The following is a 250,647-nucleotide window of genomic DNA, read 5'->3' as shown; positions in this document are numbered from 1 at the left end:
CTCGGTTGCCGCGTCATCCTTATCGGCGAAGGCTGCGCGCGACAAGTTTGAGGCTAGCCTGGTCTACAAAGGGAGTCAAAAACACCCAAGGCTACACAGAGAAATTGTCTCAAGAAGAAGAAAAGAAGAAGGAGAAGAAGAGAAGAGAAAGAAGAAAAAAGAAGAAAAAGAAGAAAAGAAGAAAAGAAGAAGAAGAAGAAGAAGAAGAAGAAGAAGAAGAAGAAGACGAAGACGACGAAGAAGAAGAAAAATTTCACTGTAGTACTATTTTTTCTTTTGGCCACCATGTATGAAAGCTATAAGATGTTAGTGTCAAATGCATTATTACATCATTGGCACAATTTCTAGTGTTTATGTATTTGCTTGTGGTTGTGGTTTAAGCTTTTTTTTGCAACACTCCCCTTGTTTACAATTAATTTTTGTGAGCTGGAGTTTTGCTCGGTGGGCTGGGCTAGCCTCCAACTTCCGGGCTTAGGCATTCCTTCTATCCTGAACTACAGGCGCTCACCACTGTACTGGGCTTGTTCACTTATTTTCTACTCTACAGACCTGACTTTTCAGGAACAGTTCATTCTTCGTTTAACATTTCCCCCCATTCTAGAACTCTATTATAACGTTTATTACTTTAGACGCCTTTGTATTCCAGCGCCATGACCCAGGAATCGATGCACTGAATGGTGATTGCTTAATCCTACTTTAATGTGTGTGCTTGTCCTCACTCAGTATTTAGACTTCGTAAGAATATTCATACAACTAAGCAAACAACTTCGGTTTCCATCTTAGGCTTTAAAAATTAATTAGCTTCACCTTTATTAACTACTGAGCAAGAAAATCATGCACAGATTCAATGTCTGGCTCCGGAAGGTATGGGCCGTGACCCTCGCCCCTTCCTCTAGACTCGGAGTGACGACGGCTAATGCACAGAAGACATAACCTCTCTCAAGAACCAGCCAATGCTCACCAGTTAGGTTTCAGGTGAGACTCGAAAACACAAGTCCTATGCATTTATGCTCTTCTTCCCACCCCGCCTTCAAAACCAAACCAAACCGTGAGGTGTAATAAAAACCCAATCCTCGTGCCAAACTGCCTCTGGGAGGCGTGGAGAAGCTCCAGACCCGGCACCAAACCCCACCCGCTGTGTCCTCCCCAGCGCAGGGGGAGGCGAGTACAGCTCGGACGCACGCGTCTCAACGCCGGACTGCCCTATTCGTCTCAAGCGCCGTGGGGACCACCACCAGGCCGAGGCCGAGGCGGCGACCTCCCTTCCGATAGGCCGCCTCAGCGCAGCCCCAGAGCGCCAACACCGCGGGTCGGCGCGCCTCACCGAATCTCCGCGTCCGCTCCTACAGGTACTGAGAGGGCGGCACCCGGGGGAGGAGTCTGCGCTCGCCCCGCCCCTCCACCCCGGGCGGAGTGCGCCAGGTGAGCACGCGTGCGCAGTCGGACCGTAGGTAAGCCCGCCCCCTTCGCTTGGGCCCGCCTTCTGGGACTGGCTTGCGAATGGGCGGGGCCGCGGGGAAGGGGGTGGGGAGTGGAGAGCGAGCCGCCGAGGACGGCGCCTGCGCGGTGGGCGTGATCCGGGCACTTAGGGCAGGATGAACGCTGCTTTCCAAGATGGCGACGGAGGGAGGAGGGAAGGAGATGAACGAGATTAAGACCCAATTCACCACCCGGGAAGGTCTGTACAAGCTGCTGCCGCACTCGGAGTACAGCCGGCCCAACCGGGTGCCCTTCAACTCGCAGGGATCCAACCCTGTCCGCGTCTCCTTCGTAAACCTCAACGACCAGTCTGGCAACGGCGACCGCCTCTGCTTCAATGTGGGCCGGGAGCTCTACTTCTATATCTACAAGGGGGTCCGCAAGGTACCGACCCGGGCGTCACCGGGGGCACGCCGGCGGCGCGGGCCGAGGCCGGGAGCTGGGCGGTGACAGCGAGGCCCGGGTGCCCGGTGGGGGCGGCCGGCGCTCGTACTTTTGAGTGGGCCGGTAACTCCGCCGGGGTACTCTGGAGGAGAGGGGGTTCAGGAGTGAGGCGGGTGGCGGCAGCGGTGCCTCCGGGGGGACGGAGCTCTGGAACCGGGTCGCGGAGATGCCCCGGGAGTAGCCGGCTGTCTCCCGGCGGCTGGGTCCGTCGGGTTCCGACGCCGCCGGGGAGCGGGCCTGCCAGTCCCCGGAAGAGGTGCGGCGGCCGTGTGAGGTTGCCTCGCTTCCCGGGAGGCTCGAGAGTCCTGCCCTGGGTGAGAGAACCGGGGCGCGAGGCGGCTTGGAAAGGTCCGTAAGGCGGAACCGGGACAGGGAGGCGGAGGACTTGGAGACTAGGTCAGAAAGGACCTGCTCGGCACGCAGGGCTACTCCACCTGCTGCCGCACTGACACTTCCTGGGAGCCTCTCGTGGGGTCAACACTGTTTCCAAAAACCTTCCCGGGAGGACGGCTGTCATTGTCTCCGCGGAGATTTTTGAAGAGGGTCATGCTGTTCCTTGCAGTGTGAGAGGGCCGAGTACTCACTTGGGAGTTGAAATAATGTTTTCAATGAGCTAAGTTGCTTTAGAGGTGTTCTGTGTGAGCGTGCCTAGATTTATCTTGTCTAACGAGTCAGGCTATGTCCCAAACAGGGAGGGATATGCCTTAAATGCTACTTTAAAGTAACCAACCAAGAACTTGACAGTAAATCTGTGACGTATGTCATGGTGTTTTAAAATGTCTCGTTAAACGCAGCAATTTATTGGCGCTTTTTTTTTTTTTTTTTTTTTGTCATTGGCAATGTAACTATGTTCTGCTTGTTTTAACTTTTGACTATTGAGAGAGTGAGGAAATTAATGCACTCCATAGCACCTTGGACGGAACGTGAGAAGGTGATGAAAGATTAACTTACAAATGTTCAGTTAGGGGGAAACTAAGTTGTCCATATTGAAGAGTACCTCTTACCAAGGATTAATATGTCCAAAGTCAGTTGTTTCTTTATGTTGTACTGTGTGGCTCTGAGAACAAGGAAAGAGGTAATGGTATGCAAATGTAGCTTGTTTCTTTGGACCAAGGTGAATCTTCTGATTAGTGTTTATTCTTGTCAGTGTCCTACCAAAGTTTTTTGAAAATAGGTGGTTTTCTCTGTTCTCTCTTTTGGGATTGGGAAAGTATGCAAAGGTTTGAGGTGAGGAGCTGAAGGTTTAGTGCTGCTCCTAACTTTGTTACTGACTCATTTGTGACCTTGGATACTTTGGAAACGTTTCTTTGCACTTCTTTAAGGAGGGAGAGTTGCAGTGCATATACTATAATTTGTAATATAATAGCTGTAATGGCCATTAGAGTCCTGTCACACTCAGTGGATGTAAATTATAGTTAGAGCAAGCATTCAGAGTAACTGTCAAAAAAGGAGCTGCCATCTCAACATTCCTGCTGTGATGGAAATACCAGGTTTTTCTCAGGAAATAAGTTTATGTTATTAAAACTTATACTTAGGGTCTGGAGTGATGGCATAGTGGTTAAAAAACTTGTGCTGTTCTTGCAGAGGACTCCAGTTCATTTCCCAAAACCCATGTCAGGCTACTCACAATTACCTGTAACTCCAGTTTCAGGGAATTTAATGCCCTTTTCTGGGTTCTGGGTACCCACTTACAGCTCACACACAGAAATTTAAAAAGTAAAACAAATCTTTAAAAAAGTATAATTACATCCTACCATGGTTATGCACACCTGCAATCCTAGCACTCATGTTGTGATTTCTGTGCTCAGCCAAGACTGTGGTCAGCAAGTTCGGGGCCATCCTGTGCTACAGTTAGCACATTTGAGGCAAGCATGGGCTATATGGTGACCCTATTAAAAAAAAAGAAATCCAAAGCCAGATGGGTGTGGTAACATGTACCTTGACAGGTGGAATTCTTTGAGCTAAAGGTCAGCCTGGCCTACAGAGCAAGTTCCAAGACAGCTAGGACTATGCAGAGAAACCCTGTGTAAAAACAAAACAAAACACAACACAAAAACAAAAAACCCAAAGCAAGTCTGAAATACATGCTCCCTTCACCCTGGTGCTTTGAGTTCTCTGGTACTTTGGGGGCGTGTGTATAAAATGTATCTTGTAGATACATTTGCATTTTGTGGCAGATATTTAAAGTCTTCTAGCTGGTGCAATTGAAGTTTTTCTTTCCATAAATAAATTTGCATTTGTTTACATTCTGAATAAAAGTGAATTTTTTTGTTTGTTTAATAAGGTCTCATATAGGCCAGGATGGCCTTGAACTTGGCAAGTAGCAGAGGATGATTTTGAACTTCTGATTCTCTTTGACTGTATCTTTCAAGTTCTAGCATTATAGGTGTGTGTCACCAGGGTGGCCTAATAATAGTAACTTTTTGTGTTTCTGGTCTCTGATTTTAAAATAGAGCTAATCATTTGCCCTGTATGGTGTCTTGGGGGTTGAGAATGAGAGGTCACCCTTTACCATATAACCATATAGTAAGACCCTGTCTCAGCAGAGCAAACAGACAAAATAGAGTCAGTAGTCATCTTTAGTCATCATTCTAGGAAAGCGGAATTTACTTTCAGGGGTAAGTAGAAAGAAGGTCTTTTACATTTTTGATAGTAGGCCATTTTGACATATTTTTGTTTTCTACTTTTTTCTTCAAGAAATATAGTGTGTGTGCACAGGTGTGTGTGCACACACGGGCACATGCAGGGGATAAAACCCAAGGCCTCATGACGCATGCTAAGCAAGTACTTTTCACTGAGTCACATTCCCCAGCCCAAGGCATATGAAGTTTCACAATTATTTGTATCACCAGAAGCCCGAATATAGGTGAGATTTAAAACCAGACTAAACACATGTGTGAAGTGAGTAGTAGTATTAGTTTGTTTTTGTTTGATAACGCTAAGAATTGAACCCAGGGCCTTAATGTACGGTGGGCACACACTGCCACCGAACTATCTATTGTCTTTGCCTCCCAAATTATTTTTGAGGCAAGCTGTTACTATATAGCCCGGCTGACCTTGACTTTGTGTTCTGCCTCTAAATTCTGGGATTACAGGCATTCATGAAGTATGTATAATGTGTTCTCTTTCTTTCCAAGAAATGTGCGGTCCTGAGGAGCCAAGTGTTAGGGAAGTTGTCTGTATTGAGTATAATATGCTTTAGCACTCAGTCCAGCAGTAGATGGGGCTGAGAGGATATGTAATTTCTTTCTTTCTTTCTTTTTCTTTTTTCCTTTGGGACAGGGTTTCTCTGTGTAGCCTTGGCTGTCTTGGACTTGTTTTGTAGACCAGACTGGCCTTGACCTCACAGAGATCTGCCTGCCTCTGCCTCCCAGTGCGCTGAGTTAACAGGCATGCACCACCTTGCCTGGCTCCAGTATATGTAATTTAATCCCCCTCAGAAAACCAAGAATAGAGAAAAGATGCAAATGTTATTAGTGTTTTTCATTATAAGGAAAATGAAGCAATTGTTATTAGTGTTTTTCATTATAAGGAGAATGAAGCACCATGTGTCCCTGAAGTGTACATTCTAGGCATTTCAGAACTTACCAGCTCTGGGGTATACATTGTCTCACTGGTTTTTGTTTTTTTGACATAGGCTCTTACTATGTAGCGCTGGCTGGCCTGGAACATACACAGAGATCCTCTTGCCTCTGCCTTCCTACCCCCCAAGTGTTGGGTTTAAAGTGTGTCCCACCATGCCCAGCCTTCACTGAATCCGTGTTAGCCATATGAGGGAGATGAAAGCGTCTTTTCACAATCTAGTTTGTGAATCTGTTTTGCTTAACTAAAGACAGTATGAACATCAGAATTACACTGCAGTAATCATTTCAACAAAGGTTTGAGTGACTACCTTAGTACTAATGATACTGAGCAGGATGCTATAAGAGATGAAAAAGACACCCCAGAACTTTGAACTTCTAGCTTTAAAATACTCTATTACATACTTTGTTATCATTTTTTAAAAAAAAAAAGGTGCTTAGCCTATCGTTGGTGGTGTATACCTTTAATCAGAGAGGGATCTCTGAGTTCAAGGCCAGCCTGGTCTACAGAGTGAGTAGACCAAAAATAAAATAAAGTAAAATAAAATAAAGGTTCTTTTAGGAAAACAGTGGCAAAGGTAGCTATTTTATTGGACCTATCCTTTTATTTTTTTGAAGACTGTTTTTATGTAAGTGTGAATGGTCTCCATTCAGATCTCAGTTTAACCATCACTTCCTCTGCAGATTCTTCTGTGAATTCACAGGTTAGATCAGTTCCCCTTTCCATGTTCTCACAGCATCCTGTTCTTTGCCTTCCTGACATTTTCTCAGTTTGTAATTCCCCGTGATAGTGTCTCTCTGTAGACAAAACTTCTTTACAATAGAGATTTGACTTTCCCTGCTGCCTTCTCTTGCCTGTTGCAGTGTTCATCATTGAGTCAGGAGCATACTGTCTCACCTGTAGAGTTGAATGACTCTATAAGCTGTGTCTACTCATGTTATACCTTAAAAACGATTCCCAAGAAGCTGAAAAATGTCCAAGTTTGTGTCTAAAAGTAACATGAGTAATTTTTAGTAGTTCATATCTTTAATTTTTTTTTTTGTTTGTTTTTTGAGACAGGGTTTCTCTGTGTAGCCTTGGCTGTCCTGTAACTTGCTCTGTAGACCAGGCTGGCCTCAAACTCAGAGATCTTTCTGCCTCTACCTTCTGAATGCTGGAATTAAAGGCATGTGTGACCACTGCCTGGGTTTCTTGCTTTCCTTGGGGTATTTGCAAAAGCAAGTGGGAAATACCGTGACTTGTAGGTCTTTATAACAAGATGAGGTTTACACCTAACACGCTTGAGTCGGGGCCAAAAGAACCAGGTATGACTGCGTAGTTTTATTAGAGGAAGGTGGGTAGTGGGTTGATTTGGAAGAGGATGAACATTTTGTCATATTCTCTGAAAAACTTGAGGACCGCCTGCTGGTCATGTTGGGAGAGTCCTTGCTTTGTGGCCGTGGACTAGATGCCACTCACACACTCCTCCACTGGCTGTAGATACTGGATGGCTTCAGCAGGTCACGCTCAGACCCGTGTGTTTCTCCCTCCCTCCCTCCCTCCCTCCCTTCTCTCCCTCAATGTTCTTCTTTATCTGTAAAGGGATTGAACCAAACCTTTGAGCATGTTGGTGAAGCATTCTGTCACTGAGCAGCCTTTTCTAAGTTTTGGATTAAAAAAATTTTTTTTTAAAAATGTATTGAGTGTTTTGCCAGCATATGTGTATGTGCACCGTGTGTGTGTCTGGTACCTGTGGGGGCTGTCAGCTCCGGGACTAGAATTACAGATGGGTGTGACCCACCATGTGGGTGCTAAGAATTGATCCTGGATCCTCTGCTAGAGCTCCTAACTGATGAGCCAACTCTTTATTCCTCCCCCCTCCCCCCCCCTTTTTTTTTTTTTTTGTAGGTTTTGAGTCAAGGTCTTAGTAACTTGTCCAAGCTGTTTGTTTTGTTTTTTTCCATACAGGGTTTCTCTGTGTAGTCCTGGCTGTCCTTGAACTTGCTCTATAGACCAGGCTGGCTTTGAACTCAGAAATCCACCTGCCTCTGCCTCGCAAGTGCCTGGCTTAATAATTTTTTTAATTAAATTCTGTGGTTATTGTTTGAGGCAGTAAAGGGAGAAGGTAGGAGAGGGACACAAGGTGTTGCTATGTAGCCCAGGCTGGCCTAGAGCTTCTGGTAGTTCTCCCACCTTAGCTTCCTGGTACAAGGATGATAGGTATGTACCATCACACTTGGCTTACTTTTAGAAATTTTGTACATGATCTAGCAGGCACGCATCAGGATTGCTGAATGTCAGGAAACCTTCCTTTCCTTCCATTAGGGACTGCTGACTGACCTTTCAACTCTCCTGAGTGGAAACACCTTAGTTCTTATCTAAAGTAGAACATGCTCAGCTCTCTAGTAGACACTGCATCTTGTGAATTCAAGAGAAGAGTAGTAGTGAATGGTCTATGGGTAGATTGGAGCAGCAGGAAAAAGCACACAGGGGGCTGGAGAGCTGCTCTGCTTAAGAGCACTGCAGTCATGCAGAGAGCCCAAGTTTGAGTCCCAGCACCCACATGGCAGCTCACAGCCATCTGTAGCTTCTAGGAGTTGGACACATGAAAAATTAAATCTAAAAAGTTAAGTCATACAGAGAACATGTCTGAAATCAGTAAAATAGTCATGAATGTCATATACACCCCCAGACAGTCCTGGCTGTCCTGGAACTTAGGCTGTAGACCAGGCTGGCCTTGAACTCACAAAGATCCGCCTTCCTCTGCCTCCCAAGTGCTGGGACTAAAGGCGTGCAGCACCATGCCCCACTATCATATTTTTAATTATGTGCTTGTGTGTGCAAGTATATGTGCATGCGTGTGCAATCGTGAATGCTGGTAGAGGCCAGAGGCATTGGGGCCTATGGAGCGGGTTTATTCCGGGAGCTGGAGTTTTATGGGTGGTTGTGAGACTCTTGAGGGGGTGCTGGCATTGGCGCGCAAAGTCCTTTGCAAGAGCAGTAAACACTCTTTAACTGATGTGTCATCTCTTCACCCCCTGAATGCTATACTGCAAGTGTTTGAGGCGTGCCTACCAGAAAGTGTCTTTGCAGTGTGTAGGTTCACCAAGTTCTGCCTTCAAGAAGTGACGGCTGCGGTTCCTGTCATGGAGTTGATGCTAGTGTCATAAGTGGTGCTGTGCTAGGAACAGCACTTGGACAAGGACCACAGCAGTAGACTTCTCACTAACTGCTTTGGCTGTAGAGCTAAAGAAACTTTAAAGTAGTTAGTAAAGCGCCTGCCATACAAGCAGGAGGACTTGTGCTTTGGATCCCAGAACCCCAGCAAGAAGCCGGGCCCAGTAGTGCTGTACCACAGCCACAGTACTAGGGTGGTAAGGGCAGGTGACTCGGCAGGCAGATCCGGACACGAGTCATCTCACTGAATCAAAGAGCCTCAGACTCACCAAAACCCTGTCAAAAAATGAAGGTGGTGAGTAGTTGAGGAAAGACCCCCCCAGAGTCCACCCCTGTCCCCGTAAACATGCACTAACAAATGAACACACTACCCACACGAATATAAATAAATCAGATTTTTATATGTGATGTTTTAGAGAGTATTTTTCTTTTTTGGTGAGGTTAGTTTGTACCATAATATGAACTCTGTTCCTATTTGATTATTCAATAGATGACATTAAAAAAATTAACTGAGATGTCACACAATGCTACACTCTTGTGACTCCAGTACTGGGGAGCTTGGGGCAGGAGGACCAAGAGAGTTTGACCCTAGTCTGATCTATAATGTGTTACTCTGTCCCCAAAACACCTCCAACAGGGCAGCGGGCCACAGTGGTACGTGCTCCTAATCCCAGAGCAGAGGAAGGAGGTTAGATCTCTTTGAGTTCTAGGCCAGCCAGCCTGGTCATTGTAGCAATTCTGAGTCAGCTAGAGCTACATAGTTAGGCCCAGCCTCCCAAAACTAAAAATAATAAATCCATCATTAGATTAACATTTTGTCTGTGTTCGCTTATTTCCCCTTAGCTTCCTGTTTGACTTCCATCTTTGCTTGTGGTGGGAACGACTCAGCAAAGGATTTTCTTACTTTGCAAAATTGTAAATTTTTTATACATCTTTATGATTTTGTGTATTAATATATGTGTATGTATTCGAGTATGTGTGTGCGCATGCATCTGTGTGGACCAGAGTTGAGCATCGGGTGTCTCCTTTGTTCCTTCTTTCGTTCCTTCATCTCTTTCTTTATGTTTTTGAGACAGGGTTTCTGTGGAGCCCTGGCTGTCCTGGAGTCACTCTGTAGACCAGGCTGTAACTGAACCATTTTTACAGTCCCTGTTTTTATAGAGTTTTAAGCCACAGTTAACCAGTTTAACTAGTTGCTGTTTTCCAAGGTTTATAGAAGAGGGAAATTATTTATATTTTAATAGTTAGTGAAGAAATTTAACAGGTGTTTTTGGAAATGAAAGATGAAAACTGAAGTATGCTACAAGAGTTTTTGGGCTAGTTCATTGGTGGTTTATGACTTATATACCTAAGTGTTTTGTAATGTTAGGAGGTTTCTGTAGTAATAAGTAACAGGAAACCCACTTAAAGGGATGAATTGGTTTATATATTGAATATTTGACTGGGGACCAGCTGTATTTGCTAAGATTTTCTTGGTTCTGTTTTCCATCATCCTGTCAGCCTAGCTGCTGTGGCCAAATGGTGAATGGTGGAGAGGTGTTGGGCTCTGATCTCTGGACCACATGGGCCAGGCATGAAACTAGTATTCAGCAGGAGACTCAGAAGAATGAGATTATTTCTTAGAAGCTTCTGGCAAATCTTTGATTTACTGACCCAACTTGGATTACTAACCCATTTCTGTTACCACTGGAAATGCCTATCATTTCAGTCTCTGCTAAGTCACTCCATTGGATTGTCCAATTCCCTGTTTGCTCTGAAGATCACTCTGGAACTGGGACATGCCAAACCAGGCAGGAAAATGGTTTACAGACAGATACTGAAGAAGCAACCAATAGAGACATGAGCTACACTGAGGGTCTTGTGCTGGTTTGGGGATCTAGAAACAGCAAACGCTTGGGAACAGTTGAAGAGATTCCCAGAATAGCTGAGTGCAGCACCCTGGATCTGGCGCAGTTGTTCCTTGCCTGCTTTGCAAACCTCTTGCTCCTTGGCTGCTCTGGCTTTGCCCCTCAGTGTTTTGTTTTAACCTATTAGAACCTTTTAGACTGATCTTGAGGGCTGAAATCATGTCTTATTTGTCTATATCCATTACATTACCAGTACACAGTAAGCATGTTGTTTTTACTTTATTTGTAAATTTTTATTTGTTTACGTATTTCTGTACTTTGAGACAGGATCTTAGTATGTACCCCAGGCTGGCCTCAGACTTGAGACAATTCTGGTGGCACCACCTTTAGTTCTAGGCACTGAGGAGGTGGTGGCAGGCCGATCTCTCTCTTTCTTTCTCTCTCTCTCTCTCTTTCTTTCTTTCTTTCTTAGTTCGTTCTTTCTTTCTTTCTTTCTTTCTTTCTTTCTTTCTTTCTTTCTTTCTTTCTTTCTTTCCTTCTTTCCTTGTTTGTTTCTTAGTTTCTTTCTCTCTTCTTTCTTAGTTTCTTTCTCTTTCTTTCTTAGTTTCTTTTTCTTTCTCCTTTCTTTCTTAGTTTCTTTCTCTCCTTCCTTCCTTCCTTCCTTCCTTCCTTCCTTCCTTCCTTCCTTCCTTCCTTCCTTCCTTCCTTCCTTCCTTCCTTCCTTCCTTTCTCATGGTTCTGCTCTGACTTCATGAGGTTGCCTTCTGCTTATTCTAGACTTCTTTTTTTTTTGTTTGTTTTCTGTTTTTCGAATCAGGGCTTCTTCTCTGTGTAATCCTGGCCGTCCTGGAAATCACTCTGTAGACCAGGCTGGCCTCGAACTCAGAGATCTGCCTGCCCCTGCCTCCCAAGTGCTGGAATTAAAGGAGTGTGGCACCAGTACCTGGCGTATTGCAGACTTCTTTGCCTATTTCCTGATGTCGCCAATCACTGTGGTCATTTGTACTGTGTGATTGTCAAGCACAACAACCGCCCGGTTCCTTGGCTTCTGTGGCTGCCCTCTAATCCCAGTCTACCTCTGGCATGCTCTACTGCAGTGATTCTCAGGCTCTTACATCAGCTGGAAGATTTCAGCTCAAAATCTGAATTTGCATAAAGCCATTACTTGTTTACTCTAGTGTGACTATGGCTCTCAGGGTCAAATTCAACATGGCGCTGACTGTTCAACTTCTGGCCATCAAATCCACTGGGTACCATTCACCTCAGCAGTCTTTGCCACCAGTGTGTTTACTTACTTATTAACTTTACTTTTGTATTTATTTTAATGTGTGCTTGGTGGGACGTGTGCATGCCACACATGCATGCTTGCGAGAGAACAATTTGGGACAGTTGGTACTTTCCATCAGGTAGATCCAGGGAACTAAACTCAGATCATTAGGCATGGCCGTAAATGCCCCTTTACCAGTTGAGCAGTTTCACCATGTGCTTGTTTGTTTGTTTATATTACTTTTAAGCTGGGCTCTTGCAATATAGCTCAGGCCAGTCTTGAACTTCCTATGTAGTTCAGGCTGTCCCTGAACTCTCTCTGTCCTCTTGCCTACCTCAGCCTCCTGTGGTACTGGGATTATAGGTGTAGTGTGTTTCCCCTTGGTTTGTCCTAACACTTTAAATGTGACCTTATTGTTGTCGTTGTTGGGTATGTGTGGGAGCACATGTGTGCCGTGTGTGTATATGGAGGTCAGAGGACAACTTTGTTTTCAGGAATTGCTTCTCTCTTTTCTCCACCCTGTGGGTTTCAGTCAGGAATAGCAAGTCAGGCCTGGGCAGCCAGCACCTGCTGATTCATCTCACTCACCTTGTCTTGACACTTCGATCCTGACTTTCTGGTCCACATCTCAGCCTTCTTTTTCTTGGTTCATTCTCTACTGCCTGGAGTTTAACTATTGGGTTTCCTCAGTGACTTAGTCTTAATTCCTTTCCCAATTCTGTTTATTGGCTGCATTTGAAATCATATTTTCTTTTGCTCCCGAAATAGTTTGTTTTATGCCTTGAAACCCCCAGGAAAAAGCATTTATTACATTAAATGAACCCAGTGGGTATTTCTGTGAGAGCACAAATCAGTTAGGGCAATTAAAACTTAAACTAACATATGCTCCAGCCAAGCTCTGCCTCAGTCACCTTCAGCTCTAGGTTTTCCTTCTTGATAGAGAGTGGCTGTGCCAATTCCTTCTCCAGCTCAAGCTGCCACCAGCTTTCTGGGCCATGTATCTTTCTAGTCCTAGATGTAGCCATCTCTGTGTCAGAACTGAGGCTTCCCTCCTGCTCTGCAGCATTTTGACCCACTCTAGTTCTGTCCTTTGGCTTAGGTAGCTGCTAGGCCTTGTCCCTGGCTTGAGCTTTACTCTCCTCATTCAGGTTTTCTTTTTTTCTCCCTAACAGTTTTATAAGATCTGCTCATTAAATGCTGGGCAGTGGTGGCACATGCCTTTAATCCCCGCACTTGGGAGGCAGAGGCAGGCTAGGGTTTGAATTTAAGGACAGCCAGTCTTCACAGAGAAACCCTGTCTTCACAGGAAACAGCGCGGTAACTCATGCTTCTAAACTCAAACCCAGGAGACCAAGACTGAGGCAGGAAGATTGCTGCATGTTAGATTCTAGTTTGAGTCACGTAGTGAGGCCCTGTTGACTGCTCCCACTCCAGCCCAGCTTCCTTTTCTGTTTTCTGCTTGTTTGTTCTCTTTATTCCTTTAGTTTTCTTTAGGTTTACTCTCTGTTCTTTTTCTAGTTTACTGAATAAAAACACGTTTACAATCTTGTTTTTAAACGATATGCTCAAAGCTCCTGTTAAGTATTACATGTAACACGTATTGGCATCTGAGTAGTTTGTTATTTAAAATTTTTATTTCCTCCTCAACTCTTAATTGTAAGCAAGCAGTTTTAGTTCTGTTACTTTTTCTTTTAAAATCATTATTGGGTGAATGTGTGTGCATGGTGCATCTGTGTGTACTTGCATGCTATGGTATGTGTATAGAGGTCAGAGGACGCTTTGTGGACTTGGTTCCCCTTCCATTGTGGCTTCTAGAGATTGAATTCAGGTCATCGGAATTGTATACCGAGCTACTACTCATAGCCATCTCCCTAGCCCATACTTTTTCTCTAATTAGTAAGGTTTTCAAAAATTATATTTATTTGCTTGGTAGGGAGTGAGGAAAGGCACACACATTGCATGGCGTACTAGTGGAGATCTGAGGGTACCTTATGGGAGTTAGTTCTCTCCTTCTGTCATGTGGATCCCAGGACCAGAACTCAGTCTTCAGGTTCAATAGCAAGGACCTTTCCCTGCTGAGCCATCTTAATGACCCTTGCTGTGTCTTTGACCTCTACTAAACTTTTCGGATTCCGTGGTCATTGTGCTTCTTTCTCTCCCTGTCTCCTAGTTTCATGTTGATTCTTTCCTAAAGCATCTTGAATGTACCTACTGGGCATGCTCCGCTCTTGCTCATCACCCCTGAGTAGTTGCAGCCTCTGCCTCATGGCTGGGCTTTTCTTGTTTCCTCCTCTCCTGGCTCTTCACAGTTATTAGAATGATTGGTCTTTAAAAATATGAATGTGGTTTCATCACCAGGCTTAAAGCCTTTCAGTGATGTTTGTTTGTTAGTTTATTGAAGCAAGGTCTCATGTGGCCCAGGCTGGCCTCACACTGGCTATGTAGCCAAAAGTGGCCTTGAACTTTGATCCTCCTGCCTTCTCCCAAATACTGAGATTTTATGAATTTTCTGCCATGCTTAGAGTATTGATTCTTGTTGATTCTATCATGAAAAACCAAAATTATTTTTCTGGGAATACAGCTCAGTGCAGCCGCAGCAGCAGCAATAGCAGTAGGCTGCTTGCTTGGCATGCCTAGCATGCATGATTCCATCCCCAGCACTGCAGATGAACAGACAGACCCCAAAATGGGACCACTGTGCTTCATGAGTGAGCTCTCGCCTTCCTTATTTGCGGCTCTTCCATTCTCTTTCTAATTTATTGGCTTCCATTTAATCTCTCTGATGCCCACAAAGCTTCTTGACCCTTATTCTTCTGTGCTGCTTTCTTTGCCAGGAGTGTTGTTCTTTTATCCCTTTGGTTCTAGGGGAGCTTACCCACCATTTATTATCAGAACAATGACGTGTATTCCCTCTGTGACTAGATAATTTCCCCATGCAGTGATGAGGCTGGCTCCTGCATTTTTTCTAATTTCTTGCTGTGGTGGTTGGAATAAGAATGGCCTCCATGGGCTCATGCTTGTTTACTCGGGTGCCAGTTGAGGGAACTGTTGTGGAAGGATTGACAGATGTGACATTGTTGCAGGAGGCCAGTTTCTGTGCCTCCATCTTGTGGAGCAAGATGTAAGTCTCAGATAGGCTAGGGTCAGATGGAATGGGAGGAGAGGACCTCCCCTATCAGTGGTCTTGGAGAGGGACATGGGAGGAGATGAGGGAGGAAGAGTGGGATTGGGAGGCAGTGAGGAAGGGGACTATGGCTAGGTTACAAAGTGAATAAACTGTAATTAATATAAAAAAATAAAAAATAAAATAAAAAAAAGATGTCTCAGTTGTTCCTACCGCTATGCCTTTGCTCTGTTATAATGGGCTCTAACCCTCTGAAATCATAAGCCACAAATTAATGCTGTCTTTTATAAATCGCCTTGGTCAGTTAGTTTATCACAGCAATAGAAGAGTAAGTAAGACAATGCCTAAATGTGATTCTGCTATTCCTTTCCAGATAGGACTGCATCTTACCTTAATTTGGGGGCATGGGCTGGGAACAGCTTTCCCAGCAGGGTTTCATTCTGTATAAAGGCTTGGTTGTCCTAGAGCTCATTCTATAGCTCAAGATGGTTTTGAACTCATGGTAGTCCTTCCATATCAGCTGAGATTATGGACATAAGCACCATGCACAGCTTGACTGACTTTTCTTCATAGTTCTTGTTGCTAGTTGATTCTCATTCAACTTGTTTGTCCCCCTGACTGCACACAAAGATCATCTTTACTCCTCAGACCTAAGTGTCTAAAGGAGTGCCCGGCACCTAGAGTAGAACTTCCTGACTACTGGTTGAGTGGACTGGGAAAGAACTTATCGAAGGTTGATTAGTAAGGAAGTCTCTATGTAGGACACAGGCATTATGGCTTCTTGTCAGGCTTGCTTGGTTGTTAAATAGTCCGTACATTTACATGGGTCACAATTTAAACGATGTGCAATGGAAAGTCTCTTGCACTCTGGCCTCAGGCATTGTGTTCTCCTTACAGACGACCAGTATTGGAGCTGGGGTGTGGCCATGTGCCTCAATGGATAGAACAATTAATTGCTTATTGTGTACAAGGACCTGCGTTCTGCCCAAAAGAAAACCAGAAATAACCAACATTAAGTTTACATATTTTTTTCCTTTTTTTCTCCTTTGGAGATAGCCTATAATACAAGACATAAAATTCTAGGTATATTTCCATCTTCACCAAAATGCAAATTTTAGCATCTGCATGTTTATGGTTCAACATTGGGTGAAAACAAATTTTGTGAATTTTCGGTTTGTAAATGAAGCTGCAAAGTTCAAAAGTGTAGTGATGGCTAAATAGCATTATGTACCACATCTAAGGCTCGTACATAAAAACTGAGGAAATAAGCATCGGGGTGGGTACCATTTGAGCTCCCTCTGCTAATGCTTGGTTACGTCAGGTTAGCTGCTGTTGTTAGGATAAGGCTTGATTGTCTTTACCTGTTGTGTAATAGTTTCCTGGGCGATGGAAACATCCCATGCTGCAGGGAAGCTTATAGCTGGGCCTTTTGGCTACTTTATTGGGTTTCTATATTTATCACCCTTCTTCACCCCAATCCCTTCCAAACCCCCAACACTAGGTAGGTGAGAAGAATGTTAGAAGAGAAAGGGGGCCTAGACCTCTTTAGACTACTTCCTGCTGATCAGGAACACCGGGTTCCTCTGGACAAGTTTGACCTTTGCTGCCAGGATATTCAATTTCTTCTCGTCTTTTTGTACACTACTACTTGACAAACCACAAGCAACAGCAACAAACTGCAGCCAGCCAACAGCAGCAATACCCGCCCTGCCTCTTGGTCCCTAGCATTAAATCCTCTGAGAAGTTCCCAGAATTCCAAAGGTCATGCCCTGGCCGAAACTATCTGCAGATGGCAAAACCACACCCCTACAGGAGATCAGGAGGCAGATCATAGTCACCTGCTGTGACGCAGTGTGGACAGTCTGAAGCAGCCCCATATCCCACACCTGGGATTAAAGCAAAAACATTCACCTAACCTTTTTTTTTTTTTTTTTTAATTTATTATATTTATAATATTGTCTGCATGTACACTCACATGCCAGAAGAGGGCACCAGATCTCATTATAGATGGTTGTAAGCCACCATGTGGTTGCTGGGAATTGAACTCAGGACCTCTGAAAGAGCAGCCAGTGCTCTTAACCTCTGAGCCATCTCTCCAGCCCCCCTAACTCGGTTTTTAAAGAAACCAAAATTCTCTCTACAGAAGCTCTTTCAGCGGGAAGAGAAACAATTCAAAATAGCTTCAGAAAGTCCCTGAAACTGACCAGATTCACTAGGCCCCACCTTCCCTGATTAAACAATAAAGCTTCAGAGACGACTCTGAGATCAAACCAGGTGCCCGGGGAGAAGAGGACATCAGACAGCTGCTTGGAAAAGGATTAAGCTACCTAAGGCACCTGGAAAGGACACTCTGCAACCTGCTGAGCTGTGCAGTGTGCTCCAGGTTCCCAGCTTTTGTGAGCTGTCACTCGTGCTGGGGTGGACTTTGGTGATGCAGCTGTCTTTGGGTCATTTCTGTTTATATAAGTACCCTCTCACCCGTACTCCTGTAAATAACCCTGGTAAAACTCACTGGTTCACCAAGTTGGTGGTTGGTGGTGTCTGTACTTTGGTCTGTCGTGGCCTCTTATCTGGGGTGAATAGGTAGATGTGTTGTATCTCTCTGGGCAAGTGTTGTCACCCAGTTAGCGCCTCTATTCTCATATGTTGTCAGCAGGGACTTCCCCTGGTAGCATGAAGTCCAGTGTGACTGTAGTGCTGAGGCCATGTTTTGTGGCACCGGCATCAGAGTTAGTGATGATTCTTTCCAGCTTTGCTCGTTGCTTCCTGTTTCCATGTCACTTGGCCTGGCCTTAACCATTGTCCAATCTGTTCTCAGTCATCATTTTTACCAATTTGCCTATGATAGTTTACTATTCTGATCACATCAAATCCAAGCTAAGCCTACTAAATAAGCTCACCTGCGAGATTGTCTCACAAAGGTTAGGCTGGGTGTGCTGAGTTCACACTGTTGCTTTTATATGCTTGTCTCAGCTCTCTCTGAGGTGCTTCACCATACCTTTCTGCTTGCCTGTAATACTGTCTAAATAGTTACTTTTTACACATATAAAAGCTTACAGTCTGGGTGTAGAGAGATGGCTCAGCCATTAAAAGCACTTTCTCCTCTTGCAGAAGATCCAAGTTTGGTTCCCAGCACCTACCCTCATGACAGCTCACAACTCCAGTTCCAGGTGTTCTCTACCCCCTTCTGCCCTCCGAGGGCAACAAGGCATGCGCATGGTGCACATACATACCATCTAGGCAAACAGCCGTACACCTATTTTGTTTTTTTTAATGTATTTATTGTTTTATTAATTACAGTTTATTCACTTTGTTTTTTTTAAAGATTTACTTATTAATTATGTATACATTATTCTGCCTGCGTGTACACCTGCACACCAGAAGTAAGCACCAGATTTTATTATAGATGGTTGTGAGCCACCGTGTGGTTGCTGGGAATTGAACTCAGGACCTTTGGAAGAGCAGTCAGTGCTCTTAACCTCTGAGCCATCTCTCCAGCCCCACATATTTTGTTTTGAGAAAGGTTCTCACTGTGTATCTCTAGTTCTGGAACTAGACCAGGCTGGTCTTGAATTCATAGAGATACATCGGCCTCTGCCTCCTGACTGCAGGGATTAAAGGTACACACCACCATGTCTGGCTTTGTACACATTTGCTTAAAAAAACTGCCAGACTGTAAGAACTGTGAACCATATCAGTGTCTTCACACCCTAGCATTCAGCTTTTTTTAAAGATTTATTTATTTATTTTATGTAGATGAGTACACGTACATGCCAGAAGAGGGCATCAGATCTCTCTATAGATGGTTGATGAGCCACCATGTGGTTGCTGGGAATTGAATTGAGGACCTCTGGAAGAACAGACAGTGCTCTTAACCTCTGAGCCATCTCTCCAGCCCTAGCATCAAGTTCTTAATAAGAATTTGTAATCTATTTTGATAGCACGTACCTGTGAAGCCCACACTTGGGAAGCTGAAGTAGAAGGATCAAGAATTTAGTCATCAAAGGCTGTGTAAAGTCTGAGATATCTTGGATTGCACTGTAAGACCCTGCCTCAAAAAATCAAAACAGAAAACCATTTGGTGTGGTGGCATGTGCCCTTAATTTCTGGAGGCAGAGGTAGGCAGGTCTGTGTTAGTTCAAGGCCAGCCAGGACTACATAGTAAAGCCTTTATCTCAAATAAAGGAAAAATAAAAAAGAATTTGTGCTTTTATCCTTTCTTTTTTCCCTCTCTCCCTCCCTCCCTCCCTCCTTCCCTGTCTCCCTCTGCTCCTCCCTCCCTTCCCTCCTTTCCTTCCTTCCCTCCTTTCTTCCCTTCCTTCCTGTCTCCTTCCCTCCCTCCCTTCTTTCCTTCCTTCCTTCTTTCCCTCTCTCCCTCCTAAGTTTGGCAGGCTTTTGGGGCTCCGTGGCCTTAAATTGTTTGATTGTATGCCTGGCACTCTTCCATAAGTTTCTACAGTATAGGAGCAGTTGGTATTTTTGGTGTTCTTTCTCTGAGTGTGGTCCCTGACCAGCAGCAACAATCTTGTTGGAACTTGTGAAATGAAGTGTCTGGGGCCTCATTTTCTGAGGGAGTAGTCTAAGTCTTACAAGATTTAGTCCAGAGCTCTCCACACAGTCTCAGTAACAGTTGATTATCTGTGTATCTTTTAAAAGAGAGGGCCGCACGCTGTGACCCAGCTCGGCTTGGGTAGTTCGTGCTGGCTTGGGCTAATGGCAGCCCTCTGAGTGCCAGTATTACAGGCATGGTTGCCATGACTGCTTCCTCATTGGCTATTTAATTTGTTTGTATTAGTATCCACTGCCTAATTTGTACGTTTTCTAGTTCCCATTTACCGAATGCCTCCTTTGGCTAGTCACTGCGGTAAAGGATTTTGTATGTCTTGTGTTAGAGCACCTCGTAGCGCTTTGCAGGGTTCACTACTTCTTTAGGTGGAAAAGAGAAGGAGAAGCTGGGGGAATGTATGATATTTTTAATAGTGCTACACATCTGGTAAGTGCCAGCATGAAACTTCACCAAGTTCTGTTACTTCTCAGTCTTGAATTGGTTCTAGCACACCATACCGCTTTTCATATAAACTTTTGCTCCCAAAGGGTGTGACTGTGGCTGTTACATGCTCATGTAAAAAATTATTATAATACTCACGTTCTATATTTTCCTGTAACTACAACTTCCAGCTTCTTCACACACAGACTGACTTCTTCCTGCCATAGCCTACCGAGTGTGTGTGTGTGTGTGTTGTATGTACTGGAGGTTGAACCTAAGGTCCTTGTGTATGCCAGACAAGCCCTCTACTGCTGAGCTACATCCCTAACACTCTTTACTTTTTATTTTAAGACAGGGTCTTACTAAGTTGCATAGAATGTCCTTCAACTCAGAGTAGGCCATGGAGGCCTTTAACTAGAAGTCCTTCTGCTGGAGACTATTGGTTAGCTAGAATTCCAAATTCCAGGTCTGTGTGCACCAGACTTCCCATATAGCTTTTCTTTTTTCTTTCTTTCTTTTTTTTTTTTTTTTTTTACACTTAATTCACTTTATTTTTCTTGTATAAAAACCTTTATGTGGTAGCCATAGCTGGAGCCTAGGTCCTCTGAACAGAGGCTCTGGTGTGGGTTTTCACAAGATGGTCAGTGAATTCCTGATTAGGAGACTTGGTGAACACAGTCTCTTTCCAGAGGTCGGGAGTCAGGTAACTGCAAGTCTTGGAGATGGCATCAAGGGTGGCGTTGGCAAAGTTGCCCAGGGTGGCAGTGCAGCCCCTGGCTGATGTGTAGCAGTCATCAATACTGGCCATCATCAGTAGCTTCTTGGGCACAGGAGCAGAGACAGTGCCTCTAGAGACAGGGATGAGATGCACCAAAACAGAGCCACAGTGGCCTGTCACCTTGCATGGACAGTGTGGGCCTTTCCAATCTTGTTCCCCAGTAGCCTCACCACACAGAGATGATGGAAAGCTTGGCCAAGATGATGGCCCCTCGGATGGCAGTGGCTACCTCCTTGGATCACTTAACACCAAGACCAACCTGACCGTTGTAGTCCCCAATAGTGACAAAAGCCTTGAACCTGCTCCCCTGGCCAGCCCGTGTCTGCTTCTGCACTGACATGATCGTTAGAACCTCATCCTCTAGGGATGCACTCAGGAAAAAGTCGATAATTTAGGATTCCTTAATGGGCAGGGAGAACAGGTAGATCGCCAAGGACTCGATCTTCATGTCCTTAACCAGGTGGCCCAGCTTGGTCATGGGGATCCACTCCTTGTCTTTGGGCCCCCAGGATCTCTGGGCCCTCCAGCGTCATCCTGTCCTGCATCATCTGCCATTTGGTGTTTTCCTGCAAAATAAGAAGTGAGACTCCTTTTCTTAATATTCACTTACTTAGTGTGTGTCAACATTTGGAAGTAAGATGCTGCATTTTCACATATACGACATCACAATACAGGCTGCTGTGCTTAGAAACACTATGTCTTTCTTGTTCTCAAACCATAGTAGTCAATGCAGAAGACTTCTGTAACTGCAAAAAGTATGTTTTCTACCAAGAAGCAGTTCTGCAGGAGTGGACACAGAGCTGCTAGATGTCCTTAAGTCTAGTTGTTTTCATACCATCTAAGTGGAGCTAGCGTTAGCTCTTCCAAGGGTTGAAGGCTCAGCCCTTTATGACTTAACCCACTTAAAACACAGTTGCAAGTCAGTCGGAACTTTGGCTGGATTGGCTGCAGGGTGAGATTTCTGTAACTCTCCCCTAGGTTGGGTTTATTCTCAAAGTGGTTCACAGAATTTAGGAAAACACTGAAGGTACTCAACATTTGCCCATCCTTTTGTTTATTTTTGTTTTTCGAAACAGGGCTTCCCTGTGTAGCCTTGGCTGCCCTGGACTTGCTTTGTAGACCAGGCTGGGCTGCGAACCCACAGAGATCCGCCTGCATCTGCCTTCCTAAGTGCTGGGAGCAAAGGCATCTGCCACCATGCCCTGCTTGCCAATCATTTTTAAAGGATTAAAAAGTCCTCTTTATTATTTACATGTGTTTGTTTGGTATTTTTTGGTGTTTACGTGCCCTAAGAAGCATGTGGAGGTCAGATCACTTGTGGGTCACTTCTCTCTACCATGTGTCTGGGGTTTGAACTCAGGTTGTCAGGCTTAGCAGTGAGTGCTGCCTGCTGAGTTGCCTCACTGGCCCTGCAAAAGGTATTTTAAAGGATAGAAGTAAGCCGATGGAGGAGGTACACAGGGCAAAGTCTGGAGGAGGGCTAAGCCCAGGGGCTTTTGTGTCAGTGGAGCTGGGATGTAGCACCCGCCCCACCCACGGGCAAGCTCTTGTTCTCCTGTAAACCTGCATGTGTTCAGTTGTCCAGATGCTCTCCGAACCCTGTCCTTTGGGATTTGGGTTTTTTTTTTTTTTTTGCCATCTGTATGTATTATTGTTATGCTTGTTGATTTTTGTTGTAGCTGCTGCTCTTTTTGAGATAGTGTCTCGCTCTGTAGCCCACCTGGTTGAGGAATTTAATATGTAGCCCAAGCTGGCCTTTAATCCCCAGTTACCCTTCTACCTTAGCCTCTTGAATGTTGGGATTACTAGGCAAGACACTCATTTGTAGTTTTTCAAGACAGAGTCTTACTGTGTAGCCTAGGTTGCCCTGGTCCTTCTCGTTCTTCTGTTTCAGTTTCCCTAGTGCTGGACTTCCTGACCTGGCCTGCCTGCCTGGATTTCACTTTCCCTGTTTTCCAGATTGCTCTTGACCTTGTGGACTCAGTGATCCTGTCATTTCATCCTCCAAGCAGCTGGGCCTGTACATGTATACACCTCTGTATCTAGCTCCTTTGAGTCTGTGGAGACTGTATTGTGTTAGGCGTGGGGCTGTTAGTGGACTAGCTAGGAAACCCACTGAGGCCTGTCTGGTGATATTCTTCAGCAGTCTTTCCCCCAGAATGTGGTGATACATGGTAATCCCAACACTTGGGAGGTAGAGATAAGGATCTGAAGTTCAGGGTCATTCTCAGCCACATAGTAAGACCAGCCTGACTACATGAGACCATGTTTGAAACAAACAAACCAGAAATCGGGGCCTTGTCATCTGCTGCCAGGTGAGGTGGGTCATGGAATTAAGGCTAGACTTTCTTAGGACCTCCTGGAGGGTAGGTAGGTAGATAAAGGCACACATGGGAATATATTTTTGTCTCATAAATTAACTTGCATCTTCATTGATAGGGAAACTCATGTATGATACAGACCTGACTTTTGAATTTACTGTATGTGCTTAAAATTATACTATAGTGACTTCAGTAAATCATAATTTACTGGAAAAAGCCATTCTGCTTACTCTGATTGTCTTCTTTTTAGTTCCAAATCCCACATTTTTATTACGTACACATTTTGTTTGTTTCTATGCTGGCTACACTGTAGTTCTTGGTTGAAAGCATTAACAAATCCAGATCTGCATTATTTACTTAGAATGGTATATAGGTTTGGAGCTTCTGGGCATGGCCTGCCGTACCTGGATTTTACAAAATTTGAACATGCTTCAAAACAGTAATGTCAAGAACTGTCACATTTTGGAGTATTTCAGATTTTGGATATTTGGGTTGAGGGTGCTCGACTAATAGTCTCTGAAAACGTCAAACTTAGACCACCTCTGAACCTGGGTCATTTGGGATAAAGGATTGTCAATCCCTGCTTGCTAACACCTACGTAGCACTTACTTCATGCTAGGCTTCTCGTCATTTTACAATATCTAAGTCCTGCACACCCCCCCCCCCCCATGGCTGCAGGCTGCACCTGCTACACTGGCACTTTACTTCCACTTTTTTGTTTTGTGCAGTCGTGATTTGGAAGGCAGGTAGCTTGTCCAAGCTCACAGGACAGAACCGAGTAGATATCTGTGCCACCTCTGTTACTCACTCTCCAGTGTGTACTGTTGGATGTCACTGGCATGGCAACTCTGAAATAGGGAGTATTGTTCAGTTTTGAAGTTTCCTCAGGTTAGGGTCTGTGCAGAGAATGCATCTGAATTCCCTTGGAGTAGCCGATCAGTTCATTTAAAAGTGTGTGGATAATGTTTGCCAGGGAGTCAGGCACAGCCGTGTGTCTGGCTGTCAAGGCATGTAGCTTCTAGAACGCGGTAGTGTGTGGATGCCAGTCTCCTAGTGCCTTTCTCTGTTTGATGTGCACTGATGAAGTCCCGGCTCACTTTGTCCTCCTTTGCTTTCATCATCATCATCCAAATGGTGTAAAGGCTCAGAAGTTTGTGAAAACAGCACAAGCACTCAGACTTGCTGTTCACAACAGGAGAAACAGAGGACATTGTTATGTGTCTTCACATTGAAAGCTAATCTGTTACAGTACCCTGTGTAAGGGACAGGTCAGGCCTCCGAGCCCACTGTAAAGACCGCCTTCTTGGTAGTAGGCTGTTAGCTGGAAGCATCTGCATGCTCCATCAACAAGCTCAGCTGCTTAGCTTTGCATAGTTATGCAGCAGGTCGTGGTGGTGCACACGTTTAAGCCCAGAGCTGAGGAGGCAGAGGCCTGTGAGTTTGAGGCCCTACATGGTGAGTTCCACAATAACAGAGCTACATGGTAAGACCCTGTCTCAAAAAAACATAAAAAAAGAAAAAAGAAAGAAAAAAGAGGAACATATTTCTGCCATCCTTCTTACATTTGCATACAGAGTCTTATTTTTTTTTTTCTTTCTGGTTTTCAAGACAGGGTTTCTTTGTGTAGCCTTGGCTATTCTGGACTCACTTTGTAGACCAGGCTGTCCTTGAACTCACAGAGATCCTCCTGACTCTGCCTCCCTGAGTGCTGGGATTACAGGCGTGTGCCACCACGTCCAGCTCTGCCAGAATCTTATTACTGAACATATGCCTGAATTGTGGAAGTGTAGAGCTCCAGAAGGCTGTCGAGAGCTGTGGGAGCAGGTTCTGGCCATAATTGATCAGAGCATAGGCAGCTTGAATGTCAAAAGGTAAATAACTTGCTTCTGCCTACTCTGCTGTGTGCTAATGAAGACAGGCTATGGTCAGAACACACCTACCCAAGTGAATGCCATGTGCAGACCTAGACTTCATGAGTTTTGCCAAGCTTCTGTATGTCTTTACTGTATATTACAAACAGTACACGTGTAGGTTCTAACAGCTAGTTGTTGCTGTCTGATGTAGCAACAAGAAAATCACAATAAAAGGCAAGGATATTGAGAAGTGAATGCTTTTGATTTGTTTGTTTTCTGAGCTAGGTCTCAATGTAGCCTAGGCTTGCTTCCTCCTGCTGTAGTCTACAGTGAGGGAGGGAGAGGAGGAGGGAGGGAATGAATAAGCATGAAAGTAAGAGGTTTCTGTGTGTAGTACGTTTACAGTGAACAAAATCAGAGTTCTGTTATCCTCAGTGAGAAATGGTTGTTTGATTGGTTGCAGTTTATTTCTTTTGTTGAATTGCTGTATCTTGAGAGCAAATGTTAATTTTTTATTTATTTGCAAGTCCTGTTCTGGCTCAGCTTCCTGAGTACTTTCCTCTGACTCCTTTTTCTAGCATGTAGCTTTGGTTAACCGTAAAGTCACATATGTAGCCAGGGATAACTCTAAACTTCTGATTCTGCTCCCTGAGTGCTGGGATTATAGGTGTGGGCTACCATACCTGGTTCATGCTAGGCAGCTACTCTGTTACCTGAGCCATGGCATGTATTCACGCTTGGATTTTGGTTGATGTGGGCCCTCAGTGTGGAGTTTGTGTGCCCCCCCCCCCCAAAAAAAAGAAAGCTCTCTCTGCTTTCTAGGTAGTTACTGAACTTGTGACACCCTTCTGACAGTTGGGGTTTTGGGTGCACACTGCTGAATCAACCTATGGAGCTTCCTTGTCGTTTCAAGATGGTTTGGTCTGCTCATCTACATCTACGCAGCACTGTCTCCCTGGAGTCCACAGTATACATGCCACCCTCTGCTCAGCCCACCATCTCCCTTTCAGACATCTGCCTCTTTAACTTTTCAATGTGAAAGTGTTTAAAAGTAGTTGTAGGGGGCTGGAGAGATGGCTCAGTGATTAAGAGCACTGTCTGCTCTTCCAGAGGTCCCGAGTTCAATTTCCAGCAACCACATGGTGGCTCACAACCATCTCTAATGGGATCTGATGCTCTCTCCTGTCATGAAGGCATACATGCAAATAGAGTGCTCATATGTATAAATAAATAAATTAAAAAAAAAAGTAGTTGTAGGATGAAACTCTGCTATTCTGGTTTGTTAGGGTTTAGCCCTTCCGTCCTGTCCTGTCCTTTCCTTTCCTTTCCTTTCCTTTCCTTTCCCTTTTTCCCTTTTTCCCTTTTTCCCTTTTTCCCTTTTTCCCTTTTTCCCTTTTTCCCTTTTTCCCTTTTTCCCTTTTTCCCTTTTTCCCTTTTTCCCTTTTTCCCCTTTTCCCCTTTTCCCCTTTTCCCCCTTTTCCCCTTTTCCCCTTTTCTCTTTCCTTCCTTTTTGGTTTTTCAAGACAGGGTTTCTCTGTGCAGTTTTGACTGTCCTGGAGCTTGCTCCGTAGACGAGACTGGCTTTGAACCCACAGAGACCTGCCCTCTGAGTGCTGGGACTAAGGATGTACGTGTCCCGCCGCTGCCACCTGGCTTGGCTGGCTTTTTTAAAGCCTGTAGCAGAGTAAGGTTAATGTGCGGCCACAGTCCAGTGGTAGCATGTGAGGGCCTGGATTCAGCCTTAGGTACCCCCAAATACAAGAAGTTCTCAGTACATCCTGACTGAAGTTTCCCTTCCCTCCATTGCTCCCAATTCTCCTCATCCTCCTCCCCTCTCCTCCAGATCTACTCCTTCCTTCTCCATTTTTCTTCAGGAAAGAACAGGCCTCCCAGGAATATCCACCAAACCAAAACCAACCAACCAACCAACAGCAACCAAAGAAAACAAAACTTTTAAAACGATTTATTTATTTTTTACTTTGCGTGCATTGGTGTTTTGCCTGCATATATGTCTGAGAGTGTTGGATCCCCTAGAACTGGAGTTGCAGACACTTGTGAGCTGTCATGTTGGTGCTAGAAATTGAGCAGCTGGTACTCTTAACGGCTGAGCCATCTCTCCAGTGCCCTCTCCCCATTTTTTTTTTTTTTTTTTTTTTAATGGTAAATGTTCAGTTTAGCTCTTTGAAGATTTGGGATCATAGCTTATATCAGTATTAGAAGAAAAAAAATCAAGAAGTAAACCCAGAACAGTTGGACTCCAAAAGGGCCCTTTGGGATCACTTGCCTCTGTAGCCAGGGAGGAGTACACTGGCCCCCACACACTGTCCCAGGGACCAACCCTTGCCTCTTTGTCTGTTGCCTGGGTGATGTCAGACTTCTATAACCTCATTTACATACTGTGCATATGGGGAAGCCCGGTGACACCACGGCTGTTGCAGCATGAAGAAGACTCAAGTGGCCCTTGTCAGTGTGAACCCGGAATCCTTGGTGGTCATAGCCATCCCCACTTACGCATTTGGCTGAGCTGACAGGAAGCTCTGCTCTGTGGTCAGCTTTACTATTTATCAAAGCACATACTTTTTCTGAGACCCTATGCTAGGACCTGATACACTTTTTTAAAAAAGTATTTTTATGTCACGTATAACTGTCTGCATATGTGTTTGTGCACCATGTACATGCCTGAAGATCGTGTCCAATTCCTCGGGAACAGGGCTTCCAGATGGTTGTGAGCTACGTAATGTGTTTGCTGGGAGCCCAACCTAGGTCCTCTGCAAGAGCATCAAGTGCTCTTAACTGCTGGGCTGTGTCCCCAACCCCCGCAACTTGCTTTTAAGTCGTTTAATGGCAGGAATCAGTTCTGAGAAATGAGTCATTGGGAATTTTGTTGCTGTGTGAACATTGGTAGGATTTAGTTTGCACAAACTAAGGCAGCTGTGAGGTCAGTCAAGAGTCATTGTATAGATGCCACAGAGTAGAATAAAATGGAATGTGTGTGATGCTACTAGAAACATTTTGAATTAGAGTTAGTATCTTTTTTTTGTAAATAATTTTTCTTTCCCAGTGTATTTATTTGGGAGGGTTATGTGTGGAGGTCAGAGGGCAACTTGAGTTGTGCTAGCTGACACCACTTTCAGTGATTCAGTTCTTGAAGCCTGCAGTTTGCTCTGTCCACTGTTGGGTTACTAGGACTGTAGCCAGGCCTAATAAAGTTAATGTGGTAGGGAAACAGAGATGTCAGAGTGGCTGCTACTGAGTTGGCCTGTGAAGGGAGTCATGCCCTCTCCCCCAAATTAGAGTAGTTGAGGAGATAAGCTATACAAGACAAATGATGAATATCACAAGTGCCCAGGGAGTAGTACCAGTGATGAGGGGATGGTGTGGGGCTTTAGATAGCAGATCCCACAGCTATCCTGCCTCACGCTGTGTGGAGGAACATCTGTCTTCTGTCGAGGCCTGGCTGGATCAGGTGATGAATTACAGATCCAAAATTGAGTGTATTTGGCCACTTATTTTTCTAGCTGCTCTCCATTAATATGTGCAGTATATTCAGTGGCCTTTCCTTACTAGCCTCTTGCTTCCACTTTGACAACACAGTAATATACTAAGTCCAAAAATACCATCATTTAATATAAAACTACTCATGTACATTTGTGTTATTTATTTATCTTTGAGACAGGATCTTACTATGTAGCTTTGACTAGACTAGAATTCAGTATTTAGACCAGGCTGGCCTTGAACTCAGAGTGGTCATCTGCCTCTCCTTTCCAAGCACTGGATTAAACCAAACCTCAGGGCACCGCTGTGCCCAGTCTCTGTGCGCCTTGCAGCATACTCAGACATGATTTTTTTAAAAAAGGCAGGAGCTAACCAGATCCTGCACAACCTTCTCTAGGGCCTAGCCTGATAAGTGTAGTCCTCACCCTGGAGCAAGGAAACTTGTCTTTGCAGCAGATGGAGATCTGTAACTAATAAAAATGCAGAGTTGTAGAGCCCAGTCTCAATAGACACATTTACAACACAGCTCCTGAACCTGAGGCTCAGAGGTCATTGCAGGAGAGCCGGTGGGAAGAGTGTAGAGCCAGGGGAACAGGGAGTTTGCTGTGAGGTTGTGTTTCCTAGGACCGTCAGAAGCTACACCCATAAGTTCTCACCAGAGTGGCTGTCTGAACATGAGCTAAACAAGGCCACCAGTAGACCTGCACCAGTAACTGCAGCAGCTGAGGGGTGCTGAGAGCAGGAGAAAGTCTCCTTTGGGGAGGAGCATACCAGTTGATTATCCAGTACCAGTGGTCAGCCCTGAAAACATACATACGTACATACATACAGATAGGTAAAAGTTTTAGACTGCTGCAGGTGGCATTTATGTTTTTAGGAACAAATACATATTACATATATGCTTTAGAGTTAAATCTAGAGTGATAGAAAGTCTAGCTAGCTGAGAATGGTGGCACACTCCTTTAATAATCCCAACACTCAGGGAGGCAGAGGCAGATGGATCTCTGTGAGCTCGAAGCCAGCCTAGTCTACAGTGCTAGATCCAGGACAGCTAAGGCTACACAGAGAAACCCTTTCTCAAAAAACAAAACAAAACAACAAAAATACCATACTCAGAAGGCTGAGGCATGAGGATTGCTTTGCGTTCAAGACTAGTTGGGCCTATGTAGCAAGACACTCTCAACAACCTGAAAGAGAAGGCCAAATGTGATGGCACATGCTTTAATCTCAGCACTTGCAACGCAGAGGCAGGGGGAGCTCTGTGAGTTGAAGTCCAGCCAGCCAGGGTTACACAGAAAGAACTTCACCTAGAAGAGACCCTGTCTTGAACAAACAAAGAAACACACACACACACACACACACACACACATACACACACATACACACACACACATACACACACACACACACCCTGAAAGAGAAAAAGAAAACGTGTGAAGAGCTCACCTCTAAGCCTGACGGGTCCTGCAACACCGGAAGGACATTCGCTCCCCAGGCTTTCCTCTGATTTCCACAGCTGCACCACGACACAAAGTGTACCCTCCTGTAGAGAAATTAATGAATGTAATAATTTTTAAAAAAGTACACAGTGAAACCCCAGGCTGGTCACTACCCATTCCTGGGCCTTCATTTCTTGTAGGATAAGGAATTGCTTATCTGAAAGGCTGCTGCATAATTAGGGATTTGAGGATTGCTTTGTGTTACTCAGAAATTTGAATTGGAAAATAAAACATCTTGTATGTGCTTTGTGGAATGTAATAATTCTCAGGATTGTTTAAAGGTCAGAAAAATAATAGCATGACACTTAAGCAGCATGTAGAAACTATTGCCTGGGGCTTGTTTGCCACTGAATCTTACTGTGTAGACCAGGTTGGCCTAGAGTTCACAGAGATTCGCCAGCACTGAGATTAAAGGCTTGTGCCACCATGCCCAGCCTACTCCCTGAGTTTTAATATCTTTAATGTATCAGTGCTGTCTCAGCACCTGTAGAAAGGCATAGGCTTTTGTGCCCACACCTAACTGTGTTACTGACTTATTGCAATTGTGTTGTCGGTCCCTGATTTGCTGCTGGAGGCAGGGTTTCACTGTATAACCCTGGCTGCCTGCACTGGCTGCAGCACTCCTGCCTTTGCCTCCTGGGCGCTGGGGTGGCGCCAGAGTGCCCAGCTTCCTCAGAGGGAGCCTTAAAAATTCTTCTCCAACATACAGTCTTCTAGCCAAGGATGACCTTGAACTTCTGATCCTCTTGCCTCCTAAGTGCTAGGATTTTAAGGATGTTATCAATCCCTGTTTTGGGCTCAGACCTGAGCTTTGGGCACATTCTCATCTCCATCCCACTTGGTTGGTTTAGTTTGTTCGTGTGAAACAGTCTCATACTGTAGCCCAGGCTGGCCTGGAACTCATTATGTAGTCTGGGGTGGCCTGAATTTGTGGCAGTCTTTGTGCTTCAACCTCCAAAACACTAGGATTATGATGATCTTTTCAAAAATAAAAGCATTTTTCTTTCCTTCCATTTGAGATATTGGCAATCCTTTTTGGAATAGAACTGCATATCTCTATGCATATTTAACAGAAGGGCCTATTAAAAATAGGTCATTTGAATATGACAGCATTTTAATGTGATGAAATCTGGTGTTAGAATGTGTGCAAATTGAATTTATCTTATGTTTATTCATAGTTTTTCTTTAATGAAGAAATTAGTATTTCATTAGCCTAAGTGAGACAGCAGGACAGCAGTTTGTAGTGAGTGACTCTTTGTGATGAGCAGGCGTCTGTACACAAAGTGCCACAGGCTGAAGAGGTGGTAGAGATGCAGTTTAGCAGCTCATTACAGTCATTGCGAAACCTGCTCTGTACCCGGGCAAGACGGCACATACATGCCCGTAGTACTCCCGGCATCTGGGAGGCAGAGGCAGAACAAGCTTGGACTACATACAGAGACTTATCAAAAATAAGAAGGGCTGAGGGGGTCGGGTGGACAAAAGAACTTGGGGGGGGGGACTATTTTGAGAAAAGGAGGAGTAAATTTTATATTAACGGGTTTTTATTTTTATTTATTTTTATTTATTTTTTTTTAGTGACAAGCTGCCTTGTCACTAAAATGACATATGATAACAACAGAAGCTTGTCATCCTAGCAGACAGTTGCTAATAGTGTGGGGCCTGGGAGAAGATAGTGCTTTGCTCTCCTGGCCCTCAGCTTCTTCCCCTGCTGTCACCTGTTCTCCTTATGAAGCCAGACTGGACACATTGCTGTGAACTGCTGTGGCTTTTTTGACTCTGTCCCTCTTCCCGTTAGAGGCTGACAGGTGATGCGCTCACACCTGAGTCTCATTAATAGCCTGTGTTCTGCTTTCATCTGGTTCCCTGCCCCACCTCTCACAGCCTTGCTGCTGCTGCTGCTGCTGCATGTTGGAAACACCTCTGGCACGGGGGTGCCACTCACTCCAGGTCAGCTCAGCAGAGCGTGTTAGTAGGCACCTTGCCAAGAGTTTGTTTTGGGGGAATGTGAATGGATCTGGAATGCCAGGCAAATGTGGGCTGTGTGCTTGTATGAACAAGAACAAAAGAGGGACAAAAACTAAAAAGGGAAGCCACTGTCATAGTCTGGAAATTCCTACTAGAAGGAAAACATGACAGAAATGTAGGGCAATAAAAATTATCCCGGTTTTCCTCATTTATGTTTTTCCCCAAGCCTGTAAGATGAGCAGTTGATCTCTATGTGTTCAGAAGAGGAGTGAATTTTTCTCCGGTGCCTTTTAAGTGCCAGGAATTACAGTGGGAATCACACCCTTACCACCCATGTTAGTGATCTGGAATGTGGGCAAACTGAACAATGGTGGAACAGGATTCCCACAGACAGAAGTTTAGAGCTAAATGCCACCTTCGGGTCCACAGCTTCCTACTGTGGTAGTGTGATCCTGTAGAAGGAACAGGGGGACAGTTGAGCCTGCCACTTGTTTCTCACTTGGTTCCCCTGCGCCTAATGCTGTTCTCTGCGGAGGCACAGGAGCTGCAGCAGTAGCTGTTAAAGAAGGTTAGGATGCTGGGTCAGGGACTGGTGTGCAGACTCTAGAGTATTTACTGGTGGAGTTTCAAGGTTTTTGTTGATTTGTTCAGTTTTGTTTTCTGTTTTTACAGATGGATACTCAAGAAGGCAGTTAGTTGTTAGCATTTTAGTCAGCAAATGGATTGTGTTTGTGTCTGTGTGGGTCTCTTTTCTCCTTTCCTTTTATCTTTTCTGTTACAAACATTTAGTAACACTTTCTGTATGCCAGGCCCACTATTAGGAGATAGAGTGCTCAGTAATGTAGACAAGATCCTGACCCTTAACACATTGAAACTCTACAACTCTACTGAAACACACACACACACACACACACACACACACACACACACACACACACACACACACACACACTATAGTCTGGAACTCACTCTGTAGACCAGGCTGGCCTCGAACTCACAGAGATTCACCTGCCTCTGCCTCCCTGAGTGCTGGGATATTGCTTTGACTCTTTACATAGTGGCTTTTCTTTTCTTTCTTTCGAAATAGGGTTTTACTGTGTGCCTTTGGATCTGGAACTCACTTTGTAGATCAAGCTGGCTTTGAACTCAGAGAGATTATCCACTTGCTTCTGCCTCCCAAATTCTTTACATAGTGTTAATGTTACTTGTGCAGATATTTGGATGTGACTATTGAACTGAAGGGACTGTGAGAAAAGTGAATTGTGTGGGTATTTTACAAGATTAAACTAGTTTTGTTTGTCTCAAGGGCAGGTAGAGGGAGGTTGGACTTCTGACATCTGAATGTGCTCTGCAACTTTGCATGTTACCTGTGTGCTTCTGTATATTATGAGGGGAGAATGTGTGGTGTGTTTGTCGCTAGGTACTTAGCCCTCTCAGCTCTGCAATCTCAGTGTCTCCTGTGGCAGGACAGCTTTAGTGTCTCCACTTTGAGAAGGTGTGGACCAGTGGGCCAGCCCCAGGCATTAGACTGTGGACTAATTCCTGATAGGCACTGGAAGCCTCCCGTCTAACTAAGTCAGAACAATAGAGCAGTCTTTATAATGTGGGTTAGTTTGAATCTCAGGTTTTAAGATAATGTTCCTATAGTTCACCTTTTCCTCCCAACTAGGTATTTTTTGTGATCTTGGAAAGAAAATGTTTATCCTTCTTGTCTGAGATATGATCAAGAGGAATGATAGCGGAGGCCGGTGGGTGACAGTGCTTGCAGTGCAAGCCTGAAACCTGAGAGGAATCCTGGGAGCTACATAAAGGTGGGAAGGGGAGAACCCACCTCATGGAGTTGTCTTCTGACCTCAGCACATGTGCCGTGACATTGTCTCTCCTCCTCTACATCATGAAAACACACACATGATCATAAAAGCACAGTTCAGATTTTCAAAATGGTGAAACAGGTGACCTGTGATGCCACTTGACTGTCCCTGCTGTTGTTTCTGAGATCTGCTCAGGTTGCCAGCGATTGGGCTGCTTCCCAGCCCTTCCCTTGATTTTTAAAAGGACTCAGACTTTGATAATGCACGGAGCATTGTTAAACCACTACCACTAATAATGTGGCCCATAGTGAGGGGTACTCTGAAGGCCAGCACAAGGACAGCCAAGGTGGGATCTGTGTGCAAACTGCAGTGAGGAAAGTTTTTTAGGTAAAAGTTGGAATATAAGGCCAGGCTGGCAGGCACAGAAGCATAGGCAGTGCCTTTGGGGTATAGAGGAATGGGGTGGCACTAAAGCCCATGAGGGGGCTGGGCTGGCTGAGTTGTCCTGGCTTGCAGAAAGAGCTTGGAGGGTTGGTATGCGTGACCTAGGGCTTCCTCCAGATGAATCTGGCAGTTTGTATGGGATAAATTGGACAGGATAGAAGTGGGTGGGAAGAGACTGGTACAGAGCCAGGGCAGCTGAGCTGAGCCATGCTGGGCCAGAATGGGATGGGCAAGCCTTAGCCCTGAAGCTGTCATTTGGTCAGGGAGTCCTGGAGAAGAGCATTTCAAAAGGAGTGGGATTAGGTGTGAGAAAAATGATTGCAGGCAAAGAATACAAAGAACTCTCCCTCTCTGTTTGAGTATTTTAATTGTTACACTTGCCAGTGAAAGGACATTTTATTTTTTTCCAGCAAAAAGACTGGTTTGTCCTGAGATAGTTTTCAAATGTGGTTGGGGAAGGAGAATAAAATTCACCTTTATCACTTACACACTGCTTCCCTAACACATTTAGGATCTGTCATTTGACACATTTTTCAAAAGAAGTCACTTGTTTTTCATAGCATGTCAAATGCTCTGGACACCCTAGAGGGCCAAGTAGCAAGTTCCCACAGAGAGCTCAACACGGGCCCATGTGATGTGGCATGGTTCTACTCATGATGCACAGGCTCAAGTGGGGTACCCACAGAACCCCAGGAGCCAGGCTGCCCCTGACCAACACTTCTGTTGCCTCAGCAGCATTCCCCAGGCAGGTGGGTTAGAAGTATGAGCTGAAAGAGAAATTCCTCACCTACCATTTTTCAGCAAAATCCATCTTGGAAAAGAACCCACAGAGAATCTGTGGCCCAAGAAAGAGAGAATTGGGATTATTTAAGAATCCTTACTGACTTTGGCAGTTGTCTCTGATTCTCTAGTGGGAATCTGCAAATCTGCCTCAGCCTGAGTAGAGAGATGTTGATTTGGATTTGGGTTTTCTGTAGTTTGAGACAGGCCAGACCTCATCCGGTGTACGTTAGCCTCTAGCTTTCATTTAGTTACTGTCTTGTGACAGGATCTCATTTTGCCTCACCTTCCACCTCACTTTAGAGCTGAGGATAACCTTGAATCTTTGGTCCTCCACTCCCAAGTACTAGGATCTCTGGTCTGGCTTGTGCCACCATGCCTGGCAAATATGTAATCTTAAAGCATTACTTAAATTTAAAAAAATTCTTTTTAATATATTTATTTATTTCTTAATTATACACTGTTCTGTCTGCATGTGTGCCTGTGCACCAGAAGAGGGCACCAGATCTCATTATAGATGGCTGTGAGCCACCATGTGGTTGCTGGGAATTGAACTCAGGACCTCTGGAAGAGCAGCCAGTGTTCTTAACCTCTGAGCCATCTCTCCAGCCCTACTTAAAACTTTTACTAAGCTGAGAACTAGTGAGTATGATGAGACACTGACATATTAGTAACTCCATATGCAGAACTCATATGCACTCTTAACGTTGAAAACAATCAAGAGTAACTGTAGTTCCTTCAGTAAAGACTGTTTGTGATATGTTGGATGCTCTTTTGAGGCTGGAAACCAAATATGACGATTCTTAAAGCTGCTAAGTTTTAAGAAATTGGTTCTGCACTGGATGATGTGGCGCATGCCTAATCTCAGCACTCAGGATGCAGAGGCGGGCGGATCTCTGAGTTTGAGATCAGCCTGTTTTACAGAGCGAGTCCAGGACAGCCAGGGCTACACAGAGAAACCCTGTCTCAGAAAAACATAAAAAAAGGAAATTGTTTATTGGCAATAATTATGATGCAAAGCATGTAGAAGCCACTGGGAGGATGAATTTATAGACTAGTACAGTGAACCTTTACTACAGAAGTTCTACTCCTTAAGGGAGTAGTTACTGTAGTTTTGTTATAACTGATGACCTATAAAAATAATTCTTCAATCAACCTGGGCGCAGAGGGTCCAGTGGAGTCTGAAGTACCAACTAAGGACAGTGCATGGTCTGAACCTAGGTCCTCTAAGTTCTTAAAAGTAGCCGATGGGCATCTCAGGCTTCATGTGGGTCCACTAGTTAGGGGAATAGGGGATTTCTCTGACATGGACTAAATTGCCTACTTTTTATCACTTTCCCCCGATGGGACTGCTGTACCAGGCCACAGGGGAGGAAGACAAACTCAGCCCTCATGTAAATAGAAGAAGAGCTGGGGTGTGCGGGTAGAGGGGCTCCCCTCTTCTATTCCTTAGAATAGGGGAGGGGGGACTCAGGAGGGAGGGTGGGACTGGGAGGAGAGGAAAGAGGAGCCTGTGACTGAGATGTACATTGAAGTATTTAAAAAAAATAAAGAAAAAGGAAAAAAAAATTCTGAGGGCTGGAGAGATGGCTCAGCGGTTGAGAATATTTGTTGCCCTTCCAGAGGACCTAGGTTTGACTCTGTGGTGCTCACAGTGATCTGCACCTCCAGTCTGAGTGGATCTGATGCCCTCTTCTGCCTCCATGAGGCACAGGTGTTCATACAGCAAAACACCCATACACATAAAATAAAAACAAGTAAATCTGAAAGAAAGTACAAGTGATTAAGCTTTTAGACCTTGTGGGGTTATGTACATGCTTGGGAAGGGATGGACTGAGGAGCACAGAGTAGGAGGCAGAACAGGTGGCTCTTGAAAGTGACTGGTGGACTCCTGAAGCTGGCTCAGGAGACTGACTGCCCAGCCAAGGACATGGCACATGAAAGTCGCAGAGACCTCAGCTGGGGCTTGGTATGGAGAGTAACTGAAGGTAGAGAGGAATATCGGGCCTTGATCCCTGCATCCCTCCATAGTTTTTTCATCAGAGACAGGTAGGGTAATGGGTTCCTAGTGTGGGCCTGGTCTGTGGAAAGTGCTCAGTGTAGACACAGCTGTTGTTTTGTGAGGGGTGGGGAGTGGCAACAGGAGAGGTCTTCATGCTTTGATAAATGGAAATGAGGGAGTGAGCAAAGCTTTTCCCCTGAGGTAGGCTATGGCTAGGATGATGGTGGTTGCTGTCTGAGAGCCTCTGTTGGCTCTGTGTGTTCCATTACCTGCCACCTTTTCCACTGAGGTGGGCCTTAGTGACAGAAGAAAGCTAGCTGTCAGGATGGTAGGTTGGGTTTGAATCTAAGCTTGTGAAGTTGTAAGGTCTAGATTTTCCCTTTCTTGCCAGATGGCTTCAAGCTGGGAAGCCATCTAGTAGGGAGTCATGGCCCTTTGAAGAGGGACAGAGGCTGGCTCAGATAGTGACTGCTGCTGTTAAAAGGGGGGTGTGAGCTCCAAGTAGTGTCACACACAAAGTGGAGAGGAAATAGCACAGATAAACAGAGCTGGTGATTGGCTGTTGAGAGAAGATAGGCTGGGAAACACCCGTACAGTTTGAAGTGAGAGAGTGTGTGTTGGCCTCCTCCCTGGGCTAGACTCCAGAGACCTGGAGCACCAAAAGTAGATCCATAAAAGTGATTTTTGTGTGGGGAGTCGGGGAGCAAGTTCCTGTTGGTCACTTCAGGCTTCCCAGTAACTATTTGAGCAGGTAACATTGAACATTGCCTGGTGTGCCATTAGAGAGGAGCTTGGACGGAAGAGTAGCCCGAGGTAGGAGAGAGTAAGTATCCTAGGGTCCACCTGTGCTTCTATGTGTGTCCCAAGAGTGGTGGAGGACCAACTTTTTAAAACTTTTTCATACATCTTCCTTGCTCATTTTGGGGGAGGGGAGTATGGCTTTGGTTTTGAGTCAGAGGTCTTAAAATGTAACCTTAGCTGTCCTGGGGCTCTGCAGACCAGGCTGGTCTCAAACTCAGAGATATGCCTGCCTCTGCCTACCGAGTGCTGGGACTAAAAAGCATATGTTACCACTGCCTGACTCCAATTTTAATTTTTATTTTAAATAAGAATTACTAGGAATAGAAACTGAGACGAGCTGGAGAAATGTCTCAGAGGTTAAAAGCACTTGCTGCTCTTCCAGAAGTCCTTGGTTTGAGTCCCAGCACCCACACTGGGGCACACAACTATCTGTAACTCCAGTTTCAAGGGATATAATGCTTGCTTCTGGCTTTCTCAGGCATGCATGTAATACACACATGAAGCAAACTCTTACACACATACAATATTTGTAAAAATAATAATTAGTGGTTTAAGTTTCAAGAAGAAGAGTTTTACTCTGTAGCTGCAGGTTTTCTTATTTTACCTATTTTTCCTTGTGCACTATCTTCATTGTTCTGGGGTGGCTTCTCACACTGTTTCCTCAGCCTGGGATGTTCTTGCCCAGCCTTTGGGGCCCAGCAGGAACTGTCTTCCCTCAAGCCTCGTGGGTCCCTCAGGTGCTGCTGATCTTCAGACCCGCCCAGCCACTTCTCCACAGAGTAGATAACCTCATCGGTCCTCCCCACAGCCAGGTCAACACCCCTTTGTTTGACTCAGTCTTACACTGCGGTGCTGTTTCGTGTGTGCGCTTGGTTGTTTCATTCTTCATACAGCCCCACAGTCTGTAGAACAGTCTCCTCTGTGTTTTTGGGTTTTTAGTTTGCTTGTTTGCTGAGATGGGATCACACTGGTGACCCTGAACCCACCAATCCTGCTTGCCTTTGCCTTTGCCTTTGCCTCTCAAGGGCTGGGATTAAAGGTATATGCACCTCACCCTGCCTTAATAGAGGTGAAGCTGGGAGGATAGCCTGCCTCTTTTGTGCTGGGCTCCCAAGACCACATGGTCCTCTCAGGTCCTAATTGTGGAATCCTCAGTTTCCTCAAAGTCTCTCACAAATTTGAAGTCTCTTTTTTTACTAAGTTTGTTATTTGGGAACCAAACAGAATAAGTCATATAGCATCACAGACCCCTTTGGAAGAAAGGAGGGAACTAGGGTCTGTGGGTTTGCATTGATGCCTGGGGTGAAGGGAACGTTGTAAAGAACACACAGGCAGACAGACACGCTTAGGAGTGACGGTGTCTCCACCTGTGCGTCTGTCTTTCCCTTTTGAGTTACTTATTTGAAGCATGTCTGTGCCTGTGTAGGTGTGTGAATGTGTGGTCCTTAGGCTTGGTAGTGAGAACCTGCACCCACTGAGTCATCTCACTGGCCCTCCACTGATGGTTTTAAAACGCAGGGGTATGGCTTGCTGGTTCAAGAGAAACCATCCAGCAGACATGGAACATTTTTCCTTTAAGAAAATAGGTTTCTTGAAAAGAAAGGAAGGAAGAAAGAAAGAAGAGAAAAGAGAGAAACCTGACGGTCTGAGTTCAGCTCCTGTGACCCACACGGTGAAGCAGAGTGTTGACTTTGACAACTTGTCCACGGACCCAGCACTCCACGTCACCTGTGTGTGCATACATATAGGAAGTGTTTAAAAAAGCAAAAAACGGTGCATCTTTAGTCCCAGCACTTGGGAGGCAGAGGCAGGCAAATCTCTTGAGTTCAAAGCTAGCCTGGTCTACAGCGTGAGTTCAGGACAGCCAGGGCTACACGGAGAAACCCCGCCCTGAAAATAAAAAAATAAATAAAAAATTAATGGGAGAACTTGAGAACACATTGAAAAAGTCACTTTTAACTCAAGCCAGGAACTATTTGCTTTTTCCCTTGGAGTATAGTATGTTGAATGTCTTTTCTTCCTGTCTGCTTATGGTCAACAGAGCTGCCTTCCAAATCCAACTCTGACATTAGCAGGGCAGAACAGTGACTTAAGGGGTGGCGGCACAGCAAGCTTTCCTTGGTGGACTCCAGCGCTGGTCTTCAGATGCTGCAGCATCCGATCACCTGAGAGGCTTGTAAAGCTGCAACATGTGGCGACTCCCATCGTTTCTAACGCACAGGGTCTGGAGTAGGGCTTGAGAGTGTGCATTCTGAACTGCGTGGCAGTTTGTGGACCACACTTGAGTACCATAAGTTCCAGGTCCTGAGCAGTGGGCAGTTAGCTACAGTAGACATGCCCACACTTATGTGGATAGATGTACCTCTTAGAATTCTTGGAGTGCATTTGGAAAAGTGGAATTTAGCATCAAAGAGGTTTTCCTTTTGAAGCTTGGGAGTCCTTGTTCCATGTATTTGAAGGAGGAGATGTTGTGGAAAATGACAGTAACAAATGAATATTTTATAGTTAGTCTAACAGTATCTAATTGGCTACAAATGTGAATTTGCTTTTATAAAATATGAGGTGAATGTTAAGTCACAATTGAAGCAGTATTTTAAATAACTTTGTTTTTAAAATTTAGGTTCATAATGGAATATAAAGTAGTTTAACTTAGCTTTCTCATCTCAATGTGCTGTTTACTGTATTTATTTTTCTCTTTTTCCTCCAGGCTGCTGACTTGAGTAAACCAATAGATAAAAGGATATACAAAGGAACACAGCCTACTTGTCATGACTTCAACCATCTGACAGCCACAGCAGAGAGTGTGTCTCTCCTAGTGGGCTTTTCTGCAGGCCAAGTCCAGCTTATAGATCCAATCAAAAAAGAAACTAGCAAGCTATTTAATGAGGAAGTAAGTAGCACTCCGCCTTAGCTGTTAAGAATCCCTGTAAGAGTTTCTGTGTTCTTACTCAAAGGTAGTGGTGCCGTATTTTACACTTTGAGCTAAGCCCATTTTTTTGTTTGCTCAGCTCTCTTTACCTAGTATTATGCAAGTTTAAATGTGGTAGATTAATGTTCTGAACTTTTATTTCTTCGAGGTAACTAACTTTTGTGCATTTGTACAGAGAATGACCAGCTATCCACAGCAGGTACTTTGAAACCCTTCTGCATGGGGGGGCTGGGGAGATGCCTCAGTGGGCAAAGTGTTACTTTGGATTTCCAGCACCCACATAAAAAGCCAGGCATGGTCATGTGTGGAGACCGAAGGATCCCAGGGACGTCAGCACTCAAAGAGCTCCAAGTTTAGTGAGAGACCCTGTTTAAAAAGAAACAAAGCAATAGAGGAAGCTGCAGTGTGCTGACCTCTGGTCTCCATAGGTGTGTGTGCACATGCCTGTGGACACACATCGCTTCTATAATGGGGATAAGCATATTAATAACTTGAGGTGGGATGTTAGGTGTTTTGTTTTGTTTTTTTGAGAAAAGGTCTTGCTGTGTACCCTGGTTGTCCTGGAACTCACAGAGATCCTTCTGCCTCTGCCTTTTCAGTACTGGGATTAAAGGCATGCACCACCAGGCCTAGCTCTTGATATGTATATTTTAAACAAGAAAATACAGAATTCCAAACATTGTTCACATCACTGAACAATTTCATACAGATGGCATGACTTGGGGACATGCCCTAAGGCTGCTCAAAATGCCGATGACGCTTTTGTGTGTGTTTGACAGACATTTGGCTAGGGGCTAGCTCTCATGCTCTTGAAAATATTTTTTGTAAAATTACCTTTGATGTGCTTAGGAATCCTGGACCTAAAACTGAATCACAAGACACAGGTTTTGCCAGTATTGTGTGCAATGGGGTTTCTTATGCATTTTCAGTCCTGTTCAGGTAGGAGCTTGAGCTGTCTTGTTAGTCTTCTAGGGTCTGACTGCCAAAGTCTCTCTCTGATTTGGCAAGGTTCCAGGGTTTAGGGTAGGCTCTGGGACGGTATGCGGAGTTTCCCCGTTCACTTTATCTCTTGGGTCAGAGCCTACCTGATGGCTCAGGCAACTGATCACAAAAGACATTGAAAGAAAAAGAAATAGGGGAGGGAGCCCAGGATTCCTTCTCTAGGTCTAGGGACTGGCTACGCTGCTGTTAAGGAGGAAAATTCAACTGATTACCTTTTTTTGCTGCAGCCAGGACTGTAAAACAGCTTCTAGGCAAATCTGCAAGGTGTTGTAAAAGGGGGCTCTTTGATTTGAGATTAGCTCCTGCTCAGGGGCAGGCTGCTTGTGGAGGCCTCCGCAGGCTAAAGTAAACTTTTTCCTGCTTGTCCTAGGCTGATAGTTAGATCCTGAATTGCTGTTAACTTGTTTGTAAATTAGTAAGAAAAAGAAAAAGGGGGAGAAAGTCAGCAAAGGCTATTCACACACACATGCTCAAGAAAAAAGGTGGATGAAGTTACGAACTTTAACTTCAACGAATTCCTACAAGCTGACATATGACAAAGATGCTGATTTCTGCCAGCATCCCCTCTGCAGAAACTGCAGCAAGTTCAGGCTGCCGGTTCCATAGTGTCAGCCCATACATACACATAGACAAACAATCAGACATACAGACCTGTACATACTCTTGCACACATTCAGTGGACAATGCAAAACGAGCTCCTTATATACTTACAGACAGTTGACATACACTTATGTAACATATGTACAAAAACCAGACAGATGAACATATTTACATGTAAACGTACCTACATACATATTTACAGCCCATGAATGAAGCAAATTCCAGCTGGCTTTCATTCAATGGGCTTCTACCATCAGGCTTCTGCCAATGGTGTGTGTGTGTGTGTGTGTGTGTGTGTGTGTTTGTTTTTGCTACCATTTATTGTATAGCCTTTCTCCCTCTGAGAGAAAGCTCGCAGAAATAGAATTATCTCATAGTCAAAAAGGCAATTAATCATAAAAACAGATGAATTCTAAAATACAACAGGTTACATGTTTTAAAACTAAACATTTTTTTAAGATTTATTTATTTATTATGTATACAGTGTTCTGTGTGCATGTACAGAAGAGGGTACCAGATCATATTATAGGCAGTTTTGAGCCACCATGTGGTTGCTGGAAATTGAGCTCAGGATCTCTGAAAGAGCAGCTAGTGCTCTTAATCTCTGAGCCATCTGTCCAGCCCAAAATTATTTACTTTTATTTTATGAGCATTGGTGTTTTGCCTGCATGTATGTCAATGTAACGTGTCAGATCTTGGACTTAAAAACAGTTGTGAGCTGCCATGTGGGTGCTGGGATTTGAACCCAAGTTGTCTGGAATCTCATCAGTGCCCTTAGCCACTGAGACATCTCTCCAGCCCCAACATTTCTTATCTATGCATCCATTACATAAGTTCATAGTGAGTTCAGAGTGACAAAGGTTGACAAGGTCTAAAGGTTAACAGGGTCTAAAAGTTAAAAGAATATATGTCTTTTCAATTAAGACTGATCTGGCTACACATTTTCAGCTGTCTCTAAGTTTATAGTGAGTTCAGGACAATAATTTTATCTGTCGTTCATTCTAAGAAACAAAGTAAATTTAAAATGACAGTATATAATGTCATAAGGTAACATATACAAACAGAATAGTTTGTATATAATGACATCAAGGTTTGTACTTAATTAGACATTGCTTGGTAGTCTCACAATTTGGGTTCATGGAAAGTTTAAACCAAATTGCCATATTTATGGTATATACCAGGATTCGTAATGAAGGCTTATCTTGAAGAAACAAATCTGTCTCAAACCTGTCTCCTAGTGAGTCATCTGGAGGTACACAAAGGTATTTTTTGCAGCCATAAGCTTTAGTTTTTAAAATTGTTTGAATCAAATCAGGAATTCCATAATCAGGAATTAATTCATTTGAACAGCAGTATATCTTTATTTAGATCCCGTAGGAAGTTTGTTTAATCAGAGTGTGTAAATATCCAGAAAGCGATGATTCACGTCATACCAGAGTATGTAGAGAGATATAGATAGCAGTACACAAAGAATGAGTGTCAGAGACTGGAAGTAATTCTGGGGTGTACCATGGTACAGACCTTCCAGAAGGCCCACCTGCCTAGTGAGAGCTCTTTAACAGAATGGCTCCTGACACTGTCTGTCACCTGTTCAGGAATATGTCAGGACTTTGACATAGCAGACAGAAGTTGCCAAATAGATTGTGCTTATTCAAGCCATTGCAGTGGCTTTTTAGTTCCACGTATTACCACATATTTGATACTTTTTCTCTCCTGTTTCAGTATGACTTTCCAAGAAAATGGCAGAGATGCAGTAGACTTGCTGAGGGGGACACTCTGGCTGTCAGTCTCCATCTTGATACTCAGCTGTTTATGAAGGGTTGTATTACATGCGCTTCATGTCAGAAGGATGTGTGGTTTGCTCTGCTGCTTGGCTTTAATACCGTGTGTATGGAGCAGGGGCGTGCTCTCAGGTCTAGTTTGTAAGTAATTTTGGGAAGGGGAAGAATAGCTCAGACACACAGCTTGACACACAGCGGCCGTAGTTCTGATTCTCTGTAGTCCTATGGCATATGCTGTCTGCATGTCCAGTATCATCCTGGGTCCTTCTGGGTTGACTTGCCCTCTGAGTCAGCCACTGAAGAGAAAAACTCTTTAACCCCATTGTCCCTTTAAAATATTAATCAGAAAACAATCTGTTTGCCCAGCCATTTTACTAATGCCATCTGGGGAAGTGATTTGTAAGTAGCTGGGCAAGCTCTCTCTCTCTCAATCAATCAGTCAATCAATCATCTATCTAATTTATCTATCTATCTGGAACTGGGGAAGACAGCCAGGTAGGAGGCACAAAATTGCTCTTCTCTGCACTGTTAAATGGAAACTGGAGTTGGAGTCATTGTGGGACCTTGTTTGTGTTTGGGTAGAAAAGCGTGTGATGGACTGGGACTGGATTGAACCTCGTGCCAAGCTGTTGGTAAACAAGACGCAGGGCAGTTGACTGAGGATGGCACAGATTGCCACTTAGAGAACAAGAAAGGTTTGTGTTTTGTGCTGGGGGAGGGTCAGGGATGGAGCCTACATGGCTCTGAGAATACTCTGGCCGCCTCAGCCAGCCCCCTTCCGCCCCGGTGATGGAGCTGCAGGGTAGAGAGCAGCTCCTCCCTCTTCATGATGTAAGCACGAGGTCTTGCCTACAGTTCAGAGTGGCTGTTCAGAATGCTAGGACTACTGTGCATGCTTTAATGCCAGATTGGCATTTGGAACGCAAGATTGAAATTGTGTGCTCTTCACAAGTCTTTGGTAGTGTGAATCCATTTCTTAGGCAAGAGGGCTGTGTTTCTCAGAGTGCCAGAAATGATGTAGAAATATGTCAGCGTGACTTAGGTTTCTGATACTTGTACATTGAAGGCTGGAAGGTTGGTTTTCACTTTGCAGATGAAGAAATCTGCAAAGAGATGCTATGTGCCTTATTCACATCAGGTAGCAAGTTCATAGAGCTATCATGATAGAGCTGGAACTAGAAATCAATTCCAGAAACTCTGGTTGTAGGCTGTAAGCCTCACCAGGTATGGTTGCCAGCCTAACCTTGCCGTCTCAGCAGCTTGCTCAGTAAGGATGGACAGGTACAGTCTAGGCATGTGTTGTCACATATCAGTGAGGTATTGCTGGGATAAGTACTATATGTGTTCTTTTGGTTGTTTCATGTGGATCAGACTGGCCTGGAACTCACAATATGTAGACCAGGCTAGCTTTGAATTCATAGAGATCCACCTGCCTCTGCTTCCCAAGTCCTGGTATCAAACATGTGTTCACCACACCCAACACACGTGTTCTTTAATATGTGTCAAATAAAGAATGTTTTTAAACTCATTTATTTATGTCTGGGTGTTTTGCCTACGTCTGTGTCTATGCAACACATTCATGCCTAGTGCAGAAGAGGCCAGAGGACAGTGTCAGATCCCCTGGAGCTGAGGTGACAGATGTTTATTAGCCACCATATGGAGGCTGGGAATTGAACTGGTCCTTTATAAGCTCTTAGCCTCTGAGGTATCTCCCCCCACCCCTTTTGACTTTCTTAAAAGTCAGACTAGGTGGTAACATGGGGTAGCTTATTGGGAGGCTGAGGCAGGAGGATCACTAGTTTGAAGCCAGTTTGGGCTGCACAGAGATCCTGTATCAAGAGAAAAAGAGTGATTGAGGAACAAAACTGTTAGATTCCGTGAAGAGGCCTGAGAAGTACTTCCAGAGTACTGATCTGGGCCTTGAGACTCTTGTGAGGGCGGGAGGGGGCCAAGGACACTCCGAACTTGGGAAGCCAGCCTGGGTTCAGAACAAGACCCTGTGTAAAAAAAAAAAAAAAAAAAACAGATCAGAACAAAAAGTTGGAAAGCAAACAAGTTGGTGGTTTCTGGAACATCAAGTGACAACATTGTCAAGCCACTGGGTGGAGCTGGTAGTTGTAGAAACCATCACCAGAAAGAGGAGTCACAACCAAATTATTCATGCCTTACCGTGGAGGTGGGGCTTTGGGCTTTTGATCAAGGCTCAGATGTGTGTTTTTAGAACTCTTGTCACTTTCAGAAGGTGTACTGGAATGAAGGAAGAGAGTATGACTAATGAGAAGGCTCTAGTAAATATCCAGGTGAGAGGTGAGGGCTTGAACTTGACTTTTGACAATTCTTTTACTCATTCAGCAGACCTTGCCACCTGCAGCACTGGGGCCTGCAGCAGCAGATAACACCTGCCCTATGTGACCCTCTTAGAGCTGACATGTATAAATAGCAGCACCCGCACATACATGATGACCTGCTGCTTTAAGCTGGCATGTGGGAAGTATCAGATGAAGTGGTGTGCTTCAAGGTGAGCCTTCAGGATGAGGCGGCCACCAACATATGGAGCTAGCGAGAGGCCATTTCTACACCAGGGTTGGAAAACAACACAGGAACAGGGAGCCAAAGGACAGTTCCAAGGCAGGGCAGTGTGAGGTAAGGAGTGAGCATGGAAAGCCTGGATTGTAGGATCCTATGAAGGGAAGGAAAGCACAGTCAGGCTGTCCTGGGTTACTTTTAAATGTTTCTTTTTCTTTCCTTTCTTTTTTTTTTTTTTTTTTTAAGTATGTTTATGTCTTTGTCTCTGTGCATGTGAGTGCAGTGCCTGAGGAGGCCAGAAGAGGGCATCAATTTCCCTGGAGATGGAGTTACAGGCAGTTGAGAGCTACCTGGCATGGGTGCTGGGAACTGAGTTTAGGTCCTCTGCAAGAGCAGTGGGCCACTTAACACTGAGCTTACTCCCAGCTCCCAGATAGGTGGTTGGGGAACTTATTATGCTAACTTATGAGGAACTGAATTGGAGGGAGGTATTAACAAGTATGAAGGTTCTGGCTGTCACTGCATTGAGTGAGATTGGAAAAGGAGCAGGAGATGGAAGGAAAGATGAAGGTTGCATTTTGTTTTTGGCTTGTTTAAGAAACCTGCAGATACTTCAAGTGTGGATCTGAAGGGCAGCTTTTTGTTTGTTAAGTAGGGCTACAGATGGACAAGATGACTCAGAAAGTTACAGGGACAGTTGCCACGCTGGTTGAGGGCCATTTCCAGAACACACGTAGAAGGGGAACCAGCTCACACTCTGACTTCCTCACGTGCGCCATGGCATGCATGTATGTCATGCACACATGTGTTTGCACACACTCTCTCTAAACAAATAAATATATAAATTATAAAACATTTAAGGAGGAATAAATTTTTGTTTTATTTTTTCGAGACAGAATTTCTCTGTGTAGCCTGGCTGTCCTGGACTCACTTTGTAGACCAGGCTAGCCTCAAACAACTCAAGAGATTCACCTGCCTATGTACTCTCTGAGTGCTGGGATCACAGGCATGCGCCACCGCACCAGTCTAGGAGGGATAAAAATTTGAGAATTGCAAGCATGTGATCACAGCCCTGAGATTGCATGCAAGAGTCTGTGGGGAGACTTGTTCCGCTGAGAACAATCTGAGTGTGTGCCACGATTGTGGCCCTCGTGTCCCATCCCTCAAAACACCCAACAACCAGTTAATGCTCCAATCCAACAGAATTTAGTAGCACTTAAGAACACAGACCTTCCCTAGAACGCTCAGGTTTGGAGCAGCGCCCCCGTGCATGTTGGGGGTCTCTACCCGCCTCTTGCGGGTAGATGGGAGCTTGAGTAGATGGGCATGGAGAGGGAATGGTGAGTAAGTTCATGGGTGAGCAGTGAAGGAAGTGCATGAGTAGTAAGACAGAGAGTGGGCCTGCCTGCCAAAGGCATGTAGTGTCCTTCTGTCTTCCTCACTAGACCCCTTCCCTTACCCACCTTCTCCATTCATGTGCACATAATTGCATGCCCCATTTCTGATGCCTGGTGCTGGTACATGAAACTTTCAGATGTGTGAAGAAAATGGAATTGTAAGTTCTTCATATGCACTGAAAATAAAAATAGATAAAAATTTTTATATCTGAAAGTAAGTTTATTTTCAACAGTGATTTTTTTTTTGCCTACAAATTAAAATTATAGGACTTTTAAGTGCTTGCTTATAGAAAAAATGGCCAAGAAAACATCATGTATAAATCCTAGTGCTTACTGTTAACCATCACAGTCTCCCTGCCTCCCTCGCTTCCTGTCTGCTTGTCTCTTTCTCTCTCTGTTTCTATCTCTGTCTCTCTGTCTTTCTCTCCCTCTCTTTTTTCTAGCAGAACTTGACAGTGGCAGAATAAAGACACTTAGTTGGGTATGGTGGCACACGCCTTTAATCGCAGCATTCAGGGAGGCAGAGGTAGACAGATCACTGTGAGTTGGAGGTCAGCCTGTTCTGCTTAGTTCCAGGACAGCCAGAGCTGCTATGCAGAGAAACCCTGTCTTGATCCCCCCCCCCCATAAAAAAAAGAGAGCCACGGAGACTTAACTATTTTTTATTTTGGTTTAGCCACTTAGAGCTGGACAGATTCTCAGCTGTTCTAACTCCGTGAACCCTAGCCCGCATCCTGCTGCCCTTTACCTCTCTTTCAGCCCATACACCTGTCATTCCCTTGACTCATTGCCTAACCCCTGCCTCTGATCTCCCAGAGACCCTCCTTATGCCTTTTCTCTCCTGCCTAACTATTGGCCATCAGATCTTTATTAAGCCAGTAAAAAGGTGAGGGAAGACGACTTCACAAAATATGATGCAAGTGCTGAGCCACAGTAGTGACAATACCAGAATCCAGTCAGGGCTTGGCCCTGCCAGTTAGCAGTCAGTCATCAGTGTACAGAGACAGCCTGACACAGTGCATGAAAGTACCCTGGTGTTTGTTTACTTCTTTCCTCTTCCCTCCCTTCCTCCCTCCCTTTCTCCCTCTCTCCCTTTCTTTCTCCCTCTCTCTCCTTTCTGTATGGGGCAAAAATTGAAGGATCAGTCCAGGTCTGTCCCTGGCACTGTCTTGTTCCTGGTCTCAGGCCTGTTCCCAGGCACTGCAGTTTTGCCTGCTTCTGACCAGAAGGAAGAGGAAATGCCCAGTCTTTCTAGACGGTTCTGGAAAGTGAAGTCCTCAGCTCCCTTCTGTCTCTGCCTTTTCTGGTCCTTCAGAGAGGATCTGAGGTGTCTGTTTGTTGTGTCCTGTGTGTATTTTGCCACACATTTCATCAACAAGATAGTGGAGCCCATCTGGACATTGTAATCAGTGTTTCTGACTTGCTGGGGCACCCACAAGTTTGTTTGTGTAACTACTGATTATTTATTTGAGGAAGAAGTGTTACAAAGGGACAAGGAACACTTGCTATATTATAATAATCAAAACCTTTCTTTGTAAAAGTTCTGATTTGGGGTTGTATGCACAGGATAGTGACATAAAGAAATTTTGAAAGTGTTTTTGTTCGGTTGATTAGTTTTGGTTATTTTGAGACAGAGTGTCTCTGTGTAGCTCAGGCTGTTCTGGAACTCGCCATAGACCAGTTTGGCCTCGAACTCAAAGATTCGCCTGCCACTGCCTCCCCAATGCTTGGATTAAAGGTGTGCACCAACTTTGAAAATGATTTTTTTAATTGTCATATATTAACAATATAGAGTAATGAGTTTCATTATGACTTTTTTTTAAAGATCTATTTATTTATGTGTCTGTGTGCATGTAAGAGCCTGTAATCTGACCTCTTGGAGCTGAAGGTATGGGTGTGTGTGGTGGTGAGCTTCTGGGCGTGGTGCTGTGAGAGGCCATCAGAAAGAAGCTCTAACTCTTTCTCCTCACTCTGGAGAGAGAGCATAGTGATTAAGAGCACTTGTTGCTCTCTAGAGAACCCAGATTCCTGTCTTCCATGGGTGCTTGCAAGCAGATACGTATACACACTTAATAACAATCACAGTCTTTAAGGAAGCAAAGTTTGGGGTGGACCAATGGTGGCATATGCCCAGTTCTCAGCACTCTCATTGAGCAACTCATAGCAGCCTGTATGTCCAACTTGAGGAGGCCCAAAACCATCTTCTGGCCTTAGGGCAGCTACACTCGTGCACATAAGCACACACCCACACACATATTATTAGAAATAAAGTCAGTCTTTGGGAACAAGAAAAAGCGAAGTGCAAGCCCGGAAGTCAGTATCCCACAGCTCCTCTTACGTCCTGTGGTTCTTAGCACTCTCCCAGCCTTCTTATTTATTTATTTTTTTAATGTGTTTGGGTGTTTCGCTTACACATGAGTGCACCATGTCTTTAGAGGTCAGAAGAGGGCATTAGATCTTCTGGAACTGTGAGCCCTCACGTGGGTGCTGGGAATTGAACCCTGGATCTCTAGAAGAACAGTCAGTGCTCTTAACTGCTGAGCCATTGCTCCAGTCCTTCTGCGCCCTTCTTCCACTGTGTTCCCCGAGCCTGGGAAGAGATGATAAAGATGTTCTCTTATGACTGGGCGTTGAGCATCATTTCTCCTCTGTACTTCGACCAGTCACAAGGGAATGTTAAGTTGTGATAAGCTATAAAATAGAACAGCTTGTCATCTTGGCTGCTTTTGTTACTGATATTTAGTAGGACCCTCTGTTCTGAACTCTGCGGCCAAAGCAAGCCCGTGTGTCTGTGTTTAACCAGGGATACATTGGGGAGGAGATGGGTCATTAGAGGGGCTGGTGCCTCCCAGCTCAGGCTCCCCCTGTACCAGGACTCCAGCAGAACCCACTTTGTAATATTTTGGCTAGTTCTGATTTTTTTTTTTTTTTTTTTTTAAGAGTAGGACGTGCATTATGTTAGTTTGGGTTTTGTTGCTTTTTTTTTTTTTTTAATTGAAGAAAGGAAATGAGCAGACATTAATCTATTTCATAAAGTTTTAATATTGGTAAAAATGACATCTGGTCCTTTCTTGGTGGCTTTAAATACCCTTTTCTAATACTTTCCTGGGAGAGCATCAGCATTCTCTGATTACCTTTATGTCACCTTTTTTTTTTTAATGTTCTTATATTATGGCTTTTCTAACAGCTGTTATGTTTTTTAAATTTAGTATTTTTATTATAAATTAATATCTTTGTCATAAAATGCAAACCCACCTCCAAATATTTTCTGCTTGTGTTGTTGGTAGAAGTAAGAAAAATAAAAATAAAATGCTTCAGAAAGTGTCAGTTCACATTAATTTGTCATTGACACTGGATATGGCTGCAGATTTGTTTTCTTGTTTCCTTCTAACTAGTATAATGGATGCAGAGACTCTCCTGCAAATGCAGTGGGCAGATGCTTGTTCTTATTTCGTGTGATTTTCCCTTGAGTTACTCTCTGAAGTGGCCTTGCTGATTGGTCTCTGGGGGTAGGAAGAGCGTGAACTCTGGCTGAGTGTTCAGGACCCATGTGGACTCTAGAGCCTGCAGCTCCATACCTGAACTCCGACCCGGGCACACCATGTCGGGGCTCTGTGGTGGTGTGGGCCTGAGTGGCTCTAGAGATGGGCTCTGGGTCTTTTTGCAGCTGGCTCTTTCATGGAGAGCCCTGTGCTCACCATAGTGAAAATGACAAGATGGCTTGCTGTGCGCCCTCTGGGTAGACTTTCCCAGAGTTGTACACTCCTCCTTGCTGCTCCGCTCCTTAGGCCATCCTAGGATGTCAGGGTTTGTGCCGCTCTCCATATTGCCCTACTCAACTTTCCTGCTCATTTTCAGTGGCTGCAGACTGACCTTTGCAGCTGTCTCCTGGCTGAACTTAGAGCTTTTATGTGCTTGTCCCCCTGTCCTGTGCCCGCCCACACTGCTGCTACCACACTCCCTTTACTAGGCCTGGCATAGTACCCCTGCCCAGCTTGAGAGCCTCTGCTCATGGCCTCCTGACCAGGGTATTTGCCACTTGACCTTCCATTCTGTTGTTTCTGCTAGGCGTTTCCTCTCCGCTCTGCCACTTCCCTTTGCAGAGCCTTTGATGCCCGAGGCCTGCAGTGGCACTGCCGAGCGAAGTGAGCGAGCTGCAGCGTGCGCTCCCATCTTCAAAGGAGGAAAGTCAGGCGCAATTAATCTTACGAAAACTTTGTTTATCTCATACACCCAGTATAAAAGCAAGGAATAAGGTCACCATACACTATGAAAACAAGGAGTAAGATCATTGACAGCCTTTTTTCCATACCACAGCTGTGGAACCCAGTGTGTACTTCGAGTTTACAGTGTCTCTCTTGAGGCCAGTAACATGGAAGGGACAGTAGAGGGCTCCAGGGCCATAGCCTGGCCCCACCCTAGGGCTTCACAGCCCTGCGTGTCAGCTCATAGTTCTGTTCCAGGTGCTCCAGCCTTTTCCATGTCTCTGACTGCTCTGTGAGGGCCTTGGCCCTTTGCTCCTGCCTCCCCCTGCCCATATCTTTGCAGTCTGCTATCTTTTCAAAATGCTTATCTAGATGAGGGTTTGCCCCAGTGAGAGCTCAGAACCAATGAAGAGGTTCTGGCTAACTAACAGGACCCTCCCGCTTAGCACTGGCTCACTAACAGGACTCTGCTGCCTAGCACTGGCTCACTAACAGGAATCTGTCTTTTTTTTTTTTCAGCAGATGTTTTGTGAAATAATAACGTAACCTTCTTGGTGTAGAGGCTAAGCTGTGTAAAGTTTATTTTGTTTGGTTTTGACACAGTCTTACCAGGTATCCCTACCTGGCCTGGAGCTCGCTAGGTAAGCCAGCCACCGTGCCCCCCTTCTGTCTGTGAAAATTTTATTCTTGTGTTTATTGAGTAAAATAGTTCAGGTGGTTTTTTTTTTTTTTTTGAGAGATAGGCAAGGACACTTTCTGTTCTCTTTCTTTATTACGCTCAAACTAGTAATAACGTAGAACAACTGGGCACGGTTCTCTGGTAATGGGCTTGTGTTTCCCACTGGGCTGTGACATCTGAGCTAGACTGCCACTCTGTTGAGGGAAGCTTTGCCAGTGGCCATGTTGGGCTGCTCTTTTCAGGCCTTGCTATGTGTGCACAGGCCAGGGGATGCCTGCCCGTTTTGGAGCCTCTCAGGAGCACCATGCTACTGTCATGGGCTCCTGAGCTCCTGAATCTGTTCCCTCAGAGCTGTTCCCATGTCTTCTCAGCGAGCTCTGTGCCAGCCTCCCAGCCTTGCCCGCTGGCTTCTACCAGGTTAAGAGGCTTTTCTTCGCCATCCTCTGGGAGACTGACATGGCTAGGACATCCCATTTCCAGCACTTTGTTTTCCTTTCCTGGAGCACTTTTTCTACAGGTATTTTCATCATCACGTGTCTACCATGTAGAAAGAGGTGGCAGTTTTGACGCTGTGTGAATTGTGACATGGGTTGCGTTCAGTGCTGAGTGAGTATATGAATGGATACAACTTCAGATAAGTTAGGTAACCTTTGAACTTCTCTTTCTTGATGGGCCATACTTTCTGATAGGAAAAATTGACCCTGGTGGACTAATTCGTTACAGTGTCCGTGGGAGGCAGTTAGGCTGTACCTCCAAAAAGCTTGCGAAGCTTGTATCCCTTTGACCTGTATGTGTACTACACATACTTGTGGAAACTGCCTGGGGCTCAGGGGCGCTCGTCGCCACATCAATACTTTAGTGGGGGCCTTCTAGCACCAGCTCTCTGTCCGTGTGATCCAGTTCTTGTAACTTTATAGAGAAGACTTTCTGAAATCCAGTTACATCATTGACCGGGAAAGCAGAGGTGAGAGCTGATGCTTGCGCTCTGTCTGGCCGTTGATACAGGCAGGCATTCTGGATAGATGAGGTAATCCCAGTGACCGGGAGGCAGCGGGTTCTGAGTGCGGGAGAGAGTCCAAGTGAGGCTTTCTGCCGTCGCCTGCACAGGAATTGTGAGTGCCCTGACTGTTGACGGGTTGTTCGGAGCATTAGAGAGCGGGTGTAAAGCCTCCTGCCAATGCCTGGCACCCAGAAGAGTTCCTCAGGTTGCAAGTGAGGCTTGCCTCTTGTTAGGCCACACTCCTTTGGGGTTTGGTCTGTCATGGCTCACACTGATGAGCCCGGCACCCAGGGCCAGAGGGTAACGGAAGACCTGTGCACTGTGGTAGTTCTGCACGTGTGCAGCTTCTCTGTCGGCTCCAGCACTAATTGGCTGAGGGTGGTTGTAGTGCCCTGTCAGTGAGTGAGGGAGACCGCTCTGCGCTGTGTCTGCTCACCGCGGGAGCAGCTACACTGAGCGTGCTGTTGCTGCTGTCTGTACTTCACCACCGCACAGCAGCGCTTTCTTTCCTGCCAGGATTACATTTTTTTGAGTTACAGTGGAATTTTTCTGTTGTAGGTAAAAATTTACTCCTAATCATTCTGCTAGAAGCTTTCATGACTTTGAAATTTTCCACATGTAATGCAGTAATAGTGATTGGGAAAAACTGGACTAGGATCATCCAGCAGTCTGGCTCAACCCTGAGTTACCTGATAAAGCCCTTGACAGGACACCCCTAGAACATGGCCACCTGCCATAGTCATGTCCCTGTGCTCAGAGGGAGGGAGCGCTGGGGCAGCCTGGACTCGGAGGACACGGAGTCCTTAGCACTGAGCCTTCCATGAAGGCTGGGGGTCTCTTCATTTCTGTCCTCTCCTAACACCCTTCCTCCAGAGGCTGTGATCTAGCTGTGAGAATTAGCTGATCTGCTAAGAAAGTATGATGGTCTAATGGAAGTCCTGCCGAACCGTGCTGTGCGTTTAGGCAACTGACCTTAGCATAAGGCCTTTGCTAAGTCACCAAGCAGGAAATGAGAGTCAGTGACAGTGTCCCCAAGGGCAGTACTTACTGGTCTAAGGTGCCAGTCATGTTTTTCTGTGCCAGTGAGCAGTGGTAGCTGGTGCTCTTTTCCCAAATCCAAGAACTTGAACCTCCCGGCATCCGTGCTGTGAGCCATTGAGGCGTCCATGTTTCCCTGTCAGTAATTTGTTAGCAGTCCATTTCTTGCGAGGTCTAATTTTTTTGCTTTTCCGTCCTGTCCTTTGTTATTGTTACTTCTGTTGTTGCCAGTGCTGTATATGAAACCCAGATCCCCAGGCAGGCTACACCATTTCATTTCTATCATTTCCTATGGAAGAACCACCTGTTGCTGATACATGGCCACCAGACCAGTTGGGCAGATGGCTGTTGCCCAAGTCCATACCAGTGTGCCCTGATTGCTCTCAGAGGTTCATGTTGGGGCACTCCAACCAGTTCGGTAAAGTGGTAGCGCTTACGCCCTTGGGGCTGTCCAGGTAAAGAGTGTAGTGTAACAGAAGTATTTGTCAGAAGGAGTTCTGAGGCAGGAGCAGGAACTTGTGATTTCTGGTATGTAACTTGAAGAGTACAGCCTGTGGAGGATGTGTGCCCTGGCAAGGCCCATAGTGGGGTCTGCACAGGGAAGGGCACCCCTCCCCTCTTCTTCCTGTCTGAGTGGCGCTCATGTCTTGCTTTATCCATTTGGTCTTAAAGACAAGACACTGACACAAGTAGTTAAAGAGGCAGCTAGGCCAGTGGACAGAGGTGAGCATGGAGCAGCATGAAAGCGCTGGAGCGCAGACTCCCGCGCCAGCACCACCTCGGTCCAGAGAAAACTGGAGGAGACGTGGGTTAAGATACCCCCCAGGCCAGTGTGTGGTGTGAGTGAAGCCACGGTGAACCAGGGCTGCATCCTGCCTGCCCAGGAAGTATGTTTTCACGTCCTATGTTCTGCTGGTCACAGGCTGCAGGTGACTCCCTGCCCGGGAACAGCCACAAAAGGGGCAGTGTAGTCAGCCATGGCCTGCAGTGCCAAAGGCAGAGAAGGCTGTGAGGACCAAAACTTGTCCTGGGAGTCCTCGTAGAGAGGAAGCCGCCCACACTGGGACCTGGCAGCTATTTTATCAAACGACTGACACCCTCAGGAAAAGACAGTGGCCTGGCACCCAAGTGCAATCCTAGAATGGGGCCACATGCTCTCTGCTGGCCTGGCTGACACAGGATAAATGTGGAGTGCCTGGATGGATTTCTTGTCTTCTTGCCGAGAAGCAGACAATTTTTCTTTGTTTTCTTTTCTGGATAAGTAGACCTTAACTGCTCCGTTGTGATAACTTGTTCTCCTTTGTCTTCACAGAGACTAATAGACAAGTCACGCGTAACCTGTGTCAAATGGGTTCCTGGTTCGGAAAGCCTTTTCCTAGTAGCCCATTCAAGTGGGAACATGTACTTATATAATGTGGAGCACACTTGTGGCACCACAGCCCCCCACTACCAGCTCCTGAAGCAGGGAGAGAGCTTTGCCGTGCACACTTGCAAAAGCAAATCCACGAGGAACCCTCTCCTTAAGTGGACGGTTGGCGAGGGGGCCCTCAACGAGTTTGCTTTCTCCCCAGATGGCAAGTTCTTAGCGTGTGTGAGCCAGGACGGGTTTCTGCGCGTGTTCAACTTTGACTCAGTGGAGCTGCACGGTACAATGAAAAGCTACTTTGGGGGCTTGCTGTGTGTGTGCTGGAGCCCAGATGGCAAGTACCTTGTGACAGGTGGAGAGGACGACTTGGTGACAGTCTGGTCCTTTCTAGACTGCCGAGTAATAGCTAGAGGCCATGGGCACAGGTCCTGGGTCAGTGTTGTAGCATTTGACCCCTATACTACTAGCGTAGAGGAAAGTGACCCTATGGAGTTCAGCGGCAGTGACGAGGACTTCCAGGACCTTCTTCATTTTGGCAGAGATCGCGCGAACAGTACACAGTCTAGGCTGTCCAAACGGAACTCTACAGACAGCCGCCCTGTAAGTGTTACGTATCGGTTTGGTTCCGTGGGCCAGGACACACAGCTGTGTTTATGGGACCTTACAGAAGACATCCTTTTCCCCCACCAACCCCTCTCAAGAGCAAGGACACATACAAATGTTATGAATGCCACAAGTCCGCCTGCCGGAAGCAATGGGAACAGTGTCACTACGCCTGGAAACTCTGTTCCCCCTCCATTGCCACGGTCCAATAGCCTTCCACATTCAGCAGTCTCCAATGCTGGTAGCAAAAGCAGCGTCATGGACGGGGCCATAGCCTCTGGGGTCAGCAAGTTTGCAACTCTGTCGCTACATGACCGGAAGGAGAGACACCACGAGAAAGACCATAAACGAAATCATAGTATGGGACACATTTCCAGCAAGAGCAGTGACAAACTGAATCTAGTTACTAAAGCCAAAACGGACCCTGCTAAAACTCTGGGAACATCCCTGTGTCCGAGGATGGAAGATGTTCCCTTGTTAGAGCCGCTGATCTGTAAAAAGATAGCTCATGAAAGACTGACTGTATTGGTTTTTCTCGAAGACTGTATAGTCACTGCTTGTCAGGAGGGATTTATTTGCACATGGGCAAGGCCTGGTAAAGTGGTAAGTTTTAATCCTTAATGCTGCACCAGATCTAGAACTTAACTAGGTAGTGCTTTTTTTCTTGTGGGAGGGGGGATGTACAATGAATGTGAATGACACTTCTTAATGTAAATCTAAATGCATCAGAGCCATAATTTTGGATACTGCATGCCATGTAATTCTGAATCATTTGATAATTCACCTTAGCGCATTTAAAAATATATAATCAGACTAATTGCCAGCCACGCCAGTCATCCCTCTGGGAATGCAGAGTCCTGAAGTTAGCGTTCCTGTGTCAGACTAGTTCAGTTTTAGGGAAATCATGGGAGTGTGCAGAAATAATGACATTAAAATGCTAAAGTCAAAATTCATTCTTTAACTGGGATATTTTTACGTAGCGACTCAGCTAGATTGTCGTACACCTGGTCAGTGTATGTTCAGTGCAGATGGCCGCTAATTATTATTTATAGTCCAACTTTTTATCTTAAATCATAAAATGTTTAGGAATCTATGAAATTTAACTTAGGAACAAAGCGTTCATCAGGGTTGATTGATATTATTTTTACATTGTCTGGCAATCCACAGAAAGAGAAGAGCCTTAATTTTTAAAACCCATTTTAGTCATTTTATGACAATTAAAATTGTTTAATAAACATCTTTTTTCAAAGAAGCAGTTTGTAGAACTCTGATTGAAATTGTGCACTAAAATTTCATCCCAGAGCCTGGGCAGTTAAGATGCTGTGGCCAAGGACGCCGCGGCTTTCAGAAGGGCCTCTTGCCACATCAGCTAAGACTTGTGTGTTAGACGCGCAGAGCTTACGGGGTTTTTTTCCCCCAACAGAGGAAAGGAGGTTGTATCTGTTTTGCTGTATTGTGGGGTGGTGTGCTTTGTTTGGGTTAGGAAGGTGTGGCTGGGAGTCAAGGAAAGGCCCCTTGGTGTGCTTTGTGTGGACTGTTAGGTGTCCAGGCTGCAGGGTTCCTCCTGACATGGCGCTCGCGTGGGTTCAGTTCCCCAGAGAGAAAGCACCAAGGCACAGGTTCACACGCACAGACAGACAGTCACACACACACACACACACACACACACACACACACACACACACACACCCTTTCGTTTTTGTATGGTAGCCATGAGTCCAGGAGGATTCTTGGAGACAGCGCCCCAAGTGCCATCCCTCCCTTGGCCTGTGTCCCCTCAGGAGCCATGCTGTGTGGACTGCCCCTGTGGCCGGAAGGGTGGGGGACTGCGCTGTTCTTCCAACTCCTTCGGTCCTGCTCAGCTGCTCAAGGAGTTTCTTTTCAAACTCTAGTTTTCACAGTGGGAGATAATTCTTTGAACTGGGTATTTTGTGTCAAAATGATAGTTAATTGTTAATTTATTTAGAATATTTAGGATTATTTTTCGGTCTTGTGCGCATTTGTAATTAAATACAGCAACAGTGATCATTTGTATTGGCTGAGCAGTGACTATGGCTCAATGACCAAGACTTGGCAAGGCTTTTGTGTCTCCGAAGTGTCGAGACTCTGGCAGACAGTAGCCAGCTACCTGGCTTCCCTCTCCAGAAAGCCAGGCCAACGTGTTCATGGCTGGGTCCATGCCCTGTCCCTACCCTGCTCCTTCTCAAAAGGGGCTGCTGTTTAATGTGATAGCCACAGCAATGTGCTGCCCATGAGATATGACCCGGGGCCAGGCCTTCCGTGTCCCCGAGCAGCTCTTCATAAGGGTGCTCACGCCCCATCTGCCGCAGACAACGCTCCTTTGTTGGTAGGGTCAGCTGATCTGAGGCAGCAAAGGCTGCTGCCCTGTGGCCAGGTTAGAAGTGAACGCTCCATGTACAGTTTCCAAAATTCACTTTCAAATGCTTCCGAGACATTGAGTATGCAGTTTCCAAATTCAACACTTTGTGTCTGGCCTGAATACAGGGTGGCCAGTCACAGGTAAGTAAGGGTTACGGTGACGCTTACGGCGACCTCTCCGTTTGAGGGTGTCTTCTCTGGCAGGACCACTGCATGTGCGCTTGTGGACTCAGCGCAGACCATGGGCGCTTACACACCCCAGCCCATCTGCTGGCGGCAAAGGGAATTGCTGGGGTGCTGGGAATGGTGGGGGCCAGAACAAGGGTGGATGCTATTGTTTCCTTTGAAGGGAAAAAAAAAGATGAAGACCTGTGAATTCTTGTCTGCTTCCCCATAATAATGACACAATTTGTGATTTGGGGTTTGATCATAATCTCTTCCAACTTCTGCTAAGTGTTGGGTCCTTAATGTTTAACTGGAACCCTGTTGGGGCCCTTGCGGTGTCTCTTGCCCTCCCTCCTGGCTCCTCTGCCAGGTTCAGGACTGGGAAGAGCCCAGGTCAGCTCTAGAGGGCTGTTTTAACTGCATGGCCTGGCCCAGGCTGGCCCCTGCATGCAGGCCGATGCTGTTCCAGGCCCACTCTGCCCCCCTGACTGACTCCTGCCCCCCTTTCTTTGACAGCCGGCAGAGCAGTTCTGCAGGCAGGAGGACAGAGTGCAAGGTGTTCTCCAAGACCAGAACTAAAGGTGCGGCAGCTCCAGAAGAGGGTTCTGGAGGGTGGGGACTCCCTTCCTCCCTGTGCCCTGCAGGCAGAGGTGCTGGGGTGTCATGGGATTGTAGCAGTGTGTCATGGGGGTTCCTAATCGTCAAAGGATTCGGGATAGAACCGTTGGGCTTCCACAGTAGCCACCCAGAGAAATTTGGGGCACATGTTTTTAGTGTTCTCAACAAACTTTGAGCTTCCTCATCAAAAGCTCCCAGAGCCTTTTCATGAGCAAGAATGTCTTTAGTAGCTAGCCCTGAAATAAAACAGCTTTTGGCAAGAAGAGGCTGTTACAGGCAGATGTCTAGTCTACATGGTGTAGCCCAGAGTCCTGCCGGAGTCTGGTGAGGGCACCGCTGGACAGGTGGAGGCTGCTGCCTGTCCTGCTTACCCACCACAGGCCACCAGAAGCCAGCTGCCCTGGAGCTATGGTGAATCAGCCCCCGAGCCCTTCCCCACCTTTCTCTTTCTGTGCATGTGGTGCCAGGGATTGAGCCAAAGGACTCGACGCTTGCAGGCAGACACTGCACTTCTGAGCCACATCCCAGCCCTCTGCAGAGGCTTAGAAGCTGTGCCCTTCTTTTAAAAGCAATGCCCAGAGAGGTTGGGCAGCACCCGCATCCAGGACCTGTGGACTCCAAATGAACCCACACAGGGTAAAGAGCGTTAAGTTTTTCTGTTGTGATGATTGAGTTTGGGAGTGTTTTGAGACCCACTAAGGGCAGGGTGAAGGGAGAGTGCCGTTAGAAAGGCCCAGAGGTGGAGAGGAAAAGAAGCCTCAGCGTGTCATTCTGCATTAGGTGTGACAAGGCCTGCAACACCCCAGTTTCTGTGAGGTGTACCCACACACACCCAGGTGGTGGCCAGTAGTCACCTCCAGTGTTTTTCTTAAACTGCCTACAGCACGGCCGCCCCTCCATGTCCTGTGATGCATTCTGAATTTTTAATAAGCCCTAACAATCTCAGTTTGTGCTAAAATTAGTGAGCCGGCCTTGGCACATGTGTGCACCTGTGTGCAAGGCCCTCTCACTCTGCTGGAGGGAGATGTCTGTCTTTATTGAGCAAGCTCAAAGTGTGAGGAGCAAGACAGAAGACACAGAGGGCCAGAAAAGGATGCTGTGGAAACCCAAATGTCACTGTCAAACTGTCTGACTCTCTACCTGCGAGACTAGGAGCAGGGTTGAGTGGCTGATCTTGAATGTGGGCTGTGCTGTGGCAGTCATGGCTGAAAGGGTCCACGGCCCCTTATGCCTCTTGGCTCAGGGCCAGTTGTACTACTGAGGCGTGTGTGCCCACTCTTGAGGTCCCCTCCCCCACCCATGGAGCCCCATGCGCTTCTCTGGGCAGGCCTGATAGTGATTTGAAATCAGAGCCTCTGGTTGCAGTTTGGTTGCTAAGGCTGAACTGCCCACTCTCCTGGAAAAGCATGGGGAGCCACCACACCCACCAGGCCCTGTTTCTGTCAGAGCATGCTGTTTGCCTTGGGCTGACTGGACCACCACAACCTGGCTTAGGTTAACAAGGTGCTCATCAAAGTGCTATGTGGTGTCTGTCCAAGGGAGAGGAGATGTCAGTGTGGCATTGGTGAAGCCTGTGGCTCGTTGTGGAAAAGCACTTGTATTCAACTGTTACCTTGAGACTCAGATCCCAGGTTCAATTGTAAGAGCCCGCTCTTCTCGTGGAGCAACTGTCCCCACCGATGCCGAGTTTTCCATTCATGCTGCAATTGTTACATTATCCTTATGTCATGGTTCAATTCCTGACTATTGAGTTAAAAGTGTGAAAATCCTGCATTTTAACTTCTGTGTACGTGGGTTTTAAAGATTGTTATGAGGTGACTTTGTATAAAGTTGTATGGGTATTTCTCTCCAGTGAAAGTCAAGGTAAAACATGTGTTCCTTTCTTACATTTTCATCTGCTCTCTTCACAACTTGAATAAATTTCATGAAGAGCCCTCCTGCTGTGAAATGCCAGGCAACTGAGCTCCTAATGTTGCAATAACTAATGAAGCTTGAATATCAGTATTGTTACTTGATTCTCAGAACCATGTTTGTGTTTCATTGCTTTGGTTTTAGCTGTCCCCTTGTCACTGTCGCAGCAAAGGACCGCAGACTTGACATTCTGAAGCGCTGGAGGCTGTCCTCTGTATATTGACATTGAATAAACGTGTGAATGCATCGCAAGTGCAGATAGTTTTCAGTAGTCATTTTCACATTCAGCTTTATGAAAAAGGGTCTCAGTGAGCCAAAAAAGAAAAGCTGTCAAGTACGGCAAAATTAAGAACCTTGTTAATGTTTATAAAATAACCTTGGAGACTCTCCCGACTGTGCGCCTCAGTCAGCTTACTACATGAAATGCTGACTGAACACGAGAGGCTGCTCTGAAAGAGGCCCTGGCACTCTGCATGCAAAAAGGTTTCAGTGTGATATGAATGTTAACTCTCTGAAGGTAGCTGGGCCACCAGCTGGCTCTGCAGCCACCTAGCCAGCCTAGCGGGCCGAGGGCACTGCGGGCCTCGGTAGGAGCTCTTTCCCCTCAGCCAGCTTCCCACCTCACCCTGCTGAGCTTCTGCGCCACTGGGCTGGGAGGATCTGCCATGCAGATTGCCCTGCTCTGAGCACAACTGCGCTGGTCACCTCTGGCTGCAAATGCTTCCATGCAAGCACTGCGATGGAGAGTGTAAACCTACGGGGCCCTGCCAGAGCGACAAGGTCAGAGTGAGCCGGCCCAGGCTGCCCCTCCTCAGGCCTATGGTGCTCCCACTCACCTGTCGTCAGCTCCTTTCCTGAGACACTGGTCTCTTGCTTAGCCGCCTCTCCTCCAGGCTGGCGGTCTGCCAGCCCTATGCTCTGCCTCTCAGCCCTCATAGACAGAGCCAGGGTGTTTCCTTACTGCGTGGCTTAGTGGGTACAGGTTGGGTTGGCTGTGAGTGCTGCAAAGCAGGAGAGATGTTCAAACCTGTAGCTCAAAGTGACCTCCTAACCTCCTGCCATGAGAGCAGCATGGGGCTTTTTGAAGTCCTAAAAGACAGGTTAACAGCATTTTCAATGTTGTTTAAAGAAAACCATAATTTGACTTTTGGAGAAAAATAGTTATGTCACCCTTGTCCCTCCATGTGGGGCTACTGCATTTTAGTTAGTGGGTCTGTAGCAGCAGCTCTGTCTCCGGTGGGGCTGCACCTCTGCAACCAGCCTCTCCTTTAGGGTGGGCTCTGGGCAGCTTCTTGGATGAGCTGGATTTAGGACCATCTTTTCCACTGAGGCAGACCTCAAGGTCCAGCAGGTCACAGGATAAGGGCCTTAGCTGACAAATATTTCTGTTAGTGCACAACCTCGGAGAAGCTTTCAGCTGCTTGAACCTCTGTTTCTCGATCCTTCTCCAGATGTCTGTCTCCCCTTTTTCATCAGAGACCAGGTTGTGTAGCCCCTCTGTGTCACCTTCAAGGTGGCCTGTCAGTGGTAAGTTAAGGCTGGCCAAGTGACAAGGCCCACAACCCAGCAGGAGCCAGGTCCCAGGCTGCTGGACACAGACACTGTGAGCTTCCTAACCCCATATCACTGAGTCTGGGTACTCCGACCTCTTCCATGCCCCTTACACAGAACTGTGGCTTTCTGATCAGGTTTTCTCTGGTCTTTATATAGGTGTACATAATAAGAGGATGGATTCTTAAGCTCAGACAGATTAGAACACACCTAGGGCTAGGAGCATGTGTAGGTGTTAGATGATACTCATTGTCTGTGCCCCTTCTGAAGAGGCACTGCCCTCCACCTGAGTACAGCGACTGGTGCGACGTAGGGGCCTCAGGGCCAGCTGTCCCTCTAAGCTCAGACAGTGTAGAATACACTGGGTACCTTTCTCACAGCTCTTGGGGTGTATGTGTGGGGGGCTCAGTCTGCCTGGCTGGTCTGTGTTACTTTGTTTGGAGCTGAGGGACTGAATGGCTTTGAGCAGCGAGGTGGGTGAGAGGTGGCTTGCCATGCAGCCCCAGCTCAAGGTTTCCTTCACGCCCCAGGGCTGTTGGACTCAGATCCAGAAAGGGCAGCCTTCCCACAGCTCAGAGTTGGAGGCTGGTGTGGGCCCATGAGAACTACAGGACCTGTTCAACCTTGAATAATACAGCGTCTAGCTAATTATACTCCATCTCAGCAAGCATCCACCAGGGAAGGAAAAAAATGTTCTTTGGTTGTAGTGGCTTTACCTGAAGTGTTTTGTTGTGTAATTTTGAAATGAGATATCCAGCAATGTTGACAACTTTGGTGAGACCAGAAGAGCTCACTAACTGTTAGGTTCAAGAGTTGTTTCTGTCCAGGGGCTAGGGGACATTGTTCAGATTCTCTGCTGGAGAGACCTCTTGCTTGATTTTGTGGTGCCTGTAGGTACTATGCTGATTTTGGTGTGCACACCCGGCAGGCACACAGGTGTTCTTCTTGTGTGCTGGGTCTGAGCCCAGGTCCTAATCTTGACTCATCTGCCCCCAGTCGAAGGAATCGGGTTGCTGAAGTAAAACAGAAATGTCTCCTCACCCCCCCCCCCCCCCCCGAGGGAATTGGGTGGGGAGCTGCAGAGCCTCCATGCTTTAAGCATGGGCTAATTGTGACAGGCTAGGGTGTAGCTTGATGGAACTCAACTATACCCCTCAAGAGTATATTTTACATTGTCTTTCTTTAGGGGTACTGAGTTTTCATACAGGGTCTCCTAGAGCCCTGGCTGGCAGCCTGAGGGTGACCCTGAGGACTTGATCCTCCTGCCTCCACCTCTCTGGTGCTAGGATTAGAGGCCTGTACCACCACACCCAGCTGCACATTTCCTTTTGAATGTCATGCCCCCGATGTTCATTATGCGGAGCTGCATCTCTCAGTAAGCAAGTGTTTGGGGTCACTCTTCTAAGGTCTAGTGACAAAGCTAGGCAGTCTTCACCTGAGTGCTTCTGCTGGGCAGGTGCTGACCCAGTCTGACCCTGCTGAGGCCTTTCCTCTTCCACACATTTTTCAGTTTCTGGCCTGGGCTGGCTTCACACACTCTTCCAGGAATGTGAAACACCTGAGCATGCCAGATTCCTGCCAGCCTAGGGCCCCAGCAAGCCAGTGGACTCAGAAGCCTGTGGCCACAGGGCCAGCAACCCGGAGGCCAGATCCATTGGTCCTTATTTGAGCTGTTCCTCTACCTGGTGGAGGCCCCCAGACCACGGCCAGGCTGACATTGCAGAAGTGAACCCCTACGACCAGAGCCTGAGTCCCTAACATTTGCATGGGAATTACACAGTTGGAAGGATGGTAGATGGAACCTGTTGCTTCAGGAGACGGAAGTTTGTTCACCTTGGCTTAGTGGCAAGGACGGTGCACACGGTGGTGAGTCCTTAAGGACTAGCTCTCCTTGGCTCTTGACCACAGACAATTAGGACCATGAGCATTTGACTCGGGGCCGGGAGTTGTGGTGGCCTGTGGCCCACAGAGGGGTGACCTAACAAGACAGATTAAGTGAAAGCAGTGTGCATCCACTGTTACTAGCAGCCTGGAGTCCTGGTTGCCCATGTTTGGAAACTCCTCATCCTCAGAATTGTAAAGAAAGGACTGCAGAGGCCACCAGAGTGGGCACATCAAACAAGGGAGGTAGATGGGATCGACAGACTTGACTCCATGGCAGTTCTCAGTCACCTGGCCACAGAGGACCAAAGATGGGGCCTGTCCAAGCTGAAACATGCTCTGCTGAAAGAACCGCACCTCAGTGGCTTTCATACACTTGGCTTTAGAAAGAAAAGTCAGCATTCTGATTATACCCTGTAATAAGTTTGGATATGTTGAGTTAAAGTTTGCTCCCCCTGGTTTTGAAATCATTAATTACTGTTTGAAGATTGTGCATCTCCTCTGTGGCTGGCCATGGCCAGAGGCAGTACCCAGAGTGACAAGGCAGGCCACCCCTGTCTGCAGTGCTGCCTGGGCACAGAGGGTTGGTCAGGTGCCGAGGAGGCTGCTGCATGAGTGCTGTTGTGCCCTGTGCTTGCTTGCCTCGGCCCTCCCCCACTGGCTTGCGTTTGTAAAGGGTGAGGAACCTGGCTCTTTGCTGCACTGTCTGAACAGGGATCTGAGAGGATAAGAGCTCCTACAGATGCAAAGCAGGGGAAGCTGCCATAGTCCATCTGTTCTTGCCTGTTGGTTTTATCTAGACCAGTAAGTAGATTTCAGCTCTGAGGTCAGAAATTACAGGCCAAGTCGGGCGTGGTGGCGCAGGCCTTTAGTCCCAGCACTCAGGGAGGCAGAGGCAGGTGAATTGCGTTGAGTTTGAGGCTAGCCTAATCTACAAAGCAAGTCCAGGACACAGAAAAACCCTGTCTGGAACAACAACAAAATAAAACCACCACCACCAACAAAAAACACTACAGGCCAAATGCCTTGCAGTGGGCCAGCTGGTTCCTAGCTCCCTCCAACAAGGTGGGTGAAGCTGAGGACATTTAACAACTGTCTGCACTGAAAGTCTGTGAAAATGTAGCAGTGTTTATTTAGCGTTACATGTTGTCATTTGTAAATAATACTCAAGTACATGATTCTTTGGGACAGCTAAGGGGTGTTTGATTCTGTGGAGTCCAGGTTTTAGTTCTACTGCTTCAGTACTGTAACCTTAAGATTCCTGAGAAGTGAGTGCCAATCTGAAGTGACTGCCCACAGCCAGTAGCCAGTGCTAAGGAAGGCGCTCCCTTGGCCCTGAGGGCAGCCCTCAGGGCACCCGGAGCTCACCCAAGCTCACCTTCGCTCCGCTGGGGATAGGCGCTCTTGGGCTTGCTGTGGTAGACAGTGTGCCAGCACCTCCTCCCTTCCCTTTTGCAGCGGCAGGACATAGTCACTGGAGGTCACCAGAGCTAGGGGTGCTGCCTCAGCGCCCTCAACAAGCAGGCACACCCCAGGAGGAACCTGACAAACGTGAGGTGGAGCTGGTGACCCTGTCTGAAGCCACAGTGTCTGAGTCACACTGTCCTAAAGGCTGGGGTGTCCTCAGAAAACAGCTCCACCTTCCTGTAACTGGTGTTGAGGCAGGAGCTGCAGAAGCTCGCTCCAGGCCCGGTACAGTGCCCTGAGAGGTGTTAGGTAGGTGGACCAGGGGAGTGTGCTAGGCCTGGCTTCCAGCCCTTGGAAAGGCATGCGAGCCCGTGAGAATGCTGGCGAAGGGTGAGCCGGGCTCTGCGCTGCCCTGTGTCTTGCTGGATTAATGTAAACTGCTTTGTTTGCAGGGCTTGTTGTCATCCCCAAACCAAGCCAGTTCTCCAGGTGGGACTATAGTGTAGCAGCTGCAGTGCTGCTCCCAGACTCCCCCGACACGAGTGGACTGAGGGAGTGACAGACGACACCGGAGCCAGGAGCTGCGCTGGAGCCACAAGCAGGCGGCAGGCAGCCCGGCCTGCAGGGCTGTGTGGAGCTGCTAACCCAAAGAGTTGTTTCCATTTTTAAGTCAGTCTGCTGGGGCTGCAGTAAAAAATGAGGAATGGAGTTTTCTTGCTTTTTACTCTAAAATTCAATGTAACTAAATCCCATATAATATATATATATATACACACACACACACACACATATATACATAGTGTAAAGTAAATCGTTTCTTGGACAAGAGACCTTAATTCAGCTGTTTTAAATAGCACTTGGCTCTGGTTTTGCACTGATCTACTTTATACTTCAGGTGGTCATTAGCAGCCGGGGACACACTCATGAAGACGGCTGCCACCTTCTGACCTAAACACGTGATTCAGAAAGACAGATGCTGCAATCATAGATTTAAAAAAGTTGTTTGCACTTAAAATAGTTTAATGCTAATAGAAAATGGCGTTGACTAGGGTAGCGGACGCCCAGCCACCGCAGTGTGGAGTGGAGGCGCCCTTCTTATCTGTTAACATTTATTTTATACTGTTGTTTCCAATGCAATCAGTCTGTATTATATGTGTAAATAATGTAATTCTGAAATGGGAGAAATAGTTACTTCACTAGTAATTTTCATCATTTAAGAGTGCTATTTCTAATTCACAAAGATATTAATATTAAAATTATCTTGAATATACTATTTGTTTACCTTTTTTAACTTAAATTTTGTGTGGTTTTTGGTTTGGCCTCATTCATTGGTCAGCACAGAATTACTTCATTCTTGGATATCATGCGCCTTGATCCCTGTGTAAGGCTGACTGTTAGAAACATGTCTTGGTTGATAATTCTTGGGTCTGGGCCAGTCCTCACACTCCAAAAGAGCGTGGGAACTGCCGAGGCCTGGAGATTCTGGGTAGGCCCATGGCCTTTTCCTTACGGCTGATAGTCCACCCGCTGCCCTTGAAAGCCGAGAGCACACACCGAAAGTTGCCACAGCTCCTGCAGCAGCTCCGTGTCGGAGGTGGCGCAGACATGAGCGCGGCTTCGGGGTTTTGTCCACACGCGTGCATCTTTGTGCTCAGCTTGAATTCTTCGCCCACCTGGAGCTGCTGTAGGAGCTACTTAGAGACAAAGCCTGAATGTCCAAGCAGAAGGGCCCTTCTTAGCTCTTGAAGACTCACCCAGCTGGGCCCTGAAGGCTTTGAGACTAAGCCACCAGGTATCTGCAGCACTTCTCCGAATGAGTCCATTAAACTGGGGGCATGTGGAAGGAGGGCAGGGCTTTGCTGGGTTGGCCGACTTTTTAACAGCTGTGGCTGCAGCAGGGTGACGCTACTGCAGAGTTCACAGCCACGCGAGCCCACGTTCGTGGGAAGCCACTGGCGTCTGCTGCTGCCTGGGAGGCCTCTAGATTCCTCAGCCTTTGGTAGGTGCAACACAGGATGCTAAGACTCGCGATTTCTTCTTTCTTGTTTTGCTTTGTTGGTTTCTGTGTTGACAAGCCTCGGCTAGCCTGGAACTCAGTGTAGCTTAGATCATTATCTCGAACTGGAAGCCGTCTTGCTCTTTCAGCCTTCCAAGTCCCAAGTCCATGGATGACAGACATGCCACTGCCTCGTGGAAGACTCAGTGTAAGGGTCATGCTGTGTGTATAGAAGTTGGAGGACACTTGAGAGTCATTTCTTTTCCTTCTACCATCCACCTTAGGTCATGAGGGCGGGAGGCACCGCACCATCTCACTGTGTAAGTAAAATAACTTATAAATCATATACTCAGATCACATCACAAGAAAGTGCTAGCGTATTTTAGACGTTTCGCACTCCTGTCAGAGTGCTGAGCACACAGGAAAGTGCAGCCCTTTGAAAACACCCGTGAAAGTGGTGGGGAACCGCTCTCGAAATCAAGCTGCAGCATGGCAGCCAGTGATCGCCCCAAACAGATCTGTTCTAGCTCCTCCGACTGCAGGCAGTGACAGGTGGACATGAGGTCAGTGCCAGGGTAGGGGTGCTTGTGTGAGAACTGAAGCGCTGTCTGAAGAGATATTCCAGTTGTACTCCACAGCTCTCAGCACTCAGGGTCCTCAGTCCTTTCCCGGTCTCAGCCCAGCCTGTGTCATCCTTGTCTTCATTTGATCAGCTGTGTCCCAGTTTACCTTGGATAACTCTGCCAGTAAGTAACAACATTTTCTGGCTCTGTTCCTAAGATCAGTCCCTAGACACATGGTCTAAGATGCCTTCCAAATGGTTCAGTAACTGCCCCAAGGCTACAGACACCGCATACAGCGGGTCCTGGAGCCACAGCAAGTGACAGTCAGCATACTTACCTGGGGCTGGGTGAGTGCTGTTCCATGGGTGGGGCTAAGTAGAGGGAAGATTGCGTCATTGCGTCTGTGAGCAGGTTAGGTGGAAGTTAGCATGGTGAAGCTTCTTTGCCTTGCTGTCGCAGAATGCTGTGGTGACAAGTCAAAAATGGGGAGAGGTTGCTGTTCAAATCCTACTGCGTGGGAGAACCCACGGAGAACTGGGCGGCTATGCTAGGCCCACAGGAGGCAGAGACAGCCAAGAGCTTTCCCTCCAGTCCTTTCTGCAGCCTTCTAAGGACGGCTTCTCTGCCCTAACACCTAACCAGGCTCAGGCCAGCTTGCTAGCCTTGCAGCTCCTACAGGCCATCCTGTCATACTGAACTAGCTTCCATCTCTGGGTCCCTTCTGCTGGCCTGGCTAAGGCCTACTGGACTGAGGCTCCTAAAGCATCGGAGAGGCAGGACAGGCCTTCCCTGCTAGGTGCTCTCCTCCATGCCAGGGACACCCGCTGTCCCTGGCTCTGTCCACTCTAACCCTCATATCCAGTCTCCATGCCTGTGCTGGACAGCCATACCTACAGTGCTCCATGCCCACACTGCCCTCTGCTGTCCCACACCTTCCTACAGCGTCACTGCCCTTTGGCTCCTGGCACTGCCCCCTCACACCCACCTGTGGCCTGAGGCTTGGGTCAGTAGCGTCCTGAAGGAAGCAGGTCAGAGATCTGAGAACACTTTCCTGGGAAGTTTCGCTTTTTAAATGGCATAAATTTGAAAAGATAAAACAAGGCAAACTCGATTCCTTTGTTCCACAGGGCTGAGTAGAGGTGAGGCTGCTGCCAAGAGTGCTACAGAGCACACGAGCCCTGGGTTCCAGCCCCCAACACAGCAAAAGCCGAAACAAAAGCTAACAGGTTTAGGAAGGTCTTGTCCAGCTGTCTGACGGTGCTTTTGCTCTGAGTGCACTCAGTACAGTCCTGTACAGGGTTTCCATCCTCCTCCCATAGGCTGTGTACTTGCGTGTTAGCCCAAGGAGGACACCCGGTGTGCCAGGTGCCATTTACTGTCTGCGCCACTCATTCCCCTGAGAGAGAGGCTCTCACTGAAGCTGGAGCTTGCAGTTTGGTTTGGGTCCATCATTGGCCGGAAGGCCCCAGAGACCCTCCTGTCTTTGCCCCATTTGGCACTCTTCCCTCCTCCAGCGATAGGCTACAGGGGTGTAACAGTACCCAGCTTTTTATGTGGACACTATGGATCTGAATTCTGGTGCCCTTCTCACGCTGCAAGCACCCTTACCCGCTCCCCATCTCCCTAGCCCCTCTTCATTTTTCCAGGCACAAGGTGCCCAACTTTCCTACCTGCTCCAAGCGACGCCGGCAACCTGACAACTGGCTGTGCATCTCTCAGGGAGCCTAGCGACTGGCAGCCAACACACATCACTCCAAGCTGGCACTGGGAGGACACCAGAGGCCTGCCCTGCCGGGGGTGGGGTGGGGGCTGTCAGCCCAGCCACCTGCAGCTCTGGAAAGCTGTCACAGAGGAGTAGCTCAAAACACATTTACGTGGAGAACACTGTGATAAGATACTGCATCAGCACCTTACTTAGTGACAGTCTCCAGCATTCCCGTGAGGTACCACGGCCACACCTGCCAGTCCAGGCGGGAGACCCTGAGGTGCACGGTGCACAGCCGCCTCTCAACCAAGCCTAAGTCAGTCATCACAGAGATATTGGTCTTTTATTTGTTTTTTGAGGCAGAGATAATATGAAGGGCTCTTCCTCCTCCACCTCCCCAGGGCGGAATTGCAGGCATGAGCTACCACGCTCTTCTCTGTGGATTCATAGAAGGTCACTTCAAACCCTGACATTATGCAAATGAAATAAACCCTGGAGTGTGGTGGTGGTTTCACAAATATATTAAACTGGAATACTGAGTACAGCTGCTTTGGGGTTGTACACACAAGGCTCCAGGACGTCTTATAGACAGCTGCAAACACAGCACGTCCTGGGCCACCACACAGGGTGAGGAGCACCAGCACACGGTGTCCTCTGGCCCTCCACTCAGCCGCCGAGGCCTAAGCCTGCTTTGGTGCCTGCTCTTGCTCTCCAAGAGGGTCAGCAGGTGGTGTGCTGGTCAGTATTCGCCCCCTTTCCTGTTGATCGTGGGTAGATGATACTGTTTCAGGTGAGGTTTCATGTCCTTCTGCGTGTCTGTCTGGTAAAGAAGAACCACAGACACTGAGTGGAGGCCAGGGCCGGGCCCCCGTGCAGCCCCGCAGAGAAGCTAGAGACACACTACCTTCTTGTTCACACCAGCACACTTCAAGGGCCTCAACACAGGGACTCTTCCGTTTGTGCCAGTGCCCAGCACTGAGCGCAGCGTTGGGCTGGAGCACGAGGACAGTTTGGCCACTCCAGACAGCCTCAGTTTGGGCAGCTCCATCAAGCTGGCTTGCCTTTGTCTTCTGGTATGGCCCTCCTCTTGCCTCAGGGGCTGCTTCTTGAAACAGAACACTGATCAATTCCCGCTCAGGAATCAGGTCAAGGAAAGGACGCTCTTTTGCCTGATCAAACTTCCTAGCCGGGGCGGGGTAGAAACTAGGATGAACAGATGCCCTTGAGCGCGGCGGCGGCAGCCTCCCCGTACCCCACAGGCAAAGGCAGGCCTCAGACCCCATCAAGCACTGGCCCTCAACGCAGCCAGACAGCTAAGCTCTGGCCAACTTGCCGTGAGCTGATGGCGGAGTGCGGGCATAAAGCAGTGCGCCGGGCTGCGGTCCCCTGCAGCGGTCCCCTGCAGCTCTAACTCTGGGCTGCCCTGTTGACCCCAGCAGGCTTTTGTTGGGCTTCAGGGTAAAAATGGTTTCTGCATCTGTTTGTTTGTGATAAGGTCTCACTAAGTAGCCCTGGCTGGCCTGAAACTCAGCCACCAAGATTGAGCTGGGATAAGAGGCGTGTCCCGCCATGCCCAGTAGTTTCTGCATTTTTTAAAGTATTAAAAAAAAATTCCTCCACCTCCCTAGCATGTGAGAGAATGTGCAATACATAGTTGGTGTGCAGCTCCCTGGAACAAGGCTCTGCCACCTTAGGTGCCCTCATCAAAAGCGTGGCTCAGGCCACAGCCAGGAGACCGGCCCCCCCTGCATGTGACTGCACTTTGTGGGTGGGGTGCCATGGAGGGTACCAGCAGACACAGTTTGAGGGCAGAAGGAGGTGCAGCTGAGAGGGCAGTTTGAAGGCCATTTGTGATCATGGGAGCTGAGGGAGCGGAGGCCACCACGTGGGAGGGGAAGCCATGGAGGAGAAAAGGAGGGGGAAAGTAGGAGAAAGTGCAGTGCCCAAGTGCACCTGCCTCCTGGCCTGCAGGGGCAGCTGCCCATAGCACTGGACACAGCAGCCAAAGCTCACACAGACACTGGCTGCTGTGGCCCATGTGATCAGCCATGAACAGACTCAGTAAAGATGGGGGGAGCAAGTGACTGTTAAGAAAGAGGCAGCTAAGAAAAAAAAGAACAATGTTCAGGCAGAGTTACGGTGCTAGCCCCAAACTGTACAGCTGGCAGAACTGAGCAAATGGGTGCTGCCAGTCAGGATGCACCAGGATAGGTGCAGAGAAAGGTGGAAAGCCTGCACAGTGAAGCCGTCATGCCCACAGGAAGAAGGCAGACAACCCCTGCCGGCCAGGCTGCTGCTCCTTTCAGCCCACCACGTTCACCAGCTGTGGCTAGGGGCTACTTTGACTTCTCAGGACCTCCCTGCCAGGGACAGTCTCAGGGTACACAAGGTGTGACCACAAAGGGCTTTGGCCCAGAACAGGTACCTGCACGTGGCCATCAAGTCAGGCACACATGGGAGGGTCCCCTCTCCGGGGTTGCTCACGTATGATGTCAGCCATGGGTCTATAGCTAGTGAGGCAGAAAGGGCCTGGGTAGTTAGGTCCAGGAACTACAGGGCATTCAGAATATTCCTAACACAAGACCACAGTGGCGTGATGTTCAAGCCTTGGTGATGCGATGCCCTGTCGGACAAGCATGTCTCTACCCTCCACAACCTTATGGTGGCCTCCTCAGACACGAGCTGTACAGGAAGGCTTCCAGTCTGGCCCAGCTCATACCTGCTTTCTGCACTCCTTTGAGAATGGCCAGTTGTGACTGGGTGACTCTGGCACCACGGGGTGCTTGGGGAAGCAAGCTTTTCTGTGGCTGGCCAGGGTCTGTGTCTCAGCTGCCCTACAGGGGAGAAGAAGAAAGTGGTCACCTCCGCTAATGGCTCCAGCACTTGGCTGCCTCCGTCTACAACTCTGCCATTATTCAGAGGCTCATCCAGGCTTCTTTCCACATGAGCTGGAAGAGGCCTTTTCTTCCCTTCCTGTCAGTTCAGCCTGGCCTGGGCTGGGAGCAAGGGCTATCTTAACCATGTAGTACTTCATGTGGCCTTTAGGAGTGTGCAGAGGTGTGCAGTTGTGTGCCGGTGTAAGCCCCTCCCACTGAACACTCCACACCTACTTGCAGAGCTAGGTGGCAGACAGTGCCTGTACGCTGTTCATCCTGGATGCATGCCAGGCTCGTCTAAGGGGCTTACCTAGAGCCTTGACGCTGAGCCCAAAGCAGCCACACAGGCCTCTCTCCCCGGGCTAAGAAGCTGCTAACTGCCTCATCTGAGGAAGGACACATCACGGAGACAGTCCCAGGAGGCAATGACCACTGTCAGAATAAAGCTCTTCCCAGGTCAGATCCTTGTCCCATAGGTCTCATGAATTAAGGTTTCCCACTCATCACTAGGCAATCTACCAGAATTCCTACCTTTGCATCTGGAAATAGGGGTGCTGAAGGGCTTGGTGAGCCGCAATTCGTTCATCAGGGTCGTAAGCCACCATTGCACACAGCAGGGAGAGGCATTGCGGGGACAGATTGGCTGACAGTGGAGGTATTCCTGATCCCTTTTTAAAAGGAAAATCAAAACTCATAGCTCTCGACCTGCATTGAAAGCCCAATGATAATAAATCATCACGCCATTATTAGAGTATGGTGGTCACCCCCTGACTCTAAGGGACCCACACTGAAGGTAAGAGCTCACCACCCTCAAAGGGAGGAAGTCAGGTTGGGGGTGCTGCTGCATGCTTATAGTCCTAGCACTTGCGATGTAGAGGGAAGAGTCAGGTGTGCAAGGCCAGCCTCAGCTACATACACTCTGAGGCAACCTGGGCTTTAAAGGGGGGACAGGACAAGAGAACAAGCAATTCTTGACTCCAGGAGAGGACCCTACTGTGCCAATGGCTCTGGGAGATGCTAGTGAGGAGCGCAGGTTCAACTACTAGTTAAAACCTACTGCTCTGAGCCAAAGGGGAGGCTGGGCGGGGGTGGGTTTCTGCATTTCCTGTTCAATTTCACTGTGAACTAAAACTACTCCAAAAATTAATCTAGTAAACAGGGATGTGCATACTATGACTATACAGATTCCCTTGCCTGTAAAAGCAGAAACCTCACCTAGCTGTGTGACTAGAATTAACGGCGAATAGGAGAAAACAAGGTGTGTGGCTTCTCTACTGACCTTCCTTGGAGCAGGGGCTTCTGGGAAATCTCTCCTAGCAAGTCCCCCACTCACTGAAGGCCTCACACAGCTTAATCTATCATCAGAACAAAACTGCAGTGTGGCTGCAGGGGCTGGGCATCACTGTCACCCTCTGACTGAGAACTGGCAGGGCAGGAAGTCATCACAGACAGCCTTTCCGACCCAAGCAACAGTTCTCAGCCAAGCAGACCCAAGTCCCATGAAGTGCTCAGGGGAGAAGCCAAACACAGGCCTTCCAAGAGAGCATGAGGGCTGTCTGCGACTCCAGGGAGAGTGCAGCCCTCTAAGCTCCACAAAGAGATGGCTGGCTCCCCCTTTCACAGCAGAACCCCAAATGGGTGGCTGGCCCAGAAAATGTCATGAGGTCATGGAACTAGCTCTCTGCCCTAGCCCTGCCCTGCTGTAGAAAGGCTGAGCCCAAGCCAGGGAGTCCACCCCAGTCACCCAGGGCATATCACACTTACTGTTTGAACTTGGTGAGGGTCTTCTGACAAGGGGTACCAATGACATCATGGATTTTTGAGATCTGGTCCAGTTCATTTACACCAGGGAAGAGTGGCTGCAGGCTGTAAGGGCACAAGGGATGTCACAGTAAGGCCAGGATGGGCTGCCTTCCGGGCAGGCCTCCCTCCACACGCTCAGTCCATGGAAACAAGCCTAACACACACGCAGGCCCCTAGGCCTGGAGACTGCTACTCTTCCTGTGGCCTGGGCTTTCTCTATGGCCCCAAGTATTTCTCTCTCCATCTCACTCTTTCTTTCTTTCCTTCCTTCCTTCCTTTTAAACAAACAAACAAACAAACAAACAAAACAAAACATGTTTAGGGGGCTGGAGAGATGGCTCAGCATCGAAGAGCACTGTCTATTCTTCTAAAGGTCCTGAGTTCAATTCCCAGCAATCACATAGTGGCTCACAACCATCTATAATGAGGTCTGGTGCCCTCTTCTGTTGTGCAGGCACACATGAAGGCAGAACACTGTATAAATAATAATAATAAAAATTAAAGACTTAAGGTTTTTTTTATTATGTTTATGGGTATTTTGCCTGCATGTGTGTCCGTGCACCGTATGCCCGTCAGGTGCCCAGGGATGTCCAGAAGAGGACATCAGGTCCCTTGGAACTATAATTATGGATGGTTGTAAGCTACCATATGAGAGCTAGGAACTGAACTCAGGTCCTTTGAGGGAGTAGCCTGTGCTCTTAACCTCTGAGCCATCTCTCCATTTCTTGAGAGGCAATCAACAGTCTCACTTCTCAGCCCAACGCCCCGCTGTCTCTACTGCAAATGCCATAAGCCACATAGAGCCTTCTACCAGCTCAGAAGAGTTTGGTGAGAAATTCCAGGTGGCCAAAGTCTTGTCTTGTCGGCAAATGAGTTTCAAGAAGCCTTTCAGCTCAGAGCTGTTCTCATTTGGGAATATGGGTAAAAAAATGAGACCTAAACTGGGCATGGTGGTGCATGCCTTTAATCCCAGAACTCCAGCGGTACAAGCAAGTGGATCTCTGAGTTCAAGGCCAGCCTGGTCAGAGACCTGAGCTAGCCAGGGCTACTCAGAGAAACCCTGTCTTGAAAAAAATTTTTAGACCTGTATGAATAACCCAATCTGTGTTCCATGCCACAAACAAACAAACAAACAAACAAACAAACAAAAAACACAACTCTGGCTGTAGGACTCATTAGCTTTGTGACCAAAGAGGATGTTGTGTGAGAGGATAAGAACAGCTCTGAGGCAGAAGGCAGAAGACAATGTGTCAAAGCCCAGCGGCTTACTAATGGTTCACTCAAGGCTGTCTGGCCTTCTGCGCTCTTGACTGGACATCCTCTAATACCTTTCCAAACTAACTGAAGATGTTAGCACATGACAAAGAATTACCTGTTGGCACTTATGGTCTCAGTAAGGTCCCTCACTGGGCTTTCCAAGTGACATCACTAGTCCATACGCCCGAGTGCCACAGAGTGCCTGAAGTGCATGTCCACACCATGAGTCCACAGCAGTCAGAGGGGCAGGTGGGAATGGTGACCCCGGGGCCCCTGCCTGTGCTGATACTTCACTTAAGATCCATCATGAGCAAAGGCTGTCACCCTGTCCCTTCCCCTCCTGTGTCCTGTTAAGGGGGACAGCACTCACCCCAGGCTGTCCCCAGACACTGTCCTTCTCAGGGATGGGTGTCAAAAGGTTAGAGGAAGAGCAAGCTGGGGCTTTCTAGAAAAGTCCAGTTAGGCCAGCAGGAGCCTCATGCTCACATTGTGGCCGGCCACTTACTCTCATTCCCCATGGTAGGATCAAAGGTGGTGGTACCCTGCCTCTCTTGCTTGTACTCACCTCATGATCAAGCCCCACACCCCAATCCTACCCTGCCATGGAGTCTGCGGGTGCTGCTGCCCAGGCCATGCAAGCAAGGGCAAGTACTTGGTAAAAAGTGAGATGAAATCCTAGTTAGCTGGCTGCTGAAGGAAAGCCCAGGGCAGTAGAAACCAAGCAGAAACTAAAATGACTGCAGCCCAGAGCTTAAAGGAAGGAGCTGGCAAGTGCCTCGCCCAGCTTCAGTGTGTGACCTGGCCACATCACCCTGTGAGGTACCTCAGGCTCAGGCGCTGGCCTTGCTCTCTACCTGGCAATCTCGTAGAACACGCAGCCAGCGCTCCACAGGTCCATCTTGTATGTGTAGAACCCGTCAGTGAGGAGACACTCTGGGGCCCGGTACCACCGGGTAGAGATGTACTCTGTGTAGGGCTGCTTGGAATAGACACTGCGGCACGACCCAAAGTCCCCTAGTTTCAGGACATCCTGCTGCAAGGGAGAGAGAGCAGGATTGGCTCCTTCTCAATCTATAGCCAGGATCACACAGACCATTTCAAACATAAAAACTATGTGGAAATCCCAGCATCTGAGCAGCTCAGAACACACAACGTGCAAGTGTGTCTGGGGGAGAATGAAAAACATTTACAAACTTCCATGTGCTGAGAAGGTGGCTCAGCGCAGGCCAGTCACACCCTCTCTCCCAGCAGCCCCCAAGCATGTGCCCCAGGTGGTACAGGTCTAGCCTTACTGCACGAAGGCTTCTTGCAGCCACGTGGCTCAAGGGGACTCTTCTGATCCAAGTCAATACATGTAGAGAATCCATACCTGGTACTCTTTAAACCTGGGTAGCACAGGAGACTTCAGAAGAAACCTCAAGTTTCAGAAATCTCAAATTTGAAGGGCCTCCAAATGCTCCCTCTCCGAACTGACATTCAGCAAGGAGAATGGCTATTTGTGAGGGATAGCTGTCTGTTGAGCAAAATGGCTCCTCATACTGCATTCTTGCAGGGAAAGTTGATAATGTTGACAGCATTTGCTAAAGCAAGCCTTCTTTTACAAACACGGAGAACAAACCCAGGCCAGGGACTTACCCAGTGAATTAGATTTTTATATTCTGAGTCTGGAGAGATGGCTCTATGGTTAAGAGTATGTATTGCTCTTGCCAAGGACCCAGGTTCAGTTCCCAGCACCCACACGGCAGCTCACAACCAGCTGTAACTCCAGCTCCAAGGGTCTCACAAATCTTGCCTCTTCTCTGAGTACCTACACTTTTGTGCCTACCCACACCCAGACAAACATGTACAATTAATTAAAAATAAAAAACAAACCTAGAACAAATCAAACATTTAAAGCTTTATATTCTACCTTTATTTTGATATTGCTTCTATATAAAAGTTGTTACCTTTACTAGGATATTTTCTGGTTTTACATCTCTGTGAAATATCCCGTTTCTGCATTGAACATTAAAGAAAGAATGAAGAGAATGACTTGCACCTCAGTAATCCAAAGTCTCTGCCTAGAGTCTGCACGCTGCTGGGGAGGCACCCCCTCCCAGCTACCTGTGCATGTGGTCGAGCGATTTGCATAATTGGTACATATAATGCATGATCTTTTTCTCTGATAATGGATGTCTTCTCCCTGTGCAGTCAAGAAAATGGGCCAATATGTTTACCAATGCCAAACACACATACACACACCTTTATGAAATAAACATAAAGCTTTGACTTTAACAGTGTGTTAAGGCCTGCTGGGGTGGCAACACACATCTGTAATCCCAGCATTTAGAAGATAAGAGGCCTGAGGATGAGGGTTCAGGGTCATCCTCCCCTTCATGATGAGTTTGAAGCTAGCCTGAGTTACACAAGACCTTGACTCAAAAAGACCCCTTCCTCTCTAAAAAAAAGAAAGGGGGGGGGGTGACAGCTTAGGTTCCCCAGGGAAAAATACGCTGAAGCACTTTTAGGAAATAGGGACTGTGCTTATACAACACACCATTTAACCCTCAAACCTTCACTCAGTAGTTAGGGGAGGCACAGGCATGGCACCCTATGCATGTACCGGTCAGAGAACAGCTTGTGGGAGCCCCTTCTCTCCCATCGTGTGGCTGCCAGGATTTGGATTCGGGTTGTTACGTTTGGTGGTAAGTACACTCACTTGCTGAGCCATCTCACCAGCCCACCATTTAAAAGCTTACACACTGGCACAACTTCAGCTAGGTCACATGAAGCATAACAGTTCTACTCTAGTGAGAACAGTACTGAGTGCTTGTCAGGGTACCGTGGTCTGACTTGGAGCCTCCCAGGCCATTTCCCCAACATTCGTGTTGCTCTTAAAATCATGAGGAGCCATTTGGAAACCTATCTTCCTAGGCTCTGTGTCTATACAGGAGATACCACATATTTTGAGATGAGATGTGTCTGTGTTGCCCAGGCTAACCCCTAACTTTTGGGCTCAAGCAATCCTCTTGCCTCAGCCAAGCAGAGGCATGCACCGTGATGCCCTTCTGGAGACCTCATCCTAAAAGGAGGAGATCACAGTCCACAGCAGCTGGGATTCAGCTCAAGATCCCTTCATACCCTGTGGCAGTGCTCATACTGGCCACACCTCTTTGCCTCCTACAGCTTTTCAGTATAGTCTAAATTTTTTTTAAGGATTGCATATATATATATATACACACACACACACACACACACACACACACACACACACACACACACACATATATATAGGCAAAGTATGTACGTGCATATGAGTAGAGGTACCTGGAACGCCTAGAAGAGGGCACTGGATATCCTAGAGCTAGAATGATAGGCAGTTGTGAGCTGTCTAATCTGAATACTAAGAATTGAACTCAGGTCCTCTGGAAGGACAGCGCAAGCTCGTCACCTCAGAGACTCTCTTCAGACCAAACTCTCACTTCCCAACAACTGCCAGCATCTCGGTCTACTCTTTTCCAAAGGTGTCACGTTTTACTTGACTTTTTAAACTTTAAAATGACCTTGGTTGTCTAATAGTTCTTTCACTCTTTCCCTACTTGACACTGTTAGCTCAGCTGTATAACAATTGTTAGCAAATAAATTTATTCTCTTTCTCTGAACTGCTAAACAATGATACTTATGTAATAGGAAATAGTTAGCTGGGCAGTGGTGGTGCACACCTTTAGACCAGCACTCCGTGAGGCAGAGGCAGGTGATCTCTGTGAGTTTGAGGCCAGCCTGGTCTACAGAGTGAGCTCCACGACAACCAGAAACTGTCTTGAAAAAACAAACAAACAAACAAAAAGAAATAGTTTAAAGTCAAGCATGGGATCCCATACTTATGAGGCAGAGGTGCAAGAATCAGATTCCAAGGCTAGCCTGGGCTACCCGGTGAGTTTGAGGAGAACCTGAGCTTTAAAAACAAAAACAAAAACCCTGTCTCAAAAACAAGTGTCAAACAAACAAGTGAGAAAAAAGTTTAAGTCATCTAAAGATGGTAGCCTGTAATTGCAGTGCTCAGGAGGTAGAAACAAGACAAGTTCAAGGCCAGCCTACACTATGCAGTTAGTTCCAAGCCAGCCTGAGTTATATAGCAATGCTCTGTCTCAAAAAACCAGAAAATAATTTTAAGATCTCTAGGTGCAATTAACTTTTCATTCAATACCATAATCTTTTATTATATTGTTTCATGACATTATAGCTTCCTAGAATTACAGTTAGAGGCTGGAGAGATGATGGCTCAGCACTGAGAGCACCTGCTGCTCTTGCACCACACTGGGCAGTTGTTTCAGGGGATCCAACACCTCTTCTGGGCTCTCCTATCCACATCCACTCCTTTAGGCACACACACATATAAAATAAAACAAACTTTTAAAAGATAAAAATGGAGATGTGGTGTTACAGACGGCTCAGTGGTTAAAGGCACTTGCCGTTCTTGCAGAGTCCCGGGGTTTAGTTCCCAGCACCCACAGGGTGGTTTGCAACCATGTGTAAATACAGTTCCAAGTACTCTGACACCCTCTTCTGCCTCCCATTTGCTCCAGGCTCACACATGCTGCCCAGACGTATAAGCAGGCAAACACTCATACACAGAAAATACATTTAAAAGTTAATGAACACTAAGATTTTGTTGCCTTTCCTAGGCTTGAGGGATTTTGTAACTTGCCGTGTAGAGAGCCAGAATGTAGCTGAGCAGTGTATCACTTTCAGAGTGTGCTTAGCCCCCTTCACCCAAGCCCAGCTCTCTTCCCTGGCTATCCCTAGGACTCTGTCCTCATGGGAGTGAGGCACCAGAGGAACAGTGCAAGACCAGTCTAGACAGGTCTAGACAGTGAGTGAGACCCACACCCTGGAAAAGGGACATCCACTGTCCACCGTCATCCCCAACAGATCCTAGCCCTCCAGGCCCAGTGTATGCCTGGTTCCTACCAGTTTCTTCTTTTCGAACAGTCTAGAACAAACAAAAAGAAAAGAAGGGCGATTAGTAAACTACCGGAGAACCTTCTGTCTGCTGGATGAGTGATAAATCCAAATGCTGTCTCTCTAACCTTTACAGGTAGTCTTCTGCAAGTAAATCTTCAGTAGTTCTGTCACTCACAAAGCTCACCGGAAGGTCACATACAACTTCAGTACTATAAAATGTCTTAGGCAAGCACTGACACCTTTCACTGAGTCAGAATCATGTGAAGGAGGACTGGCCTATGTTATGACAGGCTATCCAGCGCGTACACTCCCATAAAGGCCCTGTCCTCCAGCCAAAGCCTGGCTCTTTGGTCAGGCATGGAGGCTGCATGCTGAGCCCAGCCCAGCCCAGCCAAATGATCCTCCATTTTGGAGGCTCAGAGGTCACGCCTACAGCATGGATGTGCATAGGCATGCTCCGTGTGATAGGGAGCACCAAGTATCTCACAAAAGGCTCTGAGAGAAAAGCCAGAGGGCTGAGGGCCGGGGGCGGGGGGGGGGAGAGGAATATGACCAATATGACAGACTGGATGCCAGATGAGCAGAGCCTGAACGATCTTGAGCAGCACTCCCTTACCAGCCTGGAAACTCTACGCTTTCTTTGGAAATGGAAGTGTTTCAATTTTATTGAGATTCTGTTTCTTTACCTCTCAAATAGGGCTTGCTCACGGGACAGAAGATCAAAGGCAGAGGCACACTGCACATATAACACTCTGCCTCACACAAACTACACTATACTGTAGACTTGGAGTGAAGTGATGGCGATAGACGGCCACTCAAGACACCTGTGGGTGGGGCACAGCTCTCCATACTTTACACATATGGTTTAAGCTTCAAGGCAACCCCAGAGGGAGGCACTGTGAGCTCTCCGTGAGGACATCAAAAGCACACCGCTAAGCACAGACTCTGACCCACATGCTGTATTGTAGCAATCTGAACCACTGTCCAGAAGCTCCGAACCAACACGTAGGCTGCACACTCTGGAACTGGTGAAGCACAGTTTCACTGGAGAACAAGCAACTGCTGAACTCAGCTACACAACAGCAAACCTACAAGGCTCAGGCAATGCGGCAGAGCAAGAGGGAGAGACTGAGAGACCCAGAGGATGGGTGGAGTGCTGTGGAATGCTGTCTTCCAGGCACAGCACAACAACCACGACACTGCTGAGCCCACAGCAGCTATGACTACCAGCACCAGATTTCCCCAAGTCGGGCCATTAATATTCTGTCAGAGAGGGAAGGGAGCACATGGCCCCACCTCTCCCAAGATCTACAGGCAGTCAGTGCTAACATGTTCTTCAGGGGTGTATCTTCTAGGAAGGTGCCCATGCTCCTGGAGATAACTTCCCACCCAGCTCCTATAAGCAACCCTAATCTCACTGTCTCTCACACAGAAAGACCTAAGACACTGTGATACACATACATGCAAACACACTTACACACATAAAACAAAAATGTTTTCTAACAGATGTGAAAGTAGAAGAAGGGCTAGTTGGGAACAGGAATAGGATTAGTAGGAGTGGGGGATGGACAAAGATGGTGGAGGTGGCAAATAAATTGAAAACACATCAGAGACATGTATGAAAATGTAAAATGAAAGCCATCATTACAGGCTGGAGAGATGGCTCAGAGGTTAAGAGCCTGAGTTCAGTTCCCAGTAATTGTGAGACATGGTGGCTCACAACCATTTCTAATGAGATCTGGTGCCCTCTTCTGGTGTGCAGGTGTACAATCAGACAGAGCATTGTATACACAATAAATAAATCTTTTTTTTTAAAAGGAAACCCACCATTATGTATAATATAGGCCAATAAAAAACCCTAATAGGATGGTGTCATCATTTCAGAAAAAAAAAAAAAAAGATTCCAGTGACAAGTGTTGCTTCATCCACATTCTAAATGGCACAAACTGATGGTCAGGGAAACAAAATGTCAGTCATTCCAAGTCAGAAATTCAAAAAAATACTAGGGATGCTGTAACAAAGATAGCTAATGGGGCTGGAGGGATGGCTCAGTGGTTAAGATGGACACTACCCTTGCAGAGGACCAGGGTTCAGTTCCCAGCACCCAGGTCAGGAGGCTCACAACAGCCTGGAACTCCAGTTTCACTCCAGGAAGCAGATGCTCTCCAAGGGAACCTGCACACATGTGGCTCACGTGTATACACACACACATACAGAGAAATAATTTTTAAAAAGTTTTGTGTGTGTGTGTGGTTTGGGGGGGGGGTTGTTTTTGTTTTCTGTTTTGTCTTTGGAGACAGGCTTTCTCTGTGTAGCCTTGGCTGTCCTAGAACTAGTTCTGTTGACCAGGCTGGCCTCACATTCACTGAGATCTGCCTGTCTCTTCCTCCTGAGTGCTGGGATTACAGGTGTGAGCCACCACTGCCTGGCGCAAAAAGTATTGAAAAAACAAAAACAAAAAAAACCCAACAAAACATAGCTAACATCTATGTTTTCGTTATTGTGTATGTACAGACGTGACAGAGGAAAAACTGAAGGATCCTCTTAATAAGGGTAGAATAAAACCATAAAACCAGCTAAATGCTGACGGTGAACTAGTAACATTTCCGTCCTTCCTGCTGATACATAAGGGATCAGATCTGATAACATCTGTGCTCAGTACAGCAAGACTGTACAAGTTCTGCTGCATCCTGGTGAGCCACACAGTACCAGTTCCTTATGAGAATGATGCAGCGGACTTTACAGCAAGCCAACTCTGTTCTGGCTTCTCCTGCCTTGTGTCATTCTCCCAGTATCAGGAGACTCATTTCAGGATGCCCGTTGCCCACAGCCCCTGAAAGTAACAACCTTAGAGTGACACAGCCCTGCCACTAACCAGAGGCAGCTGGTCTTCTAAAGAGCCATTCTGAGCCAGCCTCTTCCTCTTGAAATAATGCAAACACAGGCTGTAGGCCCTGGAGGGTCTCAGAGTCGAGGAGACTAAGCATTCAGAGGAGGAAGGGGACAGGCTGGGAGCAAAGGCTGTGCAGCACGTTCAGGGGTGCAGCCTCAGCAGCCAGCACCCGTGGTTTTGCTTCCCAGAGACCTGACTGGACTTTCTCCCAGAGGCTGTCTCTCTTCATCAGGAAGTGATCTCCACATAGGGCAATGCTGTGTCCTCTGTATGCTACCTCAGAAGAGCCCAGGGCAGGGACTTATGATGGGGTACCCTCCCCACCAATGCCTTTGTCTGACCCTGCCACAGACAGGCCCAGGTAAGCCTGGGGCTCCCAGCTCTCATCAGCCCTGCCTCCTCTGACACCTGCCGGACAAAGGCCAACAGCTAGTGTGCCCCTTCTTCTCGCTATTTCTGCAGTAGAACACAGGCATCGCGGATGTCGAAAACCACACCACAATGCAGTCTCCACCTGCTTGGATTCTTGCCCAGCCCGGCCCTTGCACATGGTACATGTGAGTGACAGCTCACTAAAGCCAGCATGGTCTTCCCCTGAGCTCCGCGTTTGCTCTTTATTCTGTGACAGTGCTACCGAGTGCTCTGATGGCCAGAGGAAGCGGTCATTGAAGTCACGTGACCTGCTCCTCGCAGCAGAAGCTTCAGTGGCTGAGAACTTTCACTAAGTCATCACAAGAGCAAACAGTCAGGAGAAGTCACTGGAAGGCCTGGCCAGGCTAGGGCACAGAGCAGAGGGGTCACAGGCTCGAGGCCAGGGCCAGCTTGCCCTGCCGGAAGAGCCCCTGGATTACTGCCTAGTCCTTCAAGCCTCAATGAGCTCATATGCAGAGACACTACAGGGCCAGGGGCAGTGTGCTCCTCAGCAGCTTGCACGTGCTTGGCAGCTCTTGAGCCAGGCTTATTTGTTCAAGCCTAGTTCTACCACTCACCGGGTAGACAGCCTTAGGCAAGTTGCTTCTTTCTCTATGCTTTGACTTCCTCATCTTTAGAGTGGGGATATGTACAGCAGACAGGGACGTGGTGGATGCTGGGTAAATTAATGTATTTCTGTACAGATTAAGAAGAGCACCTGGGCAGTGTGAGCAGCCATCGTGGTCAGCTGTAGCAGCAGCCTGCACTTCATCTGCCCACATGTGTTACTACCTCTGGGATCACGGTGCATATTTCAATAATAAATGCCTTGTAAATGCTGCCAGCTGTTTTACCCTGATTTTAACATCTAGGGTGCCTGCTGTGACTGGCTACAACTTAGATTCAGTGCGTACAACAGAGCCCCCAACCTGTGAAAGGTACTCAGCATTCATGTTAAAAGCCACAAGCCTTCTATTAGGCATTTACAGAAAAGGGGCTTGTCATTGTAACACTGATTCCTTGAAGTTCAGAAGCAATTTACAAAGACTGTGAGCTACTCTCAATAACGTAACCACTGGCCAAGTATGCTGGCCCATGTCTTTAATCCCAGCACCCAGCACTCAGGAGACAGAGCTCTGAGTTCAAGCACAGCTAGTCTACAGAGCGAGTTCCAGGACAGCCAGGGCTACACAGAGAAACCCTGTCTCCGAAAGAGAGAGAGAAAGAGACAGAGTGATGAGAGAGAGCAAGAGCGAGAGAACTGGGCTCCTTCCCTGTACACTTGACACCCTCTCACCCTTCAGAACCTCAGGCTCCCTCTTGGTTACTTGCTTTTAGTTGGTTCCAAAAATCGTCCATTTTGGAGACCCTGCAGGTGAGTGAAACACTACTTTCTCCTACAACTTTGCTGGAGGTAACACCAGACAAGTGGATCGTGGTGACACCAACTGCCTACTTGACTTTTTGGGGACCTGAAGGCCACTTTGTGAAAAATCCCTGCCTCTTCACTTGGGCCTGTCAGAGTGTCTGGGGTCGAAAACTTCACCATCAGACCACCCTGACACACATCTGAACTCGTGTCCCAGAAAGAATCATGAAGTTTAATTACCCGTGCTCCACCCCAACACTTTCTCCCACCTACCTCTGTCCTTACAATAGCTCCAGGTCCTGTTTACAGATCTGAGGACTTGGGTGTCCCTCATACCTGGCCACCTTGAGAATAAATTACCTTTTGCAAAACTTTCAGTAACTGGCACCTTGCACAGCAGGCAGATAAGTCATGCCTGTGTGGGTAACTGTCAATGAGTGTTTGTTATCTAACTGTGTCTTTTACAGTCTCTGAAGGTAGATATAGAAAGAAATGCTTCAGTTTCTTCTATTATATAATCCCCCAGCTTCTGAAAATTAAAGATACTATTTTCTAAACAAAGCTTTCTCAAATGTCTAAACACATAGCAACACAGACAACTCTTGTTCCCTTGAGTATAAAGTGTAAATATATCTCACCCTGGGAAGCAAAGTCAGGTTTCTAACATTAAGTATGCGTCCTTCAGACAAAACTGTTGCTAAACAACCAAAGGCTGTGACTGTGCAGGCTCCCTTTGGGTTTTGTTTTTGAGATGTGGTCTCATTAGGTAGCTGAGGACTTGCTCTGAGGTCTGTGGGGCCGCCCTCTGGATCCCTGCCCTGCTTCAGCCAGCTGTACTCTGGGACTGAAGGTGTGAGCTGCCACATCCGGCCTCTGTAAACTCTTTAAAATGAAAATGTTGGAGGTGGGTGTTAAGGGTGGCAAAGCACCAGCTGGGATCTTTCGTCTGGCCTCAGTTATTTGATGGTTAAATCATCTCTGATGCTTTTACCAGTGTCACACACATTAGATAGTGTTCATATGACTCTACAGCAATTTCTTCTTCTTTTTTCATTTCTTTCTCTCTCTCTTATTTTATTTTACTTTTTCAGTATTAGGGATTGATCCTAAGGCCTTTCACATGCTAGGCAAATGCTCTACCACTGAGCCTCTATCTTCAGACCTTTGTTCTGTAACATTTTGAGACAGTCTTGCAACTTAGCCAAGGTTGGTCTTAGCATTCTCCCTTCCTCAGTCTCTCAAGAAGCCTGGATTACAGGTGTGTTCCACCAGGCAGCTGTTTTGCTTGGTTCTGTTTTTCATTTGTCTTCTGGGTATCATGTGACCTATACAACAGACTGTCCCCTATATGGCTTTCTTAGTTGCATTTCATCATGACATCTAACATAACCTTTAATTCAAACTCTCTGGGACATTTCCTCAAAGAAGGTCAAAGCTCTATATCCTGGCACCCTCAGGTCCCTTTGCAAGCATCCAGGGCCATGACAGGTTACCTCAGGCAAGCAAGCTTCCCTCACCAGTACTGTACTGTTCAGAGGGAAGGAACTAAAAAGCACCCTGGAATGTGAGATGTGTCAGGCTCCAAATGCAAAGAGGGAGGATCCCCCTTCTAGGAGAGTCCAGGGGAGAGTTTGGGCTTCTTGGAACCACAGAAGAGAATGCTGAGCAAAGCGGGTAGGGGTTGTGAAACAAAGCACAGCCTTTGAGGAGTCCAGCCTTGTGGGGAGGGCTTGCCTTCAGTATTAGCTTTATCCAGATCCCGGGGTCTCCTGAAGCGAGGGGCCTCAGTCATCTGGGTGCCACTGCAGCACCGCGTACTGCGCACACTTCCCTGTCAGCCACAGCACCACAGTAACCACAGACACATGTAGCCGCAAACATTCGTTACAAGGTCACCTCAGGTTACCTTTCAAAACACTTGACCTACCTCGTATTAGCTCATAAATATTCATGTCCATAAGTTCACATATTAGTGCAAGAGAACCAGATTTTCTGTCACTGCAGAAGAAAGCAGGTTTTAAACACTTTATCTTATCTTAACCAGAAAACATAATCAAGTCTCTTAATATGCATTTGTACATATTTCTGGTAAATAAGGCATTCCCATAAGAGACCATTAAGGCCATAAAATTATTGAAGCAGCACAGATTTTGACTTTAAATCAACATCTAAGCTAAAATTAATCCAAAATATTAAACCTCTAAAGGTAGGCTCTAAAACCACCTTTAAAAAAGATATTTCACAAAAATAGAACATTAATTATCAGCAGAAAGAAGAAAAGAGATTGAAAGTTAAGCAAAAAAAAAAAAAAAAAAAAGAATTTAGATCATGCTTGTGGCTGCATGTTCAGTTTCTCTGTTGGTTTGTTTTGCTTTTAATGGACAGGGTCTCTCCATTATGTGGCTCTGGCTCTCCCGGAATCACTATATACACCAGGCTGGCCTCAACTCACAGAGCCTTCAACTCCCGGAGATCCACCTGTGTCGTCTGCCTCCCAAGTGCTGGGATTAAAGGTGTGCGCCACTACACCCGGCTACACGTTTATTTTTGAATTACCTGTTACTTCAATGTAATCAGGATAACTTACAATAGGGGGAAAAAAAAACAAAACCAGTTAGAGGAGAGAAGAAAGACAAGTGTTGTCACTCACAGGATGTCTGGGTCTGACACTGGGTGGGTCAAAGGCCTTGGCCCACCAACAAGCTTCTCCTGATTTTACCCTGACCAACCCAGGGAAACCACATTGCCCAGGACGCTGCTCTGCACCTTCAGTCTGCCTGGCTGGGCTCCCTCTGCCTATGCAGCCTGTTCTGGGCTCACAGACACTAGCACTGTGCATCCCCCAAGTGAATGCTGGCCCCTCACATGTGGCTGAGCTGACTTCCAAGAACATTGCAGGCCAAGAGGCCACAAAGCTACGACAAGACCTGACATATTGATTTTAAGCTCTGCTGTCCTGTGACTGAAGCTGTTACACTTTAGTTGGCAATGAGTTCCTTCTAGAATTTGACAGGCCAGGCTCCCCAAAAGCTGCAGCATGGCTTCTACACCTAGGCACACCTTCTCAGACTAGCAAAGCTGCACCAACCCACAGGATGGCAGGTCTTGCAGCCTGACTTCCCAGCCCAGTATGTTTAGAAGCCCAATATAAATAAATGTAAATAACTAAATAAACACAGCACAGCAGGGCTGGGCCCAGGGCTGTGGTCCTGCTCTGCCTTACTGATTGACAGGCAGACTTTATGCAAACTATTTTCTGAACAGGAATGAAAAATGTCTTAAAACTATAAATTATGATAAGAAGGGGCTGTGCTTTCATGAGAAAGGAATTCACAGCAAGGCAAGGATATCTGACTGAGCCACAGGAGCCAAGCCTTGAAGGACACGGGCTTTCCAAACGTAGGTACAGCAAAATGAAGGCATTTTCATATTAGGAATGAGACACAATTTGCCCAAATACAAATCTGACATAAGATAAAGTATAACTGTCACTCTCTCAGCTACAAAGCAAATAACCATGATAAAAAGAAATTTACTATTTAGTATCAACTTTTTGACTTTAGGTAACTTTCCAAGCTCAAATATACTTACAAAACCACTTCATGCAACGTAAGAATGTTTGGGTGTGGATTCAGGCGCCTCAGGGCTTGTATCTCTCGTAGATTGTTCACTTGCTCAATACTATTATGTAGGCAAAAATGCACAACTAATTTACAATTAGGTCAACTGTAAAATTAGAGTTATGAAATCATATCTCTTTTCCAAGATTTAAATGTAAAACTTCATTCACTTGTATTTTAGTTAATCAAGTTTAATTTTTCCCATCAGAAATTGAAATTAAGCAATAATTCAGCATACACCTTCATTATCTTACAAAATTCAAGTACTTTGTTTGTTTGTTTGTTCATCTGTTTGGTGCTGGGAATCAAACATGTGCTAAGCATGAAATGTGTGAGAGCCATCCCAGCAAGTCAAGGTTTTGATCACGCAGGGCATGCAGCAGAAGTTTTGTCTCCCCCCCCCCCCTTGTTTGTTGAATACTTGATAAATTTGAGAAGCACATTATCAGGAAAGGCTGTACTGTTAGCCTTCTACCTCTGTACATCCCCGGCAACCTTCTGGCCTCCTTGGGTGAGTGCATCATGAAGGCCACTGGAGTAGCTGGGTTTTGGGTTTATAAATAAATAAACATCACCATGAAGAAATACCTCAAAAAAAAAAAAAAAAAAAGGTATTTGTCTCCCAGCACTCAGGGAGGCAGAGGCAAGCGGATCGCTGTAAGTTCGAGGCTAGCCTGGTCTACAAAGCAAGTCCGGGACAGCCAAGGCTACACAGAGAAATTCTGTCTCAGAAAAAGAAAAAAAAAAGTTTTGTCATCTAGTATCACAAAAAAATTTTTGGTTGTTTCTTTTACATAGTAAAAACACAGAAACATATAACATTCTAATTAAATATGTTGAAAAGACTTATCAATAATGTTACTAAATAAAATTTACTAATCAATTTATGAGAACTAATCAACTAAACAAGGAGCACACTAGCTGAAGTCAGCATCTCAAAGTTCTGGAGACCCTCCATTCTCCTTATCATGAAGAAAGTCTGTGCTTTCCCAGCATTCCATTACCTGGGGACAGGTGTTTTCTGGACAGGTGAGTCTACACCAGGCTTTCTCTAATGAAGGCCACTGTGCCTGACACTGCTCAAATCTCAAAGCCCACCAAAACCAGTGCAAGGGCGTGAGGTTGGCTGCTGCTATCTACAGAAGAGCTCTTTCAAGAGACCACCCCATGATCGTGGTGACAGCTATGGGGTCACACCTAGCCAAATGACCCAATGTTCCAGAGACTTCCATTCTGAGATGCCAAAAGAAACTAGGGATATCTATCTTCCTGTCAGCTGACTGAGTTCTGTTCTACCAGCCTTTCCTGTGTGGAAAGTCGAGCGTGTTGGTCTAGTTACTCCAAGAAGTTATACCTAACAGCATGTTAGTACAATTCTGGTTTTTCCGCAGAAATAAGTAGATTGAACCATGAAAGATGCTACCTGGAAAAAAGGCCCAGGACCTGGACAAAGTCCTACAACTAGCAAGATGGCAGAGCTAGGTATCAGCTGGAAGGCTGAGCGGTCAGCTGCTCTCCCACAGCCAACAGTGGAAGCCTGCTACGCTCTAAGAGTATTTTTGACTATCTGCAGCATGCAGGAGGCCCAGACAGCAGCTGTTCACCCCGGGATGGTGACCACAGCGGCCACACTGGTCCACTCAGGATTTGTGTGTTTCTATACCTACTCGTGGGTCCCAGCTGGGTACCCTTTTCCCACAACAAAAGTGTCCCAATAAATGATTTTAAAACACAGCTTCCTGCTGGGCCGTGGTGGCGCACATCTTTAATCTCTGCACTCTGGAGGCAGATAGGCAGGCAGATATTGGTGAGTTCAAGGCCAGCCTGGTCTACAGAGTAAGTTTCAGGACAGCCAGAGCTACACCGAGAAAAAAAAAAAAATGTTTTATTATTGTTTTTCCCATTCATTGTGTGTGTGTGTGTGTGTGTGTGTGTGTGTGTGTGTGCTTATATGTGTGAGCACATGTATATGCACCTCCTTTATATACATGTCAACTTGGAGAAATCAGTGTTCTCCTTCCACCCTGTGAACTCAGGCCATCATGCTTGGCAGCAAGCACCTTTCCATGCTGAGCCTGAAAAATGTTTTGTAAGAAAATTCCATGTCCAAAACACTTAAGAAACAAGCCCACCCTAGTCCATCCTAGAAGACCAGAATTTAAAGTTGATATTAAAAGTTCCACAAAACTTTACAAAATGAATACAGTGGGTATGATGATGCATACCTTCAATCCCAATACTTGGAATGTAGAGGCAGAAAGATTAGGAGTTCATGATGAACCTCAGCTATATAGTGAGTTCAGCTATTTATGGGGAACAGGAGGCCCTGTCAGAAGAAGATGAAGGGGGAGGAGGAGGAGGGAGAAAAAGAAGGACGAGGAGGAAGAAAGGGAATAGCTTACCTTTAACATGTTCTGAACTTCTTTCGTCTCAGAATCCTTACACACAATCTAGATACTACCCTGTACTATCCTGGGCTTCCAGCCATGTGTGATGGCACTCGCCTTTAACCCCAGCACTCAAGAGGCAAAGGCAGGCACATCTCTCAGTGCCTGGCCAGCCTGGTCTACACAGTGCATCAAGGCCAACCAGGGCTACATAGTGAGACCCTGTCTCAAAACAAAACAACAACAACAACAAAACACAAAAGCCTGGGATTCCAAAGACCACCCCTCCAGACCATCCTCCAAGGGACAGGTGGGATTATTTTTTTGGTGGGGAAAGGAAGGTAAATAAAGGAATTAAGGTGAAAGGAAGAAACAGAAGAGCTGTGTGGAAGCTCTCTGTCACATTCGTAGTGCTGATGGATGATGCTTGCCCTTTGATCCTCCATGTCCCTGGGAAGAAGCCCCCAAGGCTCTTGTTATTATTCGGTCTGTGGTGCTGTGTTTTGGGAGATCTGCATGCAAGCACATAATGCACTCACTGTAATCCCCCATCCTCCACACCCTGCTCTCTACTCCCCTCATATCAGTCTCCTAGACAGCTTCTTTTCTATTTTGGTGTTATACATATATACATAATTGAAGGTATCTACATACATCTAGAAACCACAAATGAGAAAAACAGGTGATATGTCTTTCTGAGCCACTAACTTAATTTGCTTAATACAATTATCTTCAATTGCATCTATTTTCCTCCTGTAAATGACAGAACTTTGTTGTTCTTTATAGCTGAAAAAAAAATCCCTCATGTCTATCCACTCTCTGTTGACAGACACCTACCCTGACTCCCTAACTTAGCTCCTGTAAGTAGCGCTGCAGAAAATACTGATGTGTGAGCATTTCTGTGATGTGTTCCCTTGGAGCTCTTCAATAAACACCTGGAAAGGGTATAACTGTCATATGGTAGACGTAGCTTTAGTTTAGTTATGGGGTTTTTGTTGGTGGTGATTTATTTATTCATTGTTTTTTTGAGAGAGTTTCTTTGTGTAGCCCTGGATGTTCTGGAACTTGCTTTGTAGACCAGGCTGGCCTTGAACTCAGAAATCCATCTGCCTCTGCCTCCCAAGTGCTGAAACTAAAGGTGTGTACCACCATGCCCAACTCATTTTTAATTCATTTTCGAGAAACCTCCATTCTGGTCTCCATAATTAGTAGACTGATTTACATCCCCACCAACACCAACAATGTCTGAGCGCTCACTTTTGTTTGGATCCTCCTCAGCATACATTTCATTATTTCTTTTCTTTCTTTTGCTTGCTTGTTTACTTATTTACTTATTAATTTGAGAGCGGTTCTTACTATGCAGCCCTGGCTGGCCTTGAATTCAGTATGTAGACCAGGCTGCCCTAGAACTCAGAGATCTTCCTGCTTCTGCCTCCAGAATGCTAGGATTAAGGCAAGTGCTACTAGGCCTAGCCAAGGTGTTTTTTGTTTGTTTCTCTGTTTTAATCATGAGCAGACTATGTTCACAAATTGCTAAGATATGAATTTTTGGGGTTAGGGAATGCTGTTCAGTTGGTAGAGAGCCTGCCTAGCAAGCATGAGGCCCCAGGGTGTAAAGGTTGTCAATGCAAAGTAGAGTAAGAGATGGTCTAGTCTGGTATCAAATGTGCGTGACTATGGCCCGGGAACACAGATACAGTTTGGCTCAAATACTATGTTCCAATGCAGTAATATTTTCCTGAGCACTTGCAGTTCTTACAGAGGACCTGGGTTCAATTCCCAGCACCAGTATCAGGTGGTTGGTTCACAGCCACCTGTAACTACAGCTCCAGAGGATCTGACACCCTCTTCTGGCCTCCAAGAGCATCTGCGTACACATGATACCCGCAGGCACTCAGGCCCACATAAATGCACATAAAGTAAGCACACTGGTGTGGATGTCAGGCGGGCCGGCTACAGCAAAGCAGGGGCCTCTGCAGTAGCTGCTCTCTGAGGGCATTCTTACTCTGGTTGGTGGAAGCTAGTAGTCTTTTAGTTTATTCCAAAGAGGAGTTTTCCTGGAGCTGGAGAGATGGCTCAGCATATAAGAGGACTGTCTGCTCCTTCAGAGGTCCTGAGTTCAATTTCCAGCAACACATGGTGGCTCACAACCATCTCTACTCAAATCCGATGCCCTCCTCTGGCATGCAGGCACACATGCAGAGAGAACACTCATATGTAAAATAAAATAAAATATAAAATAAAATGAAATGAAATAAAATAAAAGGATTTTTCCAAATGAAAAGGTGGCCAATGACAGCTATTTAGGAGGTTAACAACCATCTGTAACTTCAGTTCCAGGACACGTGATGCTCTCTTCTGGCCTCTTTAGGTACCAGGCACTCATAAACACAGACATACATGCAGGCAAAACGCTCCCACACATAAACAAAGTAATAATAACAATACAACAATAATAATAGGGGCTGGAGAGATAGTTAAGAGCACTTGCTACTCTTGCAGAGGACTGGGGTTCAGTTTCCAGCACCCACATGGTGGTTCACACCTCTCCATTAATTCCAGTTCCAGGGGGTCTGACAGTCTCTTCTGAGAGCTCTGCAGGCACCAGGCAAGCATGTGGTACATATACATACATGCAGGCAAACACTCACACACATAGAATAAATAAAAAACAAACAAACAACAACAACAAACTAACAATAAAATAACCAAAAGAAGAGAGGGTTCACTTCAATATGGGGGAGTTACCCATTTTCCTCAGAATTTCTTTGGATGTTTAAAATAGAAATTTCTTTGATATAAAAACAAAACTATTGGGCTTAAACCTTCTTATTGCACCATTTCTTGGTTACAATGAGGTCAACAATGACTCCACACACAACCGTTTTTGAGTACTTGGTGTGATGCTCCCTGAGAAACTGAGAAACTACTGTGTGGGACGCAGCCACAGCAAAAGAACCTCACCAGGACCTGGAGAGATGTCTTCGCAGTTAAGAGCACCAACTGCTCTTCCAGGAGCCACGCTCAATTCTCAGCACCCACATGGCAGCTAATAACTATCTCTAACTCATTCAAGGAGACCCAACATCCTCTTCTGGCCTCTCTGGGCGCTGCATGCACATGGTTCACAGGCATACATGCTGGCAAAACACTCATATACACAAAATAAATAATATAAAAAATCATATAAAAAGAAGCATCATCCATAAAAACTACAATTCTAGAATATAATTTCACTTTTTACAAACAGCAGCTGATCTCTCCCACAGAATAAATTTCTCTATTCCTATCTGGAGATTATTTTTCCAATATATTAAGACATTAACTGACTCGTGTAAATAAATTTCAAGGAGCTCTATGACATTTCGCTGAGGTTTTGTTTATAAAGTATAACACACTTTCACAATCCATGTATACATGGGAGCACTGCAAACTTGGACCAGAGACAACCCCCGTGTATTAAACACATTCGCTCAGAATCTTAGCTGGCCACGGATTTCTGGTTACACCTTACACACTCTTAAGTGAATACAAGCTTCCCACGAACATTTAGATGCCTTACTGATTCCAGCCTGTGTCTGTCTAGTCGTCTAGAGCGTGCCTGCTCACATACCTTTCGAAGTGCTGCTTCATTTGCTTACATGCATAGTAGTTTCCGTCTCTCAGGTTCTGCATCTTCATAACTTCAGAAAACGTTCCCTCTCCTATCTTGCCAATTGCTTTGTAGTCTGTAAGTAGAAATAGTTTAATTTACGCAGATATTTCATATGTACTCCCCAGGACAACCTTTCTGTCTCTGCATAATTTCACACTGACACACTGTAGGTCAGTTCTCCCGGCTCCTCTCAGTCCCAGGGCTAAGGCACCACCTCCTGCTCTATTTTTTTAATCATTAGTTAAATTTATTTATTTATTCACTTTACATTTCAAAAGCAGCCCCCTACCTCCTCTTGTCCCAGTCCCCCCCCCCCCCCCCCCCCTCCTTTTCCCCCTTCCCATCTCCTCAAAAAAAAAAAAAAAAAGGAAGATCCCCTACCACTAACCACCTCTCCCCCAACCCCGCACACTAAGTCCCATAAGGACTAAGTGCATCCTAGACCACTGAGGCCCAACAAGGCAGCCCACCTAAGGGAAAGTGATCCAAAAGCGGGCAACAGGGTCCATGCCAGGGACAGCCCATACTCTAATTGCTAGGGGACCCTCATGAAGAGCAGCCTGCCCATCCACTATGTATGGGACCTAGGTCCAGGCAATGCATGCTCTTTGGTTGGCGCTTAAGTCACACCTCCCGCTCTTACAGTGCCTGCTCTCCCTCCATAGGAGGAATGCTATCACTCTACCCCTCCAGAGGTGAGAGGCTTCTAAATGGCTCTGGCAGGAGAGAGAGGGGTGGGACAAGGAATGCAACACTGGGTAGATGTCACAGCTTCTGAGCAGTCTTCTGAAAGTCCCCCTCCTTGGTCCTATAGAGCGCCCAGCCCACATGCAGCCATTTCCCGACATCCTCACACGGTGAAATCTTCTGAAAGCTGCCAGCAGCTGGTTTTGCTGCTGTCACCACTGCTTTAGACAGCAGCAAGCAGGCGGTGAAGGGCTAACCACAGTGACTGCTGCCTGTCCTGGACCAAGTATCCACAGCCTACTGGCATAGGGAAGGTGACAGGGAGAGTCAGGCTGGATATGACTGGGAATGGCTCAGTGGAGAGTGCTTACCTAGTGCAGAAGGCCCTGAGTTCCATCTTTGGTACCACAAAAGACAGAGCCCAACAATACACATGAGCAGATATGGCAGAAGGAAAGTTACCACCCCAGAGACAGAGCTTTAAGGAAGCTCCTGTGAATGAGAAGCAGGGAGAAGCCAGGAGAAAGGCTGGGTGGAGAGGCGGGGGCACAGCAGAGGCAACGGTGAGAAACAACCTCAGAGACTCAGGCCTGGGCTAAGCCACCCTTGGAGCCAGGCTGCATCCACACAAAGCAGCCTTGGCCTGGGCAACCCTGAATTCTTATCACTCATGCTCGCATCCTTCTGTGTGTTTTCAGAGGCAGTTTCTCTGTGGAGCCCTGACTGTCTTGGAACTCACTCTGTAGACCAGGCTGGCCTCAAATTCACAGAGCTCTATCTGCCTGCCTCTGCCTCCTGAGTGCTGGGATTAAAAGTGTGCACTATGAGGCCCAGCTTGAAATTCTTGTTGTTGCTGCTTTTTGTTTTGTTTAAATAATTGTTGTGTTTTTTTTAAGATTTCATTTATTTATAATGCATACAATATTCTGTCTGCATGTACACCTGCACACCAGAAGAGGGCACCAGATCTCATTATAGATGGTTGTGAGCCACCAGGTGGTTGCTGGGAATTGAACACAGGACCTTTGGAAGAATAGCCAGTGCTCTTAACCTCTGAGCCATCTCTCCAGCCCCTTGGTTTGTTTTTTTTGAGACAGGATTTCTCTGTGTAGCCCTGGCCATCCTGAACTTACTCCTAGACTGTTCTGGAACTCAGAGATCCACTTGCCTCTGCTTCCCGAGTGCTGGGATTACAGGCGTGTTTAAATAATTTTATATTATATGTAAGGGTGTTTTGTCTGTCTGTATATGTAAGGGTGTTTTGTCTGTCTGTATGTCTAATCACTGCATGCTTGCCCGGTGCCCACAAAGGCCAGAAGAGACTGTTGGATCCCCTGGGACTGAATATATATGGTTTTGGTGGCTTAAATTTTGTTTTGTTTTGTTTTGGGTTAGGTTCTCCAAGACAGGGTTTTCTCTGTGTAACAAGCCCTGACTGTCCTAGACTAGATTTATAGACCAGGCTGGTCTTGAACTCACGTAGTTCCACCTGCCTGTGCCAGGAGTGCACCACCACTCCCAGCCTTGAAATTTATTTTTGAACAAATCAAATGTAAGAGAAGGAGTTGGACATCTGCTAGAGTGTCCAATAAACATATGCATTCAATTTAGGGCATGCCAACTGAGGAGGAAACCAACGTGATCGTGAACAGCAGCATCCCAGAGACATCCCCACTTCCGGTAGCTGTACTTCTTGGAGACAAGGAGGTGCAACCAGCTGACTCATTTCCGCCCTGTGTGAGCTTTCCACAGTAAGCACACAATGCTTGCTCAGGTAGGAGAAAGGTGCTGGATAGAGTCCACACTTCTGCTCCCAGGAGACATCCCAAGAGATGAACATTTAAGAGACAAAGATAGCTGTCACATGTCACAACAGCAAGCCTAGACTGAAACCTATATCAAGAGCATATCCTAATATTAAGGAAGTATTATGGGACAGCCATAAATTGAAACATTGTATTTTTGTGACTGTATTTCAACTAATAATTGGAAATGTGGGAAAATGTGCAGACATGATGTCAAGTGAAATAAAAAATGGCAATGAACACACATTCTTGTGCATAAGAGGAAACTGAATGCAAGAACCTAATATTTTATATTTACATCCACGCAGGAATAAAGACAACTTTAATCTTCTTCCTTTCCCTTTTCTCTGTTGTTCAATGCCCACAATGAATGTATTATCTCGGATGTTCGTAAAGATGGGTATTTTAAATTCATAAAGATGGGTATTTTAAGTACTAACAGAAAATAAAATGAACTATCTTAAAGGTAAGGTCAATGAACAAAGGTCATCTGTGGGCAGACAGGCTATGGAGGAGAGCTCAACTTTAGGAGGAGGAATCTGACACTAGAAATTCAAAGTGTGTTTCATCACAAGTAAATTAAGCAGGCTTGCTCTGAAAATGAAAAAAAAAAAAAAAAAGAGGTCAACCGTGAACTTTAAGATGGTTAAGTATACAAACTCAGAGTGAGCCAGCACCCTCACTGGCTCCAGACACTGAACCAGCAACAAATTGGGCTGGTTCAAAAACTGAAGCAGATAAAGGGTCACTTGTTTCCCTCTGGCTCTGCTGGCAGACATAGTCTAGAGTATAAAACAAGAATGACAGGTAGGAGAAGAAAAAGCAAAAGAAACCCTATGGGAAAGCACCCAGCACAAGCACCTTTCTCACCAAGGGAATCTGGCCTATTTCACAGGCCTTCAAAGTCACCCAAAAAGCACAGCCTGCATGGAAGGCACAAGGCAAAGCTGGGAAGGAGGGTACGAAGCTGAGCTACTTGTAATAAAAGTCCTGTCCCATGCTAATGGGAATAATCAGCTATCTAGGGAGAGAAACACAAGGAGAGAGTCAAGATCAGAAAAGTAGACCATGGAAGACAGGAGTCTACCTGGACTAATTAAAATTCATTCATTCTTGTTAAATTAAATCTGTGTGTGTGAAATTTGAAAAGTAGAGGTCAGATGTGCTTTTTGCAGAACCGCTGTGAACTGGAGGACAGGTCACACCCGTCTGCGCAGCCAGCTACACAGCAGGGTGAGAGGGCTGGCGGAGCTAACTGAGGAGTAAGGCTGGACTTTACCGGAAAGAGCAAGTCCACCATTCAAACCTTTTTGGGAGATTAAATAGTTCAAACCACCCTACTGAAACCAGACCAGGACTTCAGCTAAGAGCTGTACCCAATTAATTATTTCCTGTAGTAAGCAATGTTGTGACCTGAATTACCAACATGGCAAAAACACAAAAGGACACAAAATTATTCAAAAGCTGATAACCATTTAAATTTAAAACACATCCACTAACCCAGACAATCTGCTACTAGGAATGCATGGCACTGGGAAACCTGCAGCACCCAAGAAAGCATTTTACAAATGTGTAGATGCATACAGAAACCCACACGCTTTCGGAATGGTAAGCAGGACCAAGCATGTCAAGTACAGAGGATGTAGCTGAAAATGTACTGGTTGACTTTATTACAAAGCTAGTGTTGTGTGCACTCCAGGAAGAAAATGGAAAAGGAAGACTGGAGGTGCCCTCAGCCTCTATGAAGGCACTGACAGTTAAGACAGGCTTGGCCTCATGGCAGTGACAGTGGACAGTCTCCAAATCGTCCTGATGAGCAGCCATGCCAGCTGCTTTTTTCAGACTGCACTGGAAAACTTGTTTTCTTCTTTAAAAAAAAAATCTCTGATAGAATAAAAAAATTATTATTACCTTTCAGTATGTACAGTTTTGCTTTTGTTTTTAAGGTATATCTAAATAAGCCATTAAAAAGTTTTGACAGACTGGGCAGTGGTGGCGCACACCTTTAATGCCAGCATTTGAGGGGCAAAGGCAGGCAGGTCTCCTTGAGGTTGAGGCCAGCCTCGAGTAATTTCCAGGGCAGCCAAGACAGAGAAACCTTGTCTTGAAAGGCCAAAATAAAATAGAGTTGGAGAGATGGCTCAGTGGGTAAGATTACTAGTTTCTCGTGCAAAGGAATGGGATCTAGTTCCTAAGACCTATATGGTGGCCCATATATCTGAAGGATTCCTGTTTTGGCCCTCCAGGCACTAAATACACATGATATGCAGACATACATACAAGCAAAACACTCAAATATATAATTTAAATTTTTTTAAATTAACCTTTACATGTATAATTTGTTTTTTTATGATGTGATTGTTTTTAACTTTTCTTGAGTTTTTGTTTTTTTCTTTTTTTAAGTGTATGTGGTGTGTGGGAGTGTGTGACAGAGAGAGAAAGAGGAGGAAGGGAGAGAAGATTCTAGAGAGAGAGGGGGAGGGAGGGAGAGGACACTCGAGGTGGGAAGAAAGAGAGGGACAGGATGCCATAGTGAGGTGAGAAGCACCTCTAGTGTTGGTCCTTCTCCGTAGTTTGTGGCATGGTCTCTTGTGTTTACCACTGCATATGCATGACCTGCAGGCTCTTTGGGAATCTCCTATCTGACCCATCCCACCGTAGGCATGCTGGGATTACAGGTACACACTACTGCAGCAGACTCTGTTTTTTGAGCCAGTGATTCTCTAGTAGCTTTGGCTGTCCTGGAGCTTGCTTCTGTGAGCAAACTCACAGAAATTCAACTGCCTCTGAGTGCTGGGAATGAAGGTGTGGACCCCACCCCCCAGCCCACACTAATCTTTCTTAAAGGGAAGAATATAGTGACAAAAGACTGTATTTCCAGTACTTGGAAGAAAGAAAAAGAAGGATTGCCCCAACTTTGAGGCTACTTTGGTCTATATAGGACAGCCAGGGCTGTCTCAAAAACAACAAACTAAAAGCAGAAAAATTCAAAATAAAATGAGTATGAGAGGTAGATACACATACAACATACAGAGAACACAGAGTGGTCGCCTGTAGAGACTGGCGCGCACAAAGGATCTAAGAGGCAAAGGCAGAGAGACAGGGTAACCAAACCATCTCTCCTAACCAGTAAAACCGTAATAAGCTGACATCAGGCCCTCTGGAAGGAAGACTGACAGAGACACATCACCTCCCGTGCTCTGTACAAGGGTATTTTGTAGAGGAATTTCAATTCAGAACATGGCTGCTGGGCAAGACGTCACATCCAAAGACCTAGGTCCATGTGATCTGGGTAGAATACAAACAAACCTTTAACCAGGAGACAGAGAGGCAAGCAGATCTGAGTTCAAGACCTGGTATAGAGCAAGCATCAGATAAAGAAAACATTAGGTCCAGGCATAGTGGTACATGCTCTTAATCCCAAACAATGAAAGTAAAGTTAGTTTGTGGTAGGAACACCCATGTTTGAAAGAGTTATCTAATTGAGTGGCAGAAACAGTGAGGAATCAGAGGAAGCCTTGACAGAATAGGATACGCCCAACTGTCATAAGGAGAGAGGAAAGGGAAGCTACTTAAGGGGCAATGAGAGAGGAAAGAGACAGTTTAACAGGAACATAGAAACAGGCTGCAGAGTTCTTTCTACTCAGGTGAAGACAAAATGAGCCAGAGAATAAGAAGGAGCCAGAAGATTAGAAGATATTGCTGGAGTTAAGTTTGAGGCCAAGCAGAGCAATTTAGATGCCAAGATAAAAGCCAGATTGAATAGATTAGTTGGGAGAGGAGTTAGAGCAGAAACAGCTGAATTGAATGAGTCCAAAGCTGAGTGAGAACAAGAAGGGGTGAGCTTGTTCAGCAGTAAGTCTCAGAGGCTGAAAACATTCTAGGCCTAGGTTAGATTGTATGGGGCTAGAAGCTTCCGGGACTAGTCCTGGGTTAGCAGATAGGTAAAAAGCCTCAGAGACAACAACTGAAGCAAGAGAATAAAAGTTCTTTTTACAGTACTTAATTAAACTACTTAATTAACCAGGAGAAAACCACTAGATGAATCCAAATTGAAAATCAAAGAAATCTGACACAAAGATATAATTTGTGATGCTGATTGGATCCTAGAAAAAAAACTGTAATGGACATTACTGAGGAAAGACAGAAATAGGGACTGTATATTAAAGAACAGAGGAGTTGTGCTAAGGTGTTCATTTCCTAAATATGTTTGCACACGGGTAATGTGTGTATTAGTATGTGGTGATAATGTGACCGTTGACTGTGTAGGAGAATGTCCTTGTCCTGTGTGGGGGTGAGTGTTCACAGGCACATGTGTGCCCTGGTGTGCATGTGGAGGTCAGAGACAACCTCGGGTGCCCATCTTCATTTTCTGCCTCAGACAGGAGGAGCCCTGAGCTGCCATGTCCCTGTCAGAGTACTGGGATGACTGACAGGGCGACTGCCTCTGGCTTCCTGCTGGGGCAGAGGGGACAGAACCCTGTGAGCTGTCTCCTTAGCTTCAAGTCCCTGGGGCCAAAGTAGGTACTTCCTGAATCAATAGTGGTGGAAATGTCATTATGTCCACAAGGAGCTCAGTGAAAACACACACACACACACACACACACACACACACACACACACACACAAACAAAACAACAACAAGAAAAAAACAAAACCAAATACGTATGTCAATTAAACAAGAATACCAGAGCAACACGAGTACACAAAAATAAGACAAAACGATAAAGATACAGAAGTATGCAACCTGCCCTTCTAACTCTTGTGCACATCTGCAGACGAAATACTTGGAGAGGAAATGATGACTTCTGAGTAGCATGTATGTCTGAGCGTGCACTAGTAAGCAAATGCGTAAAGATTTGTGTAGGCTGTGTATTTTGATTGCAGCTTTCTGAGGCCTTGAGGAAAACGCAAACATGCTGAACATGGTAGCACACCTTGGAAGATGGAGGCAGGAGGATCACAAGTTCAAAGCCAGGCTCAGCTACATAGCTAGTTCAAGACCAGCCTGCCCTAAAGGAGATCCTGCTCTCAAAGGAAAACACCTGAAGACGAAATGATAACCTTATAAGCACTATCGGAGAGAAGAAACGAATGTGCCTTATAAAGGGTAAATGAGATGACTTGTTTTTAAAAATGTTATGTAATGAATGGTACCTAGAAATTGCGGCACAGCAATTAAGACATAGTGTAAATTTAATAGCATAACTACAGCTAACAGACTCCAATCTTCACAGCAAGAGGAGCCGTCATCTTTCTGCACTTCAGGCTACAACTACAAAAGGCAGTCATAACGGCACAGCTTCGAAAACCAAACGGCGGTCCCAAGAAAATCAACCGGGCTAGCAGTCGCGTTCGGATCCTAGGTTACCCACAAGCCCGGCAATAAGCCAGTTTTTCCGGCCCTTCTGTTTTCTGGAAGGACTGCCTCGTTTAACCAACTTCAAAGCGACCGTTTTCCATTCCCTGAAAGGACGCTTCACAAACACCACTGCCTAAGCCCAGTGGGAAGCACTCGGCCCGGCTTCCCTCTCCAACGCGTCTCAGCCGCCGTCCCCCAGGGGCCGGGAGCCCACCGGGAGCGCTCGGAGCCCACAGCCGAATGCTTGAGACTGTTGGGTGCGATCTAACCAACGAATGAATGAGTGGGTGAACGAATGAAACCACACTCAACTCCCCAAACTCCCGCACACTCGCCTGGCCCAAGGTGCCTGAGCCGGACGCGCCGCCCCGCAGGCCCCGGGGACCCTCGGCCCTCCCCGGCCCCACTCACTCTTCATCCTGAACGCGGATGACGGCGACACGCCCAGGTCGGCCGAAAAGAAAAGCGGAGACTGTGGCACCGGCCTTCTGCTTTCCTGAGGCGGCTTCCGGCTCGAGGACCTTCGCGGTGGTCCCTGGCTGAAGAGCGTTAGGACCTGGCTGCCATATTGTGTTCCTGTCGCCCTAGCAACCACCAGCCCTTAGGAGGGAGGAGGAGGAGCTCCTGGGCCACCGCCCACGCCTGCGCGAGAGGGCGCCCGCTGCCCGTTTACGCATGCGCAGCGCGACCTGCCTCCTCAGTTTGGTCGCTAAGCAACCTCTCTCCTGCTTTAAATTTAAGTACAGTTTCTTACCTTGGTGAGTAGGCGACCTTGGCAGGCTGCCTCTTCCAGCCCTCCTGAGAATGTAGCAAAGTGCCACCTGATTCGAGAACAATGTCCTTGAGCTTTAACTGTTCTTGCCAACATCTACAGTTGAGCATCTGTCCAGCCTGGTTTATAGCGACTGCTAGGTAATTTGTAAGTCTTACTTTTTAATTCAGCAAACATTTTTTTGCTACAAGCACTGTTGCAGGCATGGGGTAAAATGAAAAGCAGTGTAGACAAGATTCCTTATCCCAAGTGGTCGCAGTGAAGACTAAATCAGAAGTCCGTATCCCCTCCTCACTCGCCGCCCCCATTCCCCCACAGTGTTCCACCAATTCCTTGGCTGGCTGTTGCCTGAGGCCTGACAGGGTCGCTCCCACCGCGACTGCTCAATAAATGTTTGTCTAACAATCAGGAAACATCACCTCTCTGTCATTCCTGTCTAGGGACAAGCCTGATTTGAAGCGGTTATTGAGGATCCATTGACAGGTAGATGGGAGAAATGCTTCGCTGACTTGGGCTGTAGAAACCATATGTGCTGTTGTTGAAGTCCCAGAGTGGTAAAGGGGTTTGTCAAGGTCACCTACTGGTGGCCCCTGAACTCAGACACCAAACCACGGCGCCTGACTCCCTGTGCTTCTGCTACATCCAGGAGAAACTGCAAAAAGGGTTTCAACATGTACACATTTTATGGAGGATGTGCTTTAGACTGATCCCTGGAACAACTGATTTGTTTTAGCAAATTAGAAGCAACATCTGAAAAAACCTTCTGTTTGACTGTCTTTTTTTTTTTTATTGTCTAACAGTTTTGATATCACACATGCTGTGCAATGAAACATTTAAATTCTGATTTCCCTTTTTGTTTTCCACTTGTGCCCCCCCCCCGCCCCAGAGTTAACAAGCAGGAGTTCAGTTTCTACAAGGAAAACGTGCTGCCCTCCTTGTGTCCAGGGCCTTACCTCAGAATTTTAAAATGTAAAAAGAAAGATAGAAGAGGAAGACGTGGACAAAGCTATAACCCAGTGGTTGAACACAGGTTTAGTGTGTGCAAGGCCCTGAGTGGGCCCACTAGCCACTTAGAGGCAGGGGCCATCAAAGAGAGAATAAAGCCAAGAGAATCAGCTCTGAGCACTCTGAGGACTAGAGCTCCAGAAAAAGCGAAAGAGATAGAGATGAAGGCAGTTATGGGCTCTCCCACACAGCGAGATGTTTGCCTTTAGTCCCAGTGGGGGTGGCATGGAGGCAGGTGGGTCTCTGAGTGTTCAAGGCCAGCCTGGTCTACACAGTTCCAGCTATGCAGACTTCGGAAAATGCTTTCATCCCTGACCACTTCGGTTTTCCTGTAATGTGGCTCTTTCCACAGTTGCAGCATTCAGACCTTCTGCTATGGAAGCAGGAGTCACCCCTGCTGTCCCTGCTGTATGTAGCCTGTCTTCATCCATGGATGAAGCTCTAGCTCCCAGTGTGACAGCCTCGAGGCAGACCTACAGAAGCACAAGGCTGGGCAGTCAACAAACTGTGGTGCTCAACTGGTCTTCAGAGCCACTGGCCAGCTGATTATTGCTTTTTCAATAGGTGAAATGTTTTACCTCATATATATATGTGTGTGTGTGTGTATATGTATATATATGCTATCACAAACTTCTTTCATTTATTTATTTATTTGGTTTTTCAAGACAGGGTTTCTCTGTGTAGCCGTGGCTGTCCTGGACTTTCTTTGTAGACCAGACTGGCCTTGAACTCACAGAGATGCACTTGCCTCTGCTCCTGAGTGCTGGGATCACAGGTGTGTGCCACCACACCTGGCTTACAAATGTCTTTTAAAGGTTTATCTTATTTTTAGCTAAGTGTATGTCTCTGTCTGCAAACATGAGTGCAGGAGCCTGAGGAAGCCAGAGGCATCACATCCCTGGAATCTGGAGCTACAGGTCATTGCTGGAACATGGACTCCTGTCCTTTGCAAGGGCAGCACCAGCTCTTAATCTGACTCCTCTCCAGCTCCCCACCCCCCGCATCCTTCACTAGATGTGCTTGCAGAATGTGCAGCATGTTTTCAAATCCAGAGTCCCGAGGAACACTTAGCACAGCGGGCTTAGCATTCCAGATTTCTGGTGAAGGCCTGCTCAGCGCCTCTACTAGCAGTGTGCACGTGGGCTCTCTACATCAAAATAGTCACACCATCATGAAGATCATGAAGCGGGAGGGTGGTGACAAGTCCTTGAAGCGATAAGGAGAAAAGCTCTGTCTCCCAAAGATGGGTTCTGGCATGGCATTGAACATTTCACGGGCCTTGAAAGACAGAGCACTGTGGCCTCCAATTGCTGAGTGACTTTCAGTCTCTATTCTAGAAGTCTCCACTTACTGATCTGAGGGCAGAAGCAAAATGTGATCACATACAAGGAGGATTCAACCCTTTCCAGGAGCTGCCGACAGATGATGGACATCCAGAATCCAAATGAAAGGTGAGTGATCGAGGCGAACCCCTGGGGCTGGGAGGAAAGAGACTCAACACAGACCAGGAGGAAAGGATTCAAAACAGGAGGATGAAGGTTGGGGAGATGAGCTGGGCATGGAAAACAGCCAGCCCAGATGACAGCAAGAAGCTCTGGAGGGAAATCTCTGGCTCAGAGCGACAAACACAAACCAACACACTGCTCTCTGGTCTCATGTATTTGACTGTTTCAAGAAGGATTCATCAATCAATGACTCTTATAGAGAAAACTAAGCAACGAAACACAGGGCAACACAAAAAGCTCTACCAGAAAGAAGTATGTGGCTAGGGGTGCGCTCACTTGGTAGTTTGCTTAGCCTGTAAGAAGCCCCGGATTCTCCAGCGCAGCAGCATAGAGTCAGCCTTGGCAGTGACTGCCTGTACTGCCAGCCACTGGGAGATGGGAACAGGAGGAACCGTTAGGCTAGCTAGGAGTATGATCTCTATCTCAAAAAGGGGACAAATGAAAAATCAGGAACAGGTCTATTTAAAATGCTGCAAATAGCTGAGCACTGGTGTCAGACATGCCTTTGCGGTCAGGGAGGCAGAGGCAGGTGGATCTCTGTGAGTTCGAGGCCAGCCTAGTCTACAAAGTGAGTCCAGGATAGCCAGAGCTACACAGAGAAACCCTGTCTCAAAAAGAAAGAAAGAAAAAAAGAGAGACAGAAAGAAAGAAAAAGGAAGGAAGGAAGGAAGGAAAAGAAGGAAGGAAGGAAGGAAGGAAGGAAGGAAGGAAGGAAGGAAGGAAAAAAGAAGAAAAGAAAGGAAGAAAGAAAGAGGAAGGAAGGAGGAAGGAAGGAAGGAAGGAAGGAAGGAAGGAAGGAAGGAAGGAAGGAGCTTCATATAAAGACACACATCCACACCCTTAAGAAAATTTTAGACCCCATTTATTTAGCTTCCTGGCTTCTGAGTTTCGTGGGTCTCGGGTGCTCCCTAGCGCTCATTATTAGTCACTGCGGCTGGCGGCGTCCCTTTCGCTAGGTGGGTTCCCCTGCCAGTTCCGACCCTTCCCTTGGGAGTGTGAGCTAGAACTCGCAGGTTCTGCTGAGGTCGGCCTGGCTGCGGCCTTCTGGAGTGCCAGACGTGATGGTGGGAGAAGAGTCATCTCATAAATCCCGGGAGGTGGAGCAGGGACGCTGTAAGCAGACTGCAAAGAGGGCCGTTGGGAACCTGGCGTCAATGACTTTCTGAAATCTGGGGTAAAGGGAGTGCAAGAGTCACTTGGCCTCGACCTCGCCTGCGCCACCTTGAACTCCTGACCCTCCCCTTTCGTCGGGAGAGCCCCACCTCGCACAGGTTGGTTATTTACTGGCTTGCAAAGACAGGGTCTGTCTGAAACTTGCCTCTGCCTGACAGTGAGCCACCTCTCTGTGGTTTTGCGAAGTCTGTAAAGAGGTACTATCCTGGCCAAGGGGTGGCCAGATACTAAGAAGTTACCATCACTGTATGATACTGTCCGAACTTACACTAAACTGCCGGGGTGGGGGGTGGGGTGGCTCAGTCTTTTGTTTGTTTTGTTTCTGAGAAAAGCTCGTCTTGTTCATTCCGGGCATTACTGTACTTAAGAACGATGGATGACGGCATTTTGGAGCCAGCGTGGTGGCCCGTGCTCGTAATCTCTGTATTCGGGAAGTCGAGGCAGGTGAATTGCTAGATAGGTTAGGCGTGTGGAGACCAAGCTGAGCCTCCCCTTCCCAACACCGGCTGGCAGATGCTCACTGAGGTGGACCAGGAACGCAAGCTTCCCGCAGGCACCGAGAAAACGAGGAGGGGGCTGCTGCAGAATAGCTAAGAACATGAAGGAAGCCAAAGAAAAATCCAGGAACATAGTGCCAAGAGATGTGGGCTGTTTTCGTCGAGAGCTTCTACTTCTGGGTCTGAGTCCAGTCAAAAATACATCTTTAAGAGTAACAAATAAATAATCAGACCTTGAAAAAGAAAAAGGTAAGAAAGAAGAAAGAGAGAGAGGAAGAGAGAAAGAGAGAAAAAAGAGAAAGAGAAGGAAGGAAGAAAGGAAGAGAGAGAAAGAAAGAAAAGAAAGGAAAGAAGGAAGGAAGAGAGAGAAAGAGAGAGAGAAAGAAAAGAAAGAAAGGAAAGAAGGAAGGAAGAGAGATAGAGAGAGAAAGAAAGAAAGAAAGGAAAGAAGGAAGGAAGAGAGAGAGAGAGAGAAAGAAAGAAAGAAAGAAAGAAAGAAAGAAAGAAAGAAAGAAAGAAAGAAAGCGGGCTTGCTTGAGAGCCACGGGCAGGAAGCCAGGGTCCCAGCAGCTGCTGGGTTGGACGTAGCCGTGCTAAAGGCGTTGGTGCACTGCGTGTCTCGCTGCGAAGATTTTCGGGGCTCTGACCAGGAGTATCGGAAAGCTGCCTTTCTGTGGAGTCAGGCCTTGGACAGGCAACTGGTACTCTCCCTGAAGAAGGTTCTCTGTGGGAGACCTCCTTCTCTGGAGCTTGTAGGTGTCAGGGTTTTCTTCTGGTCGAGGAACTCTGGAGGCGGGAGCGCATAGGCGAGAGCCGGGAGCACGGGACTCGGGGAGAGAGGGAGGAGGAGGAGTCAGGCGGCTGGGCGCAGGACGTTTAAAAATGCTTGTAGGCGGGCTGAAAGCAAACGCCTCGCAGCTGTCTGGCCGGTTAGCTCAGTTGGTTAGAGCGTGGTGCTAATAACGCCAAGGTCGCGGGTTCGATCCCCGTACGGGCCAGAGCTGGTGTTTTTTTTTTTTTTTTAAAGAAAGTGCATGCGTTTTGAAAATTTAAGCCACTTACTGCTGCTCCTTGTCGCCTGCCGCACCAGTCACTTGCATAGGACATCATAGGTTAAGCGTTCAAAACTCTTTGGTTTTAAACCCAGCACTGGTCATCAGGGACGTTTCCCAAGCTCCTCCGGCGGTGCTGCTCAGTGAAGACCAGGATGGCCTCGGTGTTCATGGAGTTCTTGATGCTCCAAGTGCAGGTCAGGGCCACGCCTTCCGCGGGAGTTTACGGCAAGCCGACTGCTGGGCGGTCCCCTCTGGGCCAGCCAAGGAGCGTTGCGTTGTTTTCAGAGACTGCCCACAGTCTAGAAGCCTTCGCTTGCCCCTGCCTGCCCTCTTGGTTCTGCATTTGGAGGCAGGGGCCAGTGGACAAACCTCTCAAGGAATTCCCTAGTCTCTGGGCCGGTCAGGGGTGTTTAACAAAAACCAGTTTTCTAGACTCATCGCCCTTTAGCTCCTTTGTGGGTACAGGGTGTGTTTTGCATTTTGCTTTCCGTAGCACAGGCTCACCTAAACAAGCTCCCTGCCTCCACGCCTGAGAGCTATGATCACAGGCCTAGGCCACTCTGCCGGGCTGCTCTGTCTTTCCGAATTAGACAACAGCTCAAGTCCACAGAGTTCATGGTCTTGGTAAAGGCTTAAGATGCAGTAAGAGCTATGGAGCTCCTGTAATAAGTGAGACTGTTGTTATTACAAACAAAATGAAAAGAAATGGACTCCTGGCGCTCAGAACTGGTGCCTGCATCATCGTGTCTTGGATGTAAGTTCTTGGTGCTTGGTTAGACCCAGGGACAAAGACGGGAGTGGAGCTGGGCATTGAGATTAGATCTCAAGCTTGCTTCCACGGGCTGGGGGTGGGGCATTTTCCCTCTTGTTGTGAACTTGGCTGTCTGCACAGAGCCGTGGGGTGCGATGCTGCAGGAACTAAGCAGTGACAAGATCAGCCCAAGGAGAAGAGAATCGTTTCTGTTTTCATTTTCAGAGCTGGGCATGAAGCTAGGCCACTAAGCTCTGTCCCTTTGGACTGTGGTGTTTTTTGTTTTTTGTTTTTTTTCCACAGAAAAGCATGAGTTTTCTGTAGTAGCAAACGCGGAACAGGACCGGCTGAAGAATGGGCTCTTCTGATGAGGGTAGAAAGAAGCAGCTGTCTTCCTCTTGAGGATCTGATTCTCCAATAACTGGATTCTCTTGCGGGTGAGAATCCAGTGTGTAACAGCAGGAGGAATAGGTAGATTGCTACCTTCAACACACACATTTGCAGGGGTTCAGAATACCACACTGCAAGCCGGCTGTCATGGCCTGCACCTTTAATCCCAGCACTCTGGAGGCAAAGGCAGGAAGTGAGGCCAGCCTGGTCTACAGAGGGAGTTTCAGGACAGCCAAGGCTACACAGAGAAAACCTTTCTCAAAACAAAAATAAAGGAAAAAAAAACAAAAAACAAAAACTTTGATACTTTGTGCAGTATCAAAGTTATTTGGGACTTTGGAGATGGCTGAGTGGCTAAGCTGTTTTGTTCCTAGCACCCGTGTCAAGACACTCACAACCAGGGAATCGGATACCTTCTGGCCTCCATTGGCACGTGTACACAAGTGGCATTCACTCACCCAAACACAGGCACATAAACCTTTTAAAATACTTTAAAAATTATTTTGAGCCAGGCAGTGGTGGTGCAGGACTTTAATCCCAGCAATTGGGAGACAGAAGCAGGTAGATCACTGAGTTGGAGGCCAGCCTGGTCTACAGATCGAGTTCCAGGACAGCCAGGGCTACACAGAGAAACCCTGTCTCAAAAAATAAAATTAAATTAAATAAAAATTAAAAATTCTTTTGAAGCTAGGCACGGTGGCGATGGCCTTAATCTCAGCTCTTGAAGCAGAAGGAGCTCTGTGCTGGGGTTGGTGTGTGTGCCACCTCATCCAGACCTCTGTTCCTTTATGAAATACTAGTCAGCATTCATGATGAAATCATGCCTTCTGATAACCCGTCCTGTGTCTGTTAATTTGAAACACACACATCCTCCCAGTCAAAAGTTAACTTTTCCCCCTTTCCAACAGGCTCAAAGGGTGTTTAAAAAAAAAAAGCCGGGGTGCTGTAGCGCACGCCTTGATCGCAGCGCTCTGGGAGGCAGACGCAGCAGAGTTTGAGGCCAGCCTGGTCTACAAAGCAAGTCCAGGACGGCCAAGGCTACACAGAGAAACCTTGTCAAACAAGGTTTCTTGTCAAACAAAACAAACCAGAGTTGATATAATGGATAAGGGGCTAATTCTAGGCTTGGGACTGGAGAGAAAATAAAAGAACAAGCAGGCATGATAACAAGCACCTGTAATCCCAGGACTCAGGAGGCCAGGCCGAGGCTGGTGGATAATGAGCTCCAGGGTGGCGTGGGTTACAAGAAGCTGTTCCACTAAGACCAAGGCTAGATCCATGACACCAAAAGTGTAACCACCCCTGGCCCACCGTGGTGAAGATGCTAGTGGGTTACCTCAGGACAAGGCGGGGTTTCTTGATATGCAGGAAGAGCATATCATGAAGACTGGCCGAAGGAACAATAAAGATGACAGTCCGAGGGATGGAGAGATGGCGCAGTGCTTTGTGAGTGTTTCTTGCTCTTGCAGAAGACCTGGGTTTGATACCCACCACACACACACAGACCACACACACAGAGAGACACACACACAGACCACACACACAGTGGCTCATATCCCCGGTGCCTCCAGTTGCAGGTGATCTGATGCTTCTGACTGATGCAGGCTGCTGCCCACAGGTGCTGAACATACATACACTCAGGCACACACATGGAGAGTTTGTTTTGTTTTTTCTTTTTTGTTTTCTGAGACAGGGTTTCTCTGTGTAGTCTTGTCTGTCCTGGACTGGCTTTGTAGACCAGGCTGGCCTCAAACTCACAGAGATCTGCCTTGTGCAATCCTTGGGACCCATGTTTTTAGTTTGTTTAAAGATTTATTTACTATTTATAGTGTTCTGCCTGCATGTATATCTGCATGCCAGAAGAGGGCACCAGATCTCACTGTAGATGGTTGTGAGTTGAACTCAGGACCTCTGGTAGAACAGCCAGTACTCTTCTGAGCCATCTCTCCAGCCCATGACCCATGGTTTTGTCTGATCAGACTGCAGTCCCATCAAAGGCCCCTCTAGAGTCACCCTGAGTTTAGAGGGGAAAAGGTTTCCTCGAGCAACACTTTGGGTTGTAACTTGAAAGCCACCAACATTTCTGTATGGCTACTGATCAGACATTTAAGCTGACTACCTCTTGAGAAGCCCCCACCCATACTTGGGTGCCTCCTTCTTCCCCAGAGCATCTCTCTTCCCATTAATCACCCACATTTAAATTTTGTTAAATTTTGTTCATAATGAACCCCAACTGTGTTCCACATTGGTTCGTCTCCAAATTCTTTACTGTTGAGTAAAAAAATCTTCAGTTGAGTAGAGGTCTCTAAAAACAACTCAGGCCTGCACAGTACTCCTAAACCAGCAAGCATTTGGGAGGCTGAGGCAAAAGGACTGTCACAAGCATGAGGTCAGCCTGTCTCAAAAAAAAAAAAAAAAAAAGAAAGAAGGAAAAATGCAGGTCTCCCTTTTAAATCTTAACTTGGTTGAGTATTTGTCCCGGCATTCATAAAGCTCCAGCACCGCCTAAAACCAGGAGCCGGTGTCACCTGAGGATCGAAGCAGTAACCTAGCGGCGGTGTCCTCCGTGACGTGAAAGCAATTAAGTACAAGGCCGACTTCCACGCCTCCGAGTTGTCTTGGCCTGCCGGGCACTCGTAGAATCCGCCCTCTACCGGTGACGCACTTCCGCGCCGCCGCTCCAGAGGACGCGTGTTCGAGTCCCCCCTTAGGCCGCCATGGCGGGCGCGGAACCGGAGCCCGGTCTTGTCGGCGGTGGCGCCTCGACTCTTCCCGGCCGGAGCCACAGCGCCGTGCGCGTGGCTCCGCTGGACCCCGAGCAGCTGCGGCGGGTCCTTGAGCAGGTGACTCGGGCGCAGCCACCGCCCCCCGCGCTGCAGGACGCGCGGCGGCTCCGGGTCGCGGCCCAGCAGGCCGCCCTGCAGCGGGGCCCGGGCGCCGAGGCCCCGCGCCTGCTGCTGCCCCAGGTGAGGCGCCGCGGGGGTGGAGAGGCCCGGAGGTGGCCGGGCCGCGGCGTGCGGAACCGAGGGCCCCCCAACCCCGGCCGGGGCCCGTGGACGCGGCGCAGTGACGCCTCCCGCGCGCCGGGCCCTCCCGGTGACGTCCATCTCCTGCCTCCTCTGCGCACAGCCCTGCCCCGAGCCCCGAGCCCCTCCGCGCCTCCCGGCCCTCCTCCCTGGCCCGACCTCCGCTTGGTATTTAAGGAGCATTGTGCCAGGTTCCACGCTAAGGCCAAGCGCCCCGCTCTATCATGAGGCGGCGCGGGGGCGCCATTGCGGGCCCATGCCAAGGTGTACCCCCTGAGGAAGTACGCCAGGCAACATAAAGGAGGTTTAAGAGGGGAGGGTCTGGAGGGGAGGTAGAGACAGTGAGTGAGCCGTGAGAGCAGAGAGGGGGTGGGGCGGCAGGCGGCGGCGCCCTTTATGTCTCGCTCGCACCTGGCGCAGGCTGGCGGCGGCGGGGGATGACGTAAGCGATGGTTAGGCCCCTGCAGGCGGACCGGCCTAATCGCCTGTAGGCTAGCGTAAGGCACATTCTGGGGCTAACAGGGAGAAGTTTCTGGCGGGTGTTCGAGGGCGAGGAGCAAACGTGTTAGTGTGCCCTGCCGGAGTGCAGCTCCGGCTCGCCCACACCTGGGCGAGAGTTAAACACTCCCTCTAGCAGTTTGCTGTAGACTCTGGCAAGCGCCAGTGTCCAGCCAGTAGCGAATAAACACACGAAGGCACTGTAAAACCGCGGAACATCCTCCCAGCGGTTTTGCTCCCCGTGCTCACACAGGTTTTGGCTGTTGGGAGAGTAAGCACTGTTATCTGGCTTCCCATCCTCGGAAGGTCCTGGCAGCTCCTGAAACTAGGTACTCCACATCAGGTGTAAAAAGGCATCCCTTTCCCTGCTGGCGGTTGGAAAATGAAACCCATCTTACTTCAGAGTTGCCGAAGGGGAGCGCTGCTTTCACCAGATTCTAGAAATAGGGCAGAGAGCAATTCAGCAGTCTTAGTGTGGGTTTGGGTTTGACCTTGATTTTGGCTGCTTAGGCTTCCATCCAGTTGGTCATCACGACTGGACAGTTGTCTGAGGTAATAGTTTAAATAAAAACAGCTGAACCAGCAAGATGGGCCCGTTTAGTATAGGTATTTGGTGGGTAGAGGCACTTGCTGCTACCCGAGCCTGGCAACCTGATCTCGAACCCAGAACCATGAAAAGATGGAAGGAGGGATCTGATTCGACGAAGTTTTATACCCTTATACCCTGACCTACATACACAATAAATTTTAAAAAATGAAAAAGACCGGAGACGTGTGTTGATAGAGTTTGCTAAGTCAGTGTAAGTGTGCCTAACAGCACATCCTAAAAGAGGAACCTTCAGTGTTGGTTTCTCAATTTGCAGGAAGGGTGGCTCACTATGTAAGGTTCCCAGTGGGCTGCTGTGTAACAAAATGCCTCCTCCACATGCAAGTCTGAGTCAGAGTGTGACACTGTTGGTTTGTCCTCCGTGAAACGGCACTGCCTGCTTGGAGTGCCTCTTCCCTGTGCCACACAGTCTGTGACTGGCATGGTTGTCAGCAGCCACACGAAGGTTTTGCTTTTTTGTTTGTTTATTTCCTTTTGGAGATTAGGTCTTATTTCCCAGGCTGGCTGCGAACGTAATGTGTGGCTGAAAATGACTTTGAATTTTTAATCTTTCCTTCCCCATCTCCCAAGGCTTATACAGTGCTAGGGGCTGAACTCAAGGCTTCCTCCATGCTTATTTAAACACTCTACCAACTGAGCCACATCTCCAGCCAGCCCCCACCCCCAAACCATCTCAAGGGACTTTACCCAGTGTCTCTCAGGTGGCTGTATTCTAGAGCCTGTGTCCTTACCACACTGCGAAATATGGCCACAACTTTGAATTTGATATGACAGCTTTGGAAAGAGGCAGAAAATATATTATTTCCATCAAATAAAAGCAAACTTAAAGTTAGCTTGATAGAATTGTGGGTGGTGGCTGATCTGATGGAAATGGTGACGCTGTACTCGCAGAAATAGACCTTTGTGGCGTGGTCCACTGATAGTCTTTCAGCCTAAACTGTGCCACAAAAACCCAAAGGCCAAGTAGATATGGACTCCGCCCCTGAGGAGTCTATGAATGAGGAGGAAGGGATGCATGACCCAGATGACACCTAGCCAAAAAACTAGAGATGTAACGAACTGAGTACATTCAGGAAAAAAAAAAGGAAATAGTTTCTGTCTCTGGGAACAGAAAGCCGATGCCAGTGCAAGGCTGGAAACAGAAGAGAGGCAGCATTCCAGGGTGCAGTTGGTTGGGCTTCATTGATATAACCAGGACAGAAGGAAGACTCAGGCTTTCTGTGGGGACAGTGGGCCAGAAGTACAAGCCAGGGAACAATTTCCAGGGCAGTTTGGGACTCTGGGCCTGTTTTCACTGTTCTAAACTCCACTTCAGTTCCACCAGCACCTGAGCATGCCTCCACGCCTCTGCGAATCCACTCATTTTCCCTTAGACCACAGTGCCTTGCATACCTAACCAAGTTCACTGCAGCCTTCAAGGCACCTTAGAGGCCTCTCTTCTGAGACATTCTCTAACACTTCTGTTGTGGCAGGCAGTCTTATCTGCCTGACTGTCCCTGGGGACTCTTGTCTCCTTTCAGAATCACCAGTGAAAGGACAGATCGGGGGTTCTGTCCCAGGAGACCCAGGGCAGGGGAGAGCTCATGTGAGGCCAGAACTTAGCTGGTGTTTGTAAGTGGGTGCCATAGGGTAAGCCAGGCAGGGTATTAGATCCTGCGTGGTTTCCTGAAACAAGGTGTGTGTGTGTTCATTCTTACGGTATGTGGTATACCCCAAGACTATAGAGAAGTATCTGGGGAGTGGGTGCTCACAGGGAAGTGCAGCAAATGATGTACACAAAACTGGCTGTCACTCAGTCCCAAGTAGCCCAGGGGCTGGAGGCTCCCCAGGCATCCCACCTACTCTGTACACTTCTAAATATGCTATAGCCTCAGTGTCTGTTGTTTGTAATACTATACCAGGCCTGCTTGATGCCAGTGACAGTTCTGTGCTGTGTGGCTCTGTTACCCACCTCCCATTGGTGAAGATTGCTGGCAGTCTCAGGTCAGGGAAGCCACCTCCCAGCCCCTGGAGAAACACACTTTGTCACACTTGGGGATGCTGCTGGCATCTGGAGGGTTAAGGCTAGGATGCTTCCCAGTACCTTCCTGTGCGTAGGACCACTCTTTGCCCCACACACCAAGTGACCACTAGTCCTTGGCTTTAATCTGTGCCGAGGGCACGAGCCCATGCCCAGGATGGTGACTGTCTCTTTCTCTGGAAGAAGTGCTGGTTATTTCTGTTCAACAAGAACAGGAGCCTCTTCTATCCTGCTGTCCTTGACCTTTTCGCAGACAGCTCATTCTTGACACACATGGCTGTCTCTCACAGAGGCTGTTTATAAAGATTTGTGGAATGCTGTTGAAGGCAGCCTTTTTTTCTGGGAGGTGACATCTCCTGGCATAGATGATTTTTTTATAGTACATAAAGTGAGCTGCTGGCTCAGAGAGAATACACAGTTAAATCTTTGTTGGATTAAAAGAAAGCTGTTGAGCGGGTCCTGGTGACAAACGCCTGTGATCCTAGCACTCAGGGAGGCAGAGGTAGGCGGATCTCTGTGAGTTCAAGGCCAGCAAAGTGAGTCCAGGACAGCTGAGGCTACACAGAAAAACCCTGTCTCAAAAAACAAAAACAGAACAAAATATTGCTTCCAGGTGTGTGTTTCTGGAGAGACATGAGTGTATGAATACACACAGTGACATTCTGAGCAGACCACAGGAGCAGAGGGTTAGAGGTTAGATGTCTCCTGCCCATCAGGAGAATAAGGGTCCCAGTTTTGCCGAGAAAAATGAACCAGTTGGAGCTGCATGCGTCAGTGAAAAGGAGCTTCTCAAAAACAATCTTGAGAACGTAGTCAGGCTGCAGGACCTGGCTGACTTGATGGTTGATTTGTTGAGCTGATGACTGACCTTGAGATAGATAGTATATTGCTGTGTAGAGCAGCCAGTCTGTAACTTGTGGTAGCTCTCCTGCCTCATCCTCCTGAATGCCGCTGTTATAAGTATGTGCTATCCCTCCCAGATTGGGTGATACTATTTTTGAGACAGGCTCTTACTACATACCCTGGCTGGCCTGGAATTTACAGAGATCTGCCTACACTTGCCTCTGTCTCCAGAATTCTAGGATTAAAGATGTTTATCACCATACCTGACTATGATATTATTTTTTCTTTTCTTCCTATTTTTTAAATGAGCTTGGGTGTTTTGCCTACTTATATGTCTGTGCTCCTGTAGAAGGTCAGAAGAGGGTCTTGGATCCCCTGGGACTGCAGTAACAGACAGTTGTAAGCCCCTATGTGGGTGCTGGGAATCAAACCCAGATCCTTTGGAAGAACAGCCAGTGCTCTTAATCACTGAGCCCTCTCTCCAGTCCCCTGTGATATTATAAAATTTAAAAATATGTCAAGATGACTGGAGAGATGGCTTAGCAGTTAAGAAGGCTGTATGCTCTTCCAGAAGACCTAGTTCTTCGTCTAGTCCCCTTGCTGGCAGCTTGGAAACCATCTGTAACAATCCCAGCCACAGGGGATTTGATCTCCTCTGGAGTTTTGGGGCATCTGCACAAAAAGCTTTCTCCCCCTTGCCCCCAAGGGTTTATAGAAATGGCCCAGTGATTAAGAACATGTACTGCTCTTTCAGAGGATCTAAGTTCTTTGCACCCAGTATAAGTGGCTCACAACCCTGCCTGTTTGAGAATTATAATGCTTTTTCTGGTTTCTTTTTGTGTTTAAGCAACTTGAAGCCATTTGTGTCAAGGTGATGTCTGGTGACACAAAAAGTAAGGAAAGGCCAATGCCCCCTCTGGCCATCATCCAGCCCAAAACAGCAAGACAAAGTCAGCTCCCTGGGAGAAGCTCCAGCCGGGGTCTTGGTGTCTCCAGCCCGCAGCTGCTCAGGGTGCAGGCTCTAGGGAGGACTGGATCACAGCTGCACTTCCTGGGAGGCTCCCCCCAGCCTCCTGCTCCTCAGGTGTTTGTACAGAAGCCACTGCCAGCCCTTCAGCCAGTTCCTTTGAAGAGAGTCAAGGCCCACCAGACTGCAAATGGACATGGTACCACTCTGAGCCCTTTGGCAGCCTGTAGCCCATGCGTAGTAGCACCTGTCTCATCTGCTTCAGCTCGTTTGTGTATTTCCAGCTTGCATACTGCACAGACAGAGAAATTGAAGAAATCTTTAAAGGTGAAAACACGATCTGGGCGGATATCCCGGCCTCCCAAGTATAAAGCCAGAGATTATAAATTCATCAAAACAGAGGATTTAGCTGATGGGCGTCTGTCGGATTCTGATGACTATTCAGAGCTGAGTGTGGAAGAGGAGGACGAGCAGAGGGAGAAGCCTGTGCTCTTTGACACTGAGGGCTGTGCCCTGAAGCCCAAGGCCTTTAAGTGTCAGACTTGTGAAAAGTCATACATAGGAAAGGGGGGACTGGCGAGGCATCTTAAACTCAATCCAGGCCATGGTCAGCTGGAACCTGAGGTGTTGCTGTCCAAGAAAGCTAATGGGAGCCTGACCCCAGGGTGCACAGACTCAAAGACCAGAGGCCTGGCTTCCCCCAAACCATCCACACCAGCTGCTGTCTGCATGGAGGAGGCAGAGGCAGCATGGCGTACCCTACAGGTAACCCTTCTGCTTAGTACCGTCACCCTTCTCTGCCCCTTTCCCGATCCTCCCTCAGTTAAGCCTTACAGTGTCAGATGGGGCTCAGTACCCACAGTTGTCACACTGATGCGAAATAGGTGGGAGGGATGTGTCTTGCCCATAGCCTTACTGAGAGAGCATGTTTGGTGGACTATGGCCAAGGTTGTCTTGATTCGGTCTCCAACTATTGGGACTCTTGGCTGGTACTTGTGTGGCAGAGGATTGTGGGAAAGGTCAGATTTGGGAAGAAGTGGCTGCCTGCCCTGGTTCCCTCTTTCCCTACCGTGGATCAGGGGCTCCTCGGGAGGGGTGAAGCAGGTAGCTAGCTTAACATTAGTACCTTGGGGTCTGAGCAGATAATGCCTGGGACCCAGGGATCTGTATTGAGGCCTGGTAGTAGAACCATGTGACAACCTAATGAGAGGGTTAAAATGTTACCTTGCCTTTAGCATTGGCGTCAGCAGGACAACTACCACTGTGCTCGGACATCGGGCACCCTGTGCCAAGCGTACCCATCTCACACGCGCTATATGTCTCCTCCTCTCCCTTCCTTGTCCCTTCCTCCTATCTCCTCCTCTATGAACTGCTCTCAAGGGCTTGTGCTTCCAGGCAGGTGCTCTGCCACTGGGCCGTGCCCCAGCCCTGTACAGTTTCTTTCTTTCTTTCTTTTTTATTTTTACTTATTTATTTTGAGAAAGGGTCTCTCTACATAGCCCTGGATGTCCTGGAACTTAACTGTGTAGCCCAGGCTGACCTCAAAATCATAGAGCTCAGCCTACCTCTGCCTCAGCAGTGCTGGGATTGAAAGTGTACGGCACTCCACCCTGCCACTCCCACATGAGATGCTGCAGTGCGGCTCATCAAACCATGATGCAGCACTTACAGGTCTCAGTCCAGAGTGGCATCGGGCCAAGTCTTTTGACTCAGAGCCTGTACTGTAGACCCGGGCACCGGGTCCTGTACCTTTCTTTTTTTAAAACAAGTATTTATCCACTTATAATGTATACAATGTTCTGTCTGCCTGTACACCTGTGCACCAGAAGAGGGCATCAGATCCAGATGCTTGTGAGCCACCATGTGGGTGCTGGGAATTGAACTCAGGACCTCTGGAACAGCAGCCAGTGCTTTTAACCTCTGAGCCATCTCTCCACTGACCTTTGCACCTTTCATAGATGGAAAACTCTAGCCTTGAATTAAAGAAAAAAAAAGTGGTGTGTGTGTGTGTGTGTGCGTGCGCACGTGCGTGTGCGCGCGCACACACACACATGCCCATGCACATGCCCCTGCTCCAGGTCTTGGGAACCAAACTCATGCCTCATGGCTATGTATGCTCCTAACTACTGAGCCATCTCTCCAACCCTGGAAAAGTTCAACTCCCAGGGTAGTGTTAGAGAGAAGGTGCCTCACCTAAATATAAAGGATTATTAAGATGAAGACAGGAGGCAGTGTCAGGGTGCCCTCTGCTCTCCCTATGTTTGCATAAAAGTAGGACATAGATCTATGATGACAAAAAGCATTCTACCCTTTCTTTACCATGGAGAGCAGAGGCTAACCCCGTACAATCTAATCAAGGGCCCTGGAGAGAGGCTCAGAGGTTAAGAGCACTAGAGGTCTTAAGTTCAATTCCCTGCAACCACATGGTGGCTCACAACCATCTATAATGAGATCTGGTGCCCTCTTCTGGCTTGCAAGTGGACATGCAGACAGCATTGAATACATAATAAATAAATCTTAAAAAAAAAAAATCTAATCTAGGCCTGTAACATTTTCAGCCTCTGCTGAATAAGCTCACCCTGTCTTGTTCTTTCTAAACTGCTGGCTGGTTTCAATTCAGCTGTTCTGCCTCAAACTCCTCTTCTAGCTGACTGATTCAATCTGCCTTCTCTCAGTTTCTCACTGAATTGCTTTGCTTGTCCTGAAACAAACTCTATCAATCTATTCTTATCTTCTGGATCCTTCACGTTTTCTGTCTTTACCTGTGTCTACCTATTCTCTCTTCAACCTGTCTCTCTAAAACTTTCCCAGTAAAAACTGCCTCTGAATTCCATGAACTGAACAGCCACTAATGCAACTCAACTACACTGCCTCTCGACTCACTCTCAACTCTCCTAGGCATTGGGATTAAAGGCATGTACCACCATGTCTGAACTTAAGCTCTTCTTGACTTGAAACTTGCTCTGTAGCAGGCTGGCTTTGAACTCAGAGATATGCTTGCCTCTGTCTCCTGGATTAAAGGTGTGTCTGTATTCCAGCCAGATCACACAGACCTAGAAGGTCTTTGGATGTGATCTCTTGCCAGAGCAGCCATGTTCTGACTTAAAGTTCCTCTGCCTGTCTGTCTCTGTCTCTGTCTCTCTCTCTCTCTCTCTCAGTGAATGAAGCAAGGCTCCAACAATTAGAACAACTTTATTTTTTCTCCCACAGCTTATATCCCCCAGCAAAATCTCTCAAGCAGTATAAAAATTGCAATAGGATTAATGTTCTGTTTTTTTCTTTAAGTGAATGATGACAATGAATATTTTTTAAAAAGCATGTTCCCCACTCTCTCTATATGATTAAACATCCTACATATTAAAAGTGAAAAAACCAAATTATTCCCAAGAACCCACATACATTTGTGTCTAAGCAACTTGTTACAGATTAACAAAGTAGAAGCAAGCAAGACATTTTTCTCAGCCAGTTTCTCTTACTGGCAGGCTGCAATTTGTGGTTACAAAGAAAGGATCAATAATTATCTTAAAAATAATCTTATAAAAATCAGAAATCTCAACTTTTATATAAAAACCAGTCATCTCTTTTTCTTTCTTTCTTTCTTTCTTTCTTTTTTTCTTTCTTTCTTTCTTTCTTTCTTTCTTTCTTTCTTTCTCTTTTCCTTTCTTTCTTTCGTTCTCTTTTCCTTTCTTTCTTTCTCCTTCCTTCCTTCCTTCCTTCCTTCCTTCCTTCCTTCCTTCCTTCCTTCCTTCCTTCTTCCTTTCCTTTCCTTTCCTTTCCTTTCCTTTCCTTTCCTTTCCTTTCCTTTCCTTTCCTTTCCTTTCCTTTCCTTTCCTTTCTTTTCTTTTTCTTTTTCTTTTTTTCTTTTTTTCTTTTTTTTTCCCCAGACAGGGTTTCTTTGGGTAGCCTTGGCTGTCCTTCTTTATAGACCAGGCTGGCCTTGAACTCACAGAGATCCTTCTGCCTCCTGAGTGCTGGGATCACAGGCGTGTGACACCTCGCATGGCTACAGTCCATCATTTCTACTTTAAGTCCTCAAGGTACACATCTGCTCACTAACAATTTTTATTAAATCGAAGTGGATACAAGAAATTAATCACCTTGATCACCAGCCCAGCTTTAGAGAGGCACGGGGGATAGAAGAAGTCTGGCGGCCATGTTTTTGTTCCCTGACCTCAGAGGGGTCCCTTGCTCAATTATCAAAGGGCCTTTCTGAACTTCAGATTGTTTTCTAAGATTTTTTTTATGTCAAGGCCACTAACCAAAACATCTTAACCTAACTTTATTAACAGTCTGCATCTCTAAATTCTTCCTAAGGATGGTGGTTGAGCCATTAATCTGCTCCGCAGCAGCACCTGGAAAAGATCAATCACTAATACTGTAAGTGCCAATGGCACTGTGCAGTGATCGGCTGGGAACCCCTTAGAGTGTTGCAGGACGCTTGAGATTGTGAATTGTAAAAACCTGTTTCTTGTCTGGTGTGGTTCAGGCCTAACGCACCTTTAATCCAAGAACTTTCTGTTTATTGTAAGCAGATGATTATGGTATGGCTCTGCTCTAGCACATACCTTTAATCCAAGAGCTCTTTGTACACAGGAATTAATAAAGTTAACCCTAGGTCAAGAAGTCGAGCAAATAACCAGCTGACAGGGAGTAAACAGAAAGGAGGGACTTTGAGTTGAGGGGAACTCAAGACAGCATGGAGAAGAAGAAAGAGCTTTTGGGTTTTTCCTCCTGTGCTGTTGGGTGAGCTAGTAGGCCTTTCCCCCCTGGGCTATCATCTGAGCTAGCAAGCTTTTGGACTTTTGGCTTTTTTTTGGCTTAAGCTGAGCAGGAAATGTCAGCTGGGTGTTTTCTCTGCCTTTCCAAGCTAGCAGGTTTTTACTCCAGCATCTGTCTCCTGAGTCTTTATTGGTGAAATCAAACAATTTGGGATTTCCTTTCTTTATAATAACATTAGGGTTTTCATACAACTCACAGATTAGGAGGGATGTGGTGACCACAGCAACAAGCAGAGTGAAACTTCATAACAGCCTGAAGTCCTCAGGTCCAGGCTCCCCCATCGTGGTTGTGCTAACCTGTGGGCCGAATTCCATGAGTTCTAAAGCTGTTTGCAGTTTTTCTCGCACAGTCCTGACAGGACATACATTACTTGGTGCTAGCTCTCAGAGCCTGTGCTTTCCTTCTGTCAACTCTTTGACCCTGCAGCTGTCCCAGGAGGTTTAAGACTGTTGTGATTCCTGTTTCCAGAGGGCATCAGCAGTTAGGAAATGGCTAGACTGTGTCACTCAGGGTTTCTCCAGCAAGCCTTGCGAAACCACAGAGCTGGAGATGGACATAGATTAGACACATACACCCCAGGATGAGTGCTGAGAGTTAGGAGGGTAAAGAGATGGGAGGCGTTGAGTCCTAACTTCCTAATGCACTGAGAACATTCTGTAATTAGTGGTGATGGTTACACAGCCTTGCGAGCATATTAAATCCACTGGCTTTTGTGCTTTCAAAGGATGGCTGATGACTCAGCAGTTAAGGGCACACATTGCTTTTGCAGAAGACCTGAGTTTGCTTCCCAGCACCTGTGTTAGGTGACTAACAGCTACCTGTAACTCCAGCTTCAGGGGAAACAGCTATATCTTATGGTCTTTGCAGGCATCTGCACTCACATACACATATCTGCACACAGATGTATGCATACATGTAATTAAAAAGTAAATCTACAAAAGATGCATTTATGGTGTTTGAAATATGACAAAACATTCAAAAAGTCATGCATACATTATACATTAGAAACAAACTGAGATTGTTGCTGTTGTGTGCTGGAGGTCTAAATCAGGACCTTGGACACACAAACCACAAGTTCTATGGCCGAGCTCCACCCCCAGCCCCAGGGTTAAGTTTGAAGATGATAATTACATCAGAGAAGTTCCTTTTTTTCATTTTAACAGTCAACAGTCCAGGGTCACCATTTGTCAGCCCAGACTTCCTGAATGGTTAATAATCATTTGATGTTCTTTTTTTAAAGATTTGTTTATTTTATGTATCTGAGTGCTCTGCATGTGCACCTGTGTGCCAGAAGAGGGCATCAGATCCCTGTAGAGATGGTCCTGAGCCACTGTGCGGATGCTAGGTATTGAACTCAGGACCTCAGGAAGAGCAGACAGTGCTCTTAGCCACTGAGCCATCTCTCCAGCCTTCATTTGATATTCTTAAGTGTACTGGTTGAGAAAGCTTAAAATGTATAATTATAGTTAAAAGAGTGTTAACTAAAGAAAAATAGTATAGAAACTTATTTGCTTTTGATTTGACATTTTTCTGTTATAATGTTTTCATGATGGCATATAATGGATGGTTTTTCAATTTTTTATTTTGTTGTATGCTTGACTATCTAGAATGGTCAGTCTGTGAACGTTGAAGAGACACAGATACCTGAACCAGAAAATAGAAGTCCCTCAGCTTCTCTGAGACCAGAGAAAGACCTAGAACCTAAAGATGGAAAGTGGGAAAGCCAGGCAGAATTCAGCACCGCCAGCCTCCAGGAGAGCGGAATAGTGCAGCCCAACAGTGGCCCTGCTCTACCTTCAGGGCTGAGTGTATCCAGCAGAGCCCAGCTCCAGGAGGTAACTCGCTCTGATCAGTGTGCCCAAAGCCTGCTTGTCTGGTGCAGTGTAACAGCTCCCTGCCTTCCCTCTTTCTTTTTGTTTATTTTGAGACAGGGTCACAATGTGTAGGCTGCTAGCGTTGGGCTCATAGTCATCTTGCTTCAGTCTCTTGAGTGCTGGCATTACAGGCCTGGGCCACCCGCCTGGGCTCCCTGTCCGGTTTCTGAACTTAAGAGTAAAACAGCAACATCTTAGCCTGGTGTCTTGGTGCACACCAGAAATACCATCCCTACGGCAGCAGCGGCAAGAGGGTGGAGCATTCCAGCCATGGGGCTGGAGACATGGTTCAGAGTTAAGACTTGGGTTTCTGAAAAGTGGTTTTCCTAAAACTGTCTTAAGCACACTGTGGTGTTCCAAGTGGCAGCAGCAAATTTAAATTTAAAGGGTTGGCTTTGCTCCATTCCCCATATGTCATGGCAGCCTTGGCTGGCTGACTGTTGGGAGTTAGTGGTTGCATTAGAATTAGCACTATTTGCAGAGTGTTTGCTGTGAGTCAGCTCAGCCCCCACTCCATGCCAGGCCCACAAAGCCCTGCACCAATCCTGCCTCAGCCTCCTCCCACTTATTCCACAGTGCTCTCCCACCTGAACAGGTGAACAGCTGGAACTCAGGGTGGCTTCAGGTAGGAGGCAGGGCCAGAATGTGAATCAGGTTATTTGGTGTCAGAGGCAGTGAGGCTGGGCAGTGAGGCTGGCCCACGCTAAACATAAAGGCTGCAGTGACTCTGTCTTGCTGATACCGCCTCACTGTCCTACAGACAGTTGAGTGGCTGCTGTGAGCAGGACCACTCTGACAGAGTTGACATTTATTTGTATATGAGTTGTGTGCCTGTAACGTATCAGGCCCACCTGTGGTTATGGAGGGACAGTGTGCACAGGCTAGACATAGTTGCTACTCTGGCAGGAAGTAGGGTGGGCAGTGATGACCAAGCCTGTTGACTGACAGAACTTCCAGGTGGATGTTTTCATTGAGCTACTAAGGAGATGTCTGCTATCAAAAACTTGTCCAGAATTTAAGTCATGGCAAGGTAACACCTTATAAAGCGACCTTCCTGCACTTCCATAGAGCTTTTCCATAGGTCAGCTTTTCCTAAGAGCATTTGGAACTTGAAGCTAACCTGCCCCTGCACTCATGCTGTGGTGAGTATGTGGAGACCAGCTTTGTAGAGTTGTGTTGGCCCTATTTTTTTTTTAATCATTTTCCTGGGTCCTTTTATCTACCGCCCTTCTCCACCCCAGTCCCTTCCAACACTTTAACACCAGGTAGGAGAGAGAGGATATTAGAGAGGAAAGGGGGCATAGACCTATTTAGACTACTTCCTGCTGATTAGGGTTGGTGGGTTTCTTGGGGCAAGTCCAAGTCTTCATAGTCAGGATGTCTCCAGCTTGTCTCTTTTCTCTCAATCACTTGGCAAACCAGCAACAGCAACAGAAGAGCAGGAAGCAGAGGAGGAACAGCAACACCCCCTTTTCAGAGTGCTCCCGCCCCTCTCTGCGCTCTGACATTTATAACCTCTCCAGAGTTCCAGAATTAAACTATCTCCTGCTGGCCAAGATCACGCCCCTGCTGGTGCACAAGACAATCATAGTTAATGGCTGTGGACAAACTGAAGCAGCCCTGTATCCCATACCTGGGATTAAGACAAAAACATACATAAGGTAACTGGTTTTTTAAAGAAAACAAACATTCACATAAGATAACTGGGTTTTTAAAGAAAACAAAATTCTCACTAAAGAGTTGGCTTTCTCCTTTCACCTTCACCTGGGCTCTGGGGATGGACTTCATGTACTGGGCTTGCACAGTTGAGCTCTCCTGCTGGCCCTGTAGTTAATTTTTGGCCAATAAAGTTTTTCTTTAGCATCTCTGGTCCCCCCAGGTCTTGGCAGCTCCTGATTATTCTCCTGGGCCATGTGACCTCCCTACACCTCTCACATTTGGTGTTTCCAAGGCTTTTTTAGGTTCTTCGCACTGCATTGCTTCCTCTGTAGATTCCTGCATGTACTTCCTGATTAGACCTCTCTCTGGAGCCTCACATCTGTCAGAAAACTCACCAGTGGCCAGGCATGGTGACACACATCTTTAATCTCAGTACTTGGGAGGAAGGCTGGTGGATCTCTAGGAGTTCAAGGTCAGCCAGGGCTACATATTGAGGTCTTGTCTCCAACAACAGCAACAAAAACCAATTCCCCCTCCTCAAAAGAAAGAATACTCTCTACTTGGTTGGCCTGTGTACTACCTCATCTTCAATGTTATGGGGCGCACACAAGCTGGTGTCCTGTCCTGCCCTGTGATATGGAGCCATTAGGTGCTCAGGTTAGAAGCCCAGTTCCTTCTTGTCTTTCTCTCCCTTCCCTTCCTCTTTCTTATTTTTATTTAGTTTAGTTTTCTTTTTTTTTCTTTTTTGAGACATTGTTCACTCTGTAGCCCAGGTTAGCCTCAAACTTTCATTATGGAGCTCAAGCTGTTCCTGCCAATCTTTCCACCTCAAGCCTTCCAAGTGCTGAGAGCAGTGGAGGCCACGATACTATGCCTGGCTCTGCCTCTTCTGCCTGCCTCCACCTCAATCCACCCATGCCCCCATCTTGGACCTGATAGACTATACCATCTCTCCTCTTCTGCCACAGGTCCCTTGCTATCAAGTCCTCACCATCTCCTGGCCTTTCTGTTGGCATTGCCTCTTGTCACTGTGACCCCTGCAGATCCACACCCTCCCCTTATTATACCACCACCTGCCTAAAACCTCCCTCCAGAACCAGGTACCGTAGTGCACACTAATGATCCCCAGAGAACTGAGGCAGGAGGCCCATTTGAGCCTTGAGGCTAGCCTTGGCCATATAGCAGCATTTCACAGAACACAGCCTCCCTCCGTATGCCACCACTGGATGGAAATCCCTATCTTTGGGCTTCTTCCAGCCTAGCCTGGACTGCTTTCCAGCCTCCACCCTCCAGTCCCTGGCTGCTGTCTGCCACTGTATGGCTCCTCTGCGTCTAAGTCTCTGGCACTTGATTGTTGGACAACAGTGTGAAACTATGTGCACAGTTGGGTTCTGGGGCTCTTTCTGCCATTTACCTTGCTGCCTGTTCCCAGTTGAAGGTGTCCAACGCTTTCTTTCTGCAGGCTCTCAGGCAGTGTGGCCAGGAGGAGCTTGCAGAACTGGTGCTTCCGCAGCTGGCTCAGGCGGTGACCCTGTATGAGCTTCTCCTGGTGAAGGTGCGTCCCTGTAGCGTAGCGTGTCTCAAGGTAGAGAGAGGGTTGGCTTGAGTGTATTAGGATGTGCTGGGCCATTCAAACATTATTTCTCCTCCCTAGGGCAGAGCTGAAGAGAGCTGTAGCACCCAGAGCCTGTCAGTGACAGTAAGCCACTGTCACTCCCTTGACTATTTTCACTTTGTGTCGGGAGCTGCAGTGGGTGTGGAAAACCATAGTAGCCTCAGGAGGTGTGAATATGCCTCTTAGTTGCTGACGGTGTCTTTTTACCAACTTTATGCTTCCTGTGAGGTCACCCTAGTTCCAGGGCTGTGGCCTTCACCCTAAGCTTTGTTTTCTGGCACTCCAGAGTTGAGTATGGTACGGCATATGTAGGCATCACCAGAAGGCTAAGGAAATGCTGGGCCACTGACCAGATCCAGGGGTTGAGGAGTGCAGCTTCTGTCTTCAAGTGCATTTTCTGTTTTCTGTGTCAATGCCTTGGATTTAAACTGTACATCTTCACAAAGGTTGAGAAAAGTCCCAGACAGAAGCCTTTCTTCCCTGCTGTGTACAAGGAGTTTGAAGAGTTGTATGGTGTGGTGAAGAGAATGTGTCAAGATTACCTCAGCAGCTCTGGCCCGTGTTCCCAGGAGCTCCTGGAGATAACCAACTATGAGGTGATGCTTGAGGGGCGTTTTGCTGTTAGTTAGCCCAAGGAGACAGTGTCAACAAGGAGACTGTTGAACAAGGCATTTTGCTTAGTTAGTTAGCCCAAGGAGACAGTCTGTCAACAGGGAGGCCATTGCTAGTAAGACATCTTCAATTATAGCCACTGTGTAGCCTTGTCCTGTCATGTGACATTTTTGTTCCATTAATATAAGGGCGATAAACCCTTATTCCCTGAGAACTGAAAATTGGAATAGCTTAAAGAAAACGTGAACCCTGCAGTCCCCTGCACACAGGACTAACACCACAGTCCCTTGAATACTGATGTTCAGGACTAATTTTTTTTTCTTTTTAAGTTTATTAGATTTATTTTATGTGCATGAGTGTCTTGCCTGCATGAATGTCCATGCTCCATGATTGTCCCTGGGTCCAGGGAGGACAGAAAAGACTTAGGTGAGGTGGTTGTGAGCCACCACAGGGTGCTGGAAACAGAGCCTGGGGCCTCTGCCAGAGCTGCAAGTGCACTTACCTACCGAAATCTCTGCATTGGCCTGGTTTTCTGTGTGTTACCCAGGGCCAGTGTTCATGTTTGTGGATGTTCTGACACAGTTCTTATATTATCCCCCAGCTGCTTTGGCTAGGTTGAGCTCTGCGTTTGGGGCTAATATGGTTTGGCTTGCTTTGAATAAGCTTTGCTTGGAAGAACTTAGCTCTGGCTCCACTCTGTGGCAGCAGGTCCCTCAGAAACGGGACAGTCCTGTGCTCAGCCCTGGGTCTCTTAACCCTGATGTAAGTGTACTTTCTGACTCTTACTCCACTTCCAAATATTGAAATAGTCTCCTTTATTTAAAACAAAATAAATAATAATAATTTAAAAAATGGAGCTGTTATACACATAATATGAGTGCTTAGAAAGGCAGAGTGGAGGCCTGGAGAGATGGCTCAGCAGTTAACAGCACTTCTTACTCTGCAGAAGACTCAGGTTCGATTCCCAGAACTCATGTGGTGCTCATAACCATCTCTAACCACTGAATCCAGTTTCAGGGGATCTGATACCTTCTTCTGACCTCTGTGGGCAACAGCCATGCATGTGTTGCTCAGACACAAATGTGAGCAAATCACTCATACAGTTAAAATAAATAAACCTTAAGAAGAAAAGAAAGACGGTATGGCCCGTAGCTGCCGATCCTTTCCCCTAACTTGATGGAGCTGCCCACCCGCAGTGAGTACCTGCTAGCGTGGTTCTGATTTCCGAGGCAAGCTACCTCAGCCTGGGCTGTAACAAGGTCTTCGTCACCTTTCTACTGCTGTGATAAAACACCATGATGAAGGCAATTTATTTTACAGAAAGCATTTAAATGCCTTATGGTTTCAGAGAGTAAACTATGATGGTGGAGCAAAGGCATGGTGGCAGGAACACCTGACAGTTCACATCAGATCCACAAGCAGGAGGCCAAGAGGACACTGGGAATGGCATGACATTTTTGAAACTTCAAGCCTACCCCCAATGACACACCTCCTCCAACAAGGCCATACTTCCTAATCCTTCCCAAACAGTTCCACCAACTGGAACTGAACATTCAAATATATGAGCCATTTAGACCACCACAGCTGGTATGTGCTGGTTTGGGGGTTTTGAGTGGTAGCAGGGCTGTTATTGGTGACTGTTGGTAGTTTTTGTATGCTTTACTGTATTCTTTTGGTGGGGGTCATTGTTTGAGATAAGGTCACATGTAGTTCAGGTTGATCTTGAATGTTCTATGTAGGCAAGGGACGGCTGTGAACTCTAAAAAAGTGATGTTAAATGTATGGGTATTTTATTTGCACAAATTAGGGGTTTGATTGAGATGATAAAGCACTCTGACCAAAACTTGGGAAGAAAGGGTGAATTTCAGTTTGTCACTCTCAGATTGCAGTCCACCACTGAGGAAAGTTGGGGCAGAAACCTGGAGGCAGGAATTGAAGCAGAGGCCATGGAAGAGCACTGCTTACCGGCTTGCTACCCAAGGAATGCTCAGTCTGCTTGCCTGCTTGCTTCCTTCCTTCTTTTCTTTCTTTGTTTTGAGATAGGGTTTCTCTGTGTAGCCTTAGCTGTCCTGGACTCACTTTGTAGACCAGGCTGGCCTCTAAGTCAGAGATCCTCCTGCCTCTGCCACCCTGAGTGCTGACATTATAGGCTTGTGCCACCACACCCAGCCTTCTTTCTCCTGTTGAGCTGTATCTCACTGTGCAAAACAGACTTTAGGGTTTCTACTCAGTCACAGACATAAGAATTGAGACACTTGGCACACTTTCTGCTTTAAACAAAGCTTATCTCTCCTATTTCCATTCAGGTTGCCAGGTCATTAGGAATCACAGAATTCCTGCGGAAGAAAGAGACACACTGGAGCAGTGCATCTAAGTGCTCCGGCCATGAGAGAGAGGGGAAGCTGGAGGAAGCCAGTGGGCAGAAGAGAGAGAGGGATCTGGGAGTGGTGGTAAGTGGCGCAGTGTTGACTGTGTAGATGCTGGATTCATGATTTGGCCTTGTCAGTTCACAGCTCATCTCTCTAGGCCTCTCTAAGAAGGTGCAGGTCTGGCTGTTCTTCTGGTCTCAGTAATCTTCTCTCCGTAGGCCACAGAGGAGGGGCTGCTCACGGTGAAAAAGCCCCGAACAGCAGCTCTGCCCACAGATGTTCCTGAGTGTCCTCCTAACATCAGTGGATGCCAACAGAAGCCTGGGCCCTCATGTGCTCCAGCCAACGACAAGGGTAAGTCACATTTTGTCGGTTGCCCCATGCTCAGAGGTCCTACTATAATGAGCACAGAGGCACCCAGGACCATCACGTTTAGAAATTAGGTGTCTCTTTGGCTGATGAGAGAACCCTCTGGTTCTCTTGTTTTTGTTTGTTTTGTTTTTTTTTCTTTAAAAAATTTTTAAAAATGAATTATTTTTATATTATGTACATTAGTATTTTGCCTCCATGTATGTCTGTGTAACAGTGTCATATACCCTGGAACTGGGGTTATAGGCAGGGTGTGAGCTGCCATGTGGGTGCTAGAAACTGAACCAGGTCTCTAGAAGAGCAGCCAGTGCTCTTAACCACTGAGCCATCTCTCCAGCCCCAGTCTCTTAGGTTTTATCCCAACCTCCAAACACTCTGTCATTCCATGTTCATGTCTATGAATCATGAGACTGTTGGGGTCTCCTAGAGTCCCTTACTAGATTAAGAGTCATTTCATAGTGATGTCTTAGGCTAGTAGACCCATTGTGGTCTGAGAGGTTTGGCAGAGTTGTCTCAAGGACACATGTGTTGTTATAAAGGAATGAAAATCCCAACAGTTCTATTTTACCAGTAAAGACTTGGAGCCAGATGCTGGGGTGAAAACCTGCTAGCTCAGAGAGGCAGAGAAAGCACCCAGCTGATCTTCTTTCTCAGCCCACATCCCGATGGAAAAAGCCCAAAAGGCTCACTAGCTCAGCTGACAGCCTAGGAGGAAAAGGCCAAAAAACTCAAGGCCACAGGCTTGCTAGCTCAAAGTTCAAAAAGCCCCAAAAGTCAGAGAGCTAAAGCTCCCTCTGTTCTTACACACTGTCTTAAATACATCAAAGTCCCTCCTATTCTTTAATCCTTGTCACCTGGTTCCTTGCTCAGTCTCTTGACCAAGGGTTAAACTTTATTAAACTCTGTATACAGATAGCTCTTGGATTAAAGGTGTGTGCTGGGCCTGGATGAACCACACCATAATCACCTGTCTGTAATAAACAGAAAATTCTTGCATTAAAGGTATATGATAGGCCTCAACCACACCAAACAAGAAACAGGTTTTACAGTTCACAGTTTTGGGTTCACAATGGGATCAGATATCCTGCAACACACATGTACTTTGGCTCAGCATCCGAGACCTGCATGCACTGGACATGTGAGACTTAACTCTTTTTTTTTTTTTAAGATTTATTTATTTATTATGTTATACAGTGTTCTGCCTGCATGTACACCTGTAGGCCAGAAGAGGGCACCAGATCTCATTATAGATGGTTGTGAGCCACCATGTGGTTGCTGGGAATTGAACTCAAGACCTCTGGAGAAGCAGCCAGTGCTCTTGACCCCTGAGCCATCTCTCCAGCCTGAGACTTAACTCTTAGGAGGCGGACACTTTGGCTTTAGTTCTGGCTGTAGCCAGATCATGTCTGCTAGATACTCTGAACACACAGCATCGACAGTGTCTTCCTGCCTTTGTGAAGACTTTCTAGGGCTGTCTGATCTCTGGCCTGATACTGAGGCCTGTAGTGGAAGAGGCTGTGCCCTAAGGAAGGCAAGTCTGTTCAGTGGGAACAGTGAATTCTCTAGTGCCAGTTTGGAGCATGGCCTTCACTGAGTCATTTTTCTCCTTTAGCTTCAACTGCTCTCTGAAGTTAAGTGATCCATCCCACAGTTCACTTGTCAGCAAATGGTCCTTCAGTGTCTGCTTAAGTCCTGGGGCTGAGTGACAGGGTCCTTGGCCTCAAGACCAGGACGCTTGGCTGTTATCTGAGTTTATGGTTTAAATAACCTTCCAGGTTTTCTAGGGGTGGGACTGAGGGTCTGTTTTGAAAGGCCTCTCCGACCCTTGGGCTCCCCTCAGGAAAGGGACCACTGTTTGTTCATTCAGTGAAGTTACTCTGCTAAACTCTGTTGGGCTATTTGTTTAATGCAAAATCTACCTTTGTGAAGAGATACAGTAACCAATAAAAACCTGCTGCCCTGCCAAAGTGGCAAAGAGAATCTGATTAGTGTTTATTTCAAGAATGTCCATTTGGAACAGCTCATTGAGGTGATAAGTATGTGACTGCTGTTTTCTGTGTTCAGGTTCTGCCCCTGCAGCCATTGAGAAGCCCTCTCGCTGCTCTGGAGGAATCTGTGGTGACATGGTTCCTTCTAGTGGTGGACATGTGCCACTTGCAGGCCAGCAGCTTGCAGTGATGACTCATGACTTTGAAGCCAGGTGTGGCTCTGCAGACCCTGCTCCTCTGTGTCAGGGTGTCAGTAGGTCAGCTCTTTACTCCCAGGTAGCAGAGCCCAGAGGGCTGCCTCCAGCTCAGAAGTCGGCATTTTCTGAAGAGAACGCTTCAGCAGGAACTGTAGACCAGGGTTCTGGGATCCTGCGGCGGAGCAGCAGGGTCGGTGGCACCGCATCATCAGGTGGAAGAGTGGAATCTTCATTCCGTGGAGAGTCTGGAAATTCAGAGGCAGGAGACCTCAGAGAGACAAGCCAGCCCCACCTCAGTGGCCAGCAGGCTAGCCCCAGCCATGTGCTGCTTGTAGAAACCACAGCCTTTCCACTCCAGAACACCTTACCAACTGCCTGTGTTTCTAAGACTATGCCAGAGCCACCTCGTCCTGCACCAGATGGGTCACTGTCCACTAATGGGGGTTCCAGTGTTGGAAGCGAAGCTGGGGACATAAGCCAGGTGCTCTCTAGGATGGAGACACGTGGTCAGAGAGGGCCAGAGACCATGGCTGCTGTGGGGAAAGCCCTGGCTTTTGAGAATTCTGATGTATGCCAGGAAGTGTTGTCTCAGGGACAGGAACAGATTTTTATTCAGACTTCCAATGGGCTTCTTTTGTCCCATCCGAGTACCACAGTGTCTCAGGAAGAGGATGATGTCATAATGACTAATGCAGGGGGTTCTATGGTGAAGTTTGGCCAGTAAGAAGGGGTTGCTCTTAAAGCCATGGAGGCCTTCTCGCTGTGGAGGAGAGGCCTTTCAGTGACCAGGAATCAGGTGTGGTGTATGTGGTGTTTTTTTGTTTTGTTTTTAAGCAGGGTCCCATGTAGCCCAGTCAGGCCTTGAACTCCTAGTCTTCCTGCCTCAGGGATGTCCCGCCATGCTGGGAAGAACTTTGAACCTATATTTGTTTGGATTTTATTCACAGAAGGTCCATTTCAGGCACTGTGTATTTTCTAATGTGAATACTGACACAAATGAGCCATTTATTTATAAAGAATAATGTAGCTGGGCACAATGGCACACGCCTGTAATATCAGCACTCAGGGAGGCAGAGGCAGGCTGATCTCTGTGAGTTAAAAGCCAGCCTGGTCTATAAAGCAAGTCCAGGAGAGCCAAGGCTACACAGAGAAACCCTGTCTCAAACAAACAAAACCTATAAATAAAACAAAACAAAGAATAATGTTTGCTGTACTATCACTTTTTCTAAAGTAGCTCTTCATAATAATGGTGCATATATATTTTTGTTGTCTGGTTTTAGAAGCAGCCCAGACTGGCCTTGAACTCGTGATCCTTCTGCCTCAGCCCAAGGCTGGGGTTACAGATGGGTTCCCATGGCAGATGTGGACCCCTTATATAGCCGTATAGTTTGGTGGCTGTTGCAGTTAAGGTCATTCTGCTGTCTCTTCCCAGGTTTGCACTCACTTCCATATCATTCCACCCCCTTCTCTTCTGGTGATGTGCTGTTTCTTCAGCAGGTGTCCTCTGCACTTCTGGATTCAGTTAGAAAACAAAAAACTAGCCATTTTGGCAGCATTCTATTGAGAAGTAAAAATGAAAGTCATTTCTGTTTGCTTTCTTGGTATGTGTGGGAACTCTTGAAGTTGCCAGGCAGGCTGGATCTCTGAGCTTCATCTTTTAAGACAGGCCTCTAATCTATGATGCTCCTTTATTAGCCTCTGCTGTAGCTACAGTCAGGCTCTGCAGGTGGGTTTTTGGTTTGTTTTTGGGCATGGTCTCACTGTGTAGCTCTGGCTGTTCTGGAACTCACTACATAGACCAAGCTGTACTCCAATTCGCAGTTAAAGGCATGTGCCAACATGCCCAGCTTCCTTCCTTCTTTATATGGATTCCAGGGATGGACCTCAGGTTGCCAGACTTGCACAGTGAGTACCTGTGAGCCACCTCACCAGCCCTCCATTCAGGCTTCATGTTCACTTTGCCCACTAAGACTGGGTCTTGCTAATATAGCTCAGGTTGCCTTTGAACTTAGGATCATACTGCCTCTGCTTCTCCAGAGCTTGGATAATACACTCTATCGACTCAGGTTTTCTGGATGAGAAAAAGGCTGCTATGATAGGGTGACTTACAGGGGTCTACAGAAGCCCAGAGCTCATAGAATCCCAGTCCTTTGATGCCCCAGCTGTAAAGTAACTTCTCAGGATTTCTTTGTGAGGGTTCCCATGGCTGTATTGTGGGACAGATGGGAAGGTCACTGTCCACATTAGACGAGCACTCTCCAGCTCTTCTCTGCTCACTCTTGCACTCTTAGGGAGACCTTGAGCACCTTAAATGCCGCAGCAGGGCAGAGATGGGGACCAAGGCTGCACCTCACCCAGGGGCTGTGCTGAGGCAAGACTAGTGTTCCCAACAGCCCAGGCACTTCCTCTTCCCTCCTTAGAGCTCAGGGCAGTGTTCATACGGACAAACAGGTGGGCTTTCTAGCAGAGCAGGAATGCCAGGAACTGGGGGCCATCAGAGAGCCCTGGGTAGGGTTGGTCCTGTGGGCTACTGTCTAAATCCTTTTTTGTTTGTTTTTTGAGACAGGGTTTCTCTGTGTAGCCCTGGCTGTCTTGGAACTCACTGTAGAACAGGTTGGCCTCGAACTCACAAGAGATCTGACTGCATCTGCCTCTCAAGTGCTGGGATTAAAGGTCTATGCCTCCATGCCTGGTGCCACTGTCTAAATTTTTAATCTGCATTTGGGGTATGTGGACATTTATTATATTATCTTCAATAGTTTCTGATTTGCCTGAAATGCTTTATAAAAGAAAGCACCAACCACCTTCTTTCCCAAAGTTTACCTCATGAATTCATTCTCCAACTCAGTCCAGTGCAGGCAGATTCCAAGCTTTTTTGTTGTTTCCCTGTTAATGTGGCAGGTTTGGGCATTGAAGAAGACGTGCCTGTGTGATTCCCCACTTTGCCCAACTTGAGGTGACACACTGACCTCTGGACTCTTCAGATAGGAAGTACTCTGCAGGATCAATATTTTGTTTATCTTTCGTTTCTGTATTTCAGCCTGTCCTTGGCGGTATTGATCTTTCCATTAGCTGTCTGGAGTAACTTGCTAATGGGTGGCTGGAAGCAAATCATCAAGAATATGGACGAGGTGTGTCCATAATCCCAGCATTGGGGGTGAGGCAGGAGTATGCTGATTCTGAAGCCAGAATGAATAATCTAGTAAGGCCTTGTCTCAGAGAACCCTAAAATATCTTTAAGAGTGCATATTACTCTTCTTGAAAAGGACTGAGGTTGATTCCTAGTGTTCATGCTGGACAGCTTACAACTGTTTGTAATCCCAACTCTAAAGGATCCAGCACCCTCCTCTGGCCTCCACAGATAATGCAGCCAGGAGCACATACACCCACACTGGCACATAGCACACATACAGAATTAAAAATAAAATAAATCTTAAAAGTCTGTAACTCCAGGAAATAGAAGAAGCTTATACCAAAGCTAAAAGTAGGCATCAGGCACCACGCACTGCTTAGTTATAGACTGCACATAGTGTGTCCAGATCAACCTGGGCATGTCTCAGACAAACAACTGTGTGTTCTACAAGGCCTATCTATGGTCATGAATCCCTAGGACTGGATGGCGTGACCTGAGTGGGCTTCAGGCCCACATGGGAGAGTGGGTCCCTTCTTACAGGGTTTCAAGGGAGAAGGTCACATGCCATATGGTTGATGAGTAGTCAGTAGTACCTGCTAGCCCTCAGGGCCCAAAGGGAAGGGAGGGAGGGAGCCTTGCGGATGTGTGTTGAGGTTGGGGAGTGGGAGAAGGGGTTTTGTGTCTGTTCACAGGAACCTGCACACAGAAGCAGCTAGGCAGCAGCAGAGTGGTTCTTGCCCACGAGCATGGCCTGAGCAGCCTCTTGTCTGGAACCCAACTGCTGGTTGCTGATCATGCAGCAGCCCTTCTGCAGGGCAACTGCCAATTCTAAGAACAGATTTGAACAGAGGGAAGAGAAAGTCTACAGAAGGTCACTTCCAAATGCTATGCACACACTCTCACAGTCAGGAACCCTCATGCCTTTGTGCCCCTGCCATAAAGTCATCTTTTCTTTGGAGCATATTGTTTTCTATTTTTCTGGGAAGCATTTTCTCCCTGTGAGACTCTGTTCTTTGGACTCTAGAATTTCACCCCATACTTAATACAGCATGAAGTTTAACAGATTTCGTTCTCCAAGGAATAAAAGCAGAAACGAACTGTGCCCTCTACACACACAAACACACGTGTTATCTTGTGATGGGAATTTTAATTGAATTGTTTTTGTTTAACTGTTGTATGTGCATGGTCAGAGGACAGCTTTGTGGCTCAGCGCTCGCTCTCCTTCCATCTTGTCCCCCAGATCCACCTGCCTCTGCCTCCCTGAGTGCTGGGATTACAGGTGTCACCACCACACCCAGCTTTCTCCTATTTTAACATGGTTCCATAGTCTAACTCATGTTTCCAGGCTTGTGTGGCGGGTGCTTTTTACCTGCTGAGCCAGCTCACAAGATGGCTGTTGTTTGTTTTTTTGAGACAGGGTCTTGCTATGTATCCCAGGCTGGCCTCAATCATCATCCTGCTTCAGCCTCCAGTGCTGAGGTTACAGGTGCGCAACACCTTGCTTGGCTTAAGGGAACCCCTGTTTGTTTGTTTTTTTTTTTTTTTTCTTTGGTTTTTCAAGGCAGGGTTTCTCTGTGTAGCCCTGGATGTCCTGGAACCTGTTTTGTAGATCAGGCTAGCCTCAAACTCAGAGATCCGCCTGTCTCTGCCTCCTGAATGCTGGGATTAAAGGCATTTACCACCACTGCCCAGCTAAGTAACCTTTTCTATTTGTGAGCTATATCAGGTATTTGTTCAAGTGGCCATGATGTAAATGTGATGCTAGTGGGTATTTTGGGTAAGTCCATCTACTCTACTGGACTGAAAAATCTCTAAGGAGAGATTGATGTTTGAGCTCTGTTCGGAGCTGAGCACTTTGCAGGCAACTGCAGCTTGGGGAAAACAATGAGGTGTGTGTGCGTGTGTGTCCCTGTGTCCCATGATTTCAGTAAGTTGGACTAGAAAAGCAGCTTGGGAGTTTTGAGTTGCTAGCACAGAACCTTGAACATGTGCATGCCTGACACAAAGGGAGCAGCAGTGAGCACAGTGCTCACTGTGCAGGCCTGATAACCTGAGTTCAGAGTCCCAGAAAACACAAAAAGCAGTGTAGTAGCAGCACAAGTGTCTGTAGACCCCACAGCATCTACAAATGGATAGAGGTGGAGGCAGGAGAAACCAGAAGCTTGCAGCCAGCTATTGGTGTTTACAACAGTAAACAGGCCCTGGTCAGGGCAAAAGGCAAGGACCCACACCCAAAGCTGTCCTCTGGCCTACACACATGCCCATACACACACAGACAGAGAAGGGAGCAATGTGGCCTGAGTGTCCTCCCCACCCCCGCCTCAGAAGGGGAGGGAGGTGAAGTAGCCACTTCCTGAGGCCACTTCACCTCTCTACGCTGGAGTTCAGAGTGATGAGTTTGAAGTTCTCTATGGACATGGGTAGCGTGCTAATGGTTAATTATAAGAAAGCTAAACAGAGCACACACAGGCCCTAAACGGAAACAGTCTCCAATCACTGCCCTTTTTATTGGCTTGTCCGTCTTTTAATGCAGTCAGCAATTTTTGGTAATTGGTTTTCATTTCTTTGACACCAAACTCTGCTCAGTTAACACTACTGGATTAAATAACATATATTAAAAACACATTTTACTAATGTAAGAGTGTGACCTGCTCTTCCAGGGGACTTGTCTAGGTCAGGTGGCTAACAACCTCCTGCAGCTTTCGGATCCTGCTCCCACTTGTAGCCAGTCTGGTCATCTGTACATGTGGCACACACACAGATACCTAAGTAAAAATAAAATCTTAAAAGACTATTGATTTGTGTGTGGACGCAAATATTTGTGGCTGACAGTAGAGACCAGAAGGCCGCATGTGCTCTTAGCTGCGGACTCAGTCTCCACTTGAGATTTTTTTACCCCCAAGACAAGATTCCTCTGTGTAGCCCAGGCTGGCCTTAAACTCCTAGAGATCCACCTGCCTCCCAAGTGCTGGGATTAAAGGAGTGTGCCATTGCTGCCACTTGATAAGATTTTAAACATCTAATTATTTATGGGATTTTATTTATAGTTACAAAACTAAAACATTCTCTTCAAGTCTTAAGCACAGGGCTGGAGATGTGGCCCAGTGATAGAATATTCAGCTTGTGTGAAACTCTAGGTTTGATTTCCAGCACCACAAAACAAAATGGTGGATAGGTACAAAGCTAACCTAGGACACTCAGGTTGGCTACACAGATGTAATCTGTAAAGCACACTTGGTTTGCAAAATAAGGCCTTGGCCATTCTTCTCATTTATTTCACTCTGGTGCTCACAAATGGCAGTTTCATGATGCCTGGGATGAGGCGGAGGGGAGGACAGCTGCAGCCCATGTGTCTGGAGAGGCTGCAGCGGCCAGGACAGTCTGGATTTCTGAGGCCATGATCACAGGAAGCCGGCCAGGAGTCACAGGGCACGGTGCCCTGTTTCAAGCAGCATGCTCTCTAGCTGCAGTTTGCTGTTGCTCTCTATGTAAGGCTGGTGCAGCCACATGGACAGGTAGGTCAGGCTGAGGTTGCGGTCTGCAGTGTGGGCCAGCTCTGCGCCAATGGTGTGCTTTAAAAGGAGCTCCTTCTTGTATGCATCAGAGAGCCGGTGGGAGACCTCATCTGCAACAGACCAGACGTGGCTGCATGAGAATGCACTCTTCTAGACTCAAGCCTGCTTTCTCAGGCTCCTGGTCAAAAGCCGGAAGCAGAGCTGCCCAGCAAGCATGAAGCTCTGGGCCCAGACCCCAGCACCCCATAAACAGTGCTGGTGAATGCTTCCCCCCAGCATGTGGACGTGAAGCACAGACTAGAGGCAGGAGGATGGGAAGTACAAGGGCATCCTCAGCTAGCCTGGGCAACATGAAACTCCTCAAAACAGGCCAGAATACCACTGGGATAAAGAAAGAGCAAGGCAGTCCAGCTGGGTGGATAACTGGCAGGAAGCACAAGGACACAGCCTTTGAGTGACTTGTACTGGTTTTGAAGAGTCACTAATGGAGACTGGTAATCACAGCTCGTAGAGGATTGAATCAGGGGGACTGCTACAAGTCTGAGGACTTGCCTCACGGTAAGGTCAGCCTAGGATTCACTGTAAGACTCAGTTTTAAAAAGTAAATAGGGGCTGGAGAGATGGTCTAGCAATTAAGAGCACTGGATGCTCTTCCAGAAGAGCTGGGATCAACTGCCAATGCCCACATCAGGCAGCTCACAAATACAGAAACTCCAGCTCCAGGGGGATCCAACACCTCTGGTCTTCAAGAGCTACTGTATTCATGTATGTGCACATACCCACATAGAGATACAAATAATTAAAAATGAAAGAAATCCTTAAAAAGTAATAAATTGAGCCGGGTGGTGGCGCATGCCTTTAATCCTAACACTCGGGAGGCAGAGGCCAGCCTGGGGTTTGAGGCCAGCCTGGTCTACAGAGTGAGTTCTAGGACAGCCAGGACTACCCAGAGAAATCCTGTCTTGAAAACCCAAAATTAAAACAAAAAACCCAAAATCCAGTAGCTTAATCCCTAAAAAAATTATTGTATTTTATTTTTGTGTTTATGTGTATAGGCCATGGTGTGTGTTTAGGTCAGAGAACAGCTTTCAAACTGCTTCGTTCTACTGTGTGGGTCCTAGGGATAAAAGTCAGGTTGTCAGGGTTGGTGGCAACCTTTACCCAAGGAGCTATTTTGCCAGCCCCATTAGCCCCTCATTTGAGCCCAGATTGCTCTTAAACTCACTTGTGATCCTCCTGCCTCAGCCTCCCAAGTTCTGGGATTACCATCTTACATCATGTGCTGGTTATGTCAGCACAAGCTAGAGTCATTGGAGAGGAGGGAGCCTCAGCTGAGACAGTGCCTCCACAAGGTCTGGCTGTTGGGCTTTTTCTTAAGTAGTGACCAATGTGGGTGGGGCCAACTCTGGGCAGGTGGTCCTGGGTTAAGACAGCAGGCTGAGCAAGCCATGGAGAGCAAGACAGTAAGCAACACTCCTCCAAGGCTCTGGCATCAGCTCCTGCCTCCAGGTTCCTGTCCTGACTTCCACTGATGATAAGCAGTGCTTTGGAAACATAAACCAGACAAATCCTTTCCAACCCAAGTTGATTTTGGTTATGATGTTTTATCATAGCAATAGAAACCCTAACTAAGACAGACCATGCTAAATTTCATTTTTCTCATTGGTCTTCTGTGAGGTTGGCCAAAATGTCAACTGACAGCTAATTTACTTATTTTAATTTATTTAAAAATTTAAAACAGGTTCTCAGTTTATATTTATAGCGCAAGGATGGTCTTAAACTGACAATTTTCCTGCTTTTGCTTCTCAATTACTGGCATCACCACGTCTTCAGTTTATTTAACTTTTACATTTATTTCTTTATATTGTAAAAGACAGATGTCCCGTTTTCTTTCCTAGGGACCAGATCTAACCAGTGCTGATGCCCCTCTTAGAACCACCTCCACAAGAGCTACTTACAGAAGAAGGGTGTAGGCCACGTGTGAAACAGAGGGGGCCGGTTACTCTCTTCCCTGTAATGGTAATTTTCTAGTTCACAAATTCCCTTGGTGGTTGAAGATAGCTTTTCCATTTTCATTTGGATTTTAGTCTGAAAAGATATTAATTTGGAATATGAGAATATTGCTTAGACTTTCTAATCTCAGATTTACTAACTTTAAAAGATTTGAAGGCTATGATATATAGCCTTGGTGTGGCTAAAATTCCAGTTATTTACCCCATTAACTCCATAGACAGCAGATTTCCAGAGGATTGGAGGCAGATGGGTATTGAGGTACTAAGCATGGGGTTTTCACAGCCTCAGAGAAATGAAAGCTTGCTGAGTCCCACCTCAGTAAGGTTTCTAAGCAGCACTCGGGCTTTAGAGCCAAAGACCTGGCAGAATCCCAGCATGAGCTGCTGTCACTGAGCAGGGTAGACAGAAAGGCACTCGGAAGCATGGTTCTGCTCTCTTTTATGGCAGTCTCAGTGAGCCTGGATTTCCTTACTGATATGGTGATGAGTGAAAGGGAGCCTCCTATCCATGCGGGAGGGAGCAGCGAGAACCAGAAACCCACAGATCTCCCTCCTTCGAAACTGCAGCCTCTGCCAGCTCCCAGCGGGAGATACCAGCACCTTCTCCACTGTGACAAAAAAGTGACAGATGAAGGGCAGTGACTCTATCTTTTGTGAAGAACCTGGTTAGAGTTAAACCAAATATCCAACTCCTCCAATAGTTAACTATTATATGTCTGGGGGATAAAAGAAATATACAACAGCAAAATCACAATCCTTCATACTTGATCCTCCCAACCATCCACCCCTTGGTTTTATCTAAAGTGGCACAGGCTAAATTTAGCAAATGTTAATCTTTGAAGGTCTCTCCTTCCTTCTCAGATCATTTTAGGTTCGATATTTCACTTGGCTTAACCCCAGACAGGCTCCATCATTTCCAATTCTGGGAAGACGCTCAAGGTTGAGGTAGGGAGGTGGAGCCAGGCCTGGGATCTGTGCATTCTGAACGCAAGCTATAAACAAAAGTTTGCACCCCACAGCAGCTTCCTGACACCCCCTGATTCTAGAAAAGCTTAGAAGGACTCAGAGGAGGAAAATCTGGAGGCCCTGACCAGAGATCTGCAGCTTGGTCACTAACAGGGACAAAGTCCCGTCCACATGTGCTCTGCTGGGCCAACAGTGTGAGAGCAGCCCACATTTACACATCAGCCCCTGTGGTGTCTCCCACAGTAACACAGATCACACAGAAATGGGGTACAGTTTGGGGAAAGGGTAAAAGTGCCCACCCCCCAAAAAATGATTCTTAAAGCCAAACCTTTTAATGGCTGGGGAGAGAAGAAAAGCAGTGTTCATAACCTCCAACCCCAACCTTTGGGTGTGAACACTGAATAAGAATATATTTCTAAGCCAGTTTAAGACAGATTCCAGTTTACCAGAGCAGAGAACTTCTAACCTGATGGATAACATGTAGAGCTTGCTTTCTCTAATAAGATTTACTTTATTGTTTATGTGTGTGTGCACCTGTGGAGGACAGAACTGGGCACTGGATTCCCTGGAGCTGTAGTCAGAGACAGCTGTGAGCTGCCTAATATGGGTCCTGGGAACCAAACTCCCATCACTGAAAGACCAGTAAGTGCTCTTAACACTTGGGCCGTCTCTCCAGCCCCAGAGCTAACAGGTTTCTAACAGAACTCTCCTTTGCAAAGGATCTAGCCTCCTTGGGAAATAAATGCTGATTCTTGGACAGAGGCAGGAGATAAAGGAAGGCTGAGATATCTTTCACTGGACGTCAGCAAAGAGATGTCAAAAACATCCCCCAAACAGAACTTTACAGGGAAGACAGTATTTCAGCCACATGCAACACCAAAGGGCAACAAACAATCTGAACAAGAGATACAGTTGATTTGAACCACTGAAGTAAGACCTGCTAAGTCCACACGGATATTACGTGGCAGCACCAAGAAGTCACCGTGACAGGGATGGTCTGGCCCACAAAATTTGAATATTCACTCTGTGGACTCTTGAAGTAGTTGGAACTGCCCAGGACAGTGTACCCAACAGTGTCTAGGAGAGCATCAGGACTTGTTAAGTGGAAGAAGAGGCTGAGGAGAAGGAAGGGTCTCCAACAGTTTTGAATGCCTTCACGGTCAAGCAAACCCCAAATAGTTCACTGGGCTTGCGTGACAGTAATGTTAATGCCAGCATCTGTAGGTCTTACCAAGCCATCTAAGGTGGCCTGCAGCTCCTCACACAGCGCTTCAAGGCCCTTATCCGGGTGCAGGTTTGCTTTTTCTTCTTCACTGGAAGCTGGGCTGCTGCTCTCTAATTCAACCTTCTCTTTACCCCTGGTCAAAGCAGAAAATAATGGGAACAAATGACATTCTTTAAACTCACCTCATGCTGGGTGGCAGCATGTCTCTAGTCCCAGAGCTTGAGGAAGAGGATGAGTTCATAGCTTGGCTACATAGCAGCCCCTGCCTCAAGAAAAGAAAAACAAGGCAAGGAAGAAACCTTCCTGCCATTCTGTTATAGTAAGTCCTATAAAAGCCATCACGCAGATAATCATGTTGGATGTACTGCTTAAGTGTTTCCTGAAGGAGGCAAGAGTCTGAATGGTTTTTAAACTGAAGCCTGTGATCCATACAGTTTGGGCAGTAAAAGCTTGATCTTCAGCCTATGGTGCTGTCAGCCAGAGGTGCAACTATTAAGGTCAGGCCTAGTGGGGAGGCTTCCTTCTAGCCATGTGAGGGAAAGGATTCCCTTCACAGGATTTTGGAATCTGAGTATCTTCTTTCTGGTCCTGGCCATCAGGCCAGGTTCTTAGGTGTGAGCATCTGCTATGATGTACACCACCTTGCCACATTGCATTCGGAAACCAGGAGCTAGCCTCTGGTGACATTCCTCAGGAGCCATCCACCATTTTAAAGACATGACTTATCATCACTGGGATCTAGGACTCAGATAAGGCTTTGGTGGTGGCCTGCCTCCCCTCACACACCAAAATGCCTAACTTATTTTTTTATTTTTATTGCATGTATACTGGTGTAACTACCTGCTTGTCTGTGTGATGGTGTCAGATCCCCTGGAACTGGAGTCACAGACAGCTGTGAGCTGCCATGTGGGAGCTGGGAATTGAACCTGGTCCTCTGGAAGAGCAGACAGTGCTCTTAACCACAGAGCCAACTCTCCAGCCCCAACAAATGCCTAACTCTTTACTTGGGTGCTGAGGTTTGAACTCAGACCCTCATGTTTACGTGGTGAGTACCTGACTGAGTTATCTCTCAAGCTCCTCCCTTGTCTTTTTTTTCCCTCTCCTAAAGATAGGATCTCACTATGTAGTCCTAGCTTGCTTAGAATTTGCTGTATAGTCCAGGCCAGTCTCGAGCTCACGGAGATCCAACTGCCTCTGCTCCCAAGTGCTGGGACTGAGGGCAGGAACCATTTCACTTGTTCCTTTGTCTTTTTAATCTTTTAAAATTTATGTATATGAGTATTTGTGTGTCTATGTGGTAGACCCAGCTGGCCTTGAACTCAGACATTTGCCTGCCTCTGCCTCCCAAGCGCTGAGATCAAAGGTATGTGCTGCTGCTACCGCCTCCACCACCTGGTGGAAAGTACTCTAACCACTGGGCTATTTCTCTCGTCTCCCCACCCAACCTTGTCTTTTTTAGAAATAAAATTAAGCTGGAGGTAGCTGCAGAGAGGTGAAGGAAGAAGGATAAGAAGTTGAAGGTCATCTCAACTGCATGGTGAGTCTGAGGTCTGCCTGGGCCTCCAGAAACACTGCCTTAAACAAACAGAGGCTGGAGAGGTGGCTCAGTGAGAAGAGCAGCAAGAGCATCCAGGTTGGATCCTTGTCCTACATGGATGTTCACAACTGTCTGTAACTTCGGTTTCAGGGGATTCGACACCCTTTTCTGGCCTCTTCAGGCAGTGCACCTATGTGATACACATACATACAAGCAGGCAAAACACTCATACACATATAATAAAATTCATAAATCTAAAAAACAACAACAGCAAATACGGTCTGGAGGACAAAGACTTAGCTGTTGAGAACACTGCCTGCTCTTCCAGAAGACCTGGGTTTGTTTCCCAGCACCCACATGGCAGCCCTCAACCATCTGCAATTCTAGCTGCAAGGTAATGTCCTCTTCTGGCCCCTGGATCAGACACGCAAGTGGTACACAGGCAAGCATGCAGGCAACCCCTTCTCCCCACCAAATAAACAAGAAGGGACACAGAATGAACTGGATGCAATGCTGCGCATCTGTGGTTCCTATTCCTTAGGGAAGGCCAGCTGGGTAGTGTGAGATTAGCCTGGCAATACTGTGAGGTCCTGCCACCCAGTGTGCATGAGCCAGGCGGTGCACTCGGGAGACTGAGGCAGGAAGACTACACGGTGTTCAGGGTGATACCCCGTTTACCTACTACCTCACATCCCTGACGGTCAACAGGTCAAGCCTCTCTCTCTCTCTTTTTTGCCTTTCTCTTTTCAATCAACCTCTTTATGACTTTATATATAGATATAAACAAGATGTGGCACCAGTTGTATTTATTTCCTTTTCCATGTATTGATGTGTAGAGGAAAAGGCATTTATAGCACGGTGTGCCTGTGAAGGACAACTCACAGCAGTGTGGTCCTCTCCTTCCACCACGTGGGTTGTGGAAATTGAACGCAGTCATCAGCTTGGTGGCAAGCACCTTTACTCACCGAGCCATCCTATAGCCCAAGGTGTCAAATTCGTAATCCGCCTGTCTCTGCCTTTTCAGCACATCCTGCTTATGTATGCCATAACAGTTACCATACTTTTGCATTTAAAAGGATATATGTACACTTCATATTTGCATGTATCATTTGCCACTGTTTGGCTTAATATTTTCTTTTACTTTATTTACACCAATAAATTCTTACTCTCTTGATTCTTTTCTCAATGGCTAAATGTGACCATACAGAGCACAGAGATTTCACATGTACTTACAGCAAGCTGACTTTCAGGTTGGCAATATTGCTTGCAGTGGTAAAACCTGCATCACTGAGGCTGTCCCATTTCAGGATTAAGTTATGCCAATCAGCCGCATTGTCCTTAATTTTTCTTGCACTGACAGATAAGACAGGTTTTCTGGGTGTCACAACTCCAAGAGTCTTTGCTGATAGGGAGCAAGAGAGACACGACTGTCAAGGAACATATGGTGAAGTGGTCTGATATGCCACATCAACCGGATAAATCAACGTTCCAGAAACTAGGAGGCTGTTCACGGCGCACGGCGCCACAAACACTTGTCTCACACATTCTGTCTACTTTTCTCTTTAGAGATGGGGGGTCTCAAATGTGGTTCTGGCTGGCCTTGAACTCACGGAGATCCTCCCACCCCAGTCCCTCCAGGGCTGGGATTGAAGGCATGTGCCACCGCACCTGGCACCCTTGTCTACTTTAAGAGTGAGAAACAAGCTATGACTTTCTGCTCATACATCAGTGTTTTCCATTATCTCTCCGACAAGGTCACCTAGTCCTGACTGTTTGTACTCCAACTATCTTGTCCCAGGCACCCTGAGCCCTTAAGCAGAGCCTTTGACTCCTGAGAGCTTCTTGCATCACAGCAGAGACCAGGACACTGCAGATGCAGAGGTGATCTTGCCAGGCGGCGGCTGCTCTGCCCAGGGCTTAGGGAGACGTCCAAATGTCTGCCTGCATCTCCTCTTTGACACTTAACCCCCACTTCCAGCCCTGCATCGCCAGGCAAACCTACTAGAAGCTCTTGGAAAGGCCTTCGCACATGCTGTCCTCTCTGCTGGAAGTTCCTTCCTTAAGCTAGTGCTGTCCATCTGAGACTCACCCAGGCCCACTGCCTGAGGACAGTGAGGCCAACAGCAGAGTCTGTCCGTGCTGCCTTAGAGCCCTACACAGTCATCTCACAGCCAAGAGGAATCCAGGACACACAATAGCTGTATGCTCTGGAGGCTACACTTTGAAGACCGTGCTTCCTGGGTATGAGTCCTAGCTCTGCCATTAGGAGACTGTTTTGACATTTTTTTTTTTTTCTGATCTAAAAATTTAAATGCAACCAGAGAATTTATAGCTAGAATTCTAGTTGTATGTAACTGTTAACTAATCTGTAAATTGCAATAAATATATTTGTGTTAGTTACATGCGATAAGGGAACAAAGAAAGCCATTGTCCTGGCTAGTGATGCTGCCAACTTCATACACCTGGGAAGAGCGCCACAGTTTAACACGTGTCTGTGGGGTGTCTGTGTGTAAACTGTGCAGAAGGGCCTAGCCCACTGTGGCGCTGCCACCCTGGGGCAAAAGGTCTTGGGCTGTATAAGAAAACTATCTGAGGGGCTGGGGATGGCTCAGAAGTTAAGAGTACTTCCTGCTCTTTCAGAGGACCCAGCAACCACAGACAGGCTTTCAATTGGCTGTGATTCCAAGTCCAGGGGATACCATGTCCTCTTCCCGCCTCTGTAGACACTGCATACATATGGTGTACATACATAAACGCATGCATGGCACTCATACACATAAAAACATGAAAATCCGAGGAGAAAGCAGGCTAGCTAGCCATGCCTGAGCCTGGGAGGGAGCTGCAAGGCAAGCCGGCAAGCAGCTTTCCTTCCTGAATCCTACCTCTGCTCCTGCCTGGCTTCCTGCCAATTCCCCCAATAATGGCTTGTGACCTGGAAGGATAAGACAAATAAACCCTTTTCTTCCCAAGTTGCTTCTTGGTCACCGTGTTTTACCATAGCAACAGGAGGCAAATCTGAACAATTACTTCCATCAGGAAGTCTTCCTGGACCTCCCCTACCCCCAGCTGTATTAGGAATCACTGCAGTGGACATCTGCCACCTCCCATACGTCGGCTGTCATCACATTCATTCATGAGTCTATTTAACTTCATGGCTACATTCCCGGCGGGATTGAGTTCGACCAAAGTAGGAGTTATGTCTCGTTTCCCCCCATATCTTGAACACACAGCAGATGAGGAATCGAATACGTAACATGGAGGAACTGCTCTTAGCTGTATTACACTGGTCCCTCAGTGGGGGCTCCCTCAGTAAGAACCATATCTGACTCAACAGTTTGCCGGCCCCACTTAGGAACCAAAAGCAAAGCTCCAACTTCTAGACCTTCACAGGCAAATAGGGAAACAGAAGTAATGTGAGTCAAGGGCCAGGAAGGAGACTCAGCAGCGAACCAACTTCTAGACCCTCACAGACAAATAGGGAAATATCAGCAATGTGAGTCAAGGGCCAGGAAGGAGACTCAGCAGCGACTCTAAGCACCCAGTGAGGCTCACGTTACTCAAGGAGACCACCGCCAGACGCAAACGCACTACCCACGTGACAGTAATCGGCTCACAGAGGCAGCCTTTATTACAAAGTGCAAGCTCCACGGCCGGCCTCACTGCGGGAGCTCAGGGGAGGCCTTCCGGAGGGGGCTGGCTGTCAGGCTTGGCTCCAGTGTGCTCAGGGATGCTCTGAGCGTCACACCGCTGACAATTCACGTACATCACCACACTCAGCTGTCACTCACACGGGAATGAGCAGGCTCCCGGAAGCCCCACGAGGCGCAGGCGCGGCCCGCAAGGCACGCCGCAGGCTCCTGACCTCCCCGCGCCGAACCTGCAGCCTCCACAACTAGGGACGCGCACACCGCTCACGCACCTTCCATGCGGGCCACAGGTAGCTCTCCACCGGGGGACGCGGAGCCCCGCCCGCGGCCGAGGGAAGTGACGTCACTTCCGCGCCGTGGGTCGGCCGACACTTGTGGCTCTCAGCTGAGGAGTCGCCGCTGCTCTCTGAGGCCCAGCCCGTTGCCCAGGCAACAGGCTCCCGGCAGCCCCCGCGGCCCGGAGTCTGTCCCGCCTCCTCCGGGTTGGCGGGGCCGAGGCGTCCTGAGGGGCTGCCGCGGGAGGTGAGTCCCGGAGCGTGCTGGCTGGTTCCCGGCGCCTCCGACGTCCCCGACGCTGGCCCCGCGCCGTCCCTCCTCTTGCCAGAGCCGCCCTTCCCCGTCTCAAGCCCCCGGAGTCTCCACAGCCGAGTCGCCGTCCCGCTGGCAGCCGCCGCGCGTCTGTCACAGCCCGCGTCCGCGCAGGGCACCGGGCGTCGCGGCTTCGCACACCGCCCGGGGCCGCCGCGGCGCCCCGGCTCCCCTCGCTCCTCCCCTCCTGCCCCACCCTGCATCCCTCGCGCGGCGGGCTCCAGGCTCCTCGGCCGCGAGACGGCGTTCTGTTCTGTACCCCGACCCTCAGGAGGATCCCTTACATTCGCCTACCAGCGCCAGGCAGCTGGCATGGGCATCCAGTAGGAGTTGAGTAAGTGTTGGCTAAATGGATAAGCGAATGCCTCCCGGGCAGTAAGGACTCTGTTGCCTCGGAGGCCGAATGGGCAGTGAGGGTTAAAGAATGGGGTGACCCTGGGGTCACGCCCGAGGTCAGGTCACTGTGCTTTCCCTTCCTACCCATTTACTGGAGCAAGTGCCAACTTCCTAGCTTCATTTTAATCATCTGTAAAATGGAGGTGATAAGTTTTTAATCTTGGGATGGTGGAAGATTAAATGGGACAGTGCATGTACTGTTAAGAACAGGGTCGGCCAAATGGTCTCAATATGAGGTAGTCCCTGCTGTCACCCACTCGGCTCTGCTGGCTTCGCTGCTTTTTCCTCTAGTCCCTTCTTAAGGCTCTAGCTTTCCATTACTTTCGTTTTCCTTCCTAACCTTACTTCTCTTTCTTGTCCTTTGTGCTTCCTCTCTCCCTGATGTTCGGGGATTTTCTGTTCGATTTGTTGGCAGAATCTGAGGTGTATTATTTTGCCATTAACTGGAATGGTCATTTGCAGCCAAGGTTTTAAAAACCTTTAAAGCAGGAAGCTGTGGGAAAACCAGGTCCTAGGGCATGAAGTTGTTCTAGTCCCCTGTCACCAGAGACTCCTTGTCTTCTAAACTGCAGCGCCTTTTGTACCTTCTCCCACCAGCTGTCATGTTGATAACACCTGTGAAGGTTCTTGTTTGTTTTTGTAATCCGAGTCGCAGCCTGTGTTTGCTCATTTGAGTATTTACTAGTCGTCACCTGTGGCAGTTGCTGTGCCTGGCCCTTACCCTTGACACCCAGTCACTATCCTCAGGGAGGTTGTAGTCTGGCTCTTGAGATTTCAAACCTGGAAATTCTATTTGATTTTCAGGGTGGGCTTGGGAACCACTAGTGGGGAAGAAGAAATGAAGCAGTCCTCTAGCCCGTCATTTCTCCCCTTAAATTCAAACAAACAAAAACATTTTATGTGAATGGCTGTTTTGCCCGCGTGTAATTGTGTGCACCTCGTGTGTGCAGTGCCTGCAGAGGTCAGAAGAGGGCATCAGATCCCCCAGAACTGAAGGTAGCTATCCTTTGGTTTGGGTACTGGGAATTGAACCTTGGTCCTCTGGAAGAGCAGCCCTTGCTACTTGTCTACTCCTAGGCAGCTTTGTTTTGATGTAGCCACATTGTCTTTTTCAGTGGAGGACTGCTGCTCACTGGGCTTGTTTTCAGCTTTTCTTAGGGAAGTTATCCTTCAGTGTTGAGGAGGATCCCAATTCAGAGTAGCCTCTTTATAATTTGAACAAAATGCTTGCTGGAACTTAATTGGGAAAAAGGAAGGGAACAGACAACAGTTGATTGAATTTGGAAGGATGAAGAACAGATTAGGATTTGGTTATACAAATAATAAGAAGGACATTAGGGTCAAGTATGGAGAAGTTTCTGCCAGTATTGACACAGATGGCACTAGGGAGAATCAGAAAGCAGAAATTAGGTGCTGTTTTTTTTTTTTTTTATTAATTGTTGAGATAGAAGCAAGTTCAGAATGTATGTTTGTTTCCCATGAATGTACCCTTTGGAGCTGGTCATGAGAGTTGCAGTGAATCTTTGCTGTGGTCTTGAGGCAATGTGGCATAGTTGTTTGGTTTTTTGTTTTAAATTTGTTTTGGGTACAGGATCGCACTATAAAGCGTAAACTGTCCACGGATTTGCTAAGATGCTCCGCCTCAGCCTCCGGAGCAATTGAATTATATGTGTGCCATACCTGGCTCAGCACAGGGTTTTTGAGAGAGATTAATCCAACAAATATGTGTTGAATGTTGCTTGTACTGTATCAGTTGTGTGTGTTTTTATTTTGGTTTGTTAGAGGTGGGGGTTGGCAGAATCTTGCTCTGTAGACTTTGATTTGTGAACTGTCAGTGTGGACTGAGCTGGTCTTGAGTTTGTGGCGATCATCCTTCCTCTGCTTCCCATGCCCTAGGATTACAAACTCTTTTTGGGGACCAGCATGATGCCTCACCAGTTAAGAGCACTGGCCATGCACACCTGGTGACTTGAGTTCACCCTGTAAAGATGGACAAAGACAGATGACTCCATGGTGTCTTCCTTTGGCTTTCACATGGGAAACATGGCACACATAAACCACTGTATAAATACACTTATACAGGTACATCACGCACATACTAGTAATAAGTAAATTTAAAATTTTTGTTTTTGTTTTTTTCAAAAGAGGGTTTCTCTGTGTAGCCTTGGCTGTCCTGTACTCACTTTGTAGACCACGCTGTCCTCAGGGTTAGACTCACAGAGATCTGCCTGCCTCTGCCTCCTGACTGCTGGGCTTAAAGGCATGCCCCACCACTGCCCTTTCAGTGCTTGGGTTGGGTTGACCTGTGAATATTTGGCTAGCCAGCAGGAATGGAAGCAAGGAGGTGAGAGCATTACATCTGTAAGATAAGTTTTTCCATTTGCAATCTACCACAAAAACTTAACACTTCATCCCCTGGGCATGGTGGTGTAATTCTGGTATTCCCAGCACTCATGAAGCTGAGCAAGAAGATCCCTGGGAGTTCTAGCCCAGCCAAAGCTACTGTGTGAGCTGGTCTCAAAATAAATGAGTATATTACTTAAAAGCAGAAATACAGATAGATTTTAAGAGCCAGCTGTGGTTACACTGAGTGATCGAAGCAGAATATACTTTCAAACTTACACACACGTAACAATCTAATTAAAGAATAAGAAGCCAAGGGGTCCATGCCTGTAATCTCAGCACTTGGAAGAAGTTTGAGGAGCATGGGCTAGAGTGAGTCTGTCTTAGGGAAAAAAACAAAAAAACTTGTACAAGAATAGTAATTGTTACTTTGTACAGAGTTTGGAAAAGGTCCTTGAGCTGTAAATGCTATCAGAGCCTGTGGTGACATGTGACCATTGTACTGCAGGGCGCATAATTTGGGTTCTAGAGTACTCCTTGCTCTAGTTCATTAAGGGAACAGGGAGAAAAACTATGACTTTTTTTAAAAAAAAATTAATTTTATGTGTATATGCAAACTTTTTGTGTATGTCACCCATACATGGGTGCCTATGGAGGCCAGGAGATGGTGTCGGAGCCCCTGGAGTTAGAGCGACAAGAAGTTGTGAGCCACCAAAAGTGGGTACTTGAACTCAGATCCTCTGGAAGAGTAGCAAACACTTTAAAGCACTGATCTGTCTTTAGCTCAGAACTTCTGTTTTTAACTCAACGTTTTCATTTTTAACTGAAATACTCATAGCCAAGGAATCGTTGCTTATATATTTTTACATTTATGTATTTTTATTTATATGCATATGTGTACCTGCTTATCTTTATGTGTACCGTGTACATTCAATGTTGCCAGAGGCCAAAAGAGGGCACCATGTCCCTTGGCACTGGAGTTAACAGTTGTAAGCTGCCATGTGGGTGGGTGCTGAGAATCAAATCCATGTTCTATGGAGAGCAACAGTTGTTCTGAACTGCTGAGCCATCTCTTAAGCCCTGGCATTATTTGTCTTAAAGACTGGGATATAGCATAGTTGTAGACCTCTTTCCTAGCAAGAATGATGGCTTTGTATTTGATCCCAGAGGGAAAAACAGAGGGGGGAGCAGAGGGAGCGGGATTGTATTGAGAATATTCTTTTGCAATAAGACTAAAAGTTAACATTCATTTATTCATTCAACAAATATTTATGGACAGCTGCTCTATGCTGAAAGAAGATTAGCATTCCTTCTCACAGAAGAGGTTATGTTAGCAAGTGAGGAACCAGAGGTTGTGGTCAGGTTGATGAAGGACATGTGGCAGATGGAAAGGGAAGCTTGGATATTCATGAGTGATCTGGCCTAGGGAGGCCTTTCTGTAGTGATGTTCTTGTTGAAGCCCAAAGATGGAAAGCCGTATCTCTGAGTAGAGAACATGGTGAATTATGAAGCCTGAGTGGGGAGAAGGGATCTGTGGTATTAGTGCTTGGAGAATAAGTGGGGGTGAGCAGGAGGGAGGATTTGTGGATTAGTATGCACAGGGTTTCAGCTAGAATAGCACTTGATTCAGAATCTGGCTTTGGTGCTACATGCTTCAGAGCTGTACTCTCCCCTCAGTGTTCAGAAGTTAATTTTGGAAGTATTATTACGTCATCAGGATTACAGGTGTGCAACACCATACTGGTTTATTATCCTAACTGTTTTCAGATGAGTAAATGACAACCTAGAGCCATTAAATAATTCCCCCAGGATCCCACAGCTAATCGTAGAATATCATTGGGATTTCAGCCCCAACCCACTTCCCTTCTGATGTCATTAGCCACCCCAGTGTGCTGCTGCTTTTCTGCAGCAGCAGGTGTCAGCTTAATTAATGGCAGTACGTCCGAACCTGAGGTAGGGTGAATGCAGCCTTCAGACTTGTGTGAAAATTGGGCAGGCTAGGGATGCAAAAACACTAGTCTGGAGTGTTCATTGAGTCTAGTTTTCCTCAAGCGTATCACAAGAGAGGGAGGCAGCACCTCTTGATTTCCTCGTAGGCCACCCCAGACACACCTTCTGCAGGAAAGTTTCTGTAGGAGTCAGCCTCAGCCCTTTTCTCATTTGCCTACTGGGTGCAAGACACAGACCTGGTGCTGAGTTCTTCCTGATCCGGTGGGCCTCCTGGCTCTCTTCCTCTTGGGTGTTGTGACTTACTGACCTCTACATGTCTTTTGGAAAGCACGTTTAAAGCATAAATCATTATGACAGCTACAAAAAACAAACAAACAAACAAACAAACAAAAAACAAATTGACAATGCATTTTAAAATTTCAGTATTTTCACCAGGCAATGGTAGTGCACACCTGTAATCCTAGCACTTGGGAGGCAGAGACAGGTGAATCTCTATGAGTTCAAGGCCAGTTTGGTCTACAAAGCAAGTCCAGGACAGCCACGGCTACACAGAGAAACCTTGTTTTGAAAACCCAAACCAAACCAAAATGAAAAATCAGTATTTTCTTTTTTTTAATTCTTTTTTCATTCTTAATTTATTAACTTATTATGTATACAGTATTCTATCTACATTCCAGAAGAGGACAGCAGATCTCATTATAGATGGTTGTGAGCCACCGTGTGGTTGCTGGGAATTGAACTCAGGACCTTTGGAAGAGCAGCCAGTGCTCTTCTGAGCCATCTCTCCAGCCCCCAAAATTCAGTATTTTCATGTCTTAAAGCCCCTGTTAGTATTACTATCTCATTTCCACTGGCCTAGTCTTTTTCACCTTTTGAGATGTTTCCAAGGATCTGGAGAACTGTTAAGAGCACTTGGTGCTCTTAACAGAAGACCTGAGTTAGGTTCCCAGCAGCCATCTCAAGTGCCTCACAACCATGTGTAACTCTGATTCCAGAGGCACTGAGACCCTCCTCTGGCTTCTGATGCCACCTGTGCATGCCTGTGTGTGCACATGTGTCTATACAGGCACACATATAATTTCAAAAGGGGGCTAGAGGGATGGCTCAGCAGTTAAAAGTACTTGACGCCCTTGCAGAGTACTTGGGTTTGAGTCCTAGCATATGGTGGCTTACAATTGCCTGTTACTTCAGTTCCAGAGGATCCAGTGCTCACTTCTGGCCTCTGGAGGTACCAGGTACACAAATGGTACACAGACATACATGCAGCAAAACATCCATACCAATGATAATAATTTAAAAATATCTTTAAAAATTGCTTCCAAGAATATGCTTGGATATGTATCTCTGCTGTTTGTAATGGTAACATCAAATAGTTGAAAGAGAATTTTAGTTGTGTTCTTTGCTTTTTTTTTTTTTTTTTTTTTTTGAGTCAGTGTCCAGGCTGTCCTGAAGCTCACTTTGTAGTCCCACTGGCCTCCAAGTGGGAAGCCTCACAAGCGCTGGGCTGCCGTACCCGTCAGGGTTACTATTACTTTGTCTTCAGTGCCCTGTGGCCTTACCGTGGTCTACCTGATTTGAGAGGAGATAGCCAGTGGCTAACTGGCCTTGATGCCATTTGCACTTGATCACTGGATCCTGTGGATCTTGCCCACTTTTCTAGGGCACGTGTCTGTCTGAATAGGCATCTCCTAGTCACAGCTGTGTGGTCCAAGGCTATACATTTGTCATCTGCTGGCATTTGGACAGTTGAGTTCTCATAGGTTAGGTTTCTGTTGTTCTAGTTTCGTGGTTTGGACAGATTTCTGAACCTTCCAGAGCTTTGGCTTCTGGTAAAAGAATATGTTTCATTAAGATCCCTAACGATCAAAAACACAGTCACAATTATTATTGTTATTATTAGTTACTTTCAGGATGTTTTTCTCCACCATGGACTTTTACTGCAACTCTCAAATGAAGAATCTAAAGATTCTGGAATATACATACAAACATAATACATACATATACACATACTTATTATATACATATGAATTTTCCCAGCCTTGAGCAAAAGATATTTTTGATCCTGTTCAATTCTTACCACCCATTCTTTCCTTATCTAGTATCCCGTTTCCTTACTCATTCTTCTGTGTCCCTCCCCCCCTTTTTTTTTTTTTTTTTTATTTTGAGACAGGTTTTCTCTGTGTAATAAGAGCCCTGGCTGTCCTGGACTCACTTTGTAGACCAGGCTGTCCTGGAACCCACAGAGATCTGCCTGCCTCTGCCTGCCAAGTGCTGGGATCAAGGGTGTGTGCCACCATGCCCAGTGTCCTTTTCTAGATGCTTTCTAGGCACTGATCCTCGAGGGGCAAAGGGAGGCATTGGCTCTGCTCTCATGGGCTTATAGACCTGTTTGTGTCTGTGCATGTTTACATGCTCAGAAAATCAAGAGGACATGTAGACAAAGCAGGTAGCATGATAGGAATGCTGTGCTGGGGTGGGTGGTTAGGCAAGACCTTGCATAGGAGGACATTTTAGCAGCGACCCGTTTGTTAAGGCCTTTCTTTGTGGCAAAGCTCAGTGGCACCTCAGGTGAGAATGGGTTTGATGGACCTAATTAGAAGAGGACTAAGGACTCATTCACTCAAGCATGTTGTAATAGAAAACGCACAGTTTAAAGTAGCAGTGAATGGAACATCCCAAGAAGTTACTAAGCAGGGCTCAGAAGGCCACATGGAATCTGTGCTGGCTAATTTTAAGTCATCTTGACACAAGCTATAGTTTTTAGAGAGGAGGGCGCCTCAATTGAGAAAATGCCTCCGTAAGATTGTGCTGTACACAGTCCTGTAGGGCACTACATTTCTTTGTGATTGATGGGAGAGGGCTTTGCTTATTGTGGGTGGTGCCACCCCTGGGCTTGTGGTCCTGGGTTCTATATGAAAGCAAGCTGAAAGCCAGGCATGGTGGCACACAGCTGTAATCCCAGCATTTGGGGAGGCAGGGGCAAGTGGATCTCTGAGTTTGGGGCCAGCCTAGTCTACAAATCGAGTCCAGGACAGCCAAGGTTACACAGAGAAACCCTGTCTCGAAAAACCAAACCAAATCAAACAAACAAAAGCAGGCTGAGCAAGCCAGTAAGCAGCCCTCCATGGCCTCTGCATCAGCTCCTGTCTCCAGGTCCCTGCCCTGCCTGAGTTCCTGTCCTGACTTCCTCGGGTGATACACAGCAATGTGGAGCTCTAAGCCAAACAAGCCTTTCTCTCCCCCATTTGCTTTTGGCCATGCTGTTTCATCATAGCAATAGTGACAGAGCTAAGACAACATGAAGGGGTAAACTGTGCCTCCAGGTTGAATCACATGCCAGGGTGCACCTGTTGGTTATGTCAGAGCCATGTCAAGGGCTGTGGACTAAGGTTCAGGCTGAGATTCAAGGCTCAGCTCTGTGGTCTCCACTGGGTCTCACTTGAGCGCTTTCTTCTGGAAGTTGGAGAAGAGGCCACCTGTGTGCTAGGGCAGAGTAAGGCATAAATGAGTGAACATTGTTAAACACAGGTGCTGGTGAGGGTAGAGTACCTTGATTTAGTGCATAGAGGGGCAGGTGGGAGCTGCAGAAGTGACTGGGTTCCAAACAGCGAGGTGGCTGTTGGTTATGGGGACCTGCTTTTTCACCAGACATTAACAGAGGAGCTTATTTCTCTAGAGTGAGCTTATTGTTCTAATACAGGCTTTCTTTTGTGTCTTGCTCAGACAGGTGGGCTACATTGCTGGATGTTTTTGGTAGAGTTTTTTCCCAGACCTTTTTTGGTGCAGGGTGGCAAGTGATGTTGAAGCAGAGCTACAGTTTACTAGGAAAAGTTGGAGATTGTTTTGTTTTGTTTTTGAGAGAGTGTTTTCACTGTATTCCAGGCTGGAACTCACTGTGTAGCCCAGGCTTAATTTGAACTTACAACAATATTCTTGCTGCTGCTGTCTCCTGAATGCTGATATTACAAGCATTCTTCTACCTATCTAAGAAGACTTAAAATGAACATTTTGAGCATGACCATTGTGAGCATTTAGGCAAGAGAGAGAGCTGCTTAGGAAAAGGATAGTACAGTGTCAAAGGCTTCTCAAGAGAGAGCTGCTCCTGGCCCACTTGAGTTTACACTAAGCCTGCATCTTCTCATGCAAATAAATCTATGGTTCATCCCTATATGTTTGTCTCTTTTCTGTTGCATTGGCCTTTCTGGCTAGATCATAAACTCCTTGAAAAGAGTTACTCTTTATGCTCTTCTGTTTTACCCCAGTGTTGACTGTAACATCGGTTGTGGGAGCTAGTCCTAACTGAAGTGCATTTGGAGTTAAAATGCTGAAGGTACCTTAGTCCTCACTTTCTTTTTTTGCTTAAGCTCCAGCTAGAATTTCTTTTTTTTAATTTATTTTCATTATTATTTTATTAGTATTTCCTAAGTATGGGTTTTGCCTGCATGTAAGCCTGCACCATGTGCATGCTTTGCCCACAGAGGCCAAAAGAGAGCTTTGATGCCCTGGAACTGGAGTTACAGATGAATGTGAGCCAAGTTGAGGGTGCTGAGTATTGAACCTGAGCCATCTCTGTCACCCCAGTTTCTTTTTATTTTAAAGTATGCGATGTGCCTGCATGTGAGTGCGGTGTGGGTGGTGGCCAGAAGAGGGCATGAGATCCTGTGAGCTAGAGTTACAGGAGGTCGTGGGCTGTCTCACATGGGAACCAAACTCGTCTACTCTTCAAGAGCATTATCATGCTTTTAACCAGTAAGCTGTCTCTTCAACCCCTCCATCTGTAATTCTTGCCTGCCTGAAAATACTGTGTTCCCACTGCTAAACATTACTACTTTTTGGCATGACTAGGCATTGAGAGAGTTACAATACTGTGTTCTGTAGCCTGCAGGTTTCCCTAGATGACGAATAAACATTCCTTCTGTCTGAAGAACATCTGTGGAAATCTCAACCATGGCATCGCTGTCAGAGCCTGTGACGTTCCGAGAATTCTGCCCTTTGTACTATCTCCTCAACGCCATTCCCACAAAGATCCAGAGGGGCTTCCGCTCTATTGTGGTCTACCTCACAGCCCTGGACACCAACGGGGACTACATTGCCGTGGGCAGCAGCATCGGCATGCTCTACCTGTACTGCCGACACCTCAACCAGATGAAGAAGTACAACTTTGAAGTAAGTCTTGCTTTTCTTTGCATCTGAGTGTGTACCAGCTCTAGCTGCTATTTCACCTGTTGGTGCTCTAACTGGTCAGCACAGGGTACTTGACCTTTGACCTTTAGACTCTGGCTTTATACCTCTCTCAACCCGCTGAGTAGTAAGTAACTAAATGTTGCTGGTTTTCTTCCCCATCTCTCTCTCCAGAAATCTCTCATCTCTTAAAAATAACATTTAAAAACTACCAGTTATGGGCTAGAGAGATGGCCCAGTGGTTAAGAGCACCGTCTGTCCTTCCAAAGGACCTGGGTTCAATTCCCAGTTAGCACATGACAGCTCACAACTATGTGTAACCCCAACTCCAAGGGATCTGACACCTTCACACTAAAACACAGAAAATAAAATTAGATAAAATTTTTTTTAAATTACCAATTGCTAGCAAACTTTGTTTGCTCTTTGTTTCTTAGTATCTTGACTGATCTCTCTCCTCTTGAGATTATTCTGAAAAGGATTTATAGTCATCGTTGACATAGTCCCAGGTTATGCATATCTTAGGTAAGGGGACTTCTACATGCGGAGCTCCTGATCTTCACATGTCAACTCTGAGTGCTGTAGGTCTGGATGGGGAAGTGGATGGCCCGTTATGGCAGGCTGGCACCATTTAATCAGCATCTGTATCCTACTGAGTGTATAGCTTTATTCTTTTGTTTATTTGTTTGTTTTGAGACAGGATTTATCTGTATAACCACCTGGCTGTCTTGGAACTCCTGTAGATCAGGCTGGCTTCCCAAGTGCTGGGATTATAGGCAAGTGTGCCACTACACCTGGTCATAGCTTTAATCCTAAAAACTAAAACCAAACCAAAACAAAAATACTATGTATGTAGCCCAGGCTAGCGCCTAGAACTCCGGATCCTTGTGACTCAGTCTTAACAAGATTTCAGGCACTTGAGGTGAATATGTAGCTTTAATGAGACTGAGTTTATTACCATGTAGCCTGTGGCTCTCTGTGGTTGGTGGGCTTTTATGGACTAAGACAAGGATTTTGTGTTTAGAATATAAAACGTGTGTTTTAATCAACATAAGTATTACAATTTTGATTTAGAATTAGTTGTTGTTGTTTTTCGAGACAGGGTTTCTCTATGTAGCCCTGGTTGTCCTGGAACTTACAGAGATCCACCTATCTGCCTCTGCCTCCTGAGTGCTGAGATTAAAGACGTGCCACCACTGCTCAGACAAAAATTAGTTTTTTTAAACTAACTTAAATGAATCTCTGCTTTTATAAATTTTTGTCTTTTTTTTTTTTCCAGAGCTGAGGACCGAACCCAGGGCCGTGTGCTTGCTAGGCAAGTGCTCTACCACTGAGCTAAATCCCCAACCCTGCTTTTATAAATTTTTAAAAAATTTTAAATTACATTTATTTATTTACTTACTTACTTATTTATTTGTATGAGTGTGTGCAAGTGTGGAGGCCAGAGAACAGTGCCGGAGTCAGTTCTCTCTCCCCATGGGTCCAGGGGATTGACTTCATGTTATCAGGCTTGGTGAAAAGCCCCATTAGCTATGGTGCTACGTCTCCAGCAGCCCCTTTTTCTGGGGTGCTGAGATTAAACCCAGGGCCTTGTGCATCTAGGCAAGTACTGTACTGCTGAGCTACATCTCTAGGTTTCTGGGTTTATTTAAAAATAACAAAAATGACTAGCATTCACGTGGCCCACGCTATGGCAGGCACTGTTAATAAACGTTATATCCACGAACTCATTTTATTGTCACAAGCCCTGTGAGGTAGATGCAGTTATCATTTACATTGGTCAGGGAGACACGGACGCACAGAACGTGTAAGTAATTCATCTGCAGTTGGGCACTCAGTAAATGGCAGCACTAGCATTTGAACTGGACTGAGTATCTAGTCTGTGTTAATCTTCTTGTTTGAGATTGGGGATATGGCTCAGCAGTGGAGTGCTTGCCCAGCAGGTGCCTAAGCCATTGGATTCAGCCCTCAGCACTGAAACAACAACACAAAAACTGTGGGGCTAGAGAGGTGGCTTAGCAGCTAAGACCTTTTGTCGAGGGTCAGGGTTCGGTTTACAGCACCCACATCATGGCACACAACCATCTCTGATAGTTCCAGGGAATCTGATGCTTTCTTCTGAACTCCCAGGGAAACCAGGCACACACATGGTACACATATGTACATGTAGGAAAACACGTATACACATATACATTAAATAGCTTAAAAATTGCTATTCTTGTTTTTAGATATGTAGGTAAGTAGGTAGGCAGTTAAGCAGTTCAAGATACCATCTTGATGTAGCCCAGCCTGGACTGGAATTCATGCTGTAGCTTAAACTGTCCTCAACCTGTGACCCTCCTAAATCAACCTCTTCAGTGCTGGGATTGTTGGCAAGCACCACCATGCCCATCTCCTATTACTATTTTATTTTATTTTATTTTATTTTATTTTATTTTATTTTATTTATATTTCACAGATTTGACAGCTCAAGTTCTTAAAACATTGAAGATCATTATAATTATTCTTTAAACTGTAATTATAAATTTAATATATCAAAAATTTCTCACATCTTCACACACTTAACAAGGAAGACTTATGAATGAAAAATGAACCCTAGATAAATTGAAGGAGTTATTGTCAGAGATCTAGGAACCAAACTGGTAAGGATAAGAAAAACTCTTAGGCTGGGTGTGATGGTACATGCCTATAATAGCAGCACAGGTAAGGCAGAAGCAGGCGAATCTCTGAACTCGAGGCCAGCCTGGTCTACATAGTGAGGTCCAGGACAGCCAGGCCTATGTAGAGAGACCCTGTCTCAAACAGAACAAACAAACAAAACAGAAGAACTCTAAGATAACTAGAAAAATGGTAACCTATTACCTGTAGGGATGGTGGTTTGAATGACTGCAGAAGACAGTACCACATATTCTGAAAGAACTACCAGCTGGGGATGGTAGCACACACTTGTTGTCTCCGATACTTGAGAGAATATGGTAACAGGATCACTTGAGTCTTTAAGTTCAAGACCAAACACAGCGAGACCTCTCTTTCTCTTTTATTTTTTTTCAAGATAGGGTTTTTTTTTTTTTTTTTTTTGTGTGTGTGTGTGTGTGTGTGTGTGTGTGTGTGTGTGTGTGTGTGTAGCCTTGGCTGTCCTTGATTTGTAGACCAGGCTGGCCTTGAACTCAAAAAGATCTGCCTGCCCCTGCCTCCCGGAGTGCTGGGATTACAGGCATGTGCCACCATGCTTGGCTAAGACCTCTCTCAAACAAAACTTCCAAGGACTGCCCAGCCTTCAAAGTGCCTATTACAAGTCAGGTGGAGCTGGGCATCATGGCTCACAACTGGGATACCAGCGCTTGAGAACCTAGACAGGCAGATTGCTGTGAGTTTTTTAATCTGAGCTACAAAGTGAAACTCTCTCTCAAAAAACAAACAAAACAAAACAAAAAAACCCCAAGTTAAATCCAGGTGGTTAAAAGCCTGTGATACTAGCACTTGAGGAGGCTGAGGTAGGAGGATTATAAATTTGAGGCCAACTAGGTCTACATAGCAAGTTCCAGGCCAGCCGGGGTTACCCAGCAAGATCTTGTCTAAAATAAATAGAGAGATAGAGAGATAGATAGAAGAGGAGGGGGAAAAAGAGGCGTGAAAAACTAAGCATTCTTAGATGAAGGAGAACAGAACAGTGATTGTCAATATCTGCTCTGAAGTTATTGTTTAAGGAAATTCTTCACACAGAGAGAACACAGCATCAGGAATGAATGAAAAGTTATAGGAAATTCTTAGAGGAATAAAACTTATTATTTGTCCCCTTTAATTTATACTTGACAGTTGAAAGCAGGAAGCATACCTGTTGAGTTTTCAGTGTGTGTAGATGTTCATATGGAAGATGTTATAACATGAGTAGGATGCTCTATGGGCTAAGGTTCATAGAGTCTATATACAGAGGTGAACTCTGAAAGTATATGCGTTAGAGATACAGCTCAGTGGTATAGAGCACATGCTTAACATGTATAAGATCCTGGGTTTGGTTCCCAGTGCATATATGTTCTCTCTTTTACATGCGCACACACACAGAGAAATATGTATGTACTGTAACCTCTTGAGCAACAGTTTAAAAAAATCTACATATACCAGTAGTTACATTAAGTACAAATGATTCAAACATATGTAAAAGACATAAATTGTCAGATGATGAAAGCCAGGTGCAAAAGCATGTGTCTGTTACCTCAGTGTGTGTGTGTGTGTGTGTGTGTGTGTGTGTGTGTGTGATTCCTGAAGCCTATTGGCTAGCAGCTACCCAAATTGATGAGGTTCACTTTAGTGAGAAACCTTGCTGAAAACAAAGATGTTGAGCTGTCAAAATGGCTCATCAGGTAATCAGGTAAAGGCACTTGCTACTTGGAACTTGCGTAGTAGAAGGAGAGATCTAGTTTCCACAAGTTGTCCTTGGACCTCCATGTGTGTACCATGGGATGTGCTCATACGCACACACACACACACACACACACACACAATAAATAAGTAAATGCAAACCTTTTTTTTTAATTTAAAGGTATATTTATTACATATACAATGTTCTGTCTGCATGTACACCTGCATGCCACAAGAGGGCACCAGATCTCATTATAGATGGTTGTGAACCACCATGAGGTTGTTGGGAATTGAACTCAGGACCCCTGGAAGAGCAGCCAATGTTTTTAACTTCTGAGCCATCTCTCCATCCCCAAAACTTTAAAAAAAAAAGATTTATTTATTATGTATATACAGTGTTCTGCCTGCATGTATGCCTACACACCAGAAGAGGGCACCAACCAAAACTTTTTTTTAAAGCAACTGAGGAAAGACCCAAGGTCCAAGGTCTCTGAACCTTTGAATGCATGCACACACACAAATGCATATGCATATCCACGAGCACACATTTATACTAACAGGTACATACAGCACACGCAACACATACATACCATTTTATACAAACAAAAAGGATTTGTCTTACATTTAATTAAAATGTAATGATGCAAGAAAGTTAAAGTAAAAAGATAGGTCAGGAGATATAGCTTAGTCGGTAGAATATTTACTGAATAAGTGGGAGGATCTGAATTGGTCCACAGCAGTACACACATGAGAGAAGAAAGCCTCTAACTCCAGCATTGTGGGGCAGAGATAAAGGGATCCTGGAGGCTTGCCAGCCAGTGCAGCTGAAAAGGTGAGCTCCAGGTTCAGCTGGAGATCTTGTCTTAGAAAATAAGTTAAAGAGTGTGCTGGCTAGTTTCATGTCAACTTCATATAAGCTAGAGTCATTCTGAAAGAAGGAGCCTCAGCTGAGCAAATGCACTTATTAGATTGGCCTGTGGGTAAGCTTGTGGTACATTTTTTGATTGGTGATGGTCCCAGTTCACTGTGGCAGTGCCACCTATTGGGTAGTAGTCCTAGGTACAATAAGAAAGTGGACTGAGGGCTGGAGACATGGCTCAGAGGTTATGAGCACTGGCTGTTCTTTCAAGGGTCCTGAGTTCAATTCCCAGCAACCACACGGTGGCTCATAACCATCTGTAATAAGATCTGCTGTCCTCTTCTGGGATGCAGACACACATATAGGCAGAAGGCTATATAAATAATAAATAAATCCTAAAAACAAAAAAGAAAGTGGACTGATTAAGTCATCATGAGGAACAAGCCAGTAAGCAGTGATCTTCCATGGCTTCTGCATCAGTCCTGTCTCCAGGTTCCTGCCTTGTTTACCTACCCTGACTTTCTTCCATGATGGACTGTAATAGGGATATGTGAGCTGAAATAAATCCTTTTCTTCCCAAGGTCATGATGCTTAATTACAACAGTAGAAACCCTAAGACAGAGGACAATCGAAGCAGATATGAGTTCCAGTTCAGCCAGGGTTTGATATAGCAAGACCCTGAATTTTTTTAAATTCATTATTATTATTTTTTTTTAATGTGCATTGGTGTTTTGCCTGTATGTGTCTGTGTGAGGTTATCAGATCCTCTAGAACTGGAGTTACAGTTGTTAGCTGCCATAGTGGGTGCTGGGAATTGAACTCAGGTCCTCTGGAAGAGAAGCCAGTGCTCTTAACCCCTGAGCCGTCTCTCCAGCCCTCAAGACCATGGTTTAAAAAAAAAAATGATAGAGAAAAGGTGGAATGATAGAGAAAAGGTGGAATCTGGACACTGTGGTGGTGGCACATGCCTCTAATTTCAGCACATGAGAGGTGGAAGTATCAGGATCAGAATTCAAGGCCAGCTTTGACTACATAGCAAGTTTCAGGCTTGCCTGATGTATGTGAGACCTTGTTTCAGCAAGAAAAACCGAGTGAAGATACATCATGTAAGTGCTAATCAGTAGAAAGAATAAATGTGTTAATATCAAGATTGTCTTCTAAGCAAAGAGATAACTGGGGTAAAAGGAGATGTTACAAAATGATAACATAGTTGATTGGCAAAGAAGATAGGAGTCTTAAGTGTGTCTGTCCCTAATCACAGCTTCACCATATATGAAGGAAGAAACAGAACAAGTCAGTATTTACAAGAGACCTTGAGTCTCTCAGTAATAAAAGTAGGAGCTAGAAAAATGAGACTATAGAAGAACTAAGCACTCATTGTCAGCCAGCTTCACCTAATTGACATCTGTAGAGCTGAATACACAGCAAAACAAACAACGGAATCTCACTCTGCAGTCTTGGCTAGTCTAGAACTCAACTATGTAGACCAGGCTGGCCTTGAGCTCACAGAAGTCAGCCTGCCTCTGCCTTCAAGTGCTTGAATTAGGGAAATAGCACCATTCTAACTGGATATACATTGTTTACAAATACATTTGGGACATTCACCAAGATTATGAGTCATAAAATGTGCCTCCACAAGTTTAAGTTGGACTGCACGTTTTGCTTTTTCATTTAAATATAACTTACACAAAGTATACAACTTGATGCATACCCCCCCCCCCCCCCCGGTAATCACCTAGGTCAGATAAAGAACACATAGACAGAGGCCATAAGAGACCATCAGTCAGTCATCTTCCTGTCTCTCTTGCTCTGTTGCTGTACTGGTCTCTTACTGAGCCAGACACTTGCCAATCTGCCTAGGCTCACTGACCATTGAAGTCCCAGGTTCCATCTGCCTCAGCCCCCCAATGCTGGGGTTACAGGGACATACAGACAAACATACTTGCATTTTTTAATGTGGGTGCTAGGGACTTAAACTCAGGTCTTCATGCTTGTCTTGTAAAATGAAATTATGTTCTTAAAGAAGGAAGCAGACCTTTAAGATGGTGAATATAGCTAGTGTGTGCTTTTGATATTAGTGCCTTTGGTATCCAGCCCTTCTGCATCCCCCCCCAGTTGAGTGGGGGGGAGAAAATGGAAACACAAGAATTTTTTTTCCTACTTACTACCAAAAAGCATGAAGAAAATGTTACAAGATGCTAATAACAAGTACAAATATGTTATAAATTTGTTGGATACATGGCTAGGATATGTATAAGCACTGACCAAACAGATGAGGACAGACCAGAGTTTCTAACTGTCTGATTTGACCCTAAGTATATGATGTCTCTTTGCTTAGTCTTAAGCTTTTTGCAATTTCATCAACTTGCCTTCAGGCAGAAGCATAGAGTGATACCCAAGGGACATTTCCTAGCTCTCAGTTCCACAATATCTCCATATTTGTTTTCCCAGTAAATTCAGTCAACAGGTATCTTTGGAGTCAGTATTCTCTCTCATGTTGGGTCCTAGGGCTGTGTAGAGAACACTGTGGGCAGTATCAGAACTTCGACTTCAAAAACAAAAACAAGAAACTGGCGTGGTGGCACACGCCTGTAATCCCAGCACTCTGGGAGGCAGAGGCATGTGGATCTCTGAGTTCCAGGCCAGCCTGGTCTACAAAAGGAGTCCAGGACAGCCAAGTCTACACAGAGAAACCCTGTGTCAAAAAAACAAAACAAAGCAAAAAGTTAGATTTGGGGACTGGGACGTTGGTAAAGTATTTGCTGAAAAGCATGAGGATCTGAGTTTGGTCCCTAGCATCTATGTGAAAAACAGATAAATCAAGCAACAAAGCAGAATAAAGCAGACAAGAGTTAACAGGTGCCAAGAAAGGTGGTAGCAGTTAGTAGGAAGTTGAGGGAACATGTTGCTGAGAACACGACACTTAACAAAGATTTGATGAGCATGCCCAGCACACTCTGCTGTTCTTCCTATAGTGGCCCATTCTAGCAGAGGGATTGGTAAGGGCCTGCGCCTGCACATGACCATCATGGCTTTTAACTGGAAGAGCCAGGGTTCAGAAAGGGATCAATGTTTCATTGACTTTAATCTGATTTTGTTTCTAGAATGATGGAAAAGTTTGTCTCTCCATGCAGCTAATGGTGTGCTTGTCTAATGTCTTCTCTTGCCTTTCTCTGTGGATGTAGTCCCTGGATGTGGTGATAGCCCCTGCCTATGGTGTCTGTTCTTTGATATGTTGGTAGTATTGAAACTCCCATGTGTCCTTACCATGGATGCTTCAATTCATTGATGGCTAGGTATTTAATTTTAAAATAATTTTAATAGTAAGAAATACATATTAGTTGAAAATGGTGGCTCTTGCCTTTAGTTTCCTGTCTGAAACAGGAAGATTGATGTGTTTAAAGCTACTGTGGGCAAGGTCCGAGCCAGCCTGGTTTATCTGTCTTGGTTCATTCTCATATTGGATTCCCTTGAACTGGAGTTACAGATGGTTGTGAGCTGCCTTGTGGGTGCTGAGAAATGAACCCAGGTTTTCTGGAAGAGCATCTAGTGTTCTTAACCTCTGAGACATCTCTCCATTCCCCTAGTTCAGTTTAGTCCGAAATTTATGTATGAGTGCCCATATGAAACTTATTTTTCTTTTTCAGAGAGGGTCTTAAGTAGATTTAGTGTGCAGTCAAGGGTATCTTAACTTCTGATCCTCCTGTACCTGCCAAGTGCTGGGATCACAGCTACATGCCGCTGTACCTGGCTTATGTGCTGCTGGGGAGCAAACCTAGTTCTCCATGTGTGCCAAGTAAGCGCTCTACCACTTGAGCCACATCCTCAGCCCTGACCTCCCTCCATACATTTGTTTTGTTATTCTTCTTCTCCTTTTTTTTTTTACAGTTTGATTTTGGTTTTGTTCTTTCTTTCTTTTTTTTTTTTTTTTTTTTTTTCCTTTTTTTCCTTTTCCCTGAGACAGGGTTTCTCTGCTTTGTAGCTTTGGCTGTCCTGGACTTGCTTTGTGAACCAGGTGTCCAGATAGCTGCCTGCCTCTACCTCCCCAAGTGCTGGAGTTAAAGGCATATACCACTGTGCCCAGCGTTGACTTTTTTTTTTAATTCTTTATTTCTTTTTTGTTTGGTTTGATTTTCTTTTGTCTTATTTTGTTTTGAGACAGGGTTTCTCTGTGTAGCCCTGGCTGTCCTGGAACTTGATCTGTAGATTGAATTTACAGAGATCCATCTGCCTCTGCCTCCCGAGTGCTGGGATTAAAGTGGTGTACATCACCACGGCCCAGCCCCATATTTGTTTTTCATGGAAATTAACAAGTTGATTTTAAAGGAGATGAAACTATAATGACTAAATTGTACATTGGTGCAAAAGAGCCAGATGGGAGACAACGATCTCCTGGGAGACAAATTCATGAGACTTCAGTAACTAAGTCAGAGTGGCATTAGCACAAACGAGGGCCGATGCACAGATCACCGCATAGAGCCAAGTGGTGGGACAACTGTAATGTATGTGCGCACTGGAGTCACTGTACAGATTAGGGCTGGGGTCACTTGTCTGAAATATTTGAGACCAAAATTGATTCCACTTTTTATTATTTATTGAAGGACTGATTTCTTTAAAATTCATTTTATAGATATGGGTGCTCTGACATGTACACCTGCACGCCAAAAGAGGGCATCAGACCCCCGTATAGATGGTTGTGGCCACCATGTGGTTGCTGGGAATTGAACTCAGGACCTCTGAAGAGCAGACAGTGCTCTTAACCTCTGAGCCATCTCTCCACTCACACACCTTTTTCTTTCTCTCTCTCTCTCTTTTTCTTTCTTTCTTTCTTTTCTTTTCTTCCTCTCTCTCTCTTTCTTTTCTTTTTCTCTTTCCTTCCTTTCTTCCTTTTTTTATTGGTTTGTCAAGACAGGGTTTCTCAGTGTAGACTTGCTGTTCTAGACTTGCTTTGTAGACCAGGCTGGCCTTAAACTCAGAGATCCACCTGCTTGTGCCTCCCTCGAGTGCTGGGAGTTGTGTGCCACAGCGCTCAGTCTGGTTCCACTTTTCAAGGTTTTGGATTTTGGACTATTTGTCTAGACCTTACTCTTTGAGTGTCCTCAGTCTAAAAATCCAAAACCCAAAATACTCTAAATCCTATCAGACATCATGTTGGCTTTTGGATTGTGTGGGGTCCGTGCTGGGCAAGATCTACTACAGGATGTTCTCCAGTGAATGCCTGCAGCCATTGGGTATGAGCGTAGAAGGGAAAGGGAACTGGGTCCTGCTTCACTTCACGTGGTTTTATCAGCATTTTAGTATTAGGTTTGGGGGAGTAGCTTGGTGGTGGAGCGCTTGCCTGGCTTGCAAGAGTCACTGAGTTTAGCCCCCAGCAGATAGGGGATTGTTTCCTGTCACTTGACAGCTAGGCTGATGCTGGCTGGCTGTCTCCCTTCCTGAGTCATTTGCCTCCTCCTGTTGTGTATAGCCTCTTCTCTGTCAAGCCTATGTTCCCTCCTTCACCCCAGGTATCACACCTTACTACATTTTGTGGTAGAGAGTTAAGGAAGTTGTCAGAGGTAGCAGAAGCCTTTGTACCTCCAGTTCACTAAAAAGTGTGTGAAAACTCTAACAGTTGTTCTTTGTTAGCATAGAAGGAAAAAGAAGCAATTCTTAAGAATTCATATCTTATGTGGCCTTCTTAACTATTTCAGAATATTTTACATTTACTAGGCATTTGATATGCCAGCAGGTTCTGCTGAAGTTTGTTAAGCTTTGGCTCATCACATGAAACTCATAATGAAAGCTTTGTCCAACCTCACAGTTCTCATGAGCCAGCTCACAAAGAGCACTTTCTCCTGATGTGGTTTTGTCCATGTATAAAGGAAAGGCAGCCTGCCACGGTACCTGAGAAGGTGGGTGGTGCCAGCCTAATGCTTTGTTGTAAGTCCAGAAAACCAGTCCAGACACCTTTCAAATGAAATCTTTGTTTTTGAGACAAGGTCTCACTCTGTTGTTCAGGCTGGCTTTGAACTAACTGCAGTCCTGGATCAGCCTCCTGAGTACTGGAGTTACCAATTCGAACATTCTTGCCAGGCTTCGTTAACACTTTTGATAACTATATTTCTGTTTCAGGAGGTTTTGTTTCTTGCCAAAGGACAGCAAAGGCTATACAGAGCAACCTGTCTTAAAAAAAAAAAGAAAAAAGAAAAAGAAAAGAAACTGTGGCATTTATTAATAATTAAATAATATTAATTTAAGCTTATACATATTTGTCCTCTTCACACACCTGGCAAACTATCAGCAAGATCTTTGAATTCATTCAGAGAAGGCCCAGAGCTGAGGTGGAGCTAGTCCTAAAGACTGTCATACCTGCATGTGGACCCTGACTTGATTCTAACTTCCTTAGCCCCTCACTTATAACACAAAGATAGCTAAAGCATCTATCTCCCTTCATAGGTAGATTGTAGATTCAGTAATGCGGATACAGTGCTTAGCAAGTTGCCTGACACAGGAAAACACACAGTAAAGAAAGTCGCTGAAGCTGGGCATGATGGCTCATGCCTTTTTTATTATTACACTTTATTACTTTGTATCCTCCCTCCAGTCCCCCCTCCTCCCCTCCCAATCCCTCTCTTCTTCCCTTTTTCCACACACTCCCCTCCCCAAGTCCACTGGTGGGAGAGGGTTTCTTTTGCTTCCTTCTGATCCTAGTCTGTTAGGTCTCATCAGGAGTGGCTGCATTGTCTTCCTCTGTGGCCTGGTAAGGCTGCTCCCCCCTCAGGGGGAGGTGATCAAAAAGCAGGCCAATCAGTTCATGTCAGAAGTAGTCCCTGTTCCCATTATGTAACCCACTTGGACACTGAACTGCCATGGGCTACATCTGTGCAGGGGTTCTAGGTTATCTCCATGCATGGTACTGGTTCATGCCTTTAAAACCAACGCTCAGGAGGTAGAGGCAGGCAGAGCTCTTATGAGTTCGTGGTCAGCCTGGCCAACATGAGTTCTAGGCTAGCCAGGACTACATATAGAGATGTTGCCTTAAAAAGAAAGAGAAGAAAAGAAAAAAAGAAGTGTGGTGGTGGCAACCACAGTGTCTCATGCCTTTAATCCTAGCTCTTGGGAGGCAAATAGGCAGATCTCTGAGTTTGAGGCCAGCCTGGTCTACAGAGTGAGTTTCAGGACAGCCAGGGCTACACAGAGAGACCATGTCTTGAAAAACAAACAAACAAATAGCTGCTGTCTGTTATATTGCCTTTCCTGTCCCAACAAGTTCTCGGTGGAGTTTGCCTTCATTGTGGCTTTACTGCTTTGGGGACCCATTTCATTGATGGTTTGCTAGACTTGGCTTTTACTAACTTTGGCCTGAACTATTGCAGCAGACTCAAGCTGGTCTTCCTGCCTAGCCCCACTTCCTTGTTCCTGGCTTCTGCTTCTAGCCAGAGTCAAGAAAGACCTGACTGGTAACACTAGCAAGATCAAGAATCTTCAAAGGATCCCTCTGTTTCTTATTGCTTAAGATCCGGATGTGTTAACCTGTATCACCATCTGGCATTGGATTTATTTATAGCCCATGAAAATACCCGAAAACTATGAAGTGCCATATGAAAGTGAGCCGTTGGTACCACCCCCAGTTGCTGTAGGCAGCTTTTTTCATGTGCATGTCTCATAGCTAATCTACAGGAGGGCCAGGACTATGGCCTACTTTGGTTAACTATAGGTTCACTTGGTGCCTAGGATATGCAGGGTATTCTTACATATTGGCAGGCTGATTGCTGTAGAAATTACTGTCAGAAATTAAAAGGGTTTATCAGAAGAGGAAACTTCAAGCATGAATACTTCCTGCTATGCCATGATTTTAATAAACTCACACGAAACTTGAGTCAGTGATAGTTAATAGTATTATTGATCTAAACACCAAACATGCCAGGAATCAGTTTGTAAATCCTTTTTTGATATAGTGTTTAATTAACTGGACAAACCTGGTTGATACAAGACAAGCATCACCTCTCAGTGGCTCTGTGCTTGTCCACACTGAGAATCAAGTTGGTCTTGACTCTGGGTTGTACTCTTCTGACTTCAGACTTTTCTTTCTATATTATTATTATTTGAGAAATAATGATAATTTGTCAGAACAACTTTGTCATATTCTCACTCCCTTGGGTTTTTGAGACATGGTCTCTCTGTATAGTCCTGGCTGTCCTGGAACTCAACATGTAGATTAGGCTGGCCTCAAACTCACAGTTTGCCCTTTGCTTTTGTCTCCAAGTGCTGGGATTAATGTGCACTACTACTCCTGGCCTTTCGTTCTCTCGAAGTAAGAGCTCAGTTTATTCATGATTAATTAGCATTTCTTTCATTAGAAATGAGTTCTTTAAATCTTGTTATTTTGAAAATGAATTTAGAAGGGGCTGCAATCAGGATATAAAGTGAATACACACACACACACACGTACATATATATATATATTTGAAGGGGGGAAAAAAAAGAATTTAGAATGGGCCAGGCATGGTGGTGCTGGTGCATGCCTTTAATCCCAGGACTTGGGAGGCAGAGGCAGGTGGTCTACAAAGGGGATTCTAGGACAACCAAAGCAGTTACACAGAAAAACCCTGTGTCAAAACAACAACAACAAAACAAAAACAAAGCAAAATAAAACAAGCATTTAACATGGAAAGGGAGGTTTTTGGGAAGGTGGTGGAGTGGTAGGAAACCACCAGACCTGCTCTCTCCTTGCTGGAAGTTGCTGGTGCAGAACGTGTGTAATGAAACTGATTTGGAACTCAAGCCTATTAGCTTGTGACTTCTAGAGTTAGCTTGATGGTAAAATGTGTAGGTTTTGGTCAGTTTTAGTCCTTAGCACAATAGAAGATACCCACGTCTCACCCCTTGCCCTGTGAAAAGCTGATGTGACTTCCAGGGTCTTTAAAGAATGGGCTCAGCATTTAAAAGTGTGCACTGCTCTTGCAGAGGACTTGTGTCTGGTTCTCAGCACGACACAAGGTAGCTCATAACCACCTGTAAGTCCAGCTTCAGGGCATCCAAACCTTCTTCTGGCCTTCAAAGTTTCCTGTATTCACATGCGCATACACACCAAACATATACATAAAATTTAAAAGTAAAAGAAATCTTTATTTTTTTAAAATATATTTTTTCATACAGTATATTCTGATTACAATTTCTCCTTTCTCATGTCCTCCCAAATTCTTCTCACTTTCCTACTCATCCAACTCCACACTTTCTTCCTCTCTCTTTAGAAAACAGACAAATAAAATAAAATTTAAAAAACCAGAATAAAACAAAATAAAAAAAAGAAAAGTACAAAAAAAGAATATACACAGAGACCCTTACACACCACAAAAACATAAAATTGAAAACCATAATATACAAACAAAAGACTAGTAAGGTAAATTAATGACCAAGCAAGCCAGGCAATGGTGGTGCACATTACTTCCAGCACTCAGGAGGCAGAGGCAGGAGGATCTCTGTGTGTTCAAGGCAGCTGCAAGGGACCACATGGATGTCCCCCAGTTGTGCATAACTGGCACCTCTTCTCGCTATATGCAGTGCTCTGGAGCACTGGCCCCATCTCTGCAGAGAACAGGCTCTGCGCCTTGGCCAGGCAGCCTAGGAAGCTACCCCTGGTGGCAGGGTCTGGGTGAGTGTGGGAGAGCCGACTCCACCACTCAGTGGTCAGGAAAGCTGCCCACAGGGCCATGAGCTTGGGAGTGAGGGCTCTGCACCTCCACTGGGCAGTGCGGCAGGGCCAGTCATGGTCGAGGGGGCACAGGTGAGCCAACCCCTAGTGTGAGAGCACAGGAGAGCTGGCCCTGCCACTCATCTGCTGTGAGGTGGCATGGGTATAGGGATGATGCCATCTCCTGCTTTCCCCTTCTCCACCTGCAGCAGTTGGGAGAACTGGCCCTGAGGTCCTGAGAGCAGTGAGCGAGCCCTGTCCTTCACTGGCTGCAACACTTTGGAGGCCCTGTACCTCATCTGGGCAGCACAGTAAAACTGGCCCTGCTGGAGGGGGTGCAGGGGAGCCAACCTCTGAGGGTGAGAGACTAGGTCAGCTGGCCCTGCCATTTGTCTGGCATGAGGTGTCATGGGTGTGGGGATAAGGCTATCTACAGTAGGTGGGAGAGCTGGCCCTGCCCCCTTACTGGCCGTAGCACTCAGGAGAGTGGGCTGTGAACCTCTTCCAGGCAACACAGTGTGCCTGGCCCTGATGACGAAGGTACAGGTGAGCCGGTCATGAGAGTGTGAGAGCGGGAGAGCTGGCCTAGTCCTTCATAGGCTTGCAGCACTTGGGAGAGTGGTCCCTCACACCTTGACTGGGAAGCACAGTGGAGCTGGCTCTGGAGGCATGGGGGAGGTGAGCTGGCCCCAAGGCCACGAGAGGAGAGCTGACGCCGCTCCCTGCTCATGGTGGCATATTGGGTGGCCTAGCCTGAGCAGTGCATTCTAGTGGTTCAGATAAGGCTGATTAGCTCAGCTGCCACTCAGGCATGTGATTGTCTCATATAAAAAATTACAAATAAGTAAGTTCATGCTGTGAATTACAGAATTATAGACACGCACTGTCACACCTGTCTTGAAAGAGATAGTTGTACATTCTTCATAGCATTATTTACAGTGACTAAAGTGAGAAACAAATCTTTATTTAAAAAATGAGTGAATATGGAACTCATCACGATAGCTGGGTATGGGGGGAGGTGGATCTCTTTGAGTTTGAGGCTAGCATGATCCACATAGTGAATTTCAGGTCAGCTAGGACTACTGCCTTACAGCTAGTGAAATCATGCCTTAAAACAAAACAAACACAGGCAGGCAGACAGGGTAATGGAATACCAGTGGCTTAAAAGTGCCAAGAAGGGTATCTGGGAGGAAGGAGAGGAGGGGAGAGAACAAAAAAAAGATGGTAAAGTGATAAGTATGTGTGAAAATGCTCTAGGGAAACTCTTAGCTTTCTGTGACGACTTTAATAGTTTATTAAAACAGGAGTGAATAAAGCTAGGCATGTGGCAAATGTGCAATGATCTCAGCATGTGGGAAGCTGAAGCAGGAGGATGCGCAGTTTGTTTAAGGTCATCCTAGGTCTCAAAAATAAGACTATCCGTGACAACAAAACACAAGAGTAATGAGTAAGAAAACTGCATATGGCTATGGTAGAGGAATGAAATGAAGGAAATTCTGATGGCTGTCACAGCGTGCTTCATGATCTTAATGGACACTATGTTAGGTAACATGTGACAATCAGAAAAAGACAAACAAACAATGAGGTCTTTGGGCTCATGGAGGGCTAAGTCGAATGAAGGTGCCAGGAGCTGGGTGGGAGGGGTTTGGCAGGCGAAGGGGCTTATTGTTTGGTGGTATAAAGTTTCCATTTACAAGATGAAAATGACTCTAGAAATGGAGGATGATGGATGGCTAGACATGACGGGTATACTGTGTATTGAAATGTACACAAAATGCTAATTTTGGGCTCTGTATATGTTACTATTATAATAATAATTTTAAAGAGGCAGAATCTTTGAAAGATTTGTCTTTCTGACACATTTCCAGTCAGGAGCTTCTGTGCTGCAGCTCAGGAACCTACTTACATGGTTCCTGCTTTACAGGTGCTTTTTGTTTTTCCATTTTAAGTGTCACTTTTTTTTTGTTGTTGTTGTTGTTGTTTTGTTTTTTCAAGACAGGGTTTCTCGGTGTAGCCCCAACTGTAGTCCTGGAGCTCACTCTGTAGACCAGGTTGGCCTTGAATTCACAGAGATTTGCCTGCCTCTGCCTTCCCAGTGCTGGGATTAAAGGCTGTGCCACCACTGCTCAGCTCACAAATTATTTCTTTGTGATGTGTCTTCATTTAGGGGAAGACAGAGTCTATCACTGTGGTGAAGCTGCTAAGCTGCTTTGATGACCTTGTGGCAGCAGGCACTGCCTCCGGGAGGGTTGCAGTTTTCCAACTTGTGTCTTCATTGCCAGGAAGGAACAAGCAGGTGAGTGCTCAGGTTCTAGCATTGCTTCTCTTCTTGGTTAGTTCCTCATCAGTTTTTAAAATGAGACATCCTGAGAGCTGGGTGTGGTGGTACATGCCTTTGATCCCAGCACTTAGGAGGCAGAGGTAGGAGGATCTCTGTGAGTTCAAGGCCAGCCTGGTCTTCTACATAGTATAATCCTGTCTCAAAAAAATAAAGTGGGGGTGGGGGTGGGGGGTTCTCATTTGCCTAGAAAGCATATATTCAGCCTGACATTGTGCTGCAACATCTTTGTCATGCTTGGAACATTTGGAATAAAGCGCAAATCAGTGCTCTTAATTTTTATTTAATGCCCTTTTGTGTTCTTTCTGTGTGTGTGTGTGTGTGTGTGTGTGTGTAGCACAGCTCATAGGTAGAGGTTGGAGGACAGCTTGGGAGAGTCAGTCTTCTCCTTCTTATCATCTTGGTCCCAGGACAATTCTGGGTTTGGCAGCAAGTGCTGTTATCCAGTAAGCCATCTTGTTGGCCCATCTATGAGTTTCAAATGTGGGTAGACAAAGAGAACCTTGTGCACAGTTCTGTGGAAAACCAGCTCCTCTCAAAGTAGATATGACATTCAGATAACTGCAGTTACAGCAGCTCTCCTTCCCTTGTGATCTATTGTCCATAGCTTCGGAGATTTGATGTCACTGGTGTCCACAAAACCAGCATTACCGCTCTGGCGTGGAGCCCTAATGGGATGAAACTGTTCTCCGGAGATGACAAGGGGAAGATCGTCTACTCCTCTCTAGATCTAGACCAGGTGAGGTGATGTTCAGAGATGTTGGCCATTGCTTTCTTTGATCTGCAGTGCACTGCAGTCTTGCCTACATTTCAATCTCTTGTGCTCTCTGCTGCTGTGACTAAAGAGTTGGCCTGCAGAACCAACAGTAAAGATTATACATAATCAGTCAGGCATGATGGTGCCCCATAATTCCAGCACTTGGAGGCTTAAGCAGGAGGATCTTCAAGAGTTTAAGGCCAGCCTGGACTGTATAGAAGGTGCCAAGAGTTACGCAGTAAAAGTCTATCTCAAAACAAGCAAAGGAACAAATTGTACAAGTTTCTGGGTTACCACATGCTGTCTGAATACATATATGCTGTGTGAGGTGTTGAGTTCAGCTTCTCAAACATGCTTGCTGTTCTCATGGCTGCTGCTTAGGAAAGAGCTATGACCCTTCCTGATCCCTTGAAACATTATCAGGAAGGATGCAAAACATTTTCCAGTCATGTCAGTGACCACATCCAGTATGTGTGTGACATAATGAGCATAATTAGTGTTGCTTACATGAACATGAATGTGAAGGGTTATTTACAAGATCATGGGCAACTTACCAATAGCTACACCACTACTGAGACATTTTCAGAAAATTTCTCTCTCTCTCACAATGTAACCGTTGAGCTGTCAGTAGTTCCTTATGGGGAGATAGGGCCTTGTGAGTCCCTCCCTTATTCACTTTGGAATATTGACGGGCCTAATCGTATGTTGGCCTTGTGTAGGTAGTCAAAGCTACTATGAGTTCACAACTGTATCGTTCCCAGAAAATAGTATTTCTGAACACTCCTCCCAGTTTGGGGGCTCTTCCATCCTTCCTGCCCTCTCTTTTGAGATGCTTCCTAGCCTTGAAGGGGATAATAGAGATGTCCTTTTTAGGGCTTTGCATTTAATAGTCACTTAATTCTCAGCACTAAGGCCAGTTTTCATTTTTTGCAGTTAACTTCTACCCACTGCAAAAAGAAGCTTCTCTGACTAAAGCTGAAAGAAGCACTGGGCATAAACATAAATATTTAGAAGACAATCTGCCGGCCACAACATGTCCATTTAGCAAACAACAATAGTAGCTTCCCCACCTAGTACCTATGACCTCTCTAGCTATGGGCTTTTGACCAAATTTATAGTGGCAGGCATGAATTTTCTCCTGTGGCATGTGCCTCATACCTCAGCAAAAACTGTTTGGTTATGTCCATAACAATCACACCACTATTACACTAGTGACACGTTTTGCCTGACAAAGTAATAGTATAGCACACAGGACCCACATCTAAGTAAGCCAGGTGGCAAGGGGTAAGCTTGTTTTTCTATGCCCTGCAGCCTAAGTGTGTGTCTTCAGCCATAGTTTGTTTGTTTGGGGGGGGGGTTGGTTTTTGATTTTTCAAGATGGGGAGTTTTCTATGTCATAGCCCTGGCTATCCTCGAACTCACTCTTTAGAACTCACTCTTTAGGCTGGCCTCAAACTCACTGAGATCTACCTGCTTCTACCTCCACTGGGATCAAATGTGTACGCCACCACCTCCTGGCAGCAGTGGGTTCTTTCTTTTTTTAAATAATCTATTTATTTGTATTTTTATGTGCATTGGTGTTTTGACTGCATGTGTGTCTGTGTGAGTATGTGAGATCCCCTGGAACTGAAGTTATAGGCAGTTCTCTGAAGAGCAGCCAGTGCTCTTCACTGCTGAGCCATCTCTCCAGCCCCAGCAATAGGTTCTCATCCTTTTTGTTTTAGTGGGCAACCAAAAGCACTAGCAGGGCTTGGAGAGATGTTGTTTTAGTCACTGTTCTGTTGCTCTGAAGAGACACCATGACCAGTGCAACTCTTATCAAAGAAAGCATTTCTTTGGGGGCTTGCTTAGAGTTTCCGAGAGTAGTCTATTATCATCATGGCGGGGAATAGACAGCCATAGCACTGGAACAGTGGCTAAGAGCTTTAATATTCTGATCTGCAGGCAGGAGGAAGGGAGAGAGAGAGAGAGAGAGAGAGAGAGAGAGAGAGAGAGAGACTGGGCCTAGCGTGGGTTTTGAAACCTCAAAACTTGCCTCCCCGACCCACCTCCTCCAACAAGGCCACACCTATATGAGCCTATCGGGTCCATTCTTATTCAAACCACCACAGCCAACTCAGAGGTAAGAGTACTGGCAGCACTCATATGGCACTTCATAACTGTCTAACTCAGTCCCAGGGCCTCTAGCCTGCTCACTGCCCTTGGGAACTAGGCACCCAAGTGGTACATAGACACTCATGCAGGCAAAACATTAATACATATAAAATAAAAACAATTAAGTATTTTAAAAGCAGTGTAGTGGCATATATTGTTCCTAAGACTTCTGAGGACTGCTTGACAAACAACTTAGAGAGAGATAGTCTACCCTGTGGCTTCAGGGAGCTGCTTTACTGTCTGTGGTTTTCTTGAAAAACTGATTGGTATCTGAAACCCTTAGTGGGTTTTTCCTAACCTCATTAAAGCCTGTTAGCTTGTCTTACACTTTGAGTGGGTCTTTAACCCTTGCATGATTTTTAGTATCATGTGTTGGTCATTTAGTAGGAGTCTCAGAAGGTGCAGATCTTCCAGATGTTGACCCATATGTTATATAATATTGGCTGGGGCTGGAGAGACGACTCATCAGTTGAGAGCAACACAGAATGCTCTTCCAGAGGACCTGGGTTCAGTTTCTAGCATCCACATGGCAGCTCACAACTGTCTAGTTCTATGTAATCTGATAACTTCTTCTGCCTTCTGGGGCATCAGGAACATACTTGGTGCATAGACATTCATGCAGACAAAACACCCATACTATATAAAATGAGTAAATTGTCTAATTTATACAGATACAAGTTTTCAAAATTCTCATCTTCAGATAAAAGTAACAAATATTGAAAGAACAGGCTCTCTTTATTTACTTATTTATAAAGAAAATGTCTTCCAATACCTTACTCCCTAAAATTACAGTGTTTCAAGTGGAAAATGGTATGTAAAAACAGAGTCTGGTGGGGCTGGTGAGCTGGCTTAGTGGTGAAGAGCACTGACTACTATTCTAGAGGACCCGAGTTCAATTCCCACCACCCACATGGTGGCTGACAACTGTCTCTAAGTCCTGTTCCAGGGGACCCGACACCTTTACATAGACATACATGCAGTCAAAAAGCCGATGTACATAAAAATTAAAATAAAATAATAAAAAAACAACAGCATCTGGTTTCAGTTACACCCCTGCATGGCCCAGGTTCTTTTCCTTGAGACCCACTGTTTGATTCTGAGGAAGGTCTATGTGTACGCATCCTGTTTGGCCACATCAAGTGCAAACCATCCTTCTTCAGGGGGGGAATTACCATTTTTCTGTGTCAAGATGTTCTCCAACAGAGCTAATATTTTTAGTGTGAGTGTATGGTGGGGGACAGTGATTTTTGTAGAGTTTGGTACTGTGGTCATGGCTCATGACGAGATTCTAAGTGGCTCTATACACACCAGTACCTGGGCTCTCAGTAGAAGAATTTAGAAGACATTTTGTCAGATATGACACATCCGTTTAGCAAAACAACAGTAGTCATGAAAAGGCATGCAGATGGAGAGATGGTACTAATCTCAAGAGATTTGAAGAGGAAGACCACTGGCCAAAATCATCATGGCCACATTAATTAAAGCAAGCTTTTCATTTGTGTACATGGGCTGTCTCCCCCTAAAGGCAGAATTCTAAAGATCAGCATTAGATAGGCAAAATGGGGTTATTATAGCTGAGGGGTAGGGCATTTCCAAATGGGGGATTTGGCAGGTGGGGTTACAGGAGCAGCATGACAAGGTGGTCATAACAGCCTTTTGAAATAAATATAGGGTTGTAAGATGATCATAACTTTTGAAACAGGTTGCCATTTCCTGCCAGTATAGAACCATTTGTAGTTAAGCTTACAGGTGAGGCATAGCTCAATCCTAGAGAGACAAAAGAGATTTAATCATAAGTAGCAATGAACCTGGTTTGTCTTTACTGTAAGATGGCTTTTAAACCTAAGATGGAGGCAGGCTGGTCTACCAGTGGCTCAAAGGCTGCTTTTCCAAAAGACCTATATTCAATTCCCAGCACTCACATGACAGCTCATAACCATTGTAACTCCAGTTCTAGGGGTTCTGACACCCTCATCTGACCTCTTTGGTTATCACATACATCAAGCAAAATGCCTGTACACATAAAATAAAATTGAAAAAAAAATTAAGATAAAAGGACGTTTAACAATAGCTTAGTATTCTATGAAAATGGTTTTGGCCTGCTATATGCTATGAGTCTTAGTCTTAGGGACCCTGGTATGTGTAGAACCTACTGAGATCTGCTGCTTTGTGGGAACATCTCTTGTCAAGGTTATCAAAGGTCTTAGAGTCTGCTTTCCTGATGCTACTGTGGAGCTGTTGCTCCTTGTCATCTACTCCTGTCCCTGTGAGCAGATTGCTGAAGAAACCAAGAGAAGGCCGTTCAAGCCTTACTATTTAGGAAGTGGAAGGGAAATAACATTTTGGGGAAAAACTTTACAGAAACACCCTGAAAAGTTATTCTATTTATTTCTTTTAAAATATTTATTTTTATTTCATGAGTATTTTTCCTGCATGTATGACAGTGCATCACTTGTGTGCAGTGCCCGGTTGGAGGCCAGAAGAGGACATCATATCCTTGAAGTGAACTGGAACTGAGGTTAGAGATAGTGTAAGCCATGATGTAGGTCCTGGGGCCCAAATCAGGTCTTCTGAAGAGTAGCCCATGCTCATAACTACTGAGTCATCTCTCTCAAAAGGCACAAGTGTTTAATGAGATTTGCAAGAAAAAGACCAGAGGGATATTCATATTTCTGAAATACCATATAATGTAATCCTAGCATAAGCTTAGTTAAAAACTAGAAAGTTACATCTGACTGACTCCACATAAAGGGGAAGGTCCTCAGTATTTGAATGTGGTATAGTTATATGACTACAGAGATATCAAAGTTGAAGTCAGAAACCTAAAAATGGGGTTTAGTGTATATGAATTTTATCAGTGGTTCTCACTATTGACCTCTCAGACATACAAAGGGAAAGTGATGTTGCATTATTATTTTTGTTTTTTGTTGTTGTTGTTGTTGTTTTGAGACAGTCTTTCTATGCAGCCCTGGCTGTCTTGGAACATGGTATGTTGACCAGACTGGCTTCACATGTCGCCATCTGCCTACCTCTGCCTCCTGGGTGGGAGGACTAGAGTCCCATGCCCCCATTCTCAGCTCTGCAGCACTGTTCCTAGGTGAGTGACAGAACTACCGCTGCAGTTACTGCTCCTCATCTTCCCTCTCACCTCTGTGAGCAGCTGCTGCTGGGACCAGGAGAAGAGTGACCATAGAAACAGGCTTTTTGAGACTGGGTCTTGATAAATAGCTCAGGCTGGCTTTGAACTCACAATTGTACCACCATAGCTGGATTAAAATGTTTTTTTAATTTGAGTATGTTTTGTATTAACAGTAAAATGCTTTTAGAATGTCACTGTTTAAAATCTCTCTGATTAATATAAAATAGCTTTTTATATTAATCATACATTTAACACATTTTAATTTTTTATTTGTAGTGTGTGTGTGTATGTGTAAGGAGAATGCAAGCTCACATGCCAAAGTCAGAGGACAACTTTCAGGAGTCAGTTCTCTACTTCAATAATGGGTTCCTGGGATCAAACTCAGGTTGTCAGGCTTGTGTGGCAAGCCCCTTTGATCTGCAGAGTCATCCCACCAGCCTTTTCATTTCTCTCTAACATGTTTTCTGTGACTCTTCCTAGTGGAAAGGATAGAATGCCTTCAGGGTTGCTTCAGACTCCTTGTAGCGAGAATGTGAGAGCAGATCATTGTCGCAGTGATTTCATAAACAGTCATACTCTGCTATATGTTATATGATACTCAATGCATGTGGCGTGGCATGTTTTTATGGATTCTTCTTTGAACTATTTACTGAGACATTATTAGAGAAATATATAGGTTTTTGATGTTTCTTTTCAAACTTGGTATAGTATGAGATAAATGTTAATATTTACTATTTTCTTGTTAGTAAGGAAATTTCCAAATATCATTGTAGTAGGTTAACAGTGAATCTTGAAAAATTAAAGCATACTTTTTGTTATTCTTGTTTTGTTTTTGTTTTGTTGAGGCAGTGTCTCATGTAGCTCAGGCTGACCTCAGACTCACTGTATGGCCAAATGTGACCTTGAACTCTTGATCTACTTGCCTCCATCTCCCAGTGCTGAGATTATGGTTACACCACCATGCCTGGCACCACAGAATACTTTTGAGTCCAATACACCTAGAAGTCCACTTAATCACTGTGAGGGAAGCTGGGCAGTTCTGACCCGTCATTGACCTGACTCTCACAGGGTATCTGCAGCTCACACCTTGTGTTGGAAGAGCCATCCTCCATCGTGCAGCTGGATTACAGCCAGAAAGTGTTGCTCGTGTCGACCTTGCAGAGAAGCCTGCTCTTTTACACAGAGGAAAAGGCTGTCAAGCAGATTGGATCCCAACCAAGGAAAAGGTAAGCTTTAGGCGTATTCACGAGGCTCTCAGGATTCGACCTTAAGTTCTCCTAGGTTTCCTGTTAGCCAGATGTGGTGACCACACTACACCAGCCTGAGATTCCGGGTAGCTTGTGTCTACCAAAGACACTTCATAGAGTCCGATGTGAAGAAGAAGTCTTCTAGGTGAGGAGATTCGGGGGTCTGAGGGCATAGCCACTGCACCCCAGGGCTGGGTCTCAGGAGCCTAGAGGGCAGTAGTGTATATCACTGCAGACATGGTTCCTCTCTGTAGCCTTCAGTTCCTTTGTGCCCCTGGCCACTAATGTGCTCCACACTGGTAGTTTCTGGCCAGATAAGCCTGGGTAGCTTGGCAGATGTCAGTCTCTCTCATCAAGGAGACCAAAAGGCAGGCCCAGTCTTACTGTCAGTCATGACAGTGGCAATGGAATACAGTACAGGGTGCTATAGAAATTTAGACAGCCTTTCCCTCAGGCTGGGATCAGAGAAGGGTTCCTGCAGGTGTGAGGACTACATGCTAATTAGGAGAGGCTAAGAGGGGGAAGGTTCTGGGCTGAAAGAGTTTCTCCTTTGATCACCTGCTGGAGGAAGGACATCAAAGAAGAGGGTGAGGATTTACCACAAACCAGCCATGTGGCAAAAGTACATATATGTCCAGTACTTCGCTGTCCTCCAGCAAAAAAATGAACTTGTAGCCCTCCACATCCACTTTATATGGAGATGAAGGGGAAGAAGGCAAGACACTGGAGGACCTTAGCTGAGGAGGGCCTGGAGCTGAGTGGATGGTGGGAACCTGCTGTTGACTATCTTGGGAGTTAGAAGGCTCCTATCTTGTGTCCTCCTTTCAGTAAAGGGACACTGTTGCCCACACAGGTTTGGGTCATTATCACAGTGAGTTACTGAATGTTGAGAGGATTGGAGGCAGACTAGAGAATAGGGAGACTGACAGGCATATGGAGGGCCTCCCTGGGGCTGGTGGTGCCACTGGTGACAAGTGTCAGGGGAGGGGAGAATGAGGTCAGACACACATAGCCAGCTTTTGGTGCATTTGTGGTCTGTCCCGTGCCCTGTGTTCGGCAGCAACACTGGGTTTATTCTCTTCTGTGCCTGACAGCCTTCGTTCATATTAGAAGATTCTCACTTACCCCCTCTTTGGCCCCTGTGTTCTCTTCCAAATACCTTAGTGCCATCAGTAGCCTGGCATCTTTATATCAGGGATTTTCTTGTTGTCCCTGGAAAATCTGGAATTATGCATTCTAGTTCTGCAGAACTGAGTTCTGACTTTATCTCTGTGGGTATTCCTTTCTGCTTGATGCCGAGTCCTGGCTCATCTCTTGGTGTCTTACTAGACATGCCTTTTAGAAGACTTTGGGATTGTACAGTAAGGCCTGGCCTCCTTATCTTGTGCTTGGAAACTTTCTATGCCTGTCCTGAGTGTAGTGTGGTAGGGTCTTCTGCAGCCTTTACTAAAAGTATACTCCATGCCAGAGACAGGTCCAGAAACAAAGGAATGTGTCCTCTTTCTCAGGAGGACAGTGAATTTATAGAACCTTAGAGAGTAATGCAAGATAAATGCAAGTGTTTCTAACTTGTGTCTGAAAGCTCATCGTTCTGTCATGTGCTGCCTTCGGTGGTGATTACAAGGATGAGGCCGTGCCTGTCCACATGCTTCATTGAACAGGTGTTTGGGAATGGCTGCTCCATGGGCTGGTTCTTTCGAGCTAAATGACTTTTGTCAGCCCCTCACAGAACCCATTGAACATAGAAATACCCTCTAAACCAGCTCTCCTTAGGACCCCTCTTCAGGATGCTAGTTTCTCCTGCTGTACAGATACCTGCTGTACTGCAGGTTGAGCCCTGGTGAAGAGCCCATCTTCATCTTCACACCCTCTAGTACCACACAGTTTTATAGGTCCCAGTTCACTGAGTGCATGTTAAAATACATGCTCTGGTTACATGTGGTGAACAAAACAGAAGTGACAAGAGACTTAAGAGGTTCCATAAATAGAAAGAAAACAAACTTAAAAATTGTATCCCCAAACAGCTTATTTAACAGGAAAGGCAGGAGGAAGAGACCCAGGGTTGCCTAACTGGAATTCCTTTGAGCTTTGTTGTTTAGGGACCTCTCCAGAGCAAACCCATTAAAGGCAAGAATCAGATATAGTCCTATTACATAGCTGTCTATGAAAACTCTGTGGGCAAAACAGTTGATTACTCTAATGATCTTTGTTGTAAAGCTGAATCTAACATATGATATCCTCCCTGGATCCTATCCAGAGGGATTTAATTACTAAGGTGCCAGTGGGATCTAGTGGGATACCTACATGCAAAGGAGCTTCCCACCCCCAGATAACTGTCATTGTAGGGGTGATAAGGAGTGAGAAGATGGACTGTAAGTGGATGGGACAAGGTTGCTCCCCAGGCAGGAGACCGAGTGTCACAGGCTTGGTTTTGAGCTTTATGTAGCTTTCTCGTTTAGTCTCCACTTGTCCTTAGGTATGAAAGTTATGCTTTCTGAAGATTAGCACGTGGAAATCTCAAAAGGCTAATGACTGCATATTCAAGCCAGTGCCAAGATTCAGCAAGGCTTAGTTTAGAGCTTACCTAAAACTCTTCAGTTTGAACTGGTAGAAATCTGAGCATTGGCAAAGATGTAAAACAATGAGAACCTCTGAGAATTCAGTCTGAGGAGCAGCGGCTGGGGCAGGAGGTGGGTGGGTAGGCTGGTGTAAGCGCACTGGCTATAAACTTGAATGCAGCAAATCAACAGTTCTACAAAATAACGTTGACAAGCTCGTATGCTAGGAAGAATGTGCAAAAAATGCTCATGTTGCGTGGCACTATTATTCAAAATAGTTTAAGAAGGCCAGGCATGGTGGCATGTGTCTTTAATTCCAGGAGAGGCAGGCCTGGTCTACACAGTGAGTTACGGGCGATCCAGGGTCACATAGTGAGACCCTGTCTCAGAAAACCAACCAATAAACAGAAAGTAGTTTAAGAAAAAGGCTGGGGTATAGCACAGGTCAAGGATTTACCCAGCATGTGTGAGGCTTGGGTTCCATTTTTAGTTCTTTACCAAACAAAATTATAATTCAAATACCAGACTGGTAGGTCCTAGACTCAGTGGTACACCTGTAATCCCAGCTCTTAGGAGGTAGGGGTCAGGAAGATCATAAGTTCAGTGTCATCCTGGGCTATTTATCAGTCATCATAGACTAAGCTAGCCTTCTAAGCTAGCCTTGGCTTCATGACAGCAGCACTCCAGTAATAAGATTGAATAAATTATTTGTTTTTAAGGTTTAATTTAGAGCTAGTTGTAGTACACCTTTAATCCTGGCATTCAGAAGGAAAAGGCAGATGGATCTCTGTAAGCTCTAGGCCAGCCAAGGATATACAGAGGAACTTTGTCTAGGGAGAGAAAGAAAGAGAGGAAAAATGTTTAGTTACTTTTAATTAAGTGTGTGTGACTGTCAATGTGCGTACAGATGTCTGAGGAGGATAAAAGAGAACGTTCTACTGGTTATAGGTTGTAAGTTGCATTGATGTAGGTGCTAGGAATCGAACCCAGATCCACTGTAAGACCAACAAGTGCTCTTATCCACTGAAACATCTCTCCAGCTCCTGAATATATTATTTCTAAAACAAATAAACAAGCAGAAAAACCACAAACCTGCATGTGTAGCTGAGCAGTAGAGTGCTTGCCTACCATGTTCAAGGCCTTGTTCTGGATTCAATACCTAATACCACAAAAACTAAGGATAAACATTGGATTTATAGCTATGTGAACTTTCCCCAAATGCATTTCAGTATCCCAAGGAAACATTTTGTAGCAATATAAATGTTTTGTTTTGTTTTTTAATGCTATAAATCCGGGTGTAAGCCAGGTTGTTGTTGGTGCCATGCCTTTAATTCAAGCACTCTGGAGGCAGAAGAAGCAGGTGGCTCTGTGTGAGTTTGAGGCCAAACTGGTCTACAGAGTGAGTTCCAGGACAGCCAGGGCTACACAGAAAAACCCTGTCTCGAAAGTAAATAAATGAATGAATGAATGAATGAATGAATGAATGAATGATAAATAAATAAATAAATAAGTAAGTAAGTAAATAAATAAATAAATAAATAAATAAATAAATAAATAAATGAAGAGTTAAAGCTGGGTGTCATGGCTATAGAAAGAGAGATAGAGTAGAATTTTGAGGCCACCTTGGGCTATATAATGAGATCTTGGCTCAAAAAGGGGGTGGGGATAATGTTAAAAATTGAGTAAGTTGTGAAAATGAATAAGTACTATAGATTCTTTTTTTTTTTTTATGAAAGATAAATCTTAAAACATTTGGTTAAGTATAAAAGACAAATTACTTAAAATTATCAAAAAGTATGTGTTTGTACTATGTGTATATGTATGTATAGAGCTGGAGAGGCACCTCAGAAGTTAAGACAATTCCTTTCTCATCACCCACACTGGATGGCTCAGGACCACACCTCCAACCCCAGTTCCAGGGGATCCTATGCCCCCTTCTGGCCTGTGCTGGCACTTGGTCTCACATGCTCACACCCAAAAGCACATAATTAAGATTTTTTTTTTAAATCCCTCAATTAAAAAAGTGTAGAATTATACAAATGGCACCATTTATTAAAATGAAAGTGCTAAATTAGTTGGGGAAAATAGATATGTGATTGAAATATCAATAAAAATGAGAATTATATACATACAATTCAGTTCATTGGTCTGAGTTTTGTCCAGGAAGAGTCACTGGGAGCAGAGTGCATGCATGGTCTAGCTACTGACTTGGTCTGAAGGCAAAGGATAGGTCCATGGTGCACAGTCCGCTAGGCCAGTTGTTCTCAGCTGTGGCACAGGGACCTTTTGGAGACGAGTGACCCTTTCATAGGGGTCGCCTAAGACCATCTGAAAATGATTCCTAACAGTAGCAAAATTACAGTTATGAAGTAGCAACAAAAGTAATTTTATGGCTGGGGGTCAGCACAACATGAGCTGTATCTAAGGGCCACAGTGTTAGGAAGTTTGAGAACCACAGTGTTAGGCTTTCTGACATTTATTGCACATACCCTTTTTGGGGAAAAATTGTTAGATTTATTTATTTTAATTATTTATTTAAAAAATTTTGAGACAGGGTTTCTCTATATAGTCCTGGCAGTCCTAGAACTTGTTTTGTAGACCAGCCCGGCCTTAAACTTAGAGATCTGCCTCCCAAGTTCTGGGATTAAAGGTGTGCACCACCATGACTGGCTAGATTTATTTTATTTGATGTGTATTTTGCTTGCATATTTGTATGTGTACCATGTGTGTGCTTGGTGCCCATGGATGGCAGGAGAGGGCATTGGAGTCCCTGGACTTGGAGCTATGGGTGGTTGTGAACAACACAGGGTTGTCAATAGCCCAATCCAGATGCTCTGCAAGTACAACAAACGCTCTTAACAGGAACCATATATTTGGTTTTTTAAAGATTTATTTATTTTATGTATCTGAGTGTTGTGGGGTTTGGTTTTTTGTTGTTTTTGTTTTTTTTTTTTTGTATGCATATACTGCAGCACATGAGTGCCTGGTACCAAAAGAGGTCAGAAATGGCTATCAGATTTCCTAGAGCACGAGTTACAGATTGTTGTGAGCTACCATGTGGGTGTTGGGAACCAAACCTAGGTTGTCTACAACAGTAACAGTGATCTTTACCCCTGGGCCGTCTCTCCAGCTCCCACACATGCTCTTTTGTGTGTGTTGGTATTTCGTAGCTTTATAGGAAAATAAGATAAAGTTTGAGGACAAGAAGGGAAACTGGTACCCTTGGTGGGTTTGGAGAACTTCTGGAAGAGATACAGATGAGCTACTCTAGATGTAAAGCTTTTCATTCAAGAAGCTAGGCAGTGATCACAGCCAGAGCAGGGATAGCAGGGGCAACCCTGGGTTTGTCACTGTTTGTTCTGTAACAGATTGTAAGAGCTGCCTCGTGGAGTTACTATAAGGATTAAGGCGAGAGTGAACATGAAGTATTGGTGGGACACAAGCAAGCTGTGGTGGGTACCGCTGATGAAACTCAGAACCAGGCTGTGTGCCCCAGGTGGTGTGTGCTTGTGAAGGCATGGTGGGGCCTGTGTGGTACAAGTGTGCCAGAGTGACTTAGTGACCAGCAAACAGTAGAAAGGACAAGAGAAGCAATGGCTGTGTCAGTCAGTAGATTCTTAGAGTTGATGTAAGGAATTGACAGCTAAATCATTTCAAGTCAGTCCATTCCTGTATTTTTTTTTCCTTTCTTCCTTTCATTTTTTTCTTCCGATTTTAGTACTGGGAAATTTGGTGCTTGTTTTATACCAGGACTGTGTAAGCAAAGTGATCTAACCCTGTATGCAGCCCGGCCCGGGCTCCGGCTGTGGAAGGCTGATGTCCATGGGACTGTTCAGGCCACATTTATCCTCAAGGATGTCTTCGCTGGAGGAGTCCCACCTTTTGAGCTCTACCCTCGTCTGGAGCCCTCTGATGGGGGAAGCTGCAGCTCTCCTGAGAAACACCTGGGGCTCGTTTCATGCTTCTTCCGAGAAGGCTGGGTGCTGAGCTGGAATGAGTACAGCATCTATCTTCTGGACACCGTCAACCAGGTGTGTGGGAGACCTGCGCCTGTCTCCGGGGGTCACGGGGCAGGGGGAGGGAGCAAGTCTGCAGGTGTCCAGCCACTAGGCTCCTGGAGAGATGAAGGCAGCAGCATCAACTGCTGCTTGCTGTTTTCCTTTGAGACAACCAAGGAAATCAAGTGGAGTTTGGTAAATTTTGTAGATTTAAAAATAATTTGCTTTTTGATATTCATAATCTTACTCTGCCAAGAAATTAGATGTTTTGGGTTTTTTTTTTTTTAAGCTCCAATTAAACCTGTCCATTATAATCTTTTTGAGTCATATTTTTCAAAATTACATTTATGTGTGTGTGTGTGTGTGTGTGTGTGTGTGTGTGTGTATGCACGCGCGTGAGCGTGCCAGCTCACATGTGCCTACTTGTGACCACACCTGCATGTCCTGGCACCTGTGTGGAGGTCAGAGGACAACTTGTGGGAGTTGCTTCTCTCCTTCCACGGGTCCCGGAAATTGAACTCAGCTATCTGGTTTGATGGTAAGTACCTTTACCTGCCAAGCCTCTCACTAGCCCACCCTTCCCTTCCTTTCTTTCCACTCCATGTATGCATTCATGTATGTAGGTATGCATACAAATAATATTTCTTTGATTGGTTTCATGGTGTTTGTGCATGTTAAGCACGTGTTCTGCTTCTGAGCTACACCTCTCGCTTCTAGTTTGTGTTCTGTTTTAGTTAGCATTTTACTTGTGAATGCTGAGCAAATGCTCTGCTACTCAGGCACATCAACTCTGTTTTTGTGTTTGTTCTTTACTTTTTCTTTTGGGACAGGGACTCACTAAGCTGCCCACACTGATCATGAACTCTTTCTTTAGCCAGTTAGGCCTGGAACTTTTGATTGCCTTGCCTTGCCTCTGCCTGCCAAGTCCCTGGTATGCCACTGTGCCACTGTGTCTTTATAGAGCATATGTTTTCTGACTACCGAATTACTATAATCCCATCCAGTGAAGACTCAGATGTTTCAGAAACAGTGACCCTGAAGACTGTCTCCCAGGCCTCGGTGTGCCAGCCCTGGAGTGGGTTCCCCTCCAGTGTGCTCTTCCCCTGTTTGTCAGTCAGTTCCTTATCCAAAGACAGCCATGTTATTTTGCCCTTTTTTCTACTTTCTTTTTAGAAACTTCATTGGCATATTTTGGCAACTTTCCAACATCATTAAATCTTGGTAGAAAACAATTTCTGCCTAAATTAGCGTAATAGATCACTCCTAGAAGTGGACTTTAAACTAAGCTGTTTGGTTTCTATTATTTCTTGTCCTAAGACCAGAGCTTCTGGGCTGATCCACTCCCCACTCTTCACCTCCAGAATTCGGGCCAGGCTCTCTCTTCCACATGAGCTCTGTGGGCCTATGGCACAGCATCTCTAGAGAGAGTATCCACAGAGAATCAAGGTCATCTCCTACAGACGCCTCCCTAGTTACCAGGCATGCTTGGTGACACTTTTGGTGTAGAGACAACTTGGCCCTGCAAGCCTTTGGTCTGTCTGAGCTTGGTTCTTCTATCTAGGAGCACTGGAGTTCTGGATTAAAGAGTCACTTTCTAGCTCTGCATTTGTTGATTTGGTTTCTCCCATTAAGGATGACTTAGTTTTTCTCCTGTTGAACTTGTTAAATATCTGTCTTAAGACATGTGGTAATTGTGCATCAGCCCTTTTCGCCTGAGCACTTCCCTTCAGGGCAATGGAGACAGTGGTTCTGTGAGCAGATACTGCCTGTGCCTCTGTGAAGCATGATGATTGGCAGCTTTTGGAACCTAATACTGTGTTTTCAGCTTTCTGTCAGGGCTACCTGAAAGTTAGCAGAGAACCTAGGCTCAGTGTCTTCTGCAGTAAACTAATCTCTTGTGTACCATGTCAGCTGAAAAGCAAGAACTATTTTAGTTTATTTTGTGGACTCGGGATAATCCTATCCGTTACCAACTGCTTTTAGCCAGGGACCATTTCCCTCCCTTCTTTAAACTCAAAAGTCTTGGGCTGCAAGGCTCCTAGTCTCCCATAGGAAAGCACACAGTAGGGGCACTTGTTGGGGTGGTGTGTCCCTAGAGACACGTGACACAGAGGTTTGTAGCACATTCTGTTAACTACTGGGAATCCTGGTATTGCTCAAGATGACAGCTCAGAATGACCATGCTCAAACTTCACTTCCTGAGACAGAGCCTGCCCAGGGAACAGGGACAGCAAAGGGAGCCCAGCAGAGAGAAAAGCCTGTGCCACATGTGTAAGCTATGAGGAACGGGGCTGGACTCTGGCCTGGCACATTCCATTTCCTTGAGGCACAGCACAGGCAGGATGACAAGCAGTTGAGGATGGCTTGAGCTCCTGCCCTAACAGGGCGAGCTTCCTGTCCTAGTAAGGAGAGAGCTAGCAGGTCAGGAAGAGAGTGGCTGAGAGATGGGAGAAAGTGCACCAACCACCATGGACCTCACTGCCGAGTTACGTGATTCTGGGTTCCGAATATCAAACACTACCCAACTGTGGGTTGAATTACTTGTAAGAGCTTTCCAGGATTATTTGGGTTATCACACCTCCTGCTTGTTTATGTTTTGCTTTTATTACCTGGCTTCATGTTTGTTTGTTTTGACAGGCCACAGTTGCTGGTTTGGAAGGACTGGGTGATATTGTGTCTGTTTCCTGCACCGAAAACGAAATATTTTTCCTGAAGGGAGACAGGAACATTATAAGGATTTCAAGCAGGCCTGAAGGACTCGCATCCATAGGTTTGTATCCACTGCTAAGTGTTGTGTATGTAGTGAGGCCTGTGCTCTGTAGTGCGTTTTTCCCGCTTATGATAAAAGTGTGCTTTAAGCCAGTGCTACAAGGCCAGGCTATTGTTTGTTTTGTTTGTAGTCCTGGGGCTCAAACTCCAGGCCTTGCACATGCTATATTTGTACTAATGAGCAAAGAATCTTAACTGTTTTCATGCAGCTTGATGTCACTGGAGCTGGCTGTTGAGCTTGCTCTTGGGGTGACGACAGCATGCTACCTTCTTATCATTGCTTATCTTCTCAAACAACAGAAGGCAGGTTGGGTGAATATTCTAAAGCCAGGAGTCTTTAAGCAGTGCCTAACATTTATGAGCTGGAGACCCCCAAAACAGGACCAGAAGGTACAGCGTGGCTCACAGGAAGAGCAGTGACTGGGCCACTGCTGTCAGAACTTTATCTGCAGGGTGACAGTCTCAGACGTCACTGGCTGGCAGGGCATCACCAGCATGTGTGGTGAATTTTAAGTTTTGCTTAATTTTTATTAAGTTGAATTTCAGAAGCCACATGTTGCTAGAGTTCCCCATAACACAGAATAGCTCTAGCCTAGCACTCCCATTACTTTGTGTGACCTTTGGCAAGTCACTCGAGAACAGAGTTCAGTCTCTCTCCTCCTGAGCGTACACTCAGGCACCCACAGTCAGCCCCAGTGACCAGCCCTCAGGAGAATGTATGTGCCTCAAGGATAGGAGTCCATGTGTCTTTGATGGCTGTTAGCTGGCACCTTGTACAGTGCAAGGCTCCTAGTAGGATGCTCAGCAGTGAAAGGATAGCTGCACTGCCCGGAACACACAGCAGCTTCGGGCTGCAGTGTTGAGGCTAGGGCCTAGCCCTGGAGACCTCGGTGCTGTGTTGAAAGAATCAGGTCCACTGCAGTGGGACACTTCCTGGCTCCGTATCCCAGGGACCCCTGTCCTTCACTAGGCCTTCGCCCTGCTCTTTGCTTACGTTGACACTCACCTCCTTCTGTCCTGCTCTGCTGTGAACCCATTCTAGTGGGAAATTCACTTCCTTAGATTTCAAGGAGTTTAGTTAGAAGACATCTTTTTTAAATACCTCTCAGATAATATTGAGTTATACTGAAGCCATAGTATAAATAAGGAGTTTAACTATACCCTTCTTGATAGAGAACATTTTATAAAGAATTTATAAAATTGAGATGAGTAGTGCTTTATATTTAGTGGTATTCCAGTGGTGTTTGCAAAAGACAACTGCAATGAGTCATTGTATTGATTTTAATATATGAGCATCCAGGAACACAAAATGCCCCTGGAATCTTCTCTGTGATCCTTTGAGTTTCTCTGGGTTTGGAGAATTTGGAATTGCTCAATTTTTATCAGGATGGGGTTGGTTGCTCTGTGGCTGCTGGTGTTCAGGCTGGCAAAGTGAGTGCTCATGCTGCTGTCTCTCAGAGAGGCAGCAGCAAACCAAACTCTTCTTTCTAGTGAGAGACGGTCCAGAGACTACAAGATGTTCGGAGCAGGTCCATGCACAGCATCCAGAGAAAGCACTGGGGGCCACTGTTTGTGAGACAAGGCTTCGAGGCTCTTCTGTGGCTAGTTCCGTAGCCAGTGAGCAGCGAAGCAGGAGCAGTTCACTCAACTCCACGGACAGTGGCTCTGGGCTGCTGTTGCCTGGACTTCAGGCTGCCTCTGAGCTGGGCCAGGGTGGCCAGCCATACTCACAGAGATTCAGTGTCATCAGCTCTGAAGACTTTGACCAGGAACTTATAGTGAAACCCATCAAAGTGAAGAAGAGGAGAAGGAAGAGAAAGACAGGTACTGTCCATGGGCAAGTGTACACTGTCCCATGCAGCATGAGGGTAGCCTGGCCAGAACTTTTGGGGGTGTGCACCTCCACTGGGAAGCAGTGATACTTCTCACCAAAGAGATGCTTGCAGCTCATGGTAGAACAGAGAACTTCACACACTGAATGCACTCCTCCCCACACATTAGCAGTGTATAACACACCACGAGCATCTCTGGAGGGCATTTATCCATGTGCTCAGGCCCCGAGTGAAGGGTCTGGATCTTGCTCTTTTTAATATTTAAGATAATATTTAATATACGATGTTGGATTATCCATGTATACCACTCACTAGACCAGAGACCTTACAAACATGTGGGACCATCATTGAAACTGGGATTTATGCTGCTGTATTTGTTGGACATCTTACATTTTGTGTTGACATGTTACCAGATATGGGATTTAACATAGAATTTTTTTTTCTTTTGGGGCAGGTTTCTATGTAGTCCCAGAACTTACTGTATAGGCCAGGCTGGCTTTAAATTCACAAGAATCTTCCTGCCTCTGACTCCCAAGTGCTGGGATTAAAGGTGTGTGCCACTATGCTGAGCCACATAGAACTTCTTAAGCGCTTTTACTCCTTGGTGCTTATTGAACCCTTGTAGCTAAAGGTTGCTACAGCATTAAAGAAAAAATTGAACTCTTACTCATCTTGACAATGTTTAAAAATTGGCCTGTAATACATGGTACTTAATTCCTATTCCACTTTCGTAGCGTTTCTCTAATGAGGCTTCTGGAGGTTAAGGTCATTTCTACTTCTTTTCCTCTTTTCATGGGGTTTGAGAGCAGAGTCTCACGAAATGGCTGAGGCTAGCTTGGAGCAGCTTGTTAGGTAGTTCAGACTGGCCCCAAACTCATGAGCTTCCTGTCTTTACCTCCCAGATTCTCGGACTATAAAGATTTAATTTATACCCAAGTAAATATCCTTCATTTAAAAAAAATTTTTTTTTTTTCTTGAGCCAAATGCCTTTTTCAGTATACTGGTTATTTATGTAGTTGTGCCTTATTTTGAATGTTCTCATTTTAAATTAGAAGGTGGAAGCAAGAGCACCTGCCACAGTTCCCTCGAGTCAACTCCCTGCTCCGAGTTCCCTGGGGACAGCCCCCAGTCCTTGAACACAGACCTTTTGTCCATGACCTCAAGTGTTCTGGGCAGTAGTGTGGATCAGTTGAGCACAGAGTCTCCAGACCAGGAGAGCAACCCCGGTGGTGAGCTGAATGGGATCATGCAGGAAGCCAGTGGCCCTGAAAGGTTTAGTGTCCTGGAGGTGCCTGAGTCTGCCCCTGACCCAGTGGGTGAAGAAAACAACACTAAGGAGGCAACGTGCCAGCGTGACCACACACAGAACATGGACCTTCTCAGCGGAGTGTTGAATTCACCCTCAAAGCTAGAGGAGGGCGTGGGAGGTGGGGACATCATCTCAGGACTTGACGAGGAGCCTGGTCCTGCTGCTGAAGCAGCAGTGCATACACAGCTATGCCCGCAAGAACAGAACAGCTCTGCTGAAGCACAGGAAGTGGACACCGTGGAGTTCCATGACTTCCAGAGCACTTTTTCTGAAGCCCCTCTTCTGGGCTCACTCACAGTACCTTCCAGCCTCAGCTGGCCACCAGGAGCTGAGCAGTGGCTGCCTGGGATTGGAGTTTATGAAGTTAGCACTGAGGAGGCCAGCCTAGAACCAGACATCCTGACCCACGTGGAGGTCCGGAACCACCAGAGCTCTAATCCTTGGCATGTGGTCACTGATAGTGACACAGCTCAGAAAAAAACAGCCACTTCTGAATGTGACATGGGAAATGTGGAAGGACAGGTGACACTTGCCTCTGCCTTGGTAGCCAGCATGCATGAGCGTTGGGTGGACCAATCTTTCCAGGATCACGTAGTGACATCCAGTGATGAGGAAGACATTTATGCCCATGGGCTCCCATCTTCATCCTCAGAGACGAGTGTGACAGAGCTTGGAGCTGGTCGCTCTCTGCAGGACCTGAGCCAACCAGGTGCTGATGATACCACACTGCTCAAGACAGATCAGGTCTGTGCAAACATGCCTAAGGTGGCGGCTGTGGCTGCTGCAGGTGCTGCTTCCTTTCCTTTAAGGAGCATCCATGGCTGACACAATTATTTTCTGTCTTATGGAAGTCATTCTCCTGCACAGTCTGCAGCTTGGAAATCTGGGTTTGGGGAATTTCTAATTCAGGGACCCTGAATAATTTGAACTATAGTACTTCTGACCCTGCTCAGATAACTTCCTTCTAACAAAAGTGGTGTCTTGCAAGGCCAAACCAGTACAGGTACTTAAGGTAGTCTGGGGCCATTGGAACACCACTGGGCAGAGGACTATTTGCTCTGAGCACATATGAGGTGGGTAGTTCTGCCCTTCTCCGCAGTCAGTCCATTGACTCGTAGGAACATCAATATAAATTAGCGGCTTTTCCAGAAATGCTGTTTCCTCAGCACCCACACAGTTCCCCAGGGCACACCTTGTGGAATGAGGCCCCCAACCTGCTATAGAGTCTCTCAGCCAGTGTGACTTATTGTTCTCTGGAGTTTTACATTAAAAAATTTTTTTTTGTTTTGTTTTGTTTTTTTAAAAAAACAGGGTTTCTAACCCATTCTGTAGACCAGGCTGGCCTTGAACTCAGAGATGCACCTGCCTCAGCCCCCTGAGTGTGGGGATTAAAGTCTCCTGCCACCACGCCAGCCCTGAAAATGATTTTTAGGCATTTATTTCTATATTCATTTATTTATTTTTACCAAGTAAGCCTTAGTAGATGTTTGGCTTTAAAGCTAGCCGTGCACCACTGCATCCTAGTAACTGATGTGAGGCCACCGCTCCGTCTGCAGTGCTCAGAGCATGTGGCTTTATCAGTTCTCACCATTACAAGTCTGCTGAGCACTTCACACATGTAAGTCATTTCTTTAAAAACAAAACAAACCAGGACACGTGCAGTTGTCCCGTTTTATGGAGGAGGAGGTTGAGGCTAAGAAGAATAAAGTGGTGTCTGCGGCAGGTCACACTGTGAGATCAGAGTGGCCCAGGGCTCCCTGCCAGTCTTTGTGTTGTCTCAGAAGTGAGCGTGCCAGAAGTTGGACTGCCTGTTGAGCATCCTGCACTCAACTTTTCAGTGTGCTGCTTCCTGAGTGCGCTTAACTGACAGTGTGACACTGCCTGTGTTCATGCTGGGAACTCAGGGAAACAGCAGCTGGCCGTGGATGCCAGTCTGTGAGAAGCCACAGTGGGGTGGCCACCTGACATAGAGTGTTAGCTGGCAGAGCACAGCCATCGGTGCATGTTAGGGCTGTAGCTTAGGGAAACACTCGCCTGTGGACAGTGATCCTGGGTCTCTGAAGTTGCCCTGCAAGCTTTGCCACACCTGGTCTTGCTCCAAATAGCAGAAAAGCTGAGAGGTGTTGGTTATTGTTTTGTTTTTGAGGGCAAGGGCTACAAGAAAAAAGTTTGCTATGGTGAGCAGAGCCAGGTGAAGAAGAGGTGGAAATCATACCCCTTCATACGCTAGCTTCCATATCAGGTATCTGTATAACTAAAGGTTTAAAGTATGTGACCTTTATTTAGCTTTGACTTATAAACAAGTCCTAGCATCATGGGACCAGCATGATAGGTACATGGGTAAAGATGCCAAGCCTGATGACCTGAGTTTCATCTCTAGGACCCATATGGACCAATTGTCTTCTGACTCTGCACACTCATGTTTGTTCATACACACAATTACACTAAATAAATGTAGGACAAATGAAAAAGTACAGCAACAAAGCCATAGTATACAAAATCCCACACTTCCCCCAGCCGTTCCCATATAACAGGCCAAGCGTCCAAAGGTTAGAACAGTGTTTGAAACACTGCAGTGCAGACAGTGGTAGTGCTGCTCCCATAGCGCATCTGTCATAAATAAGTGCAGAAAGTTGACTTGTATGTGTGCTGTTGAGCATACCTTCTTGTATAAAGTATGGTATGCGCAGAATAAAGCCAGATCTCTTGATGTGATGTCATGCTTTACCAGCATGCGCAGCCTGTTTCCTGTGTGGAACACATGTACTAGGATAGCTATAAGCGTGGCCCAAAGTAAAATCATAAGCTTACGATATTAGGTTTTCTTTTGCAGAAGTTTTTTGGGGACAGAGTAACCCAATTGTATGGTTCTTGAGTGTGGACTGGATAGATGACAATGACACCTTCAGGTATTCCTTGGGAAGGGTGCTGTGCCATAAGAAAGTGTTGTCAGGGGATGTTATGGGGTTTTTCCCGAGGACCACAGGCCCTGTTCCCGAGTGTTTCTGAGCCTGGATTCAAGGAGAGCAGGGCTAGGCAAGGCTTCTCAAAGATCCTTTTTAACGTTCTGCCCACTTTTCTTGTTGTAACAGGATGATGAAGGCAGTAGTGTCCGCTGCCACAGAACTCACTGGCCTCTGTCCTTGTTAGTTTGCAGAGAGCTGGATGGGCTACTCCGGTCCTGGCTATGGCATCCTCAGCCTGGCGGTCTCAGAAAAGTTTATCTGGTGCCTGGACTACAAAGGTGGCTTGTTCTGCAGTGCCCTGCCTGGTGCAGGGCTGCGCTGGCAGAGGTTTGAAGATGCTGTCCAGCAGGTGGCAGTCTCTCCCTCAGGTTTGCTTCCCAGCTCCCATTTCCCAACCCCCAACACCACTCCTAGCTCACAGGGCAGCTCTCCTCTGGCAACAGCACACTGTTAATGGATTGTCCTTCTTGCCAGCTTAGGCAGGTTCTGTAGATCAAGAATGCTTCCTTTGACACCATAGGGTGATGAGTGTTAGCATACTTGCTTGAATTTTTGGTTTTTATTTTATTAGTTGCAGTGATAGCACACGAACATATTTTTGTAAGCAACACAAATAATTTGAGGTTTGAGGCTTTTTTTTTTTTTTAAGTTATGTTGGCACACTAAATCCTCATAAAAGTAACATGTATTTCTGTTTGTCAGTGTTGCTATAAAGCAACTGAACTAGTGAAGACAGGCCTGTGGATGTATGTTGGATGTATTCCAGTCATCTGACTTCCTTTTCAGAAATTCTTTCCCTGACTGCAATAGGAAAGGCCCTCAGACTTTCATGCCATTGTTCAGCATTTTAGTGTGCCCAAAGAGACCTTTTTGAACACAGTTCTGCTAGACTGAGATAATGCCCTTATCTACCTAGACTAATTTATTGGTGGGATGTTTTTTTTTGTTTGTTTGTTTTGTTTTGTTTTTTGTTGTTGTTGTTTTTAATTTTTGTTTGCTTTGTTTTGTTTTTAGACATGGCCTTCCTATATAGCATAGGCTGGCCTCAAACTTTGAACCCTCCTGCCTCAGCCTCCCAAAAGCTGGGGTTACAGGTGTAATCCCCACTATACTTCATTTGCATTTTTCTAATGCTGAATACTGTCTGTTCTGAAGCAGTGGCATGAGAAGCAAAAAAAAGGGAGTTCATGTTGAAATATTAGTTTATTCGGGAGTGTTTGCTCACTTTCTTTCACTGCTTGCTTGAAAATTATTTTCCCCTGGTGACCCGCTGAAATAATAGCCCACTCCATTACCTGGCATTGTGTAATTGTATGTCTTCATTTTTCTCCTGTCTCTGTCACATACTTTTAGGCTCAGGCTCATCCTCTTAGCCATTTAGAAGCATTGGTTCTTCATCGATTGTACTGGTTACTTTTAATTTTCCCAGCCATTGCTCTGGTTGCAGCTGTCTGTCTCCACGAGATCGTTTTTCTCAGCTAAGATGGCCATCTTGAGGGCCCACATCTTTGTATGCCTCAGGCCCTATACCATGTGGTGTTGCAGGGCAAGGGTAGGAGAGAAAGTCATGACAGCTCAGAGACCTTAGTTCTTGCTTTGTCGTTTCTGGGACTTTCTCACCTGGCCTAATGTCATAGTTTCCTCCATCTTCAGTGCTTTTGGCCTGCCTTCCACCTTCCTTCACTTCATTTATTCCTCAGAATTCTTTTGGATGAAACCAGGCCTACCCAACTCAGATACATAGCTTTCACGTAAGTGCTCCAGAAGAGGCCCTTCCCTTTGAGTCCCCACAGTTATCCTTTGGGCACTAATTGTGCCTCAGTGTCTGTGAGCACTTACCTAATCAAACCTACAATACTGTCATTTCTCACACCCTGTCATGAGTGACTGCCTCTTGCACAACTTCAATGTGTGCATCTAGCCTTTAGATCAGTCCCAGAAGGTGGAAATGGCCCCATTTTGGCAGTTGAGGAAAGTGAGACTTGGACACATTCATGATGTCCAAGATCATAAGGCAGTGAGTCAAACTCTGGCATGGTAGGCTCTTACCTGAGTTGGGAGCTACACGATGTGTTTTAAAAAGTTGTCCCTTGCAGTGCCCAGAATGGAGCTCTTGTGTGTGTGAATCTGTTTGTTGAGCAGTGAGTAGGTTTTTTTCCTCCTAGGGGCTCTTCTCTGGAAGATTGAACAGAAATCTAACCGTGCTTTTGCTTGTGGCAAAGTTACCATCAAGGGGAAGCGTCACTGGTACGAGGCTCTGCCCCAGGCTGTGTTTGTGGCCCTGAGTGATGACACAGCTTGGATCATCAGGACCAACGGAGATCTATACCTTCAGACAGGTAGTTGAAGCCCATGTACATTGTCCTTGTGAGTTGCTGAATCTGCAGCTAGTCATGTTCTGAGAGCAATCATACGCTGCAGAGACTGAAACCAAGTTAAGTGAGGACATTTCTAGAAGCCCTGTGTTTGCCATATAAGAGCGAGTCCCGCTGACGCAGATTAGATCTGGACAAGTATGAATAGATGATTGAGTGCCCGGCAGGGTGCCATGCGGAGGGAGAACCTGCAGCTACTGGTGCCTTTTGCATACCCTGCAGTATCCAGTCCTAAGAGGAAAGAGTAATAGGCACGACTTGACAGACATCTCCCTTTTTTCCCAGCTAGGTCAAAGCCCAGCACCTATCCACATATTTGCATGTGGTTTTGGGGGAAAACAAGAAGTAATTTGCTGTAAATAGCAAATTGCTTCGTCCTAGGAAACTGCCCTTTGGGAAACCTTTAGCTGCTATAACTGGCACAGTGGGACTTGTTTATTAAAGATAAACTGTAATGAGTCAGTGTTTGTGTACTGTTAGCACAGGGGGAGGTGGCCTGGGGGCAAGGCTTATGTTTGGGCTGTCCGTAGGCCATATTGGATTTACATGAAGATTGATCTAGTCACTTAATAGTACTGATCCTGAGTTTCATGTTTGGAATGAACCATCAGCCAGAAATGGTTCTCCACATTGAAAGCTCATTGCTCACCTGGCTCTGTCTCAGGTGTGGAGGAGGCTGTCACTGGTGGGCAGCTCTGCTAACTTCGTGGGCATATGTGGGCTGTAGCCTTCAGCTTAGTTGGTCCTTGTGTTTTCAGTGGAATAGGATCGTGTGATACACACATGTTCACCTGGCTTCCAGGGCATTTGATTTGGCCAAGGTAGAGAATGGAATATGTTGAACCTACGGGCAAGGAAGGGGCAGGTGGCCCCCTAACCGTGGTGCCAGAACAGTCACCAGAGCTGTTTTCATATTACCTGCCTCTTTCCAGACCTGCTGGGTTAGAGTCCGGGGTTGGTAAAGATTTACAGAAAGAAGTTCGTGTAGTCACATATACGGCAGGTATCTGTGTGATTATACCACTAGGACTTACTTGCTGGGCAAGGCTACGGAAAGTGAGATTTAGATATTAGATATCTTGCCTGCTCCTCAGTAGTTGCCTTTGACCTCATTTAGGTCCATGACAAGTATTACTGACAGGCCTCAAAGTCATGAGGGGAAGCTCATTAGAGCACCTACTCTGTCACAAGCCTTGCAGTATGACAAGTCTCAGGTTTCACCTGAGAAACAGGGATTTGTACTTTAGCAAGGTAGCCACATGATGGTGAAAGCAGAGAACAGGGGAACAGATCTACCTGCGCTGCTGTGCAGAGGCCCAGAGGCTCTCTGCAGCGGAGGGCCCCCTTGTCTCCCAAGGCCCTGAGGAATCCAGCCCTACTGCAGAAGGGAAGCCCTCTGTGCTCTTATTCTAGGCTGGCTGCTTTCCTGCCCTTGGCTTTCCTGCCTTGAGAACATCTTAAGCTACTTTGGAGCACCAGAAAATTCTAAATTATATATATTTCTTTACTTTGCACATTTGCCTCAGCAGATGCACAGTGAAGCATAATTTACTATTTTTTTCTTATTGTTGTTGATAAAATCTCAGGAAGAAAAGGTATCTATTATGAAAAACTATAGATAGCAGAAGGACCAAAAAGAAAATCAGAACAGGTCAGAACAGGGTATGGCATGCTGCTGCTGAATATGGGGCTCCTCCCCTCTCGCTACAGGCCTCAGTGTGGATCGACCCTGTGCCCGAGCTGTGAAGGTCGACTGCCCCTACCCGCTGTCCCAGGTCACAGCCAGGGACAGTGTGGTGTGGGCACTGACGGAGCAGAGGGCCCTCCTGTACCGGGAGGGCGTGAGCAGCTTCTGTCCTGAAGGGGAACAGTGGAAGTGCGATATTGTCAGGTATGGGCCCCAGCAGTCACATCCATCCCTCACCAGACACTTTGGTGAGCCTTTTCTGGCAGAGCCAACACCTACAGATTTCATGGTGATCGTCAGCCTCGACACACTGGTCTTGGGAATATTCAGTGCTCCCCTGCCAGTAGACTGCTGGACAGAGGAGCACATTACAATATGTGTTAAGGTTTGGGATAGAGCTCAGTTGGTAGAGTATTTGCCCAGCATGCACGAGGCTCTGAGTTCCATCCTCAGAACTGCGTAAACTTGGCTGAGTGGCACATGCCTATCATGTCATCACTGAGGAAATGGAGGCAAGTTCAGGGTCATCCTCACCTTTGGATACATGTCCAGAGAGGGGGGGGGAGGGGGAGAGAGAAAGATAACAAGAACTAAGTGTCCCTCTGAGTTCTCCATGCAGAGCCACCTGTTGTCTTGTGCTTCTGTAGAGAGTCTGTGATGGTGTTGCTGCAAATGCTTATTTGTATTTTTATCCTAGTCAGTTGAAATTTGTTCTGGACTATATCTTACTTTTTACCATTTAAGATTTGGGCCAGGTGTTGGTGGCACACGCCTTTAGTCCCAGCATGCCTCCCTCAGGAGGCAGAGGCAGACAGATCTCCGAGTTCAAGGCCAGCCTGCTCTACTGAGGAAGTTCCAGGACAGCCAAAGAAACCCTGTCTTGAAAAACAAAACAACAAAACAACAAAATGATTTGGTGCTTATGTGTACCAGATCAGGATGATATTGGTTTGGGTTCAGCTAGCTAGTAAATCTTTATAAAACCCCTGCTGGGAACCAGGACTGTCTAGGGTCTGGATGTACCAAGATAGCCAGAACTCAACCCTTCCAGTTTAGTGGGGAGCCATGCAGCAGCCTTTCGGGTGCCAGTTGTTGTGAGGACACTTAGCGGGATGGAGAGCACAAAGCAGTGAGGAGCTGTTGACTGCCTGAAGTGGTTGGGTAGACAGCATGCCAAGGCAAGCGTCATCTGAGCCCCAAGGCTGCCAAGGATATCCCCAGATGGAGGAAGGAAAGGTAGACTCCTCAAAGATGACAGTGTCTCCCCAGAGACAGCTGTACACTACAGCCTGGCATGTGAGGAGGGAGGGAAAGGAGAAATGGAGGTGCTCTTATCCTTGTAGTTTGTTGTTGTTTTATGAGCTTTCCTATCATCTGCATCTTCAGCGTGTCTTTCCAGAGTAGCCATGTCTTGCCAGTGTATGTTGCCCAGCAGCGTGACGTAGACTCGGCTGCTTCCTCACCAGTCAGTAACCCACCCTGTAAACATGTCTCCTCAGTACCAGGCCTGTTCAGAGACACTCAGTGAGGTAGTCTTCCTATACTTTCAGTGAAAGGCAAACTCTGGAGCCTGTCTGTATAACTCTTGGAGATCAGCACACTCTCTGGGCCCTGGACATTCATGGTAAGCTGTGGTTCAGAACTGGTGTAATTCCCAAGAAGCCCCAAGGAGACGATGATCATTGGTGGCAGGTGAGTGATGGGACTTTCTGTGGCTGAGAGACCACCCTTTCTGCCATCTCTCTCTGCCTTGCTGTTAAAAATTAGTAATGTTTTACTTTTACTGTTTGGTAGGGGAGACTTTCTGTGGTTGACTCTATTAAAAACTTTCCCTCATAGGAAATAACTTCCAGCTTTTAATACAAGCTGGAATTTATTTGTTTGTTTGTTTATTTATTTATCTATAGATGTTATTTAGGCATTCATCACCATAGGCTAAATAAACCCAGTGACATCCATTTGAAGACCTGGGTAATGATGATGTTTAATCCTGAACAAATGTGCTAAGAAAAGAGACCAAACAATAGATTTGGAAACCCACCCCACAATTAAAACTTATCTATCTCTACTTGCTTGAAAGGCCTTTAAGTAAATGATATTTCAACAAAGAACTGAGCATTTTCCCACATGCTGCCATAGAGGAGAGTAGTATGAAAAGTAAGGGGTGGAATCAAGCCAGCTTTCTATATACCATGGCCCCAGCCCAACCTTTGGTGGATTTTGCAAGGAGCATCACTTTCCTACTTGGTATCATCCAGGGCTAAGCTTTCACCTGCTCCCCTCCCCAACACACTGGGCATAAGGTTGCTCTGACAGATGAGCAGTACGATGCCTCACCTCTTATGTCTCCTTGGTTCAGGCTTTATAATCACCTCAAGTTGCCTAATGAGGTTGGTCTTGAGTGTCCTTTCTCTTTAATCTTTTTATATATATTTTTTTTCTAGGTAATATTTGAAGTTATATATGATTTAAAAATCTTATATATGAATATGTACATGTAAAGAGCACATAAGTGCATATACATATTGGTATGTGCTAAATTCTGGTGGGAATTTTTTGTATGTGTATAATGTGTATGCATGTGTAGGGGCATGGTGTGTGTGTGTGTGTGTGTGTGTGTGTGTGTGTGTGTGTGTGTGTGAGAATACATGTAGTAGTCAGAGTTGATGTTGGGAATCCTGCTTCATTGCTTCCCACGTTATCTACTGAGGAAGGGTCTTTTGCTGAACCTGAAGCTCACAGACTTGGCTAGCCTAGCTAGCTTGAACTAGAGATCCAGTCTCTGCTGTCAAGCACTGACTTTACAAGCAGGCCTCTCAGCCTGCCAGTATTTCTATGGGTGCTGGGGCTCCAGACTCCAGTCCTCACCCTTGTGTGCTCAGCGCTTTATCCACTGAGCCCTTGTTTTGTTGGTTTTGCCTGTTGAGGTGCTAGGCTTAAGCCTGGGCCATGCTCTACCATTGTTCTGCATCCCGCAGCCTCAAAAGTGAACACAAAGAATACTCTGTATCATTTTTTCATAATGCACAGAACTTTAACTGTACAGACTGTCATTGAAGCACAGAAGCAGTAAAGTAGCTCTGGGTTTTTTGTTTTTTGTTTTTAACCTTTATTTTATGTGCATTGGTACTTTGCCAGCATGTCTGTGTGAGGGTGTCAGAAGCCATGGAACTAGAGTTACAGACAGTTGTGAGATGCTATGTGGGTACTGGGAATTGAATCCAGGTCCTCTGGAAGAGTAGGCAGTGCTCTTAACCACTGAGCCATCTCTCCAGCCCTATTCTGTACTCTCTTTGTGGCTCTGGCAGCTAGGTTTTTCTCTCTCAGTTGGAGACCTGCTTACATGTCTATCTGTCTTAGATATCACAGACTTGGTGTGTTGCCTTGGCAGTAACTACCAGGTCTCCAGGGAGCAGCCCTGGCCCTGAGCTGCACAGCATATGGGCTTGAGTCTCTGAGTGGAGTTCATTCTCCAGTGCTCAGGGAGTCCCACAGCCAGGCTGGACACAGCTCAGGGTGCTGACTATGGCCACAGGCTCTGCAGCAAGACTGTTTGTGCTGTCACACTGAGGACAGTGCTTGCCGCCAGCCTGCGCCTTCACAGGCAGAAGGGCAGCATTTATGTGTGATAACTTGGAAGAATTTCTTTCATGTTTGTTTTAATTTTTTATATAAATTTAAAAGTTCCTGAGAATGGATCCTAGGAATAGGATGTTTGTGCCAATGTCTGTAATAAATATAATGGGCAAAAAATACTAGAGCAAGGATGATGAGATTGCTCAGCATGATAAAGCGCCTGCTAAGCCTGAGAACCTGAGCTTGGTCTTTAGGACCTACACGGAAGAAGTGACTCCTAAAAGTTGTCTCTCTACATGTGTGCTGTAGCTTGCATGCCCACATGCATACATAATACATATGTAAATAGAAATACATGGAATATAATTTTAAAATACTGCAGTGAGTTCTGCTGCACCAGAACTTGAGGCAGCTTCCACCTGCCTCGTACAGAACTCTGGCACATAAAGCTCTGTCTTTGTGAAAGGCTGGAGAGATGGCTCAGAGGTTAAGAGCACTCGGTGCTCTTGCAGTGGACCCAGGTTCAGTTCTCAGCACCCACATGGCAGCTCACAAACATCTGTAACTCCAGTTCCAGGAGTTCTGATAACCTTCTGGCCTCTGTAGGCACCTGTTCTAAATACATACATGCAGGCAAAACACTTATACATATAAAATATAAATACTAATAAATATTTTTAAAAAGAACTCTGTCACAACTGGCTGCCCAGAAAGGGAGGAATTTTTGTTGGGGAGATAGTTGTCCCAGAGTGACTCTAGAGGGGTCTCTGCGGGTGTTTTCCAAGAGTGTTGTTGAAGTGAGTCACACATTAAAGCCAGGCGGCTTCTAGAATCTGGGCGTCTTCTTGCTTAAGCTGACGTCTGATATAAGTCGTCATAGTCATGTTTATAGTTTAAGTAATTGCATCACAGAACTGATAGAAGACTTTTTTAATGCTCATATGAGTCTAAGTATTAAATGTTGTCATTAGAAGCACATGAGTTTAAAAATAGAATTATTCTCTAACAGTCTGACTAGAAAAAAAAAAGGTTTCTTAGGTGAGGTAGGTGCTATTTATTCACAAAAATAATACATACATAAAACAGATCCATGTAATGTAAAAGGAAAATAAGGTGAGAGCGTTTTCTTTCTTCCTTGTATGCCCAGCCCGAGAACAGAGTGAGAGCTGCATATTAACTCCAGTCCTATGCAGAGGTTTGTGCATGGGCTCAGGCATTTGATGGTATTGCTACTGGGTATTTGTATGTGGGTGTTGCCTGTGGAGGCAGGTGGGCTTCAGGGCCTACAGTGACAGAAAGGCTTCCTCAGCTCGTACCCTTCCTGCAGGTGAGCATCACGGACTATGTGGTGTTCGACCAGTGCAGCTTGTTCCAGACCATCATGCATGCCACACACTCGGTAGCAACAGCAGCTCAAGCCCCTGTGGAAAAGGTAGCAGATAAACTGCGAATGGCATTCTGGTCTCAGCAGCTTCAGTGCCAACCCAGCTTACTAGGGGTTAACAACAGTGGTGTCTGGATCTCCTCAGGGAAGAACGAATTCCATGTTGCTAAAGGGAGTCTCATAGGTGAGTCAGTTGCTCTTGTTTCACATTATTTTTACTTTATTATTGTTTTGTAGGGTATCTACTGGGGCCTCACAGAACATTTAATAAAAGCTTTTAAGGACTCCACTTGAGACAATATGGTGCCAATAGGAAAAACTGCCTATGATTGAGTACTACAGGCTTTGAGGTCTCCTTCCTTTCTGTTTTCTTTTTCATTCTGTCATTCCTCAAACTTGGGTCTGGACAGTGTGTAATCACTTTCCTGTGGAAAAGTAGTACGCTATAATAAAAACAAATGGAGGGATAAAGAGATAGTTCAGTGGTTAGGAGCACTAGCAGCTCTTGCAGAGGACCCCTGGCTCTGTTCCTAGCACTGCTTGGCAGCTACCAACTGTCTGTAACTCTAGTTTCAGAGGATCCAACTGACCTCTGGTGTGGGCACCAGACATACATGTGATACATAGACATATGTGCAGGCAACTACAGCTCATTTTTTGCGGTGGTTTTTGTTTGAGTCAAAGTCTCATCTAGTCCAAGCTGCCAGACTAGCCTTGAACTTGTAATTCTCTGTCTTTGCCTCCTGTGTGCTGGGGTTACAGACATGTGCCATCATAGCTGGCTGCAGCTCAATTTCAAAGTCCTTTCGGGTGGGCAGTGGAACGGCTCTGCAGGTAACTGTGTGCTGCACAGCCTGTAGACCTGTGCTCAGACCCTGGGACTCATGTAAAACCAGTGCAGCCAGGCATGGTGGCGCACACCTTTAATCCCAGCCCTTGGGACGCAAAGGCAGGCAGCTCTGAGTTCAAGGCCAGCCTGGTCTACAGAGTAAGTTTTCGGACAGCCAGGGATATGTAAAGAAATCCTGTCTCAAAACAAACAGAAATCCAGATACAATGGTGGCTCGTGTCAGCACTCCTGTGAGGAGAAGGGGGAAGGCAGTGACAGGAGTGGCAAAAGCTCACATCACAGCGAGACCTTTTTCCTGAAACAGGTGAAAGGAGAAAACTTAACTCTTGAGAAATTGTCTCTGGTCTCTACACACATGCCACGACACGCTCTGGACACACTTGCAGAAAGAATCTTTTTTAAAATGGGTACGTGGTTGGGTAGAGATGGCTCACCGGCTAAGAATATGAGGGCAGGAGTTTCAGATCCCAGTACTCATATAACAGTATCCCGTGCATGCCTGTGACCTAGCAACAAGGTGGCAGAGGCAGAAGAATATTTGGGGCTACCTGACTTGTAAGCTGGCAAGGAAAACACGATCCCCAGAATCAGGGAGACGCTGTCTAAAGTAATACATGGAGAGTGATAGATAAGGACACCCAATGTCCTCTTCTGAACTTCATGAACATGCTTAGGCACACACTTCCACACTAGGACATGCATATACTCTCACACAGACACATATACACATAAGTACATATTTTTTAAAAGTCCAGCAAACCTACAGAGTCTACTGAGGGAGAATAGTCTGTTTACAGTAGAGATAGTGTAGCTACTGTTGGACATGTGAAATGCTGGCCGTATCTGTAGGTGAGCAGTGTGTTCATTTCTGAATGACTCCCCCTTGATGCGTTTCCTCTAGATCTGTCCCCTGTGTAACCTTCTTGGGCTTCAGTGAACAAGGTATGGCTCTTCTTGATGCTTAAGAGAAATGAGTAGCTCATGCCACTTTGTTTAAGGACACTAGAAATCGTTGTAAGAGCTTTGAAGGACATCAGTAGTCTAGAACCAAAACCAAAGTGTTACAGTTTTGTTTTGATTTTTTTTCTTTCCTTAACCCATTTTCATATTTATGCTGTCCAGGAACTTACTGGAATAACGTTGTTCCCCGGGGAACAGCTTCTGCCACAAAATGGGCCTTTGTTTTGGCTTCTCCTGCTCCTACCCAGGATGGTGAGTCTGACTGGGGCCCTGTGGGTTTGGAGATATAACCTCATAGACCCTGAGAGAGGGAATATGGCAGTATTCTGGGCCTGCAGCCGTGTGAGCAGCTGTGTGAGCTGAGCTGAGAGGGCTTGTAGCTGGATAGGTGTGTTCCAGAGAGCCACCAAGTGGGGGCCAGGGTGTCAAAGCTGAGTCTGAGGCAGTGTCCTTTGGAAGGAGGTCACTATGCAGCCTGTTCCTAGGAGCTGACAACAGATGTCACAGTGTCAGTTTGTATGACCATAGCTTCCTGAGGTTCTTTCCCTTTTCTTCTGGAGAATTCTGTGGCACCTCCTAGCAGCAGCTTTATTCTACCATGCTTGTTGCTGATGGCTGCTCTTTACCCCGAAGAGGTCTTAGGCCTCCAGCTTATCCTGAAGAGGAGGAATGCCTGTTAATTCATGTCTAGATAGGACCCTGAGATCCTCAGGAGAACCAGGGGCAGAGCTACCTCATGAGCTGGGGGCCCTAAGCATCCAGGTGGCCTATTGGGAAAGAGCCAGAGCCTCTTCCCCAGGTTATGTGGAGGGCTAAATGGGAAAATGTGTGGTTCCTGTGATGAAGAACAGACATGTTTGGCCCACTGAAGCCATTGGGCGCCCCAGAGGTAACTAGCTTGCTTCAGTACAAAGTAAACACCCACTGGACAGTACTGACCACAGTCCTGCAAGGACCCTGCTAGGGTGATGAGCTGTTTCCTGTTTGACATGATTGTGTTTGGGAGCAGCACCTGGCCCTGGCGGGAGGGAGGTGGCCTGCAGTCTTTGATGGTCTGCTGTGACATGCTTGTGCACCACATGTCTGTCGGTGTACTTCCTGGAGAGCTCCCTGCCACTTCTGGCTGACTTTGACTAGTTTATCAAAGTTTTTAAGTTAAAAAGGTGGAGGTAGGGGGTTGGTTTGAGAGATGGCTCCATAGTTAAGAGCAGCAGATATTTTTTCCAGAGGACCTGGGTTTGATTCACAAATGCCCATGTGGCAGTTCACAACTATCTGAAATTCCAGTTTCAAGTGATACATATAATACCTTCTGCCTTCCATGACATGGGTACCAAGTACGCATATGGTGCAGATATACATGCAGACAAAACATTCATACACATAAAATAAAAAGAAATAAGTCTTAAAAAAAAATAAATAAAAATAGCCGGGCATAGCGCTGCATGCCTTTAACCCCAGGACTGAGGATCTCTGTGAGTCTGAGGCTAGCCTGGTCTACAGAGTGAGTTCCAGGGTAGCCAAGGGTATTATATAGAGAAACCCACCCTTGAAAAAACAATTAATTGATTGATTGATTAATTAATTAAAATTAAAGAATTTTAAAATGGGCCGGAGAGATGGCTCAGCAGATAAGAACACTGTCTGCTTCTCTAAAGATCCAGAGTTCAATTCCCAGCAACCACACGGTGGCTCACAACCATCTATACTGGAATCTGATGCCCTCTTCTGGCATGCAGCCACACATGTAGATAGAACAGTGATACATAAAATAAATAAATAAAATCTTAAAAAAAAAATTCTAAAACATCTGGCCTCAGATTTTAGATAATACACTACATTACACAGCATGGCCAGGTTTTAAGTCTCCAAAGATTATTGGCATTTTAAACGGATACTATTAAACCTGAAAGTTTGAGAACAATAGGCCTGTAAGCCTAACTTGGAGGCCAGGATGGGAGGAGAAGGATTTCTGCCTTCTTCAACAGCCTGCTGCAGACACATTAGCAGAAGAACAAGGGAAGTACTTTTCAAGGAACTGCTGGCCCCTCTCCTTCCTGGGGACTGGAAAGGTTGATAGCCCTAACATACTGTATTAAAAATATACTCTGAGAACTTTGTTCATATTCCTGGGCCATAAGAAAAGTCAATCTGTGCTGCCACCAGTGGGCATGTTAATGTTCGTGATCAGCGTTCCTGCTGGCTGCTATGGGCAGGAAGACGTTGTTTACAGTGGTACTGATGACTGTAGACTCATAAAAGAAAATGCTAGACTTGAAGGCTTCTGTGACAACCTCTTCCTACCCTACCCGGAGAGAGAGGAGAGGAGAGAGGAGCTTTTGAAGAAAGTTCTTAAACACTGATAAATATGCTGAAGTGCAGCTCTTCACAGTCGATGGCTTCTGGAGAGGGAGTGGGAAAGAACTCAGCTTTCTTTAAGGGGCTGGCCACTGGAAGATTGACCATAGGCTTCCATGAGCATATGAGCAACACAAATTGAACTAGGTTTGGGTTTGGTTTTGGTTTTGGTTTTGGTAGGGTAGGAGGGTGGACCTGGGAGGAATGGGAAAGGAGCATGATTGGGATGCAAAATTCCCAAACAATTAATAAAGATATGTTGGGGGGGTGGAAGTCAGAGCCACTACTCCAACCATCTAGCCTTTATAATGTTTGATAGGCCCTACTTTCTTCCCAGTTCTTTAAAATGCCTAGGCTTGGTGTTTTTAATGTCTGATGGTAGTGTTTCCCTTCTACCTTCAGAGGCAAAACAGGCCTACCATGCGTGAAAGGTGATGGTGAGTAGGCCAGACAGTCCTTAGCAGGCTGTGCCTGAAGAGAAAGGCTGTGTGGTGTCCTGAGGGGGTGACTCAGTGAGAAGTGTTGGTGATAAATGTGAACCTTTTCTGCAGGAAGCTCCTTGTGGCTGTGCCAGAGCAGCAAGGACCTGTGTAGCATCAGTGCCCAGAGTGTGCAGTGCCGCCCCTCCACAGTGCAGCTGCCCCCCGACGCTGAGATGAAGACGTATGCCGCCTGCCAGGATGCCCTGTGGGCCTTGGACAGCCTTGGACAGGTGTTCATCAGGACGCTTTCCAAGAGCTGCCCCACGGGCATGCACTGGACGAAGCTGGACCTTTCCCAGCTCGGTATGGCCCACTCACAGATACTTCACTCATGTATAACTGACTGCTCCCACATCGCTGTGGGTGGAGGGAGGCCGATTCTTCAGTAATGTTTGTCAGTTGCTGGACTTAGAGCTCAACTGAGCCTCTTAATTTTGTAGGGAGCTTCACCTCCCTCACTCTTTGCAGTTTGCACTATTCAGAACCAAAGGAGCTGTCAGATGTCCAGAAGGTGCCACTAAGATCTGCTTAAAATTACAGCACTGGCACAGCTGCCCTGTCCTCTCTCTGACCTTTAAATCTGAAATGGTGGCTGTGTCCTGTGGTTAGATCAGTGCACACTGATCTGAGTCTTGGCACCTGGAAGAGTCCCCGCTGTGAGCTGCTGTACACTCACTTATGTGGCATGGGTTCCCTTTCAGCCAGTTAAAGAGGTGCTGTGCTGTCTGTAGCCACTTTTCTGTGAGCCATCCCAGGAGGTAGCAGCCTGTAGTGATATGTGGGAGTATTTCAGAGTCTAAGAAACGATAAAATGAGCTCACAATATTATACTCTCAGCTGACTCAGCAACTCAGGTGTGGTTTGTCTGATAGTGGAGGCAGAGACTATGCCGAGCAACTCCCGGGTCAGAGAGAATGTGAACGTTAGTAACACTGTCTAGGAAACAGGCAGTGTTAGGCACTGGCAGCCAGTATTCTGTGGACTGGAATAAGTGTTTAATGTAGAATAACTCAACCACAGAAGGGAAGGGTGAAGGAAGAGAGGAGGAAGGGTTGCCTCTACATACCACCAGCCCTGTGGTATGCTGTGCCATGATGGGCCTGGGTCAGGCCAGGAACTTAGTGATGAGGTTTCTGCAAGCTGCTAGAAGAGATAAGGCCCTGAACATAGCCCAGTCCGCTATGACAAGTTGTTTGTCACAGCTAGGGACTTCCAGAGGAATTGTGATTATTTATGCCGTGGGCTTCATACCCTGTCTTTCAGATCTACTAGGTGTCCAGCTAGTCAAGGTCACTTGCCAGCCAGGCAAGGCTGCAGGTAGTTGTGGCCTGGACATGGGTGCCAGTTGAGCCTGCTGCCAGGCCTGGGAGTTCTTGTGTCTGTGCAGAGACTCACTGACCTGAGCCTTTCTCCAGCAGTCTCCACCATGGAGAGAGGCTGCTTCTGTCTCTGAGAAAAGCCAGGCTTAGTGTGTGTTCTCCCCACTACCAAACCTTGAGAACTAGGGAAGGCTATCCGCATTCAGCTGGGATGAAGCCTATTTCCCCAAATTGGTCCCTCCATATGGTCATTCCACCAGTTACCACCCCATCTTAATGACCCCAACAAATCTCCTGTCTAAATGTGAGTTGTCTCTCATTCTGTTGTGGAATACTCCTAGACCTTTGGTTGTAGCACTACAACATTCAGGTGGACCACTTGATTTACTTACCATACTGTGTACTGAAGCCCTGCCTTCTCTTAAATCTGTATCCTGCTCTGCACTTTTCATTTGTTGTGTTATGGGACTGATGTTAAAATAATAGGCTCTTAGTACCATTTTTCTCAGCATCCTGAACAATGTCTTAAGTTCAGTAGGCATGGTGCTGGTACAAGAGAATTAGGCAGGGCTCAGTGGAAAGGGGATTGGCTGTTGCTGTGCCAGAAACCTTCACTCGTGCTATCCAGGCCACTGAACTGCAGCCAGGGGACTCAGCATTCTTGAACTGAATTCTCTCCAGCTATGGTTTGTGTATCCAGTGGGGAAAGCAGGTGGGTCAAGATATAATCTTAGGCAGGCATAGTAGCTTGTGCCGTTAATCTCAGCACTCATAGAGGGTTCTAGGCAAGCCAAGGCTACACAGCAAGACCAGAATCGGAGAGAGAGAGACTGGGATTTTATATCTTTGTAAAGTTTATTATTTTTATGTGTATGGATGTTTTGTCTGCATGTATGTCTGTGTACCACATGCATGCATGGTGCCCAACTAGAGTTATGGATGGTTATGGGTACTGGGAATTGAACTTCTGGAAGAGCAGCCAGCGCTTTTAATCACTGAGCCATCTCTCCAGCCCTAAGAAATATTTTTAAATTGTCAATTAAGGGCAGTAAGATGGTTCAGAAAGTAAAGGCTCTTGTCACCAAAGGTTCTGATAACCTGAGTTGGATCCCTGGAACCCACATGGTGGAAGGAATAAGCGAACTCCTGCTAATTGTCCTTTGACTTCTACACATGAAGCGTGACACACATGTAAACACAAAAGTGATTACAGATTTTGAGCTTAGGTGTGTATAGTCAGCCTAGAGCCTTCTCATTTTCCTTTTCACTTTGTCCATCATCCTTCTAACCTTTCACCCTCAAAATCTACCAAGCCAAATGCTGCTCTGATTGCCAGCTGTGCTTGTAATTCAGCAAGCTAAGACCCTAGGGTCATCGGTTCAAGGTCAGCCTAGACTACATAGATGTCAAAACAGCCATAGCAGCCAGTAAAAGGATTAAATTAAGACATTTATTAAATGGCTGTCTGTTGAATCCAGCTAAAGAGATATGATATGGAATTTTACAATGATTTATTACACTCCTGGTTTTGGAAGAAAATATTCATCATTTAGCAACATTTTAAGATGCTCATAATATTTCATTCCCCATTATTCATAAATATGCATGCCAGGCACTAGACCATTTAGCACACTAATACAATTTGTGGTTTAATTCATTTGGTCACAGCCTGTAATGAAGATATATTCTGTGTCAGTTTATGCATTTAGGTAACAAACAGTTCTATCATGCAATAATTTATGTAAAGAAGTATTTTCTAACTTAGGAAACAACAACTAAAAGGCTGCTGTTGTTCTGTCCTGCGTACTTGAAAAGGTTCTGCAGCAGGGTGTGGTGCTGTATTCCTGGAATCACAGCTGAGACAGGCAGGTGGCAGGTTTGAGGTTAGGCCGTGCTGTTTATTCCACACACACACACCTTTTTTAACAAGCAAGTTTAGGAGGAAAGTGTCTGTTTTTATGAATAATGTAACAGAAAGGGTTTCTCCTTGACAAAAAGTAAATAAGCAGATAAAATAGAGGTTGTCAAGCTGGTCTCCCCTTTAGTCACAGCCCAGCAGCAGCAGCTCCCTGGCCCCCAGGGCACACTGTGACATGGCTCGGCTCGGGTTGCTTTGCTCCACAGCTGTACATCTTTTGCTACAGGAGGAAAGAGCTGAGGAGAAAGTGAACTACCTTGATACTTTAGTTCAGAGGTGGCACAGCACTTTGACCACTAGAACCTGTCAAAGCTGCTAACTCTGAAGGAACATGAGAAATTCAGAGAAGGTCTGCAGAGGGAGGCGGTTCTCCCACCCCACCCTGTGGAACAGACTTACAGCATCTGAACTAAAACTTCAAAAAAAATAAGCTCTCGTCTAAGTTGTTTTTGTCTTTGGACCTGGTCCTTGAATTCGGAGTACACTCTGAAGTGTGTATTCAGCGGGCTTTATTTGCTCTAAACCCATATCCATTCACCTTCTGTGAACTCCCGTCCTGCTGGCAATGTTATCATTAGTTGTCAACTCTGAGAGGCCAGCCCAGGGTGGTTTTACCCCCATGTGATTTTAGCATGTTCAGCTACTGTCTGAACAGTAGCTACTGTCAGCTACTGTTTTCAACTGGCAGGTTATAGTTTCAGCATAAAATTGTCTTATACTTAGCATTTGAGTCTCAGCCTTTTCTAGTGTATATTATTGCAGAAGTTGCTTTATCATGGACTTCCTGCATGTAATGTTAGAATTCTTAACTCTTTGGTAAGACATCAAGGACAAAGTATCTCTTAGCTCAGGATAAAAGGAAATTTCAGGTTTAGGACATGTACAGGGGAGTACTAGCATCCTTTGGTGTTCTGGGGTGACTGGTCCTTTCTAGATAGCACAGTGCAAGGATGCACAAGCCCCTTATATGAAACATTGCAGGGCTTCCTTTCACCCACATGCCTCCGGTACACTTGAAGTCACCTCTCGGTTACTTAGAAAATCTCATGCGGTGCAAGACCATAGGAAGAGTTTATGGTGACAAGAAAGCATTTGTGCGTGCAGGTCAGCTTAGTGTAGTACGGCTTTTTCACGTGTAGAGTGTGTGTGTGTGTGTGTGTGTGTGTGTGTGTATGTGTGTACGTAGGTGTGGGCACACATATGCAGGGCCACATGCACATGTGGGAGGCAGAAATTGACACTGGGTATCTTCATTGATTGCTCTTATACATGGAAGCAAGGTCTTTGAACCCAGAGCACAACAGTTTGATTGCTCTAGCTAGCTGGCTTGCTCCAGAGAGCCCTTGGCCCATTTCTCATGTGCTAGGCCAGCACGCCTTTCTAGCATTTATGTGCTGGGGGTCTGTACTCCAGCTCCCATACCTGTACCGCCAGCCTTTTACACTCGGAACCGTCCCCCTCGGAACCGTCTCCCCGGTCCTTTTTTACTTTAATGTTTTCAATAGTCAGTTGAGACTGTAGATGGCGAACCCAAGTTACAGGGACAATTCTAGCAGTTCTTATGTAGCAAAGAATAAGCACTTCAAGCTTAAGTCATAGAGCTAGCTCTCCAAATGGCAGAACTGCTGTGTTTTGATGCAGTCACAGGGTTGCCAGCCATCCTATGCCATTGACAGCTGTATCCATCTAGCCCCTACACTGACAGTTGAGCTAATGACAACATCTTTTTGCCAAGCACATGGGTCAAAATGACTCATCAAAATTAAAAAACTTATCAGACAAGAGTTAAGAAAATGAAAGGGTAAGCCCCATATTAGACTCAAAACAAGCTTATCTGCCAAAAGACTACATCCGGACCATGCAGTGAACTCCTCTAGCTTTTGTCTGATCATGACTGCTCAGCTTTTAAAATGCCATGGACTTACGTAAACAAGCATTCAAAAATGAACACACGTCATGCTGTGGAGCTCTGGCTGGCCTGAAATTTGCTTTGCAAACAAAACTAACCTCAAACTTGTGGCAATCCTTCTGTCTGTACTTCTATTTCTCAACCTATGGGTCGCGACCCCTTTGGGGTTTGGACAACCCTTTCACAGGGGCTGCCTATCAGATACTCTTGTAACAGCAAAATTACAGTTATGAAGTAGTAACAAAAATAATTCTATGGAGCTGGGCATGGTAGCAGATGTCTTGGGAGGCAGAGGCAGGCAGATCTCTGTGAGTTTGAGGCCATCCTGGTCTACACAGCTGGTTCCAGGATAGCCAGAGCTACACAGAGAAACTTGGTCCCAAAAAAGCCAAAATAATAATAATCCCTCTGAGGAACTTATTAAAGGGTTTCAGCATTAGAAAGGTTGAGAACCACGTGTCTTAAGTAATGGGACTCTAGGCTTGTGTCAGCACACCTGACATGGTCATGTTCATTCCTGAGTGCATGTTCAAAGGAGGCCTACGGATGGCCTGTAACATAGTAGAAGCTTCTCGGTGTCACTCCTTAGCAGAGGATTGCAAATTAAAGCCATGACAAGATATGGTTTAAGTGGCTTACATTTAAAAGGTCCAGTGATGGGACGAGCCCAGCCAGAGAGAGTTCTTTCCTTCGCTGTCGCCATGAGGATGCTCCTGCCAGAAGAGGGTGGCCTCCAGTATCCTCCACTAGGATACTGCTAGGATCCCAGTAGGACCATATTGTCAATGCCAGCTCCCATCAGCAGATCTAGAAGCTAATCCAACATGGGCTGATCACCCTCAGGCCTGTGACCTTATTCCGTGGCTTGATGCTACAAAAACACCATGTAGGTATCTGGGCATGGGTATGTGAAGGAGTGCAGTCAGTGCTTGAATGTCTGGGCTCCTCTGGGTGAAGAGGATGTGCACTGTGCTCTTACTGCTCACTGAGACACTGCTGTGAGTCTGCAACTTCATTGCCACGTGTATCCCATACCTTCAGGGGAGGGGGAACATACTTAAAACAGATTTACAAGGGTAGACCCACAGCTGAAGCTAGACAAAGCCTGACAGAAGCTCTTGACCGTACTCAGACAATGAAGCATGTGCTTTTGTCACACCTGAAGGCCAGGAAGAAGAGCAAGACTGTTTATCTAGACTGTAGGAGCACACCTGTAATCCTAGCACTTGGAAGTTGGAAGCAGGATGGGGAGTCTGAGGCCAATCTCTTGACTATATAGTAAATTAGAGGCCAGCTTTGCTTATATGAGACCCTGTCTCAAGAGCCTAGGAAGAAAGACAACCCTCTCCTTTCTGAACGTGACTAGTTATGCAGTAGTTATACAGATAAGTCAGTAGAAGAAAACAAGCTTTTATTACTCTTAAAAATCTGGTGGGAAAGCGGAGTAAATTGCTTACATAGGAGCATGAGTCCTCCCTTCAGCACCCAGCACGGCATAAACTGGGTGAGCCAGTGCACACCTCTAATCCCAGCGCTGGCATTGGAGGCAAGCGCCTTAGAAGTTCAAGGACATCCTTGGCTACATAGCAAGTTGAGCCACATAAAACACTGTCTTTAAAAACAAACAACAACAAAAATACCTGGCAGTGGTAGCACACTCCTGTAATCCCAGCATTGAGAGGCAGAGGCAGGTGGATCTCTGTGAGTTAGAGGCCAGCCTGGTCTACAGAGTGAGTTCCAGGACAGCCAGGGCTACACAGAGAAACCCTGTCTCTCTGTAACTCCAGCTCCAGGGATCTGATGGCTCTGTCTTATGCCAGAAAAATAAGTAAATTTGAGGGAAAAAAAAACTTATAAGTTATAAAACTTACAAGTTAGACTTCTAACTTATATTCTGACAATTCACTATATGTTTTTTTTTTTTTTTTAACTAAAAAAAAATAGGGGCTTAGTGGCTAAAAGCACTGACTGCTCTTCCAGAGGACCTGGGTTCAGCTCCCAGCACCCACATGGTGGCTCACAACCATCTGCCCCTGTAGTTACAGGGGATCTACCTTCCTCTGTCTCTGTTCAGGTACTGTATACTCATATACAAAAATGAAAATTTTTAATCTTTGAAATAAAAAATAATATATGTGTCTGCTCCCGGCACTCTCCCTTTCAGACACAGTTTGTCTAATTGTGCAGTCCAGGATAGCATTAAAAATAATCCTACTCTGGCCTCTCAAGACTGGGATTACAGGTGTGCACTGTCAGGCCTGGCTTGTCAACAAAAAGAGAAAGAAAAAAAAAAAAACTTATGTAAGAATGGCCATGGCAGTTTTACTTTAGTGGTAAAACATGGAAAATTCCCAAATGTCTATCAGTAAGTAAACACAGAAAACTGACTGTGGCATTTGAGTGCAATGGAATAATACTTGGCAACAAAGGGGAGCGTCAGACATGGACCTGTGTGAACCCCTAGAAAAGACTGAACTAAGCTCCAATGTCAGTTTAGGGTTCATCTTTGGCCACATAGCAAATTTGAGGGCAGTCTGAGACACATGAGACCCTGGCCTCAGTAGAGGCCATGGATAGGGACAGAATGTTCTATATTTTGATAAGGTGTAGGTTCTTTAGATTAATTTGCCAAATCTGGTCTTGAACCTGAACATTTGATGTTTATAAAGACTTGGAGGTCAGAGGTGGCTGGCCTGGATTCAAGCCACCCTCTTTGATTCCTGTGTTGGCCACCATCCTGTCATTCTCCATTGTGAATCATTTATCATTGCTGTAAGGTTTGAAGTAAGGGTGTAGGAGACTTGGCTGAGAACCTGTCTTACTGTAGAGATTCAGTAACTTGACTGCTACACTTCTTAATCTCGAGACTGTCATCAAATATAATTTCTTCATTGTTTTTCCTGAGGTGCTTTGTCTAGTGCTCTGGGGCCAAGCCACACCCTTCCAGCCCAGCTTTTTTTTCTTTTTGACTCCTTCCATTTTATTTCCTCTTGTGGCTAACAGGTAGCTTAACTAGCAAAGAAAAAGTACAAAAATAAAAGTGAAGATTCTTTAGATGTAATCTTAATTCTAGAAAATATGAGTCCTCTTCCCAAACACATCCAGAATTTACTAGCAATGGTCACATACTGGATGAAGTTAATGGGGCATGTACTGTGCTTGATGGCATTGTGGGTACTTAGCCACACAGGGTGCTCTGAGGCAAGGCTGGGTACCTGAAGTGGAAGGACCACCAGATGATGCACAACAGCGTTCGGCTGCAAATGCAGCCTCCTGTCTTCCTAGTTTATACACCAATTGAAAGATTAGTCATTTGACAAAATAATTACAGTGTTTCCTGTTTCTCTGCAGGAACCATAAGGCTGAGCAGCTTGGCATGTGGAAATCAGCATATCTGGGCCTGTGACTCCAGGGGTGGGGTCTACTTCCGTGTTGGAACCCAGCCTCTGAATCCCAGTCTGATGCTGCCGGCCTGGATCATGATTGAGCCACCTGTCCAGGTGAGCACAGCTAGCCTGAGAGAACTTTGGAGAATTTGTCAGGTAGTAAGAGGGAAGCTGTTAGGGTACCTTCCAGAGGGCATGGAAGTGTGTCTGTTAGCACTCTCCGTCACCTGACACTCCTCGCTAGGAATTGGGTATTTGGGAAGTTTAGAGCTGAACAGGTTATTTGAGATTATCAGAGCCAGCACAAGCTTTTCCCCTCTTAAAATAAAAACATTTTATTGTCACCAAATGAACATTATCTTTAAAAATAAATTAAATATTATTCAAAAATACAAAGAAGAAAGTAAACTTTACATAAAGTGTTGCCACAGAGATATCTTATCAGTGGGGTTTGATGTTTCCCCTGGCAGTACTGGAGATTGAACCTAGGCCCTCACAAAGGCCAAGCAAGCTCTTTACCACTGAGCCGAGGCCGGTGCCCTGGTAGTAGTTTCTCTGAGTACCTTCTGGGTTAGTGAAGTGTGTGGGGGTTCAGTCCCAGCACTGCGCTATCCCAAAATCTACTTACTGCTTTCAGTTTATAGTGTGTTCGGAGGTGGTTTTTTTGCTGGTTGCTCCTGAAGACATAAATCGGCTTGGCTTATGTACTAAGTATATTTCTCTTAAACCTTATGTGAAGAGAGATGGCCCAGTGGTTAAGAGTACTGGCTGCTCTGCTGGAGAACCAGGGCTCAAATCCCAGCATCCTCCTGGTGACTCATTAACCATCCTTAACTCCAGTTTTCTGGCCTCTTGGGCAGCGGGCAAACATGTGGTGCAGTGCACAGAGATGCATGCAGGCCAAACGCATTATACACTTAAAAACATAAATCAAAGAAAGCAAAACAACAGGATGGGCCATGGTGGCCCACATCCTTAACCCCGTCATTCAGGAGGAAGAGGCAGGCGGATTGCCATGACTTTCAGGCCAGCATGGTCTACAAAGTTGAGTCCAGGAGCTACACAGAGAAACCCTATCTGGAAAAACAGGGTGAGGGGCTGTGACATCTCCAGAGTTATTTGCTCAGGCCCCTGTAACTACGGTTGTCTACATTCTGGGTATCCTGAAGCCATAAGGATGAATTGTAACACATGCTCTGTATTTCCTCTGAACGCAGTTGCACACTGATCACGTCATTCAGCGCAGTTGTAACAGAGAGAAGCACCCATTGCTGTACTTGCGGGCACCTTAGTGTAGGCGGTCAGCTTCATTGTTCTTGAAGTCCCCACTACCACATCAATGGCAACACGTTCCTTCTTTCTTCTCTTTACTAATGACTAAATTATTTAAGAGTTATTCAGCCATGCCTTATAGTACAGGCTTGTAACCCTAGATACTTAAAAGACTGAGGCAGGAGGATTTCAAACTCAAGGCTTGCCTTGGCTACAGAGTGAAAGCAGGGCCACTGTGGACAACATGAGTAAGATCTAGGCTCAAAAAAAAAGGTGGGCTGGAGAGATGGCTCAGAGGTTAAGCGCACTGACTGCTCTTCCAGAGGTCCTTATTTCAATTCCCAGCAACCACATGGTGGCTCACAACCATCTACAATGAGATCTGGCGCCCTCTTCTGGCATGCAGGTGTACATGCAGATAGAGCACTCATACATTAAATAAATAAAATTAGATATTAAAAAAAAAAAAAAAAAGCCCAGGTGTGCTAATCCTATTTCTTGGGAAAATGGCTAGTACTAGTGAGTTCAAGGCCAACCTAGGCTAAATGGGGCCTCTTATCAAAAAAACAAAAAGGAAAAAAGAAATGTTAGGTGTGCTAGTGCATACTTTTAATCCCAGCACTTGGGAGGCAGAGGCAGTGGGTCGCCATAATTAGCCTGGTCTACATGGTTACAGGATAGCCAGGCCAACACAAACCCTGTCTCAGTAAAAAATAAAGGAGAAGAGGCGTTATAATCTGTATAATATAAAACTTACCCGTCTATAGTATACCATTGCAGATGGTTTTAGTGTATTCACAAAGTTGCACACTACCACTGCCCAATCCTAGAACATTTTCATCGTCCTGGAGCAGATTCTACCAATTAGCCAGACTCCCTTTGCTCTCAGAAACCTCAGGCCCCTGCACCGATCACTGCCATTCATCACTTCCTGTTCCCCTATCTATACATTGCATATAAATGGAGTCCTGCTAACTATATGGCTTTCTTATCAGACATCATTCACTGGGTGTCATGTGTAAAGAGCTCTCCATGTTTAGCTCATCAATTCTTCATTCTCTTTCACAACCTGATAGCTCCATTAATGGAGACCACAGTTCTTCGCACCTTGTTTGATGGGTGTTTGACTTGTTTCTACTTTCCAGCCACTGTGAAGGCCCCCACCAGCATGTATGCAAGACACATTTTGGTTCTGCAGGATCCTCTGGTAGTCCTATAGAATGGCTCACTCTCTAAGGAACAGGTACTTCCTGTTTTCTGCAGTAATTCTTTCTTTTTGCATTCTGCCAACAGAATATGAGGGTTTCAATTTCTCTGCATACTGCCCCCCAACAAAATTTCCTACATTTGTATATCCTTAGTACTGTGAAATTGGAGTTCATTTACCTGGGATGTGGCCTCACTGGCTGGCCTGGAACTCTCTGTGTGAATCAGGCTTGCCCTGAACTTGCACTATAGAGTAGGTCTGTGCCACCACACCTGCACTTTTCCTCTTGGTTTTCTGGGCCTTTTTTTTTTTTTTTTTTTTAAACAGCAGTAAAATAAAACAAGTCCAGCGAACACAAATTGTACTGCACTTTCATTCCTGTGTCACGATCACATTGCACCTTCCTGTGTGTATGTGGTTAGATGTGGGTGGCTGGGGCTATTGAGGATGTTACGTCCATATTCCTGAGGAATATTGATCTTTGACTTGCTGTTGTTGTCATGAGGTTGTATGGTTTGGTGTCAGGACAGTGCTGACCTCTGAACTGCATGCGGTGTACGTAAGTGGATGCAGAGCTTAGTAGCAGAGCTACCTGGCATGCAGTAGGCCTGAGTACCCCTTACTACTTAAAAAGATGCTGTTGTCAAACCACTGCTCTTCTGTTTTGGAAGCACGTATGAAGGATTGGTATTGAGTAGTTTTTAATCATTTGTCAGAATTTATCAGGGTGAGCATATTAGCCTAAGCTTGTCTTTTTGTGTGTTTTGTTGCTTCTTTGTTTGTGAGTCTCACTGTGTAGCTCTGGCTGGCATGGAGCTCACTATGTAGACCATGCTGGCCTCAAACTCAGACATTCTCCTGCCTCTGCCTTTGGAATGCTGGGGTTAAAGGAGTGTACCACCACATCTAACTTGTCTATTTAATTTTTTTTAATGTTATGTGTCTATGTGGGTATATAGTGTGTGTGCCTACAGAGGTCAGAAGAAGGCATTAGATCTCCAGTGTTCCAGCTACACGTGGTTGTGCAGTGCCCAGTCTGGGTGTTGCATTCCAAGTTCAGGTTCTGGGCATGTCTTCATGAGGGGTTTCTTTGTTGTTCAATTTTTGTTTTATTTATTACTGTTGTGAGTGTAAGATGTATGTGTGAGTATGGACACGTGCATGCCATGGTGAGATTAGACGACATCTTTCAGCTATTGGTCTCTCCTTCCACCATGGGCTCCAGCCGAGGAGCTCAGGTCATCAGGCTTGTGCAGAGAGCTGTTACATGCCTAGCCTTCTCTCCAGTCTTGCGGTTACTGCTGACTCAGTCTCTACGTGTTATATCTAGTCTGGTCTTGATTCAGTTTGAGCAGTTTCTGTCTTTTTAAGTAATTTGTTCACTTGTGTCATCTAACTTGGAATCCAGTTTCCATATAGTATTCTCCTGATCCCTTTATTTCTGTAAGAGTGTAGTAATGTCCTCTTTTCCTTCTGATTTTAGTAATTCAGGTCTTTTCTTTTTTCATGTGGCATGTGTGTACCTTGATGCACAAGAATATGGTATTGCACCCTGCAGATGAGGAAGTCCCGTGTCCTCACCTTGGACCTTGTTTGAGGCAGGGTGTCTTGTTTACACAGTGTACAGCAGGCTAGCTGGCCTGGAGAATTTCCAGGGATTCTCCTGTGTCTGCCGCCCATTTCTACACGGGAGTGCTGGAATTACAGGTGCATGCTACTGCGTCTGACTGTGCATGGCTCTGGGATTAAACTTAGGTCGTTGTGCCTTACTCTGTAAGCTCTCTCCCCAGGTCTCTTTTTCTCAGCACATCACACAGTTTCTCAGCTTTATCGTCTTTTGAAAATGCCATCTTTGCTCTTAATGATTTTTCTATATTGTTTTCCTATATTTTATCTATTTCTACTCTAAAGAAGATCAGGAGGAATGGGAAGAAGGCGCTTCCCATCTAAGCATGGAGACCTGAGTTCAGATCCCTAGCACCCAGGTAAAAGCTGGGCATGGCAGTGTGTATTGGTACCTCAGTGTTAGGGAGCAACAGAGACAGAGCGAGCCTGATACTTCACCAGTTACATGTTAGCTCCAGATCCAGTGAGAGGTACTGGCAAACAACAACAACAAAGAAGGCTATGGAGGTGATGTTGACCTCTGGTCACAGGCAATTGCACCCACGTGTACACAGAGATGAATTTACCACATACACAAAGTAGAGAAAAAAAAATACTTATCATAGCACAAAAAAAAAAAAAAAAAAAAAAAAAAAACAAGCAAAAGGCAACCGTAGAGGATATAAAATGATTTAAACTAGCCAGGGATGCGAAAGACCACTACAGTGAAAACGTTACAACACTAAAGAAACACTTAGAAGATGGAAAGACTGCCCATGCTCATGGACCATTGTAGCACAATGAAACTGTTCACAGAACCACATATATTGACAGCAGTGAAATTTAAATAACATTTTACATGTAGTGTGGCTACTTGCCAGCTCTGTCAGCCTTGGTGTTATATCACTGACCATTTGCTCTGCCATGCCAAGTAGTCAGTGTAGGCAGAGAAAACAGCACTGGATGACCAATAATGCCACCAAGTGAAGGAGAGGACTGGGCAGGCATCTCAGCAGGTGAGCAAGGGTGATGGGTTAGGAAGAAGCAGAGCCTGCTCAGGGTGGGTCATACGGGAGTAAGTGCCTGAGGACTGTTCTTTCATTTAGCCACAGAGCTCATAGTGCTTTGAAAGACCATGGCACTTGTGCTGGTTTTAGAGGCACCCCAAATACAGATAGAAACTCTGCAAACTCCAGTTCTCAAAGCTGCTAAATACAACTAAAAATATTTTCCCTAGGTCCTCCCAAGCACTAGCAAGTCTGAAAACTGACTCATTTGTTTTGAGTACTTTGTAGAAACTTCACCCCAAAACCACTATAAGAAGGAGGTTTTACCAGAGACCAGGAAACAAAAATAGCGGAGCTGCTGCCAACTGAAGAGGCTTGTGTTGCTCACTCGGTGTGTTTGTGGTACCCCCTGTGCTCCACCTCTGCTCAGCTTGGAGGATGTTGCGCACGAGACACACAGCCTATGCAGAGGTGCAGAGGACCCAGGGGCACAAAGGGCATCCACAATCTGCTGCGGATCCTCCGCATACTTCCTAGAATTCAGCTTCAAAAAATCCTCCTGGCTTTTGGGTCTTTTTACTGAATTCTCACCATTCCTCCCCTGAACTTACTTTTCAGGGCCATTTGTGGAAAAAGCCCTGTTGTTTTCCTCACTAACCTGTGAATGATGTCAGTGAGCTTAAGATGTACATGACCACCCTTGTGGCTCCTGGAGTTGGTGTCCTTGCACAAGTCTAGGACCCTAGAGCTGTAGGAGGGAACTGGATCAGGTGTCACATACCCACATCTGCATTCAGCTCTGCCACCTACGTGGCATATCACCAGAGCCCTCCGAGGCCAAAAGGCAAAGCTTTACTCAGGGTAAGAACTGCCCGGCTGTCCCCAAGAGAAAGGAAAACAGTACTACCAAAAAGGAGTTTGAGTTTTATACAGTGTTTAAGTTGAGCAGGAGTGTGGCAGGAGAGCATTAAGGAAAAAGAAATCCTTGCAGACAAAAAGAACTGCAGTAACTGTTTTGTTTTTTGTTGTTGTTGTTGTTGGTTTTGTGTGTATGTGTGTGCGTGCACACACATACGTGTATACATATGTGCCAAGGTGCATGTGTGAAGGTCATGGGACAACTTTGTGGAGTCAGTTCTCGCCTTCCGCCATTATGTGTGTTGGAATCCGACTCAGATCAAGTTTGCATCTCTGGATACTGACAGGTGATCCCTCATGTCTGCACTGACTTCTCTCTAGACTTAGTGGATCTCTTCCTGGAGAGCACAGAGGCATGCCTTGTTTATGTGTGCTTCTGCTCATAGATGACACTCTACCTTACGATCCTTGGCGTAGGAGGTGTCCTGTTGACACACAGTGATTCCCATGGTGGCTGTAGCCTTCCTCTTGCTTCTTCTGTTCTTGCTCGAATTCTTCCTTTTGCAGTTTGGACTCCCAAGCCTGGACTCCTTTGTCTCTTCCCTTCCTCCCTCCCTCCCTCCCTCCTTTCTTCCTTCCCATCATCTCTCCATCCTTCCCAACCCCATGTGTGTGCGTGAATGTGTATGTGTGTGTGTGTGTGTACAGGCACCTAGTGTATGTTCCGTGTGTGTGCAGTGTGCCATCTTGTGCACACAGGGAGCAGAAGACAGTAGACAGTCTGTCACTAGACCTGGATGGAGCTAGTTGTTTTTCAGCAAGTCTGGCAACCAGCAAGCCCCAGCAGTCTCCTGTTTCCACTTCTTAACACTGTGTGTGTGTATAGGAGTACATAGCCATGCTTCTTACTTGGGTGCTGGCATTCTGAACTCGGGTCCTCATGCTTGCGTACAAGCATCCGTACCTACTGAGCATCTTTGTAGTCCCCCGAAGGGTGTGTTTTGAAGTGTCTTCTCCCTTCAGGTCCCTATGTGGCTTTCATGTCCCCAGCTTGCCTGTTTGTGTGTGATCTTACTCTTTTAACAATCTTTTCCTCCTTCCTGCAACTAAGGGCTCAGTGAAACTATAACTCCATGGGTATAAAGAAAGGTTTATTGGGGCTCAAACTGCCGAGATCTTAGGGTGGGGAGAAAAATATCAGGAAAGCAAATTTTATGACAGTCAGCAGAGTGGGGTCTTTGAGCTGATACTGACTGTTCCACATGACTAGATGCCCTTGCCAAAGGTAGTTGACCTTTGGGGCAGCTTGAGGGAGGTCTATCAGGTGGGGTATGTTCCTCATGGTTTAAGGGAGGCTCTTGGTATACAGGTACCCTCTTTAGGTTTCTGTTTATCCAGTAAGAGTTCTTTTTAAAAGTTTTTTTTAGGACAGGTCAACTGCCATTGGGGAAGAGGGGGGGTTGGCCCTAACACTTCCTCCCTCCCCTCCTTACTTTTGTTCTGGCTTTCCTGGAATTCGCTCTGTAGATCAGGCTAGCCTTGAACTCTGAGATTCACCTACCTCTCCCTAGGATTAAAGGCATGTGTCATCACTAATCCCTTGTTTTTGTTGTTGTTTGTTTTGAAAGAGGATCTTCCTAAATTGCCAGGGCTTATCTTGAACTCATGAGAGTAGTCCAGGCCAGTTTTGAACTCATGATCTCCTGCCTTAACCTCCCAAGTTGCTGGGATTACTGACCTGTGCCATCAGGCCTAGCTTTAGTGTTTTTCTTTTTCTTCATTTGTTTTGGGGTTTGTTTGCTTGTTTGTTTTCACAATAGGGTTTCTTTATGTAGCTTTGGCTATCCTAGAACTAGCTCTGTTGACCAGGCTAGCCTCAAATTCACTGTTTAGTAAGCAGTCCCAATTGGCTTTGCCTACTTGCTCAGGAAAGACAGAATGTCCAAAATATCATAGTTGTACAGGAAACCCATTCCTGAGTATGTGTTTTGTTTTTTTTTGTTTGTTTGTTTTCTGAAGTATATCCCTTATAACTAGCAAATGCTGTTTGTTTGTGTTTTTTGTTGTTGTTTTTTTTTTTTCTGCTGGGGTCTGAATACATGGTGTGATCCAGATGGGAGGTTCGCTAGCATTATTAGCATCTAGGTTTCAAACTAATCTGAAATGAAGAGGAAAAAACCAGAAGCAGGAAAAGGTTTGCTAGAGAAAACAAAGAACTAAAAGGAACAAATAAATGAATGTGCCACAGATAAACGAGGCCAGAGTGGTGAACCTGTCACCTTAGTGTCCTAACACCAGAAGAATGCGAAGTAGAGACCCTGAGTCTCTGGGAACTGGGAAGTTCAGGGTTGTGTCACATTTTAAATGGATTAAAGATTAAAAGAGAGAAAGTTGAAAGAGGGACCCAAGGAAAAAGAAAAGATGGTCTTCAAAGGCTCCACTGGCCTCGGCCACTCTGCCGTCTGGATTCTGCTGCTTCTGTTGAAGTGCTCTGACTAGGCTGCCTCTGGCTCTGGGCACTTCCTGCCGAACCTGATCCAGCCTCCACAAGTTCTGAACGGCAGTGCTCTCCTTGGGCAGCATTTCCTCTGCTGGAGAACATCTGTCTCCCTTTTGGCCTGAGCTAAGGGACACATGAGGATGTGCAGGAGTGCACGCTATGTCCCTGGTTGTAGGTAGTGAGTGAGGTAAAGGAAGGCTGAGCCTGGAAGCTTGAAGGGCTCTGGCCTAAATGCTTGAGTTATAAATTCACAGGCCACTCCAGCTCCAGGCATTACTTTTGTCGTTTTCTTGCCCAGAATACAAAGGAGTTGGTCTTGACTGGCCTCCTGGGTCCCTTTAAGCCCAAGATGGTATGTTGAGATCTAGAAGCATGGAAAAGCCAGTTTGTGTTAGTAAGAGTCTGTTTGTTCTACAACTAACAACTGTACTGTCCGCTGGTTATTGCTTGGGGTTCCTCTGGTGTACTTGGTTTTTGTTTTGGGGGGTGTGTGTGTGTATGTGTATGTGTGTGTGTGTGTGTGTTTAAATTTTTCTCAAGCAGCAAAACCCCTAAACATGGGAGCTATTTGAGAGGGAAAATGGAAAATGGTAAGAATGGCTGCCTTTCTTAGGAGCCTGCCCAGTCCTAGGGAGAGAGGGTGATGGCACAGAGGGAGCTAGGGGCCTGGCAGAAGGACTGACCTGACCTGTGATGGGTATGGAGGCTCTGAAGCCATCCTGACAGCTCACAGGAGAGAGGGCTCGAGCTCTTTGGCCGTGAAGCACTGGGGCTGGCAGCGTAGCCTGTCCAGCAGCACCTGTTCAATGGCCTGTAATGGGAACTGCCAGTGAGAGGGCTGGGAACATGCACAGACTGCACCCCCACACAGAGGTCTTCCTGTGCCTCCTGCGAAGAGGTGACAGCAGCCTATTCTCTGCTCACTCTTCTCTTACCGGTGAAGGGTGGCGAGTCAGGCAGAGCCCTCCTGTGGGTGAGGGTATGCCAAGGGGGAAGTTTCCAAGCACAGTGTGCTAATTCACACATGCTTGGTATAGCGGTGAGTATGGTGCTGCACCTTGAAGTTCCAGCTCTCAGGAGGCAGGTTAAGAGCTAGAGGCCAACCTGCCATACGCCTATATCAAAGATGTGGCTCAGGAATAGTTTGCTTAGTGTACACACACGTGCACACACACGCACTCACACGCCAAAAAACAAAAACCTGGGACCGGACCTTGTCTGTGATACTTAACCCAATATAAATGGGGCAGAACCTACATTGCACCTGATGCTCAGTGGACTCCCTTGCGGGGGGGGGGGGGGGGAAGGTTCGAAACAGACTTTCTCTATGTAACTCTGGCTGTTCTGGAACTGGCTGTGGAGCCCAGGCTGGCCTCAAACTCAGAGATCTGCCTCCATCTGCCTCCCTAGGCTGGGATTAAAGGTGTGCACTACCACACCTGGCTCAGGTGATCCTGTTAGTTCAAGACTGAGAGCCCTCTTTATGGCCCCAAGCAGCTTCTTCAGCCTACATTGGAACTTTCTCCTCAGCTTAGGAAGGCATCCACAGGGATGCTGTGTCAAGATCATGGTGATTTCATCCTGTAGTCTTGTGGTGGTGGCTAGAGGAATGCTGCCCCTGCAAGGGGTGCTTGGGAGGAAGGAACTGTGGCTTTGGGTATCTGTAGTGATCAGGATGATCCTAGGGGCACAGCATCCTGCCCCACTTGTATTTAAAAGAGGTCTAGCCACCAGCAGCCCCTTTGACCTGTGAGGATTTAAGCATGTTGATGGCTGTACTTAAACTACTCCAGAAAGGCAGTTTGGCTCCTCCTGTCTTTTTAAAGGATATTTAACAAGCGCGCAAATGTGCACACACAGGTATATTTTCTCTCAGCTTACCAAGACTCTCTTAAGTCCCTAATGTTTCTACATTTGTGAATCTTTAAGCTTTTTTTCACATTTGGTTATCTTGGAGGGGTCAGAACACAACCTGCAGGGTTAGTCCTTCCTCTTCATGTGGGTCCTGGTAGCTTGGCGACAAGTGCCTTTATCTAGGCACTACCTCATTGCTCCTTATTTTTGAACTATTTACTCTATTCAACAAGTTGCACTCGTCATTTCACTTTTAAAAATTAATATGAAGCTTTAAAAGTAAATAAACCTAAATTTCAGCTTTTTACCTCTTTCTTCAATTGACGTATTTGTAACTGTAGGCTCACGCATGGTTATGGTTAGCATGGTGGAGAGAGCCAGCACTCCATGGGTGTGGGCAGGCAGGGCCCAGTGCCCCTCTTCTTTGTTAGTGCTGTGGGGTCCAGCAGCCTACCTTCCTCACTCTGCCCAGTTACAGGGTGAGGCAGCTTCTTCTCTCCCTACTCTTACACCCTTCACCTTCTAGGATTAGGGGATTGGCCTAGAATAGCCCTCCTCAAACTCTGTACCTCATGCTTCCAGGCTATGGGACAGAAATAGGCATCATATGGTCAAACTGTAGAAAAAAGGTTTTGCTCAGAGGAGACACCCTAAGACACACCGTTTGGACACAACCTGCACTACAAAGCTGGGAATGAGCCGCAGGTCCAAGCATGGAGACCCCATGGTGATCCCTGGACATTTAACTGCAGAGCTACAGTAGGCAGACCTTGCTGGCCTGAAGGCTGACTTTTGAAAGTAACTGGAATTTCTTATGCTCTCTGTTTTATGTCCCCGTGGCACTGCATGGTCATGCACGGCCCCTGTGGCTTCGGCCTTATACTGTACAGCTTAGACTGTGACAACACTTCTTTACCATCCATATAACACAGATGCCCCACTCCTTCCTTCCCTTTCTACTCCCTCCACCCTCACACACATTCCTTCTGTACAGAGAACTTGGTGCTCTGCTCATCCAGTCAGTGACTTATAGAAAGCTCCCACTGAGAGTGGCCGGCAGAGAAGGACAGCAGGTTGTGAGTGCTTCAGTAGACATTCAGGCATGGGTGACCCTCCATGAAGGGTGCCCCCAAGAGTCCAGCAGCTCAAGCCAGCAGAGTGTGATGTCAACAGCATGATGGGAGCTCAGTGGAATGTAACTTGAAGCATGCACCATAACCACATCCATCGCTGCCTGGAAAGCAAGATGCAGAACAGGAACCACATCCCTGTGAGTAACTGATCAGAACCCAGGAAACTAGGATACCAAGAGGGCTTGCAGTCAGCATAACTGAGTCCAGGAAAGGAAGTGAGGACAGCACAGGGGACAGCCAGACCCTTCAAGGCTTTGTTTACTCACATGGACTCTAGGTCACTCTGCCCTCAAAAACATGGGGGCTTTTTTACTCTGTGGAGTAGCCTGCCCTGGGACAGTAAACAACTTTGGAGGGATTTGCTCTTGCCTGTGAAACAGTGAGAGCACACCATGGCATGCTGACCTTACAGAGGAGCAGCGCATCCAGCCTAGTCCATCTCCCATGGTCCATACTGCAGGAAATACTGAAGCCAAGACACAGACAGGAGGACTGAAAGCTAATAGGAGGCCTCCCGGTAGCCGTCAGGGCCCTAGCCAGGCTGGAGGCTGCCCTGTGCGTAGTGAGTGTGAGGATAGCCAGCGGCAGGCTGTAGGCAGGCTGACCATGCTCCGCGTGCAGCGCCCCCTGCCACATCAGGCACCTGGGGTTGGGCAGCAGTGCGGCTTTGCTGTCCTGTGTGCGGCAGTCCATTTCTGCTCGTGTTGACTCACTCCCTCATCCAGACCTCTGCCTTTCTGTGTTGCCAGCTGAAGTTGTCCGGTTATCTGGTGGGGTATCCTGTAGTCTTGGTTGTGTGACACTATGAGGATGGCCTGGTCAATGTCTGTCTTTCCTGTGATACGCATGCCAGATGCAGAACCACCAAGAAGCCCATATCAGCCTTTTCCCTTCTGCTCACCCAGCCTCATGTGGAGCTGGCCTTGTGCAGTCGCTCACTGGTGGGCCCCCAGCCCACCAACCTCTTGTCCTTCTCTGAGGACTGCCCCTTTCTGTTTCCAGCCTGCTGGGGTCACTTTGGTCAGTGTCCATTCTAGCCCCAATGACCAGATGCTGTGGGCCCTAGACAGCAGGTGGAACGTGTACGTGCGAACTGGAATCACTGAGGAGATGCCCGTGGGGACAGACTGGGAGCATGTGCCAGGTAGGGACAACCCTACAGGTAAACTGAGGTTTCCCAGGCCCACTGTCGTCACCCACCCAGGGGCCACACGGAAGTCCTGGGTATTCTGGGTCTGAGATGACCTGAAGCAGGAGCCTGGTAAAGTTCCAAAGAGTGCTCCCTGCTGGGAGAACCCAGGCCAGCTCTTTGTGGGGTATGTGGGAGGACAGCTTTCTTAGTGACTGGGCCAGCTCCTCGGGGGCTCCCTCTCCCTTGGTGCCTAGCCCTGTACGGTGTCACAAGAAGCCCTGGTAGCCATCACAATGTCTGGAAAGAGCAGCACTGTCCTGTGTGTACCAGAGATGAGCTGATCCCCAGTTTACCCACAGGATTGCAGGCCTGCCAGTTGGCCCTGAGCACCAGGACCGTGTGGGCACGCTGTCCAAATGGGGACCTCGCCCGCCGCTATGGCATCACCGACAAAAATCCTGCTGGGGACTACTGGAAGAAAATTCCCGGAACTGTATCATGTTTCACAGGCAGGTGCTGGGACGTGGTAGACTTGGTGTCTCGTTGGGGCAGGGGTGGAGGTGTGAGGGGTTATTTGAAGAGGCTCCAACTCAGCTCCACATCCCCACAGCCAGAGCCAAGAACAAGGCCCAGGGATCCAGACACAGGTTCTGCAAGTCACCTGATAGGAACAGGAGCTTCGCTCCACTGCTCAGAGCTACTGCTGGCACAGCTACTTACACTTGTAATCCCAGCACTTGAAAGACTGAGAAGGTAGATTGTGAGTCCTAGGCTAACCTGGGTTACATAGTGAGTTCCAGGCCAACCTTGGGCTATAGTGTGAGACTCTACTTCAAAATAATAATAATAAATTGAGTGAACAAAACACAAGTTGGAGAAATGGCTAGCTCTTGGTCATCTCTGGGCCAGAATGTCACCAGGTCCAGACTAGATCCAGGGCCCTGATCTCCACCTATGGCCTTTGTCTCAGACTATGTGGTTTACAAGACTGTGATTGGCTCTCATCTTTGCAGTGACCTCATCAGACGAGCTGTGGGCGGTGGGCTCCCACGGCTATCTCCTCCAGCGACTGACAAAGACGTTCAGCCATTCACACAACACTCACAACAGCCAAGTGGCCACCTCGCACCCTGAGGACCTGGAGGATGAGTGGGAGGTCATCTGAAGGAAGCCCCAAGGAGCCAGTCAAGGAGGAAATGGGCTCTGTGTTGGATGCTGCTGTTTCCAGTGGAACACTCAAGGACATGTCTCATTTGCCAGGCTGGACACACCCCACACTTGCTTTCATCTGTTTGTGTTTCCGTCTCATTCCAGAACTCACAGCCTCAGCTATGTGCCTGGTGTTGTCGCTGCAGCAGCAGCAGCAGCAGCAGCAGCTTTGACATCTTGCCCAGGTCACTTCCAAATGGGAATAGTGGCTCCTGTTCAGTTGCATGCACTAGTTAGCTGGGCACCACAGTAAATTCTCATCAGCAGCTACAGGTCCTGGTGTGTGAGCCAGCAGGGACACCACCAGAGGCAGATGAGCGAAAGCCAGGAAGAGGTGAGCGTGTGTCCATGCCAGAACCCCAGGCCAAACGGGCCTGCAGGTCAGAACTTGCAGCCACTGGATGTGTTTGGTGACAGTGTTGACTTTATTACAGGGTCCCTTACTTCTCTCCGAGAGATAGAAGCCACAGTGCATATCCCAAACCAGACATTCCAGGGGGGAAGTACCTGTCCAGGATGGGGTGCTGGACCCTGCAGGGTAAACATCCACACCCTTGCCTCCTCATGTTGCCCACACTCCTGTCCAACCCCTGCCCACCTCAGTCAACACAACAGCCAAGGGGTGTAGACGGAACCCAGGTGCCCACATGGTCCATGTAGTCCAGCACAGGTGTGCTGAGCTAATCTAGAGACACCTTTGGAATGACATTTGACTAGTGTGTTGGTGGGCACCCTAAAGCCAGGTACTTCCTCAGAAGATGAATCTGGTAATTGCCTTTATGTTTGTTGTGTTAAAACCTGAATAAGATACCTCATTTTCAATCAAATCTCACAAATGTAGAAGATAAGCATATCTTCTAAAAACAGTGAAGGTCCTCTGTTCCTTCAGGAGGTATGTGCTAAGCCCTCCTTGTCTTGGCTACAGCTCTGCAGGGGAGACCACTGCCTATCATGTCCTCAGCTCAAGAACAGTGTCTGCAGTGGCCAGCACATCGATTCCCCAGCAGCTGGTGGAGACAGAGCCTCTGCCCACAGTTGCTGTGTCCCACCATGGCAGGCAGGACAGTGACACTCTTCCCTCAGGCGTCTGCGCTTCAGGGCAGGCTGCCCAAGGTGTGCCCTTCCCTGAGCCTGCTGCCCCTGCTGCAGCCCCCCACCCCCAGGTCCCTGTCATTGCTCCAGATGGGCTGCTTTTTTCAGTCCACCTGGTCCAGACAGTTACTTGGTGTCTGTTTTCTACGAAGCATGTGTCAGGGCCCCAGCAGTAATGAAGCAGAGGCCTCCAAGTCTCAGCAGTAATGAGCTGCTGGAAGCCTTGACTGGACTTCATTTTATAGACTCCTTTTCTCAGAGTTCAGTGACAGGAGAGGCAGCCCACACTGGGCTGCAGCACTCTTCTGTGAATGGTGTGCCTTGCCTGGCTCCTCACGATGGCAGCGCTCCCCTAAGCCCACGGGACGATAGTGCAATTAAACCCAAGTTAAATGGACACTTTTAGACTACTTTTAGTCTCAAAGCTTTGTATGATTTTCTTTTTGGTTTTAAATTTTAGTTGTGCTTTGAGATCATGAAAAATATTAGACTTTTCCAATTATCAAGCTTGATGAGTGAGCTGGGAGGACTGCAGCAGATCCATTTCCTGGCCTGCAGAAAGCCCGCCAGCCCAGCCACACTGCAACAGAGCAGCACAGCTAGACACACTTTCTGGCAGCCCTAGAGAGAATTCTGCCCCAAAGGCCGAATGAAGGGCTGTCCCAAGACATTAGACTTGTGTTGTTGTTTTGAATCAGTCTTCTGTAGCCCAGATTGGCCTTCAGTTCACTATGTAGCTAGCCAAGGATAGCCTTTGCTGATCCTCCTGCCTCCACCTTTTAAATTCTGGGATTGGGATTATGGGTATGCATCACCATGTCCTGCTGGGACGTCAGACTCCATGCAAAGAAGTCTGTGAGTGCAGCTTACTTTCAGAATCCCCACTGGCCTGTCTCTCTTGGAGAGCAAGGGAATTCCTAAAATCATGACAGTACCCACAGATGCCCCATGTTACTTAGCTTCATGTCCCCTCTAGATAGGGTTAGTCTGTGAGCCTCAGAGAGGTTGGGTACCCTATTCACAGTCACACAGTGTACATGAGCCAGGACCCAGCTTGGTGAATCTGCTGGCCTGTGCTCAACCCATAGATTCCTGGAATTGCCCCAGCAAGGGCCAGCATGCCAGGAATGACCCAGACCATGGCTGGGCCCTCACCCCAAGCAGCCAGGCAGCACCGTGTAGTGAGTATCACAGCATTCCATAGGCATTGCAGGGGAAGGAGGCAACAGCTGCTGTGCCTACCATTTCCACTTTGCACAGAAACCCTGCCTTTGCCTTCTGAAGGGCAAGTGCACAAATGATGGGACAGCCACACAAAACCCATGTGGAGATTTTATTTATTCAAAATGTAGACTCTGTACATCAGAAATCCTGTGTGGGGCTGGGATGTGGCTCAGTGATGGACCTAGCATGCACACTGCAACACAGACCAAAAACCTTACGGACTCAGAGCATGCCTACAGCCCTAGCCCTCAGGAAGCTGAGGCACAATTGCTATGGGTTCCAGACCCGCCTGGACCACACAGTAAGAGCCTGTCTCAAGAAAGCTAAATTTAAAAGTAACCAAACTGAGAAAGAGACATGGTTGGTACCCATGTTGAATGTGCACTGTGGGGACTTGTCCAAACCAGTAGGAACAGACCTGACACAAAGATGGACAAAGGAGGTGAAGAGGCAACTCACAGAAGCATCCTCCAGTGGGAGGCCCCAGACATGGCCCTCTGGGAAAGCCTCTCATGGCTCTTCAGTCCAGAAGCCCAACACTAAAAATGCCCTGTCAAGAATAAAAGCAGAGCTGTATGTGTATGGCACAGTGATCCAGGGCTTGCCCAGCGTGCAGTCCCTGGTCTCAGTCCCAGAATGGCAACAAAGAAAACTAAACAGAGGGAGTGTTTAGGCTGTCTGTGCCTTGAGCACATGCCTGTGATGCCTCAGGATGTATACCAACAGGGCTATACTGTGGGGTCCCACAGGGAATCTTGGGCTGTGTGAAATTCTTCTGGCCTGTCACGACATTACAGTACGGTTTACAGATAGAGGACGACATTGCCTGGTGGGGTGCTGTGTGTACGTCACCCTTCAGCAGGGCAGAGAGAAGGTTCTCACTTGGGACCTGTGGCTGGCTAGTGATTGTTTCCAACCTTGTGTCTTTTTTATCCTTTGAATGTAAATGTATTATTTATTTCAAACTAAATAAAACTTGCATTTAGAAACCCAATTCTCTTAATTTTGCAGTACTAATAGTACTTGAGTCAAATATCACAAAATCAACACCAAAAGCATGTAAAGAAAACAACAAAAAACAAAAAACCCTTTTCATAAAGTACGGGGAAATGCTTGTACCATAGTGATCTTTTAATTCTTTTTTTAATTTTTAAGTGCATTGGTGCTTTGCCTACAGTTATTTTTGTAAGGGAGTACCAGGTCCCCTGGAACTGGAATTACAGACAGTTGTGAACGGCAGTGTGGGTGCTGGGAACTGAAACCAGGTCCTCTGGAAGAACAAGCAGTGTTCTTAACCACTGAACCGTATCTGCAGTCCCTGCTGTGGTGGTCTTAAAAACACCGGTTCTCAGGGCTTGGGGATGGGCAGTATAACACCTGCTTAGTGTGGTTCAGTCTCTCAGCATCGCCAAAAGTAAAGGAAAAATCTGTAAGAATGCTTCAAGATAACAGGAACAAGGGCCAGGCGGCTAGTGGCCCCTCTGATAGCAGTGTGACCAGTGCCTTCCTTGTAGGAGCCCAACCATGCTCAGGCCTGGCCTTCTCACAGTCCCAGTGTTCCATGCTGGACTCTAGTCATTCGTATGTTTATATGCATGTATGTGGGTGTGCATAGGACAAGTGTGGAAGTGGGAGAACCACTTTGTGGAGCCAGTCCTGTCCTTCCCCCTTTACATGGGCTTCAGGGATTGAACTCGGGACTCCAGGCTTGGGTGGCAAGCACCATCAAACAGTCCTGGACTTGATAGAAGAGATGACTACGCAGCACTGGCAGTAGAAACTCATACTGCTCCCTAGACTGGGACAGTGGTTACACCCGTGTAGACATGAGTCATAACTCCTCAAGCTACAGACTGCTGCCTTTTATCATGCAGTCATCTCAGGCTTTTACAGTCAGCCATCAAAGCAGGTGTGGGAGGACACCAGTACCAATTAGAGACAGGGTCAGGAGTAGCCTAGATAGAACTCATGTAACCTAGGCTAACCGTGATAATTTTTTGAGATACTCTCACATAGCTCAAGCTGACTTCAAACTGGCTCCATGGCCAAGGACAGCCTTGAACTCCTTGTTTGCCTCTACTTAGTGAGTGCTGGGATTACCGGTGTGCACCACCATGCCCATTTTATTTGGTGCTCATGATCAAACCCAAGGCTTTGGAGCTGCTCAGCAAGCACTGCCCTCTCAACTATATTCTGAGCTCTACCATTAACTTTTTTCCTAAGATTTATTTTATGTTCGTGTGTGTTTTGCCTGCATGTAAGTCTGTGTACCACATGCATGCCTGTTGGCCAAGTGGTCAGAAGAGGGTGTCAGGTGCCCTGGAAATAGTTATAGACTGTTGTAACCCGCCACCAGGGTGCTGGAAACTGAACCTGGGTCTGGAAGAACAGCCAGTACCCTTAAGCACTGAGCCATGTCTGCAGCCCCTGGCCATGAACTCTTGGTCCTCTGTGTGCTGGGATCACAGACAAGCATCACTATGGTAGTACGCTGTTATTGGAACAGGCTCCAGCATGGTGGAGCCTTAGCCTGTGTTCTTCCTGTCTCCTAGGGAGCCACCTCATGTGGGTACAATTTGGGTAATGTACAGAACTGCTGTCCACGCTGAGGCTAGTAAAGAAATGAAGCCAAGATCAAAGCAGATAGAGCCTATGGAAAGCTCTAGATGCGGGAAGAGGGTGGGAGCCGCAGCAGGCCACACCACCAGCACAGGACAGTGGCTGTTTCACTGTCTTTCCTAATAGGCATCACGGTCTAGAAATTTTGGCTCATGGATTCTTTAACTGGGGTACAGTACAGATCTCCTGGGGATGCATTCATTTGACATTTGATGGGAGCAAGTAAAAAATTAACGAGGAGAAGAACAAGGCTTGTTTGTATGTGTTGGAGGCACCAAGGTCACCTACCACTAGCTGATAGCGGATGTGGGCATGGGGCCTGGAAGGCTCTCGCCCTCTTCCAGGTCTGCTCAGTCCTGCAGGCTTATGACCACGGTGGCGATGTGTCAGGTGGCACCACAGCCCTTCCTGGACTGGAGGGCCCAGGGGACAGATAAGCCACCCACTGAGGCCACCCACCCTTCCTCTCTCAGAAACAACCACCCAAGTGCTTATCAGCCAGTGCCACCTCTCCAGGCCCTCTGCTTCCTGAGGTGCAGGCTTATACCAGGCACCCCAGGACAGTATAGAGCGATGGGCAGGAATCATGCCTTTCTCTGAGGTCCCTGGCAAGGCTTTTCCCAGTGGGCCTGTCTCCTTCCACCTCCTAGTAGGAGGCCCCACAAAAATCAGTGTCCTGGTAAGTGTTCCTGCCTTTGTATCCACCCAAGGCACAAGGGCAGAGGGGGCCACTCGGCAACGAAGCGGTCCCCATCTGTGGGGATACCATGACACTTCTGAGCTTGTCACCATGAGCCATGACACCCCTTTGTCTGACGCTCCTCTGAACCTTTTCCAGGCTGGGTCCCCCCTCTGTAGTGCCATTTCCTCCCACAAGGTCCCCCTCTGCTTCTACCCTAATGGCCACAAGGCCTCAGTAGCATACTAACCCTCCCCCAGGCCAGGCAGCTCTATGGAGGTTGTTAGTAAAGCTACAGTGTCTCCTGGAGGAGACAGAGGACCTAGCCCTGCACCCGCAGACCCCAAAGGGCACTGAGCTAGGGAGACATGCTGGGATGCCAAAATTCCCAGCAGGAAGCCAGCTTTCGAGGTGGCAAGTAAGGAATTGCCACCGCCAGTGGCATCCTTCATCTGGGCCTGGGACCTCCCAGAATTCCAGGGGGACTGATCTTGAATGGGCCAAAGTTGGGGCTGGGAAGACATGAGTGTCCATCACCCACAAGTGCCAGGACTCAGAAAGGCTGCTCAGGGAGAAGGGAAGTAGAGTCTCCAGTCCAGACATAGGACCAGTACCTGGCCTAGGAAATGGCCTAAAATCCCCTTACAGTAACACCAGGGCCCAAGACAGAGGTGGCAAGGGTTAAGGCCCTTCCTGCTCTCCAGGCTTCCCCTGCCCTCCCTCCTGTGGCCCAGCACCCTGGACTTTTCCACCTCCAGGCATGCTGCACTCAGGAGCATTGAGCAGCAGGTGCCCCTTGAGCAGAGTGCTAGCCTCTGCTTCTGGCAGCACATCATGGCCTACAAGCCTGTGCCACAAAGGTTGAATTTCACAGCCCAGCAAAAATCCCTGGGCAGGGTCAGGCCCTCCTCCCGAAGTTCCTCTGGGTGTGAACCCAGCTTTGCAGCCAGGGTTCCATTTCTCCTGAAGGATGAGGGATGAGGGTGCACTCATGAACAAGCTGGGGCTGGGCAGGAGGCCTGGAAGGCACACCTGATCCTAATGAGGAGCCATGATGCAGGGGCCCCAAAGCCGTGGCGAAGGTGCAGAAGCCCAGGGCTAGCACCTGCTAATCCTGACTGAGGGCGAAAGGAGTTAATAGGGCCAGAACCAGGCCTGGGTAGGAAACCAATGATTCAGTGTGAGGTGGTGATGCAAAGTCTGGTTCCTACTGCTCAACTCCTGCCACAGCTGCCTGCCAGGCCCTGGTTGTCCTCCTGGACACAGGATCAAGTCCAACTCCATGGGCCATTTATGAGGCTCACAGCACAGGAGGGCCAGTCAGAGCTGCACAGGCTTGTCCTCTTGGCCTCAGCACATTCTGTCCTCTTGGTCATGTCAGTCCCCACCCTCTGCTCCCGCTCCTCTCCTGCTTGGCTCAGCTGTCACCTCCCCCGGGACTCCAGGTCCTCACCCTTATCCTTGGCTGAGCAGGGAGCAGGAGCCTGTCGAGCCGAGGCTCTCACAGCCTGCCTTGACCTGGCAGCCCTACCCCAAATGTAGGCAATAGACCAGGCAGTCCTCAGTACAGAGAGCCATATATGTAAAGTGCCAGGTACAACGCTCTCAAAAATACTGCTGTCCCCAAATACAGTACCAGAGCGCCCCCAAGTCTAGCCCTTGCCCGTGAGGTCCAATGGCTGCAAAAACGGTGGCAGAGGCAGCTCATCCAAGGCCTCGGGGAAGCGGCCAGGTGAGATGGTGGTGACCAGCACCTGCATGGCACGGACAAAGAGGGAGGGCGGCGCAAGGCCTGCTAGCCACTGGAACTTGTCCTCACCCAGCAGCCGCTGCCAGCGTAGCCGGTCTCCCAGCAGTTCACATCGAGCTGGGCCACAGGCCCCTACCGGGGTGTACAGCGCCAGCAGGTCAAGCAGCAGCAGGCGGCGCTGACACACCTCCCCGGGTGACGCGGCGCTGGCGGTGGCAGCGTTAACGGGGGCAGAGGCGGCCTCGGCGGCAGAAGGGGCTGGGCCGGCATCCTGGCCCAGCTGGCGCAGCAGCAGCTCCAACGGAGTAAAGCCACCACCGTCTCGCAGGCACGGGGAGGCGCCATGGCCAAGCAGCAGGAAGAGGCACTCAGGGCGTGCGAGCTCACAGGCCACATGCAGCGACGTGCCACCACCCTCCACGCGGCTACAGCCTCGCCGGTCCAGGAGGCGGGCACGCTCCTCGACTGGGAAGTCGCGCACAGTCCGCAGGATGCGGCGCAGGATGCCCACGCGGTTGTAGCGCACCGCCAGCGCCACGTGCGGCCCGGGCGCCGCGCAGCAGCGGAAGCCGGCGCTGGGCGGGGCGAGCGCGCGCCGCGGGAAGGTGGCCAGCAGGTAGTGAGCGTAGGCCTGGTGGTCGTGCACCAGCGCGTAGAGCAGGGCCTCCGATGGCGAATAGGCGGCGGCGCGCCCACGCTCGTCCCAGTGGAAGGCTTCACTGGCACGCATGTCCTCGAGCAGCCACACCGGCAGCAGGTCGCGCACCGCCTGATAGAAGGCGAACGACGACTTCCGGCACTGCTTCTGCACCCGCAAGCGGGCTGCGCCTGCGCCCTCGGGCGCGCCATTGGCGCTGCGGCCGGGCCTGGCGTCCCACGGCATGCTGGCCTCGGGGAGTCTCCTGGCCTCAAGACATGGGTCACGCCACCCAAACCAACCTGTGAGGCGAAGGTGGAGCAAGTGAAGGCTTTGGCCACGACTCCCTCGGCCTGAGAAATGGCATCCTTCCTCACACATGCCCTGGGCCTTTGATCCCTCTGCCAGTCAGTCACTGTCCCCAGCTCTGTTCTCTCCTAAGCCCAGAACCATGCTTGAATTTCTCATCTGCACCCCCTCTCTCGATTCTGCTAGAGAAGGCTGGGCCTACTGGAGCCAGCAGTCTCCCAACCTTCTGCAGCCCTGGGACCTTCGAGGCCTCCTTGCACACACCGCAAAGAAAGAGGAATCCATGTGACACCCGAGAAGACTCAGGCCCACAGCAGGAGCTGAGCCAAATCATCCTCCTCAGCCCCCCGAGTCAGAGGTCGGGGTACTCGGAGGCTGCTTTCCAGGAGGGTCGTGGGCATAACTCCCTCAGACCTACCCGGTTCCTGCAGGGGGTCCTGGGTTCTGCGGAGCCAGGTAATTCACTTTCCGGCACCAAACCCCAGCTTCCTCATCAGCAAGAAAGTGCTGGCCGGGGGCTGGCACGTCGTCCCGCAGCCACAGTGGGGGAGTGGCCCTCTCTCCTTCATCCACAAGCAATTTCGCTGCCTACCGGGAAGGAGCCCCTGGAAGGAGAGAAAAGGTGAAGTCAACAGAGGGCTTTGGAGCATACTCCATCTGCAGTCCACTCCATGGCCATCCGATGGGGCCGGTACTGCCATCCCATTTTTCAACGGGGGACAAGCTAGTCCAAGGTCAGTCACCAAGGCGGGCTGAGTCAGGACAAGAGCCTAGGTCTCCTGAGTTGTTTGGGGCCCATTCCGGAGACCAAGGAACCCAGTTTAAACCCTGTGTCTAGCCTTAGGCCCCAAGCCTCAACCTGACCCCTGGCCACTCACCCTTGGCATCGCCGGCCCAGGCGCCCTACTGCCTCGGGCAAGGGTAAGCCATAGGTCACAAGGGACCTGGGACGGTGAGTGGGCCTTGTCCACACACAGTGTGTCATGGCCATCCGCTGGAACTGGGCTCCAGAGGTGGGCATTATGGAGTGGGCTGCGGCAGCCACCCCTCTAGGGGGATGCCATGACTACAACGCCTTCCCATGCCTGGGCCCCCGCGCCCAAGGTGCACCGTGTGGGCACGCGTGGGGTGCCGGGCGGGTTACGTAAAGTTCGGCCGCCCCACGTCACTGGGCAGAGTCACGGCCGCGGCTCCGTGACTGGAGGTTGGGCCGCCGGCCAGATCCTCCCTGACCCCTCCCGGCAAGGACCGACCGACCTCGGCCGCGGCGGCTGCGGGGCGCGCCCGACTGCCTGCCGGCCGGGGGCCGGGATCAGGGGGCTGCACCTGCGCACGGGGACGCTCGGGGACGCTCGGGGCGGGCGGCTCACCCAGACGCGCGACCCTGTCCCTGTGGCGGGCCGGAGCGCGCGCCGCCGTCCATGCACGGGCGAGCAGGTCGGGATCCCACGACGCCGGGAGCGGGGAGTGCCGCCGCCGCCGCCGCCCGCCGCACTCTGAGCCGCCGCGACCGTGTCTCCGGGCGCCGGTGCCGGTGCCGCCGAGGGGCGGGCGGCGGGCGGCGCAGTGCGGCCGGGGCCGGGCAGGACCGCGGGACGGGCCGCCGCCGCCATTGGCTCACGCCGCCGGCCCCCGCTGCTACCCATTGGTCGCCGCGCTGCACCATTGTTGCGTCACGGGCCGGGGGGCGGGGCTCTCAGCGGGACCCGCGGAAAACTTCGGAGAAACTTGAGGGCCCCGGGTGGGGGGGTGAGAGGAGCCGAGGACGGGGCGGAGCTTGGAGGGCGGGGCATGGCGGGGGCGGGGCGAGTCCTGGCAGGCTCCCGGAGCTGGGTCTGTGCGGTGCAAGCTCTGGGCGACACCGATAGGCTCGCGGCGTGCGGCTGAGTGTTTTCTCTGGAGCAAGAGTCACGTTCTGAGCCTCCCTTGCTCTGGCCTTCAGTGACCTTGGGGAAACATCCAGCTGTTATCCCTTATGGCGTGTGGGAAGGCCTAGAATAGGACTGGGCCCCCAAAGGGTTGCACCTTGTTCTGCCCTGTCAGGGCCCTAGCACGGCTAGCCTGGCTCCCACCTCATAGGATGGGTGTGTGGATGAGAGCTACTTACAGCGCCTGTTGTGTGTTCTCCTGGGCTAGACGCTTTTACTGTGACTTCACCACCAATACAGGAGAAGGGCCGAGGGGCAGAATTTTGATCCCTACTCAATTATCTCAGTGGGAAATCCCTGCTAAAAGGATTTAAGTAGTTACTCAAATCCAGCGTGATGTGCACGCCTTGAATCCCAGCGCTCAGGAGGCAGAGGCAGGTGGATTTCTGAGTTTGAGGCCAGCCTGGTCTACACAGTGAGTTCCAGGATCGCCTGAACTACCCAGACAAACCCTGTCTCAAAACAACAAAAAGGAGGTGGTTTCAAGAGAGGTACACTGTGAAGGAAGCTGGCTGGCATTTTCAGGCTGTTTTTCACTCAGGAGGACTGCCCCTAGCCTTCCACGGTGGGACCTGCAGCTTGGGAGCTTAAGGTCCTGACTTTGAGGGGTATAGTATAGTCCATTCCAAAGCACTTTTTTTTTTTTTTTTTTAGACAGGGTTTCTCTGTGTGTAGCCCTGGTTGTCCTGGAATTTGCTTCTTAGACCAGGCTCACAGAGATCCACCTGACTCTGCCTCCAAAGTGGGATTAAAAGTGTGCCGCCACACCCGGCCCACTAATCAATGCTGCCACACCTAGACCTTGGAACAGCTTCGTCCCACATTATCAGAGGTAAGGATCTCCTAGCCGAAACACATCCAAATTCCATTCATAGGCTCTCTTCCCAGAATGCCTTAGAAGCTCAGCCAGGGCCTAGGCTGCATCCAGCCTCCGTGCAGGCCCTTCCTCCCACCTCTGTCCAGCAGAGAGCCAGACCAGTGTTACACACTCCCTGCCCCCCCCCACACACACACACACACGGCAAGTGTGAGCACACTCAGCCGTCAGCCCTCTTGGCTCCTCTGAGCCTCCTTGACCCTGCCTGGGCAGCGGCTGAGGGACTTTAGGCTGGTCTTTCTCACCTGGGTGCTCTGAGCAGACCCAAGCAGGCACGCACTCGAGAGCGCGCGCGCGCGCGCGCGCACACACACACACACACACACACACACACACGCATGTGGGGAGAGGGGGCTCCTATTGCTCTATGCCCTAGGCCAGCTAAGCAGTCCCAAGAGGTAGATAAGGCTCTCGTGTTCAGAGCGAGGACAGACAGCCCAGGGCATGCAAGCATTTTTGTAACCCAGACTTCAAAACATGTTTACACCAGCCTGCCAACTGGGACCCCAAGCAGCCCTGCACCGCCTCAAGGCAGCACTGCCTTGCAGACTAAACCAGCTCCTAGGAGATCCACAGCAGCTCTCAGCCACGGCCGGGAGTGGGAGGGCCGAAGCACAGTCATGTGATGGAGGCTGTGGCCAAGGGAGGGCCTTCGGGAGCCCCCCCCCCCCAGCTACTCCTCCACCCCAGGGAAAAGATGTGGGGAGAGGGATTCCTGCAGCTTCCTCTCCTAGCTGGGGTGCCCAAGGGGGCTCTAGTCCAGGCTGACCCCACTTCCCAGTGCTCAAAAGCCGTGTATGTATGCACAGGGACCTAGCCAAAAAGTCCAGACGGTACTGAGGAGAATTCAGGAGGAATGTGTGCTGGCAAGCAGAAGAGGCTCAGAGGTCCTCGGGGCCTCACCCCCTGAGACGGGAGCGTGGACCTGTGCCACAGACCTGAGGGGGAGGAAGCTGTTCTGCTCGCTTACCTGTTCTTACCCCGGTGAACTGGGGTAAGAAACAGCAGGCAGGCCATTGTAGTGACACATGGACCAGCATTCAGCTGGCTAAGATAGGGGCATTGCCATGAGTTCAAGACCACCCTGAGCCATGCGACAAGCCCCTGGAGAGGAGAGAGGCGAGACAGCAGGCTGGTAGACCTGAAAGCTGAAGCTGTTCCGTGCTTAGACCCATTCCCTGTCCCGTGGCTCTTGGGTAACAGGTGATTCTGTAACTTTCTCCATCATGGCATCTAACAGGCCCTACCGTCAGCAGCTTGCCTTTTCTCCAAGGACACTGCCGTGGCTGGAACATGTCCCTTGGGCCTCTGCCCTTGACAGAGGGCAAACACCTTCTCTGGAGAGGACACCTGAGAGAGTCCCACCGTTCTGCCTCTCTCCCTCCTCTCCTCCTCCTCTCTCTTCCCAGCCCACAACTGTAAGTATTGCCCTGTTTCCTTCCTCACAGTTGGCCAGCTCATTGCTGTGTGGCTGTCCTGAGCAAACCGAGATGGCGGACATTTCCCATCCTGCTGGGTGACAGGCCTGTTGGGTAAGCTGTGCCCCGAGCCCCGGTATGAAGGGTTCCAATGCTGTGAGCATCCCTGCTCACACCGTGGGGCTCACAGCCAGGCCTATGAGTGTGCCAACCAGCCAATCGTCCCCACCCCAGTCTGCCCCAGGCATGCCATTGCTGCCCCTCACGGCTGCCTAGGGAACAGTGTAGACAGTCATGAAGGGACAAGCTCCTCTTTAGAAGGTCAAGTGGATGTGAGAAGTGGAGAGCAGCTGGGGCAGGGGCACAGCATGATTCCCACAAAAGCTGAGGAGACCCCCAAGAAGTTGGGGGGGGGTAGAGTAGGATGAAGCAGAAAAATCTTGCTAACTGGGCATAGAGTTGACCTTTGACCCTGCTATATATTTTGCTGAAACCTGACCCAAGGCACACTTTGCTCCCTCTGGGAAAGCTTGTCCCCACCAGGGTAAAAGCTCTTGTGGATATGTGGCAGGTGGGCTTCACAGTGAGGGCCGCTGCAGGCGTGCAGGACTCAGAGAAAGCAAGCAGCCGAGAAGCTATGTTCCCTATGGCTGCTGAGGATAAACAGAGGGGATAGAAATGGCTGCTGCAGCTGTTGGGGATGACAGCCAAGGAGACACACTGCGTGGATCCCATTGCTATGAGTGAGGAGAGAGGTGCAGAAGGCCCAAGGTTTCAGGCTGAGTTCCTGGAAGCCGGAGAGGAGCCAGGGTAGGAGCTGGACCAGGCATGTCCACAGCAACGGGCAGCTGGGGAGAAGAACTGGCTGATGACGGACAACTGGGATTAGGGGTGCAAAGAATGTGCTAAGGACCAGGGAGATGGCTCTGCCGGTAAACGTGCCTGCTGCCAAGCCGGATGACTGGAGTTCAATCCCTGGGACACCAGGGCATGGCGAAGGAAGAGAACTGGCCCCCTTGTGTTGTCCTCTGACCTCCACTCCTGCCGTGGCCTGCACACACACACACACACACACACACACACACACACACACACACACACA

At 46.8% G+C, this 250,647-nt stretch overlaps 6 protein-coding genes, 1 non-coding gene and 1 pseudogene across 32 annotated transcripts; 4 read left to right on the top strand and 4 right to left on the bottom strand.

Moving 5' to 3' along the window:
• Positions 1-1,592: 1,592 nt before the first annotated feature.
• Positions 1,593-67,946, top strand: Wdr20 (WD repeat domain 20). 6 transcript variants are annotated; one of them, XR_008718486.1, is made up of 6 exons: positions 1,593-1,863; positions 40,346-40,528; positions 56,108-57,367; positions 59,825-59,889; positions 60,394-60,562; positions 67,129-67,946. XR_008718486.1 is itself a non-coding variant. In XM_055593176.1 (5 exons), the coding sequence occupies exons 1-4, from the start codon at positions 1,615-1,617 to the stop codon at positions 59,885-59,887; spliced, it is 1,755 nt and encodes a 584-aa protein (XP_055449151.1). In that variant the 5' UTR covers positions 1,593-1,614; the 3' UTR covers positions 59,888-59,889; positions 67,129-67,946. The 6 variants fall into 6 exon arrangements, 5 of the variants coding, with proteins under 5 accessions (XP_055449151.1, XP_055449153.1, XP_055449152.1 ...); XM_055593176.1 differs by lacking the exon at positions 60,394-60,562; XM_055593178.1 differs by lacking the exons at positions 40,346-40,528; positions 60,394-60,562.
• LOC129666146 (40S ribosomal protein S2-like) lies at positions 20,458-21,219 on the bottom strand (annotated as a pseudogene).
• Positions 67,947-68,006: 60 nt separating the features above from the next.
• Positions 68,007-104,638, bottom strand: Mok (MOK protein kinase). 12 transcript variants are annotated; one of them, XR_008718487.1, is made up of 13 exons: positions 104,421-104,638; positions 96,114-96,228; positions 90,085-90,174; positions 88,421-88,491; positions 78,980-79,058; positions 78,823-78,871; positions 77,731-77,909; positions 75,581-75,682; positions 74,348-74,484; positions 73,660-73,774; positions 71,845-72,122; positions 69,573-71,760; positions 68,007-69,412 (listed from the first exon to the last, which is right to left on the bottom strand). XR_008718487.1 is itself a non-coding variant. In XM_055593184.1 (12 exons), exons 1-12 carry the CDS (start codon positions 104,425-104,427, stop codon positions 71,680-71,682), a joined length of 1,263 nt encoding a protein of 420 aa, XP_055449159.1. In that variant the 5' UTR covers positions 104,428-104,638; the 3' UTR covers positions 68,007-71,679. The 12 variants fall into 12 exon arrangements, 9 of the variants coding, with proteins under 9 accessions (XP_055449159.1, XP_055449160.1, XP_055449161.1 ...); XR_008718489.1 differs by having other exon boundaries at positions 68,007-68,988; XR_008718488.1 differs by having other exon boundaries at positions 68,007-69,698; positions 70,906-71,760.
• A 5,247-nt stretch (positions 104,639-109,885) lies between these two features.
• On the top strand, positions 109,886-109,959 carry Trnai-aau (transfer RNA isoleucine (anticodon AAU)). The gene has a single exon. It is a non-coding gene; the product is annotated as a tRNA-Ile (tRNA).
• Positions 109,960-113,614: 3,655 nt separating this feature from the next.
• On the top strand, positions 113,615-135,782 carry Znf839 (zinc finger protein 839). 3 transcript variants are annotated; one of them, XM_055592784.1, is made up of 8 exons: positions 113,615-114,123; positions 118,999-119,883; positions 125,505-125,732; positions 128,893-128,985; positions 129,492-129,641; positions 131,964-132,107; positions 132,245-132,380; positions 134,460-135,782. In XM_055592784.1, the coding sequence occupies exons 1-8, from the start codon at positions 113,875-113,877 to the stop codon at positions 135,302-135,304; spliced, it is 2,730 nt and encodes a 909-aa protein (XP_055448759.1). In that variant the 5' UTR covers positions 113,615-113,874; the 3' UTR covers positions 135,305-135,782. The 3 variants fall into 3 exon arrangements, with proteins under 3 accessions (XP_055448759.1, XP_055448760.1, XP_055448761.1); XM_055592785.1 differs by lacking the exon at positions 125,505-125,732; XM_055592786.1 differs by lacking the exons at positions 125,505-125,732; positions 128,893-128,985; positions 129,492-129,641.
• Positions 135,783-140,951: 5,169 nt separating this feature from the next.
• Positions 140,952-150,988, bottom strand: Cinp (cyclin dependent kinase 2 interacting protein). The gene is made up of 5 exons (XM_055592791.1): positions 150,888-150,988; positions 148,202-148,370; positions 145,438-145,564; positions 143,187-143,316; positions 140,952-141,338 (listed from the first exon to the last, which is right to left on the bottom strand). Exons 1-5 carry the CDS (start codon positions 150,892-150,894, stop codon positions 141,136-141,138), a joined length of 636 nt encoding a protein of 211 aa, XP_055448766.1. The 5' UTR covers positions 150,895-150,988; the 3' UTR covers positions 140,952-141,135.
• Positions 150,989-151,064: 76 nt separating this feature from the next.
• Tecpr2 (tectonin beta-propeller repeat containing 2) lies at positions 151,065-240,322 on the top strand. 6 transcript variants are annotated; one of them, XM_055592779.1, is made up of 20 exons: positions 151,065-151,137; positions 160,771-161,058; positions 178,132-178,260; positions 178,910-179,041; positions 185,421-185,578; positions 191,876-192,188; positions 194,793-194,925; positions 196,383-196,748; positions 197,809-198,809; positions 201,216-201,399; positions 203,197-203,370; positions 205,117-205,297; positions 206,644-206,785; positions 209,997-210,237; positions 212,026-212,115; positions 214,773-215,006; positions 223,201-223,349; positions 235,674-235,815; positions 236,163-236,312; positions 236,817-240,322. In XM_055592779.1, exons 2-20 carry the CDS (start codon positions 160,840-160,842, stop codon positions 236,966-236,968), a joined length of 4,290 nt encoding a protein of 1,429 aa, XP_055448754.1. In that variant the 5' UTR covers positions 151,065-151,137; positions 160,771-160,839; the 3' UTR covers positions 236,969-240,322. The 6 variants fall into 6 exon arrangements, with proteins under 6 accessions (XP_055448754.1, XP_055448756.1, XP_055448753.1 ...); XM_055592781.1 differs by having other exon boundaries at positions 151,098-151,537; positions 196,416-196,748; XM_055592778.1 differs by having other exon boundaries at positions 151,098-151,537.
• A 3,865-nt stretch (positions 240,323-244,187) lies between these two features.
• On the bottom strand, positions 244,188-246,873 carry Ankrd9 (ankyrin repeat domain 9). 3 transcript variants are annotated; one of them, XM_055592788.1, is made up of 3 exons: positions 246,649-246,873; positions 245,741-245,927; positions 244,188-245,315 (listed from the first exon to the last, which is right to left on the bottom strand). In XM_055592788.1, exon 3 carries the CDS (start codon positions 245,257-245,259, stop codon positions 244,279-244,281), a length of 981 nt encoding a protein of 326 aa, XP_055448763.1. In that variant the 5' UTR covers positions 245,260-245,315; positions 245,741-245,927; positions 246,649-246,873; the 3' UTR covers positions 244,188-244,278. The 3 variants fall into 3 exon arrangements, with proteins under 3 accessions (XP_055448763.1, XP_055448762.1, XP_055448765.1); XM_055592787.1 differs by having other exon boundaries at positions 246,693-246,873; XM_055592790.1 differs by lacking the exon at positions 246,649-246,873 and adding an exon at positions 246,201-246,505.
• Between the last annotated feature and the right edge of the window lie 3,774 nt (positions 246,874-250,647).

The sequence above is a fragment of the Psammomys obesus genome, unplaced genomic scaffold (genome assembly GCF_907164565.1).
Source record: "Psammomys obesus unplaced genomic scaffold, mPsaObe1.curated_primary_1811, whole genome shotgun sequence".
NCBI lineage: Eukaryota > Metazoa > Chordata > Mammalia > Rodentia > Muridae > Psammomys > Psammomys obesus.
This window is presented reverse-complemented; position numbering and strand designations above follow the sequence as displayed.

Bases quoted from the DNA above. Each gene is read 5' to 3' on its own strand.
- Wdr20 (XM_055593176.1), top strand. From the start codon at position 1,615: ATGGCGACGGAGGGAGGAGGGAAGGAGATGAACGAGATTAAGACCCAA. The intron at 40,529-56,107 runs GTAAGTAGCACT...TTGTCTTCACAG, and splicing joins GCAAGCTATTTAATGAGGAA to AGACTAATAGACAAGTCACG. The intron at 57,368-59,824 runs GTAAGTTTTAAT...TTTCTTTGACAG, and splicing joins GGGCAAGGCCTGGTAAAGTG to CCGGCAGAGCAGTTCTGCAG.
- Mok (XM_055593181.1), bottom strand. The intron at 79,059-88,420 runs GTAGGTCAAGTG...TTGACTGCACAG, and splicing joins TATTTATGAGCTAATACGAG to GGAGAAGACATCCATTATCA. The intron at 72,123-73,659 runs GTATGAGCTGGG...CGCCCCGGCTAG, and splicing joins CAAAGGAGTGCAGAAAGCAG to GAAGTTTGATCAGGCAAAAG.
- Znf839 (XM_055592784.1), top strand. From the start codon at position 113,875: ATGGCGGGCGCGGAACCGGAGCCCGGTCTTGTCGGCGGTGGCGCCTCG. The intron at 128,986-129,491 runs GTGCGTCCCTGT...ATCTTCACAAAG, and splicing joins ATGAGCTTCTCCTGGTGAAG to GTTGAGAAAAGTCCCAGACA. The intron at 132,108-132,244 runs GTAAGTGGCGCA...TTCTCTCCGTAG, and splicing joins AGAGGGATCTGGGAGTGGTG to GCCACAGAGGAGGGGCTGCT.
- Cinp (XM_055592791.1), bottom strand. The intron at 145,565-148,201 runs GTAAGTACATGT...TGCTTTGACCAG, and splicing joins AACCTGAAAGTCAGCTTGCT to GGGTAAAGAGAAGGTTGAAT. The intron at 143,317-145,437 runs GTAAGACCTACA...ATATCTTTTCAG, and splicing joins AGGCCACCTTAGATGGCTTG to ACTAAAATCCAAATGAAAAT.
- Tecpr2 (XM_055592779.1), top strand. From the start codon at position 160,840: ATGGCATCGCTGTCAGAGCCTGTGACGTTCCGAGAATTCTGCCCTTTG. The intron at 185,579-191,875 runs GTAAGCTTTAGG...TTCCGATTTTAG, and splicing joins GGATCCCAACCAAGGAAAAG to TACTGGGAAATTTGGTGCTT. The intron at 236,313-236,816 runs GCAGGTGCTGGG...TCATCTTTGCAG, and splicing joins AACTGTATCATGTTTCACAG to TGACCTCATCAGACGAGCTG.
- Ankrd9 (XM_055592788.1), bottom strand. From the start codon at position 245,259: ATGCCGTGGGACGCCAGGCCCGGCCGCAGCGCCAATGGCGCGCCCGAG.